At 41.4% G+C, this 281,292-nt stretch overlaps 1 protein-coding gene across 1 annotated transcript; it reads right to left on the minus strand.

The window, feature by feature from the left end:
* Positions 1–108,994: 108,994 nt before the first annotated feature.
* Positions 108,995–235,824, minus strand: tafa5a (TAFA chemokine like family member 5a). The gene is made up of 4 exons (XM_070929074.1): positions 235,713–235,824; positions 159,667–159,816; positions 121,052–121,179; positions 108,995–109,016 (listed from the first exon to the last, which is right to left on the minus strand). Exons 1-4 carry the CDS (start codon positions 235,822–235,824, stop codon positions 109,008–109,010), a joined length of 399 nt encoding a protein of 132 aa, XP_070785175.1. The 3' UTR covers positions 108,995–109,007.
* Positions 235,825–281,292: the final 45,468 nt, after the last annotated feature.

Genomic DNA, 281,292 nt, shown 5'->3' on the forward strand with positions numbered 1-281,292 from the left:
TCTCTACTTTCATACAGTGGCCTTGACTATTATCAAGTTACTTGTTGGAAATTGGTATGATTTATTGCTTGGTGTTAGTTTCGGCCTAGTTTTGCAAAGTTGGTATAGGAAAAGTTTTCATATCTCTTATCATCCATTTATTGCATTTCCTGTCGCCTCTAGGCTTTCTGTGTTGAGAGTGTTTGTGAAACAAAGTTTTAGGGTCATGTTTGTACAAGTTATTGTAAAAGTGTAGCTAATGTAGTGTTTGTCTGAACCAGTCTTCTAAAATGTTTCACACGTTTTAAAAAGTTTGGTGTCTATAAATTCTTAATTTGGCATAAGGTCTATGAGAGAATTTACAGCAATATTTGACAACACAGTATAGTGATTTCATAAGTATTCATATAGTCCCAAGACATTTGCAATTTCCAATTTGCACCTAACATGTCTATAAATGTCATGTTGTGTTTTATCTTTTTGATAATGAAATTAACTGACTGAGTCACTCAAGTGGCAAACCTCTATTTTTGCACATCAGTGAAATCCATATCCAGGTCTTTGTGCTAGAAATGCGGCGTTCATTTTATACAAAAGTACACTGGAGCTGAACAAACTCAAGGACTCACATCATACATGGTTTATGGTGCATTGACTTGCTGATCCATGCTGCAGCCTTTGTAGCCTGGGGGTCATGGTAACATGTAACACAAACACTGCATTTGAAGCTAACAAAAGAAATTCAGCTGTATAGCACGTATATAGTGTATCTGTAATGTATGAAGTTATACTGCATCTTTTCTTGTGAATCCGATGGGTTTAGATAGGCACGACCAACAACAACAACTCTCCAGTGAGGTAATTACAGAATATAAATACATATAATGGTTATTGCGGTAAAAACGTCAACCATAAATAGTATTAAAAAAGGGGTTTGATTTCATGAAAATCTTAAGGGCCATAACTTTAAACTCTTCAATAAATGTTTCATTAATTTTAAGTTTTCAGTAAAGAAATCCAGACAATTTACAGTCAGTGCAGAGCTTATGTAATTATGTTAAAACTGATCAATTAATAGATTAACCTCCTGAATGTTGCTGAGTGCAGTCAGTGATGCTCTGACTGAATATAATGGCAGTTCCAACAATGAAACTGTCAGATTCATTGTTCTGTTCTTGTAGTTTAATTGAATAATCAGTTTACCCCGAAATACCACAAATATGGCGTCACATGCGAATGACTGCTTTACATATAAGATGGAATTATGCCATTTAACCCAGTTTGGTGCTCTGCTCTGCACATGTGGCCAAGAGCCCCAGCTGTACCATGTTTCAGTGCATTTCAGTGTCTCTGTGTGAATTTCTAGGAAAGCAGAGAGAAGCTGTGAGTGACAATTGTTCTTTAAACAAACTATGGAGTCCAAAAATAAAAGTTTTTAAAGAAAATTACATTAAACCTTTTCATACTTTCTGTCATACTTTACCAAATAGAAATCCTTTTCGCCTCAAACATGCCCTCGCTTGCATAATCTTCACCCTTATCGCGAACCATCACCCTATTCCTTTTTCTGTCTGCTCAACAGTTGTGTGATTTTATCGCGGTCTTCTCCTCCATCACCATCTGTCCGTTTCTCTCCTCCGTGGCACAAGTGGAGGCTCCTGGACGCCGGCTTCGTCTATAGAGATGGAAAAAAATCACCTAGCGAGGACAAGTCAGCCATCAATCTTCCTGTCTGGCGTTCCTTCGTTCACCCTCTCCTGCTCTCCTTCACTATCACTTCCTCTGTGTCTGTTCTCTATCTCTGTCTGTCGGTTTCCCCGCTTCCCTCTCTAATCCCATCTTCAGTCAAGGCTGGACATGTGTGATGGCCCTTCTTTCTCCTCCATGCCATACAGCTAGACCAATATAACCCTCCTCTCAGCCCTCTCCTTATTACTCCTTTGTCTAGATAGGATCTCCAGGAGGCTTCAAGCCATTGTATTTCTCTCGCTCTCTGTCCTTCAGCGATCGTCTTTATAGAATGGATCCGGATGGGGGATGGCTTAGCTAAAGCCACAGTGGAAATCCTCAACTGATGGTTTCATAAGGGGGGCTATCCTAGCTTAGCTGCCACATTGGGTGTAATGTGCCTAAAACCCACTTTCAGACAAGACTTTCCACCTTAGCCAAGCACTAAGATGATGTTGGTTCAACTGTAAGCCAATTAAGCTGCTTTTGAAAAACCAGGCCAAGATCCATAAAGATAAAGTTGTGGATTACGTATAAACCTTGTTAAACACTTAAGGGTCTCGAAAAAGGGGACCAGGTTATGGCCTCCCATTCAGTGGCTAATGTCCGTGTATGGAGCCTGGGGATCACAGAGGGGTTTTAACCTACCCTGTCAGCCTAAATTAATGAGGTAATTAAGGGCTCAGGTGGAATTAGCAGTAGACACCTTAAGTGCCCGAGGGCAGTCAGATAGGCAGGCTGGGATGTAAAGCTGCAGTATAGCTAGAGGACAGATGCTGCCATAGAAAGCTGTGGTGAAGGGGAAAGGTCAAAACAGACAACTGTTGTTCGGTGGGACTTCGTGTAGAGTATATTGAGTTGTTATGGTGACAGTTTGTGAAATTTGGTTGGCATGCTGCCACTGCTCATGATGACAGTGGAATGATTTTGTCAGAAAAATCACAGCAGTTTGTTTTCCACTTCAGGTCAATGGTGATAAGGGATCAGGTGAACATAAGGAGAATTTAGGAGGCTCTTTAAGGGAGTTTAATGTGATTATATTACATAGACTGCTGCAGTCATAAAATCACCCAATTTAAACCATCCATAAAAGACTCCTCCTGGAATAATGTTCTGATGATGGATCCTTAATACTTGCTCTATAGCTCAATGGCTCTTCCCTTTCGCTGGGGATTTGGGGCTTTTCAATTTCATCTTATTCTATTCTTGTAATGTTACTTTTAACTGAAAGAACATGAACATTTAAATTACAATCCTGAAGAATTAAGTTCTGGTTGATTTGTCAACACATGTTGTTACTGGTGGTAACAGCAAGTGTTTGATTGTATCTGTTTGCAGTGCAGCCAAAGAAACAGTGTTTAATGAAGAAGCCAGTCTATAATTGAAATTTTTTCCATCATGCATAGTTTTCCACACAAGAGCAGGACACAGTAGAGTTGGTTACGTTTTCTTGTTTTGTAGATGCATTTTTGATAAACGTGACAAATACATTCCTGAAAACTATTTTTAACTAACTGCTTATCATATATCTATTATAATAAGAGGAAATGGCTTTCACCACCTTCTACTCTGGTCTATTCCATGGAGAAAATGGGTGGTGCTTTCAACTTAAGTGCTGATACATTGTATGAGTTTATACCTACTGTACTTGGAAATCTGGAAAAAACCCAAATTAGGGCTGTGATAGACTTTGAAGAGAGACTTACTGATTGGAGGTTTCCATCTTTCCACTCCTATCTTCCATCAAGTAGGACCAATAAACAAAAAATTTTTAGGGGACAAAAGTTTGTCAAAGGGAAGTCAGTGTTTTAAAGTTGAAGTTAGAGCATGTCTGGGGGTCTTTGACATGAAAAGGTCTCAACCCAAGCCCGTGACCTATGCAGATAATTTCACAGGTAGGAACACAGCAGAAACGAGGAGTGGAGTGACTCCACATTAGTTATTGAGTCAGAGACACGGGTGGGTTTTTAACCTGACATTTTTCTAATTCAAAACATGGCGGGGAGCCACAAGTCGTTTTCTCAGGCAAACACGTTAAAGCCTTATTACATTCACAGTGATCATTTTCTGTCCATCGGGCGGAGGTAATTAGGTTCCCTACTCACACTGTCTCTTCCAGTGTCAATGATATCTCATCAGAGAGAGCGCACTATATAGAGACAGTAAAATGAGTGATTATTATAGAGAACATAGCCTGTGGGTGTTCCTATCAATGACATCCACTATCCATGCATTCATGAATGCGTCCTCGGGGATGTACCCAACGCACTCAGAAATAGACCTACAGGAGACTTACATTATTATATTGAAACATTCAAGGTGCATTCTTAAGAGTACAACATGATTTAAAGTCCAAATTTGTACCAATTTAGTCTCAACTAAAAGTCTTTAAGGAAACACCCTGATTGGAGCGCCAAGTTTGTGCATGAAAGAAGCACTGCCTCCATTCAATTGGAAATGTGCCTTGGTGGGAAGCCTTGAGGGATCATATCTTTGTTGCAGAACTGGCCACCCTAAATTGAGACAAAAGAAGATAAAAGACAATAAGAAAGAAAGAAAATAAGGTGATACACTGATTTTCTCCAAATAGCCTCATGATTATATTATTCTTTATAAGTACATATGTTGGTATACACATATACAACTGGTACCCATTGCCTACCCACCATTGCGCTTATTAGGGAATTACCATCCTTACAAAAGCAGACATAAAATGTCTATAAGTCGAGATTTCTTTTATGTCCTTTTTAAAATGTTTCTGAAAATCATTATTCATTTTGCAAATCTTAGGAAATCCCTGGGCCGTCCCTTTGAAGCTATAATAAGTCTCGTGAAATGTCACGTAATTTGAAAGCTCAAACAGCCACTGGAAAGGAGTTGGCAAAATAATAGATCTCCAGTGAACAGCAATGCATTTCCAAGCTGCCAATAGTGCTAGATCAATATATATTTTGTCATATGAACTCCAACTGTCTTGGCTAGTAGAACCTAATAAACAAAGTCGAGGATTTAGCGTTATATCACAACAACAGATTTACAAATCAAGGTCACAGGATTGAATCATGCAAAAGACTGCCTTTTAAAAATTATATTTCACCATTCCTCTTATGCATCTTTTCTGGGGTAAACTGTAATATATTCTATGCAGCACCTTAAAAAAAAATTTTTTTAAAGGTACGAATGGTAGGGGTATAAAAATAGACGGCAGGGGATAGGGGATGGCATTGTACTTGTATACAATAGTGGTGGCTGTTGTTGTCCTTACAGTGTGTCCTCTGGTGTCAGTCAATAGTTTGGTTCCTGCAGGTTTGACTCTTCTCTCTCCTCTAACACATGACAAGAGACCCGCCGTGTACTCTGTTGGACTGGCTCCCTTCTCCTCTTCTCCCTCTCCTCAACACGTTTTTTCCTCTTATCCCAGGGTTATCCACATATGACACCTGCCAGGGCGGCACTGTAGAAGGAATCTGACATTTCATTCTCGCCCGCAGATACGACCTCTTTCTCCTTTCTTACCTTAACCTTAAGTGTTTACACTCATTCGCAACCTCTTGAGTATCCACCATCAAACCCCCCAAAACACAATCCAAATATCAGAGAGAGCCATGAAACTAGAGCAGTGTGAGACCACCAGGCAGAGGCTCATTTTTATTAGATAAGTGTGAACTACAAGCTTAAACCCACTTTTTGTCATCCTGACTTGCCCATGTTTCAAAAGAATGTTCGGGATCAGGCCACAGGGCACAGGTGAATTTGTTGTAACTGACATTTTCTGCAGTAGTATTCCTCTTCTTCCTCTTCTTCTTCTTCCTCTTCTTCTTCTTCTTCTTCTTCTTCTTCTTCTTCTTTTTTTCAGGCTCACTGAACTGAGGGAAAATGACATTTAATTACAGGAGAGCAGTCACGCAGTTCGGCTAATTACGATCCCGGGAGTTCAGTCATCATATCTAATTAACTTTCACTTTCATGAAAGCTTAATGCAGCACCATAGCTAGGCGCTGCATGTGCCACACTTCAGGAATATTGACAACTCTTTGGAAATTAATTTCAAAATAGCTTTTCTTTCTCTCTCATATCCAAAACATAACAACAGCACAGGGTTATTTTTTTAATGTGTGTTTTATTTATGGGACTATAGAAGATAGTCATTCTTGATCTTCATAATTGATCTAACCCTGCATTATGCTTAAATAGAAATGAATATAATCAATCACTTGGACGGTGGTGGCAATTCATAGCCTTATTGATTGTTAAAAGCATACTGCATAGTCTGATTCACATTCATTATGACACTCTCAGAGGACAATCAATTCATTATTATGCTTGCCCTTGACCACATTGTTAGTGTGCTTACTGGGGCATAATCCTCGAAGTGCATGTGTGCATATGTGGTCTTGTCATTTTTCATAGATGCAGTGAATTGGACTTGAAGACCTACTTCTGGCCTGTTTTGCGCATTTCTTTGTTATTTTTAACCATGTATGTATTATTCTTATTATTTTACTTTAATGTTAATGCTAAAATGTATACTAAAATACATTATTTCTATATACAGTATATAGTTCCAAACCAACCCATTGTAAAACCACAATGTTGCCACACAATGTAACACAATGTGACCTCTACTCGAAGAGCCCCTTTTGTATCCATTTGTTGTCGACCGAGTCGTTCGTGTACGTGTCCTGCCTCCCGCTTTACATGCTGATGTTGTTGATGGGATGGCGTGTCTCTCTCTCTGAGACCTGAGATCGCACTAGAGCAGAAACCTGAGTGCTAATTGGTGGCTTGAAATCCCGTCAGTGTAGCCTGAGCTCTGTAAAGGTCATCTCCACTCATAAAATGGAGTGCTCACTTGTTTTTTTATTAACAAGGCTGACAGACTTGGCCCAGAAAATCAAATAAAAAATTGTACTGAAGTATTGTTGCCCGTGGCCCTGTTTAAGTCACAAAGGTTAGTTTTTAGTTGCTCTCCTTGTCTGTTGTTGCTTGAGTCACCATCAACATCAGATGTTTATTTGTTATGAAAATGTATAATGTATATAATATACAATATAAATGTATAATATATAATAGCATAGAGACTGGAATCAAGGGGAAGCAGCTAGCCTGGCTCTCTCCAAAGAGAACAAAATCTGCCTACGAGCAGCTCTAAAGCTCATTAACTAATTAACACATTATATGTCATTTGTTTAATCCACACAAAAAGTGTAACAACTCGTTTTATGGGAGGCTATGTGCCGAATTATATTTCTCGGCTGGGACTGCAGGACATTACAGCTCTGGAAAGAAATAGTTTGGCACATAACCTATGTGATATGAAAAAGATTTGTTGATTATTCCTTTAAACAAATGGGCTGCATGTGAGTCACCTGTGTTGTATTCAAACACGCTACCTCAGAGCTACTGTATTATAATGATGACACAACATGCCAAGCACATAGTTGTGATTTAGCATTGCACTTACTGGTGGCCCTCTAACCCCCCCCCCCCCCCCCCCCCCCCACACACACACACAGTGAAGACATGAAAAATGTTGGTGGCCTGCCATAATGCTGCAAACATCAGCGACCCCCACAAGGAGGATTAATGCCTCGTCTGGCTTTTATTATGCTGTCCTGCCGTCCTTCGCAGGCTGGCCATTCATCCTTGTAAGATGTCCATATCTGCTCTCAGTGTGGGCGCATACGTGCGCTCACGTGTGTGTCTACTCGTGTGTGTGTGTCCCTGTGTGCATTTACATGTGTTATGTATGGATGAAAGTGCTTGCCTGCTGCCTGTGCGAGATCTTAAAAGTTTATCCCAGAGGGGGTTAAATCACTTGTACAGTCGCGGGCTTTCCAGGGCCATGTCTGGCTTGTCTTATCAATCTATCGACGTGGCACCTGCGCTGCCGGCTGCGTTAGGAGGCCGATGCAGTAGACGGCCTGGGGCCCCACCGCGGAGGAATACTAATGGGGATGCAGATAGCTTTTGGTTTGGCCACCTCAGCAGACATTGATCCCCCTGCGGACTTCTACGGTGGTGACAGATGGACTGTCACCTCTGAATGAGAGGAGATTGGGACACGTCCCCTCACATCTCCCTCAGTGGGGTTCAGCCACTGCCTCTGTTCCATTCGGCTCTGTGCGTGCCGCTTCATCCGTCCTTCCTTTCTCTCTCCATGTCCCCGCCTCGCTCCATTGTTGTTTCTCCCTTTCCTCTCCCCTTACTACCGACTTATAGTGAGAAAGTCCGTCCCATAACTGAAAGGTTGCAGGTTAAATCTCTGCAGTTGCCAACTGTCATTTACAGACACTGAACCTCTAAGTCTATTTAAGATGTTCCTGAAGATCAAATACATAAAGTCACGTAGGGAACATTTTCAAATAAAAATAACTTGACTGGCTTTCTTCATTTAATTAAGAAAAGTGAGGCATTTGTGTTGGTGAGCCCTCTCTCTGTCACTTGAGATGCAGACACAGTGACAGAGAGGTTCAGGGTCTGAGGTAGTTCATGATGAAGGCGTTTATAATGCAGTTTTCACTTTCTCCCATGAATGTGTGAAAGTGTGTGTGAGTCTGACTAGTGTTATTGCACTGTTCAACGATTCAACGTACCAAAGTGAGGGTAAAGAAATATACGGCTACACAAGTCATAAAACAGGAAGATTAAAGTCCCCTCCACTCAAAAAAATGTGTTTTGCTTATTGTTTCTTGTCTTGCAGCTTGCATCCTTCACTGTGCAGAATGATATGTGCAGAGTTTGACACTAGAAGGCTGTTTTAACATTCATCTGCTGAAGGGGGAAAGTTTCTTTGCTGAACTTAAATCTGAATTTAAGACGTGTCCAATATCAAATGTGAGGATTTCCTTTAGTGTTCTTTTTTTGAATTTTTATATATTTGGGTTTTGCACTATTGGTCAGACAAAACAAGCAATTTGAAGATGTCACTTTGGGTTCTGGGAAATTGTGATGTGTATTTTCCCCTTTTTGTGACGTTTTACAGACCAAATGATTCATCAATTAAAGATAATCAATAATAACAATAATCATTAGTTGCAGCCTTAATAAAAATAATCAAACCATTAAGCCAAGCCCACTTTTGAATGAAACATCTGTACTTTTTCCTGTTTAAAAGATATCTCCAATATTATTGATTTGATTTGAAAATGTAATGTAATCCATGAAGTCCATCCCCACAATGAAAATAAAGGGATCACCCTCAGGCGTTTCCAAAATCACCTGTTGAGCAGGTTTGGCTCTAACCCCAGAACCTCTGTCCTCTTCTCTCATCTCCAAATCCCACTTATCAGCCACCGGTGCCTGGATCGCTATGCAAATGACTGGGAAGGAAAGGCCAGATCTAATCTTAAGGTTTATTCTAATTAAAAGTGATTTACTTTCCACGCCATTCTCTGCAAGGGAAGCTTAATGTTCTGTTCTCAAAGGAGATGGCATCCTCTAACTCAATTAGGTAGGAGAAGATGCACTTGGGTGAAGTTTACTCTGGATGGAACTGCTTAACATGCAGCATAGGAGCACGCAGCGAAACCTTTAGACTTCTTCACGAAAAGGACAGAGAAAAGTCAAGGTTGCGGATAGCCCCGATCTGTTCCACCTCGTGCTGTCTCCAGCTTAATGTGTTCTTGCTCACAGGCAAACATGACCTGAGACGCCTGTTAAAACTGGACCCCTGCAATCCATCAAGAAGTATTTCCTAAGAATTTTGACTTTTAACTGGTTTACTTTGAACTGATTTTCTTCTCTTATTTATCTGAAAGAGAAGTGGTGGCAGAAAATGTCTCTTCAAATCAAAGTTTTTAATTGAAACAAGCGCTGCTTGGCAGATTGGATTGTACGCCAAGATGTGGAATAGAACCTGAAAACTTTACAAAGTATTCATGCTCACCAAATACTGAAATTAGTCTCTTTCAAATGTTTTCATCCAATATTTCACTGGAGACTGAACGACAGACCTCTTCATGTCAAGACAATCAGTCAACCATTCAGCCGGCTCTGACCACTCAGTAATGAATTGGTAGTATAAAATATCTACAAGAACAAGAGCGTAGGTTTGGTTTTGACAGGCATTTTGTCGCCTGGTGACCAAATATGAACAGCTGTGTGTGCACTCGCTCTCTAGTATTACTTTTTTCCAGATCATAGACCTTCATCTTTTCTGATTTTAAAAAGACCTTTTATTATTGTAAATTGGAGACTAAAATGAATATATATGTCTGCCTCTCTGTATTCATCAAACTGCTAATACCAGAATTTTCCTGGTAAAATGATGCACAGCACTCATAAAAACAGATCAGTTAAGCATGCTGTGCCTAATTTCGCATATGCATAATATGTAAGCAGAAATGTGACAAATGAATCCAATCAAAATGTATTTAGTATTCAAATATTTGTTGTTGTTTAAGCATTTCTTAAAGTTAGTTCTGATTGATTGTGTTTTGATTCTGGTGGTAACGTGTTCCATAAAAACTATGACTGACTAAAAACCACCTGTTGCTCCTCTGCTCATGACTCTTTCTTTATTATATATATTTTTTTGATATTTATATACTTAAATAGTGTTTTAATGAATGAGAACTTCATAAAATTGTAAAAAAAACCTTTTTGAAACATTTGACAATGGTGCCATTTCATTGATTTCTGATCCATTATCTTTGATAAACAGTTCAAATTTGCAAAGATGATAATTGTTTGAGACTATCGGATTTCAGACCATCCCTACTTAAACTTTAGTTTTTCTGAAAAAAGGACATGATATCATCCATCTTTTGCTTTTTTGGGGTCATTTTTGCCCTCGATCGTGAAGCTGTTAAAATGAACCAGCAAACGCCTCTCACCTAAACAAAAGTCAGTTATCTTCAGCTAAGATTATTTCAAATTCTGTTATGTTTAAATCTTGTAACTATAAATACAGACCGCTTCAAACTCACCAGCATTCATCCATGCGCAGAGCAACTTGAGGGTTGCCAGACCATCAGGTCAGCTATCCCCCACATCTCACTCTTTCATTCCTAATTAAAATGGGCCACTTGAAAGATATTAGAGGGGACAGTTCTGGAGCACCGGCATTTCTCCATCCCCAAATAAAGGTATAAAGTACAGATATAGATTGCATTAACAGATACAATGGATCGAACAAGTATATAATGCCACTCATTACATTTTCAGTGTTAAGACTATTTTACTCAGTGCTCTTTGACTGAACGGTTAATTAGAATTAGAAGTGAGTTGTTTTTCTTGCATCAGATAAATAAATTATGTTCTGGTGACTCTTAACTCTGTGACATTTTAGTAACATTCCCCCGTGCCCTCATCACATTTTAAATTCACTTTCAAACACGCACCAGTTACATAATCCGTACTTTTTATTGTGTTGAAGCAACCTGCCAAGTAATTATGTGGTCTAACACCTCAGCGTCTTTCCACTAAACACCTCCGCTGCAGCTGTGCATCTTCTCTCGAGCACCAAACACCAAGATATTTGTTCTGTCATTAAAATAAATAAATGAATAAATTACTAAAAAAAGGTATAGAAATATCCCAATTTGCTGTCTGAAACCAAATGTTCAGTTTTCCTCTTTTCCAAAATGTAAAAACTAAATTTGACTGCAAATCAACAAACAAGTCTTAACTTATGAAAATGTGTCTCCTTTTTGAAGTCTTTCCTAAAAATCATAATTTTACTGTGACATGCTGAATAAAAAGGAAATAACCACTTTGATATGTGAATGCAGAGAAGCTCCATGTCTTGATGTGTGTGTGTGTGTGTGTGTGTGTGTGTGGGTGGCTCATGTTATGCTCAGATACACCTGGAGAGCGTTCATGTCAGTCATGGCCATCAGATCGAGAGATGACATGTTGGGTTGAGTGAGCATGCTCAGCGTGATCAAGATAAAAGCTGGCATTTACTGTGTGTGTGTGTGTGTGTGTGATGTCATTGCAGTGGTTAACATCTTATATCTTTATGGTACAGGTATTTTAGTGTAGCATTTATAGCAAGTCTGTGTACTAATTAATCTGTGTAGCTGCTGGAAAGTATGTTCACTTTCCATTTCATTATCTAATGGAATCATTTACTTTAACCCTTTAATGGTCCCACACCTGCTGAAAAGCAATGGAAGAATAACACCTTTTGTGCAGAAGTTGCACTGCCCTCGGTGATCAGAGCGAAGTGGTCCACTGCTGTTCTTGTGCTTACTCTTTGCTTTGTTGGATCATTACCAACAGCAGTGTCACCCTTGATTTACCCTATTAGTGACTGTATTTGCATTAAAACATCTTAAAAATATCTGAAGCATCATGATGTAATCATAATGATGATTCAACACACATACAGTGGAATGACATTGAATGTATCATGTTGGCAGCAGTTTGTAATCAGAAAACGTACATGGCAATACCTGATTACTTGACTGGTTGGACGTGCTTTTGAAATATTGTCACAAATACAAACTTTTTAAGCATTTACATTATTCTGTTCAGAAAAACCCTCTAAAAGTTCTTGAAAACTACGTCCAAAAATATGATTATCTTTGAACAAACTAAAGTCAAACATGCCACTAATAATGGACACATAAAAAGGTGTGATTTTGAAAACTGCACTTCCCCCTGGGAATGATTGTGAGCCTTACATACTTCAAACAAGTGTTAAAGATGACTCCATCACATTGAGTCTAATAAATTTTCAACAAGATATTGCAACTCCAAATGTGCTCTTAACACCGTTGAGAAAACTCGCATACATCATATCAGCAAAACTTGGGCTGATAATGAGCTGTTAGGATTGTTTAGTTTTGTTTGCAAAGATTTTTGAACACTAACAACATAAGACAACTTACCACTGGTGTGCTTTTGTAAACTCTGCTTTCACAATCTCTTATAACAATTTTAGCTACATTTATCTGAAGGTCCAGCACTTTCAGGGTTTTCTTTTTCTGACAATACTTCATGCTTTCATGTCTTCCTTGAGCACTTTTGAAGCATGGTAGCTTGAGTAGTTTAGCACAAAAACCACATTGATTTACAGTCTGAGAGAACAGGAAATCACTGGCTGTCAAGCTGTTTTTTTCACATTAAATATTCTTAAACAGTATCACAAACAGTTAAGCTTATAATACAGCACACAGTCATCATTATACAGTTGTCCAAACGAAGAAAGAAGAAATTTAGGGAAGATGTTCACCTCTGGGTTGTATTTTGATCATGCTCATTGTGAATGCAAATAGACGGGGTGAAATGTGCACTTCCTGCGCGGGCCCCTCATTGACACGGGCACCATTTACCGCTGTCACCCCCCCCCCCCCCCCCTGCTCACCACCACCACCACCACTTAGTGAATAAAGGTCAGGCAATCAGGCATCTGGAAGGACAGCTAATTTGTCATCCCTCGACAAACGTGTCAGCGTCCAATCTTGTCCGCAGGGCTTGATACCGCAACAAGCCGTAAAGGTTAAGAGATTCAAAGAACGCTCCCCCTTCTCTTCCCCGCTCGCCCTGTCTCCATCTCAACAAGCAACATGCGACAGAGCAGAAAATTCAATTTTGGATTTGATACTGTGAGGGAGCTACGTGGTTTCATGGCTGTAACTCTTCAGAGTCTTTAGGCATGTCGTCCGCCTTGCTCAGTTAAACTCCACAGAAGCCCCCTGGATCGCTGTCTTGTACGTGTCATTCTCAGCTTGTGCAGCATCTCATTGAGCTGATTGCTGTTTTATCCCAACAATGAAATGCCAAATGGGTGTGCTCAGTTGAAATTAAGGTGCATCTCACTTTTCGTCAGAGTTGAACATGATTTATGCTGACAGTGATTGGGAAAAATGGCCTCAATTGGATTATCTGTAGATAAAGATTATCATTCAAATCAACAAAAATATATACGTCCAGTTTTTAATTAAAAATGAGTACCAGTAATTTTAAATTTGGATTTGATTGCAGTCATCGTGAGCAATCTGTCAATCTAAGCACGACCTTTGTGATTATGGAGGCATTACAAGCCGTCCCTGTCGTCCCTGAATGCATCCTAATAGCCTGTTTAGTGAGGCCATCTACAGCCGCAGGTGTGTGTCCCCTTCAGATTCCCAAGAGTGTAAGTGACAGAGGGTAGGAGAGAGGCACAGACATGAATGAGTGACTTTGATCAGGTGAGTTCACCAAGCCCCTCTGTGTGCGTGTGTGTGTGTGTGTGTGTGTGTGTGTGTGTGTGTGTGTGTGATAATGGAGAGTCAGGCTGACAGCTGCATGTCAGATACGCTTAATGTACATCATTGCCTCAAATGGCTTAAGCCTAATCGCACACACTCATGAACACACACCTGAGAAACTTTTTGTGGGGGGTGGGGGTTGCATGCAGTGTTGCTAACCAATCTTTGGAGACTACGACCTGCAAGACGATTGTCGTGTGACAGACGGAGGCAGGTGAACTCATTGGCCGGCTGCTTCCAGTAGTGTTCTTGCTAGCTGGGCTACATGTGCTGTAAACTTACTGTTTTTAAAAACCACCAGATCAGGTTTCCTTTAATAGCCTACATAAGTTACTTTATAATTTCTGTATTACTGTTCTGCTATCACAGAATTTTCCCTCACATTCTTATATGTGTGGGGTGTCCAGCCAAAGACAATAATAAACAAGACTAAGAGTCTACAGCCATGCCAGCAGCTCTGTGAGGCTGCATGAAGGAACAGTCGTGCATTGAGCATGCTTGCATGGCTAAAAAGTACAGCTTTAACGCAAAGTAAAAAGATAACAAATGTAGTTTTTAGCCATTTAAACATTTTGACACGATACACAGCCAACAGTGATCTATATAAGATAACAGTGTAACAATAGTCACTGGTGGTCACTAATCACTGGCAGAACTAATCTTAGTTCCTGTGTTGCTTGACAAGCTGTTTAAAAGGGTCTGTACTGCAACTACACCGCTCTTACTTTTTTGTATGGATAAAACATGTTTGGGGTTATCATCAAGCTTATTGGGTACATACTGTATGACTTTTATTTAAGATTATTTAGGCATTTTTACTTCTACTATATATCTATTGGCAAATATAGTTTTACACCTTGCCCTCTACAGCTTCTTTGCGTTCTCCTCTCCTTGAACTGTTTCCCTGTTTCTCTTTCTTAACTCTCCCTCTCACCTTCACAGCTCCCTCTACTCTCAACCTCTACTTCTTCTTTATGTCTTGCTCTGTCTGTTTCGTCGGTCTCCCCTGATTCATAGCCTGTCACTTACAAACTGCCATCAAGCCACCAAATGAAACTGCACCACTATATCTTGTATTGCTGTTATGTGGACATGTCAAATGTGTATTTAGCAAGGGGATATTTGCAGAAACACTGCTTCCCTCTCAGAAAAAAGAGAAACAGATAAAGTTTGTGTGTCTGCTAAAATCTATACGTAGCTAATGCACCACTGGGGCTGCGGGGGCGGGGGGGGGGGGGGGGGGGGGGCTCTCTGAGCTAGTGTGACTGCAAAGTAAGGGGGGGGAGTCGAGTGGGGAAAGAGAGTGGCGAGTTGAGCAGGCGAGGGAAGGTGGACGTCGTGCTGAGAAGGCATGACGCTCATGTGTGGAGCCCCTAATCAGACACAATCTTCTTCACTTTGATGCAATGTGCAGCGTGACTGTGTATTTTGTGTTTGTTTAGAATTAAAGCTGTTGCACGCTCGTTGCTGCATTTCATTATGCAGCACATTAAAGGTATCCAGTGGAGTTGATGAAATGCTGCTAGGAGGTGAAGAAGAAGAAGCCCCAGGACATTTTAGCATCACGTGTTCTTTTAACGTGAGCACAAAGAAGCACAAACATCAGCAACATCTGTCGCAAAGGCTGAGCATTCCCTCATATTGTTTATATTGACCATAACCATACGCTGTATAGGAGTCGGGTTTTCAACAACACGCCAGCATGTTGTCAGCAAAGGCCAGTCACATGACAGAACAGAGACTTATTTAAACTGTCCAATAGTCTTCCAGGAACGGACAGCGTGCTTTGGAGAAAATATGAATACAACAAAAAGGAGGTGGCTACATGGAGAATTCAATGTCTGGCCAATATAATGTGGTTTAGGGCTGCAACTAAAAGGGAAAAAGGGGATGCCTTCAAATTGTCTTGTCTTCTCTGACCACTGTCCAAAACCCAAAGACTATATTGTATAAGACAGCTGACAATGATGTAAACCAAAGAAAGGTTAGGAGAAGCTGGAACCTGTGAATGGTTGAAATATTTGTTATAAACAAACAAAACACATGAAGAAAATTATTTTCTGTCTATCAAGTAATTGATTAATCAATTATTTGTTTCAGCTCTAATGTGGTTGTAATTAAGTGGTTGAAAACATATCTGCAGTAAAATGAAAGTGTAAAAACAGTTACTACTTTTTAGGACTTTTAAGTATTGAAGCTGTACCAATAAACTAAGCCTATGAATCTTTAACTGTGATTCAATACAAAGGGAAAGAGTTCTCTTCTCAGAGGCAAAACCTAAGAAATTGAATTCAGTTATCCAACTCAAACAGTTATTGAAGTTTGCAGCCTTGACATTTTCTGCTTGATCAACTCTTTCATATTTACAATATAATTGCAATACAACAGCAGCTATCATCATCATCATCACCATAGTCTTCATTGTTGTCACAGTGATCACAGTTACTGAGCATGATGTGGACAAGCGGTGTTTGTATTCCGGCCGCTGCAGCACCATAATTTAATTAACTAGTAGTAACAGCACAGTAGAAGAACAATATGTATGCTAATTCCTGCACTTTATGATACATAAATGACATAAATAAATAATAATCAACAGCAAAATCCAATTTTGTTTGTCATATTAGAAGACAAAAAGCCTGGTTGTGTTGCAGGTTGCAGATTGTCCGCTCGCCATTTGAAACTCATTTGTAGCTCCAGCAGTAATGATGGTGTGATCGACAGGATGCATTTCAATGCCAGTGCATGATTGGCTGCTGATAGGTGATGTTCCCCCCAAAGGGTTCAGCTGCGGCCATCTTCCCCATGCCAAAAGAAATGATGTGACTTTCTTGGGTCATCCAAAATGAATTTTAGAGACCAGCTTCTCAGGTTGTTGGCAGTATTGACCCGTGATTAGTTATAGGCTGTTGTCCCAAAACAGCGATGTCCCCTCAGCGTGCCCAGCCTTTCAGAAAATAGCCTTGTTTTGGAGCAGTGCAAGTCAGTCGAGTTATTGGAAGGGAGCCTCAGCGACTGTGAAATGGTGGTTAATTTGGGGTGAAGAAGCGTGGCCTTTGATCTTTGCATTGAATAAAGCTGACTGTGCCTGCCTCGGCGCCCCTTAGGCCTCATTGTCAGCCTGCCAGAACGTCATCTTTTTCCCATCACTGAATATAAAGCTGTGGAATACATCATGCAAATAATCAGGCTGGAAACAAACACAAGCAGTGCTTTCCCCCAAAGGAAGAGGCAGCCGTCTCTAATGAGCAGGGTAAAATTGGAATATTCATACCTCTTCCCTTCCGCAGAAACGATTGAGTGATTCCCTCCTCTCTCCCCCCGTCATCGCTCCACCCCACTTCTCCCCTTCTCCTTCTTCTTCTTTCATTCACCGCTCCGACTGTCCTTCCCTCTCTCACCTCCATCTCTGTTCCCACTTCTTTGTCGTCTTCCTCTTCGCCATCTTCCTGGAATGTAGTGATAAACAGTAACGTGAATAGGCAGCCGGTGATGTTGACAAAGCCATTCACAGATTACGCCCCTGGATCAGAGTCACAAATCTGCCAGAGAGGAGACATTTGTTTGTGGGAGAATCAGTAATGAATGCAAAGAGGAAGAAAAAAAAAAGATTATTAGGAAGGAGTCAGAAAGACTTGACAAAAATGACTTGAACAAACCTGAAATATCTCCAACTCCGATTTAAGATTTACGGGCCTCCCCCCACATACTGGATTTAGTTGTCAGAAGTGTTGTCAGAGTCTTGCCTCATGGCCCTGAGTCTCAGCCCACTCAGACAATGGGAGGTCTAGTGAATGATATTCAAAAGGGCCCACTCCCAAGCAGTTCCAGTTCATGTTTGTTTGGGTTTAAAATCAGATTTTCAATCAGTATTAACATCACAGAGGAGAGGAGTGCCATAAACTGAACATGGGCCCAAATTAAATAGTGGAAAGTATTTCGTAGACTTCATGAAAAAAGTTTCTACATCTGTACTTTATACTGACCCCAGATTGCATATTTGCACTGTGGACAGGTGAACGCTTGTAACTGAAATGAAGAAAAATGCGAGGTAGCGGAGGAAGATGAACAGCATGATGTACCTCAAGGCCGGGGATGGATGATGTAGGAGAAGAGGGATTTTATTTCTCTCTTGACCACCTTTTGAGAATGACCTAGAATAGGAGAAGAATTATCTCTCATATAGGGTAAAGAAGTTTTCTCAATGCAGAAATAGCTAAGTTTCTTCACTTTCATGTAGAACTTAACAATAAACAGCATGACAGCAATTGTCTCTCTAACACAAATATGTATTTTGTTCTTTAAAATAATATTTAAAATAACCATATATGTTAAAGCTGCTATTAGTTCTATATTACAAAATGTATTGAAAGCAGATTGATGGACAGAAAATTAATTCAAGCAAAAAAAATGCCACATATTCACAGGTTCCAGCTTCCAACATGTGAAGATTTGATGCTTTTACATTTGTGTTTGTGCATTATTCTTTGCATAGTTGAAATTGGGAAGTAGGCTGGAATTCGACACAGCTACGTTTCCTCTTGTGGGAAGTGATAACCATAAACCAAAATCAGCAGAGGAGGCTGTGTGCTTTGATAAGTGCAAATAAGAATAACACAGTACAATGTTTTAGAATCATCTGTCCTTGGCAGCAAACTCTGCTAGTAATCTGCAGAAGCTCGAGATCAAACCTTTAAAAGAACCTTGAACAGAAAATGGTGAGAATTACTGGTTAATATGATAAGTTCAGGTTTTCTACTAAACATGCAATGACAAACGGAAAACATTTCAGGTTTCTTATAGGTTTTGACTCACAGAAGGTTTTGTACAACTTTTTGTCACGTGTACTTGCCAAGACCTGTAAACAGACTTTGATAGTTAAAATCGAGTTCCTCTTTAAAAGTACCATGTGGAACAAACAAAATGTATGTTTACATTCAGTTTTTGCTGACGTCTAACAAACATTGTATACGTATTTGCTAGGTTTTCTGGCAGTAATGTGAATCAAGTTCGTATGTGTCCTATGTGCTCGTACAATACAAAAAAACAGGGTCTCCCTCAGTCAAAATGTTGCTCAATAGTGCTACAAGTGGTCAAAAACTTTAAAAATACCTTTAAACATACAGTGTATTATCACTAAAAATAACAGAGGCTACTAATCACCAAAGTAAAACAAGAATTATGCTGCAATAAAACTGCACTGATATTACAGATAATGCATTTAGACATTTTAAATAATTTCCATTATTTTTGACTAGACTTATTAAGGTTCTCAGGAAGAGTCCATTCGGTAAAGTAGATCCAGATATGTACATCTCTCTTTTCCCACTGACTGATGCCCCCTCTCCTCTACTTGCTCTAATTACGCTCCAAAATGTTTTTTTAATCTGTCCCATGTGCTCATCCACTTATCCTCCCCAATTCACCCCTCTCATATGACCAATCTTTGGTCACATGAATATTTCGGGTCCCAACTCACACAAGTGTCACTATTAATTGCTTGTTATTTCAATGATCTAAGAAGCTTATTCTCATGTTGCAGCCACTAAGTCATTCCGGATAAGAGAATCAGCCAAATCCCCAAAATATGAGAGTAAACCCGTAGAGGAAGCTGGAGGTGAAGTGCTTGCTAAAGTTGTAATGAGATGCGAGTTGGGCATTCGGAGGCAGGTGGTGTATTAAAAACCACATGAAATTGAAGAAGGGCATTTGGGACAGGCACGCTGGCTGTGATAACGAGGGAACAGCAAAAGACAAGAGGGGTGTTAGTGGCAGGTCGAGTAGCCTGGAGGCTGGGGATTAAGGAGGGGCATTTTAATCAAGGTGTGTGCTTAGAAGAAAAAAAGTCCAGCCTTTGACATGCGAGATATCATCTAGTGAGCCTACAGTTGATTGAGAAATGTGTATTTTTTCCTCTTTTACGATGGATGTGTTCTTGTATAATTGTTGAATGGCGAAATAAGAGGTGCTGGACAACTTGCTTGAAAAAATGTCATCACTCAGTTATTACATATTTAAGCAAGTCATTTTTATTGCCTTACTAATTATTCAACAGCAAAAGTAATTGGTCACATTACTCGTCACGTCGCTTTCCGTTGCTCAGCACAGTTCTGTCAAAGATGCCTTCACACCCACGTGTCACACATTCTGTATTTAACACATGTAGGAGTAGGAAACAAGAAATTGTGCTTTTAAAAGCAGCCAGCCTACATTTTGGAGGTTTGTACTGCCCATCAACAGCTAGCTCAACATTAGCCGTGAACAAGCCGACCTTCAGTTACCCCCATTACAGTAATTACACATTACTAAGGAGGGCATTGCTGCCCAATACTGATGAAGAGTGTATAATGAAGTTCTTGCTTGTTGACTTTGTGGGGATGAGGCTAAAACTTAAAATTAAAAGCAGGTTTTTATCCTTAACAAAACTCAGCTAATCTCATTCAAGCAATGCTGGAAATATCAAGCTTGATAATGAGAAGAATCACCCTGTTCCTTCCCACGTCAGCACTTTCTGTCCAGTTTGTACTTTTAGAAAAGGCCATTCCTTTGACCAGCTCACTGTGCTGATTTTCTTTAAAAACCAAATCACCAGCAATGAAGTCAATGATTTGTCCCACTCTTTCTGAATTGATGACCTTCACTTGAAACACATGATCCAGGCTTTTAAAAACGTCCTTCACCTGATGAAATTAAATACAAATTCAATCCTTTAACTGATTTCATGGAATAATAAAAGGAAATGAATACAAAACATTTTGAATGTGCATAATGAAAGTATTTTTCATCAGAGATGTACTGGATATGCTATTCTCCCTTGAGAATTTAGGTCAGATGGTTAATTTAAAAATCTGTCTACACTATTTTAACACAAAAGCATGGTGGAAAATAAACGTACAAGTGATATAGAACAGAGAAATGTGACCACAGCCAGTTGTAGGGTTTGTGCCTCAGTACTAGTCTCTCGTTTGGAAACTTATGTATTTAGTAACATCCATGGGGGAGAATAGTGTTGTTGACACTGCTTGCAGATGAATATGGAGATGATGAAATTATCTCTCTAGGGTTCTAGATTGTGGATTTGAATTGCAAAAGGTAATTTTAATAACTATTCCATTGGAAAATCTAATGAGCTTTAACTCAGAGATCCAAGTTGCGTTGGGTGATTTAGCTATATTCAAAATAGCAGATATGGTGAGTAAAACCCTTTTGTGGTGGCAAAAATAAAACAGTTACTTAAATTTAAGATTATAGATTATACTAGTCACTCTATCTAGATATGTTAATCCACAGTTGGCTCCGCACTGGCTCCCTGTTTTATCAGTGTTCTGGCTGCAATCTTTCAGCACAAACATGTTTTAACAGCTACCCAGTTTTAATATTTGCTAGTAAAATGTTGAGCAAATAAATGATTTTGTTTTATGAGCACCACACTGTCCATCAGTTCAACAGTAATCTGCAATTGTTAAATTATTTTCTTTGCCTCCTCAGCAGTGTTACATTCCTCCACAGTGGTGATGACATCTATCTTCTATTTCTGGCAGAACAGAATGTGCTACTGTACATGAAAACCTGAATATATTTGATTGGTGGATGTTGTTGCCAGGCTGCAAAGTTAGATGTAGATGAAAAGCATAGTACGCAGACATTCTTCTTAACTTTGATCAAATATTTGCTTGCCTTCCTCCCACAACGCATTTTCTTTTGTATCATTGCCTGGAGGTTACTTCTGATCAGATTTGTTTTGCATAAATGTGTAACAACATCGCTGCATCCTTGATTTCTCAGTGTGAGCGCTGTCTCCGTCTCCACTAATAACGGCGTGTCTCCTATAAACAATCACTAATATGTTAAATATGTAAAACAGTTCCTCTCCTATTTGCTGGCTGTCTCTGCAGAGCATGTCTTCATCCCACATCGTATGTGATAATAATGTGCTAAATGTGCTAAATGGCATCAATTATCACAATCATTGGAAGTCAGTTGGCAGATTTATTCTGGTAAAATTTATTCGTATACATTGAAGTCAGATCCGGACTTAATTAACCAAGAGGACGTCTGAATTCTTTAAGTCACATAGCTCCTTTTAGGGAGATGGAGGAGGCAAGAACAATACTTTTATCATTTTTAGAATGTAGAAAAATGTCTATTATTATATTTCTAGATTGTTTAAATGTATCTCCTGTATGTGACAAAGGGGAGCTTTAAACCTACTTCAAAGATAAATAAACAACCAAAGGACAAAGTCTTTCTCAAATATAGCACCATGTTTGTATTAGGCCAAATTTATATATCATTTGCTGTGGCTTTGGTGACTAATTGACTGTTTGCTAAACCCCTCCCTGAGGCAATTGTTCAATTGCTAGGTATAGCAGGCCTGTCTTTGGACTTCTCCACATGCTGAAGCGGTGGTGCTGTGGTAAAAGAAGAACCCTGCATTTAAAGAGTTTGGTGGGGTGGTGTAATTTATTTCTAGCCTTAAAACCAAATAAACAAGAGCAAATGATGATTAAACACTGTTTTTATCCATAAGCTGCAATTGTTAGCACACACAGTTAACTACCATATTAAAGGTAACTGACTACTTCCAAGGCCAAGGTGCATATCATTAGCTATGTTGCGTTTTGTCAAAGAAGCCCTGTTCACGACTAGCATAGCATACACTAGTGTAACATACACTGTGTTTTTCCCCGCTGTGTGGACACCGTGTTTAGGATAACGATAGCAGCTCTGGCCTGCTTTTCATTGTATTTGGGGACCAGCCAACATTACCCAAGAAATCGTTTCTTTTGCTAAACATTTCGGTTAGTCCTCATTCTAAAAGCCTTTTCTCTTGTAACAAAAGTGAAAACATACTGTTTTAAAATACAAACAAGAATGCAAGCTAAGTAGTCAAACAGGGGTTATGTTAGAAAGAAATAACAGTCCTAGTATTAAGGCAAAATGATACGATAATGACAAACCTGTTTCTTTATGTCCATGTCTTCTAAATGGATCATCAACCGGTGATGATGCTAACTTTTATATCTTGTACATTTTAATGGTACAAGCAGTTGTTACTGTGTTTCTGTAATTTGAGAGGAAGCAGGAAAATAGCTTTTCTTCAGTAGGCGGACGATATAAAGGGCTTATGCCAATTCTCTCCAAGCTGGACTGCTCTCAGTGTTGGAAGTTAAAAACCCCACGCACAATGTATACTGCTACATGCAGGCAGGCAGGCAGGCTGTGATACAGGCTCTTTTAACCATGAGGTCAGTACAAAACTGGAAACATTTCACTGATGATTATGTAGACATTCTTGTCCACTCAATTGGCAGTGAAATATTTTCTTTGAATACTGTTGACTTAAAAGAAATCATTCAAACTAGCTTGTACAGACGTTTAAACTACATTATTTTTAGTTTGATTTTATAGTTGTGTGGCAAAAATTACTTAATTACGTAATTACTTAATTGGAAAACTTAATTGGATTTATCCTGCAAGTGTTGGATGAAAATGTCAAGGCTCCCTTTTCAACAAATCAGACTTTATAAAATATTTTTTTTGGGTCTGGTGTTTCAATATTCTGTGCTGACACTCCAACTCACTCTTGTCAGACATTACTGAAGGAAGTAAACACTAAAGGTTGTAAATGATTAAAGATATAATCCAAACATAGTGACACATAAATGTTCATATTTTACATATGTGATGTTAGATTCAGGTGTTTACATGCTCACGTGTCACCCGCACTCTTCTTCACTTTTTAAATTATTCTAATCCGTTATTGATTACTTTTTGAAATTTGATTATCGTTATTTTTTTCTTTTAATTTTTGTTTTTTGTAGGAAAAACAGCAGAGCAATGAGAAACATTACCAGCTGCGGGCCTGACTCAGTTTAAAAAAATGTTTTCCAGCAATTTTCCTACCATCCCACACAATTGAGACTATGAGCAATAAAATAGCAAAAAGGCAAGACAAACAGAATGATAAAAGATACAAAAAATATATATACTGGTTAACAACAAACCTATACTTAATGAAAAGTATTCAGCATTTGACAAAAAGAGGCAAAAAATGTACAGAAAAAATGATCTTAGTGTGCTGTATGGGGTTAAGGTCATTTGTTCATCCAAGCCTTGCAGAGTTGCATCCTGGTCGAATATTACAAAGTGAAGAAGATAGATAGATAAAAGATATAATGAGTTGGTAGTACAGATCAATATCTACTGTATAGGAGCTATAGAATTCCCTGACCTGATCTGTAAATATATAGTTTCTTTTTCAACAAAGTCTCAGAATACGAACTTTGTGTGTGAGGTCGATGTCGGGATAAACAAAAGCATTGTTTTGCTTTTTAGTGTAAATTTGAAAAGTTAAAATGGCACCTGGGACAGTTGTGATGTTCCATTCATATGTGTTTGATAGCAGTAAAATTGGCTCCTTGTGTTTCAAAACTGCAATAGCCTTGAATGGGATTTTCACAACAATAACAGCACACATGGGAGGACAAGCCATATTGCTACAGCAAGTATCTCATTAGATACCTTTAACTTTTGTAAAATAAGTCAGTGAAGCAAAGTAGATTACTTTTACTAATGAGGTTTTACAGTAACTCCCCCCAACATGGTAAACATGCAGTATCAGTGGTAATATGTAATTAATTCATCAGCATAAATCCAGTTCCAGCTGATGGACCGCACCTGGTAAGTGGTCCATACTAGTGATTAGTGCGAGATTAATTTCTTGTCCTTTGGTGTGAAGCAGATCCATTTACACTGATTTAGAAGAGGGCTAGCAGTAGATACTCACTGCGGTCCTATTGGCAGCTAGCTAGACGGTCATTACTAATCTAAAGGCACCCGCGGGAGGAAAAAAGGAGTGAATGGTTGTGAGCGTTTCTGCATGCGTGCGTGCATGCTTCCGTGTGTGCGTGTGGGGAGGGTGAAAAGGTTGAGACATTGCAAAGGGGTCACACTTATAAGATGTGGGGGTCAATGCAAAGATCATCTGGGGTCAAGCCAGTAATGGGAGCCATTTTTCATACGGCGCATTCCTCATCCCAGTCTCCGAGGTAAGGGGCGAGAGTGAAGTAGTGAACTGCAGAAAATAGCATTTCAATGTACGTAACCTCTCGCCTTGCAACGTCCCCTCTTGACAGGGAATGGCAGGTCCTTCTCATCTCTCTCAGGCTAGCTCGTATATCACTCGCAGCTCTTGCCCACCTCTCCATCCCAGGAGGCCTGAGAGAGTGAGAGGAAGAGCGCGGTGATGTGGGTGGACTGCTCTTCAATCTAGCAGCTACTCAACAATCAGCGACACATCTATCACCGGCCCTAAAAGTAATTTTGAACCGACTGACACACATACACGTATATCCCCGGCCTGTGATATAGATGAATTGTAGGCGACAGTGAGCTGCCTTGACCACTTAAAAAGGCACATCGAGTCCCTTTATGGCGTATCTGTCCAGCACATAGACCAAGCCGGCCGAGATGAATAGCAGAGAGAGAGAGAGGGGACTGCAGTGTTGTTATCCTCTGTAAACCGAGACAGTCCAGCCACTTGGTGGCACTAGCAGCCAAAATCAATGAGAGACAACGGAAGGGAAAGTGTCTGGATATAACAGATAGAGCTGTATGAATATTCTGTTTCCATAACATAGCATCAGCCATGGATATTCTCAACAGCAGGACTATCAAAATCAATCATGTGATGTGAACATCTTATTAAAGATGAATATTTCTGTTTTGGGGCTGCTATGAGAGCAGCAAGGTCTGCCAGAAATACTGTGGGTAACTTCATGTGAGGTTGGTAGTGAGGCTAGGGAGCCTGTGCACAACAACCATGCACACACACACACGCAGTAAATGCATCTGATGAAAAAGCCCTTTGTGTGCCAGCGCTCCTTTCACTATCAGGCTCTTGTTGCTGGTGAAACGCTGGTGAGGACGGAGGGGAAACTAGTTTGTGATTCAGGTCACGCTTGAGCCTAAATGTCATTGGCCAGAGTGCAGCAGGTTAATTGAAGGCGTCTTGTCATCAGGGCCTGCTTTGCTGAGATAGAACTGGGAGAGGAGATGGGGGGAGGGGGGAGGGGGGGGTGACCTGTCCTAAAATCTGATTGGCTAGGCCATCACCCCCGCCTTTTAACACTCATATACCTTCCCACACACATGCACACATTTTGCATCTATTCCCACCTTCCTGCTGTGCAGTTCAATAATAATCAGGGCATATACATTCATTATTATCACCAAGGTGGAGTACAACAGCTGAATATAGACAGTGTCACAGAAGCTGCTGGATTTTCTTTACCCATAAATAGAATTTCTAGAGCTGGAACTGAAACAAGTAGTTGATTCATCAATTCGTCAATTCATCATTTAAAGCCCCCCTCTGCTCCAAAATGAATTCTGCTTATTGTTTCTTCTCTTGGACGTTTGACCTTCTGTGCAGAATGATGTATGTGCAGAGTTTGACATTAGAAGGCTGTTTTCACATTCACCTGCTGCAGGAGGAAAGATTCTCTGTGCTCAATTTTTTTTAATGGGGTAATATTGTGGAAAACCCAATATAAGAAACAAATTATAACTCAAAGCAGAGTATTTTTATGTCTTATAACAGGTCTGGAGGGGATCTTTATTAAGCCAAAAATGTCAGTCATTGTCTGGTTCCAGGCTATCAAACGCGCTTATGCTGTTTTTCTCTATTTGACATCCTTGTGAATTGAATATCTTTGGGTTTTGGACTGTTAATTGAAAAAAAAAAAGATTTTACTTTTTACTATTTTCTGACATTTTATAGACTAAACAATTAGCAGATCAATCGAAAAAATAACCAATAGATGAATCAATACTGAAAATAATTGCTAGTCCAGAGCAATCTATGTCCTTAAGTACTCATCTACTCAGATCTACAGTACTAGTACAGTAGTCTGTTTTTAATTTTATTAAAGAGTGTAGAACAAATGAAACAGTCATTTAAATTCTGTTCTGTTTCCACTGCAGTCAGTGTGTTTGGGCCTGTAATCCATTTAGGCAATCGCTAATGACAGTTCTTGAGAGTGAGAGCGGGATAAAAACCATCCAAGCAGCTGCCAGTGGAATTGAAACCATAATTATTTTGTTTCAAATGTTGCACTGCCACTGTGACGTCTGACAAGATTTTGACACAACATTTAAAATAATTAAAAAAAAGCTTTGGGAAACAAAATGTGATGATGTAGCACAGATACTAGACTAATTAATTAAAACATTTTTTTAATCTATTACATGTTTTGAATAGTTTTGATGTCCTCCATATTGTTACAACGTGTAGCTCATTCTGTTCTGGTAATTAGTCGGAAGCTGTTCCTCTTTATAAATATTAATTTTCTCATCTTTCTTTGCCAAAGCCTTAGGCGTCCAGCACAGGTGTTTAGCGAGTAACACAGAGGACAACCGGCTAACTGCAGCAGAAACAGGAAGTTGCTGTAATGACTGCTGTCCCTAGTGCACCCTGGGTAATAATCAGCCCTCGTTTGTCATAATAGCAGGTAAATACTCAAGCACGGCTGCAGTAGTCGCCGCAGTAGGACACTGGCAGCAGCAGCGGTCCACAATCATTTTTCACTTGTTTTTATTAAGTGAACAGGCATTCCCGTCGTTCTCTGTGGCTTGTTAGTGTTTACAGACACAACAACGGAAATGAAAAGGGCAAGTCATGGCAGCAGAGCAAAAAGCCAGATTTAAACTCGGGTCGAAGTACACAGGCGGTTACACGAACGTAGTCAACCATCAGGGGTCTGCATTCATTATTTAGAAAGTAGTTTATGGTATTGTTTACAACCTCCCTTTTGTTGATTGCTTGTTGAGGGAGAAGAAAAAAATCAATGATGCCATATTTAGTGCATCATAATTTAATAACGGAGAAAGTAAGACGTTATTGCAAAGAGAAACTGCGGTGCTCGGGCTCTTGCTCGCTGGTTATGAAATGTACAAAGCCAAAGGCCTGAGGCAAAGTTTCTGTGTTGTGCTTGCCATCTCAGTGAAGAAACTCTGAGATAAGACAAATGGTTCAAATGACCTTTGAAAAGATCACCATCTCTCAGTTCGCCTGAGAGAGGGAAAGCAAGAGGGAGAGAGAGGAAGCAGAGGGGGGCTATTTCTATATAGTGAGGGATAAAAGTGGATTCCCAAACTGTGTGAGTGTGTGCCCGATCCGTCTTCCCCCTCTGAATGCTTTCTGCTCCATTTACACAAGCTAAGTTTATTTGTCTCTGTCGAGGACTCAAGTGAAGCAGCAGAAGCAGAAGGTGGGGGGGGGGGGGGGTTCGTTACTCATTAACTGACAACTGGTATGATTTTCTTTCATTACCCTGTTTTAATGAAGAACTTAAGTTACCGCTCACTGCAGAGGGTCTCTGCCCCACACTGCTAACTCTACCGGCCACATGGGCCTTTCATGGTGCTCATTACAGTTCAGTCCACACGGCTAGCTAGCTCTCAGTTGTACGTCCACTCCCACAAGCCATTCATCTGTGTTTGAAATTTTCTGGATTACTCTACAGACAAAGGTGTCACAAAGAGTCAAGACAAAGGGTATGAAAAAATACACAAGATTGTTATGTTGGAAGTAGCTGTTTGCATAAGTGCAGGCTTCATTTCAGCAGTTTCCTTTGGTGAAAAGGGTGCACATAGAGATTTGGAATATTCACTGTACATATAGTACAAAAGGGAAAGCTTTTATATGTGAGAAAACCAGTTAGACAACCGGATGAACTACATGAAGTGGCTCGGTTCTCCTCTACACCCTTAATATATACATACAAGTACCCCCAGTCTTTAGCTGCTCTACTACAGCAATTTTTTGTATAATTTTTCCAAACACACAAGGGCGTAATTTCCACTGGGGATGGGGGGGGTCCTCCTCACTTTTTTAGCCATGCTAGCTTTAGGGATGGCAATGTCAGTCTGTTGGATGGTCGGTCCACCACTTTGGTCCAAACTGAAATATCAACAACTATTTGATGGATTGCCATGAAACGTTGTGTAGACATTCATGTTGCCCAGAGGATGAATCCTACTGACTTTGGTGATCCCCAGATATTTCCTCTAGTTCCACCAGATGTTTTTCAACAAACTAAATATTTTGTTTTTTTATGACATCCCCAACAGCCTTAGCTTTATGTTTAGTTCTAGCTAGCAAATGGTAGCATGTTAACATGCTAAACTAAGATAGTGAACATCAGCAAGCATAACCATGTTAGCATTGTTATTCTAAGTATGTTAGCGTTCTGACATTAGCATTTAGCTCAAAGCACCACTGTGCCTCACAGAGTCACTGACATTGCTGCAGACTCTTTGTCTCCACTTTTACAGTTTCTTTTTGATTTTCTTCTATTATCTTTCTCGACACGATGAAAGAAGAGAGGAGTAGATAAATATGTTAATATGCTCATTTGAGTTATCTTATTTTTGCCCCATGTTTCGCCCATCACACTACAAACCCCCATCAATAAGGAGGCACAGTTTGGGCTAAAAAAGTATTTCACCTCCTCTGCATGCTTTTGATTAAAAAAAAATCAATAAAATCTTTTTTTTAGAATTTTATTTACAATTGATAAGCTCTTAAAAGACAGTAGAAATAAACAGTAATCAAAGATAAGTCACTAAACATGCTAATAAGCCTCCAATATTATCTATCATTAAGAATCAGTCAAGCCACTTCTGAAAGCCACGTCCCTGCCTAAGTGTTTAAATGAAGGGGATATGTTGTTTGTTAGACCATCATAGTATTGGTTGCTTAGAACTGGGGGTTTACTGTGGAAATGATTCTGCTGCTGCACTCACTGCTGGGTAAGTGCATTAGCTAAATGCTTATTTGTGTTAAATGCGGTGCCACAACAGGGTGTTTCCTGGCTCACAAAATTAAAATGTGAAACGACTTGTGTCTTCACATGATGTAACCTATTAAATTAGTTGGTGTATGTGTGTGTGTGAGAGGAATGCAAGGAGGAGATGAAGTCCAGACAGCAGCTTCAGTTGTGTCCCAATTAGCGATGCAGGGCTTTGAATGGGTCTTTAACCTTAGCAGAGCTTAATCATGTAATTAACAAGAGGGGGGAAACTGCCTGTCTAATGGTACCCCCCCGCTAGAAATATTCCCTCAAAAACATTGTCTAGACTCCATGTTTTCAGAGACAAAGACATCATTTGTGACCTTTAAGACAAGGAGAGGGTTTGCTACCTAAGGCATTAGTCTTTTATTTAGCAGGGCCCTGTTCTAAATTAATGTCTTATTGTTATTCGGTCCATGTGCGTGTATGTGTGCATGCATACATGGTGGCTGTGTGGATTTGTGAAGCAAAAAAGATCCACAGTGTGTATCTGTGTGTGTGTGTATCAGCCGCTATCACGATTGTCCATCCAGGGTGTGATTACCCACCTCTGGCATTTAAGCAGCGGCCGCAGGACCACAGGCTCTCCCACTTGGACATGCCACCCATCAAGCTGGCTGAGTGGTTGTTTACAGCGGCCTTGCTTTAATTGCTCATCAAATTATTGGCTTAATGATAAGACATGGCGGATTGAAAGGGACATATGGATTCAGACAGTGGCCATCAAAAGCTGCCCACCACATTGTGGGTTTGCATCCGCGGTGTCTATTAGCTAAACAAGCTGAGGCCTATTTAGCAGTAATCAGCAGAAGCACTGGTGAAGATAAAAATCAGCCGTGGGCATTATTTTCCCTTCAGCCTTCAAGAGTGACAGGCCTATTATACAGTGCATGCAATTTATGAGATGATCATCTTTGATGGCCTGGATGTCCGTCGTTTGCTGTAATGTTTTCTATGGTAATGATGCTTCCCCTCTGCCTTAGACCACAAAACCGCCGTCTGCCTTGTGACTCCATCTCTCTGCTGAAAAGTGATTGTTGACGGCTCCATTAAGGGGTGAAAAAATATTTTCCTTTTCCTCCACATCCTCCCACCCACTCAGAAGCTTTAAATTCACTTGTCAGCTGAGCTTATTTATGTTGTCTTCTTCGGCACAGGGATGCATCAGGTTTGAACTTGTCGCTTTTGATGAGGACGGGGGTGATTTGAAACGACCTTGATACAACTTCTGCACACGGGGGATGTAATGCCGCCATGGGATCGTACAGGAAATCAAAAGCTGTGGCCTGGAACAGTGCACGCTGTTTGTTGGTCATTACGGTGGCCCTATAACCAAAGCACAGATCTCACATCCATCAGAGGTATAAAACCATCTCATCTGTCTGATGAAAAGACTTCCAGGTTGAGCGTTTTTTAATACTAATACAATAGATTTAATACTGATACATCAGATGTATGTGATATACCGTCAAATGGATTTGCTGAAGGGGTGCATGTTCACAACACTCATCAATTTCTATTTGGAAAGTGAGGAGAGACCATGCATGATAGGCTCATTATTAGCAGCTCAGAGACCTCCTGAAGACATTTACCTGCTGGGGTAGCCATGGGCAATAATTAGCTATGGACCTCTTTTGATCCCCTGTTTCCTTTAGGTCAGGTACAGAGCTCATGGCAGTCTACCTTTAGCCCCACACTCCAATTAGCACTCCTACTATGCTGGAATACTACCCTGTCTCCTGCTGTGTGATCAAACACAATGTATATTGAAAATATGCACTAAGAATAATATGAACTGAAATAATAAAGGGATTAAAAAAACATATTCACATAGGGCCCCTCTTCAAGAAAGGGCATCACGATTAGGTAAAAATAGGTAAAGATATCGTTTCAGTTTTGATCGTTGCTGTTTTTGAATAAAATGATTAAATTCTCCTTTATGGGTTTAGATACTTCTCCCCCTCCTCTAAAAATCTAGAATCTATGTAATTATCTATCTATCTTAAATCTTAAGAAAGGGTTGTTTTTTTAATTTTTTGAATTCAATGTTCTCAGGGTATAGAGCACATATAGTAGAGAGCACAACAACCTTAAATCTAAAGTCGGTCTGCTTGCTGACTTTGTAAAATGCAACTGTACTGTAACATTAGCTTGTTACTCAAGTGAGGCAGCGGAGCCACGGCAAATTAGACTGGATTTTGAATTGCAAAATCGACTTACTTGCTGAGGCACAATGCAGGCGGGACAGCAAAGAGAATGGGCAGGGTTGTACACATGAACTGTCAGAGCTAGCAGGCTATCAACAGAATTCCACAAGTTGAAAATGATACAACGCTTAATCAAACACTTAATTGTCTTTATTTATTTTGTCAAGCAGCATCCTTCCTGATCTTCTGCTTGTATATATGTATTTCACCAAGCAGTTATAAACAAGGATACGAACAATATTTTCTGAATGAGAGGGCAGTTTCACCCCCTCTTTCAAACTGGGTGGACATTGCAGTGTTGTGATTTTGTGTGTTCAAATAAATTGAACTTGTTACATTACGTGTTAGTTCGAATGCGTTCGAACTAGATCTTTGGAATAAGTTGCAGCTGTAGTATAAACATGGCTTTCACTGGTCAGTGTGATGGCCCTGAGAGCTAAACTCACGACAAAAGTCGTAAATGCAAAAGAAATCTGCCCTTTGCAGCAACACAACAGTGTGCATGTTCTATTTTGGGATGTGAAGTTGGCATGTCAAAGTGTTGAAACTCAGCAGCACTTACTGTCTTTTGACTCAAAGTCAAATTCTTTTGATTTTAACATCACAAACAAAAAACCCACCTCCCTCATCATGAACATTTATGTATTTCAAACTTGTTTTATTGCAGACTCAAACAACAGATAAAATATGAAATCTGACCTCTTTTGACACCTGTTTTTCACTGTGGGAATCATAGCAGTAATTGCTTTTGAGGGGTCCCTGATCCATTTACACTGCACTCTGTTTTCCAAAGCCGGAAACATGATTTGTATTTGACACATGTCCTCTTTTCATCTTCTTTTATGTCTGAACAGTCTTTCTGATGATGTTTATTTGGGGTAGACGTTGCTTTTTGAGTTTGAGACCCTCAGGGAGTGGGGGGATTGATTTAAAAGACAGCATTATTTTTTATTATATTTTCTATCTGGGGCTTTTATGCTTCATCTACACACTTCAACAAATACATTTCTAGAAATACAATATTTTTTTCCACACATCCTTTCAAGGATTTATAAAACAAAGTTTAAGTCAATGAAATTAACTTCCAAAAAACCTTTCACATAAAAGAATAATAATAAAAAAACCCGATCAATTCTTACTGTGGAGTTATGGCATCCTCTTTCCTTGCAGTGTACACAAACCCTTTATAATCAAACCAAACACTGAAGCACGCAAACGCACAAGAACCAGACTCTATAAACACTTGAATTGCAATCCAATATGCTCTTTGTTTTTCTCCACTTTGGATCTTGAATATGGAGGTGTGCATTCCAATTATCCTTTCGTTGAAACATGAATGCCAAAGAGTGAAAACAATATCCTAAAAAAAAGGTCTCTTAGCTGCAGGGGATTCATTTAGACTATATCTGAGGGAAGAATTGGAGAGCAGAAGACGTAAAGGGACCAGTCAAACGTGCCTTCTGTCTTGTGGTAGGTGTGTTATGGCCATGCCATTGGCATCCACACAAAAATTGGACTCTGAAATTTAAAAAACATGTCTTTTTCTCATTTGTTAGCATCCAAGCTTTTTCAATTAATTTATCAAAGCAGCCACCAACATGATTCTTACCCTCTGTGCTTTGCTGTTCCTCCATATTTATTCCTGCCTCTGTCTCTTTGGATGATGTGAAACTCGATCGAGCCAAGTCCATGTTTGTGTCCTTGTGTAAAACATTTCTTCCCCAAGTTGTCTTGGAGAGAGCAAACTTCTCCATAATGTGAGCACAGAGATCAAGTCTTTGCAGTTTGAAATGCATGCTTGGTCAGACACACGTGCTTCTGTTTGCCTGTAAATGGTACTTCTTTTTGTTCCATTGTTTTGTGATTGTGCTTCCATAAAGGACGCACGGATACATATTGAGAGAGAACCTTTATCTCCCTCTTTAATACTGGCTGATTTATCCTTGCGGAGCACAAGGACGATAGCCTCCTCAGGCTGTGAATCATTCTTGCCAGCTGACTCTAATCACCAGCTAATTAATAGTTGATGTGCTGGCTTACAAAAACACGACTGCTATTAACCTGTACATGCTATTGATTTAGCCTTGCTTTAGGTGCTTTGGTGGATTCTTCTGGGGAAAGTGATCGTTGGGGTTCTGATATTCTAGGAAATCAAAGTTTAGAGTGTTTACGAATGCTCAAGCTGACTTCGAGTAGTAGAAGAACTGAGGCCTGAGGGTTGATCGATACACTGTTGTCCTGCACTCTGTGTTCAACGTTGAATCTACTGTTTATGTGACATTTGAGTAAAGACCTGGTCACACCATTTAAAGCTTCAAAAGTTCACTGCAAAATTTTTCGCGCCGAGTTCAACTTTGATAAATGTAGGCATGCAAATTTGAGCTGTTGACCAATAGCAAGCCGTCATGACAACGCTAACCTTTAAGGGAGGCTTTAAATGGAGGAAGCTCCCTAGCTTATTAGCTGTGTTGCACTGTCCAAAGAAGAAGAATGGTTTGCAGACTGGAGTCGATGGTATGAATACGTCTTTTGAGTAAACTGTTTAGATCTATAATCACATTAGCCACTGAGCTAACAAGCTTGCTAACTGACAGATATCAAGCTTGTTAGTTCAGAGAGATTTTTGTCCCTCTCCAATAAAACGCTTTATTGAATGACATAATTGACAACCCTGCGAACACAGTGCCGGGGGGAGTAAACGGCACAGTACAGAGAAAATAGAAAGACATTCGGAAAGCTATTGTGACTGACTCGCGCTAATACGTTCCTGTCTGGCTAGCATGTTAGCTCTCCAGTACAGTACTTGTTAACTCCCCAAAGCTTCTAGATCCAAATATTTCATGATTACATTTCGTTGTGCCACTTTCCAGTGTGACCAGGGCTCCACAGATGATGACAAATGTGGTAACTGGGTCCAGCTGAAGCAAAGGTGTTGGGTGGGAGTGCAATCCAATTCATTGTGGTACTTTGGACGCATTGGAGTTTTTTCATGCTTGAGACTTCAGTATGTTGAGGAAAGTCTGAAATGAAATGATAATCTGATATAAACTTTCTTTGAAACACATCATAAGGCTAAATTTGTCGATTGTTGAGAAATCAACACCTCTCATGGATGTGACGTACCAGGAGTATTCTGTTTCCATGCAATTGATCCACAGTTCAGACGGATTTGTCAGTGAAAACAAGACTGCAATAATAAACAACTGAAGAAACAAACCTGGATCTACAGCTGCAACTAATACAACTATTTAACTGATTACTTGTTTGTTCTACAAAATGTCGGAAAAAAGTCAATAAGCTCAACGTACTCCCAAGGTGACAAGGTTATGTCCAACCAACAGTCAGTTTACTATCACATAAGACAAAGAAAAGCAGCAGATACAATTTAGAAGCTGGAACTTGGGAACATTTGGCAAAACAGTTAATTCATGATCAAAAGAAGTGCTGATTCCTTTTCTGTCGATAGACTAATCATTAAACTGACCTGTTGTTTCAGCACTACCCTAGTACAACCACACTCAAGTATTAGGGTCAAAATGTGCTAAATTCATACACTGCAAGCTGGAAGAATTCAGTGACCCCACTAAATCAGGTCTAAAACCAATAATGTTTTTGCTTTTGCAGAATCAATTCCATGGTTCTTTCATTCACTGACATACATTTAGAGAATTCTGTTTTAACCTAGAAGTAGCAGAGCTTTGTGCAGAGCTGAGATTGAAACAAATGATGTGTTTTAAAAATCACACCCCAAAATGTACAAAGAAGAGATGTATAATTTAACAGTTTTTGCACTGCAGCCGGTCTGTTCAATTGGTAGTGTGGCTGTATTATAACGGCTAAATGGTTTTAAATGTTGTATCCTTATCATACTTATTTAACAGCACTTGCTGTTGTTAATGCTATTTAGCTTAAACAATCATAATATTAGATAAATCAGGACTGCAGCTATTTGACAACCTAATCTACAGCTTTTCATCATGAGGCTTTATTTGTCGCTGTTTTTTTTCCACCGCCTTCATCTGCTCAGTTACATTAATAAATGAGATTTCATAGGAAGACACATTTGCGGATAAAGTGCAAAAAAAAAAGTCCCAGTAAAACCATCTCCCTGACGACGCATGTTTTACAGCTCACCGAGAGGCCGCTGAATTAAGCGTGATGCAAACACGGCAAATTGAATCAATTTGCCTCTTCTAAATAGATGTGATGCGTGGAGCCTGAACGCTCAAATGAGTAAGAAAGAATTTCAGAGTTTAATGATGTTGTTTTTGTTTGTGCATTCCTTTCCCTCTGCTTGATGAAGGTTCCAGAAGATCAGGCGTAAAGAGGAAGAAAGATATCAGATAACAAGGCGGTGTGGAGGCGCGGCGCTGCAGTGTCACACGCTCCGAGCTGCAAACCACCGGGAATGAAGTGACAGGCCGTGGTGGAGCACAGGGGACAGAATCAAGAGGTGAGTGGAGCATATTAAACTGATAAGTGGCCATGCGGAAAATGGTGAGGGCCACGCAGACACACAAACATTACAGAATCCGGATGTGAATGCACATGTTAAGGCACATTTGCATACATGTGACCGGGAGCAGCTTTAGAAACTTCTGAACGGGGGGGGGGGGCAGACTGGGGTACAAGTAAAGAAGGGTTAGTAAAAATGTGTTAAGACTCACATTTAAAGCACTAGTTGTTGGCAGTAATGAACTCTACATGATACATATATTCTATATTATTAGAAATATTTAATTGTTTGTAATCAGTGTGATAAATGAAAGCCAATAGGTGCTATTTGTAACTCCAACTAGTGGGCCCCTGAACACAGACTTGTGAAAGGCCCTCGACCCTCCTACATAGGAGTAAGACCCCCAGACTGAAAGAGACACAAAACAACACATCTGCATCATTTGTAGTTGTTTTGTGTCTCTTAGTGGTTGTTTTTCATCTCTCTGTGGTCGTTTTGTGTTTCTTTGTGGTAATTTTCAAAAGTTTTATGGTTGTTGAATTGACTTTCCAACAAGAAATGTTCAGTCAAGAAATGTACTGTCACTTCACACAGAGGTTCTGGTCCAGGGGCCCTGGGCTTGTACCCGGTAGGCCTGCTCAGTAATCCATCCATAAAACTAAAAGCCAACTACCTATCACCTTCTGACTCTGGTACGGGGGGGCAATCAGTTCTCAGGGGGGGCCCGTGCCAAGCCTGGCCACCCTTCTGTCCCTCCCCCCTGCATGTGACGCAAAACAGGCGTATACTGACACACATGGAGGTAAGCAAATTTTTAAAGGACAAAGTCCCACATGCACAAATGGGGCCAAACACAGCGGACATTTCTCAGGGACAAGCCTGTCATCGTTGTTGACATATTGATCAAGAGTAGCCTTCCTTTTGTGCAGACGCTCTGCAACACTTAATGATCAACATGGAACACAAAGCTTCCAGCAGTGTGGACACATTGACAGCCTATGATTAAATCAGCAACAGTGGCAGCATTGTTGACGACAATGATGATAGCACTGAGGGCACTTATCAAAGGAACGGAGCGGTATGTAGCTTAGCACCGCTGCACACATTCACAAGGAGATGCTGATGGGGGAAATTAATTTGAGCTAAAAAACGAAGCATTTATCATCAAACTGAGCGGTCAGCTAACACAGAATTTGGCAGAGCTCATGAATAATTGTGTCCAAGCGTTATGTTTTGCCTGTCAGTCAGAAGTCCTCTGCGTTAGCTGTAATACATCTGAATTAAGCGCCTGGTGGCACTCTGTCACGTACAACCCGTCGTAAGCCGTTAAATACATAAATCGGGTTTAAATGAACACACACACCACTTGTCTGGCCTGGTTTGCAGGGTAATTCATCTTCCAACTCCATGATTCTGTTATGCAGTCAAATTGACAAGTAATCCATTGCTGGTGTCCTTGTTGTCAACATTAAGGTCATTTCTGATTGTTGCATTGAGTGAACAGACTTGCAGCTTTGCAGGGGGTGATGGGAAATACGCCATGCGAATGTATCAATATATACTGTCCGAGCGATTTTGAGCTGTAGCATGACAACCTGCTAAAGCTACAAAGTAGAAAACACTTGAGAAACTGTACACTTTTAGAAGCTTTATATGTCTTTGTATGTTATGTACCAAAATCATTGAAAAGACTCTTTAGTCACTTTCAATCCCAACATCCTCCAAAGAGGATAGTCTTTGTTTTGTTTTTTTTGGCAAGTCACACTGTATGTTTTGGCACCGTTGTTGTGGAGATCGAATGGTACGGGCCTGTGCAATATCTGTCAGGGGACTATGCAAGTGGTGTGGTACATGTTTTTGAACAAGTGTGCTCAGGCTTTAAATGGATTACGGCTCATTATCCCCAATTACTTTTCAGAATAAGCCAGGAAATAGAGGGAAAACTTGACGTAGTGGTTTGTTAAAACTGCTTTCAGGAAACCTTCACAGAGGTGCTGGATAGTGCTATAAAAAGATTCATTCTTTTTTCTTAATTAGTACACTTGAGAGGGTTTTTTTGAGGAAGCTGTTCATTTTTTCGAGGTCAAGATAAAGAATCATGGTTGGTTTGTAAATAAACTCCAGAATGTATTTAATGGAAACCAGAAACTGATATTGCTGCTTGCTATTATTGTTCGGTCTTTCAATACTGACATTTTTCTATTTCTTTGTTTTTTCTTTTCTTCTTCCTTGGCCTAGTAAAATAATATCTGATGTGGTTTTGTCAGGTATTGTTTGTATTTGTCTACTTTCAGTTTTTTACAGCACATTTTTAATCTTTGTTTTGATAAAGTTTAGTGCAAATGAGGTGAATTTCATTTGAACACCAACAAAGAAGCTCTAATCCACAAAACAGCCACAGAGCAGGGAGCCTTGTACAGATCTTGTTAGGGTTGACACAAACAAGTTGCGAGTACACAGGTAGAGAGTCTGTACTCTCAAATGCACCTGAGCTGTAACATCTTGCGTTGTCTCTCACAGTGTTTTGGGTGAACCTAAAAATATTGCTTTTGCTCTGCTTGGCTGTCAAAAAGATCATATCCCATGAATGGATCACTGACTGGTTTAGAAACCCAGCAGCTCCCACTAGCAGCTTTTTTGTCTTGTCCATACTGCTAGAAAGATCAGGTGTGCTGGCAAAAGCCTTCTGTTTTCAGGATGTATTTGAACAGACTGCCTGTGGACAGGCCATGAAACTCACAGCACTATCAGTTGATAAGCTGCCCAGTGGTACTCATTGGACATGCAAGGACTGTGTTCATTCCCTGTCAATAAGAGACTGGGATTTTACACCACATATTGCTTAGATGTAGCACATGCTGATGTTTGCCTCATGTTTGTCTCATCCTGTTGCTGTCTTTTAGTCTTTGTCATTATCAGTGTAGATTTAACAATTTCCCTGCACAAAGTTTACATTACAGTACAAAATGATCTTATTTGTGTTGTTAGGTAGTTTCACAGTGCTTGAGATCATTTAAAAAAAATAGATATTTATGGAAATACGCTCATTAGTTAGATGAGATTGATGCCATTCTGATATCGGTGTGCTAAATATGAAGCTACAGCCAGGAGGTAGCTGCTTTTAATCTTTATGCTAAACTAAGCTAATCGGCTGCTGGCTGCACATTCATACTGCACACACAAACACAAGAGTGCTATCAATCTTCACATCAAAACCTTTTTCCAAAATGCTGAATTATTCCTTTAGATAAGAACTGGAGAACCCGACATAATACAAATGACAATATACAATTAATGCAGGAATTCTATACAATATAAAAACAGTTGTGAAAATGTGAGATATCATTCATCATATTATTATGATGAAATAATACAACAAAATGTTTTTTGACTGTATCATCCCTTTTTTATGCTTTTTGGATTTTCTGTTTTTATAATTGAGCACATACTGAGCACCGACACACCTGACATGCCACAGCTGCAGCCACATGAGAGACAATTATCAAATCCAACAATGCCAAGGTTATAGTTGCTTTCTTGCCAATTTGTGTAGGAGAGATCAAATGAGAGAGAAAGTGTCTTTACAATTTAATCTGGGTGCCTCAGTGAAGGCGTAAAAGTCTTCATTTTATTTCAGTCGGCTCGACCAGGGCTGCATATCAAACTCCAGCTGTTAGACATGTCAGACATAAAGACACACACATTATGGTGAGCACATTCTGAGCGACAGACTGCCGGGATGGGTCATGACAAAACCTAGACAAGCCCCAGTAGCCAAGAGCAACCCCTGGAGCCAGTCTGCATCCCCCCTCTCAAGCCACAGCCTGGCTTTACACTCTCTTAACCCTGCCTGACTGAGATGTATCCGGTGATTCACCCAATCAGAGTTGTTTTACAAAGCCCCTCAGGGTGCGTGTTTGTGTTTTCCCCACTTCACAGTAGGTAAAAGCAAAGCATCCATTTCAAACAGAAATTCTCAAATGCATGTCTTGTCGCAGCAAATGATGGTTCACTTTTTTTTGTATACACAGAAGCATTCCTTATTTCATAATGCTATACCTATCCAAAGTATGTTTGCAGATTTGTATCATAAAAAGAGAAATAACAGCATTGGCTGCATATAGAAATATTTTGATTTCTTAACAAGGGAGATGATAGAAAACTGTACCTCCCTTCACCTTATTTCTGATCGTAGTTTTCTGTGGGAATTGCTGGTGCTTTTTTATTCAGAAATCTGCTCAAAAATCATTAAGCAAATGTTTATTATTCATCCTCTAGAAAAAAAAGAAGAGAAAACATCTGCTCTACCATTATCATCCTTCTGCCTTTGCCATTCCTCCCTGCTCCCTTCTACAGATTTCTCCTCTTAACCCGCAGCTCGTAATAACTGTCATCTGCCACGCCAATGAGCCATGTAGTAAAAACCGCCGGTCTTTATATTTATCTAGGCTAATCTCAAAGCCGTCACTACAGCCATTACAAAGGGAAATGATGCTTTATTTGGTGCGGCTGTGGAGGAGGGACAGGAGAACGAGAGGGAGGGTACTCCTAAGGATGTCATTTGGAAAACCCCTCACCTCCGCGACACAGAGTCGCTGAGGCGTAGGTAGTGGGTGGTAGCTGGTGACAAGGTGAGATGAATACAGGTTAGAAACTAGATATTAATGTTAATTCTTTTCCACAGTTCAGTTGCTGTAAAGAAGTAAAGCATCTTGTTTACATGTCGTGTTAGATCGCACTTGAAAAGGCCTAAAGCCATCTTTATCATTTTCAGTTTACTGTTGCACTTTCTAGCTTTACGTGTTGTGGTCTAGCTGTCAGGCTCCCTGGCTGACAACAGATGGCATGAGCCAGGGAAACCCACGGGAGGAGGCGAGATGATTTTGAGTGGATCCAGCGTATTGCACAACCGCCATGTGAAATGTGCGATGAGCTTGCATACATTTACATTGTTTCTTCATTGTAATGCCATAGTGGGAATAATGAGCAATCAACATGTGCGTGTGTCCACCTCTTCACAGTAACAGTACGCATAGTTTAACATTTTCACAGATTAATCTCATGGGGTCTGCGTGGGTGTTTCTTGAAGAACTTCACACACAAAGTTTTTAAAGTTGTAGAAGTCAGAAAGTGCCTTTATTTCTTGTTATCTCATTAAAATGAGGACACAGTCCAACGGAACAAAGCTATTGATGAGAACAATTGATTGGACTCTGGGAAGTGACAAAAGACTGAAATTCAACATCCCTCAGATGATCTCAGCACCGTCTACACACAGTCAAGGCAGCACATCCAAGCCCCAGCTGTGAATCTCGCTCTCCCAACACTAATATTTACCTCCCTAATAAAAGTCATTGTTGTGCGGCTCGCTCTAAATCAGAGGCCTGCTTCTGTCGGGGATGACGGAGGGAAATATAAGGCATCTCTCACAGTGATGGAGAGCTCCCGAGGCTTTTATTAGCTTGGTGGAAAAGACAGCCCTCATAAGCTTCTGGTGTATGAATCCAACTGAGCGTGAATCTGTAATACAATCTGTTTCTGGAACTCTTTACTATTAAGCCAATTTAATACTTAAAACAAATAATCATTAACAGATTAACATTTCAGATGAATGATGATTTCATATGCTGATATGTAAGTTGCACATTCATGACTTCATAAAGAAGCAGTGCACTGAAACCATTGTTACATCAGGAGGTGGAGGAAGTAGAAATAAAAAAATGACATGATATCCAAACACACCCCTCCGACCCACATTACACTAGACCAACCCACAAGCTAACAGTGCTAAAATTAAAATGAAATCACATTTAATTGAAAATGTAAACAAAGTTTTGCTCACTGATAACCAAACACACACCTCTGACCTGTGATAGCATGAAGTCTCTGGAGAGTCAATTGGAGCTAGCTACCTCCTCCTGTACAGTTGCCGAGCCATGAGAGCAATTCACAAGCTAATGGTCAATTGCGGTTTATATGGAAGGGGTTAGCTGGACACCCAAAATCACATTTGATTTGATATATGGTAACAAGTTTACGAGCTTCTTTGAAAGAAATACTCCATTTAAACCCAAGTTAACTATTGGATATTTATTCTTTATACATGTTTAATTAATTTAACTTTTTTGCATGTTCAGCTGACCTACTAACTAAAAGACTCACCAGGCTAGGATTTATTGGATTGGAATTAATTAATTGGAGGTTTACCAGTTGACCATGGTCTCTATTTTAACTATAGTTAGTGCCACATGACATGGTTCTTTCCAGTCATTGGAATATATGTTGAAATGAATATGAAGGAACATGAGTTTACGGTGTATATTTTAACATTTTACAGGAAAAGAGAGATTTTGATATATAAAAAATCCAAACTACTTTTTTTCCAACACATTTGACATGATAAGAGATAGACATTTAACACAGGGACACAGAGAAAGAGCCTGTAAATGTATATTTTATTTCACTGCCTTTTAAAAATTGAAGCTGTATACACTGACAACACGTCTGTGAGTGTGTTAAGCGTTCCGCATATTGTTGTCTCAAGGCTTCACGTTTTGAAAAATGCTTTCTGCGAGTGCATGCACATATCTATAAATAAAAAGGTTAATTCGTGTTCCAGTGGAACAAGCAGCAAAGAACCGAAGAAGACATCAACGCAGCGTGCCGCGCTGTACATCTGGATGTGAAGGAAATGTGAAGCAGAGGTCAGGAGTGTTAAAACGGCAGACTTTGCGGAGTGTGAAAATGCGGGGTAATCTTTCACGGCCTGCGCTAATGCGGCTTCTCCGACAAGAGAGAGAGAGAGAAGAGACAGAGGGAGATGTACAGTAGCCAGCAGTGAAGAGTAGCTGCTGCCAAATGCACCGAGGGCTAGACGAAGACAAGCCCTTGCCATCTGGGCCGCTCGAGGCGAGGCTGAAAACAACTCCCGTCTCCATCACTGGCTCTCCAGCTCACATTCATACACATTTTTCTCTTCCTCTGTTTTTTTTCCTTGCTCTTTTGGCCTCTTTTCGCATTAAACCGTCTCATCTTGACCTCCCGTGTCTTTCTCAAGCTGTCTTTCCTCTTCTTGCCACCCCCCCCTCCTCTTCCTCTTCCTCCTCTCAAGGATTTATCACTCTTAATTATCTTAACTATCCCGCGTCATACTTGGCTTGTATCTAGCATATTTAATCTAGGATTCAGCAGGGCTATTAGTTACACTCAACATGCAGAGGCTAATTGATTTAAGGAAGCAAGATTTGCTTGTTGGTGCTGATGGGTTTAACTAAAAGCTAATATAGGAGGATGGAGAGCGGAAAAGGATGGATGGGAGTGAAATGCTCAAGCAGCAGTGGGGAGTTTCTGCTGTCTTTGTAAACTTTGGGTTTCTTTCACATGCTTTGATGTCCAAATCAGTTTGTTTCGACTTTACCCGAGCTCGGGGAGACGCAGTGCAGTGCATGGAAATAAGGATTCAGAACTATTTTAATGGCTTGCAGTCTTTTCTGATACAAGTGGGAATTTTTCCTCTCCCTGATTTACATGGGATAACTGTGGTTAGGATAAATATTTTTGGTTGGTGGGGAAACAGAACAGCGAAACAGATGTCTGTTTAAATGTCATGTTTGTCGCCGAGGCTGTGCTGACATTTTAGTCCCAGACTTTCACCTCTCGGATTTGTGCGCTGTGAGTCATTACCAGAATCAGGTTGAGTCAGAGCCGTTGTTGTGAATAAATATGATCTAATTGATAGCTGACCTCTCACATTAACGAGCAAATGGGACCAAGACCAACGCACGCCAGTGAGGCTTAACTATGTTTGTGTGTATATCCGAGTCATTGCATCCATGTTTTCATTTTAGCTTCCTTCTGCGTGCGTGTGTGCGACTCCTACTGCATATGCAGTTAGGGAGGCTGGTGGCCACGGATATTGATAATGGCATTGGGGACACTCAGCTTCTTGTCTTATTAATCACACCAGGCTGAGCAGTGACCTTTCTCCGAGCCCACTGCTTTGGGCCGAGCCAGATCCCCTGCCTCTGCTGCCCCCCGGGACTAGCAGGCTGACATCACTCACCCCGTGTCCGCTAATGTCAGCCCCGAGCCTGGCCGCAGAGGCTCACCGGCCCTGCCTGGTGCCCCGGACACAGCCCTGGATGACAGAGACATTGATCACTCAGGAAGCTCAGGTTGTCCGGGGGGTGGCTGGGGTGTTTGTGTGTGTGTGTGTGTGTGCTTTGATACAACACCGATTGAGACTGGTGAGCCTAATTAGGCTTCACATCTGGGCCTAATGAGCAAATCAAGACCCATCATTGATCAAGGATCAACTGGCCTTGAGCTGCTCTCTGATTGGTTAAGAGCTCCACAAGCGCTGTGAACTCCCGGGCTAGGTATTCAAGACGCAACTAATTATTTGTTCAGAATCAACATGAATCTGTGTGATAACTGGATGCATTATAGATCTGTAAGCAAGAAAGAGAAATATGAACTCAATAATGTTATTTCTGCTGCCTAAATAATAGTGTCCATGTTATTCCTAAGAATGTGTGTGTGCGTGCGTGCGTGCGTGCATGCGTGTGTCAAATAAAAGTTTGATCCAGTTGGGAACCATCCCAACCCCTGCCAGATGTGACTCTAAAAAGCTCTAAAGTGAGTTTGAATATAGCGCTTCTAACACAGATGCTGTTTATTCATTTTGAAATGCATTTCTGGTGTAAAATCCTCAGTGTTGCACATAAAACCTCGAAGCTTGATCCATGCACACAAATAGACATTGTCAAAATGTCAGAGTTAGAACTACCTATTTTCTGGTTTCTCTTATATCTCATGGTGCTGCTGACTTTTTTTGTTTTGTTTTGATAACAGACACAGTGGAATCCTGTGTGTCATTGTCTGGTCAATATATTCTTTTGTACGTCGGTTTGTTGGCAGCTGCACCGGGGAAGCAGGAGACTGAGGCTCTGAGGGATTCCTACAACATCCAGGAACATCCTGTCTGGCTGATGCAGCACCTGTTGTCGGGATGGACAAGGCATATGCACAAACACGAGCCGCAGTAACATGGGACGGTTGTTGGCCGTGGGATGTACTATTTGGATGCTCTGGGCCTCCATTAAATTCAGCACATTTAAGCTATTTCTTGGCTCCGTGTACTCTGCTAGTGCTATGTTCTTTGATGAGTTCTTAAAAACTCATGTCACGTTGTTTGGGAAGTTGACAGGGATTGTTAAATTACCTTTAATTGTATTTGAAGATTTATTACGTTTATTAGTGTACAGATGTCTTGCCAGACTTAGAATAACGCTATAATACTTAAAGTAATGGAAGTGCTAGTCAGGTTGCAGTGTTTCTGGTGCACGAGAAGATGGAGGAAGTGTAGTTGTGGATGAAGTAATCTTTTTGTACTACTTTTGTACTACTTTTCTTGCATCCTGTATTTATGCACTAATGTCAGAACTGGCAATATTGTCTAGAGAGGAAACTGTCCGACCAGCTCGGTAAGAAACAGAAACAACCCGAAACCCCACACACATTAAAGAAGACATCAAAGTGTGCGTTGATGAGGGTGCAGCAGCACAGGGGCACCAGCATTAGGCAAAATAATTTCATTCAAATTATTCAAGGATAAAAGGGTAAGAAGGGGGATTGCAAATCAGCAGTTATATTTGTGGAGCATGCTGTACTTGGGCTTTCCGCACAACTTTCAATAAACATATTTCATAACAACTGCAGTTGGCACCTTATTCTGATCCGTTAATGAGGACGATGTCTTTTATTGTTGATTCGGTCCCCGGGGAACAAATGAGTTCTGTTTCGTAATAATGATTACCAAGTTTTTCACCCTGATGACTTTGCCTTGTTTTGTTAATAAACTTTTCTGTGTGAATTTATGGCCAACCTCGGCAAACAGTAAGCTGCGGACAAAGCTCATCATCAGAGAGCGAGCGGATTGTCATCAGCTGATAAAAGACTTCATTACAAAAATGAATGCCTTTTTTTTTTCGTAGCATCACATGTGGCACATCACATGTATATTTAAGTCTAAAAATGTGCATTGGTGAGTTTATTTGTAAACCCTCTTCTTCTGTGGTATTATTCAGTCTTTTGACCTTTTGCTTTGTTTACTGTTTTATTTCAGTCATGAAACTCTAGCATCTTTAAAGCCTTCATAATGTGGCATTTTTGTGTTTGTGTGTGTCCGTGCTTGTTTGCTTGTGCACGACTGCAGGCTTTTGTTCAGACAAAACGCACACACAACCCAAATGGGGCGTGTGTGTGTGTGTGTGTGTGTGTGTGTGTGTGCGCCTGTGTGGTCCGTTGTCTACTGGTGAGTGTTTAGAGAACAGATTTCTTTGACGTTGACGGCACCAAAGCAATACAGATTTGGCAATTAACCTTGATGTCACTGTAATTACCAAGTCACTCTAGTAAAATGAATTAATTTCCCAAAAGGACTCAGAAACAAAATTACCTCCTCTCTTCCTGAAGAGAGCCAATATGGCGTCTGATAATTAGGGGAGAAAAAGTGAGCCGCTGCCATATTCCTGTCTCTCATTGTGTGTATTCTGTGTAATCTGCCACGGGGGGAAAGCCACTGATCTGCCTGCCGCTCCCATAACTTCCTCTGGGTTCAAGCTGTTATGCCACTCACTTGTTCATTTTTCAGCCCGCCACGTGTTGAGCGGCGTGCCTTTTTCTTCTCCCTCCAAGCTCTTCATCTTCTGTCCTCGTCGGCTCGTTTTTCAGGACAACAGCCATGTTGCCCTGTGCGTGCCAAGGCCCTTGTCATGTGTTGCCGGTATGCGAGTTATGTGACACAACAAGTGGTGGCCACTCTCGCCGTTCATCTTGAAGGATGCCACGCACACATCGGGGAAAGAAGGAAAACAGACTTTCCACGGCTCGCTTCCTGAGGTCTTAATCTCCAATCCCCCACTAAGGGCTGAGGTGTCTGTCAACCCTTTTATGCAGCTTCAATTAGTATGTAAATTTTTAATAAAATGTTTTTAGCTTGGCAGGATTTCTCAGGTGTTGCCAAATAAGAAATGGCTGCCTTTGCCAGACTGCAAATAAACAGAGGGTGGATGGAGGAAAATGTATAAAACATAAAGTAATTGAAAGTATAGAGCCTTAGGTCCCTCATGTGAATCCCTTCATGCCGGTCTCCAGTGCATCAATCATATTAGAACATAATTATATGTATAACCTCATTAGATTTATAATTGATGTTGTGTTTAATATTTTACATGAATTAGATAACTGTTAGATTATTTATGAAAGAATATGCATTATTTTCAAAACATTTAGTTTTTAATATCTAGTGTGTACTGGGCGGGGAGGGGGGGGGGGGCTTTCTTTCCTCAGGCCATCGGGCTTGTGAACACTGATCTCACCAGGGCCCTAAGTACACATAGACACAACATATATTTCTTTTCTAATTTTCATATTTTAATATATATAAAAATGGACATTTATATATCAATATTATTGTAAATATTGCGATTTATTTTGAATTGTTGTGGTTGCTTTTTCTTCTATGTTCTGCTTTATCTCTGTAGACATTGCCATTTTTCATTCCACTGCACATCCCACATGTGCATGTGTCAAGTAAATTAATTAAAACCAAGATTATAATTTCTTTTTCAACCAATTTGCTGTTAATGCTGAAAGATGTAGTGACAGTCTTTTTCCCCAGTAAGTTTAATTTCCAGGTTTGCTGTCATTTCTCTGATGCTATAATGATGTACCTGAACTTTGCCTATTCCTGCTGTCAGCGATGTCGACAGTTACTACCAGCCTTTAACGTTAATAGGCCAAACTGGCTGCTTCAACCCAGTTACTAATAACATCTGTAGGTTTCTCAAACGTAAAGTCTCTGTTTGTTCTTCTGGTTTATACAACATGTTTTTCTATGTGTCAACACATGTCTTATTATGTTTTCTAAGAAAGTTTCTTATGACATCTTGTTTTCAGCATAATGAGCGAAACAATGGGCTAACGTATGTTACACATAATATGACAGTGGCCAGGACACAGCCAGCGGGAAGAGTTGAGTCAATTAGGCGTGAATACAAACCTTCAGCCTGAATTTGAATAAAAGGAGAGAGGAAGCATGTTAAGCGAGTCTTGACCAAAGTCATGGGCGACCCTTCCCCCAGATCCACATCATTAGCTAGCAATGTTTTTCCTCTGGTTCTGAGCCACACTCGGGTATGCTGCCTAACCCTGGTGGCATGGACGGACTAATTGCTCTTGAAATCGTCCACAGAAGACAAATTGTGCGTATGTACGTGCACGTGGCAGTGTGCACAGTCGTGTCGTATTTCTTCACGACTGTGGCCGAGCTGGTCCTGACATGTCCAGTCATTTCTAATAGATTCAGTTGCCAGCTAGCTGCATGGTTTGTGTGTGTGTCTCTGTGTGTGTGTTCGTTGCCAGAGAAGAGTTCAGAGCATAGGGAGAGGTCAAAACAGAGACAGATGTGAGAACAGGCTCTCTGACAAGAACCCCCATCACAACCCTCTGATGTCGATGCTGCCTTCCCTGTGTGACTCAGGTCACTTCACACTGTGGGAGTGTGTTCATGTACCCGAAGGTGTGTGTGTGTCTGTTTGCAGTGTCACTCAGAGGCTATGGAGAGTTCAGGGGACATCGGGGACAAAGGGAGAGACAATCAAACAGCCGGATAGGAGCCCACATGTGAATTTGTTTACATGCGATGTGTGTACATATGTGATTGGTCAGCAAAAAGGTCAGCAACACCTGTGACATCATCACTTGAGTGCATTGGGCCCTTGCACTTAAAACAGGAAGTTGCTGTCTCCTTTCGTCTCTGAGACAAGGTCACACACTTGCATTTACATTGACAGGAGGGTTATGTATTCCACAGGGTCATGATGTCAATCACCATACCAGCCATGTATTTTTATTGACTTTTGACCACATCTTAAGCTCACACAGGGTTTGATCCAGAGCGCGCCATTATGACAACGAACTATCCCGTCACTACAACCTCCCAGCTCCCAACCGACCCCAATAAAATCGAGGGCAGCATCAAAGCTGTTAGCAGGCTTCTTCTTTTTAGATTTTACACACTGTATCAACATTTATTTTATGAGTAAACCAAACTACAAAATGAATTGTTGGCTGGTAAATGTGCACTGTAAACTGGTGTCTGTACGGTAGAGGAAATACCCCACTCTACTGTTTAGATTTTTTTTAAATTAGCGAGGATTGCATGTAGCAACAGAGTGATGAGTCCGTCAGCCAATAAACAACCCACCTAGCCCAGTATGTTGTAGCTAGATAGCAGTCGAGTACTGATCGACAGCTAACGCTAGGTGATAGCAGAATCATAGTCCGAATCCCTCAGTTACGCTTTTCAGAAGATCACATCAATATGTCACTTTAATCAGGATCTGAGCCAGTCAGTCTGTATAGTAGTAACATTTACTAGCTAACATTAGCGTAGCCTCAGAAGGGGAGACAGAGCCATCTTCAGCTAAATACCCACCATAATGAGAAATCTATATAGCAGTCACCACTAAATATAATCCCCCCTTTTAATGTAATGATTAGAAGTATCAGTAATGTCACTTAGCTTCAGTAAATGGGTCTGGTTTTCTGAATTCACATGAAACAATCTCAGTTATATGTCTAATATAATATATATAATCTAATTTCTCATATCACCTCATATTGTTTATTTTGCCCCTTGGAAGGAGCAGTACGCGACCCCCTGGAAAAAGTACTACTTTGCTCATTTGACCCCTTACAGACCTGGCTTAAAAACTGCTCACTAAAAAAACCTTACCTGAAGATATTTTCTGCTGTGTGAAGATGATCAAAACAGTGTGTGCCATGGCACCAAAATCTATTTCCCTGTTTAAACCAGTGTGATGTTCATTATTAATGAGACTCTGTGATAATGAATGTATCTTTTGTCTTGAATGTGCTCCCTCTATTGAACAACAAAGGCAGAATCTGTTACACAGAGAGTATTATGTTCACACCATGCTTTGGTACAGTGCGTGTTTTCACCCAGTCATTAGAACTGTTCAGTTGCTTGTTTCTTATCTTGTCGCCAAAAGAATGTACATTTACCATACTGGTTACGTTGTCTTTACATAGTATTTTAATACAAACACATTTGTTTCTACAGAGATAAAATTACACAATGAAGATGCAAAGGAGGCATACAGTGTGCACGAAATACTAATTGTCAAAGTATAGTTTTTGCAGTTTGTATACAAGAAATCAATATATTTTTGTTAGTACATTTGATTGTAATGATGTAATACGTATGCCAACAGACAACAATAACACCAACCTTGCAATGTCTTTCAGAAGAAGCAAAAGGTTTTTTCTCTCTGTTGGATTTAATGACTCAATTTTTTTGTTTGTTTTCTGAGATCCTCCTCCTGGAGTCGACTCACCACCATCCTCTTTATTTACATTTTTTGCAGCTGTGAGTAAGTCCCCTGTTTCCTTTGCGCTTTGCAAAAGTGTCCATCGACAACATACTCAAAACACATGAAGTGGATATACTAAGCAAACGGACATCTTTGAGCATACCTGAAACTTGGTTTCAAATCTTAAGTTATGAGTTTTTTTACTACCTTTAGGTAGTATTTGGCAACACACAAAAACTCAGTAAATCTGCTCCATCAGGACTGTGTGGATGTGGTTGGATCAGATTTGATTGGCAGCGACCAGACAGCTCACCAACTTCTGATTCAAATCCTGATTGATGCAAAGGAGTACGTGACGTCACCCTATTTCCAGCTGAGCCCCGCCCACTTCAAACCAGTGAGAAGAGCGCAAAGGAAAATACTAGAAATACAGAAATCTCTCCTGTGAAATAATCAAAACAGTCTTGAACTTTGGCAAAAAATAGTACGTTCATGTAGGCTCCCATCAGAATAAGTTTTTAGGGCCTTTAATTGTGTAACTTTGTAATTAGTATGTGCTGCAGTATTAGGACCAAACTTTTATTTAAGGAATTTTATCAGTTGCCCCAAATTTCTCAAATACAGTGTGTTTGATACCATTATTTGCAATCCTATTGGGAAATCGCTGCCATCAGCAGGCTCTAGTTGGCATCACAAGTTTGCCTTTTTTGATTTCAAGCATGCCATCATCCATCCACATAGCCTAGATCTCTCATTTTCATCAAAACCTTCTGAGCAAAAATGAAGATGTCCAAAATTATTGGAGACATTTTAGACATTTAGAATGATGTCCAACAGAAAGATGAGTGTGTGTCACTTTGCATCTCCCGAATGTCTTCCACAGTTCACTCCCTTTATATCAAGGAACTGCTGCAGTAGATGCAGTTGGACACAAGCTCAACACAACTCTGTTTGAAGCCCTTTTCACTGTGTGGATGATCAGGGAAAATCCCAGCGCCCACATGGTGACGCACATATGTGTTACCATGGTTACCTAATGATCTTGGATAATAATTATATATTCTGCTTGTACATATTGCTTATAAAATTACTTACTTGACAGTTTATGGTCAGCAGATATATTTGATAGCTTTAATAAGCTTTTGAATTTATGCTAAAATATACTCTTATGAAATCTTGGGGGTTGTTAAATTATGCTTTCACAACCAAAGTACCCACAAAACAAGCACGACAACAAGAGTTCACTTTGAACAGAATAAAACAGGTTAGGTTAGGTACAGCAGCCTACTCGATAACTTTAGAAAGGGTTTCAGTAGCTGCAGCATGGTCACTACACACAGAGAGCCATCAGGATTGTTGTGTTTGATAGTGTCAGTTTAGTTCAAAGTAACAATAATCTTTCAAAGACTCACATCAGGCTGATTAACAACTAGGACAAATAGGAAATCTAAACATTTCCCATGTGAACAAATATGGACAGAATGCCTTGTTTCAAAGAGAAAAGGCTCATGCATAATTAATTACTGTAAATGAAAGCTGTGACTCCGATTATATTTGCTAAAAAATAGATCAAATAGAAAATTAATTTTTGTCAACTATGTCACACAGTTTGGCTTAAAAGGGAAATTAGATGATGGATAGATACAGGTACTCACTCCAAAACAAAGCTTCCCATCAAATAGATTACTTATTTATGTCTTCCTATATGTGTGTGTGTGTGTGTGTGTGTGTGTGTGTGTGTACGCTATGCTCTTGAGGGAGACAGATGGGACAGACCTCCACCACCCCACACTACTTTCTCTCTGCATGAGTTCTCACCACAGTCTGTGGGTTGTTTTAGTGCCAGAGCATCACACACACACACACACACACACACACACACACTGGCACACGGGAACTCATGTGACAACTGCTACTGTTTCATTAATCATCTGTATGTGTAAATTAGGCATGAAAAAAGAGTATTTGGAGCATAAAGCCTTGGACATACTGTCCTTTGCTGTGTTCTGTGGTAATAAACTGGATGATGGAGTGAAGTTAACGAGCTGCTGTCCTGGTATATTTTTGATCACATCAACCTCACTGAAGTTTAAATGACACCAGTGCACATATGTAGGTTATGTGTCTGTCTGTTTGTTCTTGAAAGTTCTTGAAACAGTGTAAAAGGCATCACTGTAGTCTTAAGTGCATTTTTTTCTCTTTAGTACATATATATGTATATATGTGTGTGTGTGTGTGTGTGTGTGTGTATATATATATGTGGTAGTCACAGTTTTCAAAACAACTTTTAAAATCAAAATCAATGTGAATATAGTGAGGTGAAGATGTCTGAACACACCTAAAGAGCATTGCAATATAATGATAAATTGTTCATTTGCATGTTCAGATGATACTAAAAATGACTGTAACTCAAGTTTCAACTTTGTCAGATGGTCCACTTCTCACTTTCCCCCTTATTTATTTCACTTTTTTACATAATCACACTTTCTCTGCTTTCCATCTCCATATGTTGCTTTCACATTTAATGCCCACAATTATTTATCTTTGTTGGCAGTATTAAAAGACTTTTTGAAGGCTGTGTCTTTCCCCAAAGATGAACAATTCACCAAGCGGCTTATTAGAGCAATTCATCAAATCAGCGGGCAGTGCTGATTAAATCAATGTGGTAATAAATGCAATGATCTAAAGTCTTCTGATGCCCAGAGTCCTCGCAGCCCACCTGCCCGATTAGGAGGTAATTTATCCCTTAGCTTTCCGCAGAGTCTTGTACTTTAATTGGGAGAAAAATGCGAATGTCATTCAGTTTGCCTGATGGCAGAAACCGCAGGTTCTTGATGAAGGATCACTGGGCAATACTTGATGAGAAAAAAACCTTCCTGTAACCCAGTAGCATCGCCAGACCTATTTTAGGGGGCTTTACCTTACTAGATTTATGGTATGTCCCTAAATATTTAATTTTCCCTCTTCTGACTGATTTATAATGCAAGACCACAATATAGACTCCAGAATCACTCCACAAATGTGACAAGTGCATGCACGGATACTGCCACGCAGCAAAAAGTGTGACCTTTTTTCCCGAGGATGGTGGGAAACGCTGGGTACTTGTTTGTTTTCTTAGTTTGCATTGGTACACCAAGACTCTGCTACATATGGTGGATTGCGGTTGAAAAAGAGCTAGGACAGAAAAGGCTTGATGCACACTTAAAAGCCAAATACCTATGAATACATTTATTACCTATTTTTAATCTGTCACATACCCTTTCCATACCTAATGAAGACCACACTGGAAATTATGATTTAAGTTTTTTTTGTTGTGGTAATATCCTTAACAGTTTTTGAGCAATTATAATCTTGTATACAACTAACTAACCAACCACACTAACACAAAACCAACCATGCCAGTACAAAACCAACACAAAACCAACCATACCAATACAGAACCAGCACAAAACTCACAACTAAGAAACTTCAAATTAAACTTTAATGGGGTACAAAATGGAACAAAGACTGGAAAGGACCTCAAGAGCAGGCTCCCTTCCAGGGCTGGTAGCTGCTAGCCGGCAGCATGACTAAAAGAAGATCAATGGTAGAAATTTAACCTAAAAATCAAAATATGTAACAATGACAACAATAGAACGGTCTCCAACCTCCAACACTGAGGTACACAAGTCCACTGATGTCTACAGCTGTACCCTGAAACACACGCAGTTTATAGCTAAAACTGTAATTTTCTAATGTAAAGACAATGTTATATCACTCTACCAGTGCTTATATGCAAAAGGAATACACATTAGCTTTCACAGCATGTTTTATGAGTTTACTTTGTGCCTTTGAAAAAGGTCACACGGTCTGTGCTTTGTCTATTTGTCAAAGGTCACATACGATTACACATGCCATGTAGCGTAGATTCATTTCACATTGTTTACCACATAATCAAGCTCTAAACTGAGTAAATGAGTTGCCACCTTCAGTTTGAATGGTGATGAGCTGGCCTATAGGGGGATGCTTATGCTAATGCACGTGCATGTCAGTTTCTGTGTTTGTACTTGTGTGCACAATCATGTATTTGTGCATTTGTGTGTGTTTAATATTCACTGTGAGCGTGCTTGCTCATTCCCACCACCCGTGTGAGTGTGTATCCGTACTCAGGGAGGTAAAAGTGGGGAGAATGTTGGCGAAAGCAACTCTCGGCAAGCATCAGATGGCTTGTGATGAATAGTCAATTAACTATAAACTTGTTCCAGGAATGACCAGTGAACGAGGGAGGAGAGGATGGCTGTTGGGGGGGAAAAAAAAGGCATCCATTATCTAGCAGCTAATTATCTAGCCACTGCCATTTCCATCCTCGAGATAGCTATGTGATTAAAGGGTTTGGTCAATCAAATAGATAACAGGGATTAGAACTGGGAGGATGGGAGAGGAAGAGAAAGAGGGAAAGCAACAAAATGAGCCAGAGGAGAGGTGGCTGTCTGAGGCTCAGCTTTATCTTGTGTACCTTTTTTAAAAATGTACCTTTGCAATTTTTGTTTTTAAACCCCATCACTTTACTGTTCTTTCCTGAAACAGTGTGCCTGTATTGAGTTAATCATCATGTACCAGTAGGCACACGCTCTGTGGAGGACATTTTGAACACAGTGAAGTCAACTGTCAACATGTTCTTTAGGGCTGGGTGCCGCTTGATCATTTTTGATAATGGTGCCTGAATGATACCAGAGTTTTGTACACAATTAATTTTTAATCACAGTTACTTTAAAAATACCTTCTTTGTTTGGGAAAAGCAAAAACCTTTTTGAATCTGGGAAGATTCACATAAATGTGTGTGTGTGTGTGTGTGTGTGTGTGTGTGTGTGTGTGTGTGTGTGTGTGTGTGTGTGTGTGTGTGTATAACGGAGAGGATGATAGCAACAAACTGCACACAGAGAGTGTGACAGTATGCACTGCAGGGGATATGACTTGTTGGCTTTATGCCTGTTGTCTTTCTCTTTTCTCACACATTCACACACAGACATGCAATAGGTTCGAACAGCTTGATCACAACGTGTGTGTTTGTGTGTGAGACGGATCCTCTCTGATCACTTGGTAGCTCAGGGAGGCTGATTTAATCTCGGCTCAGCGTGGGCTCCCTGATTGGTTAATCCCTGGAGGGCTTCGTCCAGTGGGGACATGAAAGGTCAGGTTGGAACTCAAATGATGTGACAACCAACCAAGACATCAGTTTCACACCACAAACACAGTCCCTCCACACACGCACACACACAAAGTATGTGTACATGTAGGGAACCACCCAGACAGAGAACATGAAATATTAATGGCCAATATTACACTTTACACACACACACAAACAATAAAATGGCCCTTGCTGGAAGGACTACAATGGTGTGTCGAGGGGAGAAAGGAATGTGAATAATCTGCAGGGGGGAACCCCCCCCAATACATAAACACACTCCTTTCCCCATAGGACATTAATAGAGACATTCAACTTCACTGTGAGCCTGGAGGGACAATTATGTTTATCTCATTTACAATCATATCATGGTGAGAAAAATGAAATGCGGGGACACCTGTTGAAAACAGTTGCACTGGGCAAAGTCACACATTGATCATTCCAGATAGTGCTGAGAAAATACTGTAATCTTTTTCTCTCATGTTTGTACCCAGATATTATGCGGCACAAAGCAATTTTTGAACAAGCCTGTGGTTCAAGAGACAAGAGAGGAAAAAGAAGTCTACCATTGGCAAGTGTACTTATCCTTCAGTTGAGCATATACTGCTTGATTTATTTGTGTTTTGACATATTGTTTTTTGCAGGCTGTTTTATGTAGCTAAAAAGGGTGAATTCAAATCAATTATCGATACTACAGATATCAGTTACAGATGATCAATTGCACCTGTGCTTTTCCTGCTTTGACCGGTCAAAATGTCTGCCGTGAAAAGGGTCTATATTGGATGTTGGTGTGAGGCCAAGGCTAGTATACCAGAGTTGAGAAGGCATTGTGTCTGTTATGCACAGAGGAAGGAAACTGTAAAACCAGCACCTGTTTAATATACGGCAATGCATCAAATACTACCTTTGTGATTCATATAGTGTTATATTTTTGCATTTGTTAACACAATAGTCTGTGCTGCTGTCATATCGGACAGGGTTTTTTTTGTGTGTCCACTCCCTGTATATGCGAGCTTACAGTTTGCGTGTGCGCTTGCGTCACGCCATGATAAAGTAATGCATGGTGATCAGTGTGAGCTGGTCACTGGGATGTGAAGGACAACAGTTGACCACCCAGCTGCTGCTGCTTCTGTTTTTCATTACAGAGAAAAAGAGCAAGAGAGAGAGAGAGAAAACGAGCAGCGGAACATTTTCCTGTGATTGCTCAGGCACACAATTTAAAACCATCACCAAGAAACGCACGATAGATCTCATGAAAAATAAAGAAAAATAAAGATCTGCTGCCTATTCAGGAGAGTAACTCGTTCATCGCTTTAAGGGTCCCTCCTTGCGCCGCCACAGCTGCAGTCGTTCTGAGCAGCACACAGCTCAGATCTACCATTACTTTTTACAGTTACAGTTCACAATGAAATGCAAATATCAGTGGAACATTAAAGGCTGTGTCCCTTTGCTCTTTATGTGAGGACTTGGTGCCCTGGTTCCATGCAAGTCCATTCTCAGTGAACTATGTCAATATGTTTCTGCATCAGTGTCACCAAGGCAAATTGTTGCGGTTATTGTACTTGAAGATTAAGGTGATTCTTATTTTAGCTGCAGAATGTGGCAGACTGCCATCTCCTCAGATACATTCATTCAGCCACAGCGCTGTGATATCTGATAGTTCCCCCTGTACAAGTTTGTCATTTTATAATCAAAATATTTAGGAGATGTTTTGATTCAGTAATCATCATATTTAGCCTATTTCCAATGTTGTGATGATCTTAGTAATTGTGTTTAGACTTTTATGCCACTCAACTTGAAAATTAAACCTAAATAAATTAAGATAGAAGCAAAAATAAAAAAGACAAAGCAAATAGATGGCTGGGTGGGATGAATTTACAGGCTGTACAACCTGAATGGATGCTCACTAATTGAGACAAATGAACAACAGCAGAGAGGTGTGTGAGAGAGACGACAGTGAATTTATCTAGTCCATCTTTTGCCCTTTTACCTCACGTTTCTTTCTCTTTTTATTTAAATCCACATCCTGTTTTACTCATGCATGGCTTTTTTAGTCTGAATAACAATATAGAGCGCAGCACATCCCATCTCCCTATTCTCATACATTTAGAATCTATAAATCATGGATGGCAAACCTCATTGTTAAATGAGGTTATACAATGGAAGTCATTGTGAAATTCTCGCGTCTTCCATTTATTCTGCATGTCACACACTAATACTACAGGGGGTTCTTTCTTAAGTATTATACAGTGCAAACAAAATTAGTTTATTCTAGCACAAAAGTGTCTCTCAGCCAAGTCATTACAAAACCATTCCTTGTAATTTCTGACAGTGTGATAAATGCAGAAATTGATTTTTTTCTAAACAATGACTCTTGTGGATGGAGCCAAAATGCTGCAGTAGCCCAGCAAGCACAGGTTTGTTCCAAAATGAGATATTCACTTACTGCAACAGAATGAAGAGGGGTCTGACCCTGCATATGAAGAAAATATTATTGAATTAATTATTTTATGTGACAGCTTTGTAACATTTTTGTTGGCTAAAAGTATTGGATAAATGGTAGAAATAGTTAGCTAAAAGTAATGGATATATGATTGAAATAGGTAAAGTTAGACCTCCTTCACTGCCTCACTCTCGGACGAGCCTATCAATCTCCTGTTGCCGCCTTGACTTTATTACCTCTAAAGCTAACTTTTTACCTACTCTCACAACCCTCAAACCTTTCCACGGCATATTCATTAATTAAATCTCCCATCTTCTCTAACTTATTCTCGATTGTCCCTTTCAGCCCTTCCAGTGCACCTATCAGATCTGAATTAACAGTTGCCCATATGCCCTTCTCACTAGCCCTAGGCCAAATCACTTTGGGTTTCTGCCCATCACTCCTCTCTTTCCTTGGCTGCCTACTCTCACGCTCCCCTGGCTCTGCCGTTCGGCGCTACCTTCTGCTTCCCCTTCAGTGGCAGGGATGCTGATATCCTCCAAACTTTTGTTACTATCCTGTCGCTGGACTTCACCCGACTGATTTGATTGACTTCTTAAGGAGTACCAATCAATGCGGGGTCTCTGGCTACTACCCTCTTCACCTGCCCCCCCCCCGGTTTAAAAGTACTGGATAAACAGTTAAAAGCTAAAAGTGCTGGATAAATGGTTGAAACGTCCAACCTCTGCCATTCTAAGTGATAGTAGTATGAATGCAAACTTGACCAAACAGACCTAAACATTGACAATTCAGCTGTATAAAACATGTATATGAAAAACATACAATATGTTTAAGGGAATAAATTAGAGCACTTCATTTGCCCCTAACACTGCTCAAGCAATGCTCTTCATTGTTTGTCCTTTTACAGTGTCGGCCATGTTCAGTATGTGTAACACGCTGGTACACTGCGGTGATGTTCAGACTATGACGCCTTGACCTCTGCTCCTCTGGAAAGGAATTTCGTGCAGTGACCTTGTCAGTAGCACAGTACATGTTGGTAAAACGCTCTGTGGCTGTGAGAGAACTACTGATCTGGGGTCAAGAGCCGATGATATGGGCCTTAAATTTCTGTGCTGACATAGTGTGCCCCCCTGGACTCTCTTATAGAGCACCGTAATCAAACCGCTATTGGGGCATCATTATTGAATGGTCCTACTATGACATTTAAAGTTAAGTTCTGGCTTCAGCAGCACCCTACAGCTCTGTGGTCATTTGGAAGAAAGTTCTAGACTAGATGTTTGTTTCTTGGTGGTTATGTTGGGGTGCAGGTTTAGAAGGGTGCCAGGTTCAGCATCGGAGGAGTCTTGGTATGACTCAAACCCTCAAGCTTTCTGCATGAACTTTGAAAGGATCTTGTCTGTTGTTATTCCAATTGTTTATACAGAAAGGACAGAGCACTCTATTCAAATCGAGAATGGGAATATGGCTTTGATTTTCAGCTGTGGAAGATTTGGTCATTTGAACTGAAAAGGCTGAGATTGGTCGACAGACTCTCAAGTGGTAGTTTTTATTAAAAGCCATGGTCAAAAAATACAAATGTCTCATTTTAAACACTGGCACTTCACACACTTGTCAAAACCTTTGATCAGTATTGATTCTTTTTATTGAAGTAACTTTGTCCTTACAACATCTCGTGCTTTCGAGTTCACACTCTGAATTAATTTGTTGTCTGCATTGTGAAATAATGCCCCTTGATTCGAAGATAATAGCCATGCACAGTAACAAGTACTCTCACAATAATGCCCTATCATTTTCTACAGTAATTTGGGCCTGTTGTTTGGACGTCCACGCACACGCCCCTGGCTGTTGCCGAAGCTAGTCCCGGTCTATCGCGTGATTTGATTTTTGATCTGCATTGACAGACAATTATTCTGCACTCTGAGATGAGGGCTGAACTGTTTTGAAGAAGCGTTGTGATTGGTTAATGAGTCGGAAAGGGAAAGCTTCTTGATCTCATTTCCAGTGCTTAATTAACCTTGGAGTTGGAGATTTCCCCCGGTGCTGGGGACAAGGCAGGGTTACCTCGCTCTTTCTCTCCGTCTTTGTCTCCGTCTTGCTTCTGTTGCTCTCTCGGATGTATGACTCTCTCCCCTGCAATGACAAAAGGATGCTGAGCTCTCCGTGTGTGTCCTTCTCGAGGCAACAACCCCTTTATTGACTGATTTATGAGTGCAAATGTGCGTGTGCATTACTTTCGCATGCACAGATGCTCAAACATGTGCCCAAATATCTATGTCCCGTGCTCACATATATCTCCTTTTTTTCTTTCTGTGTAACATTTAAGTCCAGAATAAAATTATATAAATAGTACCACTGCTCCCCCCGCCCCCACTCTCCCTTCCTCTGACTCTCTCCCTGGGCCAGCCCAGTTCTGTGGCCCCGGGGGTATGAACCCAGTTCTGACAGAGTTGATCTCTGTTTCCTCGTCTCCCTCCCTCCGTCCGTCTGCACCCTTGGGCCCGCAGAGACCAGCCCAACACCCAGCCTCCACAGCCGGCTCCGCACCAGGCCAGTATGTCTCGTTTCCCGCCCTCCTCCCTGTCCTCTCTTACATTCTCCTGTCTCTCCTTACCCTCCCTCCCTCTCTCCTTCCATCTGGCCCTCGGTACTCTATGTATCCTTTGCTCTCTAGTATTGTCGACCTATTCATCTCTCAGTTTCTATTCTCTCTTCCTAAAATTGCTTTTTCCACTTTTCTCTTCTTTGTCCTTCCTCTCCTCCTTTACTCTAATATTTGATCCCTCTGTCTCTTCACCTCTATACACTGAAAAAAGTATAACAATGATATTTTTCATTCAATGTATATTTTATAATTCCTCTAGTTATTTCTTTTTTCTTGTGGTCTAATTCTTATTTGGATTAAATTAAGATTCTAAATGAGGACGAATACTAATTCTTATGGGATTCAACCTAAAATTTGTAGTTTATGACTTTACATAGTAGCATCCTAAGGATGTTGTGTAGGGAACCTCCCAGCATGCAACAGATTCATTGACATAAGTCTAATTTTAAGTGTTGCTGCGTTGCTTCTGGTGTTGTATTTTACACTGTGTTCTACCATGTTTTCACAATCCCACTGTTTCGAGTCATGAAGAGTAAATGCAGCGAGACTGTGAGTGATGTGTGTTGGTCCTATTGATCCTATCAATCCTATTGACTCTTGTATCAATACTCTAAAACAAGACTCACACTCTACTATCGATACTTTAGGGATCGATCCGCCCACCCTATTAAAAAGTCTCATTTAATGGAAATGGAATGACATTCATTCAACTTAGAAATATTTAGTGAGAATTATTCCTTCATTATTTTGAGTCAAGGTTAAACTTTTTTCAGTGTGTGCCCTCTTCCCTTCTTCTCCAGTTTAATGCCAGATGTTGGTTAAGATCTGGCATCGATCCCTCTCCCTACTCTTTCTCCTTTCGTCCCCCCCTTTCCCTTGTTTTTTTTTTAGCTCCACTCGTCTGCCAGGTGAGCCAGTGCCTCGTCGGCACCTGCGACCAGCTTTCCCTCCCTCCTCCTCGCTCCATCCTCCTTGCTGTTACCTCCAGATTAATGCCAGGTAATTTCCTCCTTGCCGTGCACCTCTGTGTTCATCCTCCTCCCTCTTCCAGGTGAGAGAGCCACTCTCTTTTTGTAACTACTTGAGTTGCTCTGTTCTCAGTTGTAACTCCCCTTTTGTTCTTCTTTCATTCTGCCAAGTAAGCTTTCCTCACCCTCTCCCTTGTTCTGTCCTACCCATTCATCCTTGCCCCCTACCACCGTCTCTCCTTTCTACCCCCCCCCCCCCAATCCCTCTATCAGAGACACGGCCATATGGCCGGGTGCGGCCCAGGCCTGCCCAGCTCTCAGCCTCGTTTAAATTCACAGCCTGCGGGTCATTCTGCCTCTGCAGAGGGACGACAGACATCGCCACGGAGGAAGGGCAATGAGAGAAAATGCAGCAGCAGAAAATGCAGCCTGAAATGTTTTATTATAGTAAAAAAAAAAAAATGAATGTGCACAATTCTGCGTGTTAAAATGAAACAGAAGGTGGAGTCACATGGCTGAAACAGGTGGTAGTTTGACATTGAAATAATGAAGTGGAGAGTAAATGGGGGCGGACACATTTGTATTAATTTGGATGACCCAGATTCAGTCGCTAATATATGAGAAAGTTTGGAATTGTGAGTGAAATGTTTGGTTTGCATTTTGTTTAACCAAGACCAAAATCCATTTTTGATGCCTATGGGAATGTAGCGGGGCTGAATCTTGTATTTTATTTTATAAGAAAGCAAAGCTATCAATAGCATTATTATTGTTTTTATTGGACTCTACCCCTGAAGAACTTAACTACAATACACTCTCCCAAATACCTCAAAATCATATATTATGGCAAACGTAACAAAGTGGTGAAAATACAGCCGCTCCATACTGAAAAAAAAATTACACTGTAAAATGTCAATATGTTCAACCATAACCGAACCTTAAATGTTCTATACGACTATCTATAATGAAATATAAATCTGGGATGAGAAAAAGTAAAAAGGACCCTCCCCTGCTGTCCCAAAAAAGTCAGACTACCTCCTTTTATCTAAAGGAAAAATACACAACAACCCCCTCCCGCTAATCATTTTCATACACTCCCTAACCTTAGCTTAAGTTGTTGTTTTGCAGCTTTCTGTGCATTGGTGCAATACAAACCTAACTTCTTGTAAAATGTGACATGAATGAAAACACAGGGATGGTACTTTAAGAATCGGCACAAAGGAGAGGGATAGTTGTGATGAGAGTAGTCGAGGAGGAGAAAATGAGGCAAAAAGCAGCAGGAGTAAGAGGAGAAGAGTTTGGATGGAGCTCAGCAGCAGGTAGGAGAGGAGAGGAGAAGCCGAGAGGAACGCTCACAGGAGAGGAGGAGTGGAGCGAAACAGCAGGCATTAAAAGAGAAGAGGTGTGAAATTGAAACCAATAAATCCAGAACAGATTCCTACAGTTGTGGGAGCCACACTGGCCTTAACACGTGGCCTCACTTGTGTTTTCTTTTTAATTTGAGCTGAGCCTTTTGTTGTCCGAGTAGACTTCAGCTTGCCAAACATTCATGTTTGGTGGCGCTGGGCCCCCGGCACCTGAAGAGTATACCAATTGAAAAACGACATTGTGGATTTCCATGAAAATGGGAAAAAGGGTCAAAACATGTTGAAATCCAAACACCAAATGAGTTATTAAGTCTTCTATAATTCAAGCTACCAATCATTTTATGAAAAAGAAATGTCACCTTTTTAAATGTTTGAGTATGATTCATAATATCCATGCACACACAGTACCATGTGTTAATACAGTAAAAGTTTTGAGGGTGCCTGTCACGTCACATGCAGTGTTTAACATTAAACTAATTTTTTAGATTGGTGTTAATGGTCTGTATGCTATTATACACTGTAGTACTCGGTACAAATAGCTTTCATGGAAAACATAACAAGAATATGCGTCTGTTAGAATAATACATAAATGGAGTTGCTTTATATCTTGACAATGCAGAGGATTTATTCTGGGGAACATTCTAAGTGGGAATGCATTTTCAGCTGCTTGAAAATGTCATCACTTTAGCAACGTCAGTTTTTCGATTTAAACCCTCTCAGATGATGTATGAATGCAGCGCGGCAACATGGCACACGCTAATTGACTGAGGCATATTGTGTGGATATTTTCTCTACTCATCCACTCAAGAGCTTGAATAGCAATCCTCGACTCAACCCCCATCCACCTCTTCCCCCTCACCCCCCCCGGCCTTGCCTCTCTGTAAAGTGTCAGCAAAGTACGGCGCTAAGATTCTTATAGACTTTAGCTCCGCCAAATATGCTTGTTAATATTCCCCATCTGGAGATCTCTTAAAAAATCTGATAAATGATGGCCGGGCCCACCGCTGACAGTGGGCTCTGGCCAGCATACATCAGAGTCTGAAGCCCCCCCCCCTGCTTTATAGAGGGCTATTAGAACGAGCTCCCAGGCAACAAACCATACATAGCAAATGTGCCTCTTTAGTAATATGATAATTTATAAAAGGCACAGAGTGAGACTGAGTGAATATTCTGCAGAATTCCCCCACATACTTTGCACTTAATAGATGGTGTGTGTTATGTCTACTCTCCTCAGGACTGCACCAAATGTGAGAACTCCTGGTGATGATGGAGTGAAGGCCAACCTTGGCCTGACAGCTTTTAATAACCAATGAAAATACTGGAGGGTAAATTTGCAAAGAGAGGATTAGGGAGCTTCCAGTGTGCGGGAGTAAAAGGCGAGACAAAAAGAAAAGAAGAGACCAATTGAGGGAGAAAGGGGAAAAAAAAAGTTACAGAGCTTTTGTGTGGGTATTGAACTTTGGTGAAGCAAGGACGTGCCACCACCAAGCACACCGCCATGTTCCCAGCATGCCTCACTCTAGGAGCTGATTGATCAGTGCTATTTGGGTTGAGTCGCATCTTGTTCCTTTCATATCAACACCAATCTTTGTCTCCATCTCTTCTCTTCCCTCGCTGCCTCTTTCTCTTCCTCTATTAACACAGGCTCCCTGCTGAGCTTCATATCTGAATGGAACAGAAACACACACACACACACGCACGCACACAAGCCTTCTGGATCAAACCCTGGGAAAACACTGATTAGGTTAAAACACAGAGAAGCCTTGGTGAGACTACACCTTCTGTCATCTTTGATGCCGTACTTCATTCATCAGAGTCTACTGATGAAGGCCGTGTGTGTGCCCATGTAAGCATGTGCACATTTATTTCTCTGTTAGCACAAAGCATGTACAGTCAGTATGCAGTTGACTTACATGCAGAAAATCTTTCATGTAAGCAGAGACAAGAATAGAGGAAATTCGCTTGGCTTTGAAGAATTAGTCAGCCCTGTGGCAGGCAGATAAAAAGTTTAACATTTTTTTAATTTTAAGAGGATTTACTCTTTTCACTGTTTTGTGTCATGCTATTGTAGTAATGCATAAAGACACATTGACTTTAAAGCTTTGACATAACCTTTAGTAACCTACAATCTGGATGGGTGTATCAACTTTTCAAAGCATATTCACGGTGGCAGATTTAACACTTGCTCAGTAATTTTTGAAACAATGCGTCCTTGATTTCAGACAGGTAGACAAAAGCAGACGCCTCGTTTCTAGATTTTTGTGTGAAAAGACAGCTGTTGCTGGCAGATTTTATCAAGCTAACTTTAGCTCCATGAGTTGATTTTGACTGACATTGTAATGTTTCTAGCTAACTCATTTTAAAATGAGAAACCTGTAAAAGGGTTTTTTAAATATGCACTTGATGGCTACATACATGATATAATGCTAAAAGACTGAGGCTAAAGCTGTATGTCCCAGGCAAAATGTTAGCATCATCTGCAACTGATGATCCATGTAGAAGGTAAAGAAACAGCATTGTTCTTGTATTGCAGTATTGAGGTAGTAAGTCCCAGTTTTATAAGGAAAAATGTAAGATCAGACTGGTATTTCGTTCTAACATCCTGTTTATCTGATTATCTTAAATACTCATATATACATACATTTTCAAACAGTTTGTTTCACTTTTAACGTTATAAGAGAAAAGGCTATTTATGATAAGGACAAACCAATGTGTCTAGAAAGTGTAGAGCTTTCTTGAGTTGGCCGGAGTTGCTGGAGTATAAACTTCCCCAAATCCAGTTAAGAGCAGAAAAACGTAACCAACGTTAGCCTAAACGTTGACAGCATCCAGGACAGGCTTTGCAAAGTTTGTAGCTTACGTTTACGAGCAGATAAACAGACTTAAATCTATTCCACACATTTGGTCTTCTGTTTGTGGGTTTTGAAAAGTAAAAAAAAACAAAACTCTTTACATGTTGAGTATAGCTCTTACTACACCGCTTCAGAACGTGGAGAAACCTGTTGTGCCTGGTTACGGTTGCTAAGCTATGATTGGACAATTGCAAAATTTAAATGGTCATTTGGTCATCAAACGGTCCACGATCGATTGAATACCCAAATTAACTGCTGTACTTTTTTGCTGACATATGTATATATGTATATATATGTATATATATGTATATATATGTATATACACACACAGCCATGTGTGTTGTTCTTTGACACACAGTATATTTCCTCCCACAGTGAAATGTCCTCTTTAACATGTACAGATTCCAATCCTATGTGCACTCTGGTGCAAAATCATCAAAATAGAATGCAAAGTCAGCAAAGTCAGGTGACTACTTTCTCTGTAGAAGCTATGTGGCCTTTAAACAAGTGTAATTTTGCAGACGTTACATTTTTGTCATTGTTATACAGAGATCTGCATCTTTCAGCCACAGAGAAATCCACTGACTTAGTTCCATCTGCAGTAAGAGGCCCATTTATTCAAACCTCTGACTTCTTGATCCAACTGGGATCCCAAAAGGGCATATTGACTAAAAACTGAAATAGAGATGCGAGATGATCTTCCATTAAGTGTTGGTCACTGAGGGAATTACACAGTTTATCTGTTATACACACACAAACACACATACCTGGGCTACAGCAGTCTTAAAGATAGACTACCACAAAACATTTAGCTTTAAGATGTAAATAATCACTAACAAAAAAATACTACCACCACGGTAATTCATTTGCATTCATTTTATCAGCTAATATAAATGTGAAGTGCTGAGTATATCTTTTTAGCCATGCTAGTGGTGCTAGCTACTTTGGTGTATACCAGCAAAACTAATGACATTTCTATCAGCCTCAATTTTGCATCGTGCATGCTAACGTGCTAAGCTAAGATGGTGAACACTATATACACATATACACTGTGGATGAGGATCTGTATTTATTATTGTGATTTTTTGTTTTTTTGCTTTTGGTCACTTACTACCTTGAGCAGACAATAGCTTTTAAGAGTTTAAAGGAAAATTCACTCATTTGCTTTTAACTCTACATTTTCTTTGTCATTGATATCTTGCTTGTCCTGCTACGATCACCTCTCTAACATCATAATAAAGAATGCGTGGGTTGCAGGCTTGCCAAGGTATGAACACACATACATTTGTACATGTGTGTTTACTGTTTCGTGCTTATCAAGAGGTTATGCAGACTTCCCTCACATGCTGCCGTCGCTTGATGCTGTCTGCGCTGGGCTCCGTTGCTCCTGGGGGATGAGACAGACCCAAAAAAGGCATTATCACCTTTCTGCCAAAGCATAGGAATTCAATGAATTATTTACGTTACACCAGGCAGGCCCCTAGACAGCTCAGAGACTGAACAACACAGAATTCAGTTAGGGAACCTTGAGGCCAGGGGCCAGCTGAGGAACCAGGGGGAATCAGCGGGGATCCCGAGGTAACGAGCAAGGGGAAATTAAATGACAAAAAAACAGAAAGGAGGTGTAGGATCTGGGGAATGGAGTGCACATTCATACACAGATTTGTTGAATGTGTGTATGTACATGCAAGCATTTACCACGGATATCACACACACACAGACACACACACACACCCATGCTCAAATAAACTAACATAGGAATACACATTTACAAGATCCTCATCGCTGATTCATGCACGTTTCCTGTAAACATACACACCTAACACACATAAACAGATATCTAAGAATACATATAATAAGTTGCTGGATTCCACACACCCTCATGCACACGCACACCCTAACTATCATCAATCTCAGGCTTCAGAGCCGTTCCCCCCTTGAGTCCATGGCTCTGTTTTTGGCTCTGTCTCCATGCAGGTAGGAGGTCTCCTGATACTCACCGCTGGGTTAGCTCACTACACATTAATGCAACACACTCCCCCATTAAAAACCCTGTATGTGCCTCTGTACCTTTTCTTCAGGACCACAAGTCCACCTATAAAACTGAATCCAATCTCTGCATGTAGTACACCTAAAAGACTGATGGTGAATCACGGTTTGAGCCAGCATATCTTTTTTTTTGGGGGGGGGGATCAGATGTATTGTTTGTGACTGCACAGTGTTTTCATCTAAATGCGGACTGACTCAGAAGCCAGTGGAAACATATTCCATGTTCCAGGACCACACTTGATATCCCAGAGGGATTTTTCAAGGGGTTTCTTTTTCTTTCTGTGCAGGGTTTTACACTGCTGGCCTATCTTCAAAGCTCTCACAGCCAAAACAAACACCAGGAATTCAAATGCGGGGGTTGGAAGTGAAGGTTGCACCACTTCCTATGAAAGCAAAATAGAGAGAAACATGTAATAACCTATTTGGGTTTCCACCAAAAGGCAGCCACTCTCGAAAACAAGGTGACCTGCGTTGTTTGCTCGCAGTTGTGAATGAACTCAGGACATGAAACGGCATCCAAATGTTTGTGGGAGATACACATTGAAGTCTACATTGTGCCAAATTAATTAAGTAATTAAATGTAGCAAAAAACGATTAAAAATGGACTCTGTTTATCAGTCGCCTAAATGAACAACATTTCTGCATCCTCAGATTCATTACACACGAGTCTGTCCACGGCAAGGAGTAACAGAAACACAGACTGATACAGCACACGTTCATGTTAACAAGGCTAGTGAATAAATAGTGGAGAGTGCCTAAATACATTTACTCAAGGACTGTACTTCAATTTTAAGGTAATTGTACTTTTCTCGAGTATTTTCTTTTCATGTTACTTCATGCGTCTACATTTCACTCCCCTACATTTATTGAACAGCTATGCATTAATGCAGAATAAAGGCCCAGCATGCCCACTCAGGTGTGTGGCTGATTAGATCTGCTCAGGTTGGAGTTGTATGAAGCTATGCAAGGATTTATGCTAGGTCACCAAACTCCATGTACCAATAAGAATGCAAGGTCCCCGGTTTGTGTCCAGCGGGGGACCTTTGTTGCACCCACCTCTCTCGCTCCCCTCATTTCCTGTAACCTCTCTACTGTCACTTTCTAATGAAGGTATGAAATGCTAATAAAGCAGCACAAGAAAAAATCCAACCACATCCAATGGATGTGCAGTGTCTTTGACCTACTCGACATTCATAACATACATGTAGTGCAAATTAGTTCCACTTCAGCCAGCTGCTTCACTGTAAAATGCTACTTACATTTTATTTCATCAATAATAATAACCCATATATTTAATATGGAGCCCTCGGAGCCCTTTTTTTTTTATCTTGTTGAACAACATATTATGTGGTGTGCATTTGTTTGTTGCACAAGTTAATGTCCTGTACAAGATAATAACTTGTGCACATACGATTTAAAATACTAATGCTTGTATTGTACTTTCACTCAAGTAGAATTATAAATGGAGGACTTGTAACAGAGGATTTTAACATTATGGTAATGCTACTTTTACTTAAGCAAAGGGTCTAATGACTTCTTCCTCCACTGAGTTAAAAGGTATTTCAGAAACATTAATTACTCCACTTAAGTTGCAAATATGAAGTAAAAAACATTTAATAAAATGCTCTTCTTAGACAGAAGCTTTATTATAAAGCACTGCACAAAGATTTAACATGTAGTTGTTACCAAATTGTTCAGAATTACTTGTGTAGCAGTGCCGGCTTCAGACTGTGCCGCAGGTGGCCTCATTTGTGTTGTGGCAACATTTGTTTTTAATGCAAAAATTCTATTTTTAAATTTTAAAGTAGCACGTTAAATTAAGCAGCTTGTTAAATTCACCACAGGGTCATTTAGGTACACATTATACCACTAGATGTGTTTTTCCTGTCCTAGTCTCAGGATGTTTAATGCTGTTTTATGCTCTCATATTTGTCATAAATCAAAGTTTTTCTTTCCAGAATGCGGGACGTGAGTAAAAATATGACCAGTGATTTAAATTCATGTATGTATTCATCTCCCTATCTGACTTAATATGGGGAAATGTCCTTTTTATAGATCTGCTTTTCAGTAATGAGAGAACGTGTCAAAAGGGAACTGAGCTTCTTTTATGTTTTTGGTTAGTGCACATACCTTAATCAATACCGATGGTGAAACACTCTTTTCACTACCCAGCCTCCGTAGGAAGGTCATGGGAGAGGTAAACACTCCAGCAGGGCAGGTGTTTGCCCACCTGAACACCTGAACCCCAGAACACTGGACTCAAAGGCTGCTCTCATACTCACTGCATGCCTGTGATTTATTTTTATTTTTCTTACTCACCTTCAGAGTAAAACAGGGTCCAGAGGAAATGGGGCCGGTGAGTAGTAAAGGGTGTAGTACAAGCTTGGCACTTAGTTCGCCACAGCTGAGGCTTCGTCCTGCTTTCAGTAGACTATTCCCAGATCAGGTCCGCCTTACTCGGCTGCACTTTCCTGTCCAGCTAAGGACAGGAAGAAACTTTTCTTTTCCATTCACTTTTTAGTAACTTAAATGGCATAATATATAAGCTGCAAGATAATTACTAAGTAGGTATTTGTAATGTAAAAGTCAAACTGATATAATTAACATATAATATGTAAATTATAATTATAAAGTAGTTCAAATACAGATTTCATGTTGTAGTTTGGATAAATTGAACCAATAGATGATTTATCTTAACTAAACTGATTTCCACACAATTCTTTTTTTGCAAATGACATTTTATGATGTTCTAGTTTACAAATTACATCGAAATTACGTTTTTCTTCTTGTGGCCAATTTTGTTAAAAGATCTAGGTCTATTGTGTCGAGGTCTATTTCAGAAACTGAATTTCGGCTTGTTTTTATCCGTTCATTTTTATTCACATCACAAATTTTATATTCACGAAAAATAGCAAACAGAATCTGCTTTGAGCCACATATCAGAGGCTATCTATGGTGGCCTGGAAGGGAAGTCAAGCAAGGACATTTGATGCTATCACTTTTTATGAAATCAGAGTGCAGTAGTAAAGTTGTCCTTATCTAATGTGTAGCATGTCAGCAAACTCCCAATTTAATCTGAAATGATGTATCAATACTGGTAACACATTTTAACCCCCTATTTAGCATTTATAAAGAGTATATAAACAATTCCTAAAAGTATACATGACAACACACCAAAAGTATAAATACTGCACAAAATCCATCAGTTGATGAAGGCCATGAGATGCAACTAAAAGTAAAATTTTGGTTATACTATTATTTCCAAGTTCAAGAATGAACCTTCGTGTTCTACATGTCGTCATGAGTTTTGAACACATTTATAACGTTTTGGATCTGCCTGTGAATTATTTGTACATGAACATAAAAGGTTAATAAATAACAACGCACTGAAAGGATTTGTTCATGCCTGTAATCACATGTCATTAAATATGATTACGGCAATGTTATACTGTATACCATTCATTCATTAACTGTTAATACAACAGTTACAATACTTCATAGTGAGAATTGCTATAAAATGATGCGTATTTTCGAGGAAGTAGCCTTAAAGGAGTCAAACCTCCACGGAAGTCAGTATATCACTGATTTTTTAATATGATCACATTTGAGTTATCATTTAAAACTTCATGTCATCAAAAGCACAGTACCACAAAGTGTCGTTATGTCTATGTACATATCTGTCTCTGTGTGTATGTATATATATATATATATATATATATATATATATGGTATCTTTACAAACTACATGAGACACACAGACACTAAAAGTGTTACATTCACATCAACAGAAAATATATCTACTAAAGTTATTGTACTGGACTGACTGAAAAATGCAGAAGTACATGTATTTTGTTATTAAATTTACATACATTATGAAAGACATGTTGCACATTAAAACTGTTGAATACATATTGGTATACAAACATATTTCCTTATACATTTCTTTGTACTGAATCATTTTCATAACCCTCACCCTAAAATCAATTTCTAAGTCTGGCCAGTGAAACTGGGGCTGGTGAGCTGGGAGAGGGAGCAAGTAGTACAAGCTATGCATTTTGTTCACTACAGCTGAATCTCCGTCCTGCTTTCAGGCTATTCCCAGGCCAGGCCTGCCTACTGTGCTGCACTCCCCTGCCTGCCTGCCTGCCTGCCTATGATTTGTGGAGCCCACTGGGGAAGAAGCTAGCTCTCCCATAGGTTAAAATCTGCAAACAATGAGTCCTGTGTCCGTGACGGATGGCCTACATCCCTCCCCATTTGTCTGCGCTTTATCCCCATCTCAGAATCAATTGTTAAACCCCAAAGTTTGCTTAACATGCACTCCCTGCTATGCTGGAGGAAAAAAAAATGGGGGGGGCAGAAAATAGAGGCGAGAGTGAGAAAGGGAAAGAGAAAGAGATCAATGTTGTCCCAAAGTAGAGGAGTGGATGAGAGGGACTTTCAGTACGACTTTCAGGGTCCTAATTAGGGACAGGACAGCGAGCTACCTCTCTCTGTGACATTTAGCTGGACATACTTGATAAATGTCACACTGCTGGATACAGCCACGACAAATGGATGCATCAACAACGGCTTAATAACCTTTACTGATAGTCCTGCCAGGAATTCAAATTCTTTATCTGCTCTCCCTTGCATCCCTAAAACACTGGGCCCTAATAATCAACATTGTGTGTGGAGTATGGGGGTGGATGCTGTGTGTATTTGCTCGTGTGTGTTAAGCCAAATTAAGTGTATCGGGAGGCAGTCGCCATGTACCCTCGCGCTGCATCAGTGTGTGCGTCGCGTTCGTATGTGCTTGTGTGTGAGTGCCAAATTATCTTGGCCAAGTATCTTGGCCAGGGTAGCGGCAGCGAGAGGGAGACCTTTGTAAGCAATCAGAGAAAATGGAGAGCTGTAGACCTCCCTCGTATCTTTCTAAACTTGTATCTCTTCTAGACATGGAGAGGCTGAACTGAATTAATCAGCTCCCAAGACAGTAACAATCGGAAAAAGAAGAAGCAGAAGATTGAGCCATTTCTCAGTAATAAGATCATTCAGGAATCAAATGTCATGTACGTCATGTGTACAAAATTCCTAATAAAATAATTACAACAAGGCTTAAGTGGGACAAACAATGCTACATGGGACTAACGGAGTCTCGGAAAGCAAAATCCTCAGAGGTATTTTTTAAGACTTATTACCAGTGAGCCTGTCAGAGCTTTCACTCTATTGGCTTCATTTTTAATGAAGAACACAGTCAAACTTAGACTCCGGCATGTCACTTCTTACTGGATCTGTTTTGGTCCCATTTGTAACTTGTAATCGGCCTCTGATTAGAAGTGACATCCCAGCAAGTAGCTGGGAGATCTGATAAGCGCTGAGTGTTTATGCGAAGCCCAGGCCAGTTGCGAGTCAACCAACAACAACGTGACATATTTAGGGCAAAACACAAATAAGGTGCTGTTGGTCTTTTGGTCCATTGTCTCGGAGAGCAACTGATTCGGCACCACAAACTTCCGTAACAAGAAGTCGGCAGCTTTCACACGATTAGCACTTTCTCTTTCCTCACTTTTCCTTTGTGATACTTTTGCTTAGGCCAGTGATTATTTTTAAAAGAACAAACCCCAAATGGACATGCTAAGGCTGTTGAAGGCACAGCACTTCTTTTCTTTTGAAGTCTGTCTTTGATATGGAGAATACGTACATAGATTTATATTTACAGTTTTCTCTGCATATAAAATAAAATCATTTATCTGATTAAATTAACTGTCTAAATATATACTGGTTTGTTTCAGAGATTCTTTTATCTGTGCACTGTGCTCTCCCTGGACCTAAGCTCCTGAGTGATTATGCATGGTGTATGTGTGTGTGTGTGTGTGTTACTGCTTTGCAACATGTGTGAACCCCATGTACAGCATGTGTGTATTAGCATGCGTACAGGAATGTTTGTGTATACCTGCATAAGCATGTATGTGTGTAGCATGTTTCAAACCGTGCAGCCTTAGCTGCTGTGTGGTGGCTAATTGCCTCTCCTGAGGAATAATTATGTGACAAAAGCAAACGTAATGGTGCCTCGGCTACAGAAAGAGATATATGTTATGTCTTGTGTGTGGTTCAGCGTGCACCGCCATTTGTTTGCCGGTGGTAAGGATAGGAGGAGAGGACGCGGCAGAGGCCGTACATTTGGAGGCCAAAACCTGGAGAAACAAAGATGGTGCAACAATTAATTACGGCTAATTAGATGTATCCGTTATATTTACTGGGCCAACAATAAATCAAATGGTCAAGCTATTTTTGTCCTAAAAGACTTGTAACTAACGCCCAGCAAGCGTGTACACGTGTGTGTGTGTGTGTGTGTGAATATGCTGATGAGGGTATGTTTATTTTCGTACTGGTGTGTTTGTGTGTGTGTAAACTGCTATTTACTGTTTGGTTTCCAGGTGTTCAGAGCTGGGTCGCCGCGGACTCCCTCCTCTTAGATTAATAATCCATTAGTAATCCATTTCACTAATGAGCACTCAGCGGAGAGTCGGGACCGAGGGGGACACGGAGACGGTCAAGGGAAGCCAAGTGCATAATTAATGTCTCAGCCAATCAGATGTGCTATTACGGTCGCTCCCTGCTGGAGTGAGATGTCACCTGTCCAATAAAATGTGTGTTTTATAATCTTTTCTGTTGAGTGAAAATATTAGATTATGAGATGAAGTATTCTTTTACTGAAATGATGAAAGTAGTCAATGATATTCCTGTAAAGCGGCAGAAACAAAACGTTTGAATTCCACACTTTTTGTGTAAGGAAATATTCTAAAATGATACTGCAGCTATCGAAACAGTGTGAGCCACTGCCTCCAGCAGGGTGGCGTTTCCTATGGCAGTCTTTGTTTGACATTTGAGGGCCGGCGTTGCTTGTGGCGGACAGTTTCACCTTTTTCAAGAAGCCCACATGTCGTTGGTTACATATTGTTAACCCTTTACAACATTAAACATTTACTACAAAAGTCGACGCTAGCCAGCTAGGCTTACAAGCTTCCAGTCAGAAAGTATGCTAACTAGCTTCCCTGGGACAGTAGGTTAACCAGCTTCCATTCATAAAGTGGAAGCTAGCCTGCTAACATGAGTACTAATTCCCACAAGACATTCCTTTTGGGTCTTGTTATTTCAAGACCTGCTGAGCCATCAGCAGCGCTCACGCACTCACACACACCTGCATTATAGAAGGGAGGGGGTTTAGCTAGCGTTCGCTGTCTCTCGTTCAAGGGTCCAGTTTTGGTGAATCAGCCTGTGAAAACTGACAGTAACAGCTAGTCCTGTGACATCAGCACTCCGTACGATATCTGCTCAAATCACAGATGGGCCTTTGTGGCTGTTGAAAGTGTCGTGATATTTAGAAAGATTAGTAATTCTCTCTGACAATTACATTTTTGACCAAATAAGTATGCAAGTCAAAACAAACACCAAGGATGTGTGTGATCATTTCTTCAGTGTGAAAAGGAGTGAATTTAGAGGTGACTTTAATGATTCTCAGGCTCAGCTCCTCCACTCAAGCTACGCAGACTTGATAAGTATGTGGCTGTCACGCCGTGATGGGCAAAGCGCTGTTGTGTGCTTTTTAATATAGTTCCGGTGGGGTTTGTGGCACCTTAAAGCTGTTACAAGGTCTGGCACATCAAATTGAGCTGGTAAACACAGAAGATTCTTCACAGCCAGCGCCAATCCAGCACGACTACACCAATCTAGATCCTGTGTTTCAAGCCTAAACAGAAGATTTCCCCAGCGCTCCACCTGGCTTCCCCACGGATCTTCTCTCTCCTGTTTAGCAGTCAGAACATGATGAAGCCTGACAAAAGAGGCCGTTAAAAATTGAACACCGTAAGTGGGAAAATGTGGTAGGTGGGCCTATTGTTACCTCCACCCACATGCATGGGTGAAACCTGACACCCTCTTCTCCTTCTCCTCTGACTCCCTCTACATCTCCTTTCTCCTTTTTCTCCTCGACCTCCCTAGGGGAAGCCCTGTATCCCATTCATTCGATTGCCCTACATGATGGATGTGCAGTGTGAGGAATGGGCCGTCCCGGGGGCCATGGCGTCGTTTCTGGGTTAAACAGCATCCTATATCAAACCCATCTATACCTTCACAGGCAGGAAGCCTGTTTACTGGGGTGGGAAAGCACCGCAATCCATTTCTTGTCAGGGCGTCTCGCGGATGCAACAAAAACTTGGACAGCCGCAGCTTTGGGGAGTGTTGTAAGACGGAGGCGGTGATAAATATGTACTGTGGGGAGCATTGAAGCTTGGGACCAACAAGTTTGCAACGTCACTGCTAGCATGATTTTAATTAACATCAAATGAATAAGATCATTCTGTCAAACTATAGGACTATGTCATTCAGCGAGTGTTCAAGATCAGGTTTTGAAATTAATTTATTTTTTAATGATCACTTTATATATATTGGATGGATGGATGGATATATATTAAGTACCAGAGCTACATCTGGCAATTAAAGGACCATATGTTTTTGCTAGCTTTTGTGTGCTGTTGACCTCATGCAGCCTTGTCATTTTTTGTCCATTACATTTTCGCTTTTGTCTCCTCACCTAAGGTCACAATTGTATATTAGCAGTAGCTTGATGTTTCTGTCATGAAAACGTTCAAGAGCACTGATGCTTCACGTGCAATGATGCAGCTTATTAATTATTGACATTATTTGAATTCTTCACGAACGATCAATAAACTAGCAGATTTTTTGCTTTGTTTGTCAGAAAACTGTCCACTGTGAAAAATTGTATGAGCACACACTTTGAATGGCCACGCTCAGCCAACTTACGCAATGATATCAAATTGTGTTATAATGTTAATATATGCACACTATAGAAAAGCACAAAATACCAACACAGTCAGACCAGTCACTATGACTACTGTTAAACACTAGCTGATGTGCAGCAGAACTGATCTAATTAGCTGCTGTAATGCTAGTGCTTGATGGCTTGGTAATCACAGTGATAGATTTCACAAGCAGATTTTAGTTCATCCTTTTTTATATTTTAAAAAACCAATTGCTTCCTGGAGCAAAGGGAAAGACGCATTGAAAAATCGAAACAGCATGTTTTGCAAAATGGTTAATTGTGGTGTAAAGTATATGTGGTTTGTACCATGCAGGCATCTTCTTATTAGGCCAGTCTCGTCTTTAAAGTCAAATGTTCTAAAATAATGCTTGTTTTAAGATTTAGAGACGTGCCTTATTCTGTCTTCTTTTTCAAAATATAGACACTTAAGCTCTAAAAACGAATTAAACAAGTTGGTTCCTATTGCAACAACAGATTTGAAATATGCTTACTACACTGCCAGATATGTTTCACTTGCTGTAAGAAAATAAGGGTTTAGGTTTTAATTGAAGACAGAAAAGGATTGATGATATGGCCTTTTCATTTGCAGTGTAGTAAATGGGCTAAAACATGAAGAACCACTGGTGTTGTCCTTTTTACACAGTTTCCCAGTGGGATTGATAATCTATCAAATGCTACAGCACAGATGCTCCAGTATCCAATATTTAGTTGTGTAACTCTTTGTGTGCTCTAATTGATAAGCCATTGGCAATTCCGTTAGGAGCCATGTCTTCATTTGAAAAATAAAACCAATTTGTGTAGTGAGATGACTGTTGATGGTTCCCTCAATTGAAACCCCACTAATTGAATGAGAGAAGAATACATTCCCTGTCTGGATACCCAGTGGCTTGACGCTATGAACTTCCCCTCCGTTATTAACACATTTTCAATAACTTATGTAAACTGAAATGGAAATCAAGTCATGCCTTGTTATGCAAGTATATATTATTTTTTTTTAGATCTTTTTCAAATCTTTTGATATCCTGCAGCAGCCGGGGAAATAAACTTAGGAATCGCTCCTTTCAAAACACTGGCAGCCCAGGGATCCACTTTATATAAAAAGGTAGCGTATAATGTTATTTGAATACTTGAGATAATTCAGTTCACACACTGTGAGTGCTGCCCGTGTATATCTGCCTCCCTTTGAATGTCTTAGCCTCTGAGGGGCCGCACTTGCTGTTTTCTATGTACGTGTGCATCCTGGAGGATTCGCATGCGCATGTATATACCTGTGCTCATGTGTTTATGTGACACACTGTGGCATGTTTCCTAGAGACAAGAGACTGCAGTGCGTTGGCCCTCTGCTGCCTTCACCCCAGGCAAACAGTGATTAGAGGAATCTCTCATTCTCTGCAGGGCACCCCTCTGCAGTCACAGCCAGCAGCATGACACCCTTTATGTTCACAGCGAGATACAAAGGACCTGTGGTAGATTTTATCTTGCTTTAAAATAAGATTTTAAGCAACTCCTTAGCTGTTAGAAAGGTATTTTGAACATACAGACCCGACATGTTCGGAATGATAGGAATAAAGAATGATAATCAAAGGCTTTGCAGATTCACTTCATAAATAGCCTCCATCCAAGCTCTCTTTTGAGTCTTTTCAATTCACTATAGGTCTGGTCCTTTTTATCCCGCCAATAGAGTGGAAGACCTGAGAAGTTAAAATGATATTCCACTCCATATTGGGCGTTAAATCCAAGCTAATGCGGTGTGGGCTCACCTGCGCGCTGTGGGAAGATCAGGAGTCAGTTAGTGTGATTGGTGGGCAGTCTCGGGCCAAGCAGTCCAAGCCGGTGACAGTTTGTGGTGGGCCGCCACACCGCGGGAGCCAGGTGAGGAGCAGGGGAGCCTAAATGAAATGCTAATACAGGCCACATAAGTCAGGGCTCTCTAATTGGAACACAGCTGCTGCAGGGACCGAGTATCCCATGAAGCGCTGCAGAAGCAGAGGAACCAGTGGGTCACCGTGATCAGGTCAGGTTCTCTCTCTGTGTGCAGCTCAAAATACTTGGCCTAAAATGGCTGGTGGAATCCGCAGGAAGGGAAACACTTTAAAGAACAAAGAAACGTACGCAGCATCGTGATTTGTCAGATTAAATGCCTGATAAATAATGATTAGTGTCTCTGTTTTTTAACCTTTCTAACAGAGAGATCCTTCTGAGAGATCTGTCCGTTCAGTGTGAAGCTACAGACATTGCTGTAAATGTTATTTTTCATGTGTAATTAACACATTATATCTCATTTCTGCACTGTTACTTTTAAATAAATTGGCTTTAGAGGTGCTGGTTGGCAGATTGTACAGAGCAAAGTCTCCTGGTTGTAGCTCCATATTGAACTCCCAGCAAGGAAGTGCATTTCCCAAAATGTCAAAACTGTTTCTCTTTAACTCCTGAAGTAAAAAAAAGAAAGAAATTGAAATGCTAATCAATATCTTGATTCATTTTCTGTCTTAAGTGTTCAGTGTTTCCCTTTCACTATCCATTTGAGGCAACGTGTTTTTAATTAGTAATCATTAGAGGAGCAGGTGGGCGGATTTTTATAATTTTTTTAAACTAGTTTCCAAGATATGTGGGCGTTTATGACAAGCAGGTAAATTGACGTAGATAAAATGGCACCATGTGTGATTTCTACATACGCTACATTTATGATTTGTACATGAATGTTAATGTCTATGATATGTTCATGTATAAACAGAGATAAAAAAGGCAATGTATAGTTTAGTAATATATGTGACATGTATGCTATCACGATTATGTGGACATATAGGGGAAGCATATATATAAACATAAACAGAAGATATATTATATGGTCCTTTCATTTAAGTGACGTCTATACCATCTTATATATATTTAGAACTGCTTTGTGTCTACAATATATCTCCATATATATCATATCATATATATATCATATATGACACAGTGTCACTGGTATAGGGGGCATGAATGTTTATATATTATTTTTTTCTGCATGGAAACATTTTATTCATGAAAGTGTAGATTTAGCCTAAATATTGTAATTTTTCCGTCTGCAGTGTTTAAGCTCAAAAATGACAAAGGTGATTAGCAACAATTTATGGGAAGTAATTTGGCTCATGGGGATGAGACAGATGTGCTTTTAGAAACCTTCAGCGACTTTCAAAAGATTTACACAAAAAGAAAGAAAAAAAACAACACAGCTTTCCTTTCAGGCTATGACTCGGCAGCATGTACTCCAATCTTCTTTTTTGCTCTGAGGAGATATTCTTGGAAGAGAGGATGTTACTGTATCACAAGCCAAGCTCGAGCATTTTGACAGCTTCTTAAACCTTTTCTTAGATTTTAAGCTTTTTTCATTACAAGTGCTGATGTCGATGCAGCATGGCACGACATGAGTTCAGATGAACACATGATTAGCTGGAAAACGAGGGCTGCATTTCAGCTTTTCAAACAGGATGGCATAAGTCAAGCTGCGAGGGAGAAACAAAAACATGCGCAGTGGGAGGAACAGAGAAACAAAAAAAGATACAGACTTGGGGAGAAGTGGAAAATCCAATAGTCAGTCATCTCTCACAGCATTTCAAGTCCACCAGACTCTGTCCACGAGCTGTCTTCTTCATGTTTCAAGGCCTCCTCCCTTCTCTTGAAATGGAAAGGGAATTTACCTCAGAATAATGCATGAGCTCATTGTGGGCGACGGACAGGAGGCTCCCACCTCAGAAGTCTGCCTACCTTATAGACAGCAAGGCGATTGACATGAGCCACCCAAGAGGGAACCTCAGCTGGCGAAGTGTTAGGCGAGCCTTTAAAGCCGATGCCTATAATAATGAGTTCCCACAGTCACATGGGCTTAGACACAGACACTGAGAACACTTTTTTAGATTTAGAATTTTAAATGAAAGCTTGAATTGTTCGTTTGCTCTGGCAAAAATCAATAATGCGCTCCTATTTTTGACAACACCCAACACATGCCTTCTTCTCTTTAGAGACATCACACCAGCTGTACGAAGCCTGGAGTGAGACTAATGTGGAAGCACCAGTACGCCTACAAGACTCACAGTTGCCTTCCGCCTTGAGCTATTCATACTGATTCAAATTCAAGTCTCCTGAGGGGAAGAATTGCTGATCGGTTTTGCTAACATTCATCCCTGAAATTCTTAAACTCAACAATGTCCCTTTTGCTTTTCTCGTAAATAGAAAGAACTCAATCGGGACGTGATGCGAGAACAGAACGACTGTAATGTGTTTCACAGAAAAGCTGTTATGCTTCTTGCTCGTTTTCTCTATCTTTACAGCCTGAGTCGTCCTATATAAACTGTCCCTTACTGTCATTTTTCTCTCAACTCAATAATTTCAGCGTCTCCTCCACAGTCAGCGTTTATCAGCCACTTACAGCCACTAGATGCACCCCGCCTGGACACCTCTGGATGCGGGACACAAAAACATGCGGAGGGGCTGACAGATAGAAAACTGATTCTTTACAAGTGAGGTCAGAGGACTGTATCCAAACCGTCTGGCAGAGTACACTAATATCCCCATGCTGAGCAGCGTGGTGCTATTGAGCGCGACCATGCGCATCGGTCTCACTCCACTGCACTCAATGAGCCAAACCCATGGAATTGATGGGCAATGGGAGGGAAATAGGAGAAAGGAGGAGAGAGAGAGAGAGCGAGAGAGAGAGCGAGCGAATGATGTGCCGCACTCACTAATGCACATTATTCCATCACATAAACATCAAGATTCTTTGAAATAGAGGGGGTGTGAGATGTGGCTTTGTTGGCCAATTCACAGCCCTGGATGGGAAATGTGAAAAGTGTTGCTGTCGAGCTAAAAGAAAACACCTCTGCTGGCTGTCAGCTGGAGCTCCTTCTACCTGCAAGAACTTGTTCATTATAACAACAGCCCACTGCATTACTACACTCCTCTTCTATTTTTTTTTAAAGGTATTGTCTACCCCCTCTTTTAGCTTTGAAAACCATGAAAGTCTGGTGTGTTGTATCATCAGCCTCCAGTGACTTTTGATGGACTGTTGGATTAAAGCGGCTGCAAGTGTCTGGAGGGAGAAAATAGCACCGGCAGGAGTGGGAAGTCAGTGTACCCAGTCATGATGCGATGTTCTCTTTCCTGCCACATTATCTAGTCCGCCTGACTTACATGCAGTAAAAATGCAGCGCTGCAGCTTTCATTAGTGCACCGAACAAAGATTATGGCTCAATGCAGGGCTATGAATTATGCATGGACTATGCACTGTGGTACGGTGTGCAGCCCCCCCCCCCCCCGAACTTTCCCTGTTCATCTTATGAGGAACACACCCACAGAGTATTGCTCAAGCACACACACACACCCACAGTGAATGCACAAACATTCAAATTAGCGAATACACACGGAGCAATGTTTCTGGCCATGAAAAGTGCATCTCGCAGGCCCTTCCTGCTCTGTTACACTTTACCTCCTGCACCTTTTTGATGACGTAAACCTTCACTCCTCCTTGAGTCATCTCTGTAGACTTCGCTCAGGTAGAAAAATCCACAGAGGTATCACTTGGACTGCAGTCCTGCTTGCATGTACAGAGGCTTTGCTACCAGTCTAAATTAGCTTGACATATTAGACGCATGAACAACAACAGCAATGAAAAATATATACACCTCAGATAGTGTTGTAATGTGGATGCAAATCGATTTGGAGACACAAAACTTTGATAATGGAGATTTTTCCAAGTTAGCAAAGTAGCAACACAGGGATTAGCCCCTTGGGTCATACTGCACTGAATTTTAGTGTGAGAATCTCACCACCCAGCTTGGAGGGTTTTAAAATCCAAGTAAAATAAAGTTTGTAAAAACATGTTTTCAACTATTCAAGGATTATGTGAAGGAGGTAGGATTAGGCTGATTAACATTTGTTTTCCATTTGATTCCCATCTCGTACCAAGTTTTGTTTCTTGCTCATTTCTTTGTTTAACTATGACTAAAGCCCTTCCTGAACTTTTAGGAGCTATTAAACATTGTTTTTTTGGCACAAGAGTAGGATCTGAAAGGTTGTCTGCTGTCGAATACAGCGCTGCGAGCAAATGGCAGGATATTTACTGTGGCTGGAGGTCTGTCTGTTTAATGACATTTAGGTCTCCACAGCAGATGGTGGACATGACAGGACCGGCAATATTAGTGAAATCCAATTCAAAGACAACACCAGCCATAACTGTAATGACGTTACTCATGACCAATAACACAGGAAGATTGTTTAGGACTTGCTCTGGACTTTTAACAGCAATAAACAGTGAAGAGGTGTCAGGTTTGTCCCCTCAACCAAACAAGGCGATGGTGATGAGGGAGGATGATGATGATGATGATGAGGTTCACTTCTCCTATTAATGAATGTGTGCCAGGTGTTCATCATAAATGGGAGACCTCTTTCATTAAGCATGCCCCACACAAAATAATCCACCACTGAGAGACTGAACTGAATAAAACCCTAATCCTAAAAAGATGCTTAAATACCTGTATGAACCTTTCAGGTTAATCAGGGGGAGAGGATTATCAGCAGTCACATTTAGCATGTATAGAAACAGCAGTGACTCAGACCTGTCATGGCTGTACCAGGCTCTGACTCATTTAAAAGCAGTGGCAATGATTCAGTAGTAACAGGTGACATTTTCCACATTGAAATCCACATGCAAGAAAAATAACAACCTGCAATGTAAGTCATGTAACTCAAATTTTAGCCGCTAAAGTGGCTATAATCAATGTGTTGAATCATATGGCTACTTGTATATAAAAGAGGTCGCTCGTAAGGATGGAAGCGCAGAGAATTACTGTATGACTCGACTCTTCAGTTTCCATTAGCTACATGAAGCATTTTAGCCTGGTTCAGCTCATTGTTTTGGTTTTCCAGCCTGGAAGTTTACTATCTCAGCACTCTCATCTGCGTTGTTTTTGGTCGCTGTTTTCAGCTAAATTGCGGTAAAAATAACCGTCCACCACCTGTCCTGTGCACAAAGCGGCAGGCAAAGTTAGACTAGCTGGTGAACAGAGTGGAGCATTTAGCAGCTAGTTATTGCGCTCAGGGGTTGGCGGAGACCAAAATCAGAGCTAAGAAGCCAGAAACACGACTCCAAATGAATGCTCCTAATCTGCTGCATGTGTAAATAGGCAACAATTTTGCTAGCAAATTCAGTAATACTTTTTGGGTAATTCCTAAAATAAAAACAAAGCATATTAAGGGTCCAAATGTAACTTTATACCTCGTCTCATATTAGCGGCTTTGTGTCTGTCTGTGTAATTGCAATCTGAGGTTGTGCTCGTTTTGTGGCATCCTTACAGTAACCACGTTTATTAAATGTGGTTAAGAGAGCAGATATGTGTGTTTAAAGGTGTGTGTTTAAAAAGCATCGGTAAAGAGGCCCTTCACTATCATCACCTGAAACGCCTGTATTGTTATACAACTGTAAGAGAGCTGTATGAAAAAATAAAAGAGGAAATGCATAAATCACTCCAAATTCACAGAAAATAGCGGTTTTAAAGGAAGCTGTCATTACAGAATAGCACCCTCTATTACCTCGCTCTTGACTCTTCCTGTGCAAACATTGTTTATGTAAGCAGGCATGGTTTTGAATGATAAGTGCTTCCTTTAATCAGTCTCTCCGTAAACCATCAGAGAGTTGTTTACCCCGCCTTTTAAGCCCTTGATACTAAATCAAAAGCCGGCTGTATTTTTTCTTTGCGACTCCTGCAAAGCATTCGCTCTTTGTCCATCAGTCTTGTCACTGTTCACTAACAACCTGAGCATGAGCACGTTCCTCTCTAGCAGTAACACGCATGTGAAAACACACTCACGCACACACAAACTCACACGAGCTCAGCTAGCTCAGATAACCCAAAGGCTTCAGGCTGCTCAAAATATTGCTGCCACCATCGTTTTCCCGTCACATATCAACCAGATCTTCAGAAAGCCGTGACAGCCTCCCTCAAATTCATTACTCAGTCTGTTTACAGTGCAGTTTTCTCATTTTCAGCAAATTTCACTGTGTTTTATGCCCGCAGTTATGAGGTGGCGATAAAGAATAAAGTGACGGGAAGAAACAACAACATTACTTCAATTTTTTCCCCCCCATTTCCTCTGTCGCGGCCCCTCAACCTCTGGGTGTTTGGCAGGTTGGCCGGTGTTGATTTTAGCCCACAATCAATTCATTTTAATCACAATGGGCAGCGCAGCGAGCGGAGGGGGGGTGGGGGGGGCGTGCTAATTGATTGGCAGGTATTTGCATATACAGTATGCAACAAAATGTCACGACCGGCCTTGGTGGTGACCTGTGTGGGCTGTTGGCAAAACAAACTGATGAGGGTAATTTATCATGCGGCTCGCGCTTTGCTGAGCAGGGGCTGCCGCACCCACTATTGTTAGCGTTGCCAGTCACCTGTCACGCCACGGCGGGCACGAGGAGGGAGAGGAGTCGGCGGGAGAGGAGCTGAGGATGGAGACGTAAAGACGGAGAGACGATGTGCCGAGGGGTGAGGCAGATGAGGACGATACTGCCGGTGAAATGTCAGACATTCACTGCTGCTGCTGCTACTGCTGATGTAGCACGCATGGATACCCCTCGCTAGCCAATACACCATGAAAATATGTTGTTGTGTTACAGATACGTGGCTGGTTGAATGGAAGCTGAGAATCATCATTTTTTCCACTTGGAATTGAGATTTTCTTTTATGATTCTAAGGGACACCATTTAATGAAATATTCAATCCATATTGTCTTCATGTAGACAGAACAAACAACATGCCCAATATTTAAGAATAATTGACTTAGTCTCTTGTCTACACCTTTGAACATTATGTAACCCATGGCCTAAAACACTGAGACCTAGTCCAGTTATAGACTGTCCTCACAGTGTTGGATCCATTGTTAGCAAAGTATTTTTTCCCACTTCCAAACTTTATGACTCTTCTCGACTGTTAAACATTTCTGTTGTTCCTAACAAGCTTTTTCTTTCACCACATTTTACTCCGTTGTCTTTCACGCACGCTTGATTTATTCGCAACAACAATTTATTTGCCTCCCTCTTGTTGTGCACATGTCGCCACACTGAGTGCCGCACACTTGCCGTTTGTTAATACAGCTTAGAGAGAAATTGGGAGCGCTTGATTCGATGCGACGGATCTCCCTACTCCCAACACGGCAGAATCATTGCACAAAAATGAGATTGTACAGGGGCTTGAATCAAGATGTGATCTTAATACAGTTAATTGTGCAGCTCTGTTCTGCACCAAAGTTGTACCTGCGTATCAAAGTAATGTTCTGGCTCAATATGTAAAGCGACATTCACAGCCTTTGGTTGCCTTTAGCATTATCATGTCCAACAAACACTAAGTATTGGTTGCCCTACTGAGCTGAAAACCAACGGGATGAGAAAATTCTGTCCCCTAGATTCTTTTTTCTCTATCTACAGGTATAGGTGAATGTGGATCAATAAAAGTGTTGGATGTTCTGCTGTGAAATAACCATGCAGCTGAGGCTGGGTGGCTGCATCGTTACTCTCATGTTATTATAACTGTACGGGTCTGCAGAAATCCTCCTGTGTACAGACTGTACTTATAAGGTAAACATTTGGTCATCATCACCATAATTATGCCCAAGTACAAGTCCCCATGCACAGCCTGAGCAGAAATATAGTTAGGGGGCTAAAGGGAGCCAATGCGACTCATTAATAGTGTGCCAGACTCGCCGTGATAACATTGGATCCAATTCCTGAGAGAGGTTTTATTTTTTGACCAATTAGCTGCCTGAACAACCTATTGGCCATGAAGTGATCTCTGCAGGGACTTTATCAGACCATGCTCTATTAAATCAGCTCTCTGGCTGAGCAGTTATGTACCATCATAGTGCTTAGAATGGCTGGCTCTGATTGATGTCACTGCCGAATGCCAAGTAATAACGGCTGTTATTGTACGTCTCGATGCTGCTGTTTCCTTATGGATGCATCCATCGCTTTGTGTGTGTGTGTGTGTGTGTGTGTGTGTGTGTGTGTGCATGTATGAGCACTTTAGAATACAGACATAATAGGTGATTTTTTTTTTTTCGTGTGTGTGATAGACCGACTTCAGCTATATGGCTGGTTGGAAAGATTATCATAATGCTTAAGGGTGGAAGCTGTTCTGAATCTGAAATCCAGTGTTACAGTATTCAAGGTGTGTCTCCAGGTGGGTCAAAGGGCCTGGCAATAGGTGCTGTATAATTTAGGCGTGTGGGAAGTAATCATAATGACTTTGTAAACTCGAACATGAATGCATCCACTGACACGTCTCAGTAACTCCAGGTTTGGGGAATTATTTTATGAAGCATAATAATTGTTGAGAACGTGTGACTGCCATAGATTGAGGTTTTGTGCACTGATTTAATTTTCATCTAGTTCATCTCCCTCTTTTAGTTGTGGGTCAGCTGCATGATTAGTGCTTGTTCAGACTGCATTATCAGAAAATACACGCTTGTGTAGTTGTGTTGAAATGAGGTCCAGGAAGGCCAGTTTGACTAAAACATATTTGAAAGCTTGTGCCAGTGCAGTGAAGATACTAGTTAGCAAAACTTACAAACCAATTCCTCTATTTTAAACCACAACCTGCTCTGTTTAGCTGCATAATGAGATTATACTAGGTGGAGAGTGGATAGCAGCAGTCTGTGGTGTACTGGCTGGTAGGATCAGAGGTCTGAAGGCACCTTCAATGGTGTTTCAAAACCCTCTCTATACTGCCAGGAATTCTGGTGGAAAAGGCCTTTATTTATGTGTTATTTCGTTGGATTAAAACGAGTCAAATCTAAAAATACTGGAATCAGCTTATGAAATACCCACCACATGTAGGTTTTTCATTATAGAATGTAAACTCCCCCAAATGACTAAAACCCATGAACACATTCACGGTGCTACAGTGCTGAAAAGTAATCTACCAGGAATGAATGCATTTTTTTGAAGCGGTGCTCTTGTCGGTCCGAGCCTGAATGCAGCCCTCCTCTCATTTTGTGTTCATGTACCTGTGCTCATATTTTGGTCTGTGTTGCATTTCTGGCTTTCTCCCTCTGTCTGAGTCACCTCAGCTCTTTGGTCATAATCCAAAGGCAAGACCAAAGCCAGCCCTTCTGGCTCTGCAGACAACAAACCAGCCTTGATCCTTCCATATGAAACATGATGAGAGGTGGCTGGCAGGAGAGGGGGTTGGATGGGGTAAACATGTCGACCCCGAAACACAAATCACGCTGAGGAGTGAGATACAGAGTCTCTATATAACACACCTCAACTAGAGTCTTCTTGTCTGCATTTTCATCACCTACGCCCCTTTCTGTGGTTTGTGTCACGTATAAAGGTTTGGCTTGGCACTCATAAGGGCAGGCAGTTCTAAACTGCTATCATTGTTGTGTTGGCAGTGTGAAGGCACACTGATCCCTCTGAGCAGGATGATAAAAATCTGTCACAGTCCCCTGCATGGAGGAGCCCATTGTTTTGGGGATTAAGAAGGATTAAGGGCGGATGCTGGCGACCGAGGGGTTTGAGCAGTGTGACCCTTTCACTAATCATTATGAGACAGATACAGAGCACTCAAACTCTTAAAGCCCAAGATCGCATTGGATTATCAATTATTCATGGCTGACAGGAGCAGCGTGAGTATGAAAGAGCGGGAGAGAGTATGAGAACGTGGTGACAATTGGAAAGGTCCCTGAGCAAGGTGCAATGAGTGTCCAGAAATGTCTCCTCTCGTAAAATGTACGAATGACTCATAAATGGGGCTCTTAGTTTGCTCATATTAGCAACCAGTGTGTGTCATTATTTAAAGCTTTTAATCTGATCAATATGCTGAGTTATAAAACAAAAATGCTCGTTGCAACAACCCTCCTAATGTGTCAGCATGCTTTCATGTTCATGGCTGTAAGCTGTGGCAGGGTGCGAGGAAATAACTGAGTGAACTGACCAGAAGCATTTGAAAGGCAGCTGGTTGAAAACTCCAAATGATAAGAAATTTCTTAAAAGCCAAATTAATCGATTTTTAAATTAACAATGGAACAAATAACTACGTGTTTAGAGTGTAGTTCACAGTTTTGGCAGCAAAGGCATGATAGCTGCACAATGCCAACGCTAATAAATGTAATAGAATGCACACTGATAGCTATTTAAGTAAAACAAATAAAAAGCAACGAGCAAAATAATGTAGCTGTTGAAATATTTTGTATGTATTTTATTAAACTACAGATATACAACCTGCAAAATAAAAGCCCACATCATTATGAGTGGAAAACATGACTTGAATTGAAACTGCACATCACCTGAATTTATGGTGCCATAAATATTCCCGTCTTGCCACTTCACACCCCCCGGTCAGCGGCGTTATTTTTCTCTTCATTTGCGGAGCCATTTTCATCACGGGTCACTGTGATTGACATGGCTGTTAAAAAGCTAAGAGATGAGTAATGTGAATGACTAAGGAGATTATGATTCTACACAACACCCATGTGTTTATATTCCACTTTACCAGCCCTTTTGTGCATGGACGCCTGCTGCAGCACATTGCAGATAACAGCTACTTGAGTGCATCAATTTTAAAATAGAACCCACTGTTCTTACAAAAAGTTCAGGCTCTTTAGATGCACCTTCACCTCCAGTTCGAGGGCACTGAGACCTTCAGAAGGTGTCAGGGTGCCGTGGCACCCCCAGCAGGCGTGCTGTGAATTGTGTTGGTGGGGGTCATGTCCTCCTCCCTTCAGTCTCTGTCTTCCGTCGCCGTCGTCCTCCCTAAGAGAATTCCCCTCTTACTTGTGTGAAGCTGTTAGTGTGCTAATCGCTTCAGCTCCACTCCATTATCAAGGTGCAGTGTGCCTGGAGTGAGGGCAGTCCCTCACTTCTCACCTGGTCTTTTGGGGACAGTTTGAAGAAGTTGATGAGGGCTGTAGGAAAGTATAGAAGATTTGTGACCGTCATAACGCAGAGACACCAGCCTGCTGAATCACCCATGCTGTGCATATAAACAGCGGCTGCCTACTGATCATTTAAATAAGAATAATACGTTTTGCTTAGTGTCAGTGGAATAAAGATAGTGTAGCAGCAGTTTGCTTTAAGCTCTATTGATGGCAATATTGGTCTGTTTGTTCCAGACTGAACAACTTTTAGATGCATTACAATGAAAATTTGCATCGTTCACGTTCAAAACTAATGACAATCAGCCTCAGCTGAACTTTGTGTTAAGTGCTTATTAGCAAATGTTACCATGCTAACACGCTAAACTAAACATCAACATGTTAGCATGGTGGCATTAGCTTTTAGCTCAAAGCCTAGGTACAGCCTCACAGAGCTGTCAGCATGGCTGTAGAGTCTTACGTTGGAATTATACTTCTCCAAAGATACATGTAAAAACGTCTACATGCTACTGAAGGGTATTATGGGTAAATGTAGGTCGCAAAGGAGCCGATGTGGAACAGCTCCCAAAGCTCAACAACGTGGCGTCAAGCAAGTTGATTGGTTGATTGAACTCCTGTCAGTAGCTCGAAGCGGAGACCAAAACAAACTACCAAGTATCGAAGCGACCCTCACACGCATTCATTCACTTGATACCTAAACTAACTAAAGCCTTACATTAACTTCAGATAGACGTTTGAATGTGTTTTTTCGCAGAATGAGGGCCATGAATTTTGCCCCCCCATCTCTTCCATTGGAAGCATGTTAGGGAGGAATCTTAATCTTAATCACCAGTATGAACAGGAAGAATAATTACAAAAAGCGAAAGCTGTTTCAAAGGACATGTGAGTGTTGTTTTAAGACAGACTTGAAAAGCTGTGACCCTCTCCTTCCACTCTCCTTTTTCTTCTATTTCTACCATATTGCATATCAGGGAAGATTAATTCAAAAAGCGAGGACGGGGCTGCTTAACTTGGACTATTCAAACGCTTCAGATAAAAAAAAGCCCAGCTGACCTGCCCACTCTCCCTTCCTCTGATTGCATATATGAAAATACCATAAATGACATTTAAAGAGCACACAGGCCCAGCTCAACTCTGCTTTATCATTTTATCCAAATGGAGTTACAGACATATAACCATTAAAGGAGAAAGCAATCAGAAGTCAAAGTGATTGAAAAGTACACTCCAGGATAGGCATGAAAACTGTTTTACATATAGTTTCCTATACTGCTGCCAGTCTCCAGCAGAGAGGCATTCGATGATGATGATAGTAGTAATGATATTGGATCTCTGTGCTCTGTTATTTTGTCAAATGAATACTCTAAACCCTGTAGCGTTTTGCTATCAAATGAAGCTGAAAACATATATTGCACCGAATGAGCGCTTGACAAATGTCCAGAGGACGGAGAGCTTGTGGCATTCTCGCAAACCCGCCACGACACGTAAGTGAATTAAAGTCTGATATGAAATTTCCTGCATGACAAAACAAGGCGGAGAAACGTATGTGGAATTACTAAGATTACCGAAGCAAAGAGGAACACTGACTGCCTGTCACTCCTGCCGAAGACAGAAAACAGCCATTAAAGTCTGGCTGACGGGCCGTTCTCTTCCATAAGCCATGAGAGAGACAAAAACGAAGACTTCTATGATGCCATGGAAATGACGAGATGATGCGAAGACGTGCTTTTGAGGTGATTATGTTGGTTTGACAATGCTGAAATAGAGTTGTCAAGCTCCTGAGCCCATTATAGCTGGAAATTTCTCAACAAACTTTAATCCTTTGGAAACAGTGCAGGATGACAATGTGATGGAAAACGCTTTGCCCTTGCTCATGGGGACTATTGACATTGGTTGAAGCTTGAATTTACAGACTTCTATTGAAGTAAAGAGCTCATGCTGTAGCTCCAGGTCTGCTTTCATTGAGCTACTCCTTCCATTTTCACTTTCATGTTGCTCTCTTGTGTAAAGTAACATTGGGTCATAAAAGATGTGTATAGGTGTGTGGGTGTGAGGATCACATACAAGGCTGCAGACGTCTGTGCTTGCACACACACACTGTGCAGACTTGTATGTGATCCTCAGTGTGTCTGTACCTGCAAATATCTAAATATCTCATTTTCCCACCATGTGCAAGCCCATTATAAAGGAGTAAAAACAAAATGTAAGTCTCAACGACACAATACAATCAGCCGCAGAGGTTTCGCAGTGAGACATTTAAACCAGCACTATTCATGAAAGGTTGTCACCTAATGAGATCCATTAGAACAATGCCTAATCAGGTCACCAATAAAAAATGAGTGTCTGTTATCAGATGACTGCACGATTAATAACAGATTTGATTAAGGGTCTCAGTGCAGCTATGCAGGAATTTATGTTAGCTTTCCTTAGCAGGAAGCTTTTATGGCCCTCGATTAAATCTTTATTTATATGCGTGCGGTCACCTGATGGCTGAAACAGAAAGACGTCACAGACACTGGAAATGTGGGAGCGGCAGTGGCCAAAGAGAGGGTTGTGCAGATTTTTACATTACAATACATTACAATTTTCAATTATATTCACTGTAAATGTTATTTCCATAAATGTGTTTTAAAACTGTCTTCACACTGCCAGTGTGGAAAATATCAATGCTTTTTTTTTTTTTGTTTCTTTTTCTCTCTCTTTTTTTTTGGCCTAAAGTTTGTGCATTCAGATATATTGAATCTCAAAATACTGCAATCAGCCAGAACGCAGCCCCCACAGATCCTTAAAATCCCAAGATTCCCTGAAAAAAATACAAATACAGACTCAAGTGCCCTCAATGGTAGCTATGGCCCTGGCTCTGGAGAAAAATACAAAACCATCTCGACACTGACACTCCTCTCTCTAGCAAACTATACAAAACATTTTATATTGATTGATTATATCATTGTTGTATTTCATGCAAAGCTAATTATTTCAGAAGAGATACAGAACATGTGATTTACAAATACGTGATAAAATTGATTACGTACTGTATGCACTGTTGTTTTGTGTTATCTATGGGGAGGATGTCGCCACAGGATGACATTAAACAGCCCAGACTTGCTGACTCAGGCAACCATCACAGTGAGGTCAGATAAAAAAAAGGCTATTTCAAAGGTTTAATTTATGATTTATCAAGATGTTGATTATTTAAAAACTTAAATCCCTTATCAGGCATTCATCATATTAAAAGCACAAATTGAACAGAAATGTGTTTTTTTTTGATCTCTCAGCCTGCCTGCAGTTCTGGGATCAGATGGATAAAACTCTGATAATATAGGCAATGGGCAGAAACATGCATGCACACTCTTTGCAAGTGAACCAGTGAAGTGTCATTAATCCATCATACATGCATACATAAAGACTCACTCATTAAATGGCCGCCTTGTCACATTAACAAGAATGACACCAGCTATAATATCATTAATATTGATTATTCATTTGTTTGGCACAGTTAATTTTGGCCAAAGTGGGCAGGGTTCCTGCAGTGGTGGCTCGAGCCTCTATATCCAATAGGATGTCCTCCATCTGCAGGTCCCTGTGGCTCCATGGTGGAGGGCCGGTTGATGGCGGGACGGGGCAGCAATTATTCTCCCTTCTGTTGGTTAATTCCATTTTATACACACAAGGCTTAAATCTAAGTTTAAGCTGTAATTCACTCGATAAAGACATCTTCTGGGGAACTTATTCAACATAAATGAATACTGAGTATGTAGTCTCTACCTGTGTATCACTCCACCCCGTCTGAGCTTTGGCTTTTCTGCCCTCTCTGTCCTTTCACAGTCAGTCTTTTCTACCTCTTGTGGGACGTTGGGCTCAGGCTCTTCTTGGTTGATTCCCCTGAAGTGCCCTTTTGTCCCTGCCCTTTTGGTTGTACAAAAGTTCAAATGTTTAAATCTCTTGAATCTTAAAAGCTAATCAGTAATCGTCAGTAGGGAGAAGGGATGAAACACCTACCAGACGTCCTCCTCTGGGGCGACATCGTCCAATTGTCTTTTTGCTGGCTTCTCCTGGGCATCAGTGGACTTCCCACTGATGGTCCCAGGGAGCCGGGGCAGAATGACTTTTGTGTTTTTTTGTGGGCCCTTGCTGTGGGCTGCATGTAGAGGTGGACACCTTTGTCTTATGGACAGTCTGTCCATGGCAGCCACTAATTCTTCAACAGGATCCCCATTACCAGGATTACCATGGTGACAATCCTAAAAAAAGAGAAGGTTTGGATATGCTTTCGGATGGTCTGTCATGTGACCTTTTAAAGAACGATCTACAAAAAATAAACATGTTATTATTATCATATATTATCACTGTATAAATTATGTAGATAAGTAAGTTGAAGTAAAACTAACAAAGTAAATATTAAACCAAAATCAACAAAACTACACTGTACATTCACAAACCTAAACCGACACTGACATAGAAATTACTTCCTGTTCAAATGCCATTGTACAATAAACCAAAACCAAAAACCAAAAATCATATTGATCACTTTTACAATCATGTAGAAACTAGAAACAATAAGTGGTGAAGGATTTTGACACTTTCGAGAGAGAGTTTTTCAACAGACAATTCAACCAAATGAATCGACTTACATTGTTGTCACTTGAGTCGTTCTGGTCCGTTCTAGACATGTTTGTTCAGGTTTTTATGGTTTTATTTTCAAGCGCTCTCTCTGGTGTGCACACACAGATCCAACGTTTGGAAATAGTGAACAAACGCAGTCGTGATCTTCTGTCCTGTAGAATACTGTGACATTAGACTGATTCTAGAACTGTTAGTCATAACATGGAACATGGATTTAGAGAGAAAACAATATAACAAACATGTTTCTATATTATAATATATGTATTTTATATTCAAGTATAGGATTGACATACTTATTATTATGTCTTATTATTATCATTTGTTCAGCTTGTGATAATTTCGGATACTTTTTGTGCCATTTCTTTCCCTTATGTTATAAGACATATTAGTGGCTTTGTATGTTTAATGTAACACCCAAAAAACCTAAAACTTTGGTGGACATCATCTTTTATTGTTGTTACTGTGGTTTCTCGGTTTTTAATAATCTAATCTAATTACACCAATACAACAGAAGACTGCAGACTGAGGGTTCTTCCCAACACCGTAGGGTAAACCCAAAGGCCGTTACTGATCGGTATGTTACATTGTTGTGAAGGTGAAATGTTAACAGCTGTGTTAAAGTAAGTCTATGTAACTTCCTCTTACAAATTAACCTTTGAATCCATACTGTGAGGTAAAAACTCACCTTATATGTTAGTTATATTACAGGTTTACTGGAGACCACAGTACAAATGAAATCCAATGAAATCACATTGGTGACTTCATCTAAAAACAACATAGACACAATGGTGACAGTTAAAATATATAGAGACCATTAAAGTCCTGTAAATAGTTTAACATTTTATCCTGTAAAAGAGCTTTTTATAACTCACCGATACTGACAGGGACGAAGGCACAGCCAAGGCAAAAAGCTACTGTCGTAAAATGGCAACATGATATCAATAACACTGACATTGCCACCACAAAGTACCTTAAAGACCTAATATTACTACCTAATATACAATATATTGCTTTAAAGCCCTAAAATGGCGAATATCTAGGGAGTCACCTTGGCCAAGCACCAGTCAGGGTCTACCGATTTAGAGCATCTTCCAGCACTTAAGAACATGCAGATGTAAGATTACATAACAAATTTCCATTTTTGGCTGGTAAGGGAAATTAAGATTCTTTATAACACAGGCCAAAGCCATGGCAAAGACCATTCAAACAGTCTGATGGTATATTTGAGTTACTGTCACAGTAGCCTTTTGGTCTTAGCCTTCACGCCCATGCACCTTATTCTTTCCAGTCAGTTAAGTGCGAAGCAGCACTAATGAATAGCTCAGGCAAAAAAGCAGCTAGCAGCTTCAATGATACTATCTACACTAAGTGAAGTGAAGTCAGCAGGGTAAAATAACTGCCTCTTTTTCAGCTCTTTTTTTGCCTCAAAAGCAATGATCAACTACAGTAAAACACACGGTAAATAAGTCAAACATTGCTTGAGTTTGGGCTGTAAGTTTTTACAGTTATCCACAGTAGAAAATCTCATTGGTTCTTTATACAAGATCAGGCAGCTCTCATTGTTTTTATTTGACTTTTCTGTTGTTTTGTTTTCCCAATATTCCTTTGTATTGTTGGTATTCATTCGATGAAAGTTAAAATGTCAGTCCAGCAATAGGTCTTCTGCTACTTTTTTTTGCCATTAGTGAATGTTACGGCGGTACATATTACAGTGGCAATTGATTACAGTTGAAAGACCAAATAAAGAAGCCACCCTCATCTTGAAATTTAATATTGTGTATATTGAAAAGCTGTAGGTGGCTTTCCCGAGTCTACAGGCAGTGATAAATCCTGTGCTGGTGCCACTGACAAACGCTCTGAGTAATACGGCTTTTACTGGTTGCAGTTTTGCAATTATCAGTAATACAACCCAAGTATTAGAAGAAGTTTAAGAACAAATCTATTCTCCCCAGAAGAAGAGCGGACACGGTGACATTATTTACAACGGAGACACACCGCAATGTGCCATGCAAGATGTTTTAAATAACAGGACAACTGAACGACTCTAATAACCGAATAAAAAGCAGACTGTTATCTCGAGTTATGTTGAAGGATGGGGCTCGTGCACCTCCACTATTATGCCTGGGCTCCATGTCATCAATCCTGCCTACAGCACTAAATCCTGGCCAGGATCTATGAACCCCTATTGGTATTGGATTTCAGGACAGCTATGAAACCCTCAGTCAAAGCTTTAAAACATCATCTTTGTCTTAATCCACTGATCGATAGGTCTGACAGGTTGAAATAACACAATAAAGTAGATTTAGTGGTCTAGCAATGTGGGGACATTTCATACTTGCACTTGGCTGGTGCATCACGCTCTGAAAGACGAGGTAAAACACTGTCTCTGCTATCGAGAACATCCTGAGTGAGTCTGTTCCAGACATCCATCCTTTGAAAAATATGATACAAGATGTTCTTTAACATCATTATGAATAAACATCAGCAAAGAAGAAAAAATATATGAATAGTTAACATTAAACTATTACATTTACGTCTATTAAGATATTCATTTTCCATTTTTTGTCAGAAGTGGATGTATACATAGCTAAAAATCTAAACTGCATGTATAAAGCTGCGAAATTCTTGTAGCAATTGTTTTTCTTCCCAAGCAAAGATGTGACACAGCAGAGATGGGATAATGGGATCCCACACAACCTAATTTCTTCAATAATATTTCCCCATTTGTCTTGACTGTAATTATATTTACAGAAAAGGTGTTCCATCACATCTTGCTACGTGGTACATTTGCATTACAAATGCATTTTGGAGGGCCATTATTATAGGGACAGCACTAATGAATAAATCTGTATTCTTTCATATCATTTGTAATTGTGTACTTAAGCTGATTAATGCCAGAACACTTTCATTTAATATGGGATTTATCTGGGAGACATTTGTGTTGGAATGTGTCAGAAAGTAAGAAAGTTGAGAGTCTTGCTCTCCTAAATTAGAAATGGCTGGGCGTGATAATGTTACAGGAGTGCCTCTTTTATTTGCAAGGTGAGGTCAAGAGTATATTTTTGCCTTCAGCTCACACCAGAGTGGCACTTGAGTTGATCAGAGAGAAAATTGGTCCAACCAAATGGGCCCATCTGGTGTGACATTCAGAAATAAAGCATAAGTGTTCTGTTTTGGCGCAGACATATTCCAAAAAAAGGCCAGTTTGGTAAATGCAGGTAATCGTTGTTAAAAATTACGGCGGTTTGTCCTTTTTCTTGCATCTTTAGATAAAACGCTATTGGGGCTAATGAGAGTCAGTCTTACATGATCCACCAGGTTTATTATTTCAGCTTTATTTCAGTATATAAGGGGACAATAAGCGTCTTTTTGTGAATAGATTGCAGGTGAATATACTAATCACAAATGAAAATAAATACATTTATGAATAAATGAAAAAAAAATTTGCAAGCCAGAGAAACTGTGACTGTAAACATACCTTTTGTTTGTTTCCGACAAAAAGAAAACTCCACAGGGTACCGATATTAATAATATTCTATAGACACTGTGAATATTTTGGATTTTGTGGATATATTTGCACTCTTTCTTACTTTGTACCGTAACTGCTGCACAACAGTTTCCCCCAGGATAAATAAAGGTCTTTCTTATCTTAACTGATCTTGTGCTCCCTGATAAACAAATTATGCAATTGCGACACCACCCTCAAATGACCCCAAAACTATTTTTGGCACTTCTGCAATGGTATTTCCTGTCATTTAGGTATTTCATATCTATTACAACATCGTGATGTTCACCACAATGAACATCATAACCTGGTTGCTTTATTAGTCGGGCTCTAATCGCCACCAACATTTCAGGGTCACTACAAAAAAAAGACCATAGACCTACAGTATCAGCATTTATTTGTTACTGTCCAAAGCATTAAAAAAAACACAGGGTTGCACAATGAAATGTAAGTTACAGCCCCTTCATGCTACACACGTAGAACATATGTACAAATATGTAAAATATGTAAAAAAAAAAAACAATATATACAGTTACTTACTGGGCCATGCACACCCCATGCCAGTTTGATGTTTCCAGTCAGGACGCTTTCTATTGCTCCTCTGTAAAAGTTGATGAGAACTTGGTACAGGAATTTTGCCCTCTTAAGTTTCCTTAAGAAGTACAGTTGTTTCTGAGCTTTCTTTACCAGCGTGGAGATGTGTGATGTCCATGACAGGTTGTCTGTGATGCTGATTCCCAGGTACCTAAAACCAAAAATACTTGCTCCACCTCAGCTCCACTGATGTAGGCAGGAGTGTGTGCCTTTGCCTCCTTTTTCCTAAAATCAACGATCAGCTCCTTGGTTTTGTTGACGCTGAGCAGTAGGTTGTTCTCTGTGCAACACTCTGCAAGACTGTTTCCTCCTGATATGTTAAATTATTGTGGGTCAAAAGACACGGGTATTAACTTACCTTCCACCCCATTACCCGACGCCTGACTCACTGCAAGAGTTCTTAATATTTCTTTGATTTAAACTGCTACGTTTGTGTTTAATATTGTACATGGTCCCTTACAAATAAATACAAAAGGTTATGTGATCTGCAGCTTTATATCTACTTGCTGCATTGTTATTAAACCTCCTTGGGGCACATAGGATTTGAGCAGCAACACTACAGGAAAGTCAAAGGGCTTTAAAACACTTAAACTGATATTCTGGCTTAATCCTACACAATCCCACAAACAATATTCTCGAGTGTCACGCAAGCCTTTCCCCTCTGACAGAAAGCCACAGAGATTATCTAAGGGGGTAGTCTGCTGCTATTAGTAACAAGCTGTCTGTCATCTCCGTCTACCTGATCAATTCAACATACACATTCCAGGCGATGTTACGCTGACACATAATCTCACGTAGGTGTAAATGCCGCTCAAGAAGACAGATTGAGACTGGAGCCCAAGATGTGTTTTTTCATATAAATCACACTGCATGACAAGCTGCCACTGCTGATAAAGGCCCATTTAAATGTATAGAAGGGCGTCATGTTAAAATCTGTCGCCGGGAGGTGAGGGAAGTTACTATATCAGGAGGGTTCCCCTGGGGGCACTAAGAAGCTGAACCACTGTGTGCTCACCCCGTGAAGCCTATTGTTAGTCTAATGAACAGACAGGATTTGATTAAAACATTTCAAACATCATTTGGCCCGCAATGCGGCGCCGAGAGGCTCCCCCACCGAGCACACTTAACACCCTGATGATCTGAGGCGGGAGGCCTCTCACTCCCGCTCAAAGGTGAGCCCACAAATCACTGTAATGCATTCAGCAGGGGTCTCTCTCGCCGCCTCTGTTTCCCTGCTCCCCTTCCCTTTGCCGCTCGCAACGTTTCGTCGTTAAAAATTCATTAGACGCTGTTTGTATTGCCTTCTCAAGGATGTCACCCTTGAAGGCCGACTGTGTAGGAAAAGGCAGCTTCCGCGGGCCGGAGGGGATTGATGGAGCTCCCAGTGTGTGCTGAGGTACTCTCACTGGCTTTGATGTATGCATCAGATCACAGTGTTACAGACATGCTTGGAGTTTGAATGAGACACGTTGAGTGGCTTAGTGCACGACCACGGACTGTGACCCCCGAGTTAAACTGCTGTCTTACACCCAAAGCACACTTGAAGAAGGTTTGAATGGCCATACTTCATGATGATACTGTTGAGGCACGCTGTGTTGAATGTATTGTTAACAGCCACAGAAGATAAATAGATGTCAGATCAAAAAAAACCAACCTTGTCTACGTTAAGAAGTTACAAGGTTTTTCTGAAACTTTAAATCGCCTCTTGCAGAATTCCTTGGTGGGATGTAATTTGAATGAATATTGTGATATACCCTGGTGCTGACAATATGCTGTATGATATAATAAGTCATGACTATGAATTGCTCATATCTAGCTCCAGTTTCATGGTTCTTGAATCATGCCTTACTACAAACATTTTGTTCCACTTCCACTGATTCAAGCTGACATTTGATGTATGTGAAAAACTGTCCCACCTGAAGTATAGTGTGTGTTGTCAGTGAGCGCTGAGAGACTCTTGCCATAATGCTAACAAAACAGAGTATGTCCCCATACACAGTAATTTGAATGAGGACCAGCTTCCCACACCGGTGATTTAGGTGAATATTTGTTACTATATATAATTCTATGTTGGTCCAAAGAAAATGTGATGATGTCTGTAAAGTATTAATGATGGTGTTTAGTAAAATTAGCTGAAATTAAGTAGAGTATTTTTATTTTGAAAAGCTAAATCCATATGCTTTTCGCTTTCCCTCCCTCCCTTTTCTTATTCCTTTTAATGCTAACCCCCCCCCCCCCCAGCAGGTAATTTATTCAAGGCTCAGCGTTTAGCAGGCCTAATCCTCTCTGCTGATGCTTTTAGGTGCACCTACTGTACAGTAATTGTATAAAAGAGTAAAAGTGGGGTTTCAGGCACTCTGATAATCACCTGCTCTTTGCCAAGAGCACACCAAAGGTAGAGAGGAAAATGGATGGGGAAGAAAAAAAGGAGAGAAGCCAAAAAACCTTGACACAGGAGAATCAGCTGTCTACTGGACCGGTGAGCCGGGTCAGGCTGATAGGAGCTTGGCCGGCACGGTCGCTGCACTTAGGCTCAGTCCTATCCTGCAGCTCCAGTGCAGGTCCCCGGCCATAATGGAATCTGACAGGATGTAAATGAGTTTTTAGAAGAGCTGGTGAAAGCTGGTCATTTTTCTCATTTAGTGGTCCAGTGTGTTGGCCAGGTCCCCAGCTGTCACCCTGCATCCATGCCTTTCTGGGGATACGAAGGGGCACTCAGCGTACAGTAGCAAACCTTGATTACTAATGCCATACAGGGTGGAAGACATTTCACACTTCTTTATTTATTTATTTATTTCCTTCGGTACTGAGTAGGAACCCACTCAAATATGTTTTTATGAATGGATTATAAACCATTATTTTACAGTGTTAATTATATAAAAGTGTATATATATATATATATATATATATATATATATATATATATATATATATATATATATGTATTAGCTTGTTAGGCTAGTGTTTTATGTGTCTGGCTTAGGATGGTCAGCAATTACTTGAGCTTTCCATATACCTTCTGGTCACTGCAAAAACAACCCCTCAGGTACAAGTACTCCTGGTTGGGAATGATTGGCATTGAGGATTTAGTCCTGAGGCTTCAAAGATGTGTTCCTGTCGTATTTAGAGGAAAATAAACATTAGCTCTTAAGATGATCACATGAAGGTTTCTGTTTGCAAATAACCTCAATATAACACGTTGTTAGGATTATGTATTTTCCATTAACCGTGTAACAATAAAACTATCAAAAGCAAAGACACAACTCCTGCACGGTCTTAACAGTTATACATGGTGCAGTCACCTCACCCAGATGCTCTCAGGGCTGCTCAGCAGTACCAGCGCAGCATTAATGAGCAGCGATAATGACTAAAGGCAGTTAGTTAGAGTTAAATGGAGCTTGAACACCCAGCTGACAATGAACCATCTACCACAGAGAGGTTGATCAGGGGAAGTAAAGGCAGAGCTCAGGCTCGGAGCTCTGGAGCTTAACCTGAGACTTCACGTGTCAAACTCTACGCAGCAGCAAGGCGCTAGTGGAGCAAAAGGTGAGGACAGCACTACTGCTGGAAATATACACTGACTAAGGTTTTGATGCCAAGTGTGTTTGGCTTGTTTAAATGTTCTTGTGAGTAAACTACCTAATTACCCTATATTCATTTCATGTTTGGTAAAAGTATTTAGATATGATAATAATATGTTAATGATCAGCATTTGCAGCATACGTAGTGAATAATAAGGTTTTACCTGACTTTTCTTTGCAAATTAGTTATTCACACGACACTAGTCTTTGTCAAGTTATTAACATTTTGTATACTGTAGGTTATACTGTAAGTCATTCTTTAATTTCTCAAAATATAAATTGCGTGAATATAAATTTCTATATTATATATTTAGAGTACCTAGAGAGTACTTAGAGTAGAAGGTGAAAACTTTGAACCTCAATATCACAGATACAACCTCATAGTTTCAGGGTCAGGAAAGTGTGAGTGTTAGCATTGGCACCGAAAAAACAAAAACATGAGCGTGAACCAAGTTGCTGGTTGTGAAACCAAAACAAAGCGATACCCCGACAAGGCTAAACTGCTACGGAGAGCTGAGGAGAACTGTAGAGTCGGATGTTGATTATCTGTGAGATTGCCACTACAAGCGATCCCTTTTCACATTGCTTGAACTTATTTGTTCCATTCTTAATAAAAAAAATATTGATTATAGCTGCTTTAAAGCATACATGTTACTATTAATTAGCATTCATCCTCAATCCACAAAGTAAAAACAAAGTGAAAACAACACAGGTGAAACCTCTATTACCTGCCATTAAAGAAAAAATAAATGATGGATCAACCCTGTCTTAAAACCACGACTCTGGTTTAGTCATTTGTTCTCATGTAGCCAGCGTGTCACCCGCTGAGGTAATGCTTTGTCTCTCGTTGCCCTAACCTTGACAGATTATTGGCTGTGCTGAGAAAACCCGGACCGTTTTATAGGTTGAAAATATTGGCAGGGGAAGGCATCCTTGTGAGGTAAGCAGCTGTGCCTGCCATATTGTGTATCGATCCACCTTGTGCCGTGATGGCTGCACTTAATTAGATTTATATTGTAAACAAAGACTCACAGTATGAAATTTGAATTAGCAGGTAAATGTTATCCATCAAAGCAAATAATAATATTTCGTGCAGTGTGATGCAGTATTGGTATTTCGGAGATTTATCTGGGCTGTAAACGGAGGGAGGATCTTTTACCCTTAGGGTTTACTGCGGGCTGTAGAGCTGCATGCAGCCTGCGTACTCTTTCACTTGTCTCTGCAGGCGTCTCTCCGTGACAGACACATCGACCGACAAATAAACAGAAACATGCAGAAAGGCAAACACATGGGCATGCTCTCCCATCTTTCCCTAGAAAAGAGAAATATGCAGATACATGAGGCTTTGAAGCTAAAAAAAAAAGAGAAAAAAAAGGGAAAAAACCCACCTAAGGCACCAATCTGCTCACTCCATAATAGTTGCCCCGATCTGACTCCCCAATTGTGTTCCTTTTTGACTGTACCTGCTTATAGTCGTGGCTCCAGGAAACCCCACATTGTCCTGTCCTAATCAAATTAAAACGTGTAGAGGCATGACTCCTAACGCTGTCAGAAAAACCTCAAGGATATGGAGCAGATTATTGGAATTCAATCTGATGTAATTAAACAACCACCCCCCCCCCCTCCCTGAGAGGGAGAGAGAGAAAAAAATAAATAAAGCACCTCTGTTACTTTGAGGTCTCATTTCCGGCTCCAGATATACCTCTGTACACAGAGGCATAGGGGGCGGCGCACAGGATGATCCAGCCAGAACGCTGTGTTAGCTCTCAGAGTAAAAGTCAAGTGTGGGTGAGCATAATGGTTCAAACTGGGATTTAGCGAGGGAAGCTGGGGTTAAGACCTTTGCTTCTCGGTGTTTATCCTGGAATCAAAAGACTTTGTTTCCTGCATGAAGTCAGAAGGGATTCAAATGGATTTCTGTGTCTTGTTTGAGGAGGTTCATACATATTCCCCTTGGTGTAATGTAGGAACAGATACTTGTAGCAAATACTTGCATACTCCTGCAAGTGCCTATAGTCACTCTTTTTTCCTGTGTGCAGTGTGTATACTTACTATTGAAGAACCACTGATGTGTATCTCCACTGCGGCATCGCTTCATAATAGAGATATTGTGCACAAAGTAGCTTGGTCCTCAGTGTTGTCTGCCAGGTCACAGAGAGGGAACAGGCAACTTCAAAGTAGCCTGACAACAGGCAGTTTTATACACTGTGCAACTGCGTTACCCATTGATGTTACCCTCCTGGCCCTATACTGTACTTAGTATGTACTGTAAGCCTACAAGCACATAGGTAACCCCATTCAGACCCTGTGTCCACTGTGATGGACATCACATATTTATTGGTTTCATTCTTTGAAAATGCATCAATTATTCACTCTAAATGGCCAATCATGTCAGGTTTTGAGGTATAAGTAACCAACTGACAGCATGACAGAGAGACAAAGTATGAGGAGGAGTAAGAAACTTTCTCACCTTTAAAATATAGATTTGAATTCATGTTGATCAATATTTCTTGAACTGGATCTGGTAGTAAATGCTTCATGGTCTGATTTAAAAGTTGATTTGAATACCATTTTAATGTGAACATCTTATCTGAATCTCCATCCTAATGTACTTCAGGTTCAAAGGAACGTAAACAGGAGTCTATATATTCTATATATTTAACAATTACTTTCCAGAGAACATACTTATTAATGGTTATATAATGGTTAGTTACAAAAATACTCGTTCTTTATGGAAAGCCAATAATGGCATTTCCATTGTTTTAAAAGTTAATGACTTTAAATTTGTTTAAAAATCCCCTCCACATGTTAGAAGACATATACAAATACTGTTTTAAATAATAAGGGTTAGGTGGTTTTTCCACAAAAAAAAGTTCAATTGCCTAGTTATAGTTTAAGTTCAACTTCTGGACACAAGACATATCCCTTTTCCTGAAAAGTTAATTTTCAGTGCATCAACTTTCCACATCACACTTATGTAAGTTGAATTTTGAACCACGACTGGCTTCCAAACCAGTTGTGATGTCACAAAATCCGGGTAGTACGTTCACTCCTTTAACTGAGATTTAAGGTGAGCACGGAGAAACTTTCCCCCTTCAGCAGATGAAAACAGACTTCTGGTGTTAAATTGAGTGGAGGGGGACTTGACAATGAATTTTTCAGATAAACTAAAGGATAACATTTTACTATTTAAAAATGCATTGTCACAGAGCAGTGGATGGGGCTGTTCTACTTAGCTCATGTGAAGTTGACATTTTGGAGATACATGGTTTCACAGTACACTGCAAGGTCGTTACAGTGCTGTACAGTATCTGAGAAATGTAGCTGTATCACAGGAAGTGGAATTAAACATTAATGAAATAGAAGTAAAAGATATATTTTTAAATTGTATCATATTGCAGTTAAATTGCTGTTTTTACACAGGACAGAAAACAAAGCAATATGAGCTCTGCTCAGCTATGGAGCCGATACTGTAGAGAGACAGTCATTATTATTGCAAGTGTCATCCACTGAAGTCAACTCAATAGCCCTTGAAAACTGCATTGGAAAACCAACGACAGCATTCATCATTATACAAAACAGTTCTGTGGAATGCATAATTGCATGATTATATGGATTAATGCCTTCAGCTGACATTTCTTTTCACTATTATGACCTGTTATTGTGTGGCACTCCTCTGTGCCCGTGTCAGTCATGATGGGAGCTCTTTTCATAGTTTAATCACTTAACATAACTGATGAAATTTGTATATTGAATAACTGTTACAACTTTATTTTAGTTTCATAATTGACAGTCCTCACCTATGTGTCCTATGTCACCAAAACAGGGAAAAGATGGGGTTCTTTCTTTCTTTAAATGGCCTCTGCTGAGAGATTTTCTTTATTGTGCTGGGTCAGAAACCACTGCTGATGCAGACCTGTAAAGCACACTGAGTCTTTGTTTGTGGCACTGTGCTACACAAAATATACTTACCTTGAAAGACATATTTTCTTCATACCTTTTTACAGAAACTTTCTCTCATGTTTTGAACATTAATTTCCCCATGTATACTCTTTTCGTCCAGGTTTCTCTTTGTGTGTGCTGGGATAACATGATAAGCAGTTTAACCCTCTAATGGTCTTCTCTACTGTTTGGTAAAGCACATCATGAGTTTGTGATACCTTGTTGAAAGTTTTGTGACACTTAACTCAAACTAACGGTTGAACTATGTTAGGCCCAAAAGCAGAACTACATCTATTTTAGGCGGCTTCCTTCCAGGAAGTTGAAATTACAAAAATCACTCCTGGCATGTGGACTGATGTTTTTGGTGTAGTTTAGTTTCAAAATTATGTATATGAATAACCCTCGAAAAAGTCTAGCAACTTTGGAATAATTTTTTTAAAAACATGCTCTACTAATTGGTTTAGATGTCCATTTATAGTAAAGGTACTTTTAGATTTTTTTTTTTTTTCTTTTTTACAAAGCTGAATATTACCATGGAATATGATGTTTTCTGATTATAAACTGTATAAACTATCAATACAGTACAAGTGTCCAGATTGAAGTGAACAGAAAATACTCAGTCTTCTCAATGCTTTGTAGAATACCACAAAAAGAGGATCCATTGCAGAAAACCAGATGAGCAAGTCTGAGCTAGTTCTATAAAGATCACACTACATATTATATGACCTTTTGTTATGCTTTGTTCATGTAAAGAAGATATGTATTTTATTTCACTTTAATGAAGACAAATGTATGCAGGCTGTTCAAAGTGCACTTTTGCTGTAAATGGACATCTCAATAGTCTTAGTATTAAAAATCTTTTTTCTGTTGGTGTCCATAGCTTTTTACTGGGTAAAGGGTTTAAGAATGGATGGGTGTAATAATCTTTCCTGGCAACCTCCAGCTTCAAAGTGATGCCCTTACATCTGGCATCTGCCCAGTACAACCACCTGTTAGTCACTGGTGCAGCGGAGGAATGCGGACCTTGATGCCTTGCTTCTTAGGACTTAGGAAATGATCTGGTCCTAAGCCCACCTGATCACCTGGGAAAGACAAGGAAACTTTCTTCTTTCTTTCTTTGTGACAGAACACATACAGTCATTAAAAGTAAGACCAGAATAAGACCATTTAGAATTCTTACTTTGATGACCTTGAACACCAAGACCATCTAAATTTGCAGGGGACGTTTCTTTTCATGTATTTAATTTATTCTTAAAATATTTCATGTTAAAAAATGTATGTAAATGACTCTAATACTTCTGCAACGCTTCTTCTCTCTCTCTCTCTCTCTCTCTCTCTCTCTCTCTCTCTTTCTCTCTCTCTCTCTCTCTCTCCTCGTGTTCATCGCCATCGGAGAGAGGCCAGATTTGTGCGAACAAACACAAGCACAAAAATAAATTAAGAGATCAAAACCCATAGAGAGGAAATGAGTCAGTATTCCACACCGTGTACAATACAATATCATAGCAAATTAGCAGATTTCAATGGCTTCCACTGACTACCATAGATTTACAATGTTCAGTTGGCTGCAGATCAGTCCTCAATAAATTGTGTCACTTTCCTTTTTTTCAGTAATGGTTCTGATAGACAGTGACTTGTAGATGACCATGAAAAGAAAGCGGCTACTGAGGTGTGAACAGAAAACCTGGGACTACGAGCCAGCAGTAATGAGAACAACAGCGTTTGTTCACATCCTACTAAACTGCCATTGTGACCACATTTTAAGTCCAATAAGCTTCTCTACAAAGGTACAACATATAAAACTGTTAAATATATAACTTTTTAGGGCCTTTCAAAATACATTTAATGACATTTCTTTACTCCTTCTTTTCAGACTCGACAGCATTTATACTCTCTGTAGATCTTCATCATCTCTTCAATATGATTTGCGCTCCTTATCTGTGACCAACGCGACAATCCTGCAAGCTGTCCCAACCGTAGCTACTGAAAAATGCAAATCAGATTTTTTTTTTTTTTTGATACACAGTTATACGTATGTAGTACCTATATCTCCAGTTCCAAAATACAGTGGTGGGCTTAGTCTGAGAAAAAAATGTCTGGAAAGTTTTAAAAGTACTCCTTTTGATTGTGTACAGTACATATGCCACCAGAGGTGAGGTTCGATTTGCCTCGGTCCACTTGTGCACCGTGTCTCTGTGGGGGCAGTCGTTGTCGGTGGCGACACAAGCAGCAAGTTCACAAAGTCTCTGTGTGCCTCTGCCAGATGGACCACTCTGTCATAATGATCGTATTTGTTGTTTTGCTCTTTGGTCTATAAAAATATGGGAGGTTTACTCCAGCAGAAGGCCTATTCACAGCGGAGCGCGCTCAGTTCGGTTTTTACGGCCTCGCGAGGGGGTCCGAAAAGCAACAGGGTCTGGTCTGTAATGATCCCGTCTTTGCTCTGGAGCTCCTGCTCTAGAGGCTCGGATGTGATGTGGGAAATCCCCTTATTCGAAGCAGTCAGCGGTTTCAAACTTCCAATGAGGCAAAAACCATTCATGGGATTTTAAGGTGTCCGATCCTCCACGGCACGAGCAGGCACTGCCAACTTCGCAGAGCAGGCAGATAGAGCGGAGAGGAGGTGGACGCAACATTTTGACCCGACGACAGATAGCAGGAGGGAGCAGTCACAGACCCGGAGGAGACGGTCACAGGAAATAGAAAGTGTTTTACAGCAAGTAGTTTGTCCAGTGTCCAGGGGAGAGTTCTCCCGTCTCTGGCTGTGTTATGAGACCTGTGAATCAACAAGAACAGAGCAAACATGAGGTGATTGTTTTAGCACTCAGTCATTGTCACTGCCTTCTCAGCTCCTGAAAGAAATTAAATCACTTCACTTCTTGTATTTAAGCAAAAAAGGCATTTAAATAATCCAATAATTTTTTGCATGTGCAGCCTGTATATTGAGCCCTTAGTGTTTTGAAATACAACATATGAAAAATGTCATCATGTCCTTTCATCTCACATGCAGCAGCCCAGAAGATGTTTTGTTTGACAATTCAGAAATATGACATTTAGTCTTTGCAGTAGAGATGCACCTGCTCTCTATTCTGTCCTCGTCTTTTAAGTTTAAAGTAAACGTTCAACATTTTTGGAAACGAGCATATTTGCCCTCTTGCTGAGAGTTACAGGACAAGATCAAAACCACTCTTCATACCTGTACGCCAAGTATGAAGCTAAAGCCAGGAGATGGTTAGCTTAGCTTAGCATCAGAAACAGGTGGAAACAGCTTTTGTGCGGCTCTTGCATGAATACTTTTAGGAAATACACTTATTCGCTCTCTTGTTGAGAGTTAGATTACAAGCTCATTACCACTCTCATGTCTATATGGAAAAAACATGGAGCTACTGTCAGCAGACAGTTAGCTTAGCTTAGTATAAAAATTGAAAACGGAAACAGCTAGCCTGGCAGGTAACAAAACATGCCTACCAACATCTGTCATCATCTGTCTTACTTCATAAGAGGTTATATCTTGTTTGTTTAGTCCTTACGAAAAACCAACTGTTTCCTCCTGTTTCCACTCTTTATGCTAAGCTAACCGGCTGCTGGCTGTAGCTTCATATCTAACAGACAGACATCATAATAGTATCAAGCAATAAACATCTTTCCCAAAATGTTGAACCATTTATTACCAATTACTACTTTTTAGAGGTGAATCATTGCATACTTTGTGTGTCGCTACATTGCTCCTTACCAGATTGAGGGGTTAATTACAGCACTCTGACAGCAACATAAGAGGAAAAAGAAAAACTCGACAGTTTACTCTCAGTGAAATCATCTTTTGCCAGTCAAATATTTTGAATTCTTCAGCGGGTGTAACCCAATAACAAAGCCCGTCTCACAGTGCAGACTCTGACAAATAATTAATCTACCACAGAAAGACAAATCTGGAAGCCTCCTCACCATCTGGCCCCCGCCAGTCGCACAGCCAACTTCATGGAGAAGCTGATGCCTTACAAGACGGCTGCATTGCCGCTGAAGCTTAATTCATAATAATGGAGTCTTGATGATTTCACAAAGTGCAAATTGCCATGAAAGGGGCAGGTGTTGGATGGAGTACTAGCATGTATCACAGATGACAAAGTCTGATGCTCTGGGAATAATAAACATCTCAGTGAGCTCCGGGATTTAATAGAGATAATGTTATGGTTTTGTTGGAGCTGGGCATGAAATGGCCCAGAGGTGTAACAGCTTAAAGTGGGGGGCATGACCGTGGCTAACTGCTCAACTGTGGCCGCTGCCCAAACAGGTGTTTAATCCCAGTGAAAGCACAGTTTCCTGTGTCAGTGCCTCCTAGTGGGCACACTGAGATTACAGTGGCACTGAATGGTCAAGAAGGATAGAATCGCTGCATAGAAACACAGTTGTAGAAAGAGGGATGCAAATGAATTTAAATAGAGGGCAGACATAGAAATGGTCTTGTTTTATGTAAGCTACCACATAGTCTGTGTCTACCATGATAATGTTCTTATATTCTCTCGATGGTCCTCTCCTTTTTTCTCACACCCACACTGTGGCAAATGGTTCCCCATAAATCTCACACACAAATCTCATCTCAGGGAAACGCAAGCCTTCTATTAAAAAGAGGAACGAATGTCAGATGAATATGAGATGAATTTGCCCTATGAATAAAATTCACAGGCCCTGGGTGATTATTACCTCGGGTTTATCAGGAAACGACCATATTACTCCATTTTATATCTTTTAACGGCGAGAGAATATTTCACATTCTTGTGCCGGAGGAATGCAGAGTTGAGGGGAATGTGATGCCGAGCTTGTCTGGCTGTTGAACACACGGACAAACTTTGAGTACAGTGGGGTCCGGCTGTTCAAACAAGACCAGAAAGAGAATTCGAGTGAGACTGACAACTGTTTAAGGTGTCATAATAACAGAAGGGAAAGTCATGGGCAGAATCCATCTGCGTTAAGTGCAATTCGTGTAGACTTCTCTTGTTACGGAGCAAGCAGGTGATTCACTCAATATATTGATATGCACCCAGCGGCGCTCAATAGAGGACGAGGAAAACATTTGATTTCAGGGACGTTATATAGAGTTTCCCGTCTCTGGGCAAAGCTGAAATGCTTTGATGTAGGAATGAGAATGTGCATGCATTTGTGCTGGCTTTTCATATGCATTTTGCATGTGCATTCAAGTGAAAGTGCATGCGGCCACATCTGCCGGAGCTAAAGAAAATTATACACAATACACATGAAGTCGCTCTCCAGCTGGGAGTTGGAGGATTTAAAGCCAATGCGGCGAACACGTGGCACCGGCTTGACATTTCCTCTCTGTGTGAACTCTTGCTGACTCCCTGCAAAATGTCACCGCACGGTGACCCACGGTGAACGTGTGAATGGGCACGCATGAAAGAAAATTGATCTACTTTGCCTTCCCGAACTCTTCACCGAGACTCTGATAGACGTGAAAATTGCAAAACCTCAGGAGAATGCAGTTGATTCACTGATGTATGACATAATGATTTTGCACATTCGCTGGATGCTTTGCAACAATCTGAGGATGGAAAGGTGGTGCCGAAACATCAGCTGATGAAATAAAGCCCCTTCTGCTCACCTGTCATTCCAAAGTGCTCCTGCTTTCTGCATCAACCCCCATTCACTTGTTTCTAATACTTGTCCCTGCCCTCGCTGTTCAACGTTAAGTCTTGTGCAGTCGAGCACGCGTTCCGTTGGATCGGCGCACGTAAGCTGCACAATAGCCCCGCCGGATGAATATTCATAAGTGAACTTGTAGGTTGGGAATGATCCACAGGTTAATAAGGCAAGGGAAATCGCTCATTACACGCTGTGAAGTTGGATAATGCCTGAAGCGGATGCCGAGATCAAAACACATGAACATGTATGCACGGGCCTCCAGACACTAGCCCCCATTCCACATTAAGAGAGAGTTCAAAGCTATCTGGGGTGTTATGTCATTATCAACCCTTTCATACTGCATTTCTTCAGAACATCAAAGCAAACACGGCTCACTATCTGCATTCTCCAATATGATCAGAACTTTAATGCTCAAGAGGGAACATTAGAACAGATTTAACATCGCACTCCTACAACGGTGGCTTCAGAAAGGAATAACAAAATGTCACTGATCGGTTTTAGATACAAACAACATATCCCGCAATGTGCTGTAATGTTTAGATTATATCTGTTCATGCGATGTAAGCTACTGTATTGCATGCCGCTGGATGAGATCATATGATTGCAGGCGATATGGCTTTGTCTTATTTTACGCAGTAAAATGGGATCAAATGTTTAAATCCAATCATAGATAGCCTTCTCCATTAGTAAATAGACAATAATCTCCTATATGATGCACTGTGAGAGGATCTGAGTTCAAAGCATGCTTTCCACCCTGCGTCTATTTATAGTTTCATTATTTACTGAAGACTTGCTGTCTGGACTGAAAAGCAGCAGGATCAGATTTTGATTTTTTTTTCCTGAAAAGCGAATCATAACATGGGCCATAAATGCTGACAGAAGAGCCTGGTTTTCAGAAATTCTATGAGACTGGCCCTTTTTATGACTTTGGCCTCATCCCTTTTACTGCAATGTACGTTAAATTTACTACATGGCTACTCTCTGTTTCCCAATCACATGCATTAATATCAGAGTCTGTCTGGCGCCTTGTTTCATCTGGGCGCACAGACGCCATCTGACACGATACTTTAAAAGACAATATACAAGGCATGCCAATAACGCAGAGCAAAAACAAGCTGAAAATAAACCGATGGGTTTTACTGGTATTGCTGCGCACATGGATTTTCTGTGGTTAAACACACACGAGGGAACTGGTGAGCTTATGGAAAAATGAGTAAGCCAAATAAAGACATCAAACAAGCAGGCGGTTGTTTAAATTGTGTCTGGATTTATGTGTGTGCCTGCATGTGCTGGCTGTTGCATGTTCGTGGTCTAACAAAACTAGAATATTGCTTGTAATGATTTTCATTTGATTCTGAAAAAATAAAAAACTCCCACACATAAGGAAAATCGATTTTGGTTAAATTGTATATGTGCAGTGCCTGCTGGCTCATTGTGAATAAGATGACCACTTTCATTATTTTCTAAATTAATTCAAAAACGTCATTTTAAGACAGACATTTGGCTATGAATAACCACAAAAAAAAAAGAAAAAAGATATGGCTGATCTCCCTTTTCAGGCTCTGTGCAGAACAAGCTTCACTGTAAGACCTTCAGTCACAAATGAGAGGATTTCTTGAGGGAAGGAGATTGAAATTCAGGGGCTTTCTGTTGTACCTTGCTGCCTCCATGAGGCCCCTGGTGCTCTGTAGCTGCTTGTGTTGCTTCCTGCCTTTGCGGGACCAGGGTTTGGGTGGAGTTGTTGGGATGTTGTTGTTGGTGGTGGTGGTGGTAGGGTGGTGTTGGAAGATGGTTTTTGGCTGTCTGTCAAGGGGTCATCAATGCTCTCCATAGTGCAAGAGTGTCGAGGGGGACTCTTGTCGCGTCATAGAGCCTGAGGGGAGAGAGGGAGAGGAGACGGGGAGGAGGAGAGGGAGAGGGGGGGCGGTATGGTTATCAAGCTCATCATGAGGATGCAGTGTATCATTTTTAAGTTTTGTTTCTCCAGATTTAGACACAGTCACACCACCATCACCAACGCCACCATTGTCAGTTTGTCTCACTAAGGTGTCTGTGTTGGCTTCGTACAAACCTGATGAGCTGCTCTGAGACATTCGTGGTCCCCAGAGGATGAAGCCTCCTGACTTTGGTGACAAAATTCTCTTACTTCCAAAGCTAAATAAACCATTTAAAAACCCACTTATCTGTTATCATTGTCACAAAGCTGAAAACACATTGACATTTTGGAGATGCATGATTTTCAGCAGCAACAATATACTGTATTTACACTTGTGTGTGAGTGTGCGCATTGTTCTTGCATGTTTGCATTGGTTGTTGTTTGTTTGTTGGAACAAACCTGCGAGCTGCGTGCAGTGCGAGCATGAGCCAACAATCGTTCCTTGCTTTATGAAGTCAGTTGACATTTTTGGCCTCATGGAAATGGCTGGAATTATGTAACTAGGCAGTGTTGACCCTTGTACAGCCAGGTAGGGGTGCTTCATTTGCTAGCAGAGGTTTTGGTTTAAGCAACACTGCTGACTGAGCAGATCAATTGCACAAACTCTTACACTGTTGATAAGACAGACTTTCTCGTTCTTTCTAAAAGTCCCAATATAGTTCCCAGCTTCCCAAAATGGAGGACTTGGTATTTTCCAAGCTGAGACGGTGTGCTGACTTGGCTCCCTCTAGAAGGAAGACAGACCTAATGGTTAGCAGCAACAGGGTCTCTTTTTCTTTCTCTCTCTCGGCCTGTCTGGGGTGGCCAAGCAGCTGTCTTCTTAGTGGTGATTCTGTTCAACCCACTGTTGGATGTGCCTGGAGGGCCCAGAGGGATCAATTACCAAGGCCGGTACCGACCCAGAGCAACAGGGGGGGACGTGGTGATGGTGGGGCTTTGGGGGATCCCATCAGGCACAGCCTGAGCCGGATCCACAGAGAGGCGGAGAGGAACAAACAGAAAGGATGTGATGGGAGGGGGGGTATAGGAGGGAGGCCCTCAGCACTTGCTTACAAACCCCAATCGAAAGAGCTTTTTCATACTCTGCCGAACACATGCTGTCACTGGCAGATGTATAAATGCGTAAATACTCTAGAAGCTTTCAGGGAGACACAGACTGGCCTGGGGACTGTCATGTGCAAACTGCCCCCTTTGTAGAAAAAGACTGTGCGTTGGAGATGAAGGCTCTTCTCATCCTCACATACAGTATGTCTATGTGTAGTCTTACCCTCTCCCACATACAGAGAGTGTATAAAATATGCATATGATACACATGAGCTCAGAGGTACCAGTGAGGATTGTTCCTCCTCTACTCTCACCTTCAACTTTTCCATCTGAATCCCCTCCCTACATCCCCATTTTCTTCTTTCTACCCTCCTTTCTCTGCCTACTCCTCTTCTCCTCTCCTCTCTAAAACAGTCTTGATTACAGTAATCACAGTCTTTCTCTCAGTAGGTGCCACTTCTGCTCATAGCACTCTGTTCACAGCCTAAATACCCCAATCAGCACCGACCTAATGGAACGTATGATTAAGACCTAGTTAGGATTTTTTTTTTGTCATTTCAATTGTTTCAGAGTGTTTTCTACATTTTGAGTCACTGTTTCCTACTATGTCTGAAATGGATGATCACATCTGAAAAGTACAGTACTCAACAAGACAAGTGGACGCATTTGACGGAATTTCAGGATAACAAATGCTCTTCTTTAGTGAGTTCCTGTGTATAAATCATTTGAAAACATTGGCTAAAGCATGTGTAATTTATTGGATGCTATGTAAACAGCCTGCGAGCTATAGAAAAAAAGGCCTCAACAGTTTTTTTTTTCTTGCAGTTAGATTTTGTGCAATTATAACTTTTAAGAGCAATGTCCTTTCCAACTAACACTTAATGACACTTAACGGCTTAACAGAGCCACTGCTTGATGCGCACCAACTGAAAAAATGACTTGAATAATGTTTCACAATGGCGTACGTCTGACTGGCTCAAATCTCTTCCACTCATTCTGCTCTTTTCTTCTCTCGCACTGCTATTCTGTCTCTGTTTTGAATTCCGTCCTATCACGCTGTCACAAAAGCCGTCAGATAACCTGAGGTGATTTCACTTTTCTCCTCTAATGGTGCACCCGCTCTCCCCCTTTCTCACCGAGCTCCCCGCGTCGGCACACGCAGGGAGAGAAAGCTCCTTGTGCCGTTTCATCTGCCAGTCTAAAATGGTGGAGGGCACAACGCAGAGCATCCTCCTCTCTGGAGGGAGACGGCAGTAAGCCTTTCACTGTGAGAAGGAGGTATAGGAGGTGACTGCTGAGACTACATATCGCTTTGTCAAAAGAAAACGCTTTGGAAAGGCGGCAAAGGCTGCATTTGACTGTGGTAGCTATGTGATAAAATGTAAATTGAAATCATTTAGCGTCATGGAGGGAGGGAAGTATATTGGGAGTGGGAAATTAACCCATGGTGGCTGCGTAGAAGTATTTCTTTATCTGATGATTTTCGCATGTGAATATTGTTATCGCACTATAGGTTATCTCATTTTCTTTGCACTACAAATTATTTTGCTGCTTGGATACCACAGAAAACTAAAGGTCGATGTCATATACATCTGTTTTCAAGTGTTTTTAACATCCAGTTTATAATAAATTGTACATTCAGTCCAAATCAGTGATACCTATGCAATGATACCTGTGGCAAATTTGCCACTAGAAACTTTTAGTAATTTTTGAAACAATGGTTATTTGATTTCACTGTAGTTTTAGCTTAAGCGACTGTTACGTTAAATATTTTGAACCTGTAAAAGGTTCTGAAATATGCACATGATGGCTACATATACACTATGATATAATGCCAAAAGACTGAGGCTATAACGCTACATGTTCCAGGCAAAAAGTCAGCATCCTCCCCAGCTGATGCAGTACAGTATTATTGAAATGTTATTTGTTCTAACATGCTCCTTGGATGGTTTGAAAGAAAAACATGCTTGGACAAGCAACACATTGGTTAGAGCTATGCTTTAATGTTTTTCAAAGAGCATGCTTCATTTTTACTGGAGAACAGGATTTGAGGATAACCGATGAGTTTGTCGCTATTCTCATGCCAAACTATCTTTCTAACTCAACAGTTTTCTACTGTAACCTGTAACCCTATTAAATAGTGTGATTAGATAATGCAATACCCCTTCCATTAAATAACGCTAGGTCACTACTGTAGATAGTAAGCTTGCTAAGTTAGCCAGGCATGCTAACGTTTGCTGGCTATGTTAGAGCAGATAAACATACATACGTACACTTTTGCTGTTTTGGTTTGGTTTTGGAAAGGCTTAAAAGCTGCCTCAACATTTGGAGAAATCCAAAACTTGACAGGCCTCCCGGTACAGTTGCCAAGCTATGATTGGACAATTGCTATTCAGGGGCGGGGTTTAGTGAACGGTCAATTGCCACAACACTTAACATTTCATTACATCAGTTGTATCTTGACAGATGTTTCTGGGCAGTATTTCTGAAAGTGATTATCATTTTTATGTCCGTATGGGTCGCCACAAGGCATACATTTTGGAAGACGTCCAGTTCTATGTACTCAGATAAAACAGAAAGAAAATAAATTGGTGACTGATGGACATGCAGTTGAGTGTCCATGTGCATTTTATTGTTTCATTACTACAGTAAAGTGAACCCAAGGAGCTCATTTATAGTCTTAGAGCTTGATATGGTTCATTTGAAGAATTCCATTTTCTGTTAGGTCAGTCCTTTAGAGGAGAAACTTGTCACTGCATCAGGCTCGTCATACTGAAATAAATTATGTGCTATAGCTTCACAAGTGCACCTCTATTTGATATGTGTCCTTTTCAGCTGCTGTTTTCGTGCGCTGCTAATAAAAGTAACCTCGCACGAAACGTCACTGTCAACAATAAGCAAAGTACATATCAATCTTCATATGTTTCTTCTGGAGCCGACCGTAGAAAAATCCATATTGTGTTTTTTATTGACAGGAAGAACATGTACTCTTCAAAGCAGGGTCAGACTAAGATAAATGCATAGAGAGGGCAGAGAGGAGGAGAGAGAGGAGGAGAGAGAGACAGGGAGTATGGGAGGGACAAAATGTGAAAGAAAGTGAAAAGAGAAAAAGACTGAGAAGGAGTCAAGCGAGGGGAAAGTATGCAAGGAGGTTATTTTTAAACAGAGGCACATCAAATGGTGGCCGCTGAGTTGAATGACATTCTGTAAATTGAGGGAAAACTTGCAGCATACATTTAATCTGCCATGCAACCGAGCCGTGTTGCCGACCGAAGGTAGAGAAGAGGTCAGCGGTGTCATCCTGAACAACAATCTCCCTCTGTTTGACAGAGAGAACACAAACTCTCAAACATTTGACCAATACACGCAAACCGCCTCCTGACATTTGTCCAAAATAGCCCTTTATGGGGGCTATGGGGCTGAGTCAGATTGACTTGGCTTAGTCAAAATGCCCCGAGGGACATGTCTGTTTGTCTGCATTGATGTTTTCGCACAAACACCTGAAAGACAGGTCGGACATGCTCGCTGGACTGTGCACAGCCAACGGTCATCCTTAGGCAATATTGGAGAGGGCTGCACTTTGGGTTTAACCTTGAAGAGCCTTAGGGAAGGGGCCATTTGTTCAAAGTTAACCAGAGGGAGTCTGAGGACTAAATTGTTTGTTTTGTTTTCGCCCGTGACTCTCCCTTGGGTCTGCAGATAACAAGAGGTTTATGTAATTTCTGCTTTGGAGAATCGGCCTTAACCTTTAATGCATTTTAGGCGATTTTTAGGTTACATGCATGGTTGTGAAGAAATGTTCTAAACTCTTCCCATCCATCCCAGTTCATCCATGACATAAATGAATAATTTCAGGAGAAATTTAAACAATGACCCGAGTCTGCTTGTTGCCAGTTATTAGAATCCTTGTGACAGTGAAAGTTGCTTGAACACACACACACACACACACACACACACACGGACTGGCACAGACGAGTGCACATAGCTGTCCGGCCATTTGACTAGCTGTCACCAAGCTTAAAGTAGCCAATGAAGCAAGCAAGATATACCTGTCACGTCCCGCATATTGTCAGCATAAGCCGATGAGACGTGCATTGACTGACATCCTAAGCTGGATATGAAATGTACAAGTAGGGCAACGCGTACAGGCCCACCCACCCTGTGCGGGAATGTAGGGACACATTAATTCATCTATGAATATGCAAACGGCTGACACACCAACAGACATCAGTAAATGCATGTTAACACGCGTATTAATGCACATGCATCTGATCTATTAGCCTTCGAACACACTGTGACCACCACATTTGCATACTCAACACACACACACACACACACACACACACACACACACACACACACACACACACTAGCTCTTATATCTGTCAAATATAATAAATGTGCCCATGAGTGTGTGTGTGTGTGTGTGTGTGGGCTATCTGCCTGCCCAGATAACAAATTACATTGTAGGTGGAACATGTAATGGCTGTCACCTCAGTCTCCACGACCAGGTATATATTGAGGTTGGTGTCAGGCTACTGTGACACACACACACACACACACACACACACACACACACGACTCACAACACAGTATGACTGATAACAAACCATATCATCTGAGTTTAAGCATTCAGCGAGTGTGTCTGCCGTGTGTGTGTTTGTCTTTCAGCAGTAATGCATAAACAAGTTAGTCAGCTGATGACTAAATCATGACAGATGCATTAATGATGCCCCACCGGTCCTCAGTGTTCACCCATTGACATTCACAGATAGGGCAGCTGTGTTGTGTAACATGTTTCTCAACCGAGACCTTTAATTGCTACAGTGTAGACTGCGCATACAGGCGAGAGAGCAACAGTGCTCGCATCCCTTGTAAAGCCAGCGGTGAAAGCAGAGCGAGGTGGTAGGAAGGTGTGTGTGTGTGTGTGTGTGTGTGTGTGTGTGTGTGTGTGTGTGTGTGAGTTGTGGGTGAAGTGGAGAGGAGGAGGCTTGGAGAGCTGGAGAGATGGAGAGCTGGAGATCGGGTATGAAAGACGGGTGGATGAATGAATGGGCGGCATCTTAGCGAATACAAGCGGTGGCTCCCCATCTGCTGCCATCATTAACATTAAGAGCGTCCCTAATTCAAGCTAATTGCTGGCGACGAGGAAGTAAACAAACGGCGTACAGTTTGTGGAGACGAGCTGAAGACGAGGAGGGCGGGAGAGAAACATTTTTAGAAACATTGTGAAGGGAATGCTTAACTGGTTTTCTGCAGTTATCGATATGCTTATGGCTGACTACAAGCTGGCCCAAAATACAGCAATATGGCAAAATTCAAAGGTGCAATCAAGGACTTGATTTACCATGTAACTTTCACCTACTTCAACATAGTATAGTTTATTGAAGCAAGACTATATCATTTTTGCTAAACAGCCATGTAGCAAGGATGGTAGATTCTCCTGAGTAGCTTGTTTAAAGCTGCACTAGCCAATATCTTTATATTAACAACGGGTCAAATGTCGCTCTTAGTGACAAACCATCTTCCGATTCTGTAGTTCTCTTTATGTTCAAGGGAGAATTTTAGCGTCTTTCAGCAAATTGGTTTGGTTTTACAGCCCACAGATTCACTGGTTTGATTGATGAGTCTCATCGTTCTCATCAGCGTTGGTCTCAGCAGGCAGCTGTTTGCAGTGAAAAAAAAACCCACGTATGCCCATCGCCAAACGGCTGACAAACAAAGTTGGCATCTAGCTGGTGATCTACAAGAGGAATATTGGACTTGTAATGCAGTTTGTGGATGAAAATAAACCACATAAATTAAGCTACAAAAATCAGTAGCTGAAAACTTTCAACTAGGCTTTTATTGAGTGTACATATATGCATGTAGATGAGGCAATACTCTGAAGTGTTTTATTATCCTGTACAATGATTCAGCTTGTTAAAATGGCCTCTAGACAATAATGTTTGACGTGCAAAACTGTTTAATCATTATTGTTTAATTTGTTTATTAAACGTGTCCTTAGTTTTGTTTTACACCACGATTGATTTTCTATGCAAATGCTTCATTTTTCAGCTCTTACTGTCATGTCGTCCTCAGTGCCACTGGCACAGTAAGTACACATTTTGCACACACCTACGGGGTTGTGAGTGGATTGTGTAACCTGGGGGGGGGGCTAAAAGGGAGCCTGAACTCACCGTGGTGGTTTTGACTCGGCCTCCAGGCTGTGTACAAGTCCATCCAGATTTATTGACTAACAGGTCACAGCCTTCGTCCTCCAAACATGGCACCATCTCACACCATTGCTTTTTCCGAACAATGCCAGCTGCGGAGACAAGACAGAAAGAGAGAGACAGAACCATCAGAGAGGTGAGAAAAAACAGGAGGAATAAACAGATGAAGAGGAATGACAGAGAGAGGTGGAGATGTAACGATTAAAATAGAGGGAGTGGGTTGAGGGATGATAGATGTAGTAAGACAGATATGGGCAAAGATTTAACACGATGGAAAATGATGGAAAAGGGGAGATTTGAAAAAATATTGAAATACATATAAATGGAGTGGAAAGAAATATGGAGGAAAGATGGAGAGATGTAGAGGGGTGGATTGGAAGAGAGATGAGATATGCAGGTAGATGAAGAGCAATGGAGTAAAGAGACAATTGAGAGATAGGCGAGCAGGGGATGACAGTGAGAGATGGGGGGGAAAGATGGAGAGAATCAGACAGGTGGAGAAAGATGGAGAGAGCTGTGATCAGTCAGGTAAATAAAATCAAACATCACAAATGATATTTTGGAAGTTTATAGCCCTTTTTGTATTTTGCAACATTTCACAGGATGAGATATTTTGGAAGCCGTATACATGAGCTTCCACCACAAGTTTTAAAAATCTGCGACATTTAATGCATTCCTGTGTCATAACAGCGTGTTTTAATTTGTACTTTTTTGAGTACCACTGTTGTCTCAACTTGCTCTGCTGTATTTCAGTTCTAGACTTCAGTTAGCAAGTTTCTACATTTCCCAGAAAAGCCCCAGGCTTGAGGCGTATTACATTCACTTGTACTGTAGGCTTCACTTATAGACTGAGCCATAATGGTAACGATGATAAATATAGTGACAATTAAATGTGAGTTTCGTGAGAGTCGCAGCTGCAATGCAGTCTTTCAGTCCAACAAAAGTTTTCCTGCTTTTTATGTTGGATAATCTGTACCACTTTTGTGCATTTTTGTCCCAGCATTTTGTCCCATAAGGTGTTCATGTGGGGAGGATGCACACACCTGCCATGTGATTCCTATACAATACAACTGATCCTGAGCTTCTTTTCACCTAAGCGGAAGGAGTTTGTGCTCTGAGCTTTACTCTGTCCTAGAAGACCCTTGTCCCAATGAAAAAGCATTCGAACCGATCAGTAGGAGTTGTTTGTGTAAGGACAATGACAATACCACTGACTGCCACTTGTGAATGCTACCCGTTGCATTTGTTGGAGCACATGGCCAAGCTAAATATCTTGCTTTTACACATTTTACACACTCTTTGTGATTGTTGAGCACAATGTCTTTGTTTGGCTAGCTGTTCACAGTAATGAGAAAAAATAGTTGCACCATCAAACTAAATGAGTCGAGGCATGTAGGAAATACGTGTTTAAAACATGTTTCTCATTCCCTGCCCAGATTTTTTTTACTTCCAGTGCCAACCACTAGCCTCTAGACCAGTGATTCATAACCAGATTCCCAACTGCAAGTGGTATTAATAGTACTGCAAACTTCATCTACATCTACTGAAAACAATCACTATGTCTTGTATGGAAAAAATACCATAACAACATCCACTTTTATATAATTCATAGTGGTAAATATCATATCATTCTATCAGTCTTTAAAATCCCTTCAAATGAACTACTTCTGGAACAATACAGGAGATTACAGTGAAGGGTCCTTCAGCTCATCGGAGAGGGCTATGGGGGTAAGTCAGGAACCACTGCTCTCGACTATTGTCGCCATCTTATAGTCCTACTAACATTTCAGCAATATTCAAAATTCCTCTATTGCAACAGCAGTAGAAGAAAATTTGACATAATATATGCAGTTAGCTGTTTCAGAGAGGCAATGAGGCAGAATGAATCATCAATGCGCAATTGAAAAAAGACGTCAAAGGATCACAAATTTAAATTAAACCCGTGGCTTTGGAAATGGAGCCTCTATGATAACATATGAGCTCTAGACTACAGCCAGACTGAAGTATATAAAAACAATCTTCTTGCTACTTCCAAGACATTAAAAGCGCCCTGTGGAGATTTCAACATCATTTTTACAAACAAATATCATTTAGCGCTACACAAGCTCAACAGAGTTCATGATCATTGGCTGATGGGGAAAAAAGACAGAAAGAAAAAGTGACAGTGGATTGAAGGGTCACTATGTACATGGTGTAATGAGGTACCTAAGAAACCCCTCTAAAGATAAGGTGTCTAATCACAGCCCAGCGTCTCGGGTCGGCCCAAATCAGATATGGCATTAAAAAGGATTCAAGATTAAAAACCTAGCAAAAAGTTGTCCACCTGAACATAAGACAGTAAAGGAAAAGAGATGAACTGATAGAAGGGGAGAGGATGAAGACAAAGTAAAGGATAAGCATATCTAGATAACATTCTTGACCATTACGGAATATAGGCAAGATAAAGGAAAACAGATACGTACATTTATGCTCAAATTCGTATGCATTTATGGATGGAAAATAGCATTCTTTAATGGATAACAGTGAAACCCAGAATAAATTATAGGGCATACATACATCATATTCTTTTGCCATGGCGTTCATGGCATGCTGGCTCTCATATAAAACATATGGGAATTGTGCTCAGTTCCATATCTATAAATTTGCTCTAAGGGCACCTTCAGTAGCTGTCATAACCTCGCATGTAGATCATCAGTGAGCACTGTACCCAATGCTAATATCTCTTCCCCATAAACACTATCTATATATCAATCAATCCATGAAATATGTATACCTTCTCAAGCACTACATGGCTAAATAATGAAAGTACTGTGAACACTGTGTCAGTGAGCTTGAAATGGACACCATTGTAAAGCATTATTATTGTTGAGTGCTTTTTGCTGACATGCTGCTTGGAGTTGAATTACTTGGTGCTACTGTAGTTCGCCTCAAGGCTAGCTGTGCAAAAACAATCTAAAACGTGTGAATATTTTCACATCAGGGACAAAGTTACATGTGGGGAGCAATGCAATTTCAATAAGCTCAAAAATTGGAAAACTATTAAGTGTTGTCAGCAATGATTTTTTTCTTCTAGATCAGCCCTGCTACACAAGTTAGACATAGCACTCTGCCAAGCATACATAACCACATTCCTCTGCCAGTTCCTAGCAGATAGATTTCAAAAATAACCTCCTACTGTCAAGACATCATCAGCCTTCTTACGTCCCAAAGGTCACAAGGAGCTGTGTCAAGAAGACAAAATGATCCATCTACCGACAGTACAAGCCAATCTAAAAAGAAGGGCAGGGAAGGGAGCTGATCACTGGCAATAGTAATTGAGAACAAACCCACCTTCTGAGACTCCACTGCACCACCAATCTACAATCAAAAAAGCAAGCCAATTTTTGGGTGACTTTACCCATCCTCGAAATGAGCACACCACATGGTGCCTTCAAGCCACACACTTTAAGTCCCAAGTTCAAGAAATCCTTTATTCCATTTACTGTGACTATTTTCAACAAGTGTCTTTTGAGACACGCATGCTATGACTCCCCTAACCCTCGCCTTTTCCTTTTTAAAGAACCTATTTTATCTTTTTTATTTTATCACATATTTATTTATTATTTGGATTTTGTCTTTTGTGTGGTTTGTCCTGACGTGTTGTGTGAAGTATGCCAGTGCCAAAGACAAATTTCCATTTTATGTAAATTTAAAGGACAAGAAAGTGTTCTGAATCTGCATCTACAAACAGCACCACCTCAGCAGCAGTAAGTGTGCTGTAGGAGAGAGGATGTAAAGCAGGCTTTGTAAATGGAAAAGGGAAGCAAGAGAGCAGAAGAGAAAATTAGAGAACATATTGAAAACACACCATTCACTGAGGTGAAAGGAAAAAAACTTGTCAGATGTGATAGCCTGAGGTCAGGCAGTGATCTCAAGATTATTTTTCTTCCTTTCCTTATATAATTTATTACGGTGAATTTATCTAATGAATGCTGTCAGCAAGGTCATTTATACAATTCACTAAGAGGTTTTGTTTCGCTTCTGAATTACCATCCATTGAGGTGACCCTTAGCTGATGAAGATGTATGGCGCTGCCAGGTAAATAACACTAATGATAGAATTAATGCTGTTATGAGTGTGTATTCATGCTCTTCTCCTCGCTCATGTGTGTTAGAGATGTCATTTTTGACAGAAAGAATTATAAAACAGCTCTATCAGTGATGGACTCTTTATTTTACTTGGTAACCGTCTGTCTGCTGTACTTTGAACGCCATTGATTCACAGTTCTACTGTAATTGTAACGATTTTTTTCATGTACAGCCACAAGAAGCCCATGACAAAACAAGCATCAAGTTATCTTTTCATCCCATTTAAGCTGCTGTTGAGACCGAAGTTATCACAGTGTCAGATGAATGATGTGAGATTTAAAACGGTAACGGCGCAGACATCTCATCTTGACAGAACAGATTTCCATGTGGTTTGGGAGATGATTGAGGGAGATCTGTGCTGCAGACATCTTAACGTTATAACAACTGGAACACCACTAAACAGCAGACGGACGAAGATAGCAACTAGCTGGTGAACATAGTGGAGCATTTAGCAGTTGGTGGAAAATAAAACAGTGAATACTGGACTTGCCAGGTGGACATAAACTCAACTCCAAATGAATGTTAATGTTGCTCCATATCTGCTATATGTTTAAACAGGCAACTGTTTCCTAACATGTTAGCCATAACTTTATAAGTTGATCATTAGTCAATGTTGTGTTTACAGCTTGTTGCACTGCTCACAAGTGGCCAAAAAAAAAGGGTTAGGGTTAGGGGTTAGGTTCCAACTCCTGTAATCTGTAATTAAAGCTATGTTTTTGCGCCCTAGCTTGATGTGGTTGTTGTACATTTTAAAAGGAATACTCCACCAAAACACCCATATTTGAAGTATCAAACGCTCACCACCTGTAGACTTGAAAGGTGGCCCTGAAAACTTTTGTAGCTTGCTCCTTTGTGGATGATGTCAGCTGTAGTTAGCTTGGATTCGCAGCAATTACAAAGGATTCCAAGTGACCCAGTTTCACAGTGAAATAAAAGTCAAAATCCAAAGAAACTTCTCAAACTACTTCTGCAGCACAGTCCACTTTGCTATCACACTGTATCCTCAGTATTTCCCCAAGACTCATATTTTAACCCAATTATGGCTAAATTACAAGGCTAAATATGGCTTAAACAGCTAACTGCTCTAGTGACCAATACAAGCTGTGTATTTAACCATAGTTTATCACAGTGGGGCTTTAATATTCAGCTATGGTGGTTCTTTGATCAAGTCCAGATCCAATTTTGAACAACATACCGAACAACTAAAGAATTGGAACTGCGCTTATTAACTTCAACTAAGCTGCTGTTTGTAAGTACCAGTTTGTACCAGTCGAACCACTTGATTCTCAACATTTCTATTTATATCAATGATATGTTTGATTATATTGCGTTGGACTTTATAGCCAGATAGTGTGATTGAAAATGCAGCAGCCTGTATGTTGAATCCCCAATTTTAAATAACCATATGGATCCAAAAGAATGGTGGACTGGTCCAATAACTGATTTGTCATGTGAGCAATGAGAGACTGTAAAGACAAGTCAAGACACAGCCCTTATCTGTCACATATGGATTCGCGTCACTAACTAAAACTCATCTCCCAGCAACATCTTGGTTGATAGTGACACTATCTGCTGGTGTAAGGGCAGTGGCTTATGTTGAAACTTATAAGATTCTAGGGCGATATGAAATTCAACCATCCCTTAAACACGTCCACACATCCACACACGCAAGCAAACACAGGCAGGCATGGACAGAAATAAACACACACACACACACACACACACAGGTTTGATGCTGCTATGTGTAAGGGAAGGTATTGGCTGTGGTTTCATCAGCAGGAGATAAGGAGTAGAGAGGGAGAGAACATTATTACACCCTCCATGGGACACTTATCTTCCCACCAAATGGTAGATCACACTCATGTCAACAGCCAGCATCTTGGCCTAATAAATTCTGTCTAATGCCATGCCAAGTCTGAGATGGCAGGAGAGAGATGGGCTTGTGTGTGTGTGTGTGTGAGAGAGAGAGAGAGAGAGAGAAAGCACACAAGGGAGAAAGAAGGCAGGAAGATAGTAAGAAAGCAGGCAAGAAAGACAGAAAGTAGTCCTAAAGACAGATCAGATCTTGGTGTAATAAATGCAGTGCAGCACTCTTCAAGAGATGGGCGCTAAGATATGAAGATGTGCTAAGATAATTACAAAGTGTACAGATCAGATATGGGGTGGGCCAGGTAGTCGAATCAGCAGTGTGTCAAGGGCTGCTGATGATGGATACCAGATATGGTTGGGCAGCACATTTATTTAAAAAAAATCTTAACACATTTTAACATACAGGTGCGATCAGTGAAAAGAACAAATGTTATTACTCCTTATTTTTGTTTATTTCAGTAGTGTGCAAGATCCTCACAGGGTTGTGTTTCGTGTCACACACTCATATTAGTTAGTAAAGTGGTGCACAACAACTCTGCATGCCTGTGTGGAAGGACTGAACTGCTGTCTGACCGACGCAAATCAACATCACTCCTGATTCACTACAAGGCAAAATGGATTTCTCTCTCTCTCTCTCTCACACACACACACGCAAAGCTCATACATAAGCATTCATATGCATTTTCTTTCAGCTCTTTGTCAATTCACTGCCACTTCTGCCCACCTTCGCCTCTCTAATGCATCAGCGGGCTGCTCAGGCCTCCCCGTCTCCAGCAAATAGCCTTTTAAACAAATTCACTGTGTCTTCATTCCACAAAGGAATACTATGAATCTGTCCGAATTTTCTCCCTATGTAGTTCTTCTTACTTTAAACGTGCAAATTCACACTAAAAGAACATTCTTGCCCTCTGTTATTGGCTGCTTTTATTGTTCGTGATCTGGATATTAAAGATTGCTCTGCAACGCACTTAATTCAAGTTGGTGGGAATAAGGATGTCGGCTCAGTAACAGAAACACATTAATGTACAACCAGCATTTGCACTGTACATATGAAAACACACCCATAGAGACACACACACACACACACACACACACACACACAGAATAATCTCTTTGCTGACATGTCAGGCAACAAAGTCAAACAAAAGACGGCTTGAAAAAGCCCAACTGAGTGCCATTAAGACTCCAAGATTTGCTTTCTTCGTGGTAAATCCCCCTCCCATGTCTCCTTTTACAGTGGATATACTATCTGGATAATTAACTGTACTATCTGACCTGCCGTGGTAGGCAGACGTTCCCTAAACCTGAATCGAGCCTAGCAGGAATTAGGAGGAGGCTCAGCGGAATGTGAGAGAAAAACCCAATGCAAAGAAATAAATCCCCGCGCTTTGTAATTAGCCACCAGCTCTCTATCCCCTTTTCTCTGCTCTCAGCTCATCTCCTCTCAGCTAATTTCCCCCTCATCATCCCCCCTTCCCCACAACCACTGTTTTCTCTTTCTGCACTTTTATGTCTGCCCTCTATTTCTACTCTCCCCTCTTCATCTCATCTCCCCCTTCAGTTTGTCTCTCTTCACCTCTTTTTTTCCTTCCCCATGCTTGTTCCTTTCCAGTCTATTGCCTTGCCTGATTTTCATAAGATTATTCCACCCGTTTGGCGGCCTTGATGAGTATCTGCACACTAAAAGCTGTCAAGCCCCTTTTTAAAAAGCCTGAGGTTTTTTGGTGAAGTGAATTTGTGTCCCAAATAGCTCCTCTGCACTCATGAAACTTCAAGAGGCAGAAATAATGAGATAGCATGCTGACTGACATTTCCAGACCTCAGCCCTGTGTCTGTGTGCATGCATGTATGCTTGTGTGGGTGTCTCGAGTTCTGTGCGTATGTGTGTGCATAAGAGAGAGTCTCCTAATCATCTTTTACCACCGTGAATACAACATCTATGGTAATGAACACATAAGAATACATGGTATATACCTCCTTTATGTATGCATGCTATTTTAAAACAATGATAAAACAAACATGAGACTTGTGTTTTCATTTTGAAAAAAGAAAGAAAAAGGAAACAGAAGCTTTCATGTGATATTCATTGCTGAAATTTTCCAAAACACAGATAACTGCTTCCTCTCAATCGTTTGATGTGCTAAATTAACATCTTTAATAGAAAAAGGCAGTAATGCTTTACAACTGGGTTCACTTTAATAGACAAGACTGAAATTAAAGTTCTCAGTTTTTAAATTAAAGTTATCTTATTCTGGAGCATATATTATTGTTCTTTATCTGTTTCTCTTTCCTTCAAACTGCCTTCTGGGTAAATAAAAATGCTAAAATTTGGCACAGCAGTTTGCTTCATTCCAACAACATAAATGTTTTGGTAAAGGGCCATTACTTCTGATGGTTGCACCAGATCAAAAATTTGAAAATTCGTTGAAGGAATAGTTTGCTTTCTCGCTGAGAGTTAGATGAGAGGATTTATACCAGACATGTGTCTCTTAAGAATGGAGCTGGAGACAGGAGACTATTAGCCTAGCTTAGCATTAAGACTGAAAACAGAGAGAAAAGGCTAGTCTGGCTCTGTCCAAAGGCAACAAAATCTGCCAACGAGCACCTCTAAAGCTCACTTAATAAAACATTATACTCTTTTGTTTTGAGGTAGCCAGGTTTTGTTATATGGATTAAACAAACTATATAAAACCTGTTAATTGGTGAGCTTTAGAGGTGCTGGTAGCCAGATTTTGTTCCCTTTGGACAGAGCCAGGCTAGCTGTTTCCCCCTTAAATGTAAGTATACAATCAATTCAAAGTGACAAAATGATGACTTTTTCAGCAATCTATTTTTTTTTCTCCAATTTTAACATTTTATAGATATATACAGGATGATACATATATTGATTATGAATTTTATTATGTAAAACCTGAGACTCATGCCATAATAAGTCTTCCTTTGTGGCCACATGTCCAAACGTCTCCACTGACGTCCAGATGCCACATTGCTGCTTCCAGCTACATCCTCCCTTCTTCCTGCATACTATTCATGCTAGGTGCCATTGTGGTGCATAACTGGCAGGTTGTGTGGTGTGCCATTGCTCAGGGCTTGTTCCTTCTTCAGTGTGTGTGTATATGTGTGTGTACAGGCCACCAGGTACTGCTGATATCGTTCATTCGCAGATGTGCTCTGACATTTCCACACAGCTGAAAGCCAACAGCAACCCCTGATTTGTGGACTTACACATGCACGTGCGTCCGCCAAACACAAACACACACACACACACACACACACACACACACACACACACACACAGGAAAGGAGAGCCCAAAGGCACTGGGAGCCAGAGGAGGAAATGTCGGTGTGAACAGGAGTCTGTGGGAAAGAGATCATTTTACACCAGTGTCTACGGAGACACCAGTACATCAGCAGTGAACAGTATACATCTGACATTCACCTGGAAGGAGCACAAATACAAATGCACCCATTCAAAATTCCTGCACAGAAAAAAAATATTTGCATTATATTTAATATTTTAACCATGTCATTCCGGTTCATTGATTAACATCTTAAATAAAAAATAAATTAAGTTAGAAGGAAAATGTCACAATCTGTGCCGAATATGATAAAAAGGATCAGGAACCCACACAATATACACCAAGCTGTTTATGCATTAGGTGTCCAAAAAAACATAGCCACATATGAGGACTCCAAGGCCCCTTTAGTAAAGAGAAAGCAGCGCAGAAACTAACCCAACTAACAGATAGCTTAAAAATTCACACTTACTCTGTGTGACGTAATGAGCTCATGTGCAGCAAAGTACACAGTGTGATAGTCTGCCATGCATACACGCCTACACAACAGACATTCACATATACATATTAACTTACTCTTAGAACTTCTCCAACACACACAGGCCAGCATCATCACTCACAGCCACGCAGACACAAAATTATGGGGGTTTTTTGGCTTGTGCATTTTGGAGTTTAAAGAGTAAATCCACTTTTTCGAGTTAGTAAATGATGTATTCAGTCACTCACTCGACTGAAACATTAAGTCATTTCCCCTTATCCATATCCAATAACTATGTCTTCTAGACCCCCCCCCCCAAAAAATCTGCAAATACATCCCCTATGTCACCCTCTGATGCATCTGCTAAAGACATGCTAAGCTAACAGTTTAAACAGCACTGAACCACCGTTCAGAGCTGTTCGGACCATCAAACGAAGGTGGAGACGCGGGGTACTGCTTTCAGTTTTGGCTGGTAAAAGAAAAAAAACGACACATTTTGGGTTGTTGAAATGGGAGCAGTTACAAACTGGCACACAGTAGACGTTAAAACAGAAGTTACATATGTAACAATTGTTCTATGAATAGATATATAATGTCTGGGCATTTAAATCATCTGAAATGCGTCTTTAGAGGGATGAAGGGGTGGGATTTTAAGTCTGGGTTTGAATGCGTTTTTATTTTTGTGAAGGTTTTACAAGCTAAAAGTTTTAAGTTGCTCTTTAAAACTTGACATAGTACAAAAGAAGTTGTTTCATTTTAAGCACAAAATGCAAAATAGATTGCAAAATGTACGTGAACACTTCAGCCCATCACAATACCATTACTATCGTCAGTTCTTTTTTCTATCTCCACCTCTTGGAGGCTCGCTGCCTTGCGTGATGTGCCAAGAATGAACTACTGTCTGACTCTGACTTAGGCAACGTATAATAAGAGAGAGAAAAGAAAAGAAAAAACACTGTTTGCTTATACTGCCATTATCAGCAGCTGAGTGAGCAAGTCGTAAACAATTCAAAGAGCGAGGAAATTTGACAAATGGACACGCACGGCAGCAGGATAGCACAGCGCTGTAATGATGGGTTGTGATGACAGTTGCGATCACGATGTGGCCGACGGTAATGAAGGTGACTACATTGAAGTTGATGATAAATGACATAGTGACATACTTAGGCTAGAACAATGCCTTCAGGCTGCAAACAGAAATAAACACACTAATATAATTAGTTCGCACACGTATAATGTGCCTTCTGTAAACTGCTCGTGTGTGTACTGATGTATGCGCAAGGTGTGTGCGTACGAGTGAGTTAATGTGAGCAAATGCATTCTCCTGGATGCACGTGAGCACGCCTTGGCATCTGTTAATAAAGAGTTTGTACAGCTGGTGGAGGCCCAGACCCTCAAGACACCCCGTCTCCTTCCTGGATGTTGATGATTCTTGTCTATTTAGCCTTATTGACCTCTACATCCAAACTAATCCGCCTTAAATTATGCATAACCTTTTACTTGGCAGAGCTCCCCATAAATCTGTTTATTCCCTGTTTGCTCCCTTACAAAGCCTGCTAAACAAATTCCAATTAAGCAAAACAGCAATACAGCATGAATGATAATTCAACTTAGTACAGTCCCCAAAGCAGATAAGAGCATAATCATCGCTGTTATATGTAAGGCAGCTTATAAAAGACTGTTCCGTTTCCCTCGAATCTGGTTAGTGCTTCTTATTTTCAGGTCATTTGGTCTTAGTGAAATCTTGGCAGGGAGTGTGAGAGCATGTGCCCTTGTTTAAACATTCATGTATGAATATTGTTTGTGCATATGAACATACTGTATGTTGTAGAACGAACAAAAATGGGGTTTTATTTCTGTCTGTTTGTTATTGGGGTGAGGGGAGGAGTTTAACCTTATCTAATACTTTCAGTTTATTTTGGATTTTAAATGAGCAAGGCCCTCTGAAATATAGGTATATGTGATTACTTTAATATAGGTTCAAGTAATCACTCAAGAGGAGGCTGAAATATCAATTTGGGATGGGAAAAATGAAAACCACTGGATCTGATCGTCTTTGACCCAAACTGTTCACTCACTGCAACTTGCTCTTATTAAAAGTGTCAACTAAATGCCATGAATGGAATGTAAAGTATTTATAGAACATGGTATTTATTATACATAATCCCATACAAAATTTTAAAGCCTCACACTCTGCCTGAAGCTGGCAGTGTCATTTTCACTCTGGCTGCAGGCTGGGCGGTGGGAGCAGGGACAAGCTGCAGAGTGGCTCTATAAAGTTCTCTGCCTTCAGGTTTTGTTTTTTGTTTTTTTGCCAACAGCTAAGAACTCATGGACTATTCAGCTGCTACAGTGTATGATAATTTAATAATTAGAGCAAGAAAACACTATGAAATAGTTATGGAATATGTGACGTTTCGAGTCAAAACACCTGCCGACTTCAGATAATTACCTTGGTAAAAAAGGAAGCTCTCAGTGTGTCAGGCTCAGGCACATGATAATCAGGAATATGTGAGACTGGCCCAGCAGAAGCTCATCATGCAAAAAGTAAAGAGTGAGTAATAAAAAAGTTTGAGAACAAAGATATTCTGTTGTTGTACTGTTATTAGTTTGTTCAACTTCTGAACTTTTGTACTCAATGTAGGTATTAAACAAATCGTTTCTTATAGAGAAATCTCTCCAATTCTTTCTCTGAAATATTGCTTATCATTAAGGAATGTATGCTCTGTCAAATGCACGTGATGGTATTTAAACATTGCAGCTACTCTCTGTTTTATTATAGTAAATACATTTTCCCTAACACACTGTGTTGAAGAAAAGTACTTTTTCTCTGCACTCTAGCTGCTACTGTTGTTATTCAATTTACTTAATGCTGCCTGGGAGTATACTTCTGCACGTTGCCTTTTCTGATGATTCATTTCATTTTTTTCCCCTTGTAATAACAAAGACTTATCAGGCTTCATTATCCTGCGTACTTTCAAAATTGCACCCCCCGCCCTCTCTCTTTTCCAGGAGGTTTTCACTCGATACAGAGGTCTGTGCTATTCATTTCCTTTGACAGATGTTAGCATAGAAAAGGCCAGGGGGGAAAAAGAGTGCTTATACTTGAAGAGCACACCAAAAAAAAAAAGGAGAGAGAAACAGCAGAAGTTAAGGACTTGTTAGTAGCATCATTTCATTGCTATGTAATCAGACTGTCTCTTAAAATGTCGCTTTGAATGCAAAATAAACCAAAGACACATATTAAAATACATATTACACTGCACTCCTAGATGCTAATGTCATACAACATAGTGACTCAAATGCAGGGTATTGACTTTAGTACATCCAGTATGCACCAGGTGTCCTTCACTCGGCCACATGTGTGCATTTCAAAGGATAAACGGTCCAAATATATCTGTCCTGGTACTCTGAATTTCCAAGCCCTCTCTCCATTAAGTGTGAGCGATAACAGAGCCCCAGCTGTGCTTTCTGCCACCACCACTGCTCCAAAGACAGAGAGAGAAAGAGAGGGTGAGAGAGAGGTTGAACTGAACCCCCCCCCCCCCCCCCGCCAACCCCACCTCTCTCTCCTCTCTACCCCCACCCCAGCGGTCTTGACCCAGTTAAGACGGTTCTGTGACTGATAACCGATGCAGAGGCCGTCAGACAAGCTTTATTGAGACAATAAATGAGCCGGGACTCTAGTTGCACCGCAAGGAACATTAGTTATGTATTTAGAGTACTGCTTGGCTGAGCTCTGTATCCATCCTCCACCTCCCCTCCTCTTGTCCCTTCGCCTCCTCTCTATCCTCTGATCCTCTCTTCTTCCTTCCTCTACCTATTCTCCGGCCCGTCTCCCCTTCTCTCCGCTGACGTCTGATGTCATTTCCTCCCGACCTGGCATGGCAGCTGCAGCATCAGGAAGCAATCTAGTTTGCACTCCTACACAATTCCTCCACCCCCGCACCCTCACCCTCACTCCTTGCCAGAAAAGTGCTGAGTTACAGATCAAAATCTGCCCCATCTGCCTCTAGTCTTGATTCTATCTTTTCTCCTTTTTTCTATATCAAACTGCCAAGTTTAGATTAACAGCAGAACTTTTCCCGCTCCCAGTTTTGATGCATTTTTACCTCATATGGCCCCTGTCATTGTCTCTGTGCTGCAGGTGAGGCGGAGAGGCGGCGCGATAACGGGAATGTTGCTTGTTTGGTCTCAAGCGAAAAAAGCAGGACATATCTGCAGTGGTGGAAAGTAACTAAGAACATTTACTCCAGTACTACACTCAAGGAACTTTTTGAGATACTTGTGTTGTATTTCCACTTTCTTTTCCACTTTATGCTTCTACTTCACCACATTTCAGAGGGCAGTGTTGTACTTTGTAAAGTAAGTTACGGGTTATTTTTCAGATTCAGATTTTACATAAAAACATAAGCTTATAAAATACATGCACTGTTAAAGATCAAACAAGCTTTCAGAATTTTACACCTTTCAGATTGTTTGTTAGCAGAATTCTTTCTTTGTTTTTTCTTTTTTCCTCCCCCATTAATCATCTTCATCATCATATAGTATTTGAAACTACAGTGGCTCTTACTCAACCAGTAACATGCTGCTGACACATTGATCAATCCAATGTTGCAGTGTTCTACCAAATTACATTTAAATTTCATCCACAAGTACATTTGAGTCTACCTGCAAGAAAAGGTTGCTGCAGACAAAAACCTCAGTTCTGTGGAGTGCTGACGGGACTGTAACCTCTCTAAAATGCATACATGAAACAAGCGGAAATGTCATATTTCCATCATGTTTTCCACATCTTTCTCTTTGGTCTGAGGTTTGACTGGCGCTCATTTGATCACGTCATCTTGTTGCATCCTCTTCTTCTGCAATGGTTCAGTGGCACCGGACCACCTAATGGAGACCACCTGTTTATCTGCCTGCGACTCTATTCTCACAACAGTGGTGGATGGAAACGTGTATTAATTACCATTTTCTTCTGCTGATTTCCTGGAAATGTGTTTAAAACTTGTGCTTAATTTGGGTGGAAACCTGACTATTAGCCTCCACTGCTGACACAGTGCCTTTGAGCCGGGCACTCAACCTTAAATGGTGCACCACTCCATATGATACCCTACTGAGAGGAATACAAAACAAGACACAGTCTTGTGTAAATCTGCCAATAAAGTAATCTCCTTTGCAAAAGCCCATTGATGGTAATGAACAGTGTTATGAAGACACGGAAGAATAGACTCATGATTACGAGGCTTATGCATTATTTCACATCTGCAGACATCATGCAATACACCCATAACTATCATAATTAGACCTACTTGGCACACAATAATGTTGTCTTATGATTACATTTCACAATGAAATCAGGTTAAAAAAAATCCCTCTCTTGTTCCCTCTCTCTGTATGTGTGCCTCTGTCTCGCATGTTTTGCGTGTGGGCACTGTATTTAGTAAGTGTGGCTGAGGCTTGTGTGAGTTTTAACTTGACATTTCCAGGGATCAGCAAAGATCAATAGCAAAGGTCGGGGGAAACAATACCCTCCGGCTTGTAGTGACGCTCTTTACAGGAAGTCTGCCCGTGGCTGCACTGCCGATTGCCTGCCGCTCTTTACAGTATATTCTCCACCATCAAGAACTATAGCATGTTTGGCTGCAACAGATTGACAGATATTGAGGATGTTTTGATCCTAACGTCTTCCTTGTATTCACTGAAAGTGGCAAAAGATTTGCAGGGTGCCAGCTAGATCTATTTGGTTTCTGGGAATAGAGAAAGAAGAAGAGGGACTATTACCTACAATAGATGTTTGTGCCTCTCTAGACCCACTTTTTTTTTTTTCTCGAGCACAAGTAGAGTTCCTATCAGAATCGACTTTGTTTGTCATTTTACGTGGCACTGGTAAGAGTGTCTGAGTGCTTGACATAACAACAGGGTTGCACATACAGTACTGTGGTGGGCGTTCTGCGGCCTGGAGAGCTGTCAGTTAGCGGCCGAGCAGCGATGGTAAACCTCGGAAACCCGGCCATTATGAGGTCCATCATGCGCGCTGAGGGGGCATTGTGCACCCCAGATTGTAAACAACAAATCGATAGGCTCATTTGTCATTTGGTTTGGAAGGAAACAAGTTTTTTGGGGGGAGAGATCCACTTTTCCAATCCAAATGAACCGATCAATCTCGGCTCTCTCCTGGGGCCTCCCCGCCAGCGAGCAGGGTGGGGAAGGAGCCGGAGAAAAAAAGCACTCCGTCTTCCTTTTCTCACTCATTTCTTTCCCCCCACGTCTTATCTCCTTTCCTTGCTCATCTCTTTCCCACTCTCACTAATACTCACTCTGCCTCCAAAGCATCTTTCTGTCTGCTCTCCTTCTCCGAGTTTGTCTCTTTCTCCCGTCTTTCTGCAACACCACCCACGCTGCTTTCCCGTGGTGCATTTGTAATCCAGAGAAGAGAGGAGGAGGAGAAGGAGGAGAAAAAGCGGAGAGGAGAATGGGTTCTACTGTTCCGCACTGATGGTGTTTTGTGTTTAAGTGGGGGGCAGAATGTTCCTGCCAGAGTGCTGCTGATGCTGAACGGGACTGGCAGGTGGATTATACCTTGTACCGCTTTGTCCCTGGACAAATTTAAAGGCAGCCCAACAACTAGGCACCATGGGAGAATGTAGGTACGAGGGAGGCTTGGTCTGTCTTACTCTTTACTCCCTCTTTTCTTTTCCGAACGCCGTGCAACTTTTATCACAAGTTCTGTGATGGATATCTTCTCTACTTCACTTGTACCCACCTACACAGACACAGACAGGTAAACAACCTGTCTACTTTCGCTTCCTGCTTAAACCGTCTTTCCAGGTACAAAAACGCATAACTTCTGCTTACTTTGTATAAATAAATGAGACTCCACCCTCTGCTCTGCTCTGAGCATCTACATAAGAGCTTGTGGAGGCCGAGATCAAGTAGCAGTGGATGAACATGATAGTGACGAGCAAAGATAAGCTGAAACACATTTAGTGCTCTTCAGACATGAGTACTACGCATCAAGTGTTAAACATTACCAACATTTAAAGTTACTCAGAAATTCAGGCCATTATAGTGAGATGAAACAATTCCTGTAATTTAAGTGCTTTTTTGTGATTCTTTCTGTGGAACTTGAACAAAAAGGCTGCTCTCAATTTTAGTTATAATCGTTAATATTTTCATGAAACCAACCCCATATTTGATACTATTTTTGATCGGCATTATTCTCTATATGTTATATATATAGTTATATTATATGTATTCTCTCTATATATTTGTTCTCATGGTAAGTGGTGGGGGATTCAAATTGCCTCACTGTTCACTCATGCAGTTATTATTGACTTGTGTTGCAATGTACACAGATGAACTAGTGCTCTTCTGTTGTAATTCTGACAAAGAAGGTGCTGAAGGAGTGTTTGCTGTAGCATTATCACGGTAACCACGGGTGACGGCAAATTACCCACAACTGAAATTGTGAAGGTCCAGCTTTAATAGGCACATACTATAAATGCCAGACTTTGGCACGCTAATTTAGCAATGTCAAAACTAGCGAAGTCAAAACTTTTTTCTGTAGTAACACATTTCAGCATTTTAGCAGTGCAATTCTAATTATATTTAACACATTTTGATGATAATTTTATTTAAAGATCACAGGTTTTTTTTTTTAGCTCAAAAGCATGTAATTAGCTGAAGTGATAAAAATCCCATTTAAGAACAACATTCCCTGCTATGATTGTGAGATAATTTGACCACTGTTTGTGAAATATTTAACTATGCCAGGTAGGGAAGGCCAAGTAGAGTTTATTTTAGCATTGTAGATGAATCATGGTGAGGCAGAGATAATGGGCCACTCAGCTAAACAAGGGGCTTTTAAGTGCTGAAGCGCAGAGTGATTATAGCAAAGAAAAACTGCCTGAAAAAATAAGAACACGTGTACAACTAATACACACATTGTAACAACACACACAGGCATTGGGCAGGAGGGTTGAGTGACAGACAGACTGACACAAATTATACGCACATGCAGAAGAAGATGATATTTAAAATGGGATATATCACCTGTCATTCATTTTGTTGCTTGAAATGTAATTAGCCATCTAAAGCTATGTTTAATGTTTAGCATAATGGTTGATTCACTGATTAATTACTGCATATTTAATGTTACTTTAACTTTAGTTTAATTTATTTACAATTCAGAAGGAATCCGATACTCCAAAAAGACAATAAATAAATAAATGCATTAATACAAGTACAAAATAAAATAAAATAAACTCTCTCTCTCGCTCTAGAATTTAAAAAGTCACCTTACAGTTACTTAATGAGCTGCAAAGGGGTTGCTTTAAGTGCATGTAAATCATGAGATGAATGAATAAATGAAATGCCTACCACATTTTAATAATGCTTTTGCTTTCAATAATTCTGTATTAATGTGAAACTGCTAATGTAGCCTTCTAAGTGCTTTTCATGAATCTAAAAATCTGCTGTATATTACATTTAATTAAAAAGAAATCTTGTTGGACATGCATTTGACATTTTCTGCTGCCAATATTCCGGTATAACCAGTTAAAAAAGAAAAATGATTCGGTGCACGAACACGACTAGAAAAGCTGAACCCTTTGTTCTATGAGAGGCTCTCGCGGCGCTTTCCCTGCTGCTGTGTTCTCTTACTTACAGCGTTACACACACATTGTAATGAAATCTCTCCAAAAAGACTGTTCCTAACGGGTAACAGAATTTTTGGAAAAAAAAGACAGCTTCAAATTCTTCATTAAATACATGACAACTCAGCAGTAAAGCAGAATTTATCACACCTGTGTATGTGCTGGGTTTAATGCAAACCAACAGCTGTGTGAACTGGATATACAGTCTCTCTCGCCCTTGCATTTTCTCTCTACCTCTCTCTCTCTCTCTCTCACACACACACACACACACACACACACACACACACGTACAGTAAACTCTCTTCTCTCTCCCTCTATCTTTATCCGTTGGAATAAGTCCAGCCTCTAGTGGCCTGCTCCCTGTGGGCTCTGTCTAACTCTCCATATTGACTTTGTCCTGTCTCAGGAGATGATCTTGTCTCCCACAGGAGTCCCACTTTTTATGCACACACACACATGCACCCATACACATATTGCAAAAACCGACACACACACACACACCTACACCCACACACACGGTAATTTCCTGGGTGGATGCCATACCACCTTACTGTATGGCAGTGTCACAGTATTTCCATGTCATTAAAACAGTGTGCACTTTCAGATAATTCAGATAATAACTTCTATTACAGTATAATCACTTATGATTATGATGAATATTTGACCAATAATGGAGAGAAGATCTCATCAGGGGCAATTTGTTGCATCTCAGCATCCTTTTACTAAAGTCACTGACAATAAGTGAGTATTGGGAGGTTTAGTCTAAAGTGAATGCCACAGTTCTCCAACATGATACTGTAACTATTAGCTATGTTGTTATCTATTTCATGAAAAATCATAGCCTGACTGATACATGGGCATGGCCAATATTATTGGCTGATTTTGGCTTGGCACAGAGAGCGGCACATATATACCACTCAGTACATGCAGAATCTTGGCCACACTAACTAAATTTAACCAAATTTAAGGGATCCAAATATATCTTATGTTGTTTTTATATTAAATGTTATGTTAATGAATATCAAATGATCTCTCAAAACTCTCAAATATTAATATCTGTATGAGCCTTACAAATCCAGTAACAGATAGGCTGCACAGTTAGGAATGGACTACACAGTAAAGCAGTGAGTGCAAACACAATCATTAACTTGAAGTAGCCAATTTTAAGTTCCCATGTCAGCAAGCATTCCCCCTACTGAGTGCCCTTGAGAAAAACACTCAGCATCAAATTTACTAAGCCACACAAGGGTGTGTTGTTTATTCAACAAGTGACACACCGGGAAGCAGTTTGTCCGTCATCTAACGTCCACACTAGATGTTGGATTATTAAGCGGCGGTCTCACCAGAAAGTGACAATCACCCATCCAGGGGGAACAGGTTGGGCCGGACGCTTGGCAACATAGTGACTACTTGCAGGGTATTAAAGAGGGAAAATAAAGCTCAGTTAGTTTACAAAAACAACCTATTTGTGTCATCAACTCCTGTATCGCAGTTATCATATAAAAGCGAATGGTGCAATAGCTTCCTCTGGTTTGGACTTTCCAGCTCTCTGTCCCCTCAAAGGTCAGCACTGTCAAATTGGTAAACGGTGTGAATTCGCATGTCAAAGTTCACCAAAGTTAAAGACAACACGGAACATTCGAGCGGATTAATTTCGCCTCCTCGAGTGGATCCTCTGACCTCTCTGGCCGTTTTAAATCTCGGTGTGTCCAGGCCTTTAAACTGGGCAAAGTTACTGTGTAAATGTCATCAGTTCAGTGTGCCTCTCGTTTTTGCAAATTCTTGAAGACAGGATAGTACGACATTTCACAAACCAAGTAACACTAGAATTGTTTCACAAAAACATGAAATAATAAGTCTATTACAGAGAAAGAGAAAATAATAATGAACACAAATGAATTATTTTATAACACCAAACACTGAGAAACTTCTTTTGTTTTTAGTTGCAGTGATTTTCTTCTCTTATGCTCTCCCCCACCTCCAACATGGACACGTAGCTCATAAATAGAATACATTCTGTCGCCATGCAAATGAGCTCGTTAATATTAATGAGTGTAATTAGAGCCAATGATGAGAGGGTAGGGCCATTGGCTCACTCATTAGCTCCATCCTACACAGCTGGACTCCATGTAATAATAGAAGACCTGTTTACTGATACACCGTTGTTTGTGAGCGAGTGTACTCCTGTACTTCTATTCTTGTGAAAACCTTTTTTTTATTTCACAGTGAATGTATTTCTGCAGAGTCAGAGTATTTTGGCTGGTTCTCACATCGTCAAGGGACTATTTACAGGTATGAGATAACTTCCCCAGTGTTAGATTTACTGCTACAGAAGTGAGTTATATTATGTGGAATGGCAATTAGCTGCATTTGTTAGCTGTAAATGAGGTGTTTTAATCAGCACTTGTGTTTTCCAGTGAGTGTAAATGGGGGAGAACCATAATAAGCGACCAAGCTACCAATAACTAACAGCTGAGTTGTGAAGAGGCCAAATCACCATTTCTGGAGATTTTTTCATATATATTTCAAAAAGAAAAGTCTCAAAAATTGCATAATGGCCAAATACAGTGCACAGAAAATGTCACTATTTTTGTAGCAGTGTCTACAAACAAAATGTGATAACATCATTCTTTTATTTGAAAATTTTTAAATAGAATTATGTTGTGTTTATGTAGTGGTGATAAAAGGGTTAGGGCAAGGAGATATCAAATCAATGGTCCTCATAAGGATAAAATTACGACAATATCTGCGTGCATGATGTAGCATTCTCTATGGGTAATGTTACTTGTAGCTGTGGAATGGGAGGCCATTTTGGAAAGATAAGAGGAGATGCAAGAGTTATTGATCCATTTTCTAATTGCTAAGCGCTTGGTGAACACTTTGTCTGTGCTGTCTTGGTGCTGCTGAGGTTGAAAGCTGATTTGCGGAGTGTGATTCACATCCCCACCATTTACAGACCTGTTGAAATGGTGCTCCTTCTGGAGAGCCCAGAGTCTATTGGGATGCTGGTGCTGCTATTCCTTCATTTGAAGAAAAAATACAAAAGGCAGAGGACACTTTTCAAGCACTAGAAAGTAACCTTGGCATATTTGCTCAACTAATAGCAGGGACAAAACACTTCTGGACTTGTTCACGATGGATTTTTTTTTGCAATGATTTCTGTTAACCCTTTTTTTAGTGGCAGACAGTAAATCATTAATACTTTAATATTATTTCCTTAAAACTGGTATAATTACAAAGACCATTGCAGAGAAAATTGGCAGCCTCTCTGTACACTGTTCTTTAAATCTACTGTCGTGGTGACAGCTAGAATTTCAAGGGGAATCTGTTCAGTGTATGGCAATTATGGCTTTCAATCCTGGCCTTCAGGACATAGAATAGTGCTGGTTTTCTAGCCTATGATAGTTCATTGCATTCACCTGACATCCCAGGTGCAAAACACTCCCTGATAGGACGGCTAGAATTAAAACCAGCAGGACTCTGTGTCCTGAGGCCTGCAATTTAGAATGACTGCTCTTCTGCAGATTGTTTTATACCACAAAATAGAAAAGGTGTGGTTTTCTTCCTGCACAAACAAAGCCTTTCAAAATGTTCAGAAGGGCTGCAGTGAAAGCAAATATAATTAATTTTCAATATGTTTGTTGACTTCAGTAAAAGAAAAAATGTTTGCCATGGTAGGATTATTGATGCCCTGATATAAACCATGGGTTCATATGTTTACAGTAATTATACTTTAGTATCAAAAATTCATAGACAATGAAATATTGATGTTTAAACATGCAGTAAAAGCACACATATATATATTCAAAAGTATCTCATTCTGCTCATCAGCAGTCCGTTACATACCCAGAGAATATAAAACCAGTATTTGGCAAAAGCCCATTTTGGTACACAACACATTTCAACAGCCCTGGCCTTTAAAGTGCTATATCCACGGTAAGAGCTCATACAAAGTGCTGTTCCCGTTGGGACCAAACCTCTGGCCTCAGTTTAGACTCAGAGAGATTTGAGGGGAGCAAGGTTTGCTTGCCTGCGGGTGTGCATGCAACACACAATCACCTGATGTGAGGCTCTATCTTTTCCTCTTCCATCTATCAATCGAGACGTGCCCTCTGCACCCCCAAATCAGTCCAGCCTGGTCCCATTACACCACAGTTTATCCATTTCTCATGGAGGAAAACGGCAGCGGTAGGAAATGAAGAAATGTTTCAAAACTTAGGCTCACAATTTGTAACCTTGGACGTGATAGATATTTTCATGTCGTTATAGTTTAAATGTATATGCCAACCTGTGGGGCAGGACTGGTTCTATCCATTATCTTCACCTCTTTTTTCAGTGAGAATTGTGTACAGTTTCTTTTCTGGAGACATCGGTGTGTATACCTAACAGTCATGATGTCTATATGGGTTGAACAGCTGGGGCTGGGCCTGAAATGGTCAATTTTGTGCACTCCAAAAGAGCTAAATGTGCATCAAATATCCAGACAAATATCGGACTGCAGGTTGACAACAAACATCTTTACGATGGTGGAAGCTTTAAAATGCTAATAGACAGCACAGACCCATTAGCCCACCGCTGCAGCAACCTGGTTTTTCATGCGACTTGGTGGCAAAAAAAGGTAAATTAAGACATTAGCCTAAAGCAACCCATGTTCATCCCACGTGGTAACCACAGATATCCTGAGACTCAGTTTTGCCCATGAGGTTCCAACTTCTAGGCCCAATCATTAGCCTACATTTATAAGTGGACACAAAATAGGGACACATATGGAGCATTACTACTCACTTGGGCCCCACTTACAGCCTTGTCCCAGTCATGATAGGTCTTGTGGAAATTCAGGCAATTGCCAGGACACAAACATGCCCTCACATGCTCCCATTCTGCTTTCTTGTAAATCATCCATTCATAAAATGAATGGACAGCCGTTTCCTCTCCAGTTTGCATGTGTTGGCTTAGCTTCATGTTTGCATGTTCAAAGTGGTGTCAGGAGATTTTTAATCCACACTATCATCAAGATGGGCAACTGAATGGAGTTTATGGAATTAATGGAATTAATAAAACACATGCAGATGGATGTGGGGAATCATGTGGATTACTGCATGGATAACTAGCACCAATAAGGGACCATCAAGTTGGCCAGAACGTGCCAGCGCGTGAACCTGCGGAGGAAGGTTGTGTTGTAAAGACTGCTCTATAAACACGAAGAGCAACTACAGAAGCAGTGAAATGTATGGTTTAACACATAGAAAATAGATAGTTTGTATTGTAGATTGTATTGCCTTCATTTTATGCTGTTTAGACTGATTAAGAATCTCTGTATTGGGACAATCTTCAGAAGACAACACAGACTCAACAAACTAAATGTAGTATTTCACCTTTCTTGATGATTTGAACCAGTTATTTTTAAGAAAATAAACTTAATTCTGATTATTGCTTTGTTAGGTGTTTTTACAGTATACTGAAGTCTACAATAAACAAATATACATTGTATATGTGATTTAAAGGTGGCTTAACCAAACTTGAGTCAGAGGCTGAGGTGGCAGTTAGCCGACCATTACTGCAACTCTGCTAAGCTAGTAATCTCTACCAGGAGTTTAGCTGTGTCTTTTTTCTCTGTCATGGTTGCATTTAGCTTCTTTATGTGAAATAACAAATTGAAATACCGAGATATTGGTTCATCAAAGTGGATATTATTCAATTGCAGATCACAGCTAGAGAAAATTAGCAAGTAAATGTAGTTTTTAGCTTCTGGCTGAGGCTAGCTTTGGCCATCTCCCAGGCTAGCTTGTCGGTCTGTCGCGGCGTCTCATAGAAATAATACATTTCTCTGACATAATAATTTTTTATATGTTGAAACAGATTTTCCCACTTCATTTTCACAAACTGTATTTTATTTGTCGAACCAAAATGCTGAAAATATTGAAGGACGTCATGCTTCCCGCTAACATTAATGTGAAATGGTCTAATGTTAAAGGGTTTCTTCAGGTTCATTAGGTAAGTTGACTCCATGGACGCTTTGAACAATTTAACTATTACAACGGTTAGTCTTAGACTTGCGCTCCAAGTGATATTGCCCCCAAAAACCTCAAAAATAGACACTGTGAGAGTCAAAACACAGCTTATAGTAGATGGTCGGGTTAAGATGGCAGCTCTGTTGTTAAAATGGAAACTGCTGACTTGAAAAGCACTGAATCACTCGCGATATCCTACTAGTACAAATAGTACAACAGCAGGAGAGCACTTCAGCAGACATTGGTGATGTGAGAGGTTTATTTGTGCATGTGTTGTTTAGATACCAGCGAACCACAGAAGCAGAGAAATAGTGAGAAAACATTTAAAGCATCACACATAGGCATCATCCTTACATAAGTGAGATAGCAAAGTCTGCTGCCTTTCTCCACAGTGACATTCTTACACCTACATACAGTAAATACCCCCCCCCCCACACCCCCTCCTCTCTAAGCAGATTATTAATACAGAAGGACACTTTGTAGCGAACTTAATCAGATGAAGTGAGTCGGAGAATGAAAAGCTACTTAAAAGAGAGAGAGAGGATGAGAGGATGTCTGTGTGTGACCACGAAAAAGCAACAAAGAGAGAGGGAGAGAGACCACACCACATTAGTCCACATATGATTTATTCCCCCCTCTAGGTGAAGGAGACACCATTTGTATTCATTTGCCTTTATTTTTATCCCAGATTCATCTTGCCTTCACATGCCTGTCACCACCATACTAATATTATTTTGGCCATGTGATGTCCCATAACTGGCTCTTATAAAAATTGGCCCCATGCGACGGCAAGGGATGATGCACCGGGAGGAGTGGGGGGGGGGGCTCTATTTTACTCCCTTCATCTGATTTTGTTCTATCTTTTTTTTTTACAGGGAGATTAAAAGGTTTCCCTGGATGGGATGGTGTGAAGGGTGGGGATAATGATGTCTGTCCTCCTACTGAGGGACACACTAACACCCATGCATAAGCGCAAACACACACACACACACACACACACACACATTTTTATGTGCGTGCGCACTTAACAGAAGGCCTGGCCCTTTTTTTATTACTGGCAAGGTGAGCCAGTGGTGCTCCAACCCAAGGACAAAGACAACTGTGACCACAGTCCTCCTCGCGGGGCTTTGCAGAACAATTAGATGAGAGTGGAGGGTGACTGCAGTTGTGTTTCAGGACACACACACACACACACACACACACACACACACACAGCACAGATAAGGACATAGGGCATGTATAAACTGAAGAAGACACACACACACACACACACACGATGCACAGACACACACTAAAGGAGTTGTTTGACATTTTGGGAAATATGTTTATGCCAAGAGTTAGATGAGAAGATTGATACCAACCTCATATCTGTACGGTAAATATGTAGCTGGAGCCAGCAGCCGCTTAGCTTAGCATAAAGACTGAAAACAGAGGGAAACAGCTAGCCTGTCTCCATCCAGTGGTCAAAAAAAAATCTATGTACCAGCACAAAAACTGACCATAAAAACAACAATTTGCAGTTTACAGTGGTGGAGGTGGGACCAGCCAGACAACCAGTAGAGATTCTATGTAGTTATTGGTCCTGAAATTGATAAAAAAAAAAGCCACTTTTATAATTTGGTTTCTGTACGGATTAAACAAACAAGATATAACGTGTTAATTAGTGAGCTTTACAGGTGCTGGTAAGTGGATTTTGTTAGCTTTGGACAGATCCAGGCTAGCCATTTCCCCCCTAAGCTAACCAGCTGCTGGCTTAAGCTACATATTTACCGTACTGACATGAGAAAAGTATGAATCTAACTCTCGGTAAGAAAGCGAATACGTTTATTTCTCAAAATGTCAAACTATTCCTTTAAACTAGGGGCGGGCCAGAGCCAGCTCGCCACCTGGAGTCATGACGGTCCCGTACACTGTGGCAGGTGTGGATATAGTGTAACTATTCACGTCCGTTCCCGGGACAGTCAAAATTAAAACTGAAAATAACCTTTTTGTGCACATTGTAATAATTGGATTCCGTCTTCCACTTTTATTCCCTTCCTCTTCTTTGTTCTCCCGTGTCCCTGCATTTAGCTGGTGCATCCATCCAGCCGAGTGCACCCAGCTGCATGGCAAATTACAGGTGGGGGTTTGGAACGGTACACAACAGCTAGATGCATACATTATTAAATGAACCCATGTTCAGATGAAATTGCTAAGCCAGCCAATAAAGGTAAATTACCAAAGACAAAATGCGGCGACAAGAAGGAGAGAGGGCCGTGCCCGAAATCGCATTGCATTAATGAACAACATCATTTCTGGAAATGGAGAGGAAACATGGAGTTGCACCTATCAGCACAAGACAGAGCGGGGGGAAGAGAGAGAGAGAGATGGAACACAACATTGACTACCTAATTATGCATTTTATCATTTCAGTCACAATAGAGTGCCTCCCTTCTTTAGTTGCCCAGTGTACTGGTGCAGCTGTTCCTCCGCTGCTTTAATGAGGAAGATAAAGAATAATCACAAGCATGTTATATTTACATCCACCGACCACCAAATGACTTCTTGCTGCAGCACACACCAAACACACACATACACACACGCACACGCACACGCACGCACGCACACACACACACACACACACACACACACACACACACACACACACACACACACACACACACACACACACACACACACACACACACACACACACACCACCTCCCAATCATGAGAAGGCCACATAGTCACAGTCCCCACATTTCTTTGAAGCAATGACTTCGAAAAATGTGTAAAAACAATGCAGTCCAGCCTTTTGTCATTAGAGCACACATCCAAGTGCACTGAAAATTAGCCAACATGAGTTTAATAGCCTGGTACAAGGCAACGTAATTGCTTTCACTGTGTTGTTGCTTGCGTTTTGACACTGTATAAATAAAGACTAGTGCAGATCACCTCCCATTCTCCCTCTCCTATTGACTTTCACCTCACGTCCCTGGCAGTCAAAGCTAGCACAGATCCTTGACTCCCGGCAGAGCTGTAATATCATGTTGCCAGTCCATCACGTTGTATCCTGCATCCATCCATCCGTCCATCCACACATACATCCAACTTAAAAAAAAACGGGGCCCCAACCACCCGATTCCCTTGGGCTCTTAAAAGAAAGACGAAAAAAAAGTAACTGTAATCACAAGGAAAAGATGAAAGGAAGATAAGTGGGTGCAGGAGAGTGGAGGAGATGTACACTGCAGGGCTCTGACACCCATCATATGGAATCAGCACCTCGTGAGTAATGGGGGTTAAAAAGGGAGAGCGCTTTCTCTCTCAGTGCCAGATGGGCTTGTGTGTGTTGGACCGGGGCTGTGAGTGAGTGAGTGAGTGAGTGAGTGAGCGAGCGAGCGAGCGAGTGAATGAGTGAACTCTCGCACAGAACGTCTTGGCAGCCCCTCCGTCGACAGCAGAAATCAAATGGCATGGGGACTCCAGAGATGATTGGCCCACCTCGTCTGAGCTGCCATCAAGAGCTGGCAATAAGAGCCACTTTACAATCCGGGCGCGGACATGTTTCTCCCACGTTGTCACAGGACGACATTTAGACCAACACGGGGAATTACTGGAGAACAAGCTGTCTTTTTACATGTCGCGTCTTGATGTTTGCCACAAGGAGGAACATGTACATGTTGTGGCATTTTCAGGAGTCTGTTGTAGATGTCATTTTTTCCTGAGGTGATTTCAAGGAAATGATTGGAAAACTGCAAAATGAAGTGAAAAAACAGGGCATGCTTTGTAGCAACATCTTTATGTTGCCTATGTCAACATAGTTTTTTCCCCCGTATACTCTTTGCGCTGTAAATTAGCCTCCTGTGAATTGACATGATTAAGCACATTTTTAGCCAACACGATACCAAAAAGATGCTAAAACGGTTTGAAAGACCCACTCCAAAAGATGCCTGCTGAATTTGGTTTGTTATATACTGGCAAAAGCATTCAGTATTTCATCATGACTTCAGATTGTTAAAGAGTGCCCTGCATGGCACAAGCTACCATGAACTGCATTTCATTAAACATTCTCAGGTTATCATTCAACACTCTCACATTTATATTCCAATATTGTGGGACTTTCATCGAATATTCTCAGTTTTCCCTTTTGGCATCTTAGTATTATCACTCAGTATGCTGTTGTTTTTATGCCATAACCAGCGCAGTTAGCAAAAAATAACACGGATTTCAATAGCAGTTAATGAATAGAAGATAACTGAGATAACACAAGCTTCTGCAGTCTTGTTCTGATAGATTATTTTACGGTCACTTGATCATGTAAACAGACGCGTCAGTCAACGGTCGTCACTGCTGCATGCTATGTTCTGTTAAGTGATTATTGCATATTAATTGTCATCACTTTTACATTGCACTATTGAGCTATAAATGATGGAGGATTTAGTTTCTTACGCTGAAGTGTTATTAATAGTCAATATTGTATTACATGTTTTATATTTATTCCAGGTTTCTGTTTAATGTTCAGGCTTATGTTTTACTCTTTATCCATCAATCCTTTGCTGCACAAAAAATGATGTGTTTTGTTTTGTACAAGAAGTACTGGGTTGTCAGCCACCATGACAGAAGAAGAGTGACACCTTAAGAAACCCAAAGTCCATTAACAGGAATCAGGAATTAGTCAATGAAACGTGTGTTGGATTAACAGGCAGTGCAGATACACCTAAGACACAGGTTACCAAAAACTGTAGCCTCGGCCCTAAGGGGGTCCGTAGAAACTGTAATTATTAATTCATTGTTCATAGCCCGTAGCCTCGCTAGCAGACAAAGCCCCTTGGACATGCGTTCACGGCGGAGGAACTTTTCTCTTCCAATTAGACCAGCGAGGTGGAGAGGGGGACAGCACGGACCATCAACCACAGCAGCGCCGGTGAGCGGACTTGGGGGGGACAGGGAGGACAGGCAGCAGGCGTTTAGGAAGGCGCACTGCGTTGTGCCCAAACCAAAAGACTGCGCTGGCCCCCTCAACGCCCTCGGCTGCTGACGAGGGTGGTGTCAGTGATGAAGACATGGAAAAGGGAGAGAAGCTGTCTTTTTTATGTGTTCACACATGCTGATTTAAGTGTGAGTACATGTATATGTGTGTTCTAAGAGGATGTAAAAGACAAGGCGGGAGTGGGTGACAGTTGAGCTGAAACATGTTAGCTCTTTAAGATTTATAAGGCCGAGATGTAAGGGTGACTCTGATGGGCTTACCAAGTGATTGGTGTGCTGGCCTTGCTGAGAAACCCGCTCCATGAAGAGCTCCATAATACTTCAACACAAGAGCCTGATGGCTCATTTGAAAGCCAGATGCATCACATGAAGTCAATTTACCGAGCTAACATCCCTCTTCATAAACACTTAGTACAGAGTTGATCTTCAGCTGAATGATTTGGCATTGAATCAGCGAGGAACTTAGCAAGACTTACACATAAATGATTTCACTGTTGCTTAGGTAACACCAACTTTCTGCGTCAGAGCAGAAGCAGAGAATGAAAAGAGCAGGAAAAATGTGACTGAAAGCTTCAGATAAACACAGGTAGCACTTTTAATGTGACTGCTCTTCATTACATTCACATACGCTCATCGAGCACTTTCCAAGAGAACTTTACCGGCCTCTTTCTCATTCGACCCGGATTAATTACAATAAAACACAGAGAGCAAGATGCACAACAATGGGGCATCAATAACCTCTGACGCTGTCATCAACTCAGAACCTCGGAACACCTGGGTCCACTTCATCACCTTGCGCCTGCAGATTTATGAATGCAGAGTGCAATGGGTTTCCGGGCAGAAGGGATATGTGGGTAATGCAGCTTCATTAAGAGCAGAGCATAACGGCTCGCCTGGATGCATTATGGCATCTGTACGAGCTAGATCATCTGAGATATTAAATATTTACAGTCAATGTATGTATATGGAATTACTCCTGCACACACATACACATCCCATGGACTACTTATTCATCTTTGGCTGCATTAACATCCATCATTTGGAGAGAAAAAAAAAATCTGTTTTTGCTAAAATGATCGTGGGCATCAAAGTAAGACATGATGTAATACTTTAGCTCAGTTATCAGCCATTTAAAGTCTGTGCCAGCATCGTGGCAACAATTTTGAGAATAACAAAACCTCAGTTTCATCTGTGGGAGTTGATGTATGTGAAAGGGAATTTCAAAATAAATGTAATGCATTTCAAAATAAATGCAATCAAAGTGTCTGCCGCATTTGATTAAAAAAAGTGTGTGCCTCTACATACATTCAGTGTATAAATATACTGTATGCTGTGATTGCAAGTCATCCTTTAATGATAAATATCAAAAAAACAGGTCATTTCTTTAAAGATCTGTGAAAATAGATTTTCCTTATTGAAGAATTCAGCAGGGAGGGAGGCTACAAAGCAACATAATGCAAGGTTAATGGATGGAAAACTTACTGTAATTCTGCCTCAGAACAAAAGCCAGAGCATGACACTTTGCATTATTTCTATGCTAATGTGCACCACTCGTCAGCTTTTTCACCCTGAGGGGAAAACACAAGCATTTCTTTGTATTATATTTCTGCTTGTCATACTGCAAAACACAAACTGGCTTAGTGTTTGTGTGTGCGCGTAAACCCACAAAGAAGCTGTTTTGATACCAGTCACTCTGGAGGGAGAGCTCCGCATTAATATTTCCAAAAATTCAGAGGGCCCAGAAAAGAGAAAAAAACACACACACAGACACTCGATTGGGACTTTGGTTCTCATTCTCTCTCATACCGAGTAAAGCTGGCTCGACAGTTGGTACAAGTTGCCTCAGTAGTGTTCAGGGAGTGCATGGGGGGAAGGAGAGAGGAGTTCTGATAAACAGCAACGGAAAGAGACACTTTTTCTAACTCTCAACACTTTTTGTTTCCGAGTTTCTGAGTGATCCTGTCGCTTAAAACAGAAACACCAGTGTAAGGGAGTGTAGCCAAATGACTTGCTTATGTGATGTAAAAGAGAAATATGTACACAAAAATGAAACAACAAATCTAAACCATAATTTACAGCAATTTGTTCTCTCTATTATAATGATACCTACTTAATTTGCTAAAATGAAATGCCCACCACTGGAAATGGCCAAAAACCTACATGTAAAAAGTAGCTGATTATAATATAAATGAAACAAATTGTCTTTTAAATGATGAAACATAACTTGAGTGCTTGACGTTCCTAAAGTTCTTAAATTAAAAACCTAGCTTTACAAATGAAATCTTTAAATATCACTGGCTGGAAGCACGACCAGACCTTTCTTCATCTCACGAACACTTTATTCTCTGACCTAATTCACAAAGGGAATGTGAAATAGATTTTTTACTTCCAGAAGTTGTTCTTATTTTTTAACCTCTACCATCAGGTTTTGTGTACCACCAGGAAATCATCAGAAATGGTTTTGTTTTGTTATTTTGTCTACTATAACATACGTTGTCTTGTGCTTTTTGTTTTGTTTTCTGCTCCTATAACCGAAGTAGAAGTTATTTGGTGAAAGCATTTCCCCAAATCACAGGCAACAGGGTGCTGATAGATGATTCACATATCCATTAATATAACACAGATACTGACTCATGTTACATCAGACTGAAGCCAAAATGAAAAATATACTTCTTGGACACAATTGCACTTTTTACAAAATGATGTCTGATATGGGAAAAAAATAAACAAAACAAATATTTTAGCTAGCAAAACTGTTTCACACATAATACTGAGACAATAATGGAAGATCTGATCTATTTTAACACAAGAAACAAGAAAAGTTGTCAAAATGCATCTGTAAAATCTATCATCATTCCAAAAATATTTTTGCAATACTAAAATATAAATGAGTGATTTCTGGAATGAAAAAAATGTTTTGTTTTGTCAACAGCTTCAGTGCAAATAAGAAAAGACTGGATGCAAAAGGGACACACACAGGGAGAGTTGAGCATTCTGGGTGTGATCGGTATATAAAAAGCGCCATGTGATTTGTGTCCCGCTCCAGTTTAGAGGCTACAGCCTCCAAACCAGCACACCCAAGGAGAAGCAACCCACCTCAGGCTGCGGTTCCCATCTGCCTGCCCTCTCCCCTTCCTCTCCCTTTGACAAGGCCGCAGCCCGTGGTCATCAGTCTTCAGTCTGCACTGTGCATGTGTGTGTGTGTGTGTGTGTGTGTGTGTGTGTGTGTGTGTGTGTGTGTGTGTGAAACAGAAAGAAAGAAAAGGGCCAAGAGAAAGACAAAATAGAGAGAAGGCGCAACATTACAGATTCACCACTGGACCATCTTTTTCCGTCCCGGTCCCTCTGGACAGCGCTGCGGTAGCGGCTAGCTTGCTAACTGGCTGCCGGAGCTGACATGACATGTTTCCCCAACAGACCGCGGCCCCCTCCCATCCTCCCTGGATCAAATCAAACCAGCGAGCTGATGCAGTATGATTGGAGCTCTGGTACTGTCTAATAGCCCAGAGACTGAGCCTGACGCATACTGTTGTCTCTATCACTGCCTGATTCACTGCAACAATCCCTCATGTGCAAACTACCCAGGGATGTGCATCCAGCGGGAAGAGCGTCATTTTTATAGCTTGCAATGCAGATACAGATATGACAAAGCAAGTTATGTGTTGAAGAAGTACTCCGATCCTGCATTCAAAAGCTTACAAAAGTATTGTCATTGTGCAAACAAAAAGGCTCCTTTGATGATTTCATATTGTACATACATACTGCATATATCACATTATATAATTACTCTTACTGATGAATTAATGTCTAAGTAGCCTTTTACTGTTGTCGTTGTTCTATTCTATATACTGGGCAGTTTCATCTGCAAAACCCCCAAGCTCACGAAGACTTCTCTGAATATAATTATGCCCTAAAAACCATATTTTCTGAAAACAAATGAAGTCAGTCCCATAAGACAACCACTTTTTAGTTTGAAATCAAATTGTTGAAAAAAAAAAAAAAAGCTCTAAAAAGGAGAGGTCTGAGAAGAATTATGAAAAATGTAACTGTTTTAGACAATACTTGAAACTGCATTGAAAATAGTACTAAACTGTCAGATTCTTTCCACTTTTATTAAAGAAAACAAGACTTTAAAGCTGCTATGACTGATACTTTTAACAAGGTATCAAGTGACAGAGTGAATACAATGTGAAAGGGGTGATAGTGTTAGTCATGACCATACAGAGAATTATCCCGACTCTGCAGCTCCCTTCAGTTTTACACAGTGTTTTAGCATCTTTTAGCAACTGTATTGTTTTGATTCCCTCCCACCGCTCCCATAGTGTCATTTTCGGCCACAGCAGGCAGCTGTTTCAGCAAAAAGGCTCTAAAAACCCACTGCACACTGCCTGCTGAGCAGGTGATATGATGATATGTCAATGTTGTGTTCCTAACCTGTTTCCACTGCCCTCAAGTGGCCATTAAAACCAGTTATTGCAGATTTAAGGACTCAATTGCAGACTTAAATGACTTGATAAGGAGATTTTTCTGTACTGAATGGATGGATTATATTATATGTTTTAAATAAGCTTTGTTTAATTATAGCTGTTATAAATGTAGTGAAGTAAAAAGTACAATATTTGCCTTTGAAATGTTGTGAGGTAAAAGTATAAAGTAGCATGAAATGGACAAACTACAAATATCTCAAAATATACTTAATTAAAGTACAGTATTTGAGTAAGTTAGTGTATCATTCTTTCTCTTTCTCGCACACAACCGGGCACGTACACAATGGTTTTTCACAGTATCATCTGCAGGCCTGAGCCTCTCATGACTGGTCACCTTTGAGGCTTTCATCAATGTCAGCATTCCAGCAAAATGAGACCAAACACAAACACATTCACCTCAGGCAGGGACTCCCCGCTGAGCTATCACCGCCACAACCAGTGACCCTCAACAAGCTCCTTTAAGTCTCTGGAGTTGCCCCCTTCTGCAGCTCTGTCACTCGTTCCTGTAGCCAGCATGAGTAGGTAACTCTGTTTCTCTCTAATAGTCCCTCTCTCGGTCTCTCACCCTCCTAATAAGAATCAATATCAGCTCTCTTAAAAGTCATCAAGCACAGAGGTAAAAAGGCTCAAGAGCATGAAATTGCAGACGGGAGAGGGTGTACTTATGCAACACTAGGCTGCGAAATGGGCCTTAAATGGGTCGAGCCGCCGAAGTCTACAATAGAGAGGGAGGAAAAAATAAGAAATGGGGGAAGAGAAAGGGTCAGAGAGAGACGGCATTTCATGCCGCAGAGATGTGATTCTTGGAGGTTTTGTTTTCTTTTTTCTTATGGCCTCGCACATCAAACAGCGCAGCTACGGAAAGCTTATCATGTCGTCGGCTTATCTCCCATTTTCACCTCCTCAAAGCAATAAACACACATGGAGCAGCTGGAAGATGGGAAATGCACAACAACAAAGAGTTGACGCTTCAGGTTCAACGGCACTACAGCACTCTCTCAGCGTTTTCATTACCACGCACTGTCCTGGACGCCAGGTGAGACCGCTGATGGAGCTATGGATTATCCTGCCCTGGACGGGATGCAGAGTCTGAGGCATGAAGGACACCGATCGCGTCAGCCAAGGCAAAGGCATATTACAACAGAGAGCAAACCTCAAGGACTCAAGTAGATTAAAACTGATTGAAATCCCATTTGTGGCGTTTGGGGTCTTTTATGTCAGCTCTCTCTCTCTCCCTCTCTCTCTCTCCCTCTCTCTCTCTCCTAGTCCCCGAAGTGAGCAGAGCCTGAGTCTGAATAAACAAATAAGATTGCATTCGTGGAGACAAGCGTCTCAGATTTGCATGGCAATAATATCAAGCTGTGGGATTTTGTAATATGAAGAGCAATAAAGGTGTCGCACGTGGATGTGTCTGTTTTTTTGATAGGAAGCAATGTGACAATATGAGAGGAAATGATAAATTAGAATCTGACACACATAGAAGTGCCTCTGCGTACATGCAGAGTATACTGTATATAGCATGTATGTTCTCAAAAAGAAATATTAAATTGAACATTAAATACTGTATTTTTCATAATGGTGTAGTGGTGTCTTGGTAGATAGATGGAAATAGTCAAGTACAAGTACCTTAAAATTGTACTTAAGTACAGTACTTGAGTAAATCGACTTTTTTGTTTTCACAGACCAAAGCAGAGGCAGGTCACTCTCCTTGTTAACTTTAATACTAGCTACTAGTGTTTTACCCATCATCCGTTTCATGCTTGCTGGTTATAGAACGACAGCAAGGGAAGAGGCTTTTGTTTCGTTTATCCTGAAGACGGCTCCTCTCTTCACCCAGGGCGGTACACTGCCTGGAAGGAGGCACTGCCTTTAAAGCTAAAGTCAGGGAACAAAAGTCTCCTTGCACAGTTAACACCACAGATTTCATTAAAGATTGTAGCATGTTCATTTTTTTTTCTGTATAAGGTAAATCCTTCTGCCCAGAGGGCGACACGCTGTATAACTGCACCACTATTTGTATACACCTAATTTCTTTAATATACACTCATATAATAAACAGTAAACTATTCCTTTCCATATCCACTGGTGTCCAAAGCCGGACAGGAGGCCAGTTCATTGCAAGGACAACATACAGATAGCACTCCTGCTTACAATAATCAAGTGGACAGTCTCCAATCAACTTGTATGTCTCTGAGCTGTGGGAGTAAACAGGAACACTCAGGGTGAAGCCAGCAGACTCCTGCAGTGCAAATAACCACCAAGCCACTTGATTGATTATGATTATGAGCAATGTAAAATAAAACTGCATATGAGATTTAGAGTTTCCCATATTCTCCGATTATTTGGTAATGTAATGTTCAATGACAGGTTGTGCATTTTAGGTAAGTAATTAGAAGCCATACAAAAGTAAAAGACTGCAGCCACAATATATTACATGTCATTTATAATGACGTAAATTCATCCTAACAAAGACTCTACACTGGCTACAATCGAGTTTAAATCACTGCTGCTTGTCTATAAATGTGTCAATACCCTAAAGGAACAAAAAACATCATCTCTGACTGTCTATTACAAAATGGACCCTCTCTCCCTCTAAGCTCATCCTCTCAGGTTCATTTTATCTATTTCTTTTTTGGTCTGGTAGTTGGCTGTACTGCGAAGCCCAACAACTGCCATCCACCTGCGCCGGTCTCTGAAAAGTCAGCTGATAAGCCTAAGCTCTCTTTAGAAAAAGAGGAGTATCTCGCCCACACATAATGTCACAGTGCTCCATGGAGCCCACGTTGTGACAAACACCTTCTGATATCATCTGTATACTGTGGATTTAGGCAACATCCATGCAACTTATTCACTTGGCAAAAGAGGCATGTGTGAGGACAGCAAAGTGACTCCACAGCGCAGGTGGGCATATCCGCAAGATCAGATTCTTCTTTACAGGACTCAGACGAAGCGCACAAATCTCAGTGTGAAGCAGTGTGGCCGTGGGAAGAAATTGAATTTGGAGAAAAGGTCAAATCTCCAATGTCATGTTCATCTGTGGTATAAGTCTCTGTCCACCCGCACATGGTGGAAAGCCTCTTCAGATGATCAGCAGGTAAAAGCGGTCGAACGGCGCACTGAGGACAGGCAGCTCCTCCAATCAGAGACACAGCTGTGAAGGCACAGTTGAATCACAGGCAAAACAAGACATCCAAAAAGGTTCAGTTCACTGCCGGTCTTTCCTAACTAACAGAGCTGTTTATTCTGCCTCCACCTGCCCACATAAGCTCCCCTCCCTCCCCGGGCTAGCGGCCACATCGTGTGAGAGAGAGACTCTGTGACAGGCGCCCTAAGAGGCAGTGGGACGGCAATGAAGATGTCATAAAGAGATGTAAGAAAACCCAGAGTCACACTATCGTTCAAGCCCATCTGAAGACTCAGAAATTCATTGAGCTGGAGCCAGAGAAATGGCTCGAGCTTCTTCCCCATTAGATGTTACAGTATGTGAGGAAGCCATGGCAACCACTAATGAGACGCTTCCTCCTTCCTTAATTTTTACAATAAAACTTAATAATTAAGTGTTCCTTTATGGGTTGAGATCATTCTTCTACCTCTTAAGCGATAAACCATTTACAAACCTGTTAACTCATCTGAAAATCTGATGTTTTGGGGACACGTGGTTTTAACAGAATGGTGACAATAATGACATTTTATGTAGGAAATGTGATCTTTGCACAGCTGTATTTAGATAAAGAACATATAATGTATCCAAGTAACGAAAAACACATTTATAATACATTTACGTGACAGCTTCCACGAAAGAATTCAATAAAGTTATTTAAAGTTATTATAATTAACTCTTGACAGAGTGTGGGACCAGATTTTGATATTTGGATTTGAAGAATGTTTTGTTCCAAAGATCCTTGAGTGTAAATGTGCACTGAAAATTATAATTTCATCATGACTTTGGCTTTGCTAGCGATAAATGGGGGCTCTAGGAAATCACAGTTTCCTAGAGCCCAAGGTGACGACTTCAAATTGCTTGTTCTACCCGACTAACAGTCCAAGACCCAAATATATGGAGCTTACTATCGTAAAGGGCTCAGAAAACAAGCAAATATTATTTGAGAGGATGGAAACAGTGAGTTTTTGGCATTTTTGCTTAACAAAAAAAGACTTGAATGATTAATCTACTGTCATAATAGTGCATGCAATTCATTTTCTGTCAATCAACTAATTAATTAATCTCTAAACAATGATTATAAATAATACAAAAGCAACTCTAACTGTGCTGAAACCGACACTATTCCACAAATAGTGCCACTATTCCATGAAATATAAACCCATCTGTTGGTGGGGGATTTAGAACCCCCCCCTCCCGCAGCCACTTTTTAGAAATGATTCAACTGTAAATTGATTTGTTGCAGGCTTTACTAACATCACAAAGACGGCCATGTGATCCACTTTGCTCCACGTTGTAGGTTTATCCACCTTAAGCCCCTATTTAAAAACCGCCAAACCCTAAGCGCCCTGTGACTGATGACATGATTCAACCCTTTGATATGGCTGAATTTTACACTTCGTTTTCTTCATGTTTCTTCAACACCAACACGATTCAATGTAAAAAGTCAAACAAGCCTCAGGAAAAAAAAACGTGCTCATGTTTGAGTGGTTTTCACTGAAGTGCCCCCCCCCTCCTCCTCCTCTTACCGTCCACACATGCAGGTCTGGCTCTTGTAGTTCCAGCGATCTGGCCCTTCTTACAGGCGCAGCGGGCCGTCTGCCTGGCGATGGTCCGCCGTGGTTGGCTGCTGTCCCTGTCCAGCGTCACAATCTCGCATGTCCCCGCTGCCAGCTGGCCTGGAAATGACATTGCACCACAGAATGCGAGGTCAGAGAGATGAAATCATAAACAGGGCAAAATAAACTAGTCTGTCTCTTCTGTTAAATTTGGATTCAGCACATGTTCAGTGGTGTAGCTCTGTTATTTTTCATAATCCTTTGTAGCTCAATTGGCAGGGCACGGCACAAACATGACGTGGGTGGGTCTCACAGGAACCACTGACACGAGTGCAAGTACTGTAGTTGTGCTTGTGTTTATTAGCAAGACTTTAATACATGGCGAGGACATTCATTCTAATTCTGAATACCTAATACAACAATTTAGACACAGCCCATCCATTTAAAGAGACTTTAAACGGATGTTTAACTTTTGCTGAACGGCGGCCATTGTGGCCACAAGTGGCACTTACAGGATAATTACACACACTGAAATTTCCCTTCATTTTCCAAGACTCTGTTGAGTCAGTTGCAGAGTCATGAAGGTCACAAACTGACCTACTAATGCCAGTTACACAAAAAGCTAGCGACAAGCTAGTTGGAATACGTGAAAGGCAGAGACAAACATTGCAATTCCATTCTTTAACCACATTGGATATGCAGTGAGGATACCGTTCTCACATTCTCACATTCATGTCAGAAGAGATGTGGGCTCTTTAAGGTTTGACTGACCCCGAGTTCCTGAACCCTGAACAGCTCCAGTGGAATTGCTCAGCCAACAGAGGAACACTGGTGTGGTACTGAGCAGCTCACAGATGTAACTGCATGCGTGAAGGGATTTTAAAAGACAATGGTGAAGAAATTACTTTTAAATTTCCGCTACCTAAAAACTACCCTCAGGCTATTTCCCATTAAGGACCACATCCTATCAGCACACCTCTTTGAAGGTAATGTACCCATTAGCCATGAATGAAATGCATGAATACTGATGAACTTTGTAATTGCTGCCAAGCCCCCCCATCGTACACACACACATCCTCCATGTATTCAATCAGGTCACCTTTGGCCTTGGAGCCGGGCCCTTGCTGCTCGCAAATTAACCTTTGTCTGTGTGTGGAGGCCCTCGGGTGCCATCCTGGAGAGGCTTATCAGGATCTAATTGTGATTGGCAAGAGGATGGAAGTTGTGATTAAATCTGGACTTGAGTCCCGAACACTTGGGTGGCTGGCTTAATGAACTGAGCTGCGAGGGGTCACACCCAGGGTAATGGGGATCTATCAGGATTCATCCACACACTGGTGCCCGTGGTGGCCAGAAAATGTCTGTGTGTATAGAGTATGTAGCCATTTTAAAGGTTACCATAATGTTTCTTTCAGGGCAACAAAAACAAAATGAATGAATCACAAACTGAATGCAACTTTAGCAACATGAGCTATACTTCTACAGTGTCTCTTAGATTTTTTTTCTTTTAGTGTTGCATTTATATGGGAATATATTGACAGAAAATCTATATCACATCACATAGGGGGGTGGGTGGGAATTCAGGGGTATGGGAGGCACAACTACAGAACAGTACCACATAATCAAATGTAATATTTAGATGATTATCTATACTGGTGATATTATGCACCAATACACTTTTTATGTATTTTTATCTTTGTGTGATGCTTTTATGTTTTGTCTTCTGTGCTGACACTGAGAGAAGTGACATCTCATTCTGCTGTATATGGATATAGTTTGAAAAGTCACCCCAGTTTTTCTATTTTCCCCACACGTTGACATATTGCCAGACACACAAACACTTACACTTATTACACTTCAATAAACATGCATGCATATCATTTGAACTCTTGTTCGACCCCGACTCAACCTAAACTTAGATCACATCGTTGTCACATCGGCCCGGGTTTATCTCCAACATGTCAACTTTTCATGAGCTAATAAAAGCAGCCCTGTTTTCAGCTTTGTGACGGTACATTTTCAGATAATGCAATGTGTTTTTAAATGTTTTTTTCAGGATGTTTTTGTAAGCACATAAAGGAACACTTTTTCTTTCAGTTCATCTAAAAATGTAAAATCACCGAAATTAGAGACACATGGTTTTTACTTGTTTTGTTAATTTTTCTTTTTAAATCAATACTAATTTATTTATTTTAATGTTGAAAAAAAATGTGTCGAGAGCATAACTAGGTTGTGTTTTTAAAAGTAAACATACTGACTGAAAGCGGCCAATTTCAACCATAAATGTGCTCCCAATGTTCAAGACTTTAACTAATCTTAAGCCATCTCTAGCTCTACTGTAGTGTGACTACTCCAGAGCCACTAGCCGTACATTAGTGGGACGCATCTGTGTGTATCTATAAATACAACTGCTAAGAAGACGGGAGAAGTGATTACAAATGTGCAGAAAGATGTCTTAACACTAGATGCCTTTGCTCAAAAATGCATGCCAACGTAATCTGTCATGTCTTTTACACTTGGGAGATCAAGACCAAACCCCCCCACTTTCACCACCCCTTTCTACTGCTCTCCTCCTCTTCCTCCGTCCTGCTTTCTTCCTTTACATTGCTTGCTCCTCTCTCCTTCATGCCTTCTCACTTAACTCCCTCCCCTTCCTCTTGCAACTCCTCTGTCTTCTCTGGGTGATGAAGGATAATGACTTGTCATGTAAGCTCCTGTGTGTGTGTGTGTCTGTGTACACGAATCTGTTCATGTGTGTACGTGCGCGTGTTTACTTCCTGCATCCTACCCCACCCACCATCTCTGCAGATCATCTCCTCGCTGCCTTCTTCCTGCTTCCTCTCTTTGTCAGTTCCTTCTCCTTTGGAGCTCTTCCATTGTATGAAGCTGAAAAGACTGTTTGGATCTCTTATGTAATTGTGCGGATCGCTGTGGCGCTGAGGTATCATGTGTGAAGTCAACAAGCTCAAACACTTTGGCTGATTTGACGTTGTTCTCTGTTGTTCTTCTTTCTTGACTCGATAGAGCTCATTAATTGCCTACATTTCACCAAACAGGGGCCTTGCTTTTACTGTCACAGCTGCAGCTGCCGGGAGACTGAATTAATCACATTTTCATGTTGTTGTCTCGCATTGTCGTGTATATTGTCTTCTATATAGCTGTCCTGGCTTCTATATGGGGACAATAAAGAATCTTCTCATTTTAAACCCAGTATAAAAAGACACCTGGTAGAGCAGGTACCATTAAGGCTGAGTCCTTTCTGCAGCGGCATGGGTTCGATTCCAGCCCGGGCCCTTTGCTGCATGTCATCCACTTTCTCTCTCCCGCCTTTCCTGTCTCTCTCTGCAGCTGTGACTATCCAATAAAAGCAAAATTCCTGAAAAAATAATGCTCTGACTCATGAAATATTTCAGTTGCAGCATATGTGCTGGCATTGTGTACATACTGTAGGCCCATGTCGGATTGAGGAAAATTCTTCACATGTAAATTTCATTTCAATGTTTCAGCAGGTGACATCCACAATGATGAGGACCACATAGCCTATTTTTTATGCTACTTATGCTGCTAATCACGGTTTCTTCAAAATGCTGAAACTCAACTGTTTAAATCAAAATTGTTGTTGAAATTTTTAAACTACTTTGCGAGGTAAAAATGGCAAACTGTAATGATACTAAAATCAGTTCACCTACACATCAGTTTTCAAGTTTTCAACAAGAATTAAGGGATCACCAACATTATTACAGTTAATCCAGGGAGGAACATGAATTTCATAGCAATCCCTCCAATAGTTTCACTCAAAACCAGTGAGACATTTCACTCAATCCCACAAATGTCAACCATAGGGAGGTGTCAGAGGATCAAAGTCAGAGGATCACCCAAGTCCTAAGTATACATCCTCAGTGAACCATGACTATCTGTACAAAATTTTAGTGCAGAATCATTCTGCAGATGTTGAGTTATTTCACCAGATAAATGAAAATTCAGAGCTGCTGGCTCAGACCAACAGACCAACATAGCTATCTCTGTAACCATGCTGCTAGCGTGGCTAAAACAGTTAGCACTAAATATGTATCAGTGTTATGACCCTGAGGAATACGTTTATCTAATCTTGACTCTTGATTCAAGTTCCCCACGCAGGATGAACATAATGTGCCCTTCATATGTTTAATATTTCAGGTGTGACTCTCAGGTATTTGAGAAGACATAGACATCAGTCCGTAGAGAATTGCAAAAGAGAACGAGAGTTTTAAACAAGTTGATTTCAGCTGCAAGCATTCTAGATGTTTTGCAGTCTTCCCAAATATTATGTGAGAGAACTTGAGGACAAGCTGGTCTCAGTCCCCCAATAAAGCAGGAGTCGACTCCATTCCTTCTTTTCTAAAACAAATTGCTCCAAGCGTCCCCGTGGCTCAGCCTCCAGAGCGCAGTGCCAGGGATACCACGTACATTGCCTCTCTTAAACATACTAAAACTAAACAAACAAAGCAAAAAAAGAACCCAAAAAAACGAACTGAACCAAACCTCCCCAACACAAGAGTATTCCTGTTTTTGTTGGCCTGGAGGGACCTGCAGAAAAGGTTAGAAAATATAACAGGATTCACAGCTCCAACAAGGCAGTTTCCAGAAAGAAACTTCTGTATTTTTGCTCAGAATTAAAATTGCATAGTATTTTTCATATACAATTTTTACACATGCAAATACGCAAGATGTAGTCCAATCTCTTCACAGGCATCCCGTGAAGAAATTGGACTGTGAAGAGAGGAAACAGTAATCCTGTTTCCTGGAATAGCCTCATGAATAGTGGGAAAAATCTAAAACTGGCAGGTGTCCTCAGAAACAAACCCAAAGCTTGTACCAGTAGCGCTATGATTTATTATCACCCTTATCAGCTTCTGTTGTCGAGCAGTTGTCAGCTTGGCCAGCCAAATGGCTGATTAAAATGTATGTGTGGCCACCCTAGAGTGAAATGAAAGCTCTGACTGTGGCAGAAGATGGATTCGTGTGGCAGAGCGTACGGCTTAATACAACGTAATGTTATTGACATGCTCCTATGCTTTATTATTTCTCCTCCCGCTCCTCAGCACATTACAATTGCTCTGCCATTTGATGAATGTCCAGCACAGCTACAACGCAGGGAGACATGACATTTTTTTTCCCCTTCTAGTCCCTGTATCTTTTGCGCAGATGTCTGAGAGCATGTCTTTTTTTTTTCCCCGAGAGGCTCTTTTTTGTTCATTCTTTAAAATTTTTCTTGTGTTTGCTGTTCAAGAGATCCCACTACAACTAAAAGCTGCTTCTTAGAGTCTCAATCTGCTGAATCAAATGCTTAGATATTTATAAAACGTGTGGTTTAGGCTTGGTAGGAGAGGTAGGTATGGTCTCTTTTGTCCTTTGTAAATCTGCAGTGTGCTGGAGTCACGCTGAGATTGCATACTGTGCTGCACAAGAAACAGCTATTTCCAAAGTATCTCTGAGTGCCCTTCAAAATTCGTCACAAAAATGCATTCTGCCATGAAATTTACTGAAGATACTGAATTTGCAGTTGAATAGAAAGAGTTTTTAATTAGCCCTCACTTTTACAGTAAGACTCGTGGCAGCACACATAAGAAAGATGAGGGCTCCCATCCAAAAAATAGCAAAGAAATGTTTGCTGATGGTAAATCAACACCACAATCCGAATAAATTATATGTATTCTTCTTTGAGTGGGTGTAATATATTTGCTTTCAGCTGATACTGGCTGTGTAACTACCAGGTAATGATTGATTTCTAATTAGATCAGTCTTCTGATTAAAATACATATTAGTCACATTTTGTTATTGTTAGTTTTAGTCAACAAAAAGTGAAGGCATTTTAGTTTAGACTAGAAAAGTTTTGTCTTTTATTTCTTTATTTTCATGTCGTCTGAATATAAAAAGGGGGCACTTTTTTCATTCCAAGCCCTGCAATGTTAGCGAAACAGCACTGGTGCTTATTAGCGCAACAAGTACTCTAGCTAAATGCAGTAGAAGAAAAAGAAGAAGAGGGCAGTGCATGATATTGTTTTATGGATCAGGAACTACATTGTGTGCTTTCCCGGATCCATGCAGGCAGTTAAGACGAACGAGACTTCATTGTGGTTCACTTGTCCATTCATTCTGTCCTTTATTGTCATGAGATTACATAAGAAAGTATTGATGAAAACATTCCAACACAGGTGGGCTTTACGCTTGACGAATACGTCATTTCTAAAAGATTTTAGAGTGGACTGACGGGGGACAATTTATTAACAAGACAAGAGTTTAAAAACCATGCTAACAGCTCATGGGGGCCATGCTGCTTCTTACACTCAGCCAGACCAAATGCGGTTTGAGCCAACCAAGGCATCCTTACAGCACTGTGATCTCGCAAGCAGGGCTAAAAATATGCAGTGTAAAGTGAAGAACATTAAATGCTGAAATATAACATATTGATTTGTGTATTAAGCAAACAATGTTGTCATGGTGCCTCTGAGGAGCTAAATAACTTGAGTGTGTTTGGCTGTGAGGCAATGTGAAATATAAGGACGCCAAGACATGGACATGCTCTTTTCTAAGCATCAAAACCATGCATGAAATGGCTAAAGCCTCGCTTACAACAAAATTCTTTTCCACATATTCTCCACTTAACCCTGAAACACTACATGGCAGCTTGATGTAGTCGGAAACTAGCATCACATCTGTTCTGCTGGAGACGACGGAGTGTGTACGCGCGTGTGTGTACATGTTAGACACTGCCAGACTAAAATGCTATATCACTCCAGCCCGCTACAGCTGTTCGGAATGAGAGAGGAGAGTCCGGCGCCAAGTCTGTGAGTCTGAAATCCCATTTTGGATCCAAACGCTGCATTAGTAGAAACTTGATGTCATCCCTCTACCCTGAGGCCTGGCAGGCTAGTTTTTAAATGAATCCTTTTAACAAGCCTAATCAGAGGCTGGAAGAGCCAACTGAACAGCATGTGGTGTAACAGGAAGGAGAGCGGATCCGATGAAATTACAGCTTTAGGTAAAAAGGCAGTCGGATGATGTAGGGCCTGGACCAAATCTCCAAAACGACCTGCACAGGAGGAGACTGAGGTCCAGAAACAATGAAGTCAGCCACTTACTTGGACTCCAATTTATTTGGAGTCTGAACCTTGATGGTGATTGAAAGCAGTTTGACGAGGGGACAGCGCGTCCTTGATTTTTACATGTGTGAAAAATGATGTTCCAGTTCAAAGCAATGTGGTGGGACGAATAGAAATGATTGATTTTGATAAATTCTGATCAGGTTACAACTGATGAAGGAGTATCAGTGAGCACAATGATTTATGCAGAGTGGCAGGAAGGCCAGATGTGTCCTGCAGCAGCCATACTTTTGAAGGGGTTTGACATTATGGGATATATGCTTATTCGCGTTCTTGCCGAGTTAGATGAGAAGATTGCCACTCTGGTATCTGTCCGTTCAGTTTGAGGCTGGAGCCAGCAGCTGGTTAGCTTAGCTAGCACAGAGACTGGAAACGGGGGGCTCAGCTTTGTTTCCGCCTTGTTCCCGGTCTTTAAGCTAAGCTAAGCTAAGCTAAGCGGCTGCTGGCTCTAGCTTCATTATGACCTGACAGATATGAAAGTGATAATGATCCTCTCATTTGACCGTCATTAAGGAAGCCAATAAGCGTACTACGCCTTTAAAACATAAAATAACGTCTTAATTCTTCTTGAACTTTACTCTTCGACTATCTCTGATGCCTAACTTTAAACAAAGCCAGCACCTACACTGGAAAAATAATGATTAAATGAGAGAAGAAGAAGCTAGAGATAATGTTCCACTATCTTGCATTGTGCAGTAGATTGCTGTTGGAAAGAACTGAACTCCCTTCAAACTGCCTCGACTTACAGCAGACATTCATTTCCCCCTCCAACACTGATAAAGTGACCAAAAACTCATCATAAAGCTTGCCTTGAAATTATTAATACCCTGCCTATGCCGCCATGAGTCAGAGAAAGTTCTGGAAACAATTCTCATTGGGAGCACTCTCTCATCATGACGAGGGAGAGGAAGAGAGAGCTGCGGTCTGGCCGATCTATTTTGGGTGAAGCAAGCTTGTCTGAGCGCTTCGCTTGCTTTGTGGAGCCACTCTGAAAAGTGATTTGATTTTCCTTTTCTGCCCTTTTTTCCTAAAATGCTTGGGCAAGCAGCAGTCACACAGACGCACTAACACACACACACACACACACACACGCACTAAAACATAAACACATGCACTCATAAAAGAGTATAAGCACAAATGCAGCATATAAATGCCAAATATAACCACAAGATAGACCTCAATCTCTCTCCCTCTGTCTCATACATGCGCACACACACACACACACACACACACACACATATTAGCTAAGTGAATGTTGCCATGCAACCACAGCAACAACTAAACCTCCTCTGCTGCCTACACGTTCTGCCTTCTACAAATAATTCTCTGTTCTTATCAAACATACAGGGTAATAGAGAGCCTCGGTTTTAATGTGTCCAAAACATTAGCCTTTAGCCTTACACTGTGTTAAACACCAATTAGCAAATGTTAGCATGCTAACCCATACAACTAAGATGATGAATATGGTAAACATTATATTTGCTAAACATCAGCATGTTAGCATGCTGACGTTAGCATTTAGCATTACAGAGCTGCTAACATGCCTGTTGACCTTCAGTTTTGTATTTTTAAAACCTATTTTCTATGTTCCTTAGATAGTGGTGGGTGGATGTGTAAGAAGACTGATTATTAATTATTAAAAAAAATGCTGGTTTGTTGGTTCAAGTTTTTGTGTTTTACAACCTTTTCAAATTTGAAAATCTTTGGATTTTGGGCGACTTGGACAAAACAAGTAATTTAAGGACATTACCTTGGACTCTGGGAACTTGCAATGGACCTTTTTTACTGCTTTCTTAGGTTTTGTTTTTTTGGATCAAGCAATTCATCGATATCTTGCAAAAAATAATCAAAAGCTTCATCAATAACATCTTACTAAGGTCCCAGGACACCCATACTTTCATTCAACTGCATTCAGAATACAGGGGCTTTGAGACACATTCTCATCAACTTAATGCATGTTTTTTTGTTGTTGCATTGACTTGTGATTAAAAGTAATTCAACAGAGCTCCCGTGTAGCTTAATAGGGTTTTCATAATGAAGCTCGGGCCCCTTTTTCCCACTGTGACCTTGTGTAAAGCACGTAAAGAATGGTGTTTTCCCATGAGACGCCCTTTTCCCCAGCGTTAGTGTTTTAGAATAATGAACTCTGCTTAATAACAGGGTGTTGGCGTGAAACAATGAATGATCATCAATTAAAATGGCGGGGAAAAGGGAAAACAAATGACCCCAGTAACCCTTGGTAACACAGGAAAGCATATGTACATACACACACACACACACACGCACACACACACACACGAATACCAGTGCCACTTCACTGCTGCAATTAAGCATATTTTCCTCCCCCAGAGAATACATCACAACAGGGCAATGATGATAAGGTGAAGTTCCTTAAATGTTGCTATGATTTTGCACAATAAAGACCCCTGGGTGAACGTGTGAAAGTCCAATAATTCCTCTCTTTCTGCACCCTTGGGGGACAGAAGCAAGGTATGTCAGATTGTATTAGGCTCCTGATCAGAGGCGGCTGGGCTCGAAATGTGTGAAAATCTATAATAAAGCATCTGCAAGTGCGTGTGTGAAGTTGTGTGTGAACTTTACTTGTGTGTGTGCGCTGTATGCAACATGCATGGGTTCTTTCACGCATGTGTAGGTGACGGCTAGCTTAACTGCAGTTGCCATTTTACTTTAAAAACTTGCTTTCTTTGTATTTGTGCTTTATTTTTCTCAGAAATTGTTCTGTCCTGCTCTCTCTCCATCTTCCATTTATTCTCTCTCTGACACACACACACGCGCACACACACACATAAAGAGGCACTCAGCAGGGGGCGGGACATTCACAATTTACAACCTCTCCGGCTCTTTGCCAGCAAAATATCAATCGAACAAAGCACCTTTTTTTTTGGTTGAGAAGGAGAGTCTTTATACCCACCTCTAAAAGGTTCAGTCATTGTTGTGAGGATATTTTGGATTGTGTTAAGAGGACTGACAGATTTTCAAACGTGACGTGAAAGAGAATGCAGAGCTACAGTGATGGCCAGGAGGAAAACAAAGCTAACCTCACAAGTCACAGTCGTCCAACATGGAAAGAGTAATGGACTTGTGTTCCTGCATCAGGGTGTCACAGAGGCTCAGTAGCTCTGCTGGAGGGACTGCCAGAGCTGAGGTGCAACTCTTCAAAAATGTAACTGCAGCTCGAGGCAACAAGGTCTACAGACATGGAGGCCGCGATAACTGTGATTGGTCAGGTTGAGCTGCTAGACTGTGGGTAGTGAAGATAAAATGGAACAACTTGAAGAAAGGCGTTCTTTGTTTCCTTGCAAGACAAATGTATATGTTGTGACCTCTCTGAACTGTCGCTCTGCTTCAAAATGAATAAAGCAATGTAAAGAATCTTACTCCAGGTATATAATTAATGCACGATATGGCCTGACAGTATATGACACTAAGGTTCAGTACCAGAAATTGAGATCCGCTATTTTCTGGGAATTCTCGCCAAAATCTGTTCCCATTTCCCAGGAAAAATAGATGCGGGATCCTGGGATTTTTAGCACGTTTATCTGTGTGTACAGATACTCTGGAATATCATACGTGCTAACACACACCTAATTAATGCTTCCAGACAACTGCTGTACCCAAATTGCTGTAATTGCTCGAATATAACTGGAGAAACATTTCACCTGTAGCTGTTTCTTTCATTTTCTTTTAATGCTAAAATGGCAGTTTACAGTTCAGCTATTGTACAGTGTTAATGACGGTTCAACAGGCAACTCAAACCAGAACAGTAGGGCAGATGTCGGAGCAGCATTAAACAGGTGAAGCATCGAGTGCAGATCACCCTGATGTGTTAAATGTCAATGAGCATTGCTCCAGTTCCTCACACCACCAAAATAACATGCTATAGTGGCTGTATGCAGTGGATATTCCTTCCCTGTCGTTGGAGCTGGTCAGTACTATCAAGATGGTCAGACTCTCCCACATAACCACCCGGATGTAAAACTGAATATATCATAAAAAATACACGACCAAATGACTCTGTGTGGATGGCATTTTGTTTTGTTTTTGCCTCAAAGATATTATCTGCAGGCAAGAAAACATGGGCAAACAATGATATATCCCTGGGAAGTAATCAGTTCAAAATCGAGGGAAACCTTCAACCCCATACGAGACATCCATCGAGTGTTGCGGTGGTGCTGCAACAAATTAACAGGTGAAATTTTACACCGAATCAGAAACAAATCTGCTCCTACGCCAGAAGCACCGACAGCGAGACCACCAGAACGCCTCGACACAGAAGCATAAATCCAACTTCAATTTGGCATCGAAATACTAAGAGTACCATGAACAATGTTAAAGATGAATATTTAATAGTAGAGGCATGCTGTTGAGTCATTAATCAGAACGTTTTTTAAAGTCAAAATCTCATGTCATGACAGCACAAGTGTGCAGTCTGTGCACTTGTGTATGGGAGTGGCAGGGTGCATGGCTCCTTTCACTGCGGCTTGATCAGCATGCAGGCTGAGGTGTGGGGGGAGAGCTGTGATTGAATACAGAGGCTGCAGGCCCCGGCACTGCCTTTAATCTCCCCTCCCCATTTAACTTGGCCTCTGTGCTGCTGCTCTGCCGAGGCTCAGCTGGGGCATAAAGACACACACACACACACACACACACACACACCGCTCTGTCTGCCAGCCTCTCCCAGCCCTGTCTTCTGATCTGTCGGTGCGTGTCCCCATCTCTCCCTCTCTCTGTCTCTGTCTGTCTCCGTTTTTGGGGGCTTTATGTTTCTGTTTGTCCTCTTGCCTTAAAAGCTGCATAAATAAACCCGGATATTTTGGAAAACAAACATTAATCCCAGCTAACTACAAAACACAGGCACCAAACTGTCATGGAGCCCTCAGTGCAGTGACGGGCTTTTCAAGGTATTATGTAGCTTAAGTACATGTCAATGCCAATTCCAGAGCATGATCCATTTTATTTTATTAGCCAAAGGGGAACACTGCAGACTGCATATAATAAGATCAGTGGTGTGGTTTGGGTTGGGTTGTACTTACAGTTATCTTTAGCAATAAAGCGCTCTTTTATAGGATTTGGTGATAGCCGTCTTATTGCCGTATCCACGCTCCTGAAATCTCATCATTTTCTACGCCTTTAAAACGAACTCTCCGTCCTGGAACACAAGCGTCTGAGGCGCCCCACTGGCAGGTTGTGCTTTAGACTTTTGGGGAGATATGAGGAAGCTAGAAGAAGTGTGTTACAATTGCAACAACCAGTGCTCAATCAGTCCTCTAAATATTGCTGTTGTAAGAGTTGTTGTCGTCTTGCGTAATGAGAATCCTAAAAAAGGATTTAAAATTGACAAAAAAACAGCTGCTGTAAAGAGCCTGTTTGTGTGTGTTTCTTTTTGTATCTGTCCTTGTATTTTAGAGCGAGTAGAGAAGATAAAAGGCCTCTTTTTCTATCTGCAGATTCCCTCTCCTGTATTTAATTTCTGCCGACCTACAGGTAGCTTTTTTTTTTTGCATGTTTTATATGTAGAAGTTGGCAAATCCCATTAACAGTCTGGGAAACTGTGGTTCACGAATGCTCGAAAATTCTTAGTCATAAGAATCGTATCGAGGACTGTTTCCCTCTCACTGCCTTTTCAGTGTGCATCGGGCTGTATGTTTGCTGAAGATGGTGACCCAAGCAAGCAGAGGCAGAGGATAACGGTTCTTGAGCGTTTAATTATTTAAACGCAGAGAGTCAATATATGAAGAGGCAGCCCCGTACTTCTTGCCCACAAAGTGGAAAACAGCTCCTGCAGCCAATGTGGATGCAAGCACCTCTTTCATTTACTACTCTATAACTGCAGACTTAGAAAGAGAGGGAGTAGAGGTCTACAGTACAGTGCAATCACACAGTGAATGGAAGAGTGGTCCCCCATTTTTCTAAAAAAAAAAAAAAAAAAGCCCATGTCTAGTCAGTGCCAGGTTCAGTGTAACATGTTGAAATGAGTCTATTGGGTGACTGACCAAAAACAAACAGAAGGAGCAAGTCCTTGCTTTGGCTAACGCTGCCAGAGCCCCGTCTAAAGCTGTTCCTGTGATGGACAGAATGCGCCGTTAGGTGCAGGAAGTTGGCAGCCACACCAGGCTGAAAGTTAATATTTTTGTGTCCCAGAGGGAAAAAGAGGCTGTAAGCACAACTTGGGATACAGGAGATGAAAACAGAGAGACACAACCCATCAGAACCTCCACTCTTGCTGATGGGGCTCGGCTTTTGGCTGCTTTTCAGCTGAGCCGTTCCAGCAGCAGACCTGCGTTGGTAAGCAATGAAACTGAGGGTGAAGCTGATTGTTGCATAAAAACTTTAGAAGGGCCTGCTATTTGAATACACTGTGTAGCCAATTTGTATGTATGCAACAGATCACCTCAAATAAGGACAGAGGCTGCAAGAGCGATACATTGCATTTAAAGAGTTTGGAGGGGGGTGCCTTTTTTGTAGCCTTTGTAGCCTAGCCATTTGGATTTCTGTAGTTATTTCAGCCATTCCACGGCTAGAAATAAGTCTAAAATAAGTCTAAAATATAGGAGGAAGTTACAGACAATTTTGAGAGATAAATCTACCACTATCACTGTAAACTGCACATGTGCCATGCGAGAATGGAAAGCTTGACAGGCATAGAAACACTAACTAAGGGCGGTGGGGTTAAGCGAGCACTCAATTACCAGATGCCTTCAGCGTTTTTTTTCATGCTGGAAAATAGTCATAGTACCAAAAAAAAAAAAACCTCTATGCGGTGCCTGATTAGCAGCTCGCCCAATTACCATCACGAGAAGTTAGGGCGCCAATAAAAGCCAGGCAGACAGTGAGAGAGCATGCAGCTGTCACTTCACTCAGACTTCAAAGTTTGCAATTTGTGTTTCTGTGTGCTGAATGTCACTGTGTCTGAGAGGAAGAGCAGGAGAGAAAGAGATGATGGACAGAGAGAGAGAAGGCAAGTTAGAGAGAGTGGGGATCATGTGGCAGAGGAAAATGAGGGACAGATCGAGCAAAGACGGATGAAGTGAGGTACAAAGTGAGGCAGAGGGAAAAAGACAAAAGAGAGACCAGTGAAAAATAACTGTGGTCTGTGCCATGACCTACGTTATTCAGTCAGATTTATCAGGCCTTACTTCTCTCCTCTCCACCTCCCCTCCCCTCTCAATGAGCTGAATAGAAATGATTCTCTCATCTGAACAAAAGGCCTTTTCCTAATCATCGCAATAATGCTGCTGACAGCTGACTGACTGACAACTAGGCAGAGCATGAAACACACAGCTCGTCTCATGTCGGACCATTGTTTAGAGTGGCTTTCATTCATGTACACACACACACTCGCACATGCTACGCTCCCTCCGAGCTGCGTGTCAGTGGCAGCGCGACAGACTTCGCCTTGTTGGAAACTGAATTACCCACACTCAGGAATGCCATCTGACTGAAAGATGTAAAAGAGAGGAGGAGAGAAATTGTGTTCTTCTGTTTTTTCCCTCCATTTCAATTGGACCACAGATGAATAATTTGGTGTTTGTATGATGGGGGGGGGGGGTGGCAACGTGAGGTACGTAAGGCTGTCAGACGTAGGGGCAAGCTGTCAGACTCTGTCATTTATAGATGCTCAAACAGTACCAGGTCTTCATTTCAGAAGAGGAGCTGCATTTCTGCTGTTGCAATAACACAATTACACCATGTGGCCTAGTGGTGACCATCAGGTGATTTTTTCTTTTTTACAGGAAGCTCACATTTCATCCTGGCAACAGCTACTGTACATCTGCAGATCGATCTCCTACCTGCACACTGATTGTTCTCCAGAGATTCCCTCAATACGAGCCACAGCTAAAACAAAAAAACCTGGATACAAACAAGACAATGCAATCAAGATTGGTAGAGTATAATAACCCGTAACCAAACGACTGCCAGGTATGTGCTTAACTTCTCCTTTTTCATGTTGCATGAATAATAAAGGAATATAATGGATATAATGGAATTGTTAGATGACTTGCACACTTTGCCAATACACTGTACATTTCCATTTAGATGTTGATACACACATTTGCAATACAGGAAGTAAACCTTTAAAGATCAACATCAGACTGACTTCGAATAGCAATTTCTGTATTTCTCTAATTTCTGACAATTACTTCGTCAAAATGACGTAAAATGACACCTACTGCTTCTGCCTCGATGAAATATGCAAATATTGTTCATTTTTCACTTGTGTTACTCACTAGTTGTGATGTCACGTGAACAACCTGCTCGCACGTCAGATTTAAGGTGAGCACAGAAAAACTTTGATGAATGTGAAAACGGACTTCTGGTGTCAAACTCTGCACAGTGAACGTCACACATTCAAGTGAAGCAACAATAAGCAAATCACATTATTGAGCGGAGGGGGTCTTTAAGCTCCGCATATGCCTCATCAACTGAGAGCACTCATGACACGGTCTTTATTCTCTAACTTGCAGATCACAAGTTATTTGTGATATTTATTGTAACCCCCTTACTGAAATCAGGATCGTGTTCCATCACATCACATGTTACTTAGAGAGGTGATTGAGCTTTACTGAGAGACACCTTACCAAACGACACTGCAGCACGGCACTTACTGTGGTATCAATAGCCTGCAATCATACGCAAAGACTGCAATGAGGTAGTGAGGACGAAGCTGCTTCCTGTGATGCAGTTTCTCAAGCAGGTCCCCTTGTGGACTTCCAGCCACTTGTGTAAAAGCTTAATTAGTAACTCGTAGTAGCCGCAATGTTTTCCTTAAAACATGTTACAGTGGTGTAATTACACTCAATGAGTCATAAACATGGCAAATGACTGTGAGGTATATATTACACTTTATGTTAGAGGCTGAAGTAAAACGAAAGTGCAGGGAATAGAAAACTCACTGCGTATTAAACATCAGTGGGGAAGAAGCCATTAATAGAGGGATTCCCTCAGGGCCTTTTTTTGCACAGCATATATAATTGGGTTTCTTTGCAGTTACCCCAATCGTATAAGCCAGCTATTTGTGTTCAGCTAAGCTTGAATCATCAGGTTTGCTAAAAGGCGCTCATTTATCAATATCCAGGACGTAACTGTCGTCCGTGTTGTAACCAAGAGGAAGAGTTGGATGTTAAATGAAAAGGAGACGGCCATTGTAACTGTAGTTTTTGATGTCTCCAGGACTACAACACTGAATTGCTCTCAGTTGGCTCCCTCTGCAACAATACTGCTGACAAACTTTACACCTTGTACTGACCATTACAACTAATGTTGAAGTGCTAAAGATAAAAGGTTAAAAAGTGGAGTATTGCTTTAAGTAAGGTTTAAATGTCGCTGTGGATATTACATTTAAATGTCATTAAAATGTGCACCATGACTGACTTGGCGTTATATATTTCACGTAAATACGTAAATAATGAAAAAATGACAGGACTCCGACAACCTCTTCTTGTGTGTGACAACCTGGCATTCCTCGTCTCCCATTCTCTACGTCTGCCATCAATCTGCTATCAAGTTATTCATCCGGAGAATAACTGAAGTGAATAAAGAAAAAACACTTTCACCCTGCCTTAGTTTTTGTTTTGTTTTTGTGGATCTGATGACATCTCTGAGCATGGCTTTCTCCTTTGTCTAATTTCCACTGTCTGCATGAGAATCAGAGAGGAGGGTCTTAATCAGGGTCAATACTTTAATACATTACTTTTGATTGCACTATTTTTGATTGTGTAAAAATAGATGTGTTTGCAATTGGAATGCACGTACAGAAGAGCGGTAACAGAAAGCATCAAAAGGAGGTTAGCTCTCGTGTGAAGAAAGCAGATTTGACTTACAGCAAAGCAACACTGTTCAATACAAACTCTGAAAGGTGTCAGAGGGGCGCTTGATTTCAGCTGATAAAATACATTCAGTTTACTGTTTTGTTTTGGTTGTAAAAAAGTGGTAGTGATGCATCTCTAATTTGCATGGTAATATGTCATTTATTGTTGTAACCGTGATGAATGTGCTCCATCTATGCAAAATAAACCTATCAAAAGTTGTTACTCGGCTCATTTTTCACCTTCAACTACCAGCCCCCGGACGATTTTGGAGGAAAAAGAAAAACTGGAGGGACACTTCTGCACCCGCAATTCTCCTTGAGACATGCAAATACATCATCCCCTCCAAAGCTCCCCACCCATTGCAACAAACAGCAGAGAAAAAACAAGCGCATAAAAAGGCAAACTGTGTCTTATATTTCACTATTCTGGCGGGGGAAGCTGTTTGGCCAGACGTTTGCTCATGAATATTTAGGTAGTGGCGTTATGAATATGCATTAGGGGCGCTGGAGCAGCGCTATCAGCACACAGATTTATGAGCTAGTGTAGGAGATAATGATAAAGGAGGAGATAACCTGGCTACTGGTATGATGAACAGAAAGCACACAGCAAAAAAGAAGCAAACACATGCATGTGCAAGGGCATACACACAACTAACTACAACTTTTGTTCATGTTAAATCCACCATCTGGTCTAAAACATTGTAAAACTAAAAAAAGATTTTAAAAGGAGAATATAGAACACAGTAAATTTAAACAAAACAAAACCAAGCAGAGCTGAACTGTCGGCAGGAAATCATATGAGATGGCTTTTCTGTCATTTTCAGGCTTCGACTGTGTGGTTTGTTTCTCCTCTGCCCCTGAGGTACACAGAGAAGGAGGGTGTCACAATCTTTTTTATCTGTGCAATGCAGTACCTGTATGTGTGTGTCATTTGTGCATGTGTGGCGCCTCTTAAAGTGTGTCAACAGTGATAACGCACCTTACTGCCCACCCCGCGGTTGCAGAGATATCGCAATCTCAAGCCTCAGGTGCAGGAAAGCCAGGAAAGAAGAAGAAGAAGAAGAAGAAGAAGAAGAAGAAGAGATGCATACAGAAAAATACTGAAATAGTTTGGAATATTCCCTGCAGGAAAGAGGTGAAGATTGGCATGGACACCATGCTGGAACCTCCAGGATACAATTTTAATTTTAAAGAGAAGGTTTTGTTGTGTACAGTTATAATTTTCTGGGTAGTCAAAGTGCTGCAGTTACTGGCAAATATATTCAATGCATCACAGCTGACCAGGGTGAGTCACTCAAAATAAACAAAATGCTAATTTGACAAGCATGAGAGTTCTTTGGTAATATTATAAGCACTGCGACAGATATGCTGTTACCTTAATATTCATTTCCACCACGCTAAATATTAAGGTTATGCATTTGGATGTACTCCATAGGGCCCCAATAAAAATCACTGCAAAAATATGTGACAGAGCTAATTAAACTCCTACCATCGCAGCTTGGGAAAAAAAAAAAAAAAAAACTGCTCAACTTCATTTCCCATGCATGTGAGTCACTGTGAAATTATTTTACTTAGCTTATGCAACCTTGTTAGAGGCAGCTGACGTGACCCCCCCTCAAAAAATGTCAGAGGAATTAAAATTTGACTTTCAAAAAACCCCCAATCTTTGTAAAGACTGCTGATCAAACGTGGCAGCTATGCAGGTCTTCTGCTAGTGGAAGTACAACCAGGAATTAGGAATTAGGGCTGTAGCACTCTTTTCATTATCACAGACTTATCACAGCGTCTCGGGGGTGTTTAGAATCGGACTTGTCTCAGTCCCCCCCCACCCCACCCACCCCCGGTCTTGGCTGCTAGGTCTCTAGCAAAGTCTTGTTGCATCTCTCTGTCTGTGCTGCTGTGCCTCTTCTATGTGTGTTTGCAACCCGCACTATCCTCTCCTGTTAGCTTCCCCGCAACAAGAAGTGGCAGATTCTACCGTGTCCAGTGCTGCCTGAGTTACACTGCATTTGCTTTCATTAAAGCCTTCAACGATATCATAAAATATGCCGGTACCACCACAAACTCGCGACTTATTAATCAAGATTGTGTGTGCAGGAGCATTCTACCTGACGCAAGCATTAGCATTATTAACAATAGCAGCTAGCGCTACTTCCAAAGCACACTGGCCCCACCACACTCCTGGTTGAAGATAATAACTGTCACTCCCAGTTATTACCATGAGCTCAAAGCATTGAGCTTAACGTGTAACAGCAACTGGTTTTCGCCTCTCAGGCAACATACAGGCGGCCCTATCTAATTGGTCAGCTTTGAAAACCCACCATGTGCAATTAGTGTGCAAGTGTAGAATGTAAAGCTAAGGAGATGATCTTGGTGCCTTTAATGCTACAGCCCCGGCCCTGGTCTTGACTCATACTTGCCCCCATTAAGCCTCAGTCTTGATTCTGTGCTGGAGCTGCTCAGACTTGGACTTGTGTCAGACTCCACCATACCTTTACCATTTGGTATATCAATAAATAACTAACCTGTCTGAAAAGTTGAATTATGTTACTTGTTATCAATTAAGAATAATCATTTGTGCAATAAACAATTACAGCCAGTCAACTATCACGGCAGTTTCTGCAGCCACATGTGTGAAACGTCAGAGTAGGAAGTGATGGTGAAATCACTCAGCTGAACAGAACAAACTTCTCAACTTAATCCCACATGTCAACACGAAGTCACCGTGTAAACCTGCTTACTGCAGAAAAATACATCACTTCCCTCAACAAAAACACCAAGTGCTAAATGCACAGTCCAATGCATGGGAGGAGGACAATAACTTCCAGCGCCGCGGAGAACTATGTGCCCCCTCCACGCGGCGTCCCACAATAAGTGGATGAGCAGGAACTGATGGCTTGGCACAGACGCTGCTTTTCAAAGCTAACAAAGTCTTTGTGTCAGTCACAAAGGTAGTGCCTGGCAATTGACTCCTACAATAAAAAAATAAATAAAATAAAAAAATACTGCTGCTGCCATTGAGAGAAGGAAGCGAGAGAGGAAAAAGAGATACAGGAAGGCATTGTGCATCACAGCATTTAGTGACACAATGCCAGTGCTTTGGGAGTTAAAAGAGTTCACTGCCTCCTTCATTGTTGCTCTTCTCGGAGGACTTGAGCACATCCACGTCCAGTGTTCTCTTTTTTTTTCCAAGAGTTCATCACAACCTGAATTCTCATCCCGCACCCTGCTTTTTTGGCAACACACTCCTAAAGAGGACACAGCACTGCTTATTGTAGCGACAGCATTTTGCGTTCACAAAAGAGAAGGAAATAGGGAGGCGGGAAAAAAGAAGAGACGAGATGGGAGCATGTCAAGTATGTAGAGGAAGTTCTCCATCTATGAATATGCGTGTGCGTGCATTCAAATGTGCCTGTGTGTGTACATGTGTGTGCATTAGTAATAAAGCCAAGGGCTAGAGCTGGAGCACAGACAGTCAATGTGCTTTAAAGGAGACTATGTGTTCACTGCGGCGCGGCATAAACGATAAATTATTCATTGGCTTCGACACCAGAGCTATCATCGGGCCTCTGCTATTATTACCAGGCGACGGTCAGCCGTCGCTTTAAGACGCAAAAGGAAAGAAAAGCTGGTCCTGGACAGTAAAGGACGGGAGGGGAGGGCGGGGGGGTACCTTGTTATGCTGCCTTGATCACCTTAGAGGATGACTAGCTGTGGACAGAGGGAGTGTGGAGACAGTTAAGTGCCAGTTGTTTACTGCTCCCAAAACTCTCACATACTCCCTGTTTTCCTGCTTTTATCCGTCTCCTCTCACCCACTCACCAAAAGACACATGCTGTCCCTTATTCTGCACCGTGCTGTCCTTCCTTTTCAACTCACTTTTGTTGTGATTTTATATAGTCCACCCTCTGTCCTTGCATTCATCTCTCCCCGCCCCCGACCACCACCACCACCACCACCACCACCACCACCACCACCGTCGCTCTGTCTTGCTCCCACAACCCCTATTTCTGTCTCTATCTCCAGTGGAGGAGGTGCCCGGGCAGGGTAATTGGTATTCAGAGCCAATGCAGAGCCCTGTTAGCAGAATAAGAGAAGAAACTTCCTTATCTGGCTTTCCACGGTAACCAGAGGGTGGGTGCGCGGGGGGACTCATGTACACTTGCTGCTCTTATTATTTTTTTCTCTTGTTTTCTCTTTGTTTCCTCTCATCGTTCTCTCCCTGCTGCCTGTGCTAATTATGACTGGAATCTGTAATGACACACAACTGCATATAGAGGCACACAAACACACAGGGAAGCATGGAAAAACACCTGCCTGCATGCACAGACATTACACAACCGTATACAGCACCCTGCGGAGGCTTTCACTGGCGCAGCTTGCCCACATCTGCATCTACCACACACACACACACACACTGGGTCCTTTTCGTCTATCTCCTCTCAGTTCCAGGGGGCTACACTACAAGACACATGTACTTGCACAGCACCATTATGGAGCTATTTTGAGGATGTTGAGTAAATGCGACTGACTCAAACTGCTGGATCCTCACGCACCGTAAAATGTGACAGCAGCATTAATGAGAATTAATTAAGGCAACTATATATATATATATATATATATATATATATGCTTTTAAAACAGAGCAAGTAGTGGTATAGGAGAAGGCTTAATCGGCAAGCTGGGACACCAAAAAACAGCCAGATATTAATGACAAAACAACTAGAAAATAATTTGAACACAAAAATGTCTTAAGTTTGCATGTTATTTAGCTTGGCTTTTTCCCAATTAGGTTTTCCAATAATGAGGCAGAGACTGATGCAGGCAAACACCAGGAGCAATGCATCATTAACGTATTTCACCTTTGACCCCGGTAGAGCTGGATGTTTTTCTACTCGTGGTGGGAGCTGAGGGGCGTTCAACAGTCCAGATGAACAATGAATGTAGAAACAATGGACATTATGTTTGACTGGGATTTATTACTCAAAACAGATCAATCCAAGATGCCATTCGAGATTTGTGAGAATAAAGGTATGTATTTTTAGGATTAGATATTGTTTTATTTTGAAATTACTTTGTAATAAGATAATGTATGTGGCTGGTTTTGTATGAACTCCTAAATTATGGTGATTTCTAAGGGGGTCTCATTTGCAGACATGAAGCAAGAGAGACGCTTCCCATTTCATGCTACTTCATACTTCTGCTAATATTGTACATTGTACTCTTTACTCAGCTACATTTATTTGACAGCTTTAGTTACTATTTACTTTACAGATTAAAATGTATAGTCAAAACATATGATGAATGGTTTTAGGATAAACTACCCAACAGTATACAGAATAAAGTGAAGTTAGCTCCACCTCTACCATCTACAATAGCAAAATGCTACGTACACATTAATGCATCAGCAATAATAATCCCATTATATATAATAGTAAAACAATCACAAGGGGTCATTTGTCTGAATTATGAGTTTTAAGTACATCTTGCTACTAATAATATACTTTTACTGAAGTGACATTTTCAATGCAGGACTTCTGCTTGTAATGGAGTATTTTCATATTGCAGTACAGGATCTGAATACTTCCTCACAGTTCTACAGTTAATTGGTGAAGCGCAGGGCATATATTATCGATTTTTAACTTTTGCCACAGTCAACCCTCTTTTTCGGACATTTTCGGGGGGGAACAGAGTTTGTCATTTTGACACTGAGCACATTGACATTGCAAACAGAAAAAAACCTGTGACCTCTGCCATGTCAGTCTCCACATAATGATAGTGATAAGCATCTTAAGTACTGAGTAACTCTTAGCAAAACCAGTAGATCGGCTTCCTCTGCAGAAAGGAAATGACAGACTAATAATGTTAGTTCTTATCCCTCCGATGACGTACAGTACTGGATAATCCTAAATAGTGTAGTTGAACCAAATCTCACATAGACAGAAACTGTACACAGAATTTGGATGATATCCCCCTTCTCTCTCTCAGCGCTGGTGCAGGTTACTAGCACAACCAATCCCTGTCTGCCGTTACCTGAGTTGCCATGGTAACCCTCCCCCAAAAATAATTTATTTCAGGAAGCAACCCATCGGCAACAACCTGTGACTCTCTCTCTCTGTCTGTCTCATTCTCTCTCTCCTCCTCCGTCATCATTCCACTCTTTTACTCTTTCTTTCATGCACTTCTTACTCCTCTCCTCCCAGTCTATCTATATCTATATATCTATATATATATGCAGAGTGTCCTTTTCTACTTTTCCTGGTCTTCCTCCATCTCCATTTTATCCATCTCTTCCTTTCCGCCTCATTTGCTGTCACAGTCTTTCCATATTCAGCCACTGGGTTACTTCATTTGTAGCTACAACCAGAGGAAATGGTGCATCAGGCTCCTTCACTAGGCTGTTATCTGTACTCATGGTTTGGCACTGTGTGTGTGTACGAGTCTGTGTCTATGCATGTGTATGTGTGTCTATTTACGTGCATTAGAAAGCGCAATTGTGTGCATGCGCGTGTGTTTGCACGGGATCCCGCATGTGTAACCGTTTGTGCCAATTATTTCATTACCAGCTGACAGATTTCTCTTTCCACTATTACTGCTCCCCTAGCCACAGGCACCGGCAGAAACCCAGGCAGTCACACACACACACACACACACACACACACACACACACACACACACAAGCTAGCACACAGCAACCAGTTCAAGTCCATCAATTAAGGAGGCAATTTGCTCAAGTGGTTCCACCTGGGCCAAAAGGCAGGTGGGTGGCTATGCTCTGTTTACCTATCACACACTATTAGAGGTGAGATGTCACTGGTTTTACTTCTGCCCTGCCTCCATGATGTCAGTTCTGCCTTTTTGTCTGCCTGCAAGTCAGATGGGTTGTGTATTATATGTGTGTGTGTGTGTGTGTGTGTGTGTGTGTGTGTGAGTGAGAGATTATGTCAAATCCTCAGATGATAACTGTAATGTACAGTATCTGTCAATGTGTGGCAACCAAATGACAGATGATGCTAACATTTTGTGTATGTGTGTGTGTGTGTGTGTGTGTGTGTGAGTGTGTGTGTGAGTGTGTATGCATGTTATGTGTCAGGTTATCAAGCCGCTGACATGTAGAAGAAGTAGCAGAAGCTTTTTTCTGTTCACACACATCTCCATCTTTGACAAGATTGCTTCAGTGATCCCTCGATGTGTGTGTGTGTGTGTGTGTGTGTGTGTGTGTGTGTGTGTGTGTGTGTGCGCTTCGTTGTGGACTGCATGCATGTGTGTGGCCTCTGCAGCAATACTTCATCCTCTCCCGAGTCCCATAAGAACCTGCCGCACTCTGTGTGTGTGTGTGTGTGTGTGTGTGTGTGTGTGTGTGTGTGTGTGTGTGTGTGTGTGTGTGTGTGTGTGTGTGTGTGTTGTGGGCAAGTGACCCTTTGTGGCTGTGTATGCATATGTATACACGGCTGCCTCTGTGCCTGTGTGTGTGCACATCTTCACTTGCTCGCAGCATTTATTCACTATCTTGAAGAAGAGTGTGTGTGCGGAATGTATGATGAAACTTCACACACACACACACACACACACACACACACACACACACACACACACACACACACACACACAGTCTGTTTGATAAATTAGACTTGGAGCTACAGGAATTTGCTTTGCAATGTACTAAAGCAAACATGAGATAGTGCATACAGTCTGTCAAGCTCCGCTGTATGTTTGCAGGAGTGTGTGTGTGTGTGTGTGTGTGTGTGCATATGTCTGCATTTGTATTTGTCACTACACCTCTGCATGTTAACTTGACGTGCACAGATGTTTGTGGCCACGATGTTTATCTGCAGAAAGAGCGAGGCTGCATGTTTACACGCCAACCTCATCGTGCAGACGTGCTCAGAGACCTGCCGGAGAACACATGCAGGAGGTAAATCGCACCAACAGGACCTACATGTCGATGTTTCCTCTCCCCGCCGTTTGATTTAAGCAAGGGCATTCTGTTTCCTGCATCCCACAAGCCCTATTTCCTTTCAACTCATTGGATGTGGTATTATCCTTGGGCTTATGTGGCGGTGCACAAGGTATAATTTATTGTCTGTTCAGCAAGGCAAATGTGCAAGGCTGGCATATTTCATTTGCTGAATACATATCATTATTAAAATGATTTTTTTGTTTTCACCTTTTTTTGTGTTTCACACTGTGTGGTGAAATGCTATCTAGGGTACGTCTGATTCATGCCCTTACTGTGAATTTCTTGGCGATAATAACCTCTGAAATGTGGAATATCAGGTACGTCTGTGTGTGAGGGGAAGAAGCTGGCTAAGTCAACGTTAGGAGAGGGAAAAGATGTGCGGGAGAGTCAGATCACGTCAATGCACATCAATGCATACCAAATAGAAAAAGAGTGCATTACTTCTCAGATGATGAAACACTAGGTTGGAAAAAGCAGTGACCCACCTGCCCCCTTATACATACTTCTATTTGAGCTCAGAGCACAGACAGCTTGCGAAGCCCAGCCGGGTTTAGCACCCATGGCAGTGAATCCAGCATAACTTGTTAAGTATTGTGTACACAGTGTGTATACTATATGTATAACTCTTAAGTGAAGAATGTGGCTTTGAAAATTCCCTAGCAGCAGCACTGTAAAGAAACAACACACCACGCAAGAAAGCTTTCTGTATTCATGAGTTTGGTTTTAACAGTCCCTGCAGGTACAATAATGAAGTTCCTCTCCCCCATGTGGAATGGACCGTAATGATTATGATGAAGCAGAATCGCCGGCTGTTTTTCTTTTTTTTTTCTGTCTCTCTCTCTCTCTCTCTCTCTCTCTCTCTCCTCCCTGCTGTTGTATCGACAGAGCTGTAAACATAAGCATAAAAGTATATGTAGCAACGATGTAACTGTAAAAAAACAGAGTTATTAACAATTGCAGAGAGAGAGAGAGGGTAAGCCTAGTTCTGCAAGACAGGAGATTCTGCACAAATAGAGATATTCTACAACTGCAACAGATGCACAAACAGCGACTGCATTCTGAAGTATAATCACAGGGAAACAAGAGGACTTAATAATCTGCATTGTCAGTTTTTCTCAGCAGAGAATAATTCAGAATATTTGCCAGTTTTTTTCCCATCTTAAAAACTTTAATAATTTGTTATTCTTAGTCTGTGTACGACAAGACCCATCAATCAATTCAGGAGCAATAGCAATGTTCCACTTCTGTGTTTTGAATTTCATGGATCACGGATTCCGCATTCAAAATGCTTTTCCAACTTCATAAGACAAAAGGGGTTCCAATGAGTAAACAAGATAAAACATGCAATCATTTGAATAATGTTATTCAGGCAACCTGTCGGGTTACAATTTGACACTGCAATGCTTGCCAGCTACGTCAATTATGTCAATGATGATCACCATAAGTGCGGCAAACGTGTTGCGTTATCTCGCTTTGTTGCATGACTAACATCCATGTCAGCACCTTTCCCCTCCGCACGCTATAATGGCATTACAAGATAAATGAGTGGCACCGCTTGTTATGACCCATAATGTTATGGCTTGTCCTTTACAGTGAGCTAAACCCATTTTCTCTTACTGTGTTAGATCGAGAATAGGAATTGGAACCCCACAAGCAATCTATTCAAGGGTGCAACAAGCTAAGGGGATGTGACGTGCCAATGTTTTTTAGTGATTTTCATTATGTGTCATTCTATTCTAATTCATTTTCAATTGGACCATAAGAGCTGCCGCCGTAAGCAGTACAAAAGGCATGAACGAACGAAGGAGGATCTTGTTTAGCTGCAAGACATCCCGAGAAAGAAAATAATGATCTTTATGAAATTGCTTTAGACACAATCTGACAGCCGAGACAAAGCAAGTGGCTGGCCTTGTTCGAATCGATAAAGCCTCCATTAGTTTTCTAAAGAGTAACATGCAATTTGTTTCGGTGCAGCAGCATAGCATCGGTAATATTCTGCCCCTTTGACACAAAAAGCTAATGCACTATAGGCAACCTAATGTACGATTAAACCTACATTTCTGTCAGATGGAAAGAACGCTTCGAACGCACTGGATCCATAAAGCATGACCAAGCCTGTTATCACAGACACCACATTTGTGTCACAATGGCCTCCGGGGCCAAGCTATTGTGGAGGCAGAAAAACCTCGTTTCTAAATCCATTCAAATGACTGTGATCTCGTGCACAAAGATCAAACTTCTTAAGTAGCTATTGATCAACTAGATGAACAGAGACACGGTGATTGATCGAGCGGAGGGATGACCTCATCGCTACCTTTGACACAGCAGGAAAGCGCAAATTGAAACCGCAGAAGGGTAAACACACTTCTCACCCATCATTTCCTCAAGAATGTGTGGATGTATCAGACTCAAGCACCCTGGTGGTCACGGAATCAATAGTCTGGAGAGTTAGCTTATGAATAGAATGGACGGAGGGTCCGGATCAGTTCCCTTCAATCAGCACTCTTTGAGGTTGTATATCCTGACGAATACACTATAAGCTTGGGTTAGATCATTCGAGGGGAGGGACGATCCTCTCTTTGAGAGATGGGCATGATGGACATGTTGCCAGTGTTGCAAGAATGGGCCCAGAGGAATCCGCCCTTCCTCTGAGAAAAAAACGCTGATCTGAGAGGATCTCTCTCCTGCCAGCTGACAAGCCGATAGACAAATGGCCTCGCTAGTCTCTAACCTCTCAAGCTACTGGCCCTCCTTCTTCTTGTCCTACTCCTCAGAGTGTGTGTGTGTGTGTGCGTTGTCATCTGCCAAACACTCCTCCTCCTTCATTCAATCTCGTATATGTCTGTGTACACGCACTCACATGACTCACATAATTTATACAGCCGAGCTCCATCGCACTGACCAGAGTACGTTCCCTGGCTACTGCATGAGCTTTTAATTAAAGATACAGCTGCAGTTATTAAAAGCACTCAATCCTTTATGCATTTTCACGCATTTTAGATCCAGGAAGAGCACAATCTTGCAATCTGCGCTGGCATGCTGATCCTGGGCAACAATTTATTGCATGTGTTACACATTTTATCACCGGCATCTGTATTACGTTAATGCGCCCCGAGGATGTAAGACGTAGCATCGCATGTCCTTGCTGATTCAAGGTTTTACAGAGTAGCTCAATTCTCTGTCTTCAAGCTTGGATTGGTAGGGCCTCTGGGAGTTTTAGACGCCACTTCATGGGTGGAAGGGCAGGAATGAAGTGTGTTAGGTCGATGTCTTTCTGACATCACTATTTCCAAAGGCCAATGAGTCTCTCCAGTAAAAACTGGAACCCAGAGAGGATCCTCACAGCCAGCTTTTCATTAGAGTCTAACTCCAACCACTGGGGGGGGGGGTTTATTGTCCCACAGCACTGCCAAAACGCAATCAATAGGACTTTAGGAAAACTGGGTGCAATAGTGCACACTTTTTACTGTCCCACAATCAATAGGACCAGTGAAAAACAGTGCCATGAGTAAATATTGGAGCTTTCACACACACACACACACACAGATGAAATGCCTCTGGACACAGGACACAAGGGGGTCGTTTGGAGTAGGCTTAGATTGCCTTGATAAACCACCACAGGTCTCTGCTGCAACTGTGATTGATTCATTGAAGTGAATTAATTAACAAACCCTTTAAGTAATGAATCAATTAACAAATTGATTATTGTGCATTACCCTTATGGATTGCAGCTGATACTGACCATTAAGGATAAATTGCTCTCAAATGAATCTGGTTTACAGCAGATTACATGTGGAGGGGTGCTCTGCTTACCTATGTGTACCCTTGCTGAGAGGGATTTGACATCACTCGCAAAGGAGCGTCACCGTGGCATTAAATACACCCATATTTTCTTTACGTCACTTGAGCCTAAAGCTGTGCTTCAGGAATAGGTTCCCTAAAATCCCTCCTTTTCGCGGATGAATAATAGATGCTTCAAAAGGAAGAAATACTTAATGACTACACCTCTGCTGCTGTATCTCTCATGAGTCATATTTAAGTCAGGGCTCCCGCTGCAGTTCACTCCGGCCTTCAGACTGTCATTAAACAATCTACATCTTTCAGATGCAGGTGATGCTTGGCAAACAACTACGCCTCTTAACGACTGCGCCTGAAGTGTACTCGGCATTCTGCTTTCTATAGCACAAAACGCAATTAATACTCTGATGGAAAAAATGAAACGCAGCATTCACAGATGGCACAATGAAACTGAATAGTTGGACTGAAATCTCTGCAATAAGAAAGAAAACAGGCAAACAAGATAGTATTGCATAAAGAGGAAAACATTAACAACTGTCAATATAAACAACAGTTGTGTAGCAGCCCGTCAGTATCTTACAAAACCATCCACTGTTTGACAACTCTGGTGCATAAACTCCTGTTCATTTGCAGTCATAGAACTATGCACATTCCTGTGAAAAGGCTTTATGAATCTAATGATTATTGGCAGGCGATGAGGTCACATCTTGAAGGCAGCGATCGAAGGCGTGCCGCATTCGAGGCATTGTAGAGTGCACTGGCCTTTTTCTTGCAGTGACCCGAGCTCTGAGTTGAGGGCTTTGTAAAGGTGACCTGACAAGGCATTGTTCCACTAGGATCTCTTAAAGACAGAGTGCACCTGACTACCTCTCGTGCACTTGACAACCCCTCGTGTGACTGGCGAGTTACAGCGTCTCCTTGCACAAGCTGTAGACTAAATCATTTTCTTTCCATGAAATGTAGGATTCATGTTTTCCATCTGTTTTTTTTAGGGCAAACATCTCAGGCTTAAGAAGAAATAATGAAAGACAGAAGCTACTTGGGAGGTGCCTTCGGTTCTCAACTCTAAAGACGTGACAGGGCTTCCCTTTCTCAACGGGCCACGTACGTGCACGACACCAAGTGTTTGCCACTGCTTGACCCAAATCTGCCTGAGGCTGCTCCGAGCGGAGCTGCCACGCCACAGAATGCCATTCTAATCCGTATCTTTTTAAGAAGAGGATCCCCTGAACTGGGCTTCTGTCTGTGGGAAATGAAAAGTGATTTTGGATGCCTGATGTCAGGCGCAGTGTATGAACACATATCTCTGTCACTTTGGCCCATTATGGCTCACCCTGTGGTTTCACCTGAGGATCAATAACCACAGTCGTCAGGCAGACGCATGGCCTGTTTTGGAGGAGGTAGAGGACGTTGACAGGCCACTGGGGTGTGCAGACACAAGGCTTTATGAACGAATAAAAAGGAAATATGCAACGGTACTCCAATTCAACTTGTCATTGCCACAGAGACAGTTCAGGCAATATGCCTCTCTTTGAAGTATGAAACAGCGATGGTGTCGACTAGCAAAATGGGCACAGTTAAAAAGGAGTTTAGTAGAGGGATTTACCAGGGATTCCTTTCATAACACCACATGTCTGAACGTGCTGGCTTGCTTGAAATCTACTTTCACTCAAATTGTATCTTCTGTCTTTTCAAGCCGGATTTCTCGAATACTTATGAAGGTCTTTATTTCAAAGCAACTATGCCAAACCACTAAAACTGATTTTGTTACAGGAAATGTCCATTGGTAATAAACCAGATCACACTACCTTAGATAAAGATTACTACTTCTCCCACGGCACTATAGCCAAGGCACCATGTACATCAAGAAGCAGATACAGATCAATCATTGGACATTATTCCATCTATCTCCTCTATAGCTTCAGGCCCTAAAACTTCCTCATGATTCACAGGAATCTTCACAGCACTCAGAAGATCATTTTCAACAAATAATGTTCTTAATTGAGAAGTGAATGTTCTAATATTTTGACAATTTAACAATGAATCTGATGCTGATTTTCACATAACGCCACAATTTTATAGCCCATTGAAGCTGCTCTTCATAAGTTTAATTGTAACCTACAGGGTGCCTCCGTTTCCTGCTACAAAACATTTTATGACGGTGAGTAACATTATCTCTTCATTATTTTACCTTATCCTGTGCGAAAAAAAAAAAGATCGCCCCTGGATTCACCAGTGAATTCCCAAGAACTCGTCCATGAACCTGTCAGACTCTCTATCGCCATGTGACAAATAACTCAGCCAATGAAGAGCAAAATGGGATTTGCTCCATTGCCTGAATTATTGAAGTGGACAGTGTGAGAAATTTATGGCGCAAAATTCATCCACATTCCCTATGCATAATGTTTTAATATGTTTCCACTACCAATCCACCCTCTCCGCATCCTCGTTCCTCACTGCACGAGATCCCACGTCACATTATGCGAGAGGGCTGACACAATGAGGTGTACGACTCCCCAAAATACACTCGCCAGCATGTTCGGCTATCTGACGGAGGGCTTGGCAGAGGGGTGACATTTTATTTCTTCGTGAGCATTCCCATTAACCAAAATCACCATCCGAGATCTCTGGCTAGCTAGCACTCCCACCTTTACTGGTATGCTAATAACTCAGGGTCTGTGCTGTCGACAGGCTACCTACAGATAACATACCACCTGCATACACATCTGAACCACCAGCAATAGCACTCACACCAACACGCATGTACACACAGATACAGACCATCAATCTGTGGAGATAGATAGAACACTAAAAATACATTGTTCTTGTTGCGGTTGCTGCTTGCTGTGTTGCACAACCCATGATGTTCTTATGAAGGAATATGTGACGAGATTAAAAGGGGTATGTTCTTTTTAAGGCCCTTTGTGCATGCCTTTCATTATCCTCATCCCCAAAAGACTGTCACTAATGCAGTCCTTTGAATTCATTTTATCAGTTCGTATTATTAGCCCTTACAGCTGGCTTTGACCTTGGCCAATCTTGTAGTCTAAAGTGAGCATATTCTCCACCCTCCTTTGTGCGCCTCTCTCTCTAGTTGATTTCAATGGGGACCTCATAAACCATAATGAACTTAAATTGTATCTTCTTGCAGCCCCACCCCCCCCCCCAAAAAAAAAAAAAAAAGTTAAAAGCTATTCGGTGTCAAGTTTGAAAGCGAAGAAAATGCAGGCTTAGGGGAAAAACACCTCGGTGTAAAAAGCACAACATGATACAGACAAACAACTCTGCGGTGAAGGTCAAAAATATTGCCTTGCCAGTCAGCAAGCTCGACAATGCTGATGGCCTGAATCTAATGAGAGTCCCCTGCATTAACACAGCCATGAGCAGCACTGTTTTTTCATTTTGTTAGGTGGCCACACAATCCTCTCTTTGACCTCTGTGGAAAAGGCTAGCATGCCACAGTAAATTAAAACTCCAAAGCAAGGCTTCGGGACATGTGCCAGTACAAAATCCTGAACTCCCCTTGTCTCCCATTTTGGCTGACAGACAAGTTTTTTTTTCTTTTTTTCTTTTTTTCTCTCTCTCTCCCCCTCTTCAGAATGGCTGGACATTCTCCTACCCCGCAGTAGTCATGGACTCACCACGGTGAGGAGAGTGCTTGCCACTGTTTGACCTGAAAATCTGCCCAGGGCCGGAGGCAGGGAGGGGATGGCAGGCCATTCCAAGCCGCGCTTCTTGAAAACCGGCACAAAGGAAACCCATGACACTTCCTAAGTGCCAAACAGACTCTGCTCGCCCCGGGGTATACATGTAGAAAGGGAATATTAAGTGCTGTTTTTTGTGCCAGGTTCACAGAGTACAGTCGTTCCCTGGGCTTCACCATTTGACTTTCATAAGGAGTTTGAGCAGTAAGTGTACTCAACCTCTGCATGAAGATCTCCCCGTAGCCAGATTCTCATTTGTATTTATTATGCCCCATTGTAGGTGGAATTAATGATTTGTTACAAGGGAGGATCTGCCACACAGACACATCAGTTCAATTCTGATGGGTTTGGTTTCTGATGATTGCCAGGGTCATTAAATCACGTGTCATTCATTCAGCTGAATGTCAGCAACTCAAGTAATTAGCCTACGCCCCCCCCCCCAAAAAAAAAAGAAAAAAAGCTGCACCACTTGCCACAATGCAGCCATGTCCCTGCAGGCTGTGCCATCCATACAGCATGGCAACGACACACACACACACACACACACACACACACACACACACACTGTTGGCAGCGTGTTGAGGCACTGAGCCTCGCTGTGAGGCGTGTGCATGATGATGGGGATTGAAACGTATCCCGGCTCGAACATAAATGGGGCAGAAAACACAATAGAAAAGGTAAATGGAACGACATTAGAGCCGCTTGACCTCAATGTTACCCTAAAGCTAGACTCTAGTGCCATCTATTGAAAACGTCTACAACTAATCAGTATTCTGTACAAACACTGAGCTGCTGGATTAAACGCTGCTGCTTCTTTTCTTTTTTTTTTCCTTCCTGCACAGCTTGAACTTATTTCTCCGATCGCACAAAATTGATCAATCGATCGTCCTCCTGGCGGATGACTTGTTGATAAGGGGAATTTCGGGTGAGGAAAATCACAGCTCAGCAATGCCATCCGCGCCTCATGCAAACTATTCTGCTCTCGTGTCTCTGTGACTGGGTTTATATTTTACTGCGACTACAAGAAAAAGGTTGATGTTTGATTGCGATTGCGCCGAAGCGACACACACACACACACACACACACACACACACACACATATCCCGCATTGGAAATTGTTGTTGCGGGAAAAACTTCATGTGAACTACACGGAAGGCGGTGGCGCATTGAAACAGTGTAAAAGTGGCTTGTCATTTCGGCGGAGCTCTGCGAGGTTACCTTCTTTGAGCAGGCGGGAGTGAAGGAGGAGAAGGAGAAAGCAGCAGATCGCCGCTCCGGTCAGTGCCCACGCAACTCTGAGCAGCTGCATCCTGGCGCAGGAGGGTTTGTGGCGGACCGAGACAGCCGTGCAGCAGCGGGAGAGACACACTCCAGCTCAGCTCACAGACACGCACTGACTCATACTCTGTTGGCCATGGAACTCAGCATCCCCCTTCGTGCAAAAATCCTCACTTGATAGTCCGGTTCGGGTGTGATAAAGCGGGCTGGGATTCCGCGTAAGAACCCCCCCCTCCCCGCCCCCCCCCAAAAAAGGCGCTCTTGCTTCGCCGCCGGTGCGTCAGAGTGTCTCCAAACGCAGCAGGGCGATTAACCCCCAATCACCGTCTGAAGGGCTGACATCTTCCCCTCACACCACTTCTCCCTCTTCTCGTTTATTTTCTTTCTTCTTCAGGAGTCTGGCGTCTCGCTCGCGACGGGCTGGGCACGGCGGGCTGCGCCCCTCGGTGTGTCTCCGTCTTCGAGTGCGCACGGCGGTCCACGGCGATGCGGCGCGCAGATGATGATCACCGCTCTCCGCTGCATGTTACGCACATCTCTCCCACTGCTGGAGAGGCAGAGGCGAATACTGCCAGCCGAGTCGCCTTGCAGCCCCCCCCCCCCCCCTTTCTCTCTCTCTCTCTAGTTTTCTCTCTCTCTCTCTCTCGCGCACTCTCTCTCTCTTTCCCGGGTCTTCACTATTTTGCTCCGCCGTTCCGTCACTTTCCCCCTCTCTCTCTCTGCCCCCCCCCGTCTTTCCCTCTTGATTCAGTCTAATGCAACTCGTGCCATTTACGCACGAGGACTCATAAACGATGCATCTCCTGGATAATCCCTGTTCTGCTTCACACGCGCGTCATACCTCTTGAAAACATTTTTGTTCCCAATCAAAAAGGCTACTCGTGGATGTAACCCCCCCCCCCCCCCACTTCTCAAATCAAACTGAGCAAAGACCTGGCTGCTCCTTCCATCTGGTTTGTTCTCTCCCATCAGATCATCTCTGAACATCAAAACACTTGCAAGCATGAATGTCGGCACATGTCTCTCTCTATCCCCTGTGTGTGTGTGTGTGTGTGTGTGTGTGTTCCTCACTGTGTTTTTTTCTCTCTGCTTAGCTCCAGGTTACGTCACAACTCCCCCGAATAATCTCCTCCGGGCTACAAAGCATGAGATGCTGTTGCTATAAAAGGATGATAAATAAAAACGAGCAAACAGTGGGCTGCAGGTGGAGAGTGTTTCATGTTCAGCTTTAACCCCCATTTCATTAAAATGATGTCATAAAAATGTATCTCTAGCCAAAGCGGTGACAACGTCCATTCCAGGAAATGTTTTAAAAAGTGCTGATTTTAGGTGGATTTCCTGCACCTCATCCCTAGATGTTGCAAAAAAAAAGGAGGAACACCTCCATATTAGCCAAGCCCCCCAGTTATTGAAACGAGCAATAGGCTTTGGGTTAGCCTAGCCTGAGGCTTTCCAAGAATATTCAACACCCCCCTGAAACCTATTGCACATGTAGCCTAAAATTTCATCACATTACAAACATAAAGAATTGATGCCGTTTGCAAATTTCTTTAAAACGCCTCTTCTGCTCTGTTCTCAGTTTGATGTTTTAAAAGGATATCAGGATCCTGTAAGTGAAAGCAACTGCACTGGAGGTGGACCAATATTGAGCGGCAAAACAATAGCTTGTGTAATCCCCCCCCCCCTTTCTGAGCTCCAACGCAGCCATTGTTTCTGTTTTATGTATAAAACATATTTATACGCTGCTTACACACGACGTAGGATGCAGCAAGAGACAGAATTTAAGTTCGACATTCACTGAGTCGTGGGGACGAGACTGGTCCGTCTGCACACAGTGACCCACGTGGCCGCTCAAGTGATCACCGCATCTGAAATTGGCGTTTCCTCCTTGTGAGTTTTACCCTCGTGCCTGTGTATTTATAATTGAATCAGAACGACATGGTGACGACTGACAGCGCCACTCAAACCAGAGAACTGTCATTGCAGTGTCAATAAGGTTGGCCCCCGCGGCTACTCGCACTAATTAGCTGATAACAGTCTCAGTTGGCTGGCATGTGTGCCAGACTGTGTGTTGTGTTTGCGTGCATGCTGTGAATGTCTGTGCATTTGTTTGCATGTCACTATGTGTGTGTTTATATCATGTTTGCATGGATGTGTGTGTGTGCGTGTGTGTGTGTGTGTTGGCGAGGGCCTTTTTTTTTTTTTTCCTGACACCTCCCTGCCTCCTCTCTAACACTGTGATCCATCCATCTACTGCATGGAAAGCAATTAACAGGGACTTGACCTCTACAAGGATTTGGGGTGGGAAGACTGTGTGTGTGTGTGTGCTTGTGACTGTGTGTGTGTGTGTGTGCGCATGTCTAACATTATCATCTGCTGAGCCTATACTACTCCATACTCCCCGGAAGAGCAGCGAACTAAATTTAACTCTGTGTATGTGCATGAAGCCTAATTAAGAAGCAGTTGGAAACACTGAGACAGGAATGATACAGTTTCATATGCCAGAGGAGCCAATTACAACTGTTCACAGGGTTGCCACCTTTATGCACTTTGCCCTGACATCTCGTCTAACCTGCAAAATAGTCCCAAAGCACCCAAACCATATGTACCGTGTTTGGAACGTCATTTTTTAACACCAATTTAAGGTGGCAACAGCCCTTTGTGTAACTGTGAGGAAATGTGTAGAAAATTAAAAGAAGGCTTCTACACCTACCAGTAATTAGGCTTTTCTGTTATTTCTTATGTGTGGATCAACATTCACTACACTCTTAAGTAGCTTCACTCGGCACAATACAACCTCCACAAGCAGTGCGCCCATGGCTGAGTATATAAACTCGCTTGTGGAGAAAAAAACAGGGCGAACACTGGATTTCTGCTCCATTTACATGCCTGTGCCTTTTTCCGTATAGGTCAAGTGTCACCATGAATCTTCGGCAAAAATGAAGCAGCAAAACAGGCGCGCATGGATTTTTCTGTTATCTTCATATACGAAGCAGAATGAAGCAACTGTTCATATTTTCAATTTAGTTATTATGAGGGTCTGTAACCTTTAACCCTTGTGTTTTGTTTTGCTTTTACATTGGATTTACTTCCTCATTGTTGCTGCATTATTGTAAGTGTAAAAATGATGATAATAATTTCAAAACTAACTTGAGAGACAATTAAAAAAAAACTAAATCAAAGTTGAAGCAGCAGAGGCTGACATATCCTGACGTTTGGTCTGTAGTATGGGGCAAGGTCCAAAAAAAGTTTGATCCTACATTTCCCATAATCCAGCTCAATTTCACCGTTCAATAACGATGAAGACATCATCGGGAAAGCTCCCTTCAGAGTCACAGAAGACATCACACATTGATTAGACCCTAGAGGTCTCAGACCTCTGATGTCTGAAACATGTCATCAGTTCAAAATCATGATTATGAGCAATTCTCCAAAAATTAGGAAAAGTCACGAGGTATCAAGTTGATAAAACAATGTTAAGCATGTTTTTTGATCTGTTGAAGAGGACTCTATGTTGTGTTTTTTTGTGTATTTTATACAATCACATGACAGGTAACAATATAAATATTTGTATGTTAGTATTTTATAACTCACCTTCGTCTCTGAACTTTAGTTTTATCACAAAGTACCTTCGGGCTCATTTTTGCACTGCTGCCTTGGGGACCAACTATTCTGTCTAGACACTATTATAAATCCCAGTTATATGTTTGCTTGCATTTTTTCTACCCCCTTTTATTAATTCAAGGGGATAGGAAAAATGTTTGGAGATAAGTTTTGGAGTGCTGTGGAATTTTTTTTTCTTTTTTTCCCCCATAAATTATTAAACCATTTCCTTCCCCTCCATCCTCACACCACCCACCTACACTGCTACCACGTCTCTTCTCTCACATTCTCCTCCTCTATACTGCCACCCCCTCACCACTGCTTTTCCTTGCCAGGAGCCAGGAGAGGCGTTACTTGCTTTGTCCTCTGTGCAGGTCACTGGCTGTGCGCCAGACATAGCCCATGCCAATAAAAGCCATGAGTAATGGCCTAAAACTTCTACATTCGCTGTGTTTCCCATTATTTCCCATGGCCAATAAATTTGAACGAGGGCTTAATCAGAGGGAAAAGCTGTAACATACGGCTCATGTCCAGCAGGGTGTCCAACACAAAGATCCTTACAGTTTAATCAGAGATAAAAGTTGAGGTGGCAGCCACCTCGTGACCCACTTTGTCTTCTGACAGGTGGAGCCATTATTGTTTGGGCAGATAAACACACTGCTGCTGTCTGTCAAGAAATAATGGCTGCCTCTGGGCCACTGGGATGAGGTTGACTCTAAATAAAGTCCTTCAGGAACCAAATAGACAGATAATTGAATAAACATTTCATAATGCATGAATTACCCAGTGAAGAATCCAAGTTACACAGCAGCACTGGATAGACCAACATGTCAACAACAGCATGATATCATAACAGCAGTTGTCTGAGTATGGCCACAGTGCACAGTGGAGAATCATTTGGTTTTTAATGTAGTTTCATTATTACACTTGTAGAATTTTCATATGAACATCTTTAACTTTATTAAGGATCAGAAAGTTTTTGAGATCCCATCAAATCTTATCACATACGTCTTAAGGTCTTAGGTTCAATAAATTCCTCCACACGGCCTTATTTTTGTGCAACTAGCTGATAATTTCAAATTATATTAATCAATAAAATATAGTTAACCAACAAAAATAATAGATTGTTTGTGAAGAATGCAAATAACTTAATAGCATCATCGTACTGATAAGTTAAACCTGCGATAATTGATATTTTGGCCACTTGGGGGCAGCGGAAACAAGATATGAACATAACATTGACATATTATGACCTTTTAAGGTGATATAGCAAACATGCTAGCATGCAGTTGCCTGTTTACACATCCAACAGATACAAAGCAACATTAGCAAAGTTGCTAACTAGGCCTGTCTGTCTGGTGCCGGGCAGATAGTGTACAACTGATTTTTAGTGCTTTTTCACTGAAAGCAGCTGCTGCTGGAAAGAACACTATGACAATGGTGGGACTGAACCAAAACAATGAGCTTAAGGATGTTAAAATGCTCTGGAGAGTTGAGGGAAAATGCAGTCAGGTGATCGACATGACATTCAGTCATTTGATCTATCGTTATTATAATAATATTGATTATAGCCATTGAACTCATGAGTGCTCTTGAACATTTTCACAATAGAAACAAGCCGACATGAGGTCAATACACCTGTCCAACAAAACTACTACAGGATAGCTCAGTCCTGAGGCTGAGATGGATTGTCCTGGCAATAATTTAAGTTTCTGTTCTCCTTTACATCCTCCCCAGCAGAATCCGCACTCAGCTGCCGTGCTTGGAGACAACATGGATCAATCTCCCATCAGGAGAGCACAAAGCACCAATTCGGCTTTGTAAAACTTCCTGTTTAATCAGTATTTCCTTGTGCTTAATGTGGCGTGCATTGTGTTTCTTTTTGCTTACTGTCAATCACCTGACGCCCACAGGAAAGAAACAAAGTGTCTGCCAGGAAATAATCCATCAAAAACACGTCACCTCAGACGTCTGTCACATTCCCGTCTTTGAATTCAGGAAATACTTGTTAGTGGGGACGTCAGGTAATTTTGCACATCATAAAGTTTTGTGTGTTTTTAGTCAATATGTCTGATTTCACATATTATATAATGCTAGATGTAAAGATAGAAACATATGAGCTATAAAGAACATACCAGTGTCATTTATAGTTCATTTATTTCTGTGACAGGCTTATTATTAGCCTTAAAAGAAAAGACAAATTACTTTTATTAACATTCATTCTGTTCGTTTCTATTCTTGGGGAACATGAGGTCCTTGCTGATCCTAATCTAAAAAGGTTTCAAAAGTCGATACATGTACATTATGGGGGTGTCTGTCAAGGTTGATTCTCTTGCTGTATTGTCCAATTCAGCTGCATACTTTTTGGTTTGCTTGTAGTTTTGCTTCTCCAAGAATTTTATCCTCTTGGCAGATTTCTTAACATATTTTACAAATAAAAGGTTACGCAGTTTGACATAATTTCTGTTGAACCTCAGAGGAAATGGATATTTTTAGGCATTTAACACAGATGATGACACATTCATACACCTAACATGCTCAAACACCCTGCTCTTATTAATTGGAAGCAGTGTCTCTCACACTGACTTAAGCAACAAAGTTATTATGTTATTCATTATTATCCGTACACACACACACACACACACACACACACACAACGCACAGTTAATTAAGTGTTATTATAGGAAATGCAATATATTGAGCTGACAAACACTAGTGATAGACTCATCCTCTCGAGTCTCCTGCTAAGCTTCTTACATTTCCTGTAGTCGGAGAAAGACAAACAAGCACCCACGTGCACCCGTCTGGGAGCTTCCTTCTCCATTTAGTCTCCATTTGCCTGATCTTCATTCATCCATCATCCCTCGGCACTGAAGGCTCACCTGGCCTGATTCCATTAGTTACCAGTTAAGTGCTACAGTACCACCATGAATCATTGGCATTATAGGCTGTACTAAGTTTACTTGATTTATTATTCATTTCTGTTTTCACCAGGAAAGTATCACATTAAGTAAGGAAACATCCGCTTTTTCAATTATGTGAATGACATGACATTGTTGTCAACTAATACAGTAAGTGAAGGAAGAATAAATCCAAGCTGACTCACTGTAGTAAAACTTATATTCTTGGTAGTAGTAGTAGTAGTAGTAGTAGTAGTAGTAGTAGTAGTTGACAAACCAAGCTAGTTTTGTGCTTCAACATATGTGAGTGCAAAATCAAAATTGCTCTTTAGTTTTCAAACTACAGTTCCCATAATTAGCTAGCTTTGGGCTGCAACTAAAAGCCCAGTGTCTTATTCTATTTTTTTTTACATTTTGTTAAATTGGCACCACTAAAAGTATGCAGAATTAGCTATTAGCAGTTCCCGTTAGAGACAGTTATCACCAGATTACTTTGACACTGAAGAAAACTTAAAAACATGAAGATTCTCAGGCAAGTTCTGGAGTTATGACGAAAGTCTTTTTTCTTTGATTTCTAAGCAGATATATGGACGTTTATTTGCTATGGACATCAGATATGACTATCTTGAACGTTAAGTATATTAACAGAAATGAGAATTCAAATTCATTTGGAGGTGTAAAATCATGAGTTACTCCAACTTGAGGCAAGGCAAGACTAACTCAAAATGTTATTGAAGTTTGGTGCCTTGAAATTTTCTTTAATTTTCACATTGTGTCTTTAGAGAATGCACAATTGCATATTGTTTTGCAAAAAAGCAAAGTTTATATAGATAACAATAAAATGCTTAAACAGATAAAGTAAGGCCCCATGTGGATAGCAAATAGAGAAATCATCTCTTGCTGTGCTGCAGTCTCCTGCTGCCTGTTTATCTGCCATCTCAATGGACAAAAGACAAATAAAAGCAAGAGCATTGACAATTAAATATTTAACAAGAAGTCTCAGCAAAACCAAACGCAAGTTTATCTACCAAGTGTTTCCATTGTCCCCAGGGAGAGATGTGGGTAATGAGACCCAGAGGACGAAGTATGTGTCTAAATGTGCTACAATAACTAGAAATCAAATCAGACTCAATTACAGTGACACATGATCACGAGAACTGAATTGCTCTTGCCTCTAATCCTTGATTGTTTTTGCCAGGTTTTTATGAAAATAAAATAATAAATGTACGGACAGACAAGACAAACCTTAAATCTCTTATTTTCTAACCAGAGTTTGGAATGTTATTTTCTTTACTAAAATGCCATGAAAATGCTTTAAATTAAATTGCAAGATGGACTAAACTACATTAAAGTTATGGTACAGAATAATTAATGGTGCCTTATATATCAGCGGAATGACAGTGTTTTTCCAATTAGTGTCAAGCCAAAATGCAATACAAACATAGTTATTAACTATTTTGCTTTTGTTTTACTTTTATAGCCAAAGAAACGCCAGCATTGATGGATTGCCGTGATTATGGAGTCAACAAAGGCACCTCACATCAGTGTCAACATGGAAATCGCACTAGGGCTGGCTTCAGCTCATTTTCAACACAAGCAATTCAGGAAGAACGCTGACTCCATCATTTAAATATTGATCAACTTTTGTAACGAGGGTGTCATATTCAATCTGTTAAGAAGTAATTAAAAATCAATATCCTATCAAAATAAATGAACCACAGCGTCTATTTTGTTCTGAATCGAGTGAAGGAATGTTAATTGACCCGGGTCTCAATTTTCATACCAATCGTCTATGTATGGAACACCGTCACTGGTTATAAATGGGGTCGAAATCTCCTACTGGCACATTTAGGAACAGATCACTGAGCCTCACACTGGGAGGGAGGGAGGGAGGGAGGGAGGGAAGCGATACAAAAAAAAGCTTTAAAGAAGAATGCGTCACCTTCTGTATGAGCTCTCAGCATACTGAAGAGCTCCTCTCAGAGCAAACAGGTGAACACAATGCGAGCTTGTGTGTACAAGACAGGCAGGAAAATATATGTATGGAAATGAGAAATAAAAAGGAGGCAGAGGGAAAAGAGGAAGAAGAGGTGAGACATTGATCCAGGTGATAACATGTCTCTTTGCCCTTATGAAAGCAATAAAGATGGGTCAGGACACGAGACGGTCATGAAACATTCAACTCAGCATTTGCCTTGTGCAAACACACACGGGTCCCGTGTCAGATGCTGCAAAGGATCCTTGAAAACTGACAAATGACCTTGTTTATAACTACACACTGTGGAACTGTTGAAATACAGTTTCACACATTGTTTTATGAACCGGAGCATGACATGAAAGCTACACAGAGCAATAGTTTGATATTTGGAAATATGCTTATTCACTTTCTTGCGGAGCATTAGATGAGAAGATTGATACCCCTCTCATGTTTGTTGGTTAAATATCAAGCTACAGGCAGCATCCGGTCAGCTTAGCTATTAGCACAAAGACTGGAAACAGGGGGAAACATGTTAATGCGACTCTGTCCAAAGGTAACACAATCCTCCCACCAGCACCTCTGAAGCTCACAATTTAACTAGTTATGTCTCACCTGGTGCTCTTGCAGTGTTAACGTGCTAATTAGTGAGCTTTAGAGGTGCTGGTGGGAGGATTGTGTTACCTTTGGACAGAGCCAGGCTAGCTTATTTCCCCATCTTTGTGCTAAGCTAAGCTAAACAGTTTCTTGTCATAACTCTCGGCAAGAAAGCGAATAAGCATATTTCCCAAATAGCCAATCCATAATGTCTGTAGACACCTTGCATTCACTCTTTGTTGATTAAAATGTCACTTTGCTGGTGGCAATATGAAACAACTGCACTGCACATGTGCTTTATGCATGTAAAAGGTGTGGTAATGACACTTTTTAAAATTATGACAGGTGAGATCTGAGCTTTAAAGCAAACACGCGTTGTATTTTTTATGCTCGGTGGGTCATTTAGTGCACACTTTATATATATTTCAATGTAGCTTTGAAGCCCATTCTGAATAAATGATGCCCAGCTGGCTCTGAGTACACCTGCCACGAGATGAAAAGCAATACGACGGAAAGCAGCAACAGCTTTAAAGCAGGAGAGGATGTGGCTTCCTGGCCAAAATGAAATTCAATTGTGAAATTACAGTAGATGACAATAATATTTGGTAGCAGCATTATCTGGCACAAGGTAAAAAAAAAAAAAAAAGAGCAGTCTTCTCTCTAGATTGATGTGATTATTAGATGGAGGCATGTAGAGAAAGAGAAACAGAGAAAGGGAGGAAGAATGGAGCGAGAGCACACTAGACGAAGAAAGAAAGAGGCGGAGGGGGTCTCAGACATAGAAAAACTAATTTTTGTCTTTTGGGGAATGAGGCAGACAGGGAGTAAAGCGTATGGAGTGACATGAAGGGTGAGATGATTCACAGTTCTGTAGCAACGCTTGAGCAGAGAGTCAGACACTAACACAGTCTGTCTGTCACCACAGGCTGCTGATGGACACACATTATTGGATCCATACACCGCCTCTTTGCTCAGTTGCAGTTCTTCACTGTGGACACATGGCCTTCAGTTAAGCAGTCAGAGGGATTGTTCGGGGATAAAGGCGCACACTGTGAGCTCAATAAAAATGGTGACAAGAGAACTAACACGCTTAAATGTTGTTGTTTGCTTACTCTCATGTACAGTATGTTGTCTGTTTTCTGTGCTGCTGGCCCAACAATCAACCAATCATCCTTACTTTTTGGGATAGAAAAGGGAATATCGAATAAAAGGGGAAAAAAAGGTTAGGTGTCTGGAATGCCTAGGCAAATAATTAACCTCTGCAAAGGGTTTATTAGAGCTTTTCCACTGAAAACAGCCGTAAACTGGGTTGATTAATGTGTTGAGAGTGAACCAAAACAGTAAAGCTGTGAGCCGTAAAAATCAAAACAACGAGCTGAAAGACGCTAAAACGTCTTGTAGAGCTGGAGCTGCAGAGTCAGGTGATAATCATCCGTGTGTTCGTCACTAAAAGTGACCTCTTTCACGTTACACATAGCCATTTGATCCATTGTTAATATAGGATTATTGATTTGTGCAGCTTTCAGCCTAATTTACTACTCCATTTCCTACAACTTACATGTACTTACCACGGCATTTAGCTATTTTGCTGTGTTTTAGAAAATGTATGCTTCCATTAATAACCATACCATATGGAAATCCAGCTGACTCTTTCAATTCAATTCAATTCAATTAAATACAACTTTAATTATCCCTGCAACGACAATTGTTTGCGGCAGCTCACCAGCCAAGTCAAAAAATACACACAAAAACTGGCTTGAAACTTGCTTATCACAGGGAAGATAAAGATCAGATCATTTTGGTTGACGTTAAAAATGCATCCAAACATCTAAAACTGTATAGCATGCATTGGAAAATGATCCATAAATACTGTATCTAAATTATACATGATTTTCAGTGACTGTAATGAGCTAAAACCTGCTAAAGCACTGGTGTGGTCCTTTTTGACTAGTAGACAGATATTTTGGCAATTCATCCACAAGTCCATTTTAAAAGATTGCTGAACAGAGAGAAAAAGACTGTGACAGCATATAGTGAGAAGACAGGAAATAAGACAATAAGGGCGACGAGGAGTGTGCCGACAAGAAAGAAAGCTATGAGAGAGAGAGAGGAAGGGGAAACAGATAGACATGGACAACAAAGGGAGAGAACGAAAACAGTAACAGAGAAAGTGAGACAACATGAGAATGAAGACTGTAAAGATAGAGCACCATCCTCTGGCCTTTCCAGGGCTCAAACTCCCTCTGACAGCACTAGAAAGACAGGGGATCAACCCTGATTCCAACCAGGCTTTGTCTCTTTACACCGTGAAAATATGGCCTGGAATCCCATTATCCCTGGCTATAGAGATGCAAAGGCTCCATCTTCATCTCTTATTCCACAGCACAGAGGGTATGGCACCACCTGCACAGTATATTGAAGCTCCAGCCTTTAAAAAAAAAAAAAAAGAAGCTCTTACCCATTCTCATAGGCTCGAGAGGCTCTTTAGTTGAAGGGCAAATAGAACCAGAGTGGAGAATGGATGACACTCATTTCAAGCAGCCGTATTCACAATCTTCTGTAACTTTGGCATGCCAATGAAAACATTAAACTGTGCAAGTGTTGGAACGGGAGCGCACACATGCATGTTCATTCCCACATGCACTTTATGTCGCGCACACACACACACACACAGACACACACACAGACACCCACACACACACACACACACACACACACGCATCACTTGGAGAATTGAGTCGGTGACAAGAGCTAGATTTGATTTTATCCCCTCTCTGCCTTCTCGGCTCTCCTTAGGGCCGGTGCACAAACAATCTCCCAGCAGCAAAAGTAGATATGAGATTAGTTTTGCGGGGTGTTGGCAAGTGCCACATGTTCGCTCGCTGGCCTGCCCTCTCCCCCACCTCCCCTGCAACCTGTATCGTTCTGTATATATATGTGTGTGAGAAAAATTATCACACTCGAGAATTTATAGATCAGTGCTCCCGCCCAGATATACAGGCGCAGCAGCACACAAGGTTGCATCCTGTATGAGTCAAAGGCAGCCTCTAACATATTCATTACCCCCCCCCCCCTCCCATACATACAGTATTTATGGACACACATACAAACACATCACCTCAATCCCTGATAATCATCTCCCTTTGTAGCCGCCAAGGGCATAAATGTCTGGTCTTGAGTCAAGGTGGAGTCAAACGTTTCCTTTGATATGGCACACACACACACACACACACACACACACACACACACACACACACACACACACACACACAGTGCAGGAAGGTGCAGGTTTTACATGAACCACAGGAGTGATGACAACAACATACTGTTAGTGTGACTAGAATCTGCAGGCTGAAAAAGAGAAGAGGTTTGTTAATTAAATGTATGAAAGAGGTAGAGGAGGACCAGACTGAGGGGGAGAGGGGAAGACTGAAAGAAAGAGAGAGAGAGAGAGAGAGAGAGAGAGAGAGAGAGAGAGAGGGAGAGAGAGAGAGGGAGAGGTTGATTAATTGAAATTGAGAGGGACAAACTGATTAAGAAGAAAGAGAGAGAGGGGAGAAAAAGAAAAGAGAGTTCATGTCTTGAAAGCTTCCTCGAGTGGAGTGCTATCAAGCAAGGCTCTGACTCTGATTACTCATGTGTTTGCATCTAAAGTAGGCCCAAACTGCTTGGAGGGCAATGGCGATGTTTCACAGAGGTACTGAGCATTTACATATTTATCCACCAACAATTTTCTGCCCACAAATGCGCATTTTCTTTCTTTTTTTTTTCTGCACGTTTGCTTTATTTATTGATTGATTTGAACGCAGTAAGCGTAAAAAAAAATGCATAAAAATGAGCTGAGGCCTGAGTTTTCTCTATCAGGATGGTGTTTGCATTCCTCCCCCTCTCTCCCTTCATACTGTACTGTACAAATAACCCCTCCCCACATCTCAGCAAATCCTGCACACACACAGAAGAGATGCTTCAAGGTAAAAAAAAAAAAAAAAAAATCCCCCAAAATCCAATATTCACATACACAAACCTGTAAACTCACATTAGCCCACACACCTTAAAATTCCCAACACACACATCTTTCACATCTTTCACACACACACACACACACACACACACACACACACACAGTCTGTGGACTACTTGGCTGGTGCTGGTCAGTGTTGGGCTCCATCTGTGCAGGGAAGTTGGGTGCCTGGCAGCCTCCTCGTGCCGCTCGGCCATCCATCCGCCCAACCCATCCCTCCCTGTTTCCACCCAACCAACAACCGCGCCCCCCCCCCCCCCCAACCCCCCACCCAACTATCTTCTCCCGCAAACCACCACCATTTCCATCCTGCCTCCTTTCATGTGAGGAGCGGAAGTGTGGCTGGCATCCACTGCTGTTCTTCAATACAGTGGCAGCGTGATGCCTGACTGCCTGCTTGGCTGCCGCACACACACACACACATACACACACACACACACACACACACACACACACACACACACACATACACATACACATATGCGCATAGACACACTGACGCATACGCACACACACATGGGCAGAGTGTACTGGCTTCATGTGCTACCACCTATTGAGCGGAAAGCTCTTCTGTGAGGAGGAAAACACTGGCTGCTTTAAGGGTCTCATGTCAAACACAGAAAGACTGTGGAAAATATAGGATCGAGTGATACATCCATGCAGAATATAAACACAGTGCTGTTGCTGTCTGATCACATAACTGGCTCTGCCCTGTTTGTCTGAAAGACAAAGATGTTGTGATGGAAAGAAGCATTGTTAAATATTAATGAGCTGCGTTTAAAATTTGTTTTCATTTTATTTCATTTTTCCTGGTTATATTATTTGCCTCTATTTAGTCGTGTGATTTGTTTATTTCACATCTTATGTATCCATCTAATATTGGGTACTTCGGGTTTCCATACACAACCTCCATATATATAAATGTATTTTGTAGGAGACACTGTTGTTAAACACATATATCTGACATTTGTTGGAACCCATGAAGAAATTCTATCAATTCATCTGTGACATTTATACTTTTAACGTCAATGTAACTCTGTTTCTGAAGCGAAACCCTCGCAGCTTCCTTGGACGGCCATTGAAGAGCAGTAACTAACTGACCGTGTTATTTATAATTCATGCCACAAGCTCGCCTTAAAGCCTGTCAAGTTATTCCTCTTGGGGACTGACGAGGGTCCGTAATCAAAGTAACTAACCTGTGATTTACTGAGCCCTGGGGTAAACATCTGCTGCCTGTCATCTGGTCTGCTTATAAGACACGACTATTTACATGCGTTTAACGGTGGAGGGCCTTTAAAAAAGAAAAACAGGTGCAAGGATTTGTGAGTCCTCAGCAGTTCTTGCTGTTACCCTGCCAACCTCATCACCACACCCTTCTGTGCCTGGAGGAGACGGAAGAGGAAGAGAGAGAGAAGAGATGTGGGTTTCACTGCCTGGTCCCTGATTCATCTTTGGGTTTATTACACCCCCTCCTTACCGCCCCACCTTCCTGTTCCCTCCTTCCTTCGCTTCATGCCTCTCAATCACCTGACAAGGCAGGCGAAGATAGAGAATAGAGACAGGTTGTTGAGTGCCAGGAGAGGAGAGGAAAACAAAAAAAATAGAAAAGGGGAGTATAGGAGAGAAAGTAAGGTTGAGGAGACGGGAAAATAAAGAAAAAAGGAGTTGTTGAAGTGAGGGTAGCCTGCGTTTTGTTTTGTTTTTTATTTTGGTACCCAATAAAACCAATATATTATGTGTTATTTTAAAAGATGTCATATAAGGGTTGCCTATAGTGTTAAGTTCAGCATCACGTTTCTAACTTGTTCTACTGATCGGTAAAGTTTGGAACGTAACTAACATGATCTGTTCATTTAGAAGCTTTTGGTTCAAACGTAGAGAGCAGCTTGAATATTTAAACAGGACAAATCATTTTATTGTGTTTATATTTTTGTGGCAAAATTGGTGATTTCATGTTCGCCTTCGGATATTAAATGTGTAAATATTTTGACACATTGGGGGGAGGGTGTTGGGGTTAGTCAAAGGAAAGGTTAAATTTTTTTATTTTTTTTTAGCTTTTTTAGAAATGAAACATAAGATCCCCAGACCAATCATTTTATGACAGTCCCTAATAAAGCACAGCATCTTCTGATCATATTTTCCTTTTTCACCCGACTTGCATACTTAATGTCTTCCTCTCTACTTGCTCCTCTTCTCCCCTGCAGATACCTCACACCTCGCCATCCAAACCCCACGTTCCCTCGTACTCCCCGCGTCTCCTCACTCACAGAGCTAAAAGTGACACATAGAATGAAGAAGGGCTGCCATGAGCTAATCGATAATAGGCAACTCAATTACCATCGCTACTGCCAAGCCCCTGGCTGATGGAGCGCACCACAGTCAACAGGAGGAGAGAGGTGGCGGATGGTGGGGTGGGGGAGGGGGGGGGGGGGGTTGAGGAGAGCAATTTTGATGAAGTCCCTTTCAAACCTCGGCGCTGAGTTGAAAGCTTTTGATAGCCTCTCTCTCTTCATTGATTATCTCTTGATTTCTGGCCTCTCTCTTCCTCCCTCTCTCTCTCTCTTTCGCTTTATCTTTCTGTTTAACTCTCTTGCACTTTTCAATTGTATTTCCCACCAAGCTCTGTCTTTATTTATGTCTCTGTCTTCCCCTCTCTCTTAATCTTTTCAGCCATTCGCAGTGTAATCAATCTCAGTGCCTGCCATTGATGTGTATAACAAACACCTATCAGTTGGTGGGCAGATGAGTGATGCAACACATTTAGAAGGAGTGTGTAGCCGAATAACCCAACCAAAGCCCCAGCTGCATGACATAATCCACACTGCCACGGGCAAAGTGACTCCCACAATTAGATAGATTAAAGCTAATCAATTAGTACACACAATCTTCAAAATATAAATTAAATTAATCCCAATAAAATGAGCTCAAATCATTAGCTTTCTCCCCTCCAGGCAAAATCCAATAATTATAATTGTCAATTTGCAAATTCAGAGGCCGAGAAGTATTTAAATCGAGCAGGAAAATATTTGATGGGGAGGGCCAATTCAATGATTAAACTATTTCAACAATTTGTTTGGTACATTTTAGTTGAAAGGACAGTTTGTGTGTGATGCTTGAATACGAGCTTGAGGATGCGTGACAGTGAGCTTCCATAGGCAGCCCTGTCTCCTAAAATTACGATCCTGTACGACAAAATGGCTTTTCCATGTGCATTTTAAATGGAATATAATTGCTTTCTGGATTATGTTCTCAATGCAAGTAGCGTAACATTGTTAAACTCCACAGAGGTCATAGGGATGGTGGGTTGGAGCTGGAAACAAGGTTCATGAGAGCAATCAGACCAAAGCAAAACAGTGGGCTGAAAAAAAGAACAGAACCATAGAAACTAGATTCATTAAAACGTTTCCTCATTATGTTGATTTAAAAATGTAATGTCGGCTTCGTGACATTTCTTTCTAAACTTATTAGCTGTGGCAAATTAATGGGTTGCTATGAGATATGCATTGCTATTTAGCAAAGTCATAAAATCTCTGCTATCCCTCTGTCAATCACATTTACAGGGTTAATAAAAAAAAAACTAAATTCCATAGACCTATATTGTTATATTGTGGTGGAGGCAGAAATCTCAGAGATTCATATTTCAAAACCTGGGCACATAAACCCAAAACTATCTGGCTAGATACCACTTGAAGTGAGAAAATATGTTTGTTGTGTATTTTAACAAAAATGCAACTGGTAAAGTATCCAGACATTTCTATTGGGTCGTGATTATTACAAGGAGAGAAGTCATGATAGAGGCCCAAATAATTAATAAGATATAGCTGGGGTTTTTTTTTAAATTCATTGTAGCTCTTTCCCCCCTCCCCCTCTGTCAGTCAGCCTCGTCCTTCTCTTCTTGGCCCAACCCTGGATGCACGCTGGGAGCCGCGACCCGCTCCTTTATCAACACAGAGCCAGGTGCTCTCTGGGAGCTTCCTGCTTGCCCTTTATCAGCACTGGCTACAGAGATGTAAGTCTGTTTGTGTGTTGCAGCCTGTGTGTATTTGCTGGACACGGGGGTAGATCATATTTTTTGGGTGCCTGATTGAACTAGAGCAGATTATGTGTTTGTGCATGCGGAGGTGCCTGCGTGAATGTGAATATGTGTGTATTTGTGTCCTGGCAAGAGTGTATGAGCAGAGGGATCAGATCCCAAGCCTCTCCCAGGGGACTCAGGGGGCCTGTCACTTCAAAGGGCTGCGGGGCCCCGCTATGCCAGCCTGCCCGCCAAGGGGGAAATCCTGTTTATGTGGCAGGCCTGGCTTGGCAGGACCAGTGGCTAACACCACAGCCTGGCGCTTGCACAGACTGCCACCACCCAGGCAGGTTTAAATCCTGAACCACATTGTGATGCCACAATCCAGCCTCTTCCCTCTTCACGGGCAAATGTGTCTGAATTAGAGAGGATCATATTTCGGGAGGGTTTCAGTGCTTTGATTTAAGACCTGAACCTTGTAAACAAAAGGAACAAACGGTAGCTAGGGTTTATTTTTGAATGTTTAACAACAAAAATATCAGATATGGCATCAACTCTTGTGTCTAATACAATGACTGGTGGGTATGATATTTTGCATGGTGGCCTCTCACTGCTTCACACTGTGCTCGCCAAATGAGAATCCCACTTTTACACCCTCAGCGTAGTCAACAAAAGAGAAGAAAGAGGGAAAAGAGCCCTAAGCCTTCAAAGTGGCTGACTGGGGAGACAGAGAGGGAAACAGCTTTGCCTTTAAAACGTTTTGAAACACTTTTATCTCATCAAGCTCGGCTGATCACAAAGAAAATTGATCTGTACTCTGGGAAGAGGTTCTTCAATACACTTTGTAGTCCTCAGTGATTTGCTTGACAGGTTCCTGCTGAGGGACTTTGTTTGAAGAGGGTTTTGATGAGGCCGGGGAATGATGTTGATGTGACGTAAATGTGGGAGACTTTTTTTCTTTTTTTTTTCCTCTCGTTTGAATGACTTTTGCAGAGGATTTTAGCCTCAGGATCCTCTCAAGTCAAATACCACTCCGATACCATAAAACAACTGTTGTGTCCACAGCTACTCCTGTTTTGATTTGAACACAAAAATGTATTAAAAACACATTCACCAAGGAGTGACGTAAGCAGTCAAACATGAGCCTACTCCATTAGGCAAGCACATGTCTTTTTAACCCCCCTGGTTACTGACAAACACAGCTTTTGACATCTTAACTAAAAATAGCATTCTTTGAATTACAGTAATATTTAAAAAGAAGAATACAATGAGGCAACGGAGCCCCCTGTGGTGTTTATTAATAGTATGACCCAGTAATGTCACACAAGGACTTAGAGTTGTCCCTGCTTCCTGCTTTGCTACAGTGCAGACACTCTTCTTGCTCTCTGCTGTTATTTTTGCAACTTTTTCCTGCTTGTCTGAAACTACAAAACATTTAAGGAGGTTTCTAATAACAACGAAATCATTTTGAGGATCATTTATGACAACTATGGGATGCGATTATCTACTTTGAACTGCCTTCTGCAACCCACAACGTCAAACTGGACCCAAACAGAAACTTGATTGCCGTACTCGAGACAAGGACATTGTGTTCTGAACTCCACCACACTCTGCCAATGTCTTCTGCTGGTGAGTTCGGTCATCAGAACAAGATCTAATGGACAGCTATCTGTAAGTCTTTCACTCACTGAAACGAAACCAGTGAAGTCATGTGCTGTGAATGGGTATTCTACCTGCTGGGATAATCTGGGTGCCAAACCTAAAGATGCAGGAAGTGCAGGACTGGACTATACAGAGGGCAAAATTTATGGATTCAGTTCAGCCAACTTCAACCCCGGACATCTGGCAGACAGCCAAAGGTGGACATAAGCACAGGCCACAGTTAACCCCGACATTACAACTGGAAAACACGTTCGAGCCATTAATAAATCTCCACGAGACAGAAGTGGAGATGGCTGCTGATAAGTTGGGACAACAGTGCCAGCCGACAGAAAAAAGGCTCAAATGGAGCTAAAGGGCAAAACCCATCTATAGAGATGATTCAACCTGTACAGTAACTCTACCTGTGGGAGACGCCGTGATCACAAACATAACATACTTTATTACAGATGCTAAAAGAGAAAATTCCACTGCTGATAAATAAACACCCCCAAATTAATCAAATTATTTTACATGTGGGGGCCAGTTATGATTTTCAGGGAGCAATCGGAAGTGCTAAACCAGGACTTGAACTGTTTCATTGTCTTGACAAACTGGAAGTTTTTTAATAGCGGATCACTGCCAAAGGTCAAAAGGTTCAGCAGGCTTTTAGAACTCAACACATAGCTCAGCAAAACCTGTGGTCTTAAAGGGATCAAGTACATTGATAACTTCAATCCGTTCTGGGGATGCCGGCATTTTTTCAGGACAAATGGCCTCCAGCCAAGCAAGTCAAAGTACTTTTTGGTGCAGCCTGTGACACCCATCGACCAGGCCTAAGATGACGCACCCTGACACACAGCAGCCTCGGCGCCACAAAGACAAAACACAGCAGCTTCAATGTCAGCGTGTTGATAACCAGCTAATAGATCAGTCTCCTGGCTCCTCCTCCCTTCCCTCTCCTTTCTCCCCTGCCTACACTACCCCTTGTGGGATTCACTGATAAAATTGGAGCGCTGGTTAACGCTGGCATTACATTCATCCCCTGGCCACTGCCACGTCGTCTGCCTCCACCCCAACCAAGCCGATGAAGACGAAGACGACAAAAAGAGAGAACAGCTCTCTCTTGCCCGGGCTGATGAGACGGATAAGGCCAGCAAGGTCACCAAAAGTTTGCTTCATCAGTCTCCCTTCTCCTCCCCTCTTAGCGACATCTCTAACAAACTAAGTTCAGAGATAAAGGAACTGGATGTCCTGTTAGTGGATGCCACTGAGCTGCACTGCCGCATCTCGAATCACCGCCATTCCAATCAACACCAAGCTAATCTTCCTGGCTTCAGTGCAGATAGGAGAGAGGATGCCGAGGACAGACAGGGTCCTTTCCCCACTTCTACTACCTCCATTATGCCTCTACTTTCTCCTACTGGGCATGGACCTACTGTCTCGTACAGTGGTCCCCACAAACACCCATCTTCTTCTGGACTTCATGTTCCTATTCCTGTTTTGAGAAGTAGTAGAGTGAACAAGATGCACTCAACCAATTGATGAATGTGATGGAGCCAACACACAATAAGTGGCACATCTCAGTTCTCAAATTACAAATGTTGATGTCCTTGCTCCCAAGGGTGGTCTCTGGTAAGAAAAGAGCACCATGGAGAAATGCCACGCTGGTAAAATTCATAAAAGAGTATCAAAAAGCTGAAAAATGAAGAAAGACAAAGTTCATTATGACAAAGCAAGGTAGTCCTTCTTCCATGACATCACTGCCAAAACCAATAATAGTGCATATGCCTCATTTGCTCCCGATGACAGGCTGACAAACCCTCTTGTGTCAGAAGCCTCTTTTATCCACTGAATCATGCAATGAATTTGCCTCCTTCTTCACTGACAAAATTCCAAAAACTAGACAAGCTGTTCAGTTCCTCCACATCAGGTATAGGCTCTGTATCGCTTTTGCATCCATTTAAAGCCCAATTCAATTAGTATGACAATTTGATCCTATCAACCATATAACCTTGGAGGAAACGGTGCAACATCTGAAATCCTCCTCCTGCTGTCTTGATAGTCTCCCTACAGGCTTTTTCAAACGGCATCACATGTTCTGCAAATAGTCAACGCTTCTCTACTCTCAGGCTATTTCCCAAAGGCCCTGAAAGCTGCAGTTATTGAGCCACTCTTAGGAAAGAATAATCCAGACAACTCACTATTGAACAATTACAGGCCCATATCAAACCTCACATTTTTGAGTAAAATCACCGAAAAGGCTGTTGTTCAACAGCTTAAAACCTTACTGGCCCTAAACAATGGTTTTGTTGTTTTCCAGTCAGGATTTCGACCTCACCACAGCACCAGGACAACTTTTGTTATGACGTCCACTTAAACACAGACAATGGAAAAGTTTCAGTCTTGGTATTATTAGTCTCAGTGCAACATTCAACAAAGTTGACCATAACATTACCAGACAGACTGGAAAACTGGATGGATCTTTCTGGCACAGTGCTAAACTGGTTTGAATCATATTTGAAGGACAGGGACTGTTTCTGTGACTCTGCAATTACACATCTAAGCAAAAGAAAATGTGGAGTTCCCCAAGGCTCCATTCTCGGGCCTCTTTTGCTCACCATCTACATGCTTCCACTAGCGCAGATTATGGAAACAAAATATCTTACAATAATTATGTAGACGATACAGATTTATATAACTATAACAGAGTGATTATGGTCCCATACAAGCACTGAGTAAGTGAAACAAATCAATGATTGGATGTGCCAAATGTCCTCTAAACAAAGACAGACTACATCCTCACTAAGACCAGGAGATAGTGGATTGCATCACTCCACTTCTCAGATCTGTACACTGGTTTCCTGTTTAATAAAATACTACTGTTAGTTTGTAACCAACATACATTTCTGATCTGCTGCTCTGTTATGATCCGTCCAGACCTCTCAGATGGTCTGGGACAGGTCTGCTTACTGCCCCCAGAGTCAAAACTAAATACAGAGAAGCAGCATTAAGTTTTTATGCACCACATATCTGGAACAATCTCCCAGAAAACTTGAAGTCTGCTCCAACTCTCAGTTTTTTTAAATCAGGGCTTAAAACTTTTTGCCACTTCATTTCTTTTTAAACTCGGGACTATTTGTTCATATCTTGCACTGCACTGAAGCTGCACTGTAATTCTTATTCTACAGTTCAATTTGTCTTATTCTATTTTAGCATATTTGCTATTTCATTTTGTTTTAGTCCTCAAAATCCTCAAAATGTATGTATGTCATTTTATATGGGCTTGTGTTTCTTTTACATCTTATGTTAACTTTGAATGCCTTGTTGTTGAAAGGTGCTATACAAGGTAAAGGTTAAGCAATAGCACAGGCAAACTTGGTCAGTGATTGAGTCAGTCACATAGACAGCCATAGAGAATAGAGACAGTGAACCCACTAAGTTAATATACCTTTGAATATCAGATGGCTCTGGATTATTACAATTTTACTGCCCAGGGGGTCAGTTGGGAATTATTCTAAATCCTGCCACTGATTTTCTACCTGTCCCCTCACCATCATAAATATGCAAAGCACACAAGGACATTCTCAAGGCAAAAACCATAAAATTAAGCCTTTTCTATTTTCTTGTCCTCTCCTGCCCTGTTCTCTCCCGCCCTGTCCTGTACCTTGTCCTGCATTATCTCAGGGACACTGACATCAGCCATCCTGGTCTTTGTTTTTGGCAGGCTTTGTTAAACTGGGCCACTTGGAGGCCACCAGGACTTTGGGCCCAGCTCTGATTTCCTACGCCCAAGATCCATGTGTCGCTGCCAGAACACCTCAAATTAATTCATCCTTATTAACTTTTGATCTGTTTTTACCAGATTTGATGGGAAGCTGATGAACCTTGACTGATTGTTACCTCTTGCTCCGATACTGAAGCCAGGTACTTTTTGCCTACATAGTAGATCACCAGTGAGGGACTGTCTCAAATTACGCCGACTTCAAGTATTTTCTGAATACAGATATGTTTATTTATTGTGACATAAACAGATACAGATAATAGCTTTGACTTACACCACTAGTGTCCCATGTGCTGGGTAAATTGAAGAGAGTAGAATATACCCAATAACCCATTCTTGAAAACACTGCTAAAATAACCACCACGTATATGTCTTGCAGGCATGGATGTACTCGCATATGATGCTCCCACAGGGTTGAATGGGCTCATCCTGATCCTGGTCAGCATGTATATATATCCGAAAATGGCCAATAAAGTGCTTTTAAAAACCAAAGAGTCACCCTTTGCTGTATTGTCTGGTGTTAAACTCTCCACGTTTACTGTCTTCTTCAGTACTTTATATCTTCTTTAATCCACTGTCTTTCACTGCATTCCTTTGCTCGCCTTTTCTTTCTTTCCAGTTTCCACATGTGCCTCCAATCCTCTACTTTCCTTTTGTCTCATCTCCCTCGCCGTCATCTTCCCTCCACTGATTTGGACGAAGGGATAAATAGAAAAAGAGTAGACAAGGGGAGTAGGCCTGAGGTTCTTAAGTAAGAAAAACCACAGCGCTAATTGGCCTTTGTGCACATTTCCTCTCCATTTAAAGCACATCAAAATTGCTGCCTGTGACAGCAACTGATGTTTTGGACGGCAATTGTGACACAGATTTTAACTGCATGACTAGGCAAAATTGGCCAAGAGTTGTTTGGGGCCAGAAGCCTCACCGTGAAAGAAATCACTTTATAGCTCTGCTGCTGCTGATGGTGCCCTGTTAAGCAGCAGAGAAATGGACACAGACAAAAGGAAAAGGGAAGCAGAAAGAAAGACGGAACTGTGAAAGAAGCGTGCCTGAGAGACGGCCGACAGGAGGGAAAGCATAAGAGACATGAGGGACAGGATGGAGATAAGCTAAGACGGGGAGAAAAGAACGAGACCAATGTAAAACCAGTAAAAACTAACTGACAAAATCAAAAGATATCTCCGCAGGCCAAATGGACTCCATGTTCGCACCAAGCCCTGGGGGCAGCACCTATAAAGCCACAGCTTTCATTTCACAAAGTCTGGCTGTTTAGTCCCTTGCCAACAAATTACCTTGGGTGCTATTAGAGAATTTGTTTTTCATCGTAACCCTCTTTTCAAACCTCACTCCCACTGAGTTCAGGCAAAGCCTATTAGGAGCCTGTTGTCTGAGAGTGCAGTGACTTAGAGCGCCTTGGGCTTTGGAAAAGCCCCTATATATTCCACCTACACCCTCCCAGGGGAACCACTTATGTGTTTTTATTTAATACAATGAAGCGCGTTGCATGAGACTTTGTTTATGTTTACGTGTGTGTGTTTCTCGAGGGGGAACAAAGAGTGTGTGTAGTAGGTCGTATCATGTCTGCGTATGTATCTTTCTGAAAATGCTTCCATTTCTGCTGCGGCATAAATGCAGGCTCACATGAGTAGGTCTATCAGCCCACCTGACTGTATGGCTGTATCCCCAGTCACTGCCAGTCAAGGTAACCTAATACACGTGTGTGTGTGTGTGTGTGTGTGTGTGTGTGTGTGTGTGTGTGTGAGAGCAGTTAAAGACCAGCTAAGCACTCACAAGGGGCTGCCTGGCACGAACACAGCCAGCAAACACAAGGTCTCCAGCTAGCTCAAAGGGCTCTACACAGCTGGGGTGTCTACTTTAGATCAGCGTCCCTTTTTGCCTTTATTTTTAATGATGCAACCATTAAAAGGTTTTGGCTCACATCTGAGCGATATCACATAGACCACAGCTTTCTGCAGCACTTTGCAGTTACATTTAGGTGTATTATCCTTAACCCCACTGTTAAACCAACCCTAATTGCTTCAAAGTGAGTGCTAACATCAATTTTGCACAGTAAAAGTAATGAAAAGAGAATTGTAAGACTTTACTTAGCATCCCTATTTCCCATATTCAGCCTGTATAAGCACCATATAAACATTTAATACATAATATATAAACACACTATAATGTAGTTGTAAGCAGATATGTCAGAAGTCTCAACAACTTTAACTCCTCCTGTGGGCACCTACAACTGGAGGCTGCTGTATATAAATGACAGTATGATAAAACCAAGTTGTAATAATATAAAATATGTCTTTATGGAACAATATTGTCTATAATATTTGCACATTAATAAGAATTTTAAATGTCCTTATTTCTGCTTGTATTTACATTATAGTGTGTTAACATTCATTAAATTATTGTGTCCTGCTTATAAATGCTAAATAGAGGGACTTAAAGTAGTGTTACCAAAGTGATAACTAACTAGACTCGTAAGCAGGTATACTGGGGTCACAGTCACACAACTCCCAGGTTGCCAGGGCGACCACCAGGACGAGGCTGTCACTAAAATCATTCAGATATGTTCTCATACATGTGAAATACACACACACACACACACACACACACACAAACACACAAAAGCCACAGCACTGATTTAAGTCCATTAAATATCTTTTTGCTCATTTCAGTGTATACTTCACACAGATGCCATCACTTACAGTCGGGCCACACTATCAGGCGCCGACACTTTGACTGCTTCACCCCGGACCCACCGTTGCATGTTTGGCAGCACTGGTGGTCCCTTCCCACTTTTCCTCTTTACAACATCTAGGGCTATTCAATAAAAAAAAAGCTTCGGGGAGCGCAGAGGAGCAGGACGGAGAAATAGAGTGAGCATTCAATTCTGCCTGAATTATCCCAGGGTTTGTGTACTTACCCTGATAAAAGAACAGAGAAGAAATCTATGGCTTATTTAAAGGCTGCTGCAACATGCTCAAACCCGTCTTTCCCAAACAGGACCTAAATTTTGCATGCCTGTGAGGGAGCAGCCTCTGCGCTTTGCAGAGTAGCATGGTACATTGTTAAGTGTGACACTGTGTGTTGGGATGCCTTGTTGAACTGTGAGGCCTATATGCTTGCAGCAGAGCAGGGGCGGGTGGTCGTCACAAGTGTAGCAGGGGTTGGCGGAATGCGTGTCCTCATGCAAAGGTCACAGCTTTCCAGAGCGAGCGCTCATTACTCCCATTTAGTCAATGAAGTGTCAGTTTGAGCTCTTCAGAGTACAAACTGTTAACTTAACAATGTCAAACAACAGATTTCTGGAGGTTTAATGGACTTGAAGCACAATGTTCTCTTGTGGTGAGGAAAAGATTACGGGTGAGCCACAGAGGAAGCCGTTTGGCCCCGTTTTTTGTGAAAATCCAGCAAGCAGGAGGAAATTTCAGGCATAATTTGGGCACAGAGGCTTCTAGAGATGACACAGCAGAGAGGAAGAATGAAGAGGAGGAGAAGGAGGAGGTGGAGGGATAAAACACTGCAGATCAGCGCTTTACTATTAAGAGAGAAGCAAAAAGGAAAACAGCTCACTTCCTCACGGTTTACATTAAGTGGTCTGCGCACAAGAAAACCAGTGATGTATAACAGTGGACCTTGCATTTAATTAAGCAGGTCTCCTCAGTCTCTTTCCTTTTTTTTATCTGCTAGCCTGCATAATCATTTCATATACGCCGTGATATCATCTGCTTAATGTGCTATTTTACCATACAGTTAAACCTGGGCGATAAATCTGGCTGTGGCCTCCATTAATAGATGCAGGGCCGCGCTGAATAATGTGTGCATTAGCTTAGCAGCACTACAGAAGTGAACCACCGTGGAGAGAGAAATACTTCACGTTAATCTCTCTTGGTGGTTCCCAAAGGAGGAGAACTTAGTGCCCCCTTCCTGTGCCTGTAGGTGGAGGGTGGAGGAATTGTGTGTGTGTGTGTGTGTGTGTGTATACGGGACAGTGTGTGTTCCTGTATGTGTATTCTGTACAACATCTGGAGGATGTGTCCACTCCTCATCCAGAATGTTCTCCCACATGCACTTATTGTAAGTCTCTTTGGATAAAAGAGTCAAATAAATGTAATGTAACATATTCAGAGGTGTCTTCACTCGCTTCTGATAATTTATTTCAGTCATACAATGCATCCGCACGCTCCACACACCAGCAAACCTTAATAAAACTGCTTTCACACACACACACACACACACTCCATCCGGACATTGAAATGAGCGGCACCATTCATGCTCCGTCTGAGCGTGCAGGTTAAAGCGCGGCTTTTCAGAAGGCGTCAACACATTTGCTACTAAATCTACACGTTTGAGAATGGCCCTTGAGAAAACCTACATTTCAGCCCCAACCCCCTTCACTCCTCTTTTCTCTCTTAACATACTCCCGTTCCCTGATTTCCAGTGGGTGAGGAGCGATTCGAGGTGACCTCGTTACGGAGGATGACAATACAACAAAAGAACGGGGTTATGAAATCGAGAAATTCTATTTCCACCCTCCTGGCCATTCATCTCCCTGCAATAGTAGGAAGAGGATTCATTATTTGGTACCCTCTCGCCACTATCTTATGAATTTGCATACTCTGCGAATATGGATGAGTGAGTGTGTGGGGTTATGTGTGTGTGTGCGTATCTTTGCGGCCGTGTTTAGCTGTACTTGTGAGGACAAAGATTAAGACCGTAGCCGCGGTTAAAAGCAGGGTGATGTTCAGGTTTAGGTGAACCTCCAGAATATGAATGTAATTTAAAAACAATGTCCTCACAAGAATAAGCAAGCTATTGTGTGTGTGTGTGTGTGTGTGTGTGTCCTTTTGTGTGGAGGACTGAGGAATGTGTGTGAAAATGAGCAGCAATAGAAAGTGAATGAGAGAGCAAGTGGGTGTCAGCAAATGTGTCTGATTGTGCAAATGATAAAGCCAAGTGTATGAATGTATATATTTATATGAAGATGGACAACATGACAGCGCCCCAAAAGAGAAGCCAAAACATCTTGATCGCCCCCTGGTGGCTGGCTGCAGTATAGGTCATAAGCCCCGCCCCCTCCATGTCAGCGCATGGGCCAAACAAAAAAATCAAAGCACACGTCAAATAATTTTTTTGGGTAGTTCTTATCATGCTGATCTTTGTCCAAGTGTTCATTTTAAGTTTGGTATAATTAGTTATTTGATGCTATAAAAAGGGGGTAAGACGTCATAACTGACAGCTGTGATTGACTGGTGTGCTCGCGAGTGGGTGTTCCAAGAGAAAAACTGCCCTATGAGCTGTTGCCCTGCACGCTAACCTAACCCATTAATGCCTTACGTTCCTGTTAGCCGCCGCCATGACAAGGGCAGCCCGGTCCCTGCTGAAGGTGACTGGATGTTCGGCCCTCTGATCAGACGCTCAAAGCTGTGTCGACCAAAGTGCAGGCTTAAAAGAGAGTGCTAACCCGGAGGCCCAGAGGGCACTGCAAGTCAAGCCATCAGCTCAGAAAGAGAGTGAGAGAGAAAACGTGAGATGTGCGGTTGTATTATTAAAAAAGTTGTTTTAAGTTAACTATTCATGAACATACAGTATGATCCAGCACATTAAAGTCTTAGCATAATGTAATTGGATGGATGTTACATTACTGCGTGCACTGCACACATGAGGGATGGTATTAACCTCACAGAAACATTCTAGTTTAGCTACATGATTTGTAGGTTAAACCAGTGGGAAAAAAAATGCATAAAAGCCTGTCAGAAATCAAATGAATTTCTTCTCTTGTTCATTATGAAACTCGTTATCAACGTTTGGCCAATCATAATAAAATATATTTCAAGACACCTTTTTGAGAATTTACAAAGATACCATAAAACAACAATAAAAGAAACATTAAAGAACCATTAAAAAACAAATAGCAATGAGACAAAGGGGTACTCCAGCAAGTTGGGAGGCTTGCAATAAACACATTCAAGATAGAAAAGTCTAAATCAATGCAGCAGAGGCCAGTTATGCTGATTTTTAGTCCCTAGTAAGTTTAAAAACGCTGAATCCTACATTTCCCATAATGCAACTCAATAACATTCTTATCGACTTCCCCTGCCTGCTAAATACACATCTTTAAAGTCGCTATAACTTTTATTTTTAAAATAAAAAATGTATCAAATGACAGCGTGAGAACAATATGAAAGGGGTCGTTGTAGTGATGAACAGAAGAGAATGATCACCTGAATCTGCAGCTCCCCTCAGCTTTACCGAGCTTTATTGTGAGTTTCAGCTCATTATTTGAATGTCCAGCCCACAACTTTTTGTTTTGGTTTTCTTTTGCCCCTCTCATAATGTCATTTTCAGCTGCAGCAGGCAGCTGTTTTCAGCACACAAAAAAGCTCTAAAAACCCACCATATCACTACCTGGCTAACACAGAAAGGCAGACAGACAAAGTTAGCCACTGGCATAGTTGAGCATTTAGCAGCTAAAGAGCCAGATATTTCCCTCAGGAGTTGGTAGATACTAATAAGGAACAAGTTCGCCATATTAACTCAAAAAGTGATGATATGCTAATGTTGTGTTCACCGACCAAAAAGTCAGTTATTGCTGGTTTAAAACTCATTGCCTCAGTTTGTAACACAGGCTGGCCAGGTCCGAACCGAAATAACCCCGATGACGTCATCAAATGACATCATTAGGGTATTTTCTTTGACTTTAGAAAGCTCCATTCAGAACTACAACAAAACACATTGCTTCTGTTTGACGAGTAAACTGAACTTGAAATGCAAACTGAAAATGTCTAAAATTGGTGGATTGCCCCTTTAAGGAATCGTTGAACACAGATATAAATAATAAACAGTAGAAAACAAAAGTACAAATTAACTGCAGCTAACTAAAATGCTTAATCTTCCAATTAAAGTGTGGCATTACCACTGCTGAGAAAATTGACTTGATAATAATTACATACTTCCCTGATGCAAAAATGTTGAAATATTCAGTAGTTACTTTTATCAAAGCAATAAAATGATGCCTCTGTCTCGTCGCACATTAAATAGCAACAGTTGATGGCTGCTGATGACACAGTGTGTCAACAGGAAATGGAAACGCACTCACCCCACCTCCTACCCGCCTTGTGTCTCACTTTGGTTTCACTTGCACTCACAATCATGTAACACTCCGAAAGCAGGGGATTAGGAGGTGGTGGTTGGTAGTGCACAGAGAGAGTGAATGTTGCTGCTCGCACACACACACACACACACACACACACACACACACACACACACACACACACACTAGTAGTCGTAGTGCTCGTGTATTGAGATGCTGACTGTGTGCGATCCAACAAAACATCTCCCTTCCCTCCTGCAGCCTCTGAATGCGAAGACGTACTCCGACATCGCCCAAGGATTTGTTAATTAGCTTGCCAACATCTGTCCTCTCAATGCAAGATGGGATTAGAATACAAAAAAAACTGACGCCCTGATCACCACCCTATCCGCGACAGCACCCATAACAACAGATGTCAACCATCCTCCACCCCCACCGCCATAGCTCAGAGGTAACAAAAAAAAAAAAAAAAAATTATGTGATCCTCCGTTAATTGATGTTAGCATGTTGCTGAATAATGCATGCCCTTCTTCAGGAGAGGACTGTACAGCAATCATTTGTGTGTGTGTATGTGTGTGTGTGAATGGGGGTAGTATCTACTTTGAAACTCATATCCTGCTTGTAATGTCCTCCACGGGCCAAAGGGAATTGATGAAATGATAACTTCTGCTCTTACGGAACGATTATAGCCGTGATTAAGTTGTACGGGACAGACCCTACAGGAGATGAAGAGGAGGGCGAAACGGCGAGGAGTTCTCTCTATTCATTTCTCTGTTGGAAGCTTTGGGTACACCGAGTTGGATGTGGCCTCCCCAGACTTTGACAAATGAAGTAATTACATTTATGTGAGTGTGTAGGATTGATTCATCAACCAATGCTCGCTACCAAGAGCTTCTGATTTAATTGGGGAGCTGGTGACACATGCATCTTCCTGTGATAACAGATTATTTTTTATGAAAATGAAATCACCCCCCAATATTATATAAAGGATTCAATACAGCTCAGAGTCGATGATGTACAATTCGGTGTATGTTAAACTCCATCTATAATAATTATTCATAATTTGAGAGTGACAAGAAATATATTGCTGTTTGTTAATTAGTATGAGACATGATACCAAATCTGTAGAAATACTTGACATCATTGATATTTCAGTTGTTAATACAAAATGTGCACACTGGTAGATGAAGCATTCATGAGATATTCTGGAGTCTTTAAAACGATCTATTCACCCAAATTATCAAAACAAAATCGTACTAACCCCTAATGCAAGCCAGTCTCCTGTTATACTACTCCTTCACAACAGCAAATACATTTTGAAGGATATGTAATGCCACCCAGATTTAGTTTTTTACCACGATAATAAAGAACATTTTTTATTAAACATATCTGCAAAGCTTTCGCTGACAATACATTTCATTTGTTTTCTCTACTAAACTAAAGCATGATTCACCTTTTGATGGTAAATGGACGGCATTTAGATAGTGTTTTTGTCTACTTTAACGGACGAAGCTTTTTTCAGTGTTGCCTCTCTCATTGACACACACAGTAACGGCAGCAGGGTTCAGTGTCTTGCTCAAGGACACTTCGACACATGCACAGGAGGAGCCGGGGATCAAACCGCCAACCCTGGGATTACTGGACGACCTAGGAGACGCGGTTGCCGTGCGGATAGTTTTCACTTCATTCGCCCTGGTTATGAGATACCTGCTTCTAAGATTTCGGCCTCCGCCCCAACAGATTAGAGGTAAATGGAATTTTGTTTGTGAAGCTCAAAGCATTGAACAATGACATTTTTAAGTAACATCCATTTCCAGAAACATTTCCTGTTCCTCTAGAATAGATCATCTGCAGAATATGCTGCCGACAGTTTTCAGGGGGACTATTTCTTCAGTAGAAAGTAGCTCCACTGAAAACTTTTGAAAGTGGAATTCCATTCACCTCCATTGTAAGAGGAATCTCAACCTGGGCAAATGAAACCAAAACAATCTGAACGGCAAGATACTACCAGGGATACGCACGAAAACTAGTGAGTTACGTCACATCTTTTCGCTGACCATCTCGTCTGAGATGGTACTGAAATTATGTAGACTGTGCCTTTTTCAAAAAAAATGATGACAGATAATATTACAGTTTTGTGCCTGGGGCACGCTCGTTCAATATCAGATCAAATTATTAGGGTGAAAATGTGTCATTTTCTCAAATGGCACCAAGCTCCTACAATCAGTCACTTATACCATTTAAATATATTCCAAGATGATGTCACGCATGGGAAGAAACCAGACAGAAAATGTGGGAAAAGGCATGAAATCATAATAAACCATGTTTGGCATTTTAACTGAATATAGTACTCCTAACATTGGTCTTGCATAAATGCAGGTTTCCACAAGAAATACGGGGTTTACCGGCAAAAAGTGTAATATCCAACATTATAATTCATAACAGAGTGCATTTGCATGAATTCCACTCACTGCGTCACATGCACATCACATATATTGTTGCCTATAGGGTCCCTGCTGAGAAGTCGTAATGAGCTCTTCAACCCTGAAGAGGCAGGCATAACTCGCATGTTCTGCTGTCACTGTGACAATGGAGGGGTTTATCACTGCCAAAGGCTTGGGGGGAGATAGTGTGAGCGGGAGGCGCTGGGGAGATTGGGGAGGGAGAAAATATTGTATACAAAGAGAGACTGAGATAGCACGAGACCATGAGAGAAACAGAAAATCTCCTCCAGCCGGCTATGCATGCATAGCCGAGGCGTGTTTCAGCATGTAGAGGAGTATCAGCTGGAATTACGCTGCTGCAGCTCGCTGAGCACTTTCAGGCAACATTTCCTGCTGTGTCCCTTGCAGCAGTGCTAACCTTCTGTCCCACCCCTCTTCTCACACTCTTTTTTCTGGCTTTCTCTCTTGCATCTCCACCTCAATTTCTGGTAAAGGGAAAAAGATCATCTTCACCCCCTTTCACACGACAACCCCCCCAGAGGTGACGATCGACAGAAGGCCCGAACATGGGCAAATCAACAAACACGCCTCGCAGCAACCAGTTAGCACCGGGACGTTTGGGTGTGTTGTTGCCGCAGTACAGACCAGACGGTTAAACATAATCAAACGTTCACATTTTCCGGGTTTTGGAGTATTAGGCTTTGCACACAGTTTTGGCTCACAGAAGTGCATGGCAGGCGAACAGGGTGTGCGAGTATTGAGTGGAAGTAAAGCAATTTATGCTTCACTGCCCTTCCAACAATATGTAGTTGTAGCCTACATTTAGCGGATGACTTATACTTTACATACTGTGACAATCATGTTGATTCTACTTGTGAATGATTTTTCAGGAAATAAACAACAAGACTAATAGTCAAGGCACCAGTAGTACTTTGAGCTAAACAGAAGAAGTTTTGTCAGTGGCGAACTCAGAGTTCAGAGGCAGTGGCTATTTCCTGGAAGCAGTATGCACGTTAGGTAAGACCTGGTTGCATACTGAGCTTGAAAAAGCATCAGAAGAAATGATTTATTCATTCATTTTTTGCCAGCACCAGAACCAGTGGTGGTTTATGACTAGTGGGACTACACACACTGAGGGTGTCTGTTTACACACAACATAGACTGTCTCTTTTGGCCTGGTATGTAGCAAGAAGTCAAAACACTCCCATTGCCGTGAACTGAAAACTTTTACTCCAGCTACGTACAGCAACTCTGTTGCATTTACCCACATAAGCGCAGTTTACATTTTGAAAAGTAAACACAGTCCATCTATCAAATTAAGAGAGTGTGTTAAAGCTCTGAAAGAAGCTACAGGTGAGAAGAAAAAATGTAAATGGTTAATGTTAGATAAATGTTGAGGTTTTGCAGTCATACATGCATACATTTAAATTATTTAACTGCATGATTTATATATGTATTCAGTGATACATTTGATTAATCCTGTTAGTGACATGTGTTGCTTCTGGGTCTTCATATATGCCTCTAGAAATATTGGAGTTACAGCCTTGTACGCAGGCACAGTGGTTGTTTTTCCATTAAAAACAGGAAACCTTCCTCTGGGCTGTGCGGGGTCTCAAATCAAATCTTTACAGTATATCCCTTTTGCTCTCCACAACAGCCGACACAAATCGGTTCATCGTTTCTGCATCCCAAAATGGTTGTTGGAGCCGCAACAAGCAATAGTGCAAGATAAATGAGGGCAAGCGCATTGTAATTTCCATATCAATCACGGATAGTGTCAGGAGCTTGGTGAGAAAGAGAGGGAAAGGAAAGAGAGGAAGAAAGAAAGAGAGAACGGGGGAGAACACAAGAAAATAGATTCTACTCCAGCTATTATTTAATGAAGTGCATTTTCAAATTGAGGGCCAGGTAATGCACCTCGTGGCCCCGAGCCAACGACTGGCTGACCAGGTGACTGACTGACTGGCTGTCGCTAACAATCCTTGAAACGGTTTCAGAATCTCAACCGTTTCTGACATCTGGGTGCAAAGAGAGTGCAGCTGTCATTTAGGCCATAAATGTCCAGCAGATTTATCTTCCCGAAACATTAACATTGAATGGTGGCTGTCAGCATGTATGTCGCGGCGCCTTGATGTGGAGGTGGTGCAGGCTGACAAGCTGGCAGGAAGGGAGAGATGAGGGAGGATGAGAGGAGGGAGGAAAGGATGGAGAGAGAGAATGAGGGGAGGCCCTCAAGGCCCCATAACAAGTTCTCAAGAGTTGGGCCGACGAAACTTTGTGCCGGCGTTATCTTGTTAAGCGCGGGAGTCATTGAAGGACACCAGACAATTGATTGAACGGAGTTGACTTCAGCACAATTTCCTCCTCGTGGCGACATGCATCAACCAGGCCACGGGTCCCTATATTCTGCAGTTTAACTACCTCTCAGGTCTCCCACTGTGACAAATGGCTTCTGTCTCTTCTAATGTAATATTTGTTTCTACTTCTGAGAGCCTCTCGGCTACTCCGCGACGAGTCTGTCTGCCGACTGCTTCATTGTGTTAGCTGACTTTATTCCCCAACCGGCTGTCAATTGGTGGACCGTCTGAGTGTTCTCGTCTGTCTGTCTTTTGTCTCATTGCCTGCGCCCGTCCTTTTTTTTCTCTCCAAAGCTCTTTCTGCTGCTCCCTCGTCAACCCCTCTCTCTGTCTCGCACTCGCCATTTCTCTGCCTCCCTTGTGCTCTCCGTCTGTCTCTCCTCCCTTTCCCACTCTCTCATTCTCATTGCCTCTCTGCCATCCGACTCCCTTCGTCCCTCTCTCTGCCTCCCCCCCCTTTTCCTCTCCCCACGTTACCGCCATGTCTTTGCTCCAGATGCTAGCTGTCTCAGCTCTGTGGGCCGCGTCTCAGTGATGGGCCCCTCTAGGAATTCAAAGCACCATTCTGGCATTTTCATCCAAGCAATTGCTTTTTGCAGTAATAAAGGGGGAGTAGCTTTAGCATCTCTCTCTGAATGGGCTTACTGGCCCTAGGCAAAACAAGCACAAGTGCACATCCATGAATCCTCTCGAGGCAGGAACACACCGCAAGACTCTGTCTGGATTCCGACCCAATTAAGCCGTCTCACACAATTTACAGGATTGGTTTCAAAGACTTACCATTAATCACTTTTTCTTTGTCAAAGCCTCCAAATGAGGCCCCCAAATCTTAAATCTTGTGTTTGTACGTTTTAATAAGAAGATAAGAAAATCCTGAGCTGTATTGTCATCATAGAGCCGGACAAGCAGCTAACACAGGAATCTGCATGCCATAATGGCAGCCAAAGCAGTCATACACAAACAATACCTTTCCTTGACTGTGACCTGTTGAGCCCCACAGTCATACACCACAATATGATATGTAAATATTATACATGCCTTTTTAATGGTAATTAAAGTCACATTGACACCAAATTAATTCACGATGGGACACGGAGCATTTAAGGTGCAATTAGCCATGGAGGCGGCTACGGCGATATTTTGCCTAACTGCAAACTCCAAACACTTCACAATTTGTTTTCACATTAAGTAAATGTCACAGCATATTAGCATGCTATTATGGCTTTTTTTTCTCCCCCTTTTTTTTTTTTTTACACAGCAGAGTCTGGTTACAAAGGTGCAGAGACGACTTAAAACCCAGGAACAGAGAGAGGCACCAAAAAAAACAACAATGCAGGAGCGGGACGTTGAGGATGAAGTGATGAGAAAAAATGGAAGCAGTGAGACAGAGAAGCGGCTTTAATGCAACTTTTACTGCATCTGAGTGTAAACAAGTGCGCCAACTGTTGTAGCTGTTAACTGTTCTGAGGCCATGGAGCAGCTGTGGAGGAACAGGCTGTGTGCTGTTTCACTACAGATGAAGCTGTGACAACAAAACTGCAAAATGCAGGCGTGATGCTGACTTGTAGGATTTACTGTGGCAGACTTCTGTACTTGCCACTGTCTTACACACATGCACACATGTACATGCTCTTTGCCACAATGAATGGCTTTACATCCTTCTTTCATTAAGCAGTTTTTCCTTGTGTGTTTACTCACAATCAATAGTTTTAACAAGAGGCAGACACACACACAAGTTGTGGTAATATTGAGACGGGACGCGCTGAGGCTGTAATTGATTGCATACCTGCATTTATAAGTGGTGTATTTGGCTTGTCAACTAAAAGGCCAACACTCATTGATTCAGTGAGAGGCTGCAGAGAACAATGTTATTTCAAAATAATTCTGTTTGACTTCTATGTTTTGATGTTAATCATCAAGTTTTTTTTTTTTTTTAGAGCTTCAATATAGTTGTGGTCCATTACTGACCAAGACGAAGCACGCCAATATTAGCTAATTAGGAGAGCGGTTGAGTACATGTGCGATAAATCTTTAAACTGATGGAAATGTCATTATTTTTTTGCATGCATTTGGTCATAAACCAAAGTTTTGGACAAATTAGTATTTTGACATGATGGAGGTGCTGGATGAAAAGTGAGGGGATCACCAAAGTAGTTACAAGTCATGCTGAGATATGCAAGAATGTCTGTACCAAACGTCATGGTAATCCATCTCAAAAACCACAAGTGTCGACCTGCTGGTGGCGCTAGAGGAAAAGTCAGGGGATAACCAAAGTGAGCAGGATTTGTCCTTTGGACACGATTGATGTCTGTACACATCTGTAGCTGTTGAGAATTTCAGTCAGCAAACTCTGTATGCAGTAGAACAGATGTTCTTTGTAAAAAATGGGAACTGTTGTTCAGGGAGGAAGCAATCTACTAATCAACTTTAGCACTATGTCGCTGTAAGAAAAACAGAAAGGGTCCCTGGTCTGATGTAATTCTCTTACTACAGTCTAAAGTGTGCAAACAACAACACATCTTTAAAACTTATGAGATGATGGATGTCCCTTTGCCTCGCAGAGAGGGCCAAGAACCATAAGCCTGAAGATCCCTATCAACAAGCATTTCCTTAATTCTAAAACGCTGACGAGTGCAGCCTGCTCAGAAAAACACACCGCCCGTGGCCACACTGCCATCATCCCATTTAATGTCAATGGGTCCCCGCGCACACTGAAAGAGATCCCATCGCTGCTTAATATTTCATACCATAAGTCGCAAAATTCTTAATATTCTTTCCGCGCCTTACCAAACTTGACGCTTTCCATCTGTGACACGCTCATTACGCGATAACAGCAAATCGCTCCCCTCCTCCCCCTCAAATGACACTCATCATGGTCTTTAAATTTTGCAAAGCTGCCTTTTAAAAAGCTGTTCAAATATGGATGTGGTCTCTGGCCCCATTTCCGGGGGTCCGTGATGTGGCTCTCAGCTTTCTCGGTGGAAAATGCAACAGGTTGACTCCCTTTATGAATTTAGGTCCCCAGGCCATCGGCAGCCCTCTCTGCTGCTTCCTGACAGTGGCTCCTCTCTCCGTCTCCCTCCCTGCAGAGGAAGAGGCTCGAGGCTATGCTGAAAATAAGATAAGATATTCAAATATGTCCATGTGTTCACCCACAAGTTCTTTGCGCTTTTCGAGGTCAGCCGAGTCCTGTTTTCTCGGCTGGTGAATCAGACATCTCCAACAGAGATTATGTGTGTGTGTGTGTGTCAGATACGAGCCTGGCCGTATCACTACCTATCTGTTATTATGTGTTTATGTGTGAGATGCCCGGGCGCGTCGCGCCATCCTTTCTCCATGAATGCCCCCAAGTTGCCGTCCTCTGTAACAAGTCGACAATCCATCGATTCAGCTGCAAGAACAACAGCGAGTCATAAACAAACAGGCAGAAGGAAACACAGAAGACCAACGCTGAGAGACGGGGCGATCGGATGGGAACGGCTTTCAGCAGCAGAGAGCTCTTGTCCCTGACAGCAGCCGAATGTGTGCTGGTGCATGTGTGTGTACGACCTTTCCCGTATTCTCAAAATCCTTGCAGGGCCGATGTTCATGTATGTGCAAGTGGGTCATGGGTGTTTGCATTTTTTTCTGTATGACCCTGAATAACTGCTGTGATACAGTTGTGCTCGTGTTTGTGTGTGTGCATCAGCGCAACCCATGTGCCTGCTTTGATGCTATGTTCATTAATATCTCTAATGTGTGTGTTTGCCCTTGTGTGCGTACATCTGTCTGTGCATGTAGGTGTGTGTATGTGTGTATGTGCACACTGAATTACATTGAAGGCTGGAATGAATCAGCAAACGCTACATTTTTGACACTGAAGGTTGCCATTAGAAAGGAGTTATACATCTTCTTTTCTTTTTCTCTATCACTTCCCCTTCCCCCTTTACCCCCCCCCCCTTACTGCTTGTTACTCTATCTTCCCTCACCCCTTCCTCTTTGCAGTTCAGACCAGGACCACAGCTACATTCCTTAGCTCTCCCAAGCTAAGATTAGCATACTGATTAGCTAGCCTTGTGGCTCTATCTCCCTCCGAGCTCACATGCAGGACTACAGCCTCATGAATACATAATCGCACCGCCGGCAAACCAATGCATGGCTTAGAGCTTCCAGAGGAGGGAGCTAGTGCACAGAACACAATGCTTTTATTTTTTTTCTTTTGTAATGTAATCAGAGGACACTGGAGCATTCTCGTGTGATTAGAGTTTCCAGCTCGGTATGAGCAGTTAAATTGTTGAGCTGTTGCCGTTCATCTTGTGAGCTTCTCATGTTTGTCTCCTCCTTTCTGATTCTTTTCACTTTCCTCTTTCCAGCTTTTTTTGCCTCTTGCTCTCCCTCCACCATTTCACCCTCAGCAGGGCTCCTCTTTCCTTCACTCATCTCCTTTCTCTTAGTCCTTTCTTCTCCTCCCTCTTGCCTTCCCCTCCTTTCCTCCCCTTTTTTCTCACCACGCCTATCCCTTTCCTTATCAAGGCATTAGTGGCGATATCAAACCACCTCCTGCTCTCACCTCTTTCAAAGCCTCCACTTCTGTCCCCCCCTTCACCACATTTCTCTCTCTCCTCTTCAATCGCTCCCTCACAGAAAGGCCTGAGTGAGGACGGCAGATCGTGTGAAGTTGGATGTTGATTCTAGGTGACAGGCACCATATGAGTCATAGCCATAATCACAGAGCCCCCCCCCCCACCCCTCCCTCTCCCCCTTTGGCTGCACAACACAGCAGCACTGCAAAGCAAAATTGCCCTTGGTATAAACAATAGCTGTACAGTACACACCATGCATGTAAATTTCTACAATATGTACAGTAGTTTTCTCCTCTCTCACAGACTCCAACACGGCAGGCACAGCAGTCAATCAGATTAGTGAAGAGTGCATTTATTACTTCAATCCACTAAAACTAAATAATGGCCACATGGCCCAGTAAAAAATGTACGTAGGTTGTTCAGACTTGCATAAAAGCCCCTAAATGTATGAAACCTTGTACATATTCTGGACCATTTTTCTAGCCATATGTATTCATAAATACTGTATACGTGCATATGTGTACATAACCACTTTCATAGCCTTCTTAGGAGAAGTGAAAAACACGTATTAATGGCAGAGGAAGAACTCAGTATTTCTGAAAACACCATAAACTGTTTAGAAGGGAACGTAAAGGCATGTTCAATAATGTCGTAAGAAATACAGTCAAATGTAATAGAACTGCTACGATTAGTCAACTGTTTCCACACATTTCTCAAGCAGTAATGACACATTTGACAGTTTCAGCTTCTAAAATGGGATAATCATCCTACATTATAGTAAATTAGATATCTTTGAGTTTTAGAGTGGTGGTTGGACAAAAATGTGATGACATCACCTTGAGCTTTAGAAAATCAGATTAATCAATCATAAAAATAATCGTTAGCTGCTTTAGTGTAGAGACCTTGGAACATTAAGAGTTTACTGTCTGTGTTTATGTCCAAGGTGGGAAAAGGACAAAAGTCCAAAAATATTCAAGTCATCAAATTGTAAATATATACAAAATAATGAGGACATTTCTGGCATAAGTCTAAAGGAGAAGATAAGAGAAGGGGTCAGCAGTGGAGCGGGAGGGAGGACAACGAAGATGGCGATAGAGGGGCAGGAAAAAACTGCTGAGAGAGCAGAATAACATAAGTAACGTGCAGCGGTCGGCTCAGCTCAGACCTTCACCAGAAAAGAGACCCAAAAATGAATATGTGAAAGAAACAGGAAAGAGAGGAAGAGAATGAAAGAACGGGTGCTACTAGGAGAAGGACGAGAATCAAATATGAGGACAACTGAGTATAAAATGGAGATAAAGAAAAAAACAGTTGACCGGGACATCGAAGGACACAAGAACAAAGCAGAGGAGAGGGTGAAATATCAAATAAATAAATATATAACAAAAAGAGGACAAAACAGAAAGACAGCACAGATGAGAAAGGTCAAACCAAATGGAAATGGATGAAGAAAAAGAGAAAGCTGAAAGAGAAAGCAGTGAAATCTTCTGAGCTGCAAATTCAGACGTTTGGAGATTCATCAGCCAAAAAGACCACGAGCTATAAGACTGAACAAAAAGCTAAAAGGGAAGAAAGAGGGGCCAATAAGAGAAACCAATACGGCTCTGGGGCTTCATAAGTCATGTTATTGTACTGGACCGTTTTCATTTTTCTACATGCTTAAAATACCCTACAAGAAAAAGAGAGATTCCAGCCTCAGTGTTGCACCAATAGCATTTCAAACTGAAGGGGCCGAGCTGTTCTGAGCAGTATGTGACGAGATTATAAAAGAGCAAATACAAGAAATCAAGGAATCACAATTGCTCAGATTATTAACTTCCAAAAAGGGGTGAGGCGTTGCTGGGTAGGAGGTCGAGGTGCATGGGAACGGGGGTGTGGGGGGGTACTCAAAGACTGCTGACTGAAACAAACATCCAAGCACAATTGATTGGACTCAAGCAGGAGATCAATCGACATGGCCGAAGGCACCATAAAAGAAGAAAAAGACCCCCCCCCCCCCCCCCATCCAGAAGCTTTGGCTCTTATAAAACCGAACCCCTCCCATTGATTAACCTGGGGCCTGTGTGATTACACAGAAAACTCAATCTGCTATCCATTGTAAAAGGGAAAAAAAAGAAGGAGAGAGAGCAGGGGCCATTGCGGCAGGCTGTACGGAAAACTCCAGAAAACAATCATGTAATGAATCTGTTAATTCCCCTACAACACCAGCATAGCTAATAAGCTCGAGGACAAGATGATTGTATTAATCATTAGCGGCAAATGAAATAGCTGAGTTATTTGAAATGGGTTTATCATGGCTATCATTGCACATAGCCCGGGTTTTTCACACACACAGCAGACTGGAGCGCAGCGTGCCAGCTGGATTTCTCCTCACAAGTGAGTCAGATGCGGTTTGAGACAGAGGAGGGAAGCGAGAGGGAGAGAAGGTGTGAGGGCGCCACGGAAACAAGAAATGAAAAGACATCCCCGGCCAGAGAAGTAGCCTTAGAGAGAGAGAGTGTGTGTGTGTGTGCGTGTGTGTGCCTGCATACATTTTCCTAATAAGGTTATCCTCAGGCAATAGTTGAATTGCCGCCTGGAGTAAGACCTACTGTTTGTCCAACTAAACAGGGCTTATTCATGAAGAAAAGCTCTGTTTTCACACAGCACGCCTCATGTGAATTCTCTGTGTTTTATCTCCTGAAAACAGCGTTTAGTCCAGAGACATCATGACAGATGCCTGACTGTCTGACCTCAGTAAGTCAGTCTGACAGTAACACAGCCCTCAGGACAGACGTGTGTGTGTGTGTGTGTGTGTGCGTGTGTGTGTGTGTGTGTGTGTGCGTGTGTGTGTGTGTTAGCGAGAGAGGGAGTCCACAGAGGACTTAATTAGGCCTCTGGGACACTTGAGTTCAACCTGCTCTCCAAAGAAAGTGTTTTCACCAGACAATGAGACACACTTCCCTCTTATCTGAGCCCTCTCTCTGCACAAGTGTCTGCTCGTGCCGGTCTGTGTTTGCATGAGTGAAAGCAGGAAGAAAAAGATTAAGGGAGTGCGTGGGTTTTAGTGTGTGTGTGTGTGTGTGTGTGTGTGTGTGTGTGCGCACACACAGCTGTGAGTCCCATGAGTGTTTTCCAATAACTGTTAAGAAAAGGAAAAAACAATGACACGTCGACAACTAGTGAGATCAATACGCTAAGAGCGACTGTCAATACCAGTGGCACCATAATTGTGTTTTTCATGACGCGGTCACCCGCCGCGCACCAGCGTTCGTGTCCAACGCTTCCAAATGTGCGCTGGTCAGAAACGAGCGCCGGGACTTACCGCAGTAGAGGACCAGCAGCGCTGTCAGAAGCACCACAGCCCAGAAAGTTGACGACATTCTCGGCCAGCGGCTGGCATCCTTGCGCCTCGACGACCTCGACACCGAAGCCATTGAACCAGCAGAGCGCTTTACTCTTTGAGGAGACAAATAGAAAAAGCAAAGGCGGTAATCTCACAATCCAGCTCGGCCTCTCGCAATGCTCATATCTCCGCGTGTAATCCCACAAAAGACATGTCAAGATCGAGCAACTGACGGAAAAGCAGCGGTTTGCTCCTTAGGTAGTCGGGTTGCCGGTGCGCAAAAGAAAAGGTCACATCTTCCTTCGGAATCCCAGTTGGGAAATAACGCAGTATTTTTATATTTCAGACACACAAGTTGGTAAACGTCCCTTTACTTGTCCCAAAGTGTGTTAACCTCGATTTCCGTCCTAAATTTGCGTAAAAGGAAGCGCGGTGCGCCGGCGCCTGAAGATTGCGTTGAGTTAATGCTCAAAGTGTTCAATCATCTATACCGCAGCGTCGTAAAACCTCCTTTCACCTGTGGTCGCTTCCCTCGGTTCTCTCCAGCCTCACCAGCCCACGACGGCATAGCCCCAAACACCGGCTTGAAAAATAAACGGGGGTCCTATAAAATCCGGCGAGTTAACGCCTGGATGGATGAAGGAGGGTCGGTCGTAAAAGAAAAAAAGAAAAAGAAAAAAAAGAAAAGTCCGTTAAGCTCTCGGTTTTTGGGGCACGAAGTGGAGGAGGATCACAGCATGCTGGCAGGAGGGAACGGAGGATGGAGAATGGATGGGCAGGCGGAGAGAAAGGAGCGAGAGGAAAAGTGCGCACTGTGCGGCTCCAAGTGATTTTGTCCAAAGTGAAACATTCAGATAATCGATATTACGTCAGCAATATGCCACTTGAGGTCGCGGTTTACGGTGGTATCACAGCGGCTTGGTGCTGCAGCCGGAATAAATCGTTTTACATCATAAACATCAGTGTGAAACACGGCTTACAGTGTTCCTTTCATTGATTTCATAGATTGTATATGGTGTGTGTTTGATTTTTGAATCAATGATTGAGTGGTATTTGTGTGTGTGTGTGTGTGTGTGTGTGTGTGTGTGTGTGTGTGTGTGTGTGTGTGATCAAGAGACGTTTATCTCCCTTTTCAGCAAATCCGGCACAATAACGTGCACGTTGAAAAAGGTGCATGTTGCACGTAGGGCTCGTGTCTGAGGGACGGAAATGTTACACACACACACACACACACACACACACACTGTATATGTCACCGAACAGTTCAAACCACCATGAAGAGCCTGAAATGCAATTTAAATGCGGTTATTTTATTGCCATCTTGAGCCCAGTCGCAAACTTATTACCAAAACCAGCGTTTCACTATAAAAAAAAAAAACACCCCCACACTGCTCTTTCTATTGCTGGGAGATTAAAACTACTCTGTAAAAAGTGTCATCGGGGAAAAAAGGGCATATTAAAACTGTACTGCAGGACAGTGGTGGGATGTACTTAAATAGAGTTTTAATTTACTTGTGCACTTCTGTTTTATGGAACTACTTGTAATGGAGGATTTCACATTGTACTACGACTAATCGTGCTTCAGTAGAAGTACCTGCGTACTTCTTCCTCTGCTTTCGGAACAGAAACGGTGCCTGCAGCCTCAGCAGCTCCATGGACAGCACAGTGCAGCGCTGGCACCATGGACAGCGCCAGTGGCTAACAGCCCAGTGGACGGTGCAGTGAGCGATGTATTGTCAGCACCACGGACAGCGCCAGGTACTGACGCTCAGCCCCATGACCAACACAATGGCGTTGCGGTACCCCGGACAGCGCCGGTGCCTGAACCTCAGCACCGCGGACGACGCTCCACACTCTGGCTGCTCCTGTCAAGCCCGAAGCTGGCTCTGTCTGCTGGCAGCGAGGCTCTGGAGGCCTCTGTGCATTCACCTCAACACACCCTGCCACGCATACTAAACCTAAAGCCTGTGCCCACACTGTTGTTTTTTTTTTTTTGTTTTTTTGTTTTTTTTAGGGAACAAATAACCATGAATTACTCAATATTCAAGCTTTTGCTCTTCTATTTCGGAGCTAACAGAGATGGTCCTTCAGCTGGGCCACCATTTCTAACTATTTCCTTTATAGGGATTCCAAGTTATCCCTGCTTAGCCTCGCTGTAGTAATGTGCACTAGACTGGAGCTCTTGTTAACCAGACTGTAAACCACACTGGGTCTAATAAAGTAGTTAATTGCTGCATGTGTCCCTATCAGTCCTTGTAAACCTCTAAATCTGAATGTAATTGCTCTATTTGGTAATTTGTGTTAGAAACAATGTGAAAAGTGGACAATTTCCCCAAATCCTCTGTGCCCCCTTTGCCATCTCTCTCCTCTCTCCGTCTCCTCGCGGCAGCGCTGATCTTAAAAGCAGCAGACTAAATGTAGACAGTCAATTACAGCCCTGGTTGGAAAGCACTGGCATGTTGCCTCGTACACGGTGTTGTGTCGGTGACTGTGGCACTAATTGTACAGCAAGGCCAAAGCCTTCCTGGCACACACACACACACACACACACACACACACACACACACACACACCTACACACGCACACACACATTAACCAAGACTTATGTTCTTTCAATGCAAATTATGCAATTAAGCACATATACACTGCTTTCCTCTGTCTTTCTGTTTTTCTCTCACACATTCACACTAACAAAAGCAGCCATTTGCTTTCAGCTCGGATATAACGCGCGAGCTGTGGCCTACATATGCTATCCCCCTCCTTTCACTTTTATATAACATTTCCAAAACTCCAAACAGAATGAAGCACACAAAGCATGAAAACACTGACTCGGATATTGCTATTTCGACAACAACAGAAAGATAGCGGCTGACTCCCTTATTTTCTTTTTTTTTTGGCTGTGAACCATAATAAAATATTATCTTATTCCCTCTCAACATGAATCAACACTGTGGCGCTGTTACTGTTGACTCTCTGTGTTCACTGGTGCTTAGCGCTGGGGGTCTGGCCACTGTTGGAGTTCAAATAGACTTGTCAAATATCTGTAGAGTTTAAATGGTGTTTTAAAATGTAGAGGAGCATTCCAAGTGAAACATCTACGAGTTCCTGCCAAGTGCAACAGCTCTGAGAAATCAGATAAACACATTCCTTTGGTAGAAATGAAACACAGTCAGATAATGAATGTCCTTTAACTAATTTAGACAGTGACCCATGAGTACTGGACAATACAAAGTAGCATTAATGAAAAAGCATGAAAAAAATTCCTTCCTTTGAGGCTTTTCCCCCTGGCTATATTGTACTTCAAGTGACCCAGATTGCAAATATTTGACTGAGTCTGAAATGTATGTATAGACATATATTTCAGACTTCTTACATCCGTGTAAGTACATCCAGTGTACGTTAAAGGAATTGGCAAAATAAAAAGGGAGAATTTAGTCCAGGCACCAGGCCACCTGTTGAACTTGATCAAGTGACAAATAATGAAGACCAATAAACTGGTGTACATGAGCCAATGATCGAATCTGCATCCAAGTTTATACAAATTACAATCAGAAGAAACAATCAGGCTTTTGCCTTTAAGGCGTTTCGTTCCAAGATCTTGGAGTTTGCCATTGAAATACTTTTATGCAGTGAGCTTTAATTATTATGCTAATGACTTCCCTTTGTGGTTTCTTTTAACGTTCTTGCTTTACTTTAGTTGCCTGTACCCATCGCCATTTTGCACCCCTCAATCTCCCAAAATGAATTTTGAAGTAAAAAGAAAAGCGTTAGCTTTCCAAGCATTTGCTTGATTGCTGTAACCACTGCATTTAAGAAAATCCATTGAGTGAGTATTGAGGAAAGTTTCTACTGGCAGCTGTTGATCAATGCACCTTGCATGTGCAAGGCAGCGCAGGCTTTCCAGATGATTTCCTGCAATATTTTGTATGTTGTCATTGAAAAACAATGACATTATAAAATAATTAAAAAAAAAAAGTTTTAATAATTTAAAGATAATACTGATGAAATCACGATTCACTACAGCGAGGCTGAGTTTGAATGATTTCTTAAATTATTTCACAATTCCTTGTTTGTTTGTTTGTATATTGTATGAATGTATTCATATTATTGCTTATTTCATAATGTCTTCTTTATCTCTTCAATATACTTCAATCTTCACCTTAGTGATTGATCATTGGCAGCAGTCAACACCATGTCTGTGCAACCTTAACAAGGCAAAGGGGAGGAGCAGGAACAACTTGACACAGTTGTGTAGTGTTACGTTGTAGAAGCACAGCAGGAAACTGACTCTATAGGTAAGAAACTTTAATTTGATGATGCAACACTAATTTCCTAAAAAGTGCTTAGTAGTACAAGTAAGTATAGCCACACAGTATTCTTACAATAAATTATTTGATATGGAGCAGCGCACTCACTTTGCATGGTAGGGAGTCTTAGAAGTGCGCAGCATGTTGGGTGGACTGTGAGCCTAACAAGCTGTGTCCAAGTAACTGATAACTTTAGTGGCATCCACTTCAAACCCTGTCATCCCAGGATTTCCAAGATGTTACTTTAAAAAGCTTATTTGCTCATATACTTCCTAATTTAAATTGTGTATGACTATGAGCAGCGCGGTGACCAGTACCAGGTGTTCAAACAAGGTGAATCCATGAGGTCTTAATGGGACAGGAGGCATTTCTCTAATGGGGCACAATTTTTAAGCTGATGAGACTTGTATTTTTGATATAAGAATACAAAAATAATAATGACATGTCTTAAGTATCAAGAGGCAATTTGGAGCCAAGACTGGTACTGGTACTGGATTTGTCTTTCTTTTTGAACAATAATGAGTTAGGCCTGGCACTAGCCTGGCAGCAGCCATTGTGTCAGTAATAGAAAACCTGGTGGGAAGCTTCTTCCTTCTCTCAGTGTGGGAGCATCTGAGACCTGACCTTTCTCTGTGCTTCCTCCCTTTGATCCGTCCAGACACAAGCTACTTCCTCTTTATTGGGCCACCGAGGAGGGCTTTGAACTTAGCTTGCCACTCAGTGATTTAAGTGAACAATGTTCGTATTGGCACCACAGCAGGCTCTCTCTTACTGTCATGGATTAAGAGAAAGAGGAAACCGAGAAGCCTTTTCAGCTTTCTGAATATCTGCGAGACAGTAGTTCACCACAGAGAGGAAGGAAGAAAGACATCTCAGACTTAATACCGGAGCTGAACAGCAAGTTAATTGCCGTGCTGATAACACGTCAGCATAATGGTAACATTTCTCTTTTTGGCCCTCAGCACCGACAATATCTTCTTATTTTGGCTTTCAACGAGAACAATATCAGTGTGACATAAAAGCTTTGGAATACAGATAAATACAATACGTCTTTGGCATTTGGTCTTTTTTGACTAGCTGGCATTGTTTGTTTAAATGGAACAAGTGAAATGAACAAGTAAATTCTAAACAAGTCAAGTGAGACAATACCCAGCAGTGCCTTCCAATAACAATGCATTTTTCTTTCACGGTAGCAGCTCTGGGAGGCAGTCCTTAGGCACAGAAGTTCTTTGAGCTAAATTCTGACGTCAGCATGTTAACGTGCTCACGATGACAACGCTAACATGGCAGTGTTTACGCTGCAATCACGCAATGTAGGCAGAATGGGAAGAACAGAAAAGTCGCCCATTATTTTGACTTGGAAGTGTTCATTCCAAAATGGTTAGCCCCACTGCTAGCCTTGAGGTCACATAATTAAAACAGCCTAAATTAGCTACTTTTGTTCAGTTCTTTAACAAGTGAAACCAGATATGCAACAAACCACATATGGCTTCTTTTAAATGACTGGGATCGATCGTGTTAGAGTAAATATTGGATTTTATTCCGATCTGTCTGTAGCCAAACATGTAGACATTATGCTACACTTCTGTAGTTCTTTCAACCAAGTGGGAGATATTGCAGCTTTCAGAAATTCCTGATATCTCCGACTTGGATTTACAACTCAAAGACTGACATGAACAGTTTTTTTCTAACTCGGTTGCGCGTAAAATCCATCTGAACGATTTGACATGAACACGGCATCGGCAGCTAATGTTCACCATGTCCACTTTCTATGTTTAGTGTGTTAACATGCTAACATTTGTTAAATGTCATTAGTCTTGAAGGTATTTGGTTGTTAAGTATTAGACAAATTAATATATTGACCTGATCATAGCACTAGTTGTGAATATGAATGTCTGTACCAAATTTCATGGCAATCCATCCAATCGTTGTGGAGACACTTTCAATCTCATGGTAAGAGGAAAAGCTAAGAAAAATAGCGCCAATTTAAGCTCAGTGACAATGTGTCTTTTTGGTAGTCCAGTGGGCTTAGATGGTTTACTTAACATAAGAAGTATGAGAACATTTAAATTTGATCATTTATCTAAAAAATGCTACATGCTTTTCACTGGACAGGGATGATATGCTTCATTAGAACACACTACTGCAGTTGTTGTGCCACATTGCTGTTGGCTGGCAGGCCAGTAAGAGTGCTATGATGAATTTGATACGTGCCACTGTTGTCCAACTCATCATTCATCATTTATTTCTGTCTCTCATGCCATGCCGTATGTCAATATCCTACCAATATCTAAGAAAAAAAAAGTATTTTTATTGCTTAATATGTCACCTGTGTTGATGAATGAGATGAGAAAACACATTAAATCATTGATGGACTCTCCCATTACAATCCAGTATCTGACATCAACTCCACTGATATACTACTTATACTGTATGTGTGGAAAAACAAGCCGGTGTAATTGTTTCTGTGCAATTCATGGCCATGTTGCTGTGTGATGCATGCAGATGGTTCTTGAGGCCAATGCCATGATTTAACTTTCCAATCAAATAACCCAATATCCTGGTTCAGTCTGTGAAAAAAAAAAAAAAAAAAAGATTGTTATTTTTGTCATGTAAATGCTTCACTGCGTTTATGATGTGGAATCATTTGTCCACTCGTCAATCTAGTGTTAACAATTTCTATCAGCTGTCCACAACCCAAACCGCTGTGACAGAACATCCAGCTATGAGATGATGCGATGATGCAGTGTAATTATCCGCTCCACTAATGGAGATGTGTGACTACAATCAAAGTACGTTCCATTCCAGGACCTTCGGCTGACATCTCTGATTGCCTGAGATTCCACAGGGAATGGGCACGTATGATAAATGCATGTGCATGTGTGATGGTGTGCATGCATCTTCTCCCACATGTGGAAAAAAAAAAATCAATGTCTTTAACATTACTGATGATGATGCTGACAGTGATGATTACACTTGTGAGATGAATGTTTTGACCTGCCATCGCTGCCCGATCTTATGTTGCATGAGTCGAGTTGACCGGAGAGCAGTAGCCAGTGAAACCCTCGCCGCCTGTGTTCTCTTCTTGCAGCAAATTAACATTTCAGCAAAGCCATTTGACTAATGGAAACCGAGCTAAGGGATAATATGCCTTCCAGCAGCAGGGGTGTATGCTGATCCCAGGTAAACAACATGGTGGGAACAGAGTGACCCACCTGTTCCCAACACCGACATCTCTCTGCTGTTATTTACAAATGGATGGCAGGTGCATTTGCTTGTGCTGCTTCCTGACTTGGCACCTTGCCCAAAGCCCGAGGAATATTGAATAGACAATAGGAACACATAATGCCACATTTGTAATTGAAAAAAAAAAGGGTAAGATAGTTACAAAATCAGATACATAATTCCATAATAGACATCACATTATGTGCCTTTAATATGCATGAAGCATTTTCTAGTTTCCTTTGCAACAGAAAAACTGCCACTGAACATTATATTTAATGTATATATTAATAAATGCAAAACAAGGTGAAAGGTAGAAAAAACACAGAGCTTAAAAGGTGCACAACTCTGAAAAACAGGGCACACAAACGGCAAACTTTAAATTGCAAATACTACATACAGACATAGTTGCTAACTTTTTACTAGAATTGGTTATTTTTCCATGTTAAACCAATGCCTATTATGCAACAGAAACCCAAAATTTAAGATGTAGAAACGTTTCATTAATCAATTTATGGCTCCAAACTGACAGACACACAGCCTTTACAAATCCTTGTGTTAAGTTATTACCAGAATAGTTAGAATATATTTTTTAGCTCTGTTTTGGTCTCCACCAAACTGAGAAAAAATAGCGATTTTCAACTTTTTCGCCAGCTAGTTGCTAACTGTGTCTCTCTGCCATTCAGTGCTGGACTGGTAGCGCACAGCCAGTTAATCACAGGTTGTCTGTCGAAAAAGGTTGTTGGTTGCTGCAGGAAACGGGTTGCTGAGAGAAAACCGAACCAAACAAACTAGTGAAATAAAAAGAGTTTGGTGATCATTGTGCGTTTGTCACTACAGTACGAGCAATCAGATTTAATATCAATATAAAGAACAATGACAAATGCAGCTTTACGCTTCACGTGTTGTGACCTAAACAATTCAACTGAGTCAATTTGCCAACTAATAGTTCAAAGAAACCACAGCTCACGTGCTGTTTGCCCACCATGGCAAAGATTTGCTGAGCTTGAGCATACACAACGTGCATCCAATGACTCCATCTGTATTTGCTCTGGGCTGTTTGTCTGTCACCTGCCTCTGACCCCTATCATGCTGGATCACAGATTATCACCATAGCGATGGACTGGTTGCCCCGGATTCAAAGACGGAGCCTCCTTCCTCTCCTTCTCTGCTGCCACCTCCTCAAGACTCGACATTGCTACTTATTTTACGACACGGAAACAGGCTGCATTTGGAAAAAAGCAACAGCATCTCCTCTTCTGTGTACTGTACGACATTTGAATTAGTTCTCTCCTCCAATTGCATACGTCTCTTTATGTCTCTCCTCCTCGATCATCGCTAAGTAGGATTTCTCACGCCATCCGTCGCAGCTGGGCGCTGCAGGTAGTCTATTCACATAGATTGTTCAAGAATGGTAATTGAATGAGGTGCTCTCAGAAATCATGTTGGAAATCATTTTGCGTTGCTTTTGTTGCGAGTATCACTCCATTCATGGCAGATGAAAGAGGAATTTATTATCCTATTATGTTGCAGTGACGTGATGGCTAGCATTTCCTCTCAATGCTATGTTTGGGGGGAAACTTTTTAATAGGATCCCGACAATGACAATTATCTGTGGGCAATTCTCTTTCTTGTGAACGAGGTCCCATTAATTGCATTTACAGACTCTGAAATGAAGTATGGCAAATGCTTTAAGTCAACGACTCCCAAACTAATTTGCATGGTAATGAATATATTTCTCTGGGAATCTGAAATGATCCCATATGAGCTTTTTGGAAGCAATGCTATGAGATACTTGGAAGCAGAAGTCTGGGAATAGGAGGTGAGCGTGAAGCAAGGCTCTAATCAAAGCCATTGTGTGTAAATTTCCCGTTGGTTTAAATCCATGCCAGGCTCAGTCTGAAGCCTGTAAAGGGGCCATTTATAGACGGGAAACTGTGCCTCCTTACAGAAGCTTAACTGACGGGTATTGTTTTGCTGTAATAAGACTGTGTCCCAGTGAAAACAAATCCCTTTTTGAAAACATGATTGATTTCTAAATGGGTTAAGAACTTTCTGAATTAGATCATAAACAAATGCAAGGCTAAGGATTTACATGTGGAGTGGAGTGCTTTTTCTATGTAATTTTCCTATCATGCTTTGGGCTGTTTGGGCAATCTGGAAGCTCATCATCCGTATTCGACCAGAAACAGCCACCTTGTTGTGTATTAGATCAATCCTAGACAGGCAGGCAGCCGTCTAATCTCTCCTCCACTCACAGCCCTGTCCTAACCTTTGTCCTAACCTTTCCCTCCTCCATCTTAACTCCAGTGCCTTCCTCTTCAGTCTGAGCAATCCCTTCCCTGTACTGTTTTTCCAACCTCGATGTCCCCCTTGTATCTCAGCTCTTCCCTCCACACCATACAGACCGTTTCCATGCTGTTGCTCCCAGCTTTCCCCTCTAGCATTTTAACATCCTCACTTCAGTCTCTGCTCGCTCCCCCAGCCCCTGGCCTCCACTTCACACCCTTTCATATTTTGCTGTCAAACCCCAGGACCTCTCTTTTGGCCAAACTCTACCCCGGCCTCTCTTCCAAACCGCAGACCTGTTTACAGCTCATACACTCCAGTCTCCTTGGCTTGGCCCAGTGTTTTGCACATATTATTTTCTGTCTCTTTCTTTTCATCTCTTTTAAACCCTATGACTGAGCAGTAGAGGAGAAGCATGAAGAGCAGGAATCAGTATTCTTGGAGAAAAAAACAAACAAACAAAAAAACCCTCCACAAATTGACAGGCCTGAATCCTCAGGGTGGCTTTATGGATTCTCGGCGCAGCGTTGAGCAAGAGGCTTGTGCAGCCATGCGAGACCAGCCACTAGAAGGCTAAATACAAAATAACCCCAAAAGAGATCCAGGGATATGGGATATGTGTCTGCACTATCTGACAATCTCAGTCGGCTAGAATAGCAATATACAGTAAACTCAAGGGATGACGTGCAGGAGGAATTTATAGTTTGGTGGGTATTTCCTGTTGGTGTGTGCATATGTGGCCATGATTGGAAATGTGCTTGCAGGTATGAGCATTTTCCTGTAATTTCCTATTTGAGAGCAACAAAACCTGAGCATGCCAAGTCCTAACCTGTTCTTATATTGTACCAAAATTGGTTGACAGCCAAACAAATGTAAATGCATAGCAAAAACAGTCTGCCCAGCCATACTGTTGAGTTCGGCGTGAATTGGCCAGCTCCCAGCTGACTAAATAAAAATCTGGTTTGATCCAGGGGACAAGCAAAGCCACAGAGCCTGTGTGTGTATTAGCTGTGTAATGTGAAGAGGCGGAGGAGAGCACAAGGGAATCGCTCCATAATCTACTCCACCATTCACAGTGCCTTTCTCGCTCAGTCCATAATACCCCCAAATGGGTTTTACTGCCCGAGCTCAAAGCTAGCCAGTCAGCTCTAGAGACAAAGTCCCATTCCGGTGAAAAATGCCGAACTGCAAACAATGCAGCGGAGATGCACACAAAACACACACACACACACACACACAAGTAAACAACAAAGTGTCCACGTCTGGCTTGGAGGTAATTAGGGAAGGTTGAGTTGGTGAGGATCGCTGTTGGCATATCAGTCTACAGAACAGAGGAGCTGGTTGCTGTCTCAAATTACCTGCCAATGGCTTCTCTTTCTCTCAAACACAGACACCATGCACTGGCAAGACAGAGAGAATGGAAGATGGGGGGAATACGTGAGTGATGTCGATAGTTGAGGCAAGAAAGAAGCGAGATGGGACAAAGGCGGAACCTGCACTCGGGATATTCAGCGGAATGAGACGAGAGATTAAGTGAATGGCATAAAGTAAAACAGAGTGAAGGAGCTGCACAGCCCCCCTGTTTATTTTCTGTCTTGTAATTACTGGAATGATTAATGACCGCTATCAGGAGTTTTCATAATGTGAGAGATGATCTTACAGGAGCTGTGAAGTTTGTTGGAACTGCTGTTAAGTTTTGTCATGCCTGGATTATTGACATTCATGTTGTGTCCGTCCAGAATTCACAACCCTGTCATAGCTGTAAGGACCTTATGACTGGGGATGGGAGGATATACTGTGCATAATCGCCCAATGTTTTAGAGATCCACACAGAGAAGAAGGTTGTTAAATGGGCTAAATTTAGTGTGGAAACAGTCTGATGGTACTGCTTGCCTCTGCCAGTACAGGCTGTTTTATGTCCTGCAAAATTGGTTTAATGGAGTGTTGTGGTGAGTCACAGAGCTAGACTGTATGTACTCCTAAAGTTGTGCATTCAAATTTTGCTCATAGCCATTTTGTCATTAATGTCTCTCGTGTACATGTTATCTACCATCATAGAAAAACTGAAAACAGGGCGAGGTTTTATAGCTGTTAGCTAAGCTTAGCATAAAGACTGGATAAATTCCAGTACATAATGATGACACCACTATTTGTCTTTTTTTCATTTTCATACAGGAGCAAACGAGATGAAACGTGTTAAATCGTGAATTTAAGAGGTGCTGGATTTACTTTTGCGCATGTTGTAACATTTTCTTATGGACATTTTCAGTGCAGAGAAGTCTTTCTTGTTCAATAAAGCAGCTTTACACAAAGTAAGCACTGAAAACTATTAATTCCTCAAGGCCTTGGTAACCACTAAGCAAGGCATCTGAGGTTTTCTGCTTTTAACTCACTTGAGAGCCAACACAAAGCATGCCAGACTTTCTATGTTTCACTCATGTCTAGGTTTGCCTTACTTTGCTACCCATTTTTAATTTAATATTTTTTTATTTACTTTTATCCCTGAATACCTCATTCTTCTAATTTGTAAGCCCCTTAATCTCTCTGTCTCCTTTTTTTTCTATCTGCAAAGTGTCAGAATGGACCGCACAGGGAAGTCTTACAGTCAATCATGCTTGCAGAATTATTTTACCTGTAAAAGTGATTTCACATTTGTATAATTTCAGTAATTCGTATCCAGATTTAAATGACAGTCTAAATGGGATAATACACAAAATCATAACCTGTGCATGAACGGAGGTAATTGCATTGATAACACCTCCTGCGTCACACGATTTGGCTGAACTGTGAAACATATTGTTATTGATTAGGCATGGTGTTCATTATTTATTTTCAGATGCCAAAACCACCAGAGTGGGCTTAATCAAACACACTGACAAAAGCAAATTATCATGCCTCCTGCTCATTCATTGTTTCTGTTCGATGACACATGGAAAGCATATGATGCCAGAGAGATAACATCAGATTCATTTCAGTTAAAGTCATTTCATTCAACAGCTCATTTTGCTTGTGTGTGGGTTTATGCAGTTTGTCTGGCACTGAATGAAACCTTCAGGCAGGCACGCAGTGCCAACTTTTAACCAAAATGTGATTGATTTGTTCATTCAGCAGGTTAGTCCTTCCTCTAATGAATCAACTATTTCAATCATAGAGCAGGAACATGGAGACGACATTGCCGCTGGCTATAAAACCTTTTTTTTTGTACATACTTTTATTTCTAAATCTATGCTGCTTTCTAATCTTGAATGGGAGCACCAGTACTGTAAGATTTCCCCCCGGGGATCAATAAAGTATTTCTGATTCTGATTTCTGAAGATCAATAGATTCATGCCTATCAGACTATTAGTTGAAAGAACCTTTTTTTCCCCTTATTTCCTTTTTTTTCTAGTTGTTGATGCGATGCGATACTGATTCCTGATGGTAGGAGTTTGTCTTGGCTCACTGTAATGCAACACTGTCACTTACTTCCCCTCACTTGTTTGTTTATACACTGATGCAGAGGACTTGGGGTGAAGACTGTCATCCACATTTCACCATCAGCACAGTTAAAGTGACAAGCCTGTATGAGTGTGTGTGTGTGTCCAGGTGAGGCTCCAGCCTTTCTCAATCTGGAGGTGGACAGCTGATAGGATTCTTCTTCCACCTCACTTGGCCTTATGAGTGTGTCTGCGTGGGTTTTTATGTGTGTGCAGCCATCAGGGATGTGTACGTATACCTGACAGCATACCTGTGTACTAGTTTTTTTGTGACTGTGTATGCCTGTCTGTGTGTTAGTTTGGCTTTGTGCACGCCTGTCAGACTGTGGATAGTGTCTGGGTGTGAAGAGGGACAGTCTCGAGGCTGACAGCCCACGAAGGGGAGCTGTTTCGAGGGGCAAATATTGCAGAGGTGTAAAGCTTCACGCTGGCAAAGTGGAGTGAAGGGCTGAAGCTGTCAGGTGTTTCTCTTTTTGCCTATCTGTCTTTTTCTGCCCTTGACTGCCTCCTCTCTAATTTTGTCTCCACATCTCCGTCTTTTTCTGCGTGTCACCTTGCTCGTCTCGAATCAGCAATGAGCGCTGCCTCTCCAATCTGTCTCTACTTCCCAGAAGTAATTGCACATGAAGAATTTCTGACAAGTAAAAAAGAGACCTGATAATTCATTGCAGTCCTAATCTGTTGAAATTCTTTTAAGCGCAGTGTAATAAGGGGCGACGCGAAAATAAGGACTGCAACTCTGCTTTTCAACCAGTATGTTGGAAAAATACCCTGAAATTAAAGCTGGCAGTCAGCAGCGACGCTGTCATTTCACATCCAAAATAATAAGAAAATGTGTCACTGTCCAAATACTTGAAGAGCTTACTCTATAAAGCCTTTCCTGAGCCAGGAACCCACAGTGAGGAGGAAGAAAATGTCTATATTTTAATGCCACTCTCCTGAGCTCCTGAGCTCACGGGTAGAAAAAGCCCGCTAATCATTACACCACAGTTCTCACCAATCACAGTCTCAACCTTTATATGAGACAACCACTGGTTTTTCTCAACCTCCCTCACTTAGAAACTCACCGCCTGTTTTCTTACAATTATTGAGACCCATCATTTCCCCCAGCAGAGAAGTGTGGTAGTCTATGCAACAACATATTCATGATTTCATTTTTCTTTCTTTGAAATAAAACTTGAATTCTAATCACTTTGGGTAAGGAAATATACTGTAATGACACAGTAGCTATTTTGCAATTTGCAACACTCGTCGTGCTGCCAAAGTTTGCATTTCACCTGTGAGGCAGAAGCTAGCAAGCTAGGCTAACTATCTTCATCTCGGAAAGCGGAAGTTGGTCAGCTGCCTAGCTGGTATTTCAACTCCTGCTGAGTCACCGGCAGCTCCCACACACAATGTTGTGTTCGTCCTGCGTTATAAAGAGGGGGGGGGGCTTGCTAGCTAGTTTTCTTCTGCTGTCCACTGATGTATTCATAGGAAACGGATGGCATAACAATGACTATGATAATGATTTTGGCTGAGATAAGTTTTTTTGTTTTTGTTCTCTCTCTCTCTGCCAGCAAACCACAGCTGAGTCAGCTACAATACCACACACACACATTTTGGGCAGTCAAAATTACAGGCAGGTATGCTGTATTTCAAATCAGGGATTACTTATTTATGCACATAAAGCATTGACTATAAAATGTGGATTAGAAATTATGCAAGTTTCAGAGAATCAGGTTTATGACAGTAACCCCATGATTTGGGGTTGTAGGCATCACAACTGCAAATCAGGCTGGATATTATGAATATCATTAGCAACAAGTTGTTGTTTTTCCACCAAATGCAGCGGGATGGGTGGTGCAAACAGTTTAATTTCCTTAACAAGCCTTCTGGAGGCTTTGTCGTATTAGAAAGGATCCAACAGCAGGTTTACGTTGAGGTTGAAGGCGGAGCCCCTAGAGATTCACTAACCTGCTTCACACAAGATGACAGAGCACAGCAAACAGCACTTAACAGCAACAGCAATGTTGCCGCAGGTAAGAAAGAAAAGGCAGTGGTAGGAATCCAAACACAGCTGGATGTTTGCATCAGCGTCAGCAGCCAGAAGTGGTGTTCTACAGGTGCAGTTAATTGGATTGATAAAGAGGATGGTGATTAGTGATTGGTTCCTGTGAGGGTAAATGAGAGGAGTGGTAGCTTTAGGCTTACTTGATTAGATGAAATGGATCAGTAAGGAGTTGCCTCTTAGATTCAAGCCGATAAGATAATAAAGGAAAGCAGGGAAATGTTTGAATGGAAAGGAGGCTGAGAGGACGATGAATGAAGGAAAAGATGAGAGTGAATGAATAAAGTACATAAGGCATCCATGTCAGAGTCAAAGTGTAATTATGACTCTAATGCTGAAAAAGTGCAACAAGGAGAGTAAGTAGCCTCTGGGCCTCATACTGGCTGCCACCAGCCAGTATGACGACTGACTGGTTCTATTTCTACTACAGTTAAGTGGCAATGCTAATAAACAACAAGTCACTGTGCTGTTATGCAAAACCCACAGGTTGTTTGGCCAAGGCCGCAGGTGGGCCCAGGTGGGCACAGGAGGGCACGTCATAATGCACAGTCATGGTGGCGACAGAAGCTGGCAAATAACAGGCGATGTGTTTGTTAGACTAAACAAGCATTTGGGATGTCTGTTAGAGCTTTTCAATGAGGGCTCAAAACTAATTTTGTGACATGTGATGGGAATTGTTGCAGAACACTGGTGGGTGGGAGGACTTGGTACAAGAGGCTATGGAGGCGGGTGGGTGTAGGAGATAACAACCAATGAGTGGTGTTGTTATGGTGAAAAATCAAAGAGAGACAGGATGTTTGGAGTCTTCAAAACCAGACGTGTGACTCGAAAACCTCCTCAAACACAAACTGGAAGAAACAACAGAGCAGAGGAATTAGTCCATGTTTGTAAATGTCTGTCCTAATGATTGCTGACTGGGGCTACCGTAGTCGCAATATTCTGGTACTGCACATGCAGGCACGTTCAGATTCAGTAATTTCTCTGTCAATCTGAATTCTGCAAAAGTGTCTATGATTTTAATGGACCACAGGCACATTTTTCCCTTTAAAGTGAATAATCAGTTTCTGTTTTCCTGTAGAGTTAGTAGCTCTGCAGTGCACACACACATCCACCCTTGGACTTTCATGCATAATGCATGTCCAAACGCACACATTTGTATTGCTATACTTATATACAAATGTGTATACAGGGTAACCCTAACCCTAAACCTAATCATAACCCCAAATCCAGGTTCAAATCCTAAACTCACCACTTAAAAAAGCAAGGATCGCAAAATACTTGGAGAGATTTTCCTCATATTTTTATGCCCATGAGGACATTTGGACCTCATAACTGTAGGAATCCAAAAGTGCTTATACACACACACACAACACTCTACAATCCACTCTAACACACTGTGGTAGACCACAGGCTAACAGCAGGGAAGTCACAGAGTAATGGGACAATCCATCACCAGCGGCTGCATGCTGCTGCATGGTCTTAGTCAAAGAAACCCACCCATGGAGACACTGAGGCAGCAGGCTGGAAGGAAGCAACCAGAAGGTACTGATTTAGAGACCAGAGGTGATAACTAGTGAATGGGAGGAGGCGGTGGCAGGAAATTTTGAGCCAAAATTGTTGAGTACTATCACTGTAGGGTTTTGTGTGTATCTTTGGTGTGTAGTTTTTGTTACGATTAGTTTATACTGTATGTGGTGCATGCCATGGATCCAATATAATATTTCAATATAATAAATTAAAGTTATTTGTGTTTGAATTATAAATTTTAAGTATTGTTATTATTTTAATAATAACATTCAATTATTCACACCAGTTGCTGCCAGCCTTTTCCACAATATCACTGATTACTGAATAAAGGTTTTAATAAATGAATGAAAGCCGGTTTGAGGAGCCTCAGTTACAAAGGACTCAAATTAAATAATGAACCCTTTCTTGAACAATAAATGAGAAGAAATGCCATAATAACTAGGAATATTTTCTTCTGCTTCAACACACCAGATGGGACTAAATTCTTTTTTCTTTTTTTCTTCTTCTCAGTTTTAAAACTTTCAAACAGCCCATTTCATTTTAGACTGATTTAATCTTCAAGCTCAAATTTAAATGTAACCACAGAGTGTGACCCGTTTTCCCAGAACACCTGATAAGACAAAGCATGAAATCCTAATAACTCTGAGATGGCTATGCAAGTGCAACAGCTGGCACAACACAAAAACATGCCTGGTAGAACAGAGGAAAACATAATGAATTGATTTACAAAAAACGGTGGGTCAGCTAGTACGATTAGTTGGATGTTAAATTCCTCTATTTTTTCCTGCAATCTTTCGTCATTCTTGTATCGGGAGTTTTGGCTATTCTGATTCTTTTTCTGTTTTTGCAGCTGGTCTGAGAAAAGGGGCAAATGGTGCGACACAAATATTGCTTTTGGGCCACAGAAAAACATATAATAAGGTGCCTCTTACCACAATCAAATAAAAAAAACACACCTGCTGCCATGGAACTAAAGCTAAGTCTGATCTCTGCAGAAGCTGATATGCCCTGATCCAATTCAATCTAGAGCTCATTGAGACCCGTGTGCTGGAGACATGTGGCCAAATCACCAAGGAAAATGAAATTAGACTAGATTTAATAGAGCTGTATCAGGCAATGAAGAAAGCTATCGAGGAATCAGCCCTCCATCCATCGTCCAAATGGAGACAGGTGATCCTGAAAGACATGGCCCACAGATACAATTAACAGGAATCAAAAGGGAAGACCAGAAAGTGCACACACACACACACACACACACAGACAGACAGATTTCAAAAGGAGGCCATAGGACGAGCATTGTATTGAAATCAATGTACTACACAAACAACAATCAACACTAGACAAACAAGCATGGTTTAAAGGTCATGACAATTTGGAGAAACACACACATGAACACGCTACACTGGCACATACAGTACATGCACATACTTGCAGACACAAAGGGAGCTCCACAAGCACACACACTGATCCCACCTCCTTGCACATTCATGCCACGGACGGACAGATCGATTCCTAACCCAAGTATTCAATAGTAACCACATTAATCCACCGCTGGGCACAGTCGGCGAGTCTACCAGACAGGCACTCAGTCAGCCACTCTGCTGCTTGGGATCAGTATTGGTTTACAGAGCGAGGCTGAGGGAGAGAGATGGGGATGAATGGACGACTGCAAGGTTCCCTAAAATGACACTATGTTCCTCTGGCTGCCCTTTGCAAAGATGCTTGCATCTGTGCACCAAATCAAACTACTGTGTATGGCAAAGTTCAGGCACACTGAAGAGAAGAGACTGTCAGCATCAGTTGTTTCAGCAAATGCCAAAATATGAAATATGTTTACGTTCAGTGACAAAGACCTCTAGCGGCTGTAGAAATGATGACACAGGAGACGGCTGTGCGTTTCCCATTAACTATCAACGGTCAGTGTTGGTTTCTTTTAACAATGACAACAATCATTCCCTAACCTCGACAAAGTAGTTACTTTAACCCAAACCATGCTCTTTCCCTAACCAAGTCATTTCAGTGCTTAAACATAACCAAATCTTAACCAGTCAGATTATAAAACACTTTCATGTTTATGATTTGCAACAGTCTCGGAAGGCACAGAGAAATTGTGCGATCCTGCTGATAGCGGGGGCAGATCAGAAAATGTGTCATACTGGAGGACAAATTGCAAACAATGTATTTTGTCATTAAATTTGTAGGGCTGGTTAAGCTACAGGCAAATTGAAGAAAACTTGAAAATAAATGAGCGCAGAAACATAAAGAATGCTGATGCTCTCATGCAGAATAGAGGAATCACTGGATGGTTTGAAGAGTATGACAATTGTGTGAATATTATGCTGTGGTGTTCACAGTCACCAGATCTCACATCAGCTAAACACCAGTGGGAGATTTTGGACTAGTATGTTAGCAGGTATTCAGACTGAAAATATAATTGCATTAAAACATGCAAGGGTGGTTGGGGTATGTTGCTCAAGGTACCATTGGGCACTGTGGGCTGTGAGCAACAGGTCCATGAGTCTGAAGGCTCAAAACACTGCACTGTGGTTTATAATACTAGTAGTACTTTTAGGATTTCGGGTACAAAGGAGCCACAGGAACTAAACTCAGGAATTAAACTGTGAACTAAAAGCCCCCTTTGTGTGTTATTCTTTGTTCTTCCACCACATCTGAAGAAATGTTCCTGAACCATCAGAAAGTACCACCTTTTTACACCTGAACTATAGTACAGGAACTAATGGTAGTCTCTCCAGTTGGAATGAAGGAACAGTAAGTCCCTGAGTTCAACAGGTTCTCGGTCCCCTGGAAAAGTTCCTGGAAACATCCTATAGTAGAGAGGATTCTTTTGCTCTGAAAAGTCATTTTATCTTCCATCTCGACGATCACGATGAAGATAGAATTATGCCATTTAAGCACCACCATCATCAAAACACCAAATAAAAGAATATCTATTACTCTATAGGCTACTCTAGCTGGCGAGCTAACAACTAGCATGCTAGCCAGCCAGGAAATGCTGGCGCTAGTCAGTCACTATAGCTGTCCGACGTTATTTCCATTTTCTCTGTACTGTGCCATTTATGCCCCTGGCATTTTGTTCTTGGGGTTGCACATAATTTCATTCTGTTAAAGAGTTTAATAGGAAAAAAAAGCTCTCAAAGCTAACAAGCTTGCTAACTGCTTGTGGTAACTGTCAGTTAGGAAGCTAACGGGACAATAAGCTGTTCAAAATACATATTTGTAGCATCAACTCCTGTCGTAAAACGGTCAACAAACTATTGTTCTTTTGTGGAACAGTTTATACTCTGACAGATAAGGTTAAATGAAAGCACCGTCAAAGGGAGAATTTGCATGTCAAAGTTCATCAAAGTAGACGTGAAAAATATATACAGATTTTCTTTGCCCCTATGAGCAGATCCACTAATCACAGTGATTACATTTAAATGATCTGATTTTTGAAATTTGCCATTTTACATGCTGGTGTGCCTGGGCCTAAAAGCTGTTTTAAGTAGCCTTTTCCTTAATATTTTCACCCATCTGTATCTCAGAAGTGCATTACTGCGCCAGACATCTTCTCCATCTACTACCCAGCTTTAACTCAATCATGCAGCCAATTCTTTGCATGTCAGTTGTGTGTCTGTTTGTCTCTGCACTTCCACAGACCTGCTCACGCCACCTGCTTGTCTTCTAAGACATGTGCTCACCTCTCCTCCCGATGAAAAGCAACTCTCTGGAATTCACTGAAAGAAGGACAATTTGAGCAGTCATGCCAGCGTGCAGGCTGCTGGCAAACTCCTTAATGAACCCATTACAGCCAACACTCATTTCCCTGACTGAATTCAAAGTAAGCCCATTCTCCTGGAGAGCCCAATCCTCCCTCTCTCTCAGCACTCATTTAGATCAAGTATATTTTCTCTCCTTGGCCCAATGGTAGTTCAATCGTCTACAAACAAGGAAGGTGTGAAGCTGATGCCTGAACCTGATCCGACCTGAAAAGACCCAGCGGCTTTAAATCAGGCTGTAGTTTTCACTTAAACTGCTTTGGCTAGGATTATGGGTTCAAATAATGTGTTGTTTGGTGTAACTGGTACAAAAAGCTTTATATTTTGTAATTAGAGGCTCACTACAGGAAACATCGTGTTGTGATTGCAGACATGATGTGCTGAATGGGTGAAAGGGTGGAGTCTTTTACCACTTCACTTTAGTTTAACTGAGTTAGATAAAAGGGAAACGTTTCTGGTGTTCACAGACATTTCCTTAGATAAATGCGCTAGAGCGTGAATTTGTGAATAAAGTTTGATCCAGTCACTTGTTTTCCTTGTTTGCAGTATTCCCATTGCTCTCCTCCATCTCTTTTTCGCTCTGTCTCTCCCCCTCTCAAGTAGCCTGAGGAGATTTTTGCAAGTGTTTTTTTGTTATTGATTTGAATTAAAGAGCTTCAAAACATAGTTCAATGGATTTTGATCCCAGCATGCATTTGAGGGAACCACATGCTTTGAAATGGGTTTGAAGACACGAGCAAAGCTGCTGTTCAGGATGGATTACACTTTAAGATCATCAGCTTTACTGATATGCATGAGTGGACTTCCACCGAGTGTGCGTGCGTATTTGTGTGTGTGCAAGCATTTGTGTGTGCCTCTAGTGACCTTACAGCATGGAAGCTACTGCATCTGTGCCCTATGGCTTTCCAGGAAAAACAACCTACAAGGTGCGTGCACAAGCATAGAAACACACACACACACACACACACACACACACACACACACACACACACACACACACACACCTCAGTTAGTGATCCCTCCTAGTGTTCAACAGTGTTTCGTTTTTCCCTTGGGCATCCTCACATTCTTAATTCGTGCCATATGAAACATTTAGCAGCACAACTGCTCTGCACAGTTTCCATCCTTGATCGATGCGAGGAAGTACAGCCAACAAAGCACAATTCATGAATCACTTCCTTCACTGTTTCAGCCTATCATGTCAGGAGACAAAGCCATGGTCACGACAACACTACTAATGTGAAATAACGTGGAACGCCCCCGAAGCTAAGTAGCAGCTTTGCAGGTGTTTATTGAGATTAGAAATCAGCTTTCATACTTCTAATGCCTTCCAACCACTTTAAAATTGGAATGAGTAATAAGGATGCTGCATTTCATGATTGTACTCTTTTTTTAATTATGAATTTAATAAACAAAGGCGGTGGACAGATTTTGTGTGGGCTAATTTCTTATTGTTGGGCTTTGAAGAAGGGATGATGAATACTGAATGCTTTTCAGCCACACTATGGATGGCAATTTTGGTCTGTCCACCACTTTGGTCCAGGCTGAAATATCTCAACAATTATTGGATGGGTTGCCATGAAATTTTCATTCATGGTTCCCAGATGATGAATCCTAATGACTTTGGTGATCCCCACACTTTTTCTTTGGCACTACCATGAGGCTGACACTTGTAGTTGTGAAGTCAAATGTCTCAGCAACTGGAATTTCCATTCAATTTGGTACACACATTCGTGTCCCCTTCAGGATGGATTGTAAATACTTTGGTGATCCCTTAAAGGGGAACTCCACCAATTTTACACATCAAAGTCTCTTTACAGGTCTTGTCGGGAGTGCTACTGCATATGTTAAAATGTTGTACGAAGCCTTTTGTGGCTTCAATCACTTGAGGCAACGTTGGGCAGGGGTGAAAAAGAGTTTGAGTTTGAAAATGAAAAACATCTGGGGGTGTGGAGTAAGAAAGAGGCGTAGTCCACTCCTCATTCCTGCTTGTGGCTAGCGGCTCAAGGCTACATTAGTTGCTACTTGCATAACACACCCAAATCTTGGACTGAATTGTTGGTGGTCGAGTTGCATTGTGGATAAGGTAGGCACCAGATTTTGACAAGGAATGCATGGGATAAAAAAAAAGACAATCTTTGGTTCTGCTGCAACTATTTTTATTCTCTTTTTTTTTACTTTAACTCTGACTCTATTGTAAGATTGAAATGCTAAATGGATGAAGTACTCGTAGCATTTTATCTGGTGCCATCATCAGGACAAAATTTCCATCCGCTTCAAGTGTACTTTGTGTTCAGTGCTAATTATCAAATGTTAGCATGCTAACACGTTAAACTAACATGGGGATCATGGTCAACATTATACCTGCTTAGCATCAGCATGTTAGCATTGTGGGCATGTTAGCATGCTGACATTAGCATTTAGCACAAAGCACCGCCGTGCCTAAGTACAGCCTCACAGAGCCGCTAGCTCGGCTGTAGACTGTAAGTGACAAAGAGATGTCAGTAGCACCTGAACAAATCATTGTTATGTCTAAGTGAACTGTCATGTTTGATTAAGTAATAACAAATGATACAAACGGCTCATACCTTATCATCACAGACTGTATGATGAAACTTCCCTATCAAAGACACAATTGTGCTTGATTTGTTCTGGGTTATTATTATGATTTGTATTTCTAGTGGCGACAGCAGTTATAAGCTAAGAGGTTCTACTTTGTTATCAATTTTGGAAATATAAACCAATAAAAAGCATATAGTAGGCATTGGGTGTGTGGATGCAGATGCAAGGTAAAAATGCATTTGTGATTACTGTAATCCACTACAATGGATATGCAGGTGGTGTTCTTCTGTTTGACAATTTAATGACCGCAGTTATCTTAAATGGTCATATTTGGCTGATTCATGTGCATATAAAGTAAAGAAGAGCCACATTTGAGATGGAAAAGTGAAGGAATTTAGTTGATGCCGTCCCCCAGGATTCCTATCATAGCAGGTTGGTGTGATTGGTTCCGGCCCAACGCTGCCTGGGCTCATTCAGATAATAAAATGGCCTGCAGTCTCGGGACTCATACATACAGATGCAAATGCAGTGTGTGCACACATGCACACACAAATAGACACATGCAGATAGGAGGAAGGACAATATTTTCACAGGCTCATGTGCACAGGCACTGAAACACGGCCCAACAGGCACAAACCTGCCTCATCTGAACTCTAAGGGGATGTGAATAGATTGCAGTGGAGGAAGGAAGGCACCAGTAGCTGCTTCCATCTTTAAAACTGCTACACATGGTGAATACACTCTACCATAAGGTCTTTCTCAAGATTGACTTGCCAGGCAATTGGGCCACTACTTCACCTTTGTAATAGTTTGGTGTTCGAAAAGTTTAAATATATATATATATATATATATATATTTCCCCCCAGCCTCTGCTAAGGAAGTAAGGAAGTATTCTCTGTCGGAGGATGGAAAGCATCACTGAGGTCTCATGAATCATTTTTAATCTTGTTAGGAGCTGTATAGGATAACCTTTCTCGGTGCGTCTGTTTACCTGCCAGCCGCTGGGCCTATTGTGCACTTTATAGGGCGTGCAGCTCCTACACACTGTTAGTCGAGACTAAGGTCAGACAGAGTCATTTTCTGAACCACTGGGTGTGTGACTGGCCTCATGTGTGCACACATACTGTACAGTGGCATGAAGTCGTGCTCACATACACCTAGCTGGTAAAGATGCACGGTATGGCTTGGGTTGCTGCACCATTGATCAGAAAGGATAGAATAAAAGTCAGTCTTCTTCTTTATGCAATGTTGAGTAAACCATCTTAACAAACCATAACAGAATGAGGAAGTATTCGCCACTTTCCCTTCTCAAAGTAAAAGTCTTCTAGCCATTCAAAATCTGTACTTATGTGCTTTCGTATTTATAAGCCACGCTAGATGGCATATCAATCCATGGTGTGCCGTTCGATCCAGACTAAAATCCAAACTATTGGATGGATTGTCATGAAATTTTGCATTGCATTCATGGTTCCTAGTGGATGAATCTTACTGACCTTTCCTCTAGTGCCACCAGTTAGTTTCTACTGAAGCATCTCAACAAATACAATACAAATACTGTGCCTAAATACAGCCTAACAGAGCCGCTAGCATGGCTGTAGATTTAAGCTGTTTCGCGAAAAAACTAATTTTAGAGGTGGCGCGATTGCATACAAAGTCAGTGGAAAAGTTTTTATCCCAAGGCTTGGTGTGCAGTTTTCCACACAGTGAGCCGACTGAACTCTGTAGAAAGCAGCACCAGAATCGGTACAGGTTGACATTCGCCACAGAACAGACCCACAGGCTTGCAGGCAAACACACGCAAACACCACTTGCCGAGGTAAACACATATGTACATGCCCTTTCACAAAGCGAGCTGCATGTCAATTACATAAACAGAGATCTGGTATTTTAGGGATGTCTACATTTTCCATGACATTTCGCTAAAAGCCTCCAGTTATGTCCATAAAAAAGTCAGTGTAAGTATGTTGTAATCAAACCACTTTAAGACAACTCCTGTTCCCGGAAATGTGAGTAATCACAGGAACACGCCATTCTTCAAAGATGGAAGAATAGGCAATCTTCTTGCTATGTGGAAAAGGGCTCCGAGGTGCGATTCTATGAATTTTAGTAGACAATTTTAGTTAAATTGCCACATGTTTATTTTTAGTATGGGTACCCGGAGTTATAATCAAACCACTCAACCTGGAATTTGCAGCACCATATTCTAACGATTTGGCGTCAAAGGATCCCTTGTTACCGTACTGACAGACAGTTTGAAGCATCTGTTACAACAATGGCTGTGTATGGATGTTATACAAGCTGTTAAAGGCAAGTGGTTCCTCTTTTTTAATGTTTTATTTTGCAGTAGGCCCACTGGAATAAACTGCACACACTGCGCTTAATCCTTCTAAGACACATGAAACAGGTTTCTCCATCATGCGCACACTTACGGAGCAACAGTCCTCCATGCACTTTACAGATATCATAAATCCCATCACATCCACCGTAATTGCTCTTAATTTCTGCCTTGCAATTACGCTAATTGACACGCAATCTTAAGATCCATATCTAAGCCAATGTCAATTGCCTCTGACCCATGCAAAGGTTCATATCCCACCCCCGCACTTAGGGTTGAGCCTTCCACATCTTATATCGTGAGATGTCAGCTCCAGATGCCTATTCACGTCCTGAAAACTATTCTACTGAATGCACAATAAAACAACAAACCACGACATGACCCAGTTCATCCCATGGCAGCAGAGTCATCTTGTCTAAGACTATTATACGTCCCGTTGCCAATGATTCCCATTTGACCTTATGTAGAAATGTTTTGTTTCTGAGTTTCAGTCCATGAATACATATAATAAACTGCATTGTAGCATAATATACTTTAAAAAATATAAACAATCTTGTAAAGTGGTGAAGCAATGGCCTTTTAAGGTACTAGTTATCTGAAAAAAAATCAATCTGACTCATTGAGTAAGCGATGGTATAGTGTGATGTCCACTGAATCTGATGTTTGATGTTTAAACTCCGAGAAAATAGCACGTCCCTTTAAACAAGTTGTCAAGGGTTGATCTGCGTTTGCCCGAGCCTTTGTTTAGTCCTGGAGGTAGCAGACAGAGGAGCTTAGAGCAGCCAGCAGCCTGATAGTTTTTGAAGGATGAAACTGTCAATGGGTCTGGTTCAGGATTCGATACATCACACAGAGAGCCGCCATCTGTCCCACCTCGCTGTCAAATATAAATCTTCAGTAGTCTACAGTACAACAAAATCAAAGCACAAAACTGCAACAGCTAGGCAGACAGGTACAGGTAGGTAGATGCTGGTAGCTGATCTGACAGTGTTGCAGTTTTTGTTTGGCTGATTCATTCATACACAATGTTTGGTCTGGGAGCGAGGAAGTGGAAGACATTCATCGAATATGACAGCAAACCGATATATCGCTCAAACCCTAATTAATACAAATATGCAAATGTTCCTTTTCATGTACTTTCAGATATCAGCAGTTCAATGAAGCTGCAGAGAAATCACTGTAGTTGTCTGTATTCAAGCTTCTGATCAAAGTATATCAAACTAAAATATCTAATATATGGCATCACATGAAATCAAATTGTGCTTGGTGGAATAATCACAACACCGTGATTGAGTCGAAAAATGATCTACCTATTCGCATTGTAGCACAGTTAGGGCTGTGCTGTCTCATATTATATGTATATAGCACTATACAATATTGTAGAATGATTGGAAATAAAATCAGCCGAATAGAAATAGACACAAGTATTCCTTCATTTTACCAACTAGCTATTACCAATGCTATATAGTAATTACCAAAGAAAATATTATGATAACAAGATGGTTCACAAACTCAACAGTGTACACACTGTCACTCTCACACACACACACACAGACACACAGACTTTCTCAAGTGCTTGTTGTCATTAGAAAATGGTCATTTTCTTAATAGCAGAGGCACTTAGGTCTTGGTAGACAGAAATGTAGTTTTTCATCATTAATTAGGATGACTTGGAGACTTTCATTTAAAACATTCTCTCTCTTCTCCACTTAGACTCAAAGAGACACACACAAACACACACCTGGTTCTAGAGGCTTTGTGTCAGTGTTGATGATTGAGGCAGCACTGGGAGCCTGATGACCATACAAATATAGCGAAGGCACTTATTGCCTTTGTGTCTCTTTACCTTCTTTGTCTGCTCTGCAAACACATCAAGTCTGCGCCATCAGATTGGATGAATGTGGTCTGAATCAAAAATAGTGTGAGTGTGTGTGTGTGTGTGTGTGTGTGTGTGTGTGTGTGTGTGTGTGTGTGTGTGTGTGTGTGTGTGTGGTTCGAGTGGATTAACACAGAGCAGGTCAAAGCCGCCCCTCACATATCTTGTTTGCCATGGTCTGAAAAGGATGTTTAGATGGGTCAGCAAAGGTGTGTGTGTGTGTGTGTGTGTGTGTGTGTGTGTGTGTGTGTGTGGATTTCTTTTCTTAGTGAGGAACCTTTCTACACAGCCGTGAGGTACCGATGTGGAAGAATCCTCTGTGTCAGTATGAAGCATCATGAAATAAATGTGCAAGAGAGGTCACAATTGCTGTGCAGCAGCTATTACTTTCCTTACCTGTAGATAGCAGACATGAGCACGTGTTCCTCTGCAGGTCTAAACTTCTGCTGCTGTTTCTTTGATTGCTGACAGGTGGCACAGGTTGGACAAAGATGCCTCAGTCACGTAACTCCTGTAGTACAAAAGGAGCGGCAATACACGTAGCACTTGTTGAGAATGGGAGAAAGGATGATGAAGAAATCAAGGCCAACTGAGGTCTGATGTGAAAGCATTTCAAGAAGCTGACAAAACTGTACAAACAACAAAGGCATATAAATGACAACAGCTAAAGAGATGGGTTTGTTAAGGAACCCCAAACCAAACAAATATCAGAGAGCTGGAAGATTAAACCACTAGACATTGTCTAGTGTAATTGTGGATTAAATGCATTGCTGAAAAGGTGCTGCACTGGAGTTTGGTGGGGGGAAAGAAAGTGTTAAAGTGTCTTATTTACTTTTCTTGCACAGTTTTCACCACTTAGGCACTGAGAAAAGAAACTAAGCCTGCTTATCTAAAGGCTTACCTCCGTAGAAAGTAGAGTAGAGAACAGAAAATATGCACTTTTTTTCCCTCACAACATACTTTAAGTCAACATACACAGGCTAAAAGAGCAAATCATCAGCTCACAATGACGCTCTCTCTTCCTGACTTCCTGACCAACTTTGCATAATGTGCATTTATGATCAGTTAAGAGTTGTAATTCGATGCAAAAAACATTCATTACCACAGTATGGAGCTCATATGCAGCTGAATGCCATTAAATGGGTCAAAGATGTTGCACCAATGCATCGTAAACGAGGGTATAAATATCATCTTTTCTCCACAAAACTCTGACCTTTGCGCTGTTTGTTGTGCTAAATAATGGTGACTTTGAATCTGCCTTAAGGTGATGACACGTGGTGCTCATTAAGTCTTAGACTAACAGTAGAATTCATTATCATTAGCCGTGTATGCACGCACTGACACTGGCGGTTTAATTAGCGGATCGAGATAACATTGTACTCTAGGTGCTCACAGCACTGTGCCAAGTCTACGACGTGTGTGTGTGTGTGTGTGTGTGTGTGTGTGTGTGTGTGTGTGTGTTTGTGTGTGCGTTATATGTTATTGAACTTCACATGTTCCATCAGTTCTAATGAAGACACTAGGAATGGAAATGAGCAATCACTCAGGGATACAGGCTCATTATTAACAGACATATTTATGGCCTTATAGTGTTATTAAACACTGATTTGCTTTATAGCTGAAATTCATCTGTCCCCTTTGCCTTTCACTTTGCCAGACTTCAAGAGGAAACACAATTAATTTAGAGTACGATGCTTTTGGTAAATCAGCGATGACTTTGTATAAACACATTCATTATTGTGTGTTGTTTCTGTGGGAAAAAGAATATCCCAGTAATGTTTTTGTTTGTATGCAGTCATCCATATTATAGTAATTATCTGATTATGTCAAACACAATCTTCCCACCAGGCTAAGCCACATCAATCATTCCCCTACTGTCATAAACTGCCGTCATATTGGTCCCATGGCATTTCTGCTGCTGCCATTTAACTTTCTCATGTGAAACAAGCTGGAGGACAAACATAAAACACAACTAGAAGTAACTTTAGACATTTTAGTTTTTCACTCTTTACCGTATTTCACACTTTAATGGTTGACTTAAAAGGAATATATCACCTATAATATGGTACATTTTACCGGGCAGATATGTAGATTCTGCAAACCCTCAGGCCAGCTCAAGTCAATTGCAATACCTAACAGTGCGAGATAAAAGCTAGTATTTGTTCAACGGACAACATAAATATCAAGTATCCATTTACCTGTGGATCTCAGATTTGAGTGCCTGTGCTGATAGTTCACAGGCATGACTTGAAATTCTCACAGATCACACTATCAAAGGAAAGTATGTGATTCAACGTTTTCGCCACTTTCTCTCCCATCATCTTTCAGCAGCTTCTTCAAATATAATTCTCATATTCATTCTCATAATACCAGACAGGTTGATCATATTCACCTCCTTTTTTATAGTAAGAAATATGGCCTTTATTCCTCTTAGATATTGTGGAGCACAGACCTGGAATTCCAAAGTACACGTTATAAAGGGCTTGATTATGTCTAATTCTTCCTTTTCTTTACTATGAATGTATTTTGGATTTTTGTTCTGCTGATTTGGTGAGCTCCTGTTGAGTTTGCGTGTTTCGTATTGACATTTTTTTTCTTTGTATTTTGCTAAAACATGTTGTATTTACTACTTAGTTTTCTTTTGTTGACTTTGTTCTTTTCTTAAGTTGATTTGAGGTCTGTTGTATACGCCTGTGGCTTCTTGACTTCTCCTGTCACATCTGTTTTATTTCTCTTATTTGGTTTTATGCTGTTGTATTTGTGTGCAAAAACTAAACTAAACGATACAATTCCAATGCACTGTGAATGGGATAAGTTCCACCACGACAAACATCTGGGATTCAAAGCACCAGTTGGCCGTGCCCCCCCCCCCCCCTCCCCGGAACAACGATGGGCTGTGAAGTGATTTTGCCATAGAGACCTGTTTTGCAGGATCACATGACAAACACTGGCCCAAAGAGACTTTTCCCCATACATAATCATTAAAAAAGGAGTGGCAAAAACAATGAATACATTTTACTGATCATCACAAACACCCTGAAATGACTCTTTGTCAAAATTTTGATCCATTAGGTCCAGTAAAATGTGAAAAAGTCTTAAAGAGCTGTATCAGTAAAATATATTTCATGCCTTTAATGTGTGCCAGGAGCCAGGAGGAAGTCAGCCGACTCAGCCAGAGAGCAACTTAAAATGAGTCCTTCTCAGACATTACGCCTTCCTGGTGAAGCTGATTATTTGCAGGTGAAAAGAAGCGGCTGGCTACACCATTCATAGAGGTGGCATTACGTCTGTTTATAGGCCTCCCCCGGCTAACAGTAGAGTTTGTGGTTACGAGGACTGCAGGACATAAGGAATGGGGCTTTCCAAACTGGAAGAAAATAAAAAACAGATTGATTGAAGTTTTTTTTAATCCGAATACACTGCAGAGCATCCCTTCTGGCCTCAGTTGTCAGTAGATGTACCTCTGTCAGTGCTGTCAGCCATTGTAGGGGACGTGGTAGTGGAGTAACATCCATTGTGTGGCCAACCTAACAAAAGCTCTGCAGCATTGTCTCAGCCTCCATTAGAATAGGTGGCCAGCTGGAACATAAATAAATGTTACCAGTCGAGTCTACCTGTTGGCTCCCAGCAGCTCTCTTTATTGTCCAGCTAGCTGTTCTGCCAGTGTTGGCTGGCCATTACCCAGGCAGCAGCACTATCAGCACCATCCTGAGCTTCTAAAATGTGAGGTTATTCATAACGTCCCACTGGGAAGTTTTTTTTGAATTGAAACTCAAATAGAAAACTGAGCTGTAGTGACACTGCCAGGCATGCAGAGAGAAGAAAGCAAAATGTGTCTCACCCGTTAATGTCAGGATACATCAGTGGACAGCAGACGTAAAACTGGAAAGATTCAGAGAGCACAAGTATGAAATATAATTATACTGAAAATTGGCAAAGTGCTTATTTAATGCCAATATTATTCATATGGTACTGTTTTTTCTTTGCAGATCAACAATCTTTAATCTGATTGTTTTTCTTTGGGGATGAGCAAAGCTATATCTCATTTTATCTAATTTTAACTTAGAAAACACAGCACTAGAATAAAGTAATATCAAAGTTATACAGTTATAATATTTTCACACATTATGAATCTTTAAGTGCACAAGTTAAACTTTCCTCGTGAGACTTGAATATTTGCTACAAAATGTTTCCTTAAGGCTGAAAGTGTCCACAATCAAAGCTGTGTTATTTACATAGAGAGTGCTGACTGGCTCTCTCTTTTTCATGCCACTGCAATATCCTCCATCTTTCCCTGCGAAACTGTCACTGTGTCCACATGCATAATGATTAGTTTCAACCATGCATGAAACTACATTGAGGGGGATTGGGACAGTGGTCACGCTTGTCAGTGGTAGACAAAGGATGGGTCCCATTAAAGAGATGAACTTTTGCACACACAGAGACACACACACACGCACATGCTCACTCAGTCATGTAGTCAAAGCTGGCCCGGCACACAAGCGGACTAAGCGCCTGCTTAGGGTCCCTGTGACCACCAGAGGGCCCCCAAGAGCACTTGAAATGTCCCACAAGAGATCTTTTTTTGTGATAGATTATGTCAATGGTAATCATAGAAAAGCGCAATATTATGTTAACGGGCTCGCTAGCTAATAATACTGTGAGTTGGTGTCACGTTCATGCGCACTGTGACGGACGTTAACTGCATTTTGGTGCAAACGCGGTCGGTCGGACTAACGTTAGGTTACGGTCTTCTCCTCTGCGGCAATGGACAAAGCAGCACAAAAGCAATGTCGCAAAAAAAGGACAGAGCAGAGAAAAGACAAAAGAAAACAGAAGATGAGGGAAAAAAGAGCAAGATAAAGGTATGTCTGCATGACTAAATATTACTTGTGGTGGATGTAAGATGTCAAGACTTTTTAGTCTAGGCTTGTCCACACTCATTCTTAACAGGCCTGAACATTTGAACATCCCTTTCCAGGACTGTAGGGGACAATCTTATGACAATGGTGCAAGGTGCGCAGGCTAGGCTGTTAGTGAAAAAGCAGTGTGCTTATTATGTGCCTTGTGGAGCACATACTTCACATCTAAATTAAAGGGTTTCAGATGCTGCTAAAGCGTCCATGTGTGCCACTTTTTTTTTGGAAATGTGGAAAAACTTCTTCTCAAAGGTGGGCCATCTTGAAGAAGCATGTGGACATCACAGTCAAGTCCTGGAGTGAAACAGTATTTAGCATTTAGCATTTAACCTTTACGCTACTAAGCAGACAAGGTGAGAGAAGCTTTGTTAGAAGAAAAGGCCACTGACTCCACAGTGAAAGTTGAGACCCCACTCCCTTCAGATCAAATCAGATCATTTAGATTTCAAAGTTGCTGTGTGGTCTCTTATGACATTCTCTCCAACATTAACACCACAAGCAAACTCCTTCAATCTACCAACGTGCAGCTAGATGGTGCCGTGGGCGGCGGGGAGCGCACAAATCAAATTCAGCTTAGGGCCCCATAAAAGCTTGGGCCGGCCCTGCATGTAGTCACACAACCACAGCATTCGAAAAGTCGACACACACGTTAGCCACACTGCGTAGAGGGTGGTGGCCAAAATCTGTTCCAGGAAACCAGTCAGCAAAACTTCCTTGTCAGTTCCCATTTGTTGAAAAGGTCCTATTTTCTTTTGTGTGAGGACATTTGTTTTGACCCGTCTATCTGCACTCACAATACAGCCCTGTCTCCTAGAAACTATGTTCATATACTGCACAATAACAAGCACATAGACACTATCTCTGCCCGTCATCTGCAATTGATAGACAGAGGCCTCAGCCCCCTCGTCCAACCAAACTCGCCATCACCTTTTCTCTTATTTTAAAACGTTTTTAATAACCATTGTTCACCAGGAGAATGGTGGAATTTTTCTGCCAAAATGAGTGAGCACCAATAGATCAGCCTCAACAATTTCACTGCTCCAGCGGTCTTTGACTTGGTCCTTTGAGCAATGAAGGGTCAGGGTAACCTTGGACAAAATCCTTTAAAAGGACTCTTTGTGTGGAGATGTGCTTTGAGGTGCAATGCAAGAGGAAAAGCTGTGGGAGTCAAGGCCCATCCCCATCTGTTGATTTTAATGGAGCTCACCCAGCCCATATGTCAGCGCCAAGGCCTTGTGCTAAACGTATTGCCACAAGGGAGGTGAAAATGTACCGTTTTTTTTTTTCTCTTTTTCTAGTTCAATTCAAGTTCAAGTGGAAAAAACATTATCTAATGGAATTGGGGTTTATGTTCATACACAAAATACGGACATACGTACATTTAGACTTTGATGCACAATAGCCCTTTTTCATAAAATACATTTTAAAATGTATTAGCAAGAAAAGCAAAGGTGTATGTAACATTAAAGGAATAGCTTCACATTTTGGGAAATGTGCTAATTCACTTTCTTGCTCAGAGTTAGATCAGAAAACCACTTTCATATCTGTGCATTAACTACGGAGCTGTGGTTTAGGAGTCAGTTAGCTCTAGCATAAAGGCAAGCAGGCAACTCTGTCCAAACCACAACTTGTTTTTATATTTTTGTTTGTGTACTGATCAAACAAACAAGTTACAACGTGTTAATTACTAAGCTTTAAAGCTGCTAGTAGGGGTATTTTTTTTTTACTTTGGACAAAGCCACGCTAGCGGTCTCCCTCTGCTTGCAGTCTTTATGCGAAACTGATTCCCGGATATACTTTCATACTTAATGCACAGACGCAAGAGTAGTATCGACCTACTCATCTAACTCTCGGCAAGAGAGAGAGTAAGTGTATTTAGCGAAATGTTGAACTCACCTTAAATCATGGCTGCATCTCACTGATTACACCTCTGCTTGTTGGCAATGACAAGTCAAAGTGTCTGATGTGAAAATGTTTGTGGTGCACACATATCCTGGGTTGATACCTTTTAGCAAACTAAGTAGGAATTGCACAGGTGTAACTAATAACATGAATGCTGGCCTCTGCTCCATAAACGTCCTATGCCAGTGTGCACAATACCAGGCCCTATGCCCTGAAACTGGACCAACTAAATGGAACAGAGCCATCATTTACGTTATTACTTACATCCATGTTCCATGCCATGAGAAGGCTGCCATGAAATCAGATAAACATGCTCGAAATTGGTATAATCGTATCATGTAACAGATTATCGACCCCATTACTTTCCAGGAAGCTGCAGACATGCCCAAGGGCCAACTTGCAGCTGGTGCCTAGCAAAGTAGTACGACCAACCAGACGTATGGCTCGTCAGTGTTCCAGCACATACGGCTTCCAGTAAAGCAAGACTCCCACTCTGACTCCAACAACAGCTCTTCTCAGCTTTTTCCCTCCCGCGCCCACTCGGGGCTTTTACACATCACTAAACCCACTGCACACTGATTGCAACAGAAGCAACGCGACCTTGATTCAGTGTCGACAAACTGAGTTAATGTGACAAACTATAGCTTGCTTGTAACGATGTGGGCGGTGACATGTTTTCTGCTGGTTTGCTGTTGTGAATATGGACAAAAAAAGCACATTGAACACTTCAAGGCTGGTGTCAAGGACCATGATGCAGGAGGTGCAGCAGGACTGAAGGGATTCTTTATATGCAAAACGTACAGCAGTCTATGACTGCTGAAATAATCGTTGTGTGTGTGCTTCTGTGCACAAGATCATTCAGTATTACTTAGTTTCTGCAGCATTGACAATAAGACCTTCTTTCTCAACATACTGTATATTTTCATGCAACAGTTCTTCTGTTTGCTGTTGCTTGATGTTGCAGAATGCCCCCTCTGTGCTTCAGTAATTAGTTTGCTCAAATTAGTACCCACGCTCACTTCCACAAATGACAATCTATTAGATGGCTGTAGGCACATTTAAGAGATCTTAGGCAGGGTGAAACAAAGAAATCGTACATATTAATTTGGTTTTGTACACTTCATGGTTAATGTGAAAGATGGATCAATTTGTGTGAGCAATACAACAAGCATTTGTTTGCAGAAGTTCAGTAATATAAAAGATTATTTAATGAGTAATATGAAAGAATAAACTCTAAAAGCCCAGGTGCCAGGTAAGTCCCATAAGGAGTGGGTGTAAGGGTAAATTGTACATTGTGTTAGGATCCAATACACAACCTACTCAACATATTATTCCCAGAGCCAAATTCTCATTTACATTAGAAGACATATAGTATCTTGTAAATTAACGAGCAGAAGGTTGCAATCAAAGACGTTACGCAGCATCTGTTTTAAGCAGAAACGCCGAGCGTTTTCTCCCAGACTGCCTCCCATTTGAAGTTGTAAGTTTGTAAATGGTGACAGGTGTTATGTTGAAACTCTTTTTATGCCGTATTCGAACTTGTTTTTAAATGGCAGTTGGTGAATTGTGTTGGAAATGTGTAGTTCTTTTGACAAAGAAAGCAACCGGGTTAGTTTCACAGGAGAGTTTGGTTATACTTTAAGAGTTCACCAAAAGTGTGTGTGTGTATGTGTGTGTGAGTGAGTGAGTGAGAGAGAGAGAGAGAGAGAGAGCAGGAGATCAGCTGAGTGGGAGAAAGAGTGAGGAAGAGAGATGGTGAATGTTTGTTTAAGAGATCGATAAAGTGAAAAATCAGACCTTTCCTTCACCTTTTGCATACCATTACAGATACGGATAAATCAGTTCAGTAATACATTAAAGCTGCAATAGCTAACAAAATGAAAAAGAAATTATGATTACGTAACGAATCACTTACGTAGTTACTGACCTATTGTATGCCTGGGCTCCTGTCTGTGCCGTGGGGAAAATTACTTTTTTAATAGTCGCATCTACAGTCTGTTATTCGGCCTAAACAAAAGTGGTAAAAATTACTCACTATTCTTTTGTAATCTTTACCCATTTATTTCTGTTCAGGACCACAGCGGGGACTGGAGCCAAACCCAGCATGCATTGGACAGAAGATTGGACAGAAGGCAGGGAAACACCCTGGACAGCAGTGCTTGAATGGGGCCAATACTCCCCAATACAGAGTAGTTGTACCCACCTGTGTACTGCAGTATTTCACTTTCATCAGTGGACCAAAGCAGGGCTAAAACACCGTACTGGATCAAAGATTGCAAGTTCTGTCACAGAAATGAAATACATCTTATAGAAGTGTACTTTGAGTGTGGATTTCACTTGGATTATAAAAGTGCTATATATGGCCTTGAACTACATGTCTGAAAGCTGTTACTGTCTGTACCAGGAAGGTCTGTCAGGCGCGATGGGAGCAGACTTTTAACTGTGCCAAAGTGTAGAACAGAAACCTTTGATGAGGCAGCAGAGATCCTGTGTTCCTATAGCCACAGCCTCAAAAACCTGCCTTAATAGCCCTTCCTATTTGTCTAGAATGTTAATACTTTTATTAATTTCCATAGTGTTCTCATAGTGTGGTTTTATTTTTTCACTACTAGAAATGCACAGTGAAAAATTAACTTGGCAAAAGTATGCTAGAGGTACACCTTATCCTGAGTTACTCATCCATGCATACAGTTTATAGAGGGGAGATTTTACTATACAAACACATCCATCACATTTGACAGCCAGTAGTTTTCTGCACAGTTGTCTTTTTCTGTCGCTGTGTTTTTGTCCTGTTCCCTCTGTCATGTTGATTTGCAATTTTACCTTCGAAAAAAAACATAGTTCTGGGCTCACTCTCTCACCATCTGCATACTTCTTGATCTTGCACGCTAATTCTAGGTTTTTTTCCCTCACTTGATGTCTTTTTCCAAGATTTCGTTAACTTAGCTGGTGCACTATGAATGTGAACAGTATGGAAAGGACATAAATTTAAGTCTCTCCCTCTCTGATCGAGAGGAGGAAGGAAACGCATCCTGCCTCATGAGGCCTCCCCCCAAAGGATGTGGATTGTAAACGGGTTTCTTGGGATTGGGGAAATTTTGAACCAAATATTCTTATAAAACATCTAGAATCCTCAAGTTCATCCTGGGAACAAAAAGTTATGGTAATAAAGGGCAGAGCTATTTGTGGTGCTCAGCCTTTCACCCGACCATCTGGGGCGAAAAACAATGAAGGTACACTAGTCTGCAATAAAAAAAGAAGCCGCATTTACTCTGATGACTTCAGCTTCAGTGAATTTTAATGATGAAATTGCAGTTGCATCTGAGAGTGGAGAATTGTTATCCACAGAACAGATGAGTATTTTTGTCTGATACACTCTTATGCTGTCTTGATGTCCGTTAGAAGATTTCAAGCAAAAAACTGTACATCTCTTGTGATGTTATTTGGTTTGTGGTGTTGTTTTCTTTCCAATAAAATGCTTTCACAAGCTCTTGTATTCCTTTCGAAGACAACCCTCTTCTACCACACATATGCACAAAGAAGCTGAAAATAAACATAAACCTGGTAATGTGCAACAAAATAACAGTAAGAGCAACTGTGCATGGCAGTGATTAAAATCCCTTTTTAAAGAAGCTGAATTAGATCAAACTGCTCAAGGTTGGCAGTGGATTTGACTGCAGGTGTTACAAAGTTTAGAGCTGCTTTGCAAAAGAACTCATTGCTACTTTTACCTTCACTCCATAACTCACTTGCATAGTCATGAATCGCTCAAACAAAGGGCATCTGCCTCACCACAAATTATAATAACACTTTTGGCAGCAAATTTGCAATAGATTTCAACAGTTTGATGGGCAAGAGTTGGGTTGGCTACAGTTTTAAAACCAATCATGTAGATGCAGAAGAGATGTGGTGTCAGTCGCACACTTTCAACATGATACAGATGATCAAAGCTAAATGTAAATACCGTGGGAAAATAGTGGAGTGGTGCAGCTCTTTGGGAGTGTACAGTGCAGTGTGTGTGTGTGTGTGTGTGTGTGTGTGTGTGTGTGTGTGTGTGTGTGTGTGTGTGTGTGTGTGTGTGTGTGTGTGTGTGTGTGTGTGTGTGTGTGTGTGTGGTGATGAGTGAGAGAGTGAGAGACCATCTGAGGGGCGTCACTGAACGTCCATTAAGAGCTAAAAGCTACAGCTCCTCAAAGCCAAGCAAAGCTCCAGAGGAGTTTTGTTTACCAGCTGAGTATGGTGACAGGGGTTAGATGTGAAGCTAGCTACAACATACAGCCCTGGAGCTGTAAAGCACCCCCCCCGTGCTCCCTGGCCGCAGTCTGGAGGATTTCAGACGCAGCAGTCTGTTATACAAGCGTGTAAAATAACGTTGCCGCAATGTTCAAATACTGTCACTCCATCCCGCAGATGGAACAAGCAAACAGAAGCCATAAAAGTGTCATTCAAGTCGAATTGTAAAATGACTTTTTACAGTCAAGAGATGTGAAACAAAGACCTTTGTTCTTTGACTTTACTGTTTTAGCTAATACATTCCTACAGGTGTTCTTCTCTCTGCTGAATATGTGGAAGAAATGTGAGGAGGGAGAATGTTGTGCACAGGTGAATTTAATAACATATCATTTCATTAATTTTTACTGAGGCAAACGCGACAATTAATCACGCTATTGATTTCAGGTGATATCTACCGGCCCTCCATACGACGAACAGTGTGACCTAATAATCCATGTTAAAGTAATTATACAAAGCTTTTTGGCCCAGTGCTAATTAATGCCTGGTGTTTTCCTGGTGACTGTCAGAATCCTGGAGACCTGCGATGACTTGAAGCTGAAAGAGTCCTGCTGATGGGAGTCAGGCTGATTAAGGAATAATAAAAAAGATGTGTTCAAATGATATGAGGCCTTGAGTGATATCTTTTTTTTCTTCCACTCCATAGAGAATGAAGAGGTAGTAAAACCAGCCAGTGAAATATTTACGCAGTTCAGCTGGGATACGCTTCACATTCTTCCATATCTTAATGGGAGTTTTGATGTGATCTAATAATTTACATGACTGCTCCTTGAGGTATAATGTCATCATATGACCTACTGACTAGCAGGTAGAGTGCTTGCAAAGGTGTGGGATTGTGGTATGGTTTTGGATTTGCATGTTCATCTATCAAATATGAGTTGAAAATGCAGGCATCCAACATGTGGTTTTTTTTTTTTTCCACCTTTAATTCAGCCTTAAGAGGCTCAGTCCTATTTCATATGCAGTGTATGCGTTTGTGTGTGTGTGTGTGTGTGTGTGTGTTAAAGAGTAGTAGTGGTAGTTTAGGGACACTGCTTGATTAATATTCATCTACAGCACAGAATTAACTGCCTCTATTAAGCGTAACTTTTTAATCGCCATAAAGGGTTAAAGTTGATGACATGGGTACTTTGCCTGAAATGGGATTCTTCCTTTATTCAAATACAGTCCTTGTTTTTAATTGGCTACCTGTGGCCAACCCTTTGTTAAATCTGACTTGCTGATGCAGCATTAAACTTTGCCAAATGGCAGTTAAACTGATATATGGGCCTGAGGGGGGCGTAAACAGGAAGCATGAGACCTGCTGTCAGGGGATGTTCTGTTGGTTCGTTGTCTCGAGAACTTGTGTGCTACCATTTAAAAGAAGTTTTTTCTGTCATCGCCCCTGCTAGGAAATGGGGACCTAAAATGTGGCACATTTCTTTTCCAACCCCCTTTGGTAATGCAGAGAATCATGCCAAAAAAAGGGGCCTTGATAAACAGTGGCAATGAAATGCTCCAGCTCGTCATTCAACATCAATCAAACACCATGACATGCATAATGAGCATGGTCCATTTGTTGAGTCACAATGTGAAATTATTCCCAGACCTTATTTTTTTTAAAAATCAATTCAGATCAGTGCTGCTCTATTTATTTACTTGTATTAATGTACTGTACAGGGACCAGTATTACCACAGATGAAATTAAACACCAGTGCGGGGAAAAAAAACCCTCAAATGTTGAAATGTGGCCATTCTATTCATTAAACTGCATTAATAATACATTTTAAGAATAAATAATGGATCGGCCCATTCCTCTATAGCACAAATTTGAGTTTAATTGAGACTTTTCTTTTTGCTGTTGTATCATTTAGAAACCATCAAAGGGCTCATTAGAGTTCAATGACTCCACTGATTGGTGTCTTTTTTTAGAGATATCTAAAAATCTCTGATCTATCGGACCTATTGATCGCTGTATTGAAGTGCTTTGAAACTACATGCACATGTACCCCTGCCTGCGGCATTTGTGAGTCTTTCTGCCCTTTATTATGACCCAGTGTCATGTACTGTTTGATTGAGAGTATCTGGGAACAAATCATCCATTTAGCGGCATGGACAATGAGATGTTCTGTACAGTGAACGGAGGCTTTTGATCACAGATTGATTGCTGCGCAGGGTTAGACTACAGTAAGCACGACTCTGTGAGATTCCATATTCAGGTACTGTTTGAAAATGTCTCGTCCTGATTTCATTATATGAAGCTGAGCTTTATTTCTCTACTTTCTGCCATCACGACGGCTGTCTTTAGAATCGCAGGCAATTTATTCAAATTACAGTCACGTATCAGTTACCTGCAAATCATTTTTTAGATCAACCAAATATTGACTAATCATTTCGTAGATAAAATGTCAGAAAAAAGTGAAAAATGTCCATCACAATTTTTGCAGAGCCTGAGGTGACAAATTGCTTGATGTTGAGTAAATATTGAATTTTTAATGACAGAAAAGAGAGAAAAGCAGCAAACCCTTTTATTTGAGAAGGCGGAACAAGTGAATGTTGTGGCATTTTGACAAAATTACTGTCAAATTTCTGGCGATGGAATTCATTGTTTCAGCTCATCATTAACATTAATCAAACGGCATGACGTGCACAACGAACACGGCCCATTTGTCGAGTCAAAATGTGAAATTATTCCTTGACCTTATTTTTTTTTTTTTTAAATCAATTCAAATCAGTGCAGCTCTATTTATTTACTTGTATTCATATACTGTATACATCAGAAACCAGTATTACCACAGATGAAAGTAAAAAAACTAATTTAAAACTACCAACCATCCTGGTTACTTTTTGCAACCAGGCGCCATAAGGAAGAATGCATGCAAATGGTTCTGTGGCATCGATTTTGATCCTTTTTTTAAACTGTTGTAGAAGTGAAATGCTAAACAGGTGGAGTACTCTTTTATAAGATAAACACTGACCTTCCATCCACCGCAGCTCAGCGTGGAAACCCTGTCCAGGGACACATAAAGTAATCTGGAAGAGAATCACTTTTTTTTCTTACTGCTGAAGCCTCATTTTAGCATCTGAGATCAGGACAGGAGGAATGATCACAGTGACAGAGAGCTCTCTCACTCTACATGTGGACGTGTGAGTATTGTATTAAGGTCGATTTGAAGAAATCTTTAAGGGCGTTCCTTTCGTAATTTTATGGGACAGTGTTTCTGAGGAACTTAAATAATGTGATTAGCTCTAACATACATTACATTAGTAGTGGGAAACAGACTTCTTCAAGAATTCCAGTAGCTTGTGCTGGTTGTTAAATGGGGTATCTATGTTGTATATGTATGTGGTGTATTACCACTAGGTCCACTGTAGTACTGGGTTTCTATTAGCAGTAGAAACATGCTCCCAGAACCAAAGGATCAAACACAGGACATCTGTCTCATCACATCACTGTCACACTTGTGCACAGCACAGTCACACACACACACACACACACACACACACACACACACACACACACACACACACACACACACACACACACACACACACACACACACACACACACACACACACACACACACACACACACACACACACTGCCCTCTGTGCTCACTTCCCCTCTCTTGACTGAATGCTTAGTCTAGCTGTCTCCATGGGGACTGTCTCCTAGCTACACACACACACAGACACACACACGGCCACGCACACACTTGTCCTATCCCATTTCTCTCCTGGCTGATCAAAAGCAAAGCACTGTCAATCATGCACATGCCCCTCCGATGTGGACTTTGTCCTTGGTTATAGAAAGCAGTCATCCTCTTTTGCGCTGTCTCTCTATTCCTTTTTGGTTCCCTCCATCTCCATCCTTTCCATCCTTTCCTCCCCCCCCGCCCCCCCCCTCTCCTGTCTGTCTCAGCCTCCCCAGCCCTCTCATATCAAAGCCAGTGAGGACAGCTGTCGGGCTGTGGATCTAAACAGCGGGCGGCCGTCATGGCAGGAGGTGAATTAATCCGCCCTGGCATTTTAAACCCCCAGGCCCCTTCCAAACAGTTACATCTGTGTGGCCCCCCGTATCTTCACCAGTTAATGCACACCAGGCACTGATGTGGACAATGACACAGTTAAAGTAATCTGTCATCCCTCGACAATTAATGATAGATGGTGACAATCTCCACTTGCTCGCTGGCCGTTTTCGGAGGGTAACTGCCGATTGTTGCCGGTTATTTTTATGACTTAAAGGGAGATCAGAAGTGTCACTGTGAGAGAGAGAGATTTTTTTGTGGCTGTGACTTATAGGAGGATATTCCAAGACATAGCTCTGGTGTGTATGTATCCTGCTATCGGTTCTTCTTGTAACATACATGACACATAGACCTACTTATTAGTCGAGTTTCAATTCATTTTGCCTGGGAGAGTGAGAAGAAGTAATATTTTGACATAGACATCAGCATTTTGTTGCCGAGAGTTCGATGAGAAGACCAATATCACTCCAACATCTGTATCAGCTGCCAGTTAGCTGAGTTTAACAGGTGGGAACAACTAGCTTGGCTCCATCCAAAGGTAACAAAATCTACATACCAGCACCTCTAAAGCTCACCAGTTTAATCCATCCAGAAAAGTGTAAAAACGACATGTTGCGATGTTACAGGGGGTTATATGTGAGATTATTTCTTTCTCAAGTCTTATTTCTTAGATAGAAGTGACTTTATGAACTCCCATCATGACTGTAGGGTTGCCAGGCAACCAGCAGATACTTCAGGAACTCTCAGTGAGAAAGCAAATAAGCGCAAACCCCAAAATGTTGAACTTCTTTTTATAAATAGTCAGTTGCAGGCAAAGCATTTCTGTAATCAGGCCAGTTTGCAGCATCTAAACTGACACACTGACTGAAAAACCTCGCAGCAGGTTCACCACATTTGAGTTACAGGAGCTGGTGCTTTTCTGCCAATCAGGGTGCTTTGTTGTGACTGCCTGTGAGGACTTGGCTTCAAATTCCCTTAACCTAATTTTCTGCCAAACACCACTGAGGCCATTGTTATTCTGAGGCATCACAGAATACATATTTGACAACTTCCCTTAAAACTGAATTTTATAGGATGTAAAACTGAAACCAGTCAAATAAAATCAGATATGATTAACATCTTCATTTAAAATCTTTAATAATATAAAGTCAGTTTTACATTTCTATACAGGGGCTTCTGTTTACATGTGAACATAAACTGGTTGGTGACTTCATTTTTGTGTTAAGAAAATACTACAAGGAAGTAAGCTGTGGGTATAAGCCTGCCATAATGAAACTATTTAGCAAGGGCACCGTCGCTGCATCCTGGGCTTAGCACCACCCAAGACAGTTGTGATTGGTTTAAAGAAATACAAACAAGCCAGAGAGTTTTTTTCCCCCTATCGATCTGGCAGGTCTGGCTATGCAAGACTTTAGCTTTTAGTTTATTTTTACATTTGGTCTTCATATTTTGAACTACATTTTCACCAAATGCAGAGCTTCTCTGGGGGGTCATTAGATAATTACTGAACGGACCTGACCTGACTCCCACACAAGCTGGACTTAATAATAGAGACGCCTTGCGAGCCTTGTTTCTGGCGCCGTGGCTGCAGAAAGACACACATTGTTCTTCTGGCTGCAGCTCAGTGACTGAGCAAACTAGGGTGTCTCATTTGGCCGCTCAGATAGATCCCTACAGTATGTTTCTGGCCGGTCTTATCTACATGGAGCTGCAGAGGACCATTATTCAAAGTCAGGTCCCTGGACCAGCGTCCACGATCCCAGGCATGTTGCTCAGCACTCTGCTGGCTGGTTATCTGACACAAGAATAGATTATGCTCCAAATGAATAGATTATATAGTCCAACAAGCGAGAAGTATGAAAAAAATGTATATTCATGTTTAAGGAAAATCAGTTTCAGTTGCAAGAGTGAAAAATAAAATCCTCTGTTTCAGCATGTCATCAGATCATAATGCCCTTTTCTATCATATTTTCACATTATAACTCAGTTTTTTTCTTGGCTCAATGCTCCTCAAAGCAGACTACGTTCCATTCACCAGTGAGAATATATGGTCCATTGTGACTGGGAAATAATTTGTCACCTGGTGCACAAACATTAAAGTGGGTTTGTAGCCAATGCTGATGAGTTTTTCTGCCACTTTGGGCCGAGTTATCTGAATCATGTGATCCAACTTTGCTGAGGTTATCTTGGTCGGCTTCAGAGGCAGTGTGGATCCACACATCGATGAGGATTTGCAGGCAAAAATCTATATGAGAGAGGGCGAAGGGAAAGACAGATAAACCTTCCAGAGAGTGGCTGCAGGTTCACGGAGAACCAAGCCATTAGCACTTTCAGTGTTAGCCAATAAGTTTTCATGGCTGAAGCTCGATGGGACCTTGCAGAGTTTCCCTTAAAAGCATCACATTGAAACTGAAAATGACAGCTTACTCTGCTGGTCTTTTCGTTTCATGCGATCTTTTGTAGCTCTGCCATGCATCAAGAACTTAATGTGCATATGGCTCATTGCTGTTTTGGCACATGGAGACAAGTGTGACTTTTCCTGGCTGAAATTGTTCAGCGGATAAAGAGCCCTATGGCTTTCTGGCTGGGGACGGTGATTGAGAAAGGCCAGCTGGCTTACTCCAGGTCTGGACGTGAACTGACAGGAGAAATATGGTCTTGGGGACTGCCAGAGGAGAAAGGGGTTCTGGGAGAAATATCTATTGGCCAAGGTTGGCCAACAACACTCAACCGTTCGTGGCTTAAAATCTGGGGAAGGGTGAACCAAGGCACCCAGCTCCCGTTGGACTGGTTTTTGACACGGCAGAAGCCCAAAACAAACCACAATGTCATGAGATATTTTGGTGATACAAGTGCCCACTTCCTAAAATTCATATCATAATAAAGCAGACGTGGCGCTATTTGATGAAATGGAATCACAGAATCACAACACATCGGGTGCAAAAACGAAACACAACCTGCCGTATTATATTACATGCAGCCAAAGCAACACATTTCTAGCTCAGCCATTTTCCTTA

The sequence above is a fragment of the Enoplosus armatus genome, chromosome 22, assembly GCF_043641665.1.
Source record: "Enoplosus armatus isolate fEnoArm2 chromosome 22, fEnoArm2.hap1, whole genome shotgun sequence".
Classification (NCBI taxonomy): domain Eukaryota; kingdom Metazoa; phylum Chordata; class Actinopteri; order Centrarchiformes; family Enoplosidae; genus Enoplosus; species Enoplosus armatus.

Bases quoted from the DNA above. Each gene is read 5' to 3' on its own strand.
- tafa5a (XM_070929074.1), bottom strand. From the start codon at position 235,824: ATGGCTTCGGTGTCGAGGTCGTCGAGGCGCAAGGATGCCAGCCGCTGG. The intron at 159,817-235,712 runs GTAAGTCCCGGC...TGTCATTTCCAG, and splicing joins GCTGCTGGTCCTCTACTGCG to GCCAGCTGGCAGCGGGGACA. The intron at 121,180-159,666 runs GTAAGAGGAGGA...TTGTCTCCGCAG, and splicing joins CAGACCTGCATGTGTGGACG to CTGGCATTGTTCGGAAAAAG.